Source organism: Rhagoletis zephyria, unplaced genomic scaffold, assembly GCF_001687245.7.
Source record: "Rhagoletis zephyria isolate East Lansing unplaced genomic scaffold, Rhagoletis_zephyria_1.1 Rzeph_scaffold_00012, whole genome shotgun sequence".
NCBI classification, from domain to species: domain Eukaryota; kingdom Metazoa; phylum Arthropoda; class Insecta; order Diptera; family Tephritidae; genus Rhagoletis; species Rhagoletis zephyria.
The window spans coordinates 630-288,987 of NW_016157096.1; the positions used below are offsets into that span (position 1 = coordinate 630).

Here is a 288,358-nt window from a genome sequence, read left to right on the forward strand (position 1 = left end):
CATAGTAGATAATGGAGACGTGGGGTTATATAAGAGCCTCTAAGAAATCGCCTCTAAGAAATTGCCTCATAGGAGAAAAGACAGCAAAATTACTTTTTTTGAAATAGTATAATATGCCCCTTTGAACTTTGACAACTATGCTGTATGGTTAAGCCCTCGTTAAATGTTCTAATAATTTACAAAAATTTTAAGTAATAAAAACTATGACTTAAGTTGCTTATAGCTTTTTTTTAATGTTATTCATAAAATTCGCATTCGTATTCGCGTTCGTGAATGTGGAAAATATGGCATTCGAAACATCCCTAGTATGTACCATCTACATACATTCATGAAATATTTACGCTTGGCGGCAACATTAATTGCTTTTCACTCGACGATTTAAATCGTTGCGTTGTGGTTCGTCAAGCCGTTGTCCATGCCTGCTGCTTTCCTCAAGCTTCTTAATGCAATTGCCCTCCAAGGTGCAACTACCGTGACAACTAAGACTACACTAAGAACTAGAAATGCTCGTAAATGTAGCAAATGTGCGCATGTCAGTCCATTCCAGTGGCGAGGAAAAACATCAAGAAACACGTAAATGAAAGATTTGCGGTTTACGGGAGGGTGACCACAGGTAACCAACTAGTGGCATTCGTGGCGTAAATACAAGTAGCAAGTCGACCTGGCAAGGTTTGGCATTCCAATTTGCCCTCCCCACTTGGTCACAATGTTGTGGGGCGGCCTTTCATGTTGGTGTTTGTGAATAGGTAGTAGTCTGTAAAAGCGGTGAAAAAAGTTGTGCACGGAAATTTGTATATATAGCATACCTACATGCATAGGTGTCAGAAGAATAGTAGTTGGGCCCACATTAGCCAAAGACATAGCAAAGAAAAATCACATTAATTGGAGCGAAGATTTTTCTTTTACTTTCATTTACTTTTTATATCCAGTAAACGGCTTTTAATTACTTATGCTCCGCTTTCAGACACACCGAACACATAACACGTCAATTAAGTTTTCATCTACATATTTATGTGTAGACATTGGTGTGTTTGATAATATGTAATGCATTTTTTCATATACATTCATATAACTTCCCGCATAGCCCTACATACAGTAGCTGGCAAAATGAAGTTGTCAATGTAGAATCAAGAAATACATTAAATTAAAAGGAATTCCTTATTCTTTTTGTATTCTATCCTTCGCCTGAAATGCCAGCTGTGGTTCCGAAACTAAATGGATGACAGGGCTTCTATTACAGTTAATTAAATAAAGGAGGTTATACGATAATATATATATTGAATGAAAGCTTTTGGTACATAACACTAAAACAGCGCTCCGGAAAGCAGCATAAGTAAAGAGAAAAAACAAGCGAAAATTCTGGAAAGGGGTTAGGGCACTTTAAAAATTGTATCTTATATTGATAAGCTTTGACTATTTACTTTTTTCAAATTAATTACCTATAAACAGTGAGCGTCAAAAATTAGTACACCCTGACGTTTACCGATTTTGTTTATTAATATTTTCCATACGAAACTTTTTCTTATCTTCTTACAAAAACATATGGAAATATTTTGGCAGAAGTCTTAAAATTTAATAAATCTTTTGATTCCGGTGGAAAACCGCATTTTTTTTGGTATTGCGCCGTAATGCATATATATATGCTAGTATACGTTACAAAAAGCGGTTAATTTTCAGCAATTTTTTTTCGACGGTGCTGTGTATTTTGTTCTCTATCAAAACATACCTGCCATGGAAGAAAATAATTTATACCGTCAACAAAAAAATTGCCAAAAATCAACTTTATTTTGTAGCCACTTCCAACTTGCACTTATTATACAAAAATTAGGCTACAAAACTGCATACATACTCAAAATCTTTCTAAGAAATCTATTTAAACAGCTTGACATTTTTTTGAAAGTTTCTTGGATTTTTTTTTAATATTGCACAAAGTTTGAAATTACTTACATACCATCGCTATCTTAACATTTTAATTTCATTTAATTGACAAGATAAATTAGATATTGCAATATGTGTATCAATTTAAAGAGGCTTAAGAATGTTTACTGTTGCAAATATGTTTGAAGCGGGTTGCCACTTATTTGAAAAATTTAATTCAGTTAAATATTGAATTAGTTCCCCTTTGAAGAAAGTGCGCGATATTTAGACTCGAGTTATAAGACTATGAATTAAATTTTCATGAGAAAATCGATACTTTACCTACTTTATAAGTACCTTCGAAAATGTATTAACTATAATAACTAACACCCACATTTGTTTGAAAATCTCACATCATAAAGCTCTTTAAATCTATATAGTTTTTGTTTTATTGAATGAGGCCATAAGTGTTTTGGGAGAGAGTAATAACACAAAAATACTTTTAAGGCGCAGCGAAGCACGCCGGGTATTTGCTAGTATTAAATAAAGAAATGAAAAATAGCCCATGTGTGAATGCATGTACTTAAAAAAAGTAGGCGCCAATGACAAAACCATCTGCGAATATTGTCATACCATCATCTTACAAAGATAGAATATGTACTTCGAGAGCAACAACATTAGCATACAAAAGCAACAAAAAAGTATGTTGAGGCTACATTTTCCTCTATCTACAGCTTTGTGTATAGTTTTTAAGTATATCTATGTATGTAGTGTTGTAGGTACACTAAAAGTCCCATTAAGTCTGTTCTAACATCTAAAATACCATAAAATTCAATTATTAATTTATAGTTATTTATATTCTATTTGTGTTTTTGTTTTCCCACTTAGTTAACCACTTCAAAATTCCATAAGCTACCCCGCCAACATACAAACGAATAGCCGTCACCGTGGCTAAGGGAAATCGAAATTCGTACACCTCCACAACAACAGTTGCCATCAGCAGCAAAAACCGTAAAATGGCATCTACCGGCGATATTTGGCTACAATGGTTCTCCTGCTGTTTCCATCAACCGCAATCACCGTCGCGACGACGTCATCAACGCCTGCGCATCGATCGCTCGATGATCGGTAATCCCACAAATTTCGTACACACTGGACATATCGGTTCTGCCGATGTAGAATTATCGACAAATCATCTGAATGCGTTGCAAACGCAAATGCAAAGCAAAGGTGGCTACGAAATGAATTCGATACGATTGCAGGTGAGTGAAGCGGAATGGGTGATGGACTTAATCTATGTATGTACATACACTTGCGGTCAGCTAATTAAGCCAGCAACGTTTTCATAAATTTTGGCTATTTTTCTTTTGTATATTTAATGTTTATTATTTTTCAAAAAAGTCTAGCTGATTATATAACAAACACCACTTAAATCCACATTTCAAACTTCGTGCAAAAAATATAAAAAAATCTGCCAAGTTTCATTAATAGATAGTTTGCCTTGACAACTGCAATTATTATATGATTTTATTATATTTTAAGACGTCCACCAAATATTTCGGAAAAATATTAAGCTCACTTAGAGCTGGACCGATTTGAAAATACCTTCAAACATGGAGTTTTTTATGAATAAAAATAGTTTCGTGAAGAACTCTTTGAAAATTCCCCTCAGATGGCAAAACAGATAAGGATTAAAAAATCTCTATAAAAATATTTCCGAAATATTTTGGTGGACGTCTTAAAATATATTAGATTTCATAATTCCAATGGAAAAACGTTTTCGATTTTTTTTTTGTATGGCGAGTGATGCAGTCTAATGTACATACATACATGCCTAGACATCTACAAGCATATTAATTATTAAAATTTTTTCCTACAGGCCTGCTGATGCTAATGAACGCTGCCGAAGCTTCTCATTCACTTGCGGCACAATACCCTTAGCTTGGGGTTTACGAACATCACTGAAACAGAAGGATATTAGACCAATCAGCGCAGTGCAATCATTTGAATCTCACGTATACTTCATAGCTACTTAAAAGCAGCTAAAATAGTATGCCCGCAATGATTTATGCTACGAGTAATCAATTAAAATTTGTATATTTTCGCAAATTGTTTTTAAGTAATGTAAGACTTGGGAAAACAAAATTGTATTTGAGTATTTAAATCATTTAACTTAACTACTGCCTTGTGAATTTGAGCGAATACTGTATACTTAGCTACAAATGTGTATACACACATGCATATATGTATGTACATATGTACATACATATGTATTACTTAAGTAATTGGTAATTGCACAAAAGGCGGTATTAAGTGGCATGTGTACTATGCAGTAGGCTGAGGTGAGCAAATACATAGAAAAATGCAAAACATTTGAAAATTTTTTCAATAAAATTTTTTGTTCATTTTTCTTTCATCTTAACAAATTGACTATATACGAATACTTTTATAAAAAAAAGATAATAAAAGATATATACAAGTTTTTGCAATGTTTGTAAAGAAATATATATGTATGTACTAATATAAATGCTTTTTAAAGTATGTAAGTGGAGTATATAAGAGATTATGTACATATGTGCCTTTATTTTTAAATCAAATCCTTTTTTTTTTTTAATTTTTTGAGCGGAGATACATACATATGTAATTTTGAGCACTAATTCTTATACATTTGGAGCAATTTTTTCGTTGATGCAAGCAATTCATTAAGAATTTCGAATAACCCAAAGCAAATCGAAATGTATTTATAATTTAAGGTTATGTTAATTGAACATTTTATTTTGCACTAATTTGTGTACTTAACATTTTAGAACTTACTGCATTTTTTTTTTGTTTTTTTTCGAATACAATTGCAGCAAATCTGTACATGAGGTTGCGGATTCAGTTTCTTTAACGCACATTTTGCGTTATTTTCTTAACTACATAAATGCATAGCATTTTGAATTTTTTGACAGAGCCAAAACTTTAAATGAATTGAACTGAAAGCATTTCTTTTAACTTTTATACAAACACACATACACTTAATAGAGAGGATAACGAAAATAACTACAACAAATATGAAAATATCTAATAGAGTTAACTGAAGTTGATGTTGAACTTGAAAAAAATAATGCATTTAAACGCACAATCAATTATACAGAAATCGTAGTGAATACCGTTAAGAGCAGTGCATCTGCATGAATTTCATTACGACAAATAACTATTTATACCTATATATTTATTATGAGCTAATAACACTTTTAAAAACTAGTAAACAAATAAACAAAATACGTATTAACTTTAGTTTAGTTTTGTCTCGCGGAAAATTGTGTAAGCATTTAAAATGATTTAAAAAAAAAACAACTTGATGGTAAAAAATTAATAAATATGTAAACATTGCATTGTATACATTTGCAAATTAAAAAATGAGACCACAAGATAAATGTATGTAAGTAAAAAAATCTCGGAATAATTTACATCTAAAAAAATAACTCCAATAAGCGAGTGCAGTTTAAGAATCGATTATGAATTGTTTGGACTCGAAAGTATGCGATAAAAAATTTATATCTTAATGAATGCTAATAAACCGATTTATTCTTTGGCGGTTTGAAAAATTACAGAAGCAGTAAAAACCTATCTATCTGCAATGAAACGAAGCCATTCATTGGCGGGAGCTGGTGCAGGTGGTGATGGTTTCTCAGCGAATGCCGTTAATTGTCTGTAAAGCGTCGTCGAATACAGTAGTTGTTGTTTTTAGCCCTGAATCGTTTCCTTCAGTTCAAAAAGATGCCTTCTTATGTGCCTAAGAGAATGTTCTGCGTTTATTTGCTGTTTTTGTAAAAATCTCGTAGGTGTCAGGAGTACTGTGCTGTGGCATAATGAACTTTTGCCCACTGTGTACCACTAGCCAACTTGGGCTAGTAGCTGGCCAGTTACCTTGAATGTATGAAGCCTACAACGTTTCTTCGAATTCGCTTCCTGCCGGCGAGCGACTCGAGGACTTGGTTGCAGCTCTGAACTCAATTGCCAATTGCTATTGTGTGACGTGATTTATCCCACCAACGTGGCCTTGTTAAGTTCAGGTAGTAAAGATGGTTCCCGATAATTTCGTGGGGAAAAGGGTTCATGGTAGTCAAAAACGAAGCTAGTGAGGGCAAATAGCCGTTTACTTTGAGCATGTCATCAATGCCATTACCGGATGCCATATTGAGCCATCATCTGCGCGTGAAGTCGGGGGATTTCCAGACCCAAGAAGGTGCTATTACGAAGAGGGCGGTTTAGAAGGAGATGGGTGTTAGTTGAGTTGCACGATCCTCTCATAGAGGACGGTTGCCGTTAAGTCCCTGAGTTATCTGAGGAATGACGAGAAGTCATCGATAAGATGAGAACCCAAGGACCGCAAGTGTGGTATGAGTTCCTCGCCAATAAATAAATTCTATCATTAGTTTGTTTGTTGGAATGAAATTCGCCTATTTGAAACAGCAATAAATACACATATCCGTACACTACATTTCTTTATTTATTAGTTTCATTATGTCCAGTGCATGCTTATACAAGCAAGTATCCAATTAAAATCGTAACAATACCGAAAATTTTTGCAAACTACACATTGCATTTTTGCACATTGTCCAACAGGACTAACTTCTTGTTTTCAATACAGTAGTTGTACATACACACATGCATAAACATACAATATTATTTATTCATTTGTTGTTTACTCATTATTGTCACTGCCACTGCCACTTCCACTGGCACTACCAGCGCCCCCGTCAGGCTTACTGCCACCTTCTTCACCGCCGCTACCGCTGCCACTGGCACTGCCACTACCCTCGCTGTCGCTACCGCTGCCGCCACCACTACCCTTGCGACTCGCCTGCTCCTGCTCCTCCTCATCCGATTCGCTGTCAGAGTCACGCAACGCTTTTACCGATTTGGACTTGTCAGTCTTCTTGCTGCGACGTCCCTCGAAGTCAGAGCCATCATCCTCATCTGACGAGTAAATGGCCGAACCCTTTTGCTCGGATGTAATCGATGGCGCGGCACCACCACCACCACCACTCCCCTTCTTATACTTATTCTTAATAGCGCTGAGCGAAATGGCATTTTCATCGTCGCTACCTTCGTCGTGTTGATACGATGAATTAACGCCACTATGTGCATCGTGTGCACCACCTTTCTTTTTCTTCGGCTGCGGCTTTGATTGTGTGCGCATGGCTTGACGCAGTTTTTCTTCTTCCTTTTTGAGATTGAATTTACGATCGGTGGTTGGATCTTTGCCGACTTGTGTGAGAATTTTAATACCGCTGGTCTTTTGCGAACGATCGGCCAAGGACATTGTCATTTTCTTGTGTGTAAATGATTCGGTTGAGTGCGGTCGGAAGGTGAGTTTAGTACGGAACACCGCCTGGCCTTGCAAACCTGTACCCTGGCGGATGAACATGTGATTGTGATCGCCATGTAATGGCTGTCGATAAACATCAAAAGTTTCATTGCCCAGATGCAAAGTCATGCTGCCGTCTGACCAGCGCACAAAACGCGCATTTGATTCTTTCACCATGTCTCCGTTGTTGGCCATATATTCCCGCCAACGTATGGTGTTACTCACTTTCAATTTGATACGCTGGCGACCTTCTTCGTCCATGGTTTCTTCCTCGTCAATTTCATCTTCGTACGTTTCTGTGTCAAAAGGACGCGTATCAACCGAAAGAAAGTTGGGAAGCTTCACGAAATGTATTTCCTTGCCCAAATCGGTTACAATACGCGGAATTTCTACATCGATTCGGGTTTCGGGTATTGGTTCAGGTTCGTCCTCCTTCTGCTGCGGCTCCACAACACGGGCTGCACTTCTTGAACGAGAACGCGAACGTGATGAGCGAGAACGTGATCGAGAGCGTGAACCCGATGCTGAGCGACGTGAGCCACTGCGTGAGCTTGATTTAGACTTGGAGCGTGAACGTGTGCGCGAACGGCTCTTGCGTGAAGCTGCATCGGATTTTTGACCCTCATCCTCGGATAAACTAATATCATCGGCATCGCCAAAAATATCAGTTGCGTCAATCTCGTCGATCTTTTGCGATTGCTGAAAGTGAAAAACAAAACGAATTTAAAACAACAAAATAATAATATGTATTGAATTTCAACTCAAACCTCTTCGTTTTCGCTGTCTGAATCAATTATGCGTGCCTTTTTTGCTTTTGCGACGGCACCACCATCACTTTCTTCACCACTACCTCGTTTTTGCTGACCTCCTTCAGTCTCGGACTCACTTGAGGCAGCTGCTTTACGCTTCTTACGGGCACCAAAATCGCTACCAGATTCCGAACCACTGGCCGACTTGGCAGATTTGCGGGATACTGGTGTACCCGATTTTGACCGTGAGCCGGAATGAGAACGCGATCGGGAACGTGATCTTGAACCACTCTTAGAACGGGAACGAGAACGTGAACGTGAACCTGATCCAGAACGGGAAGAGCCTCCAGATTTGGAACGAGGTGTGCCAGAACGTGAGCGATGACTTTGACTACGAGAACGTGAGCGTGAATTAGCACGATCATCAATCTGCAAATTAGGTGATTGCGAACGTGTATCCTCATCGTCTGGCGTTTGATTGGCCGGTGTAGTAGCATTGGGTTTTGAAGAAGATTCTTGGACTGTGGGCGATGGGCCACGGCTGGCGACAGGCGTTTGATCAGGACTTGCTGTTGGTGATGCATTGCGGCTGGCGACAGGCGTATGTTCACTTCCTACTGGTGACGGTTCTCGACTTGCTGCTGGTGATTGTTCTCGACTTCCGGCAATTGAATGTGGGCGGCTCGCCGCGCGCGATTGTGAGCGGCTTGCCGCGCGTGATTGTGAGCGGCTAGCTGCGCGCGATTGTGAGCGGCTTGCTGCGCGTGATTGTGAGCGGCTCGGCGCACGCGAATGTGAGCGGCTTGCTGCGCGTGATTGCGAGCGGCTTGCCGCGCGCGAGTGTGAGCGGCTTGCCGCGCGTGATTGTGAGCGACTTGCAGCGCGTGATTGTGAGCGACTTGTCGCTCGGGACTGTGAGCGGCTTGCCCCTCGGGAATTTTCACGATTTCCGGCCGGGCTGTGATCCCGGCTAGGGGCCGCCGATCTGGCTGAATGCCGGCTGTGTGCAGACCCTGATCGTCGGCTTTGAGGTGAACCAGATGGTGTATGTGAGCCAGAGCGAGACCCAGAGTTGCTGGCCGAGCCCGAACTAGAAGATGAGCCCGAGCGGGAACGAGATTTGCGGTCGCTTCCACTAGCGCCTGAATGATGACTATGTGGAGATCTAGAAAAATTTATTGAATTTGATTTTACGGTTTTTTTGCGGATTCTATTACCCTGGCTCCGGATCATGATGCTCTAATGTGAAGCCCGGCGTGGGTGCTGTCTGAGGCGATGGAGATCGACTATGGCTGCCTACGGTCTCAGAGCCTATGTATACCATAGCAAGTTATCGGTTTAGTTTAGCATTATGCAAATTACACTCACCGCTACCATCATCAGAATCATTGCGACCCATTTTTCACAATTTCAATAAATAAAAAAATAAACGCGTTCCAGCCACTAAAAAACGTCAATTCGACAAACTGTCAAAATTTCGCTGAATTCTGGAATGCACTACCGGAATTCATTGGGAAGGACTAACGGAAAAACAGGGTGATAACGCGTCAAATGTAATCGATAGCTGTCGATAAGTCCCTGACAATTTATCGTATTTTCTGTTTTGTGCAGTAGTCCAAATACACCACACAGTTATAGGCCACAACACCATTCCCACGACAGCCGGTCCTACGTACCGGAATGACTCGGGTTTTACCCGACCAAGGCTGTTCTTTCGGCGATCTAACCTCGTTTAGGTCGGCGAAGTATCTCAGAAGTTGGTGGTCCATAGGGCTACATTCGCTACGTATTCCTCTACTCAGGGTTGGCATCGAGTCAAACCCAGGGCCAGANCTGTTCTTTCGGCGATCTAACCTCGTTTAGGTCGGCGAAGTATCTCAGAAGTTGGTGGTCCATAGGGCTACATTCGCTACGTATTCCTCTACTCAGGGTTGGCATCGAGTCAAACCCAGGGCCAGAAATCTACACCAAAGAAGGTAAATTTATAAGGGACAACTCGTTACTTTGAAAATGTGCCGCAAGCGATTTTTCTATCATCGATCACTCTTTCTTCAACGTCCTTTGTCGCCGCGAAATCAAGTTTGCGGCGAATTCATTTACGAAACTTGATGTCAAAACGGACGCGAATTCCTCGTGCAAACCTTCTAGACTTACTCGCAACACTTCAGCGAGTTGTCTCTACTTATAGATTTACGTTCTTTGGTTTTATTTGATTTTAATTACCTCCTGGTGAAGAATCCTATGACTGCTTTTATACAGTTCAAGTATTCAATTCAATTCTGCTCACATGTGGAAGAGAGGGGGTGAGAAGAAAAGGGACGACTACACATGCGTCTGTACCGTCAAGTCGTTTCAACTGAGCAAAAATTGCTTTCAAGTATTTGAATCATATAAATCCGGTGTATGATTATAGGTTTGTTCGTCGAAAATCCAGCAAGAATTATCCAACACTCAAAATATCAGAGAGTAAGAAAAAATTCTCTCAAATTCTCTCTCATGTTGAGAAAATTGCAAATTTCTGCACGAACGCAAATTTGCAGGAATTTGCAAGTTTCCCTGCCAGCTGGCGTCCACGGTTGCATTTAAAACATAAAAAATTTGTATAGAATTTTTAAAATTCTTTCGGATGGCCAAAAACAGGATATACATGTATATTTCTTGTTGTTCTGACTTTCTTTAACATACATTTCAATTTCTTCATCGTACTAGCTGTCGGGTTTCTTAAATCGACTCTGGTTGAAATTGCATTCCGATTGCGAATACCATTTTTTTCAGCCGAATTAAGTTCAAATCATTGGAATTAACTAAATTAATCATATCAACAATTATTTGCTTCTTTTTTTCATAAAAAAATCGCTCGTGTTTATAAATTTTTAAATTTAACGAACTAATTTATTCAAATTATTGTAGACAAAAATGCAACCATGCACCACAACCACACGTTTTTCGTGTTTGCAAATTCTTGCTGGCAAAATTTTTTCCAGCAAGAATTTGCAACTTCTCTCCAAGAGAACTGTCACTTTGCTCTCACAATTTTTGAGTGTTGGATAATTTTTTGGTCTGCACGAACGCGATTTGGGCAAAAATCGTGATAATTCGTACAAATTCGTACAAATTTTTTGCTCGACGAACAAACCTTATATATGAAAAATACCTTAATTTTGAAGATAAATCCAGTCTCATGGCAACACTGTGTGTCATATTTGGCTTTCAAGAGAACGCAAATACTTATCGAATAGGAGATGTACGACTTTTCAAACATCAAACAAATGACTGGAAACGCAATTTTACAAAGTTCGCATCGAAGTAAACAAATTTGTGAGTAAAGGTAAAATATTTATTATAATGCCTAAAGAAGATTGCAAATACTGGGAGAAATGCTATCAGAAGAACGCCGCACATTTAGAAAAGTATATTCATCCAAAAGAGATGGAAAATGAAAATTCTACCGAGGCGACGTCAGAGTGTAGCTTGTTGAAGGAAAAACAGGCGCCTAAACGTAAAACACCAACTATGGAGGCGAAACGCCAATCATCCGATGATGAGTCCACAGATCTTACTCAAAAAGGATGCACATCTGCATCTAGCAATCAGGCTGTGTCTGCTGAAAGTAAGGAAATTGATACGGCCGAGCTACGTGCTGAAGCGCTCGGCAACATTGCGGGCAAAAATTACATGGAAATACTTGCCAAGCGTATTAAATTCTCAGTTCAGGCGGAATACGACGAATTATTGCGTAGCAATGAATTTATACGACATAAATTTCTCGTCGAAATGCCACCGGATTTCTATGCATTTTGGAAATTTGCTTGCAGCTTGAAGAAAGACAGCACCGGCGAGCAAGTATTGGAGTACTTTGAAAAGCAGTTCCAACTTCTGTTGGTGGGACCGTTCGAATTTCTTGCTGGGCGCTTTCACAAGGCTACAATACGTGAACCCGGCGATTATTTGCGGCACTGGCGTTTCTTCTACGATCCTCCGGAATTTCAAACTATTTTCGTACGCCATGATTCCGGAGTTCATTATGGGTATTGGCGTGATTCACCGAAAGAACACGATTGCCTCCTGATGGCACGCAACGATGCTGCAAAAGGTTGCAAATTTGAGTTCATAGCCGGCAATGCATTTGACGCTTTTCAACATTATCTCGAAAAGGACTTTAAGAGCACACCTTTTACCGCAGCGGCAGTGGCGGCAACGCGTAAGGCACTGCAACAATTTATTAGCGTAAATGAGATTAAAATAGAGAAATTGGAAACGTTGCGTAAACGCCGTAATGCTAAAGTCGTTGCCAAGACACTTCATGAGGCTGGCATTGTTGTACCGTTTGATGGTAAAACCCAAGTTGGTTATAGGCCTCTAACCGTATCGGATGGAGAATTAAAGAAAATACTGGATTTTTTTGTCAAGGCAGGTGCATCCGATGATAGTGGCGATAACGAGGAGGTCAAAGCAGCCGTATTACAGAAATTGCAACCTGTCGCTACAGCTGCCAATATTGCAATGGATGAATGCGACTTTGGCACAGCTCTTGAATTAGGAATCGATCTGTTTTGTAGTGGGCGCCAGGAATTGAACTCGCTAGTGCAGTCTTTACTAGTACCGGCGTATTCGCTATTAAGTCGTCCACAATTCATTGCTATATCCAAAGCGCACATGGAACAGCGTAGGAAGTCTCATAAACTTAGCATTTTCGAATTAGATAATACAAGTAAAGGGAGCAACTAAAAGCATAGCTTTAATCATAAAATTACAAGCGCATCATAAAGTAAACAAAAAATTAGATCTTTACACATTACACATATCCTGTTTCCATTTTTTATTTCCTTTGTAACCAGTTTAATACAATATAAAATTGAAAATTTCCGACGCACTAAGTTTTTCTAAGCCAAATCTACAGCATGTATTTTAAAAATCTCACATATACAGGTGTGACCCTTCTTTATAAACTGGTTTGTATGTGTCGCTACAATTAATACCAAGCGCTTGCAGCAGTTTTAGGATGGGTTGCGCTGCCAATGTATCCAGCGAGACATTGTCAGTGTATGCTACATAGGCGGATGCTGGCAAATTCTCATTGTGACGCCAACAAGCAACTATAAGGATATTTATTTATAAAGTTTGAAGTTAGATAAATACATCAAATATTGCTTACTTCCTGCTGCCACCCCAACGACAAAATTGGGTGCATCCAGTTCTTCTACATGCGGCAGTTTAGAATTTATGCCACGCAGGAATGTAATATCATCCCGAATTTTTCGCAAGTTTTCGCTCTGATATTCAATCTTTGACTTTACTGTTAAGGTGATAACGGTTTCCGCTAACTTTGCATACGGCAGAAGCAACTCTGTCACTTCACCACTATTTGTCAGATCTTCTTTTAATAGTGCAATTAACACCTCTTTATCCTTAACATAATGCAAGGACGATTTTGACGATGGTATTTTACAAATTTTCCGTGCGTTCTGTAACAGTGATGCTTCCACGAACTCTGAAACGTCGGTGCCCTCGATCAGAAGAAATACCTTGCTGGGCAAAGGTGCTGATGTCTCGTTGGGTTCATACAGTAGTTCAAGTCTGCAAGGGGAAAGTCAGTTAATTCAATATGCAATGGAATTAAAAAAAATGCAACTCACTTTTTGATCTCCTTGTCCTTCTGCACAGGTTCATCCTCATCACAATCATCCCAGAAAGCGCGAGATGATGGAATATTTAAATCACCGAAACCCATTGGACAGCCCATTTTTAAAAGATTTCACTCTTGGAAAGTATTTTGGCAGTAATCTATTTAAAAACAAGATTGTGATTTTCGCTTGTCATCAGCCACTGGCAGCGAGCGCGTTCACTAAACGCATTTCCAACAGCTGATTGTGATAGGGTTGCATTGGAACATATTTTTTTTTAATTCCTACTCTCTAATAGAGGAAAAATATTTACTAAATTTAAAAAAAAAAATATTCACAATTCGTAGAACGCATTGCAGAAGTGTTCAATATCGCAGAAGAAGGAATTAAATCTGCTTTTGGTTATGCAAAAAAAACCTTTTTTTTCATAAAATATCACATGCAGCTAAAAAAACAAGCACAACACTTCAATTTTAATCCAGAAAAAGCTTACCACTTCTCTGGCGCAATCTCAGAGTCGAATCAAGTACATATACTGACCGTGAGTAAAAGAAATATTTTTTTTTTAAGCTTGCACACATTTTTTTTTTTATTTCGATGCAAATGCCTACACTCAAATAATACGTACATTTATTCAGTGTAAAATGCATTTTTCGGGGCATTTAAATTAGTAGGTATTTAAGTTAAAATTAAATCAGCTTTTGCGAACATTACGTTATGAAAAAAGTACCATTATTTGCAATTGATCTACTCTTCAACAGCTACACCAATTGCTGAATGAATGCACTCTTCTTTGTTGATTAGATGACAAGTCTTGTTTACCAATGACATCAGTTGGTTCACATCGTTCGCCCAATTGTTCAATATATCGGAAGCACTCTTCTTGGTGGTGAAATAAACAATTCCCACGGGCCGATCAATTTTAACGCGTATGGTATCGCTATTCGCTAATTTTGAAAGATATTCTTCGCAGCGATTTGAAGGTAAGTTCAGTAACTCACTCATGCGTTGAAGGTGAATGCGCGAGTAGTACATTGCGATAATGCGAATGTTCTATAAGCAACAAAATTAGGTTGAATACAAAGTGTGAATTTATGAATGTAAAACTCTTACGTGCTCCATAAGACGATCCTTCAGTTCAGCAATACATTTGCGACCATGTTTTGTGCTGTCCACAAACATTTCATTCTCTGCTAATACGCTGCCAAAATCAGCGTTGAATGTATCGAAATTTATAAGCTCTTTTGACATGAACAAGCGTAATATTTCACTGAAATATTTAAAATAAAATAATATGTACTGTTTTAGTTTTAACAATGTTTTTTTGCCAACTTACCGGTAGGCGGGTATGTCTTCAAGTTTCTTATTTTTCGACAAATGCGCCATCATATCACTTTGTTCGTTGTCATACGGCGCTAGTACACAATATAGCACAGCACAAATGAGTTTCTCCTTTTGTTCCTTTTCTTGTTCGGGAGTCAATTCTACCGTCGTCAAGGCAGCGGCTGCTACAGCAGCAGCCTTGAGTTCATCTTCGCGCTTCTTTTTATCTTCCTCACTCAATTTCTTCTTCTCTTCTTCAGTCAGATCTGGCACTGCAGGTGCTGGACGCGGTGGTTCAGCGATTGCCTGATAATGGCGCGAGGTCTTTAAGAATGAAGTGTCGCGGTCTAACCGAATCATTAAGTTGTAGAATTTTAACTTTAAGTCATGCTGTGCTGGGTCATCGAAGAATTTTATGCTTATCTTCTTGGCTATGATTTGTGTTGATACAAAGTCTTCTTTTAGTAGACAAAGCCTCATTTGTTCTAAAATCAATTCAACTTTTTCGCGCTTATCCATTGAACCATATGTTTCGACTTGTAGTTCTTCCATAACAGAGGCAGCGCCAGCAATGTCGCCATCGGCCTCCTTGATATCAGCCAAAATTTTTGTTAAACGGGCGCGTTCGATTTCTACATAAATTTTGCCTTCAGTGACTGTCCGCAATGTGTCAATTAGCTTCAATTTAGTGGCCTTGTCAGGCGTTTTATCTACATAAGTGCAGCATTCTTGTATCATCTTTGATACAGCTTGTTTCAACTGCGAACGCCGGCGCGCTAACAATGAAACATATTCGTTCAAAGCATTCCAGTTTTGAGCCTCGAAGCAGATCTGGCAAATTGCGACTAGTACGCGTGAGCAAGAGACCATATCAGAGCCCTGATGAAATAAATGAATGAACTCTTGGTCTGTCAAATATTATACATATCTGACTACATTATTTGGTAGTGCACTTTAGCGGATCATCAGGAGGGGTCTCAATCAACTCGTTTTAAGGCCAATAACAATAATCCGAAAGAGCAAATAAACGTTTTTAATTTATTCGAAACACTTTGCGTACCTTCTTTTGATGAATTTCACGCAAAGGTGTTCAAAACCGAGTCTATTGATACCCCTCTCGACTTTTTTGATTGAATTTTGGGCAGGCTCCGCAAAGTGCATTTGTACCCATTAATTATTTACCAAACGTGATTGCTTTTCCAGCTGCAACAGCAACTCTATAGCATCATGGAAAGCCTCAGGATTATTTTTGGCCATATCTTTGGCTAAAGGAATTTTCTCATCACAGGCAGGTGAATAATCCACCTCCATTTTGGAGATGCGACCGCCTTCAAACAAGTAATTATCCATTTTACAGTGCTTTTTTAACTAAAATAAAAAAATGGAAACAAACGATTATGCAGGCGAAAGTGGCGAGAGAAAACAATTGGACAAGTTGACGTCCCACTGAAATCGAAAGGTTGAGTACACTTCATTTGAAAAATTTACCGCGTATGAAAGATCTTAATGCAATGTCTTTCCTAGACCTGATGTTTTCCTTCGCTAGTTAAAATAAATTGAACTTATTCAATTTAAAATTTAGAATAATAGTGAAAATGCGGCTACAAGCAGACTTCGGATAATTCTGCTTACTAATCAATTAAGTTGGCTGCGATTGTGCAATCTGCGTGCTGTCAATGAAACTGTGAACAGGGTGGTAGAATGCAAATTGGAAGAAATAAATACGGTATGCTAAATGTTTAATTATTTTGATACAAGTAACAGTTGCAAAACATAATAAAAATATTTTTTCGCCTTATAGTAAAAAATTAAAAATTCAGCGTAATAAATTTTAGTGTATGCATTTATTTTTAGGGGGTTACAATATGAACACTAAACACACCATTTTACCCAAACGTCAAAACCAATTGTCTTTTGTTCGGCAATCGCATTTTGCGCCCGAAATTTTGTATCAACGTTGTGGCTTATTTATTTTCAGTTTAATGCAATTTTCGGGTGAAATATAAGGAGAAATCTATAACAAAGTAAATCAATTTTGTTTACGCGTTAATAGCAAACAGCAGGAATCTAGCCAATACTCGATACAAGCTGGTAATTTAGAACTTTTGGTAAGAAGCAAATCGCAAGAACTCTGCGAGAGCAATACATCTCTGTAATCAAGCTCCACATTTACCGCCATGGCGCATATACATGACTTCGAGGAACTAGTATTGGATGCACTTGAAGTAGTGGAATTTAAATTGAGTGAGTATAGCAGATTTTAGACGCATCCAAATGAAGCTAATGAAACCCACGTGCAAATTTTAGTACGACGCAAACAAGACTTGGAAGATGATAGTCTTGTATTCCACCCCCAGATGGCACATCAAATATTTGGCGAATCGGAGAGCATATTCGGTTATAAGGACTTGCTTGTGCGAATACTATACACAGCAGGACCACTGCACATTTACATTGGCATCGAATATAGCAGCCGGGTTGATGAGCTATCAGGCGGGGCATTAAAAGCGGATAATGTCGTGAAAACAATAGCAGAGAAGTTGCCTGACGGCTGTTTCTTCATCAATATGGATGAGTTTTTAAAGACACTCGACAAAGCAGATAAATTTCAACCTTTCGGCGAGAAGTTGTCTGAACACAAAGTAAGCGATGCGCAAGGAAAGGAGCGTTTGTTCGAAATATATCACAGTGATTATAAAGCACCGGCATTCTTGAAATTCTTCGGACGTTTACAAACCTTCATACTCTGGTTTGTTGATGCAGCGTCCTATATTGATGTGGATGATACGCAGTGGAGTTTCTTTATTTGGTATGTAGTAATATGGATAAACTGAAATCGCTTATATTTATAATAAACCCTAATTATTTTTCGTTCATAGCTATGAGAAGTATAAAAATGATAATGGCGACTACCAGTACGCCACCGCTGGCTACACCACTGTATACGAGTACTATGCATATCCGCAACATATACGGCCACGCATCAGTCAAGTTCTGGTGCTACCACCATTCCAAAAGCTCAGCATTGGCACGCGATTCGTTGAAAGTATTTATAAACATTACCAGTCACAAAAAAATGTTATTGATATGACAGTGGAAGACCCATCCGATGATTTTCAGCGTTTACGCAATTTTGTAGATGCACGTTTATGCATGAGATTGAAAAGCTTTGCACCCGATGAAATTAAAAAGGGTTTCAGCAAAGAAATGGTGCGAGAAGCGCGCGAAACACACAAGGTACTACTGCTACAATTGCTTATCTTACGTTGGAATAAAGTTTATTTCAAATTCTTTTTTACAGTTGAATCCACGTCAGTGTCGGCGCGTCTATGAAATACTCCGCCTTTATTATACGAATGTAAACGATAAAAATGACTATTATGCCTACCGCTTGGATGTAAAGCGACGTTTGAATGCTATACATTATAAGCAGTTGAATGATATCAAGAAAATGGAAAAGGCAAATGTGGATACCGAATGGTTGAGAGCGCGCTTGCCTACACAAAGTCAACGCATCGAACAATTACAAGAGGAGTATGAGCAAGTAGAGAGTGCTTATAGGCAGATTGTTGAAAAGCTGCGTGCGAATTAGAGTTACATAATATTTGTGTTTTATTATTCATTTTATTGTCAATGTTGATATCAATCAGTTAATTGTCCAACATGTCCTTCATTTTGGTAACACACTCACTTTTTTATGTAATAAAATTTAAATTATTGAAAGTAAACATGTTAAACGATGGTTTATTTAATTTTTTAATATTTTAAGTTGGAATTTCGGATATTGTACAAGTTAAAATTTCACTTTTGCGGATTACGCCATTTCCATATACCTTTTTCCTTTAACACGATAGTAATACATACAGGGTTTCCCCGATCAAGTATTATCACTCCCGCAGGCATGTGTAACTAAATTATTATTTGAAAGCTGTATACAAATTTACCTCAGTACACCTCAGTAGAAGTACAAAAACCATTTGTAGTGTTGATTAATTTATTACTTCGAAATTCGAATATACACACATACTACTAAATTTATAAATGTTTTATATAAAATGATTTATCTATCGACTAGCTGCATATAGTTATGTGTGTATGTATGTAAATGGTTATCTAACATTCACGTCTTTTATCAATTTTTGAGACGATCTAGCGCTTGAATTTCAAGTAAGGAGGCAGGATATATTTTCTTGATACTTAGGATATAGGACAAGGGGTGGGTTGTTATATAATTTGAGCGAATTCAGGTAAAGTTACTCACTAGTGACGAAAATAACATAAATGGAACCATAAACATCAGCAGTACTAATCCATATAAGAGCTATGAACTATGGAAGTTGTATAATAAATGTATGTATGTACGTACGCAATTGTATTAGTTACACGCACCTTCCATTGAGCCCTCTTTCGGGTTTAGAAATTATTGAAGCTTGCACTTTATTGCTTTTTTATTTTAAGTTATGTGTACGCGTTTTATTAAATAAATTATGCGTAAATAAATATTGCCTGCGACTAGCCTAACATGAGCCATAGACCTCCATCCATTTTTCGAAACGTGAAACATCATCAGCCGTTACAGATTGTTTAGTTCGCTCCATGGCTTCTTGGAAATCCTGCAATGTTATGGGTTGATCAATGTCCTCGCGTCGTATTTCCTTGATTTCGGATGGCGAACGGCCGGCTATGAGGCGACGCATTGCCATCATGGCGGCATCGCGACATACATTGCTTATGTCCGAACCGGAATAACCTTTTAGCTGATCGCCAATGAGATTCGTGTCAAGATTGGGTGAAAGACGTACATCTTTGAGACAAAGTTTAAGTAGGGCGGAGCGAGTTTCTTCTGCGGAAAAGAAAAAAGTTAAAAAAAATTAATTAGTACTAAAAATATTAAAAAAAAGTTTGAATGTAAAATAAGTAAAAAAAACAGTAAAATTTTTTGCATATTTGGGTGGTCCTTAAAACATCAAATTTTTGTTCTACATATATAAAAAATCTTAAAACATCAACGAAAATTAAAAAAAAATAGGCGTCACTCCGGAATTAAGAAAAATTTTAATTTTTTTCCAATTCGAAATATATTTCAAAACTGATAAAAACAATTAACACTTTTTTCGGATCTCAATTCCACCGAAAAATATTTAACTTGTTCCTACATATTACACTATATTACAATATCGACTTTTGTGACACTTTTCTGACAACAACGGTTATTTTAAAAACAAAAGCTCTTATTTAAGAAAAAAGAGCTTTAAGTAAGAAAAAGGTTTGTCCAATATATTGGACGATTGTACTGAAAGTGTTAAACTGGTTCTCATATAAATTCATAAACTAGGCAAATTTTTGCTGGTTAAAGTCGCAATTTTGTCGAACTTTTCCGATTTTTTTAAATACATATGTAATTAAATTTTTTCAAATCAATCCTGGGAGCGACCTCTAATTTTTTTTACTTTTGAAATTTTTGTGCGGATGACTTTATTTTGTACGTGGAACATTATACCCATGATGTTTATATTTTAGGAAACACCCTAGTATATACATATGTTTAAAAAATTAAATGTTTTAAATGAACTTTAACGCGGAATTGAGTGAATATTGACTTGAATGTTTTTTTATTCCTCTGACTACATTTTTAACTTTTTTTTTAGCTTTTGGGCTACTTTAGGGACCCAATAGATTTAGTTTTAAATTTTTAACTATTGTTTAGATACCCTGAAAATTTAAAAAAGCTATAAATTTTAGCTTTTTTAAGGTTTTGAAAGGCTTTAAAGCTCGCACCCGAAACTGTTTTAATATTTTAAGAACCACCGTATAAAACATGTTATTAAAAAATTTAATATTTTAATAAAAGTTGAATTTAACTGAAGAATTGCGTGAATGTTAACTTGAGATCTTATTTTATTTCTCAATCTTAAACTTGATCTTTATATTAATTTTGATTTCAATCTTAATCTTAATCTCAATCTTAATTTAATTTTAAATTTAAATTTTGATTTTAATCCTAATCTCATTCTTAATTTTATTCTTATTCTTAACCTTAATCTCATCCTTAGTCTTGATCTTAATCTAAATCTTTATCTTAATTTTAATCTTAATCCTAGTCCCAATTTTAACCTTAACCGTAACCTTAATCCTTATTCTTAATCTTATTCTTATTTTTAAACTTAACCTCATTCTTAATCTTATTCTTAATCGCGCCCAACCATTTAGAGCCCAACGAAAATTTATGTAAACAGCCTCTTTTCCCCCTTCGACTCACCATTTGGAAGTGCAATATAGATCCTTTTCTCGAATCGTCGCCTAAAAGCCTCATCAATGTCCCACGGATGATTTGTCGCCGCCAAAACCATAATGATCTTATCTTCCTGCAGAGTCGCATTCAATCCATCCATCTGTATTAGCAGCTCGGCTTTAAAGCGCCGACTTGCCTCATGTTCGGAATCACTGCCACGCGATGTACACAACGCATCGATTTCGTCGAAGAATATTGTGCTCGGCGCATAAAAGCGCGCCATTTCAAACAATAAGCGCACCAGCTTCTCGCTTTCGCCACGATACTTTGAGGTTAGCGTGGCTGAAGAGACGTTGAAGAAAGTGGTGCCACATTCGGTGGCCACCGCCTTGGCTAGCATGGTCTTGCCAGTGCCCGGTGCGCCTACCATCAAAACACCACGCCATGGGCGTCGTATGCCCTTGAAGAAGTCGGGCATAATTATTGGTAAAACGACAGCTTCCTGTAGTATGGCCTTGGCTTCATTTAGCCCTGCCACATCGCACCACTTGACGCCGGGATTACGCTGCAATATGTCCTTTTCGAGCGAATCCACCAAGTGCGTCTCATAGCCGATGGCCGAAAATACTTTCGTTTTTGTTTTCGGCGAACTTTTCGGCGTATTCTGCGATGTGGAGTTCTCCTCCAAAGATGTGATTTCCTGATCATCTGAATTGGAGTTCTCATCAATCGAATTCTTCTTAGGCTTGTCTTTGAATTTGATTTGTGTGGTAAGTTTGCGTGCACGTATGCGCTCTACGCTACGGCTTTTGCGTGTTGCCGCCATGGCTGAGGCCTTAATGCTGCGCGAACTGCGTCCCTTGTCGCTGCCTAGGCTGCCGCCCACGTTGTGCGCGCTGCCATGATGACTCAAATTTATGGAAGGCAGTGTGGGCTGTAGTTCAGGATCGCGTGATCGGCGCAGTGACGAGATCCAACGGTTGTCATTGTGATTCGGGAATTGTATGTGCGTATTATTGCCTGTGTTGCCGCTGCTGCCACCTACACCACCATTCGCATTTTGATAAAGTGGATTTGTGGAGCCCGTAGTGGGCGGCAAGTTTGTATTGGGCCTTGGCTGTGGGGGCACTTCTGGAGGAAAGTTATAACAGGGGTGTGACATATTATTTGCTGCATCATTTAACGTACTTACATATATTTCTATAATAATTACCTTGCGTAGGTATACGCGTCTTTCGTAGTCCTCCCGCTGCCATACCACCACCAGCGCCCAGTGTGGCCGAGCTACCTGGTGAAAGACCGCTTAAAGTGGTTGTGCGTGTGGTCTCGGTTTTTTTGCCATTACCAGTACGTGTCGGCCTGTGCGTGGTTGTGATCTTAGTAAAGGCGAATGGTGGATATTGATCCAGTATCAATGAGTCCATCATCCGTGCCACATGTGAGAGCCCCGTTGGCGGTGTTGTGGAGGTACTGTGTAACGGTAAAAAGAAAAGGACATAGATAGAGTTTTGATATGAAACAAAATGTGAATAAAAGGAATAACAAGGCCATGCGTTGGGGATCATCGAACATCTAAAGCAACCTGTTAAAGTTAAATACAAGTGGCTTGTGACCCGTCACGCAGAAACTTTAAACCAATGATAATGCCTAAATACCTAAACCAATGGGTGGACAACGAGAGCGATGAATAAGTGACACAAATTCGCAAAGGAGAGAGGCAATTGGCGAAGTTTTTTGATCTCGGCCCAAACCGACAAATGGTTGTAGTGCCAAATAAGAAAAAGAAGGTGGGAAACTGTGCTCTTGAAAGTTACGCACATCGTACGGATGTCCTTCGAAACTACATATTAAGTTATTGTAGCTAGTAGTAAAAAATGTTAATATTTAAAAAAAAATTGTTTGTCTTCCAGTTCTAGAACCCCATATAGAGAATATTATTCCGACGTATGTAGTTGAGTATTTAGATACGCGTATTACTAACCGGTAGAATTCAGTTTCGATTTCGAACCTCCGAGTACATTTCTTAAAAAAGCTTCTCACAAAAACTATTTGGCGTTCAGAGTTGACGTTAGACGTTGGAATATGTCAAACACTCAGTTATATCAAAAAACGCCAAATACGAGGGTTGTTTCCAGGGTTCTGGGAATTGTACTACGTATAACATATATGTAATACAATATGATCGCAATGAGTTTTTAATTCGCAATCAAGGAAAGACAGCTTGAGAAAATGTTTGTGATTGTAGAAATATAGGTACATGTATATTTTTATAAACTACTGCATAGAATGAAGTGCCATATCGTAACAGGCGCGGTTCAGGGAATTCCACAAACAATCACAACTTTGTATATATGTACTATAACTACGCAGAGGTTATAGGAATGTTATTGGTGCCAGACATGTCTTGACATGTACAATATTGTTCAGTCTGATTTAGCTGCTCGACTGATATAGACGCGTTTTCATAGCACCGCCAGAAAAACGAAGGATGTTTTGAACGATTTACGATGGGAATAGCTTTCGCAGCCACCTTTTTCCCCAGATCTTCCTTTCCAGAAACCTTTCGATTTGAAAGTTTAAATGACGTTAAGCATGCCATAAATAGATGCATTGGGGAGACACCGAAAAAGTTCTTTGAAGACGGCTTTGAAAAATTAGTTTATCGTTGGGATAAATGTATTCAGTTAAATGGAGTTTATGTTGAAAAACTGCAATGTAATAGTTATGAAAATTAACAAAATAATAAAAAGTACAGCTAAATTCCCAGATGTTTGGAAACATCCCTCGTATTTTTCAATTTGTAAACCGCTGCTGTCCGATTTGATGGGACAAAGCTGTCGCTAAGTACATTATTTTTAAATAAATATGTTTGCTAATCTTACACATATATTTATAAATACATACGTACATACGTCAATAAAAGCCAATGAACTTGCTGGAATGAACTGTTAAAGTGCCTATTAAAAAATAATGAATCAATTTTAGCGTAATAAAAAATTATAACCATTTGCAAGAGTGATAATCATATGTGCGTCCGGACTCATGCTTCACGTGCATTTTTACGTACATACATACGTAAACATATATCTACATACGTATGTAAGTTGAGGACTGAAATATGTATATACATATATGCATAATAGAAATCCATGTATAGTATGTACGTATGTATGTATATACAAAACTGTACTATTAAATAAATATTTATGTGCCTACAAACATACACTACATATGTATGCACATATGTCTGTACCTAGGATCATTTCATACTAAGGTCAAGAGTAGTTTTCAACTTTTATGCAAATAAAAAAAAAATATTGAAACAATTTGCACGCAAACATTTTATGTGTTTACCCGTGTGTGTGTGTGTATAATATATAGAGACACATACATACATACATACAAAGCCTCGCACATTATAAACTCGCAAATGATCGACTGATTTACCGTAGGGACAGAGTTTCGGTGGTTCAGTATGGTTTACAGTCTAGACATGGCGCGGCCGGCTAAGCGATATTATTAGTATGACGATAGGAATACTTACATTCTTACATAGTATGCATATAAGTATGCACATAAAAAAAAATAAACAAAGGAACAGACACAGACTTGCATGCTAAAAGTCAATATGGCGGCGATTGTATTTCCGCTATGGGAATTCTCAAGCTTGTATGTGCATACATACATATGTATGTACATACCAAAGATGGAAAAGTACGCACAATTGGGCTATTTTCCACCCTTTAATGCCACCAGGGCCTTGAGGCCTAATTGGCAGATATTTGATCCTATTTGATTTAGACAAAACTTGTTTACTTATTTTTATTGCAAAATTAAATTTTTATAGACAGTCGCCAAAATAGAGAACGCTTTCGGAAAGGGATTTTTCAATAAGATCTTACTTAAATTCAAAGTGATGGTTTTTACATGTATTTATATGTTTTACAGAATATTGATTCTCGGTCATCGGGTCGAGATAGAAAATGAAGTAGTATCAATAGTTAGTTATGTATTTCCCTTTTAAGTTTAATGAAACGCGTGGATACGTGGCGTATGAGTAACATAATTTAATGCTCATACAAAAAATTAACTTTCGTATTGGTCTGGATGTTTACAAAAAGTATTAAAATAGTCACCTAAGTGTTAGACACGTATATAAAATTGTGGTCTTAGAAATTTGTCGTTAACTCCTTTGAGAATAACTCCACAAAGATGGAATGAGAAAATATAAAATTGAGTCGAAATCGGTTAAAAAATGTGCCAACATACCGATGAAAAGGCCAAATAATGAAAGAGCTTTTTTTTTTATCTAAACATTTCAGATAATTTAATTGCTTAAAAATCGTGCGATGTGATTAGGTGAGTCGGCTTAAACTTTTGGGCCCCCTCCATGGTGTGACAACATCAAAACCCCAAATGTTATGATTTTACTTATTGATGTGTAAACAACATAGCTCTCGGTGCGGGTAAAATTTGCGGTAACCCGGCAGAAAATTTGTAACTACTTCTTGTGTGTAAAAATGAACATTTATGGACTGGTTATGACAATTTCGGGACTAGTTCGGGATCATATCGTGGCCGTTTCGGGACCTGTTCAGGACTATTTCAGGCTTAGGTCTGGTGCTTTTGAGGCTAGTTCAGGAACACTTTCGCGATCATTTTGGGACTAGTTCAGGACCATGCTAGCACTAGTTCAGGATAATTCTGGAATTAATAATTGACCATTTCGGGATGTTTCCAAGACTTATTCGCGATTATTTCACGACCTTTTCAGAACCACTATAGGACTACTTCATTACAAGAAGTTAACATACCAAATTTCATTTCGTCAAGCTCTCGCTTTCACTTTAATCAAAGCTATTAACACACAATCATTTGAAGAATTTTTTATCGCCTTTTTGCGAACAAATTTTCTATAGCAAGAATACAAAATCCTCATTGCTTTTCGAGAAGCGCATTCAGATAGAAACAACTTTTTCTATAGTTCTTTTTAGTTAGATCTTTCTCGATCACGCAATCAAACCAGCGAGTGCATTTTTTCAACGTGCGAATCTCCTCTTATTGCATCTCTTTTCAGCGAATTTCGTAGCAAACGAATAGAGCGTGTCAGACGTGACAATGCTATGTATATATTTCGAAAAGGCTGTCAAATTGAGCAATTTCAGAAAGCAGTTGCATGAGCAGTCACACCTTGCATATAAAGGGTCTTGCGAAAAAGGTTTTTTTTTTTAATTTTCGAAAGCCGAATTGCAGAAAGCAAATCCGAAATCTTTCAATTGCGGTCACATCTTGCAACTTTTCTTTCTGGAACTGATTTCCGAAATGTGATAGAAAGATATTTCTGGCTGTTCACACATTGAAATAAAATTTCTCTTTATCAATTTGACAGCGAATTGCGTGGAAAAGCTGGAAATATTTGCACGTCTGACACGCTCTAATAACTTGCAGGGTCCCATGGTTGCGAAGGTGTAACTTCCGTGTTTCTCATTTCTTTGACAAAGCTGGAAGAGTGCCGGTGTATAGAAGGCTATCTCTTAATTACATTTCTGTTCTTCACTTATTTCCTCCTATCTTCTGGAAAACGGAAGCTTGACCTACATATATCTTCAATTGGAGCTAATTAGAAAAAAACTGTTTTCCGAATCACTAAGTACAAAACGCTTTTCTTCGCAGCTTTTTTAAATACATATACATCGGCAAAGTTTTTGTATTAAACTTTTTTTTTATTCTAATTTTTATTTAATTGCATGCATTTATATGTACGTATGTGGCTGTGCATATGCGGCATATGTATTGGAAATCGTACCATATTTATATTTTTCTAAAACTGCATAGATACATACATAGACACATAGAAACATACGGTCATCCATTTATTCTGCGTCGAGTTCAATAAACTCTTTTCATATATTTTCATACATACACACATACTTATTTACATACATACATACATATACTATAGGAATACCTAGGTTATTGAGCTTTTCTGCTGAGGCTTTTGTTACTTTTAACTTTCTTATTGCTTTGTTGAAACTGACTTAGTTATGTTGGGCAAAGGTTTGACACGAACATGTCAAGTGGCAATGGAGTGGTTGGAAAACAACAAAAAATGCAATGTAGGCCTCTATATTTAAATACCACTTTCTTTTGCGTTAGCGCTACGCCCTCTCTTTAGCTCCCACTCCAACAATCAAAGCGTTCGAATTTTATTTGCAGCCGGCATTTTATTTAAGGGTATTTTTCCATGCAGCAAACCGCGTAAAGATGCACCTAATTTGATAACATTTTATTAGTGCTGTACTAAAATATTAATTTCCTAGCTACTTCAATAGTGTAATACAAATAAGATCATATATATACATATGGAACTCTATCCTTTGCGTTTCACTCCAATCTTGTTAGCTGTATACTTTGAACTTAGTAGAGTATGTTTGTTAATAATGCCGAATACACATGCGGCAACCGTTGAAGCAACCGTGTCGTACTGTTCCGACGATTGCTGATCATTCAAGTTAGTATCGGACTGGTACTGAGATTGTTTCATTTTATGGGATAAGCAAAGTTAGTATAGTGCTAGGTGTTTATACCGAAATCTAAGCAGTTTAAGCGGTGGTGTTCAGATTAATACACTTCATCGTCCTCCATGCAGCTTTGAATACACCCATCAGAATTGAGAGCTGCGTATTTGTGAGCCTATGGGAAATACCTAAAATGCTACCGATCCACCCTCGGTCAGAAAGGCATAGGTGTAGCAAATGACATGGTTTTCGCCCAGCATTAGCTAAGCTGATACGAACCTTATCTTCAGCCCGCTTTATGTTTTTTCGGTAAGACTGGTTCGAGGGTGCCCCTTTTGGCCAACACGTGCGTCATCGCTGTGGCGTGGAACCCATATACTATAGTATGTAAGTTTGACAAAGAAATACACCTTCTAACCACTGTCCCCGTCCATTAACCTGTAAAGGGGATGTGAGTTCAACAGGCGATGGCAATGGCAAACCTCCGAGTCTATTTCTGCCATGAAAAACAGCTTCTCATAAAAATACAATCGCCGTTCGAAGTCGGCGTAAAACTGTAGGTCCTTCGCCTTTGTGTGACAACATCAACGCGCACGCCAAAAATCCGGAGGTGAATCGAATTATTTAAAAATTTCAATTTTGTGGGAAAACGCAAAACCAAAGGAAAGAGCAAGCATTTTTCAAGCGGAAGTTTATGCCATTAGTACTTGCACTGAGATTAATCTACGTAGGAATTATCGGAGCGAAAGGGTCCTTATTTTAAGTGATAGTGAGAAGCTTAATTCTCTGACCGAGAACAATACTATCCAACCGATATGGATACCAGAGCAGAAGGGAGTCGAAGAAAATTAGGAAGCCGATCAGTGAGCCAGAATGGATGTAGCCTCGCAATCGATAGAACCTCCTTGCGATAGGTCCTAACACGATATAGGAAGTGCGCAGAAAGCAAATAGCCAATATGAGGGAACTTAATTGGTGAAACCCCATAGGTCTTCGCCAAGCGAGAAGCTTACAGAGGGAGTACAATCTATAGAGACACAGGCTACTCACAAACCTCCTCAAGGAGAGCCAAAGAATTGTTACAGGCATTTTAATGGGTCATTGTAGGCTAAGAAGCCACGCGATCTACGTAACTTTTTTTACTCTGCCAAAAATACATAATTGCACCTCCTGCTGGAGTGTGAGGCTCTTTCACGGAGAAGGGAGAGGTACACAGGACATCTCCAGCCAATTTTAAGATGTATAGAGTATTTAAGTCAAGATGAAGTGTTGTGAAGAGCTGGGGGGGCACAATAGACCTACTGATCACAGTGCTTACTCTGCCCATCTATCTAAGTTGAGAAAGAGCTAATTGATATCAGAAATGAAGTCGCAGCCTACAACTCAAGAGTCCCACGGGTATCTTACACCTCCTAGCGAACAGGACGAGTTCCGTCTTACTAGGATTTACAAGGGGATTTACAGCAAATCCGCTGTACGCAGACCATTTAGCCACCAAGTGCAGGTATCCTTAGGGCAAATAACTACTTTTACGATTATCACTAAAAACTACACTCTGAGCACATTTATTTGTTATTTTCAAAATCCAAGTCGAGAGTCGTAACTTTTGCCCTATTATGTACCTACCTCCACGCATTTCCCTCATATCCGCTAATAAAATTGATTATGTACTTGTTTTACCGGCAGCTGCAGTGACAACTCATTTGAGGTATTCCGAAGCCCGGAGCTGAACATATGCGAAAGAATTTTGAATTATTTAGTTGTATATTTTTGTTTTAGTTAAGGCTTCTTGGTCTGCTATGTCCTAGCATAAGTTCGCCAGGTGAGTAAACGATCTAAATATATACATATGTAATTGCTTAGTCGTATTGCTGCTTTTTTGGTATGTATTTATTTCCGTTTTGGGCAATTTCCACTGCTTCTTATTTGCTTTTGCTTATGAAATTGGGTTAATGACTTTTTCTCAAACCACTGAAATCTTAACTTTTAGCTATAGCTACTATTTCATAAAACAAGTTCGATGGGCACGTTAGGGTACCTAGCATTTATTCTGTGCTTATTGTTCCCCACGTCTTTGGTATAATAGGCTGCTATTTATTTGCTGCTTATCAATACGTAACGTACATAAGTAGCACAACGGCAAACGCTGACACATACTTTTGATGCAACTAACGATTAGAATGGAACTATTCACAAATACAAATGCCATTTGTTTCTATTTTGTACTTATTCACATACACATACACAGATATTTTAATCCTCAACTTTGTCTCGTTTGCTTTTGTCTGCTCGTATATTTGTTGTTGAAGGACGCATATTCCACTTATGACATGATAGATGCTGCATTTGAGTACCTAACATGGAGTTGACAAGGTTAAAAGTAGAGTCCGACCGAACGTTCGGATTCCGCTTCGGTTTGCCGTTTAATCGCCAATATTTTCATATTAGGCAAGGCCGAATCGTTTTGCTATCTAGATTTCTTTTTTTGAACATGCATTATAATATTATATATAGCGGTCGCCCCCCGAAAGGCAATTGCAAACCTTCGACTGTATTTCTGCTATGAAGAAGCTTCTCATAAAATCCAGTTGTCCAAGTAAATATCCAAGCTGAGATTAACGGGCGTAGGGAAGACAGCCTTCTACTAAATATCAAGTTAGCCAAGCGGCTTTGTGGATAATCTGATCCATTGTGGCGAAATCGGGCACTGTGCGGAAATGTCGTACGTTATCCTTTGCTGGGTTCTGGCACATAGCAATAGATTTAGCAGAAAAGGAGACAACTATAGTCGTTACCAGTGACTTGTGGGCCAAACTATGTAGATGACTGGAGGTCTTAAGGTTATTATGGCTGCAGTTAAAAAGGTAAAAGGCGGTAACAGTTCTTATTGGTGTCATCACAAAACACTGTGATATTGCACCGATGCTTCAGAAGTGGTGAATAGCAACGAGTTCTCTCTGAAAAAGCTGCCGCGGTGAGAATAAGGAGGAGTCGATCAATCACTTTCTGTTGATGACCAAGGTATTCTGTAAATGTGAGCAATTGTAGTGAACACTGAGTACAATACTCATAGCCAAAAACTCATCGAATAAATACTGTCATCATTTAGTCTTCATCATTAGTTGGCAGAGATATGGAAGACGGAAATTGTCGACCTTCTCTCATTCACGTATGGTACTTGCAATGGACAACTATATAAATATGTGTCCGTGTGGAAGTATCCAACCTCCAATACACACCATTCTAATCTAACCTTCTCGATAATTAACAGATTTAGTGTAGGCAGTGTAGGTCTGATAAAGCGGGATTTCTTCTTAAATTAAATGTGAATAGTAGTGCGCAGCTCTAAATACTCAACAACAGTGGCCGTCATAAAAGTAAATATTCGCTTGTATTGTTGCAGGGCCTGTTTGTTTGACTCGAAATGTGACAATTGTGTAACACATTAGTAAGCCTCTCATATAAACATACGCACATATACTATACAACCTTAAGAAAAATGCTTACTACAATTCGTTCAAACTTTATAAAAGCAGTGTATGTACATATATTCATATGTAGTGCCTCTGTGCCAACTGTTTTCGCAGCATAACTATACACACGCAAAAGGTAATAATATATGTATATGGAAATTCTATCTAACTGAACTGACTCCATTTTATTTTTTTGTTGTCTCAAGTGAGGTGCCTGCACTCGTTGTTACAGCTATAATTTAGGCAAATTTTTACTTTAAAATAAATCAGTAACCTCCCTCCAAAGTATAGTTACTGATAAGTCTGGTATATAACGGGGACAGCAGGGCGTATACGCAATTTTGTTACATATAGGTACATATATCTCGGCAAAAAAAGCTAAATCATTCTTTTTGCATTTATTTCAATCAATGGAGTTCCAGGGGCTCTATTCTGTAACTGTGAGTTTTCAAGTGTACACTGAAAATTGTGTGCACTCTTCATTTTGCGATTCAGAAAGAGTGAAAATGACTTTTAGTTGTCACAATTGTGTACACTTCCTCATTTTGCGATTCAGCATGTGTGAGAATGAGTTTTAACTGTCAAAATTGTGTACACTTCTCTTCCGAAAAACTCACTGAATTTTAGTGGGAGAGTTTTTGGTTGTGAGTTCTGCACTCGGTGTACACTACATTTTCTCACAGTTACAGAATAGAGCCCCAGAAACAAGTTCAATAAAAGGTACATCAAGTGTTTGAACAATTTTTCACTTAAAACATTTATTTAGGCGAAAAAGTACCGAAATTACTCATTTTTTCATTGTCACAAGATAAAATCATATTTGTTTTTGAAGTGAAACTTCTTTAGCGGCGGTTGGTTAGTTGGGAGTAAATTGGCAAATTCAACGGAAATTGGACACGGAAACGGTGCAACGGAAATTATTGGTGATGAAACAAGTGCTTCTTGAGTGTATGGTATTAATTTAACAAAAAATTGCTAATAAAAGGTTAAGAATAAAACTTAGAAAAATGCCAATACAAGAATGAAAATAAAGGTGAGTACGCACATAGTTAAAGAAAGGATAAAGGCAAAGGTAAAAATAAAACCAAAGATGCATAAAGATAAAGTCAAAAATTAAGACACTTTACTTATATATGTATATAAGGGCAAAGTTGCAGGGATGAGGAAGATTAAAATAAAAGTAATTGAAGAGGAAAAGATATAGAGAGAGACACAGAGACTCAGTCTGGGAACTATTTTGGGATTTTAGAAATTTTCGAGATTCTCGAGACTTATCGATAAAATAATCCATATTTTTATCGGTTTAGTTATCGATATTTTTATCGATTTTGTTATCGATATTTTTATCGATTTGCTATCGATTTTGTTATCGATATTTATAGATTTTTTTATCGATATTTATCGATTGTAACGATTTTTTTATCGAAATTTGTCGATTTTGCTTTCAATGGTATTATCGATATTGTCATCGATTTTCTTATCGATTTGTTATCTATCAATCGGTTTTATTATCGATATTTTGTTGGACGTTATTATCGATTTTGTTATCGATAGAGTATAAAGATAAAAATGAATATAATGGAAAAACAGAATAACATAAATGTTAATAAAACGAACAGGGGTAGGGTAGGGATCTGATAGAAAAAAGAGAAAAAATATAACCTTAACCAAAAGCAGATGTGTGTATGTATTCATTGGTTATGAGACAAAATAGATAAGTAACGTAAGTTTCACTTCTCTAGTGTGGCTCAGGCGCATTTACTTTTTTTTATAATACCTTTGGTAAGTTTTCAAAAAGAATTTTCACGTTTGAGGCAATGGACGTTGGCATCAAATACAACATACATATCTGTGAAGTTTTAAGAGTGCACCACTAAATTAAAAAAAAAAATGGCAGCATGCAGAATATCTGTCGCAGCTATTTTGTAATTTTTGAAATTTTATGATTTTTTTAAATTTTAATAATTTAAGTTACTTCAAAATGTTAGTAAAAAGCTAGTCGATATTTGACGTGATTTGCCCCCTATATGCGGACCTAAGAAGAGATAAATTTAAGATTATTTTTTCACCTACATACATACATGGGTTTTGGCCATCACTAACACAAGCACACAGTAATATTTGTTCCAGCTTTTTGAAATAATTTTTTATGGAATATCTGTAAAAAAATTTCATTTTAGAATCGACTTTATATCGACTATGCATATGGCCCATTCCTTTTTATAGAAAGTTTTCTACGTGTAAATTGGGAAGGCTTTGCGTTCTTAGCTGCTATTTAATCGACATTTAAAGTCTTTATCAAGTATTTCCGGCAGCCAGAGATGGGTATTTATGCTTCTATGTAGCTTTCAATATGCATATGTAGATGCACGTATGTAGGTATATACATATGTATGCTGAACTAGCGCCGGTTAAAAATAAAATCAATGACTATTTATGAATTTGCTGTGCGATTTAAAAATAACTGCCTGCAAGTTATCGGGAGGTGGAACGAGTGTTGAAATCGTAAATCGATTTGAGTGACAAGGTTGTTAATGCTTACCATCTCCTTGAGCTGTATGACTGGACCGAGTAATAATTGTAAAATCGTAATCAGCGAGCTTTTTATACATCTGACCGTGTCAATCAACATGTTAAGCAAAGTGAATAAATGTCAAATAGAATTTATATTCATATAAACAAAGGAATAAGCACATAAGTGTACATACATATGTATGTACATGCGCGTTGTAGAGGAGTCGAATGAGTTATGAACTTGACTGGGGAAAAATGGTTTAACTTTACTCATTTTCACATTGTATGTAGCTGAATACCCGCAGGGGTGCTGGAAATGACAAACATGTTTGGAATTTCTCACGAACGCGACGAAGAAGGAACACTTGAACAGCTACAGTAAATAGTCAAAGTTTTTCGCAATAGGAATGTAAGAATGTTTGTGTAAGTATGTACGTATAAAGACCGAGGTGCCACCAGCGAAAAAATTAAATAAAACACAAAAATGTGTATGTATGTATATATGTAAGTTCCGACATGCTCTAAGTCCTGGGATACTTATTCAATGTAATTTTATAGATCCTTTTAATGCATTTTTATTAAAAACTTTTATTCCTCGAGCTTCGATTCGAAATGTTATCCAAAAAGTGTTTTCTGCACCCAAAGGAACTTCAATTACAGGGCAATTCTGGCAGCTGTCTTTCACCTCACCACAGTCTTTCGAAAGATAAAAGTAAGTAAGTGAGGTAGTTGTCATTCTGGCAACTATCTTGAAAGCTCTTTACTGTCCTGTTGAAAGACGAATTGGAAGATCTGCTAACGAGGAGATCTTAGCGTTAAACTGTTCGCCTTTTAGCAATCAGTTTTTACCGACTTCACAAAAAGGTGAAGGTTATCAATTCGTCCTAATAATTTTTATTTTTTTATGTATGTTACCGCCCAACTTGGGACCACGTTAACCGATTTCAATAATTTTTTGTTTGTTTTTATTACAAAAAATATATGTATATTTTTCTTTTTAAAATAATCAAAAGTAATAAATGAAAGAAATTAAAATAAAAAAAAAATATAATAAATACATAAATACAAAAATAAAATACCGCTGCTCCAGGACTCGAACTCGGATCTCTCGACTGACCCACCTGTGCTCTTCTCACTCGGTCTTTGCGACTGTTGGAGCGGGGCGAGCTTAATGATATACAAGTGCTTTTTCTCAAAATACCTTTTCACCACGACTGGCGAATGAGAGAGCTTTCCTTCTAAGGGCCGTTTGCACCATGTCTAGTTAATTCTAACTCCCAGTTAAACATCTTTATCGACGTTATCGACACCCATCATATAACATGTGATCGATAAAGCAGTTAACGTGCTTAACTGAAGGATGTACCTCCAGTTAGCGTTAACTAGACATGGTGCAAACGGCCCTAAGACTTTTGTGCTAGAATAACAAAAGTCTTGCGAACTTTCTTGCCATCTTTCTTTCATTTGTCTTACGCAAGACTTTTTACTAACTTAACCAGAATTGCCCTTCTACTCTCAATGCGCCCTTTTTCATGTTATTCATTTGAAGATTTTTGGGGACAAAATTTTGCGTAGCAACTTTGGACACTCCTATAAACCCGTTTTTTATGAAAAAGGATTTTTTCAGTAAATAGCTTTAGGTGGTAGGAATATGTAAGCTTCAAATATTTACACCAAAGATTTATCCAGAATAACTGGACGATTTCAAAACAATACGATTGCAGTAGAATTTCCATAAATACTTGATAATTTTTTCACCGTTTTCATGAACGACCCTGAACTAGACCCAGTTATCTTGGTGGGAGTGATAAAAGACCTAAAATCATCTCTTTATACAGTTAGTCGGGAGATAAGAAAATCACTTATGTTATTAAAAATTCACTTATTGGTACTAACTTGCTTATAAAAGTGGTTAAAAAAAAAACAAAAAAAAAAACTATTTGCATGAAATGAAGCTTACTGGATAAATAATTTTCGCACGATATAGGATTGATCCTATCTCAACGCATATGGAATTAAATTTTCTGATAACTTTTCTTATTTTCTTACTAATTTGAGCAAGAGGGTATGCGATTTCTTACTTTTCCGGCAATTTTAGGGAACGGAACTTTTTTTTGCGACTTTTCTCGAATATTTTCCGGACTGAGAGATCAGCTACTCATAAAAATACCGAAGAAGGCCTAAAACTGTAGATCCCTCCCATTTTTGTGACAACATCGAGGCGCACGCCACAAATCGGATATGCTTTAGATATTTCTTAAGGTTAAAATTACAAACGAGCAATCACAAAAAAATTTACCAGTCATGTAGATCCCAAAGTGAATGATAGGGCGTATGGCGAAAGGTGGACACGAGCGGCACGGCAACTTCATACTCCACGTGAATGTCGTTAGAGGGCGGTAGACGTTCCAAAGCTGGATTTGAATTGCCTACAGAACGTTTACGTAAAAACGCATGCTGTGCCGGAGCTGTTGGCAGGTGAGGTGGTGCCGGTGGTGGTGTTGATATGTCACTAATGCCAATATTGCCATTGAACAGCTGAGCATTGGCATTGCTTAGGCCGGAAGCAGTTGAGTGTTCGCCGAGCGGTTGCTCCAGAGCCATGCTAAGCCAATTTTGAGCGTTTGCGTTGAACATTTTATTTTGGTAAAATTTATTATTTGTGTGTTTAAATGAAATTAAAAACAGCAAAATTGGTAGATTCTTTAGAACAAATATTTTATTAATTTTTTTTTTTCATTATGCACTTTCAAGCAGCAACATTGCGTAGTAAGTACAACACAATTCCAATGCGCGCGTTATACACAAAAAACTATTAACCATTTGCCGCGGACGCCGAGCACTAACTGGCCAACTATGTACGCGAAGTAGCGGTCATTGGCGGCCAACAAACAATGGTCATTTGTATGTAAATGTTGGGAGCGCAGCAGGGCAGCAGGGTTGGGGGTGGACAGGTTGAGTTGCGTCGCGTCGCGGTGTGCCACAACAAAAAATCGGTTTCTATTAAGTGTATCCACAAAACCATTTGTGTATCGTACATATGTATGTTTGTTTGTATGTTGGGTACATAAATAGCGAATTACATATTCCCATACAAGCACAAGTACAACTCGAAAAAGACACCCTTTAAATATTTATGCTTTGCAGCCAGAGTGGCAGCACTGGCACGAGTACTGCGGTACAGTGCAGTGGAAGCAAATGTACCTACTTACTTAGAAGGTGCTGACCACTTGTTTGTTGTGTTTTACTGCGCTTACTTTTCTGCCTGAGACGTTCGTACCGCAGCTAGCGTGTGCGAACCCGAACTCATATCAAGAACCCAACCATGCATTTGAAGGCACAATTACGCTCAATAAGTGGCGTTTCGAATTTGTATTGAGGTTAAAGGAAGTGGCATTGGTGCTGCTTTTGATTTGTTTTTTTTTTTTTTATGTTTTTTCTTTTTGCTTTCTTTGACTTCGTTACCCTTTTCTATGCTGATACCTTTTCAAAATTCATTTTTTTGTTCCGTTCGGTTTTCTACGAAATCGGAAGCACTAATGCTGCTCGAGTTATTACCATTCGTATGTGTTCGTTATGGCTGACCGTAAGTTTGGCTTTTGTTGTTGCGAATGACCGTTATTGTTTGTATATTGAGTGTTGTCGTGCATGTTTTGTTATTGCATGTTGTTATTTGGTTAATGTTGTCGGCATTTCTTTTTTGCAATGTCATATTAGTGTATGTTAGGAATACATATATACATACAAGTACAGTTCGCTTTCGATAAGTCACACTAAAAGCTAAAGCTTTTTCATAACTGAACGTGATTTGTAAACGGGTTCTAGAACTTTTCTTATAAAGCGGTTGGTTGATGGTTCTGGTTACGAAAGATCCGCTAATGGAGTGAGGTTATACCAAAATCCGTTTCTTTTTAGTCTGCAGGTGGCCTTTGACGCATCGCCAAGTATGAAGACATGATGTGACGGTAAGTGCAGCAGTGAGCCAAGAGCAGCGCCAGGTGTTGTAGAGAAAGCTTCCGTACAGCACACGGAAATATAAATCCAGAGGATTCCGTTTGCCAAACACCTGTTTACATTGCCAAAATGCTGCCAATGTTTTGGAGGCCTTGTGCTGCACGTGAGATTTTTGCGATAGTTTTCGGGAGAAATCTGAATTGTAACACCTTTAAGTGTGAGGAGAATGAGACCATCCGACCTTCTTCTTTTAGTGAAGAGCACAACACTAGTTTCAATCCTATTCAGTATTGTCTGCGCTTTCCTGCAAACAGCCGGCAGAGATTGGCTCTTGACTAGACAGGCCACATCATCCGCATATATCAGAGTAATTATAAGTGATCTTTTCAATCAATTACCAGACTCCAGAGCAAAGGGGAAAGCTTACCGCCCTGGGGGCAGCCCTTACTAACTCCGCAGGTGACATATTGACCTCCTACTGCCTGAATCTTGATGACCCGCTGCGCCAGCATTGAACGAATCCAGTTTACCAGTACAGAATACATGAATCCATGAATTGTCAAAAGCACCCTCAATGCCCAGGGCAAATTCATTTCTATTGAGGACGTTATTAATTCTGCCAACCAGATTTTGCAAAGGCGTCTCTTAGGATTTTCCCGCCTGATAGTAATGTTTATGCAAAGACAGAGGATGTGATGAGAGCACCTCTCTACGAATGCGCTGTTGCTTAGACGCACGAACAATCCACGGGTTACAAAAAGTAAATCAATAAGACCACGGACTTTCTTTTATATGTAAATAAAACACGACAAGATTTGTCGAAACTATTTTATTTTTGACTAGCGAATACCCAGCGTGCTTTACTCCGCCCTAAACGTATTGTAATCTTTCATTTATTAACCGACTTCAAAAAAGGAGGAGGTTATCAATTCGTCGGAATATATATATTTTTATGTATGTTATTGCATAATTTGGGTACTAATTTGTTTCAGATCCGATCGTTGGATCAAGAAGAAATTAACGGTAGTTTTTAATTTTTATGAGTATTGAAGTCGGTTTTTTTTTTGCTTAAAAATTACTTGTTTGATCAATTTAACTGTATACAATTGTTCAAACACTCCTCAAAAATATTTTCGGTAGTAAGCTTTCCTAAACCTCTTCAGATTGATACCCATATTGCAATATTAAAGTTATCTTACGAATTAAATGAAATTAAAATTTTCGAACAGGTGGCAACTTCCAACAAAACTATTTCCATTCAAATCTATAATGTATAGACATCGGCCGGTTCCAATTTTATTATATGTATGTATAGATTTCATAAGTTTTTTAGTTGTATGTACGTATCAAAAATTTTTCGGAAAATTTTCACAAATGCTTAGATAAATTTAACATCCATCTGATTTATTCAAAACTTGCAGTTTGGATGATCTATATTAAAAAATCTTATGTTTTGTTTTTGTTATATGCCGTATAAAATATTTACTTACAATTGATGCCAATTCTTAAACAACACACATTCACATTCACATTAATACATTTTTTTATATAACACTTTATCGCTCGTTTGCTGTAAAAACGGCGTAATTAGAAAACAATTTTTTTTCGTAAATTTATTTTTATGTTGTAAAAAAAAAATCATAACAATGTCTGTCACTTGTGTCTAGCAATTTTACTTATTTACACTTTGCTTAGCTATGAGCTACAAATAACTAGAAAATAGGCAGTCGCTAGTTTTACGATTATAAAAGCTTTTTCTTTCAGTTACTATTTATTTTTGTTCAAGGAGAAAGAAGTGACAGTAACAGCCATGTTTCTCGAATTTTTGAATTTTTTAGTTATGACGTTCTTTTTGCAAACGTACGACATTTGATTATGTGTATACAGGCAATTACATTTTAGCAAGTAACAGTTTAATAGGAGTAATACTCATAGGAATAACATAAAAATAAACGACTGGCCGACCAGCCAATTTGACGTCTTTGATAAAGTTAATTTTGTCACAAACACGCCTTGGCGACCCCGCACAGCCTTTTTGACCTTACTCGGATTGGAGAATATTTGCCCCAAACCATGTAGATATGCAAATATGAAAACTTCGTGCGAATTCTATGATAATAGCTCGTTTGAAAGGTACACCATAGTTTTACAAAAACAACAAAAGAATAACAACTATGTAGGCCAATATTAATTGCGTATGCATTAGAGTGGTCCTTAAAAAAAGTATGAAAATAATATTTTTGTTGTTACTAACTTTTGAAAAAATTCTAATCTGATAAACTGGAAATATTACTGAATAGTATTCATTCATGCCTTTTACACACTGACTTCAAGTTTTAAATATTTAACACTGCTTTAAAAATAATTATCTTGAAAGAATACCATCAAACCCATGTACCTATAGAGGAGAGTTAATATGGACTTCCTGAGCTCAAAATGCAGGTTTTTGTAGTGGTATGTGAGTATTTCTTGTTGGAAAGACAATTAAAATTTGCATCAAATGACATAGCAATTGTTTTGATCGGACTTAAAGTGACTTAAAAGTAATTTTAAAATTTGGAAATTTTCATTGGTGTCTTTTTTTGCAAGTAAAACAAAATAAAGTTGTATCTCATACAAAATTTAAGTGCTGATATTTTTTAGGACCACCGTAGTATACATGTTAATGTGCTTGTATTTGTTATGCAGGATTTTTGCTTTTGATCATAAACTTTGCAAAGTTGAGTGTGTCCTTATGTCACCGCAATTATTTGCGGACAACCTGAAGAATTGGGGTGGAAAATTGCTAAACTATACGTGCGTGGAGACGCAAACAAATGTACTTAAGCCAATGATGGAAACTATATTTGCACATATGTATACATATATGTATATTTAAAATAAATATTTTTTGTTTTATGCTAAAGGGCTTGCTACTTACATATGTAAGTAGGTGCAAATGTTAGAATGAGTATCAGAGTGACTTTAAGAAACTGTAGCTCAGAAAATCGATAAATTCAGAAATTAACTAAATTCGAAGGCAAAAAAGACAGTAGGGGCCCGTTTCTCAAGGATGGTTTACAATTTATTTGCCATTTAAACAATTTTTTTTTTTTTTAATTCTCATTCCCATTAACTCAACCCGGAAAGACGCAAGGATAAGTATGTCTATATCTATGCAACGGCAGATATTCGGTCGATATTCAAAGCAGCGTTAGAGACAAAAGTGCAGCAGCCAAAAGTGTTCTGAGACTTAGGGTGGCAAACAGGCTGTGAACAACTTGAAAGGGTGATGTTTCTTTGATTGATTCTGAGCGGAGTTTGGGAGGAGTATGGAAGCTGCCTTTATCAAATCAGCCGCAACTTCGAACCCCATTTACTTACCTGATAAAAGTGACTCATTCTAAACTACAGCGAAATCCCGATCATAGCAGATGGGAACCATTGATGGACCTTCGAAAGAGTTCTATATACTCGCGGGTTACTGCAACATAAGTAATTGTGCAACTGGCATGGATGCAAAACTGGTAAGCATGATAGACCTAACACCATTTAAACTTGCCTTCGCTGTGAACAGTCAAGCTGGATTTAAAGCCCTGGGACCGGTAATGACTAACTCGATATATGTTTAGCAATGCCAAAGATCCCTAGAACCTCTGCGACGGCACATAGTCAATTTTTACTGGATCCCGGAACACATTAGATTTCTGGGAAGTCACGAGTACGCGATTTGCCTTAGTAATATACACCGATTTCAGTAAAGCTTTTGAAAAAGTATGTCACTCGTTACTCATCGATAAACTTGACCTAAGCGACTTTCAGCCCAGCCTTTTTCAATGGATCTCTTCTTACCTCTCTGATAGTGAACACAAAGAGTTATTTTTAATAATTGTTCTTCCAACATCATTACAGGTTCTTCAGGAGTTCCTCAGGGAAGCCACCTTGGTCCTGATATTTATGATATTTTTTCTATAATAAAACAATAAAAAATTTTAATGTATGCCAATGATGTGAAACTTTTTAAAACATTGTACTCTATCGAAGAAAGGTCTTTGTTAGAAGCGGATCCGAGCAAAGTGGTTACTTGGTGTAATGCCAACTAAATGCCACTAAACCTTAAAAAAATGTAAAGTTATGTGTTTCTCTCGGAAGGCTATTCAACCTGGCTGTGTATTCAATACCAAATTATAATCTGGAGCAGGTATCCAATTTTGTCGATTTTGGTATCACAATGGATTCCAAACTCAGTTTCAACCTTCATATTAATGTTACAGTCAATAAAGCCAAAGGCGTCCGTTGTTTATGTCAGGATTTTAACTCTCATTGCAGCACGTTTGACATATCGGACTCGATTTTTACTATAAAGAGAACTATCATTCCCACTCTCAATAATGGAATACTATCGTTAGCATATCCAATCAGCTGATGAATTTGATTCTGTAGCTGAATAGTTTTAGATCTCGACACTTAACAACTCACTACTACTAATCAGCACCAAACACCAAAACAAAAAAAAGTTCCGTACGTCATGCGGACTGCGTCCCTCGTGTCGGTTGGGCGGGAATGGAGGGTAAACACCCGTTTGGATTAATTAATTAATTAATTCGGATGCGGAAGAGATAGAAACTATCTAGTAATTCTTATGCCAGTGCCTAGCACTTTAGAGACAACGACTCAAAATTCTAGGGAAAACTATATTATCTTAGTTGCAATAGGGAATATATTTTCATTGATATAAATCTTGGCATGTACATATGTACATACGTACATATGTAAGTATGCAGTTAATCTTACAAAACTATTTGTACCGGATATTTAATAGATATTGTTGGCCATTAATAATAAATGAAATAGCTACGTATGAGAGACAATTGATTAGCGGTGAGCAAAACAAATTAACTAAAGCAGCAGTAGCTACTTTAAGTATTTATGACTAAATAAATAAAAAACAATCAGTAAAATGAAAGCGTTTCCATTTGTGAAGTAGGTCAAAGGAAATACGAATTTAAGGGATGACTAGCATAATTTATACTACGACAACCTTAAGATTTGTTATATAAAATAAAATACACAGTCTAACCAATTAAGATTAGCAGTATATCCTGCTGATTTTTGCTGAGCAAAATCATAGCCCATTATGCCCAAGTTCTTGTTTCATTTGCAAAAGAATGTTACGCATACGCTATGTACACTCTTTCCTGCACATTTTTCATACAAAAAAATTCCCGCTTATTTTAATTACTGGTCAGACTTTAACGAAAAGAAAAAAAAATATACGGAAGCTGTTATTTTTTCCCCTGTTAACGTTTTTTTTTTTTTTTAATTTACTTATAAAAAAAAATAAAAATCTGCAATGATTAATTAATTTCTCAGAAACCAGCACACCTATCGACAATAAATGTATACACGGTTTATGGACCATTTTGGTTAGCTTTCCTTTGACATACTTCATATTAAGATTATTCAAGTGCTTTATAAGATATACGTGATTAAGCGGAACCCCTTTTTTAAATTGAATAACGGTAAATTGCAAATATGTCGAAAATTTATTCATTGGAAAAAAAATTAGCTCGATTTTCGGAATTATCGATTAATTCTACATAGGAATTAGATAGTTCCACCTATGGCACTGTAAACCAGTGTATTTAGCTATCAATTGGCATGCTCTAGGCCAGGCATGCCCAACGCCGGCAGAGTGCTATAGGCAAGCGCCCTGCGCTGGGCATGCCTGCTCTGGCAATCTTTCATTGGGGTAGTTCTAGAATAGCTTGGCTGGTGGTCGTTTTAATCAGAGACCATAACGATCATGGACAATGTAAATCATTTTCATCATCTCATAATAATTATATGGGAATTTTATTTTTTCGTCTCTCGTGACATTTATTTCAATACGAATATGATTTAAGTCTTATCATAATAATTATATGGGATTTTTATTTTTTTTTCGTCTATCGGGACGTTTATTTCGGCCGATAAGACTCCCCTTTGTTAGCAGCTTACTCCAGTGGGACCACTTTCTGCCGGGTTTTCAGACATCGCAAATGGTAGGAGCGGCCACTGATATCTTGAGGGTCTTGGTTAGGTGGAGTACTCCTTGCATTTCTTTCTTATAATGGTTGGCGTTCAATACGTTTTGCCTAAACCATTTGGCGACTGTGTCCAGTGGAGTGGTAGATTTGAGATGGTGTTTCCAAACTACATAGCCCTAAACATCGACATCCTTGTCACTTTAATACGATGAACCACAATCGCGGAAACACTTAGGACTTGCAGGTCCATAGTGATACCACTGTGAAACCACGGGAACCTCAGTGACTATTCTTCATATAACTATTTTGAAGCTCTTACGAAGCGTATTATTGGTTTCATTCCTACGTAGGATATGGACCTAAAAAGCTCTTGGCCAAAGATAGATAGCTACATAAAAGCGATGAACTGTTTCTTCATTTTCCTCATCTATGCACAATCTCCGTTCGGAGTCGGCGTAACACTGTAGGTCCCTCCGCTTTGTGTGACAACATCAGGGCGCACGCCACAAATCGGAGGCCATGGGTATCCCAATTTCGGCTCTGTGGAAAATCGGTACCTTTCCTGGCTAGCTCATCGGCCCTGCAATTTCCTGGAATATCTCTAAGTCCCTGGACCCATATGAGGCTAACCTTAAAAACGGTGCTAATATCATTTATAGCTGACCGGAATTCCAGTTCCTAATTCCTTAGAGAAAACTCCGAGCTTATTATCTAGCTTGGATCCATCCGTGCAAAAATTTGGTTCCCTCCTTCTCCATGGTCTTGGTGCTTGCAACTCTCTTCTCGACGTGATGTTCGTCTTAAAGAGCTTGTTGAAGATGGGTTTAGAGGCAGAGTGGTAGATTTTTTAGTTATAACTACCCAGTGGGAAGTATAGAAGCGCGGTCAAAACCGCCGGTCCTTCCACAGCGCCATACTTTTCTAAGCAACGAAGCAGCGGTCACGTCTTTTCCTACCAGATTTACAGCTGGCGATTTGGCTAGAACCACCAGCGCTTGGTTTGGGGTGGTCCTTAGAACAATGGAAATACATAAAACACTGGTCTTTGGACCATACTCGGGAGAATGGTCACCATACAATTAATACGAGGTGTTAACCCCTAATTTGATTCCGACCGCCTTTTTGCATGCGTATAATGCAACGTTGACCTTCTTAACTCTTTCCTCTATATTTGGGTTTCCACATAAGCTTCCCATCTTATATGACTCCTAGGTATTTGACATTCTCTTTCAAAGGAATCTCCACACCCTTGAAGATTGGGGTAGACCGCAAGAAGTCTATGTTTCCTTGTAAAGAGAATTACCTCGACTTTGTCGCGGTTTATTCCGAGGCGGCATATGGTTAACGTCCTTCCATTTACGCCGCACTATTGTGTAACATATCTCTAGGCGTTAGAAGCGAGCAAAAGCAAAGAGCTGCAACAATTGAAATTGTATTTTTAGTACGCTGCATTGATATGCAATTTTTATACGCATTTTTTTTTCAGTAACGGCACAGTAGGCTGAGCAAATATATTCAGCTAAATAAACTCACACATACATACAAAATTTATTTATAAGATTTTCTCAAACGTTATACGCTCAGGGATCTCCTACGGCATAACGCGATAATTGCTTTGCCATTAGGCCTCTGTTGCTGCCGTTGCCTCCGTCTCTGCCTTTGCCACACCACCACTGCAGCCGGTTAGAGGACATGGCATTGTATAAGCATGGCCTTCGCAACGATATGATATGGGCATAAAACTGATGATGATGCAGAGATGTTGAATGTGAAAATGTAGAAAAAAATCAATTATTTTCTTCACTTGTTGTGCGCATATACACAGAAACACTGCGCTTTGTATTTAGATAAGCATATGTGTATGTATGTAAAGGGGTATATTTTTTAATTAAGCCATTTTTTCTAAGCTAAAAAATCAATTGCAGAACGTATTAAGCTGTGCGCTCATCCCTATTGCCCTGCTACATTTCTGTATATAAATCGCACTCACCCAGGCAGCAATGGCAAATAGGATGTGGTGGAATCCAAGGTGCGAATGGCCGTATTGCCGCGTAGCACCAGCTTTTCGCGTGTAATGCGTCGATATGTTTCCTCACCGCGTAACTTTGAAGACATTTTCTTGGATTATTTTTGCACACTTTTCACGGTAATGTTTACGAGATCTCCATTTAAGGTACAAATTTGCTGTGTATATTCTGAATTTGCCTAATTTTTTAGTTCACACTTATTTTTTTTTTTTTGTTGCACCTAGTAGGTACATTATATGCGTGGATTATAAATTTTTAAACACATAAATTATTTATGTATGTACATATTTTATTACTATTTATAATTTTAAATCTATGCGCTTATGTCCTATAACCCACGAATCGCCTGCAACACTGTGGCTCTGCATTTTCACCATCAACCGAAAAGCCACTCGCGGGCAACGTATCTACCTACAATACATACGAGTACATATATCCATATCTGACTGAGTATTTGGGCTCTTGGCCAAAACAAACAATTCAACTACACTTCGGATGCGGATGCTGTGTGCGACGAAGGCGGTTTGGTTGGTTGCCTGCCGGCTGTGCGAAGAAAAACTGAAGCAGAGTAAAAGCAAAATAACGGCAAAACGGTGGCGTTAATGCGCAGGCCTTTTCAACCGCATAATTTGCACTCAAATTTTACACTTTGCTCATTGCGATTTTAGATTTTTTAACCACATTTTACAGTCTCTTTTTACTTAATTTTGCTAATATGCCATTAAAGTGAAATCAAATTAAAAAAAATTATCTTTCTTGTTTGTGCAATTTTTGCTTTGTTGCACCGCGGCACGTGTCGTTGGCAACTGCTGCAGTATGTCGCAATTCAAGGATTTTTTTACTGACCAAACCAGTCGAAAAGGCGAAACTCCTTTGGTCAATATTTAGCTATGTATGTGTATATACTAGAGCGCCTCACAAAAAAAAAAAAAAAATCGCGGGTTTTCCATCCGAATTATAAAATGTATCATATTTTAAAGGCTGGTTTTCACTATATCATATTTTGACACAACTTTTTATCTCCCTTATCTCTTCCTTTGCCGATTATATTATAAGCCAAAAACGGACAGTTTGTGGTTTTGCAGCGCATGTACTGAACTGAAGACCTATTCTGATCTAAATTAATCTATAGAACGTTTTTTAGTCTCATTTTACAACCTGTTTTCACTTTTTTGACGACAAATGCCATTAAATTTGACATAGTGAAAACCAGTTTTAAGGCTTCCATCAAAATATTACAGAAAAATATTAAGATTTACGTAGACAGGACCGATTTGAAAATACCTCCAAAAATCGCGTTATTTTGATTTCGTTGATAAAGCTCTTAAACAGTTTTATAAGGTCTACTGAACTCTTAGAGTTGATTTTTTGGAAAAAATAAAATAAAACTAAATTTATTTATAGTAAAAAACTTGTTTTTTGAGATGCTTATATTAAAATCGGTCCAACGTACATAAATCTTGATATTTTTCTGTAACACTTTGGCGGAAGTCTCAAAATATAATAGATTTTATAATTCCAACGGGAAAACAGTACCGATTTTTCTTTTGTATGGAAAGTGATGCACCCTAATGTGTATGATTATATTCATATTTATTTACATACATACAAGTACACGACCGTAGGGTTGCAAATGCCATTTAGTTCGGTTTGTTTTTGTTTTCTCAATCAAATTGACCACTGCTCACTCACTGGTCAGTCAGTCAGTTAATGGCAAAATGTGGCGAAGCGTTGCGGCGGGTTAGCGGCGTTTGTTGGTGTTGGTCGCCTGGCTCAATCGTCAGTCTGGCGCATTATGTCATTTGGTTCTAGAGAGGGGTTTTGTTGCATGTTTAGATAAACCTCCACAGTGCGTAACGAAAGTTTAAGTACGTACATAAGTTTTAGTTGATCATACTTTTTTTAAAGCCATAATGTCAAATAATGTGGCGGACAAATAAATCGGTATGCGATATTTTAACAACTTTTGGCTATTTTTCTTTTTTTTAATGTTTATTATTTTTTTTATAAAAGTAAAGGTCATTTGTCTACTAAACCTCATGTGAGTCCAAATTTCAAACTTTGTACTCAAATTAAGAAACATCAACAAAATTTTAAACTTTTTTAAAACAATTTTTAGAAAAAATTCTATTATGCTGTTTTAAGGAAGAAAATGCACAAGATCAAAAACTTGTTAAAATGTCGCGTCTCTATCAATTTTTCCGTCACTGCATTTCGTTTCTTGAAGAAAAATGGGAAAGGGAATCGTAATGATATCGGTAATGGGAATGATATCGGTAATGGTTGTGCTAATGGTAATGTTACCGGTTATGTTGATGGTAATGGTAAGGTAAGGGTAGGTTGGCTGCCTCCATTATGGAAGCGCACTTAGCTTTAGTATGTTGAAGTGAATCCACCAAATTATCCTTCATACAACTGCTGCAGTATGGACTTAAGGTGTTGTTGAGCCTTACGACATAAATTTCAATAAGACAATGTCCAGTTAGAACTATTACCAATAAAGTGATATGTATCTTGTTCAGTTTTAACAGCTACCTTCTCCGACGCAGGTAAACACGTGGCCGCAATGAGCTAGCCTCCTAAGATTTCAAGGTTTTCGCCCAGAGAAGGCTGAGCTAGCTGAGAACCTATCTGTCCAGCAGTAAACCACATGTTCCTCAATAGTGTCCTGTCTTACTTGGAATTTGGTGGAGAGTTCCTCAAAGAAGATTCATTTGGCTAACTTTCCTTCCGTGAATAAGTTCACAGGGCCATGCTTGCAGATACTTCCTAGACGGTATGTGGATGTTGAATGATCTAATCGGACCCAAAATCTATATATAGTGACCGGGCAAGGATGAACTCAAAGTTTCCTAGAATTTCGGGCTGCCCAGAGCTGGGAGAGAACATAAAGCCCAAGCCTCTTGGCATGGTTGAGGAGAGCGAAATGACAGTTTTGCCTGCACGCGAGTAGGGGTGCTCCGAAGTGCTGTTTAACGATAGTGAACTTCTGGAGTGCGTTTCAATACACAAGACTATAAAACCAAATTGGTATATTACGGTATCGTCGAGCCACTAAACTACCCTTGACGAGAGGAATTTACGCTTGTCAATGAACTATCCCTTATCTACAACAATAAAAGGCTTTCGGTGACTTCCTTATCGCTTTCTCGATATGCCTAAAGGGAAGCCATTCAAAGAGCATTAAGGAAATCTGTCAATTGAGTTAGGTTGAAAAGTTGGGTTAGGGTTTATGACTTAGCCGCAAGTAATGGGGCAGCTTTGTAGCAAGGCCGCGTATCTCTATGTAATCACGTACGGGGTATCTAAGAACCTCCCACGGACTATCAGTTCTATGTCATCAACATTGGAAGTCAACTGGCAGCAATTTTTCTCCAATTCTAATTCGCTAAAGCCGTGGTTGAAGGATACTGACGAGAATTGAACTCAAATTTTGCCAAAGCCCGAAATTCGTACAGAGCATTCCGAACTGCTTCTTGATCGTTCCCACAACTTCTGAAGTAGGTAATTTCTACTGGGTGGAAAGTCATCGGTGCTCAGTAAAGACTGTGATAAATCTTGCCACGTTTCCACAAATGTATTCCTACACTACTGGAATGGTTCAATTTGTTTTTGCTAAGCTTTGTCAACACCGCAGCGTTCTATGAAAGCTTAATGGAAATATTGTATGTTGTTACAGTAATAAGTCTTGCCTTGTCTTCAGGCTTGTGCTTCAGTAATACATTTTAACGTTCCGTCGTAGTTGCTCCAACTTATTGACTTTCTTTGGCCTTGGACTTACCCTCTATTTACAGTCATCAAGGTACCCCCGTATCAGTCGCATTTAGAGTAATGAGTAATGTCAAGTAAAGACGTCTTAAACTTTAATCTAACAAATATTTCCCAATTTCTTCTCTACAAGCACGGGATTGACTGAATGATAGTATAATTGTGTCTGAGCTGATAGTCGGGTCTACGTAACCAGAAGGACCCAGATTTATATCAGGCCAAGAACTGCCACTCCAGCAACACTCCCCAACTGAGATCTGGTGGGTAAGTTAAGATTCGACTGTAAATGCCGAAGATATGACGTAAAATGTAAAGAGGCGATACCTACGTTCGGCCAAAAAAAATATGTTTTTTTTTCCAAATTTTCTTGCAAAAATACTTTAGTCTCAGGAGTGTACGCCGAACTTTTTTTTTATCTTACGGTCTAATGTACACATGTCCGTATTTATTTATTTCTTTTTCTAGCATTCATTCTTGTACTTATACAAAGGTATTAGATAACGGTTTATGTATATAAGTATTTGTTACCAAGTGCGAAACGAAAATTGATGAAATACAAATAATATTGATTCCTTAATTATTCATGTTTTATGGCATTGATCCAATTTCGCACCTCATCCCAAATGTGTTAAATGCGAATGACTTGTAAATAACTTGAAGCGTTTTTGTGTTAAGCAAACAAATGTATGATTGTACATTAGGGTGCATCACTCCTCATATAAGTATTTTTCCAACGGAATTTTAAAATTAATTTTGTTTTAAGATTTCATCCAAAATATTTTGGAAATATACAAAGATTTACATGAGCCGGACCGTTTTAAAAACAGCTCCAAAAAGTTCCTTATTTTGATTCCGTTGATAACATTTTTTAATCAGTTTTATGCGGCTTTTAAGCTTGAACTATTCTATCATCGAAGTGATTTTTTTGAGATTTTTTTAACATTTATTTTTATTTATAAAAACCCCGAATTTTGGAGGCATTTTAAAATCGGTCCAGCTCACGTAAATCTTCACATTTTTCCGAAATATTTTGGCAAAAGGCTTAAAATATAATACATTTTTTGATTCCGGTGGAAAACCCGCAACAGTTTTTGGTGAGGCACCCTAATGTACTTACGTATTTCATTTTATTCACTGACAAAATCATAGACAATGATACATTTGCTGGGGCTTTCATTTTGGTGAACAAACTCATAACCAACCTTAGTTTTCCACCGCTCATTGTGAATTGGAAATACATTCGAGATGGGTTCGAAAAAAATGAAAACCATAGTAACAAGGGAGGAAGTGAAATCCAGCTAATTTTCGAAGGGAAATATAAGGCAATCACTCTCTCTCATTAAAATTTCATTTCGATAATGGGCTGGATTTCGAATTCATAACGAAGGAAAAATACGTTGGATAAGGAAGGTGCCGTTTTGCTGGAGAATGGCCTAATTCTCAAATCGAATACTAATCTATTCCACATTAGTTATCCAAGGTGAATCTCGAAAAAATATTGGTTTTCCAATCATTTTCGAATTATTAACCAAACCAAATGTTTATTGGGTAGTTAACCGACGTTTTATTTTTTTACTTAGTACACTATTTGGGGAGTTTTTTTGCCACCTTAGCGTTTACCTGTAGTATGTGACAGGCTCTTTTTTAAAATTTGTAGCTATGCGACAAACTTATCCAGGAAATTTTAGCTTACAAAATTCTCAATAAGGACAACAAAAAACTTATTGAATGGAATGAGCCCCTTGGACTTTAAGATCCCTAATAACGCCTCCATTGAGACGTTGTTGAAGACTACTCATAGAAAATTTATCTATGACATATTCCTCATAAAGCGGTGGCACTACACTTTGAAGAGAGGTCCGCTGTGTTCAAGCCAAAATATCAGTTTCTTTTATTTCTATAATTGAAGGAAATGTCCAATATGCTCAACCACGGTTAAATGCGAAAATAAGCCAATTCGATCAACAAAGTACGACCAGAAAAAGAGGGCTTCTGCAAGTGTCGTGAGTGTTTTTCGGGTCAGTGGAGGGCTTGTCGGTTTTGTACTACACACTGTTAAGTCCCTCCTAGCTCGGATGGTCTGTCAGTTGTCGTCATGAAATTCAATTATCGGTATGCAAGGAAAACGTTTTTCGACGGGGTGTGGCCAAAGGAAAAGCGGTATAGAGGTAGTTGGTGTCATTTAGTAGCAGCAGAAGTCAACCCCTCAGGGGTGTGGTTAGTTTTTTCGACTTAATCATCCGATTCGGAAAGCCTGAAGACTACCAACTGGGCTGCGTCAATTGGCGCTGACCATAAGCCTTCGCGCAATCAAGTGGTTGTTGTCGCCTGGGTCCTGTCCGCATTCTGGGCAGTGTTTGCCACCTGAATATTTAGACACGAGACGTATGTAGCTGTTGAGGCGGCTGCATAAGTCCTAACGGCAGCATCCAAAGAGGATGTGCTTGGAAAGCAAAGTATTTCGCTCTTTCTCCGCCAGGTGAGTTGAGTTCTGTACAACCTTCTGTATGTCTGGATTTCAGACGTGCAGCAAGTAGACATCTCGAATGCTCCTAACAGTACCAATAAATGCTTGCTAAGCATAAAGTTATTTTCCTTTACGGGAAGCATGGGTGTCTCGTTATGTGGATAATGTCCATGCGTCTCCGGATTGTCGGACACTTGGCTAGAGATTTTCGAATCTTATTAATCCCAGCACAGAAGTGCTGCCAGGAACTTGTATTTGGTTCCCTTTATTTCTGGAGGTCAATACCACGAATGGACAAAATTTGGACGAGCTTGATCTCGAAATTTTTCTATCACGTCGTTTTTGTAAAAAAAAAAACTGTTTAAGTGCCAAAAAATGCAAAATGGACAATTTCAAAAATTAAAAAACCAAAAAACTAATTTGGGCGTAGTTTTCATACCGGTGAGTTGAGTAGAAATTAGTGAAAGATTTCTGGAAGTCTAACTACATTAGACAAATTTTAATTTCATTAATACGCTGTTCTTACCTTCAGAAAAACTAGGTCAAATAATTTTTTTCCAATTTTCGAAATTTTTGAATGTGAATTTTTCGACACTTCAAAGTTCTCAAAAACTGGCGTGCTAGAAAAATTTTGTGAATGGATTTGAAATCAGCATCAACAAATCTATAATATAAAATCGGTCCCGTTTTCGAGTTCAAACTCGTTAAAATTTTATTGTAAAGTGTGCCTTAGAAATGTATATAATTTTCTGTGCTTAGGAAAATATTAATAAAAATATTTTAATGGAAATTTATTCTTTAAAAAAACTCCCTGCTAAATAGATGATAACTTTCCCAGCGAAAATGTTGGCACATAATAAATCTTTTACCTATATCCCTTTTCCACGTAGTACAAATGAATGCCACTAAAAAAGCTCAAAAGAAATATCTTTAACCCACTCAAAACATAGTACATATGTATATTTATTAAAAATTATGTAATTTTAATATTATTTTAAATGTCATTAATTGAACAGTACAACAATTTATTTTGTGTTTTATCCTTTTTACAAATATAGGCAATGCAACTAAGAACTTTCGGTTTTATTACATAAAGTATGTGTAACTATGTTTCTTTATAAACCACTTTTTCGTCTAAGTTTCTTCCTCTTCCCTTGTAAGTACGAGTACACACTTGTATTCCCTAAATGAACAGCTAGTATCTTAGACCACAAATTTCTACATAGGTATGTACATACATATACATATGTATGTATGTACGCATATAGTACAAAAAATACTTGTTGGCCCTTGATCGGAACATAGTATGATGTTTAGGCAGTTCAGTGTTTTATAATATGAAAATAATGCATATGTATGTATGTATGTATATATGTAGGTATGTATGTCTATGTCTTGTAAGACCGCCGAAAAGGAACTTTTTAAACACTAAAAAATTAAATGTTAAAATAATATAAAAAACTAAAAATGTATTTCACGAGTATTTTAAGATTTTGTTTGTCTGTGTTTTGTATAAACAGAAACGAATTCACGAATCAAGATGGACAATGTAATTAAACGCACGCAAATGATTATGCTTAAACTACGAATTTACACATCAATACGACATTTTTATAATCACATTTACTAATAGGTTTTCTTTGTTTCAAAAGTTAACATTTATATATATACATTTTGTATAATAGTTCAAGTATAGTCATCCTTGAGCTGAGACTAGTTCCTTACACAGTCAATTTCTTGTATGCTTAATATTCAGTATCAATTAAAAATTTAAAATCGTAGGTTCTGTTTTACATTGTAGCTGCCACTAAAGTCTCTTTATGTTATAAGTTTTTTTTACAAATATGTGCTCAGAATTGTGTGCGAAGTTGTGAAAATCCACATGCGAGTTGGTATCATGTGAATTTACTAAGGTTTCAAGTACATTTAATTTAAAGTACAAGTTAATTTAGTTTTTCTTGATTCGATTCTTTATTGCTTACCAAAAGTAAATAAGTTTTGCTTGTTTTGTGTTTGATCTGAAAGTTTTTGCAGACCATCAGCCATATCCAGCACATGTATGACATACTTAGAAGCAGTATTTTAACGATATCTGCTTGCAAACAATGTCAAAGGAATCTCATACAAATTGTTTTTTTTCTAAAAATCTATCCTTTTGTTTCCAAAGGCAAAACTTTAGGGATATTTTTTAAGTATAATTCAAAGATATTCGTGTAAATTTGTTGGTTAAGACAGCAAACAAAAAAAATGAAATAAAACCAGTTGAATTTGATTAGGCATCATTTGACCGTCTGTATAAACCAGCATTTTTTTAGTCGAAGCTTCTTTATGTCGCATCGAAAAAATTGATTTCGTGATTCTCGTTGTTTCACTGATACTTCCTGGCAGCGGTGCGTGCACGCCATGCCTGGAGGCACTTATTAGAGAAAATGAGCGTGAAACCATGAACTTGGAATCCAACCAAGCAGAAGGCATACCACAAGAGACCATAAGGGAATCCCTGAAAGTGTACAAGTAATTAGTTCATATTATTATAATGCATTTTAAATTATCATTATTATTTACCTGCCACATCATAATGTCTGTCTCATCAATATCGGCCTTATTTTCCAGTTTAATGTAATCCCATACATCGCTAAAGTAGTAGACCATACAGTAGAGCAATGGTAGTATGCCCAATACAACAATTGCTATCATATATTTTTGCATTTCGCGCACTTTATTGCCACGCGCCGCTGACAGGCCAATGAAGGACGCCAACAACGATGATAACCAAATATATTCCCACCATAGCGGTTTAGGCACTTCAAGCTCTTCGATTTCTAGCACAAAAATATCGAGGCGATCCAATACATCTGAAGTCAGTTTGGCCATCATGCAAAAGGCAAGTAATGTATGAAAGAAAATACAATATCGTAGGCGTGATTTATTCAGCATACTGCAATTAAGAAAATTAAGATGAACATAAAGTTTTTACGGCAAATTTGTTGTAAAATGCTGGAATAATTCAAGATTTATCTACTGATGCAAATAAGGTGGCTGAAAAAATGTGAAAACGATTTTCAAATAAATTGTTAATTTATTTTTGGAAGTTAGTACATTGTGGAAGTTACACTGCTTATCGCTGGTGTCCACGGTTCACAGTAGGCGATGACTTCGTTACAGACCGAATGATAGCCATATAAGTGACAAGATGGGATGGTCTTTTCTGAAGGTGCTGCCGGAAAATAATTTGTGTAACTTTTTCTTGTTGTGCTTTTTGTTTACCCGCCGCTTTACCGCGCCCCAAGAAGGAGAAGTACAGAGCCGCAACAAGGTCCTCAAGTCGCTAGCCGGCAGTACTTGGGGCAAAGACAAAGAAACGTTGCTGGCAACATACGAGGCAATAGGCCGGCCGGTTTTGGACTACGCAGCGCCAGTGTGGTCGCCTGGGACTAGTAGGACGCAGTGGACGAAGCTACAGACCGCACAAAACACCGCACTGAGGACAGCGACGGGATGCCTCCTGATGACGCCTGAACACCACCTGCACGGCGAGGCGCAAATGCTCCCGGTAAAGGAGCACAATATAATGCTCTGCAAGCAGTTCCTGATCGGGACCCACAGAAGTGGCCACCCGTGCAGACAGCTGCTTGCAGAGGAGCCCTCGCCTAGGCACGTCAGGAGGCATCTATATGAACTAACGGACGAAGTCCAGAGGTTCATTAAGCAACCTCTGGACCCGACAGCCTACAGACAGGCCTTGAACGGCATTCACAGGGACTCAGTCTCGAGTTATGTAGACTCTAGACCTGTGAATGCCGTTCTAGGCACACCACCCCCGGACATTGACGAGACGGAGCTTCATCTGCCTCGGGAGACGCGCACCACACTTGCACAACTTCGCTCCGGCTACTGCAGCAGGTTAAACTCCTACCTGAGTAGGCTGAATGAGGATGTGCCTAATGAATGTCCGGCATGCGGAGAGACCCCACATGACTCGAAACATCTCTTCGCATGCCCGGCAAACCCGACATCCCTAACGACCTTGTCCTTATGGGCAAACCCCGCAGAAGCTGCACGCTTCCTAGGGTTGCCGTTAGTGGAACTTGACGACAACGACTGAGATACCAACCGATCTGGGCGGGGTTGTTGTAGCCGCTACAACAACAACAACAACAAGGAGGTATTCAGGTATTTAGGGTGGTTCAAGGTTGAAATTCTCGCTTTATCTGCCTGTACCTCAAGTTCAAGGTGGAAAAGCGGATCACCATTTGTTCGACAGTCGGCCCAAGAAAATTTTCCTCTTAAAAGACATGTGGTGCGAAGAGCATTTCACCATAGAAAAATTTATAAAAACGTTCCCCCGGCCCACGTGCTGAATAATTTGTTTTTGCAGCAATTGTTATCAGCTGCATTCTTTTACAGGTGGCTATGCATTCATTGTTTACCAATACAAAAGCACAAGCACGCTTTAACAAAACACGCATACAACTTCGTTTGTCACGGCATTTGTGCTCATCATGTCGGTATGTCCACGTCACCGCATATGCAGGCCGAGTTGTGGAGACGCTATCGACAGTTTTCGACTATTGCTTGTCCATAAAAACGAAATGTAAACAAATTCTGGCAATTAGCCAATAATGAACACAGTAATCATAGACAACAAGAGCAGCGCCCTGTAAAAGAATTTGCCCGCGACCGTTTTCATCTTGCAAAAACACGACACTACTCCTTCCCCGCATGCCATACACTAGACTAAATTTGCCAACATTTGCTTCGCTTTGCAGGTTGGTGAATTATGCAAAGCACTACTCATTAGGCATAAGAGCAATATATTGAACTCCATTATTACTACGTAAGAAGGCAAACGTTCCGAATTGGGCATTGCTTGTATAAAAATGTAGTGAATAATTATTTTTAAATTTACAAATTGCAAAATATATTAACCTGATATAATGTGGAGCTGCTACACGCTGCCTGAATTCATAGTCATTGCCATCAGTGCCAACCACCATCGGTCCACCACGAGATGCCATTTCTACTGTGCTCTAGCACTATGACTCCCGGGGTCTCCACGATTTCCTTTGGAACTATTTAGCTTTGCTATCGCCTAGTTACGTTTGCTACACCTGTGTTGCAGCAAATTATGCTTTATTCATTTCACTTTGAGCTTTTCTTTGTAGCAATTATTTTCGTTCACTATTGTATAAATAATCGGTCGTATTTTAAGCAAGGTATACAATTAATGTATGCCTTGTTTAACGGGAAAAGAAAAAAATATCACCGTCGTCGGGAAAAGAAAAGAAAAATTTATTAACAAATGTTGCTGCGAAATGTTGAATGTTATGGGCAAAAATACATCACAGGGTGTGTACGAGAGATTTTAGTGTTGGTTAAAAGCAGAGGGTGACGCTTATTAGTAAATAAATATAAATTAATATTTTGATAGTACCTGTTTCCGTTCTAATGCAAGTCATTTTATTTTAACGGTCAGTAACTATTTTACTTGTTTTTCGGAAGTAGTTGACGGTTAAACGCGCGTCGTGTATTAAAAGTGTAGGGGAAAATATAACTTAAAAGTGGTTTTACATTATTAAAGTAATTCGGATTTTAATTGAAATTGTTGGTGCTAATAGTTTAAAAGTATGTAGTATTAGTTTAGAAGTAAGTGTTTTATTTGAATGATGAAAACGTACATACACACATACATACATGCATACATCCCTACAAGACAGCTGAGTATCATATGAGTACTCATATTATCATTATCCCTAATCACAAAAGTGCTTATCAAAGTCCTCATTTTCGTTCAGGCCATGGGAAAAAATTGAGTACTTTCCCCTCAATGTTGTCATCAGAAAGTCCTCAGTACTAATAGTCAAACTACTCATTTATGCCGTACTACAAAAACAAAAGTGTAAATGTGTGAGAATTTTTGCCTAAAGTGCTCAGCAATGTCTTGTAGGGTTACGTTCTGCATATCAAAGTACATGTATAAAGTAATTTTCGCTTCACAGATGTACGGAACAAGTTTCAAGTGTGTATGTAAATATGTTTGCTTTAAAAATATCAACACAAGCAAAAATAAGTTTTTGGTTCTAAATTTGTGTAATAACTAAAAATATTCATACATATGTTAAAATATGCATGCGTGTGTGTGTGCATACTACTGCACTTAAGCAATGTTCTCGTATGTGCATATATAAAAAAGTATGTATAAAAATAAGTGTGTACAACAATTCTACCCTTTGTTGACAATCCGCTGTGGTCTGTCTATTCGACAGTTTCTTATTCTGTGCACCCAATCAGACGTCTTATCGCTCTTCTATGTACGCTGGCTAACTCACGGCTGCTACTGAGTAGCTAGATGTAATGTGCTTTGCTTTCTGTAATTACTATATACAAATGCTCTAACATATGCACATACATATGTATGTATGTGCACACTTTACAGCGATAGCCGCCAAAGCAAAAGCAAACAACGTCGTCGTGGGACTATGCTTCTTAGTTTCGACATTCAGTACTTTTGAACACTTGACGGCGTCGATAGGCTCTAGGAGAGGTGTTTATCGTGCGAAGTTCTGCAGTTTTCCAAAAATTCAGTTTAAAAAATTATTGAAATAAAAAAATATTTTTAAAGTTCCGAAAGAAGATAAAATACAAATACATACATATATTAGTGCGAACGAGAATTTTGTGCGTAGAGCCACTATTGAAGTTTTCACATTTTTTCAGCCTTAAGGCTTTTAGCAAAGAGAATAAAAATAACAAAAATTAAATGAAATAACAAAGTGCTGTTATGAAACCGTAAAAGTGTTTTACTTTCAAAGGATTACCAATTAAATTACCACGACCATTCGAAATACCTGGTGTTAAACTGCATTAAGTGTCAAAAGGCAAAAAAGTTTCAACAAAAAGCGAACAATTTATTATTTGAGGCAACTAATCAGCCAGCCAGCATAAAATAGGTGATTTGCAAACATTTTTTTTTATAAAAATTATAGCTAATTGTGAAAAATAAAACGACACATTGTTGACATTTGTTGACAAATAATTGCAGTCACAGTCAAACATGCATACATACCAAATTAAAAATACCTACGAATTATGCAAATAAAAATTTAATTAACATAAAATGTACATACATACATATCTGTGCCGTTCAATTAAAGTAGCTTAAGTGATTTTAGAAGGTTTGGCTTAATTAATTCTGTTTCCAGACAATTTTTATATTTTTATTAAGCTTCTAAGTATTAAAAGGGCACGTTGAACTAAACCCATGGCTAGTTAAACATTAAAATATTGTTTGGCAACCCAATGAAATGTTGCTTTAAAAGAAAAAGTGCCTATCCCGACTTAGACTACTTTAATTGAACGTTACAAATACATATGTAACGGGTGATTTTTTTGAGGTTAGGATTTTCATGCATTAGTATTTGACAGATCACGTGGGATTTCAGACATGGTGTCAAAGAGAAAGATGCTCAGTATGCTTTGACATTTCATCATGAATAGACTTACTAACGAGCAACGCTTGCAAATCATTGAATTTTATTACCAAAATCAGTGTTCGGTTCGAAATGTGTTTCGCAAACCCAATTGCTGCGAACGGCGACGAATCGACATTTCACGGTCTTCAGCAACACTCTCAGAAACAGACGCAATATTCTCTTCTGTACGCACTGTACGCATTCGTGTGGTTGGTTTAATGTCCAATAAAGTAAACTGAGTGCGAAACTTGGTCACAATCGCATTAATTGTTTGCTCACTTGGTCGATTATGTAGACCATAAATCGGACGTAAAGCGAACCGAACACTGATTTTGGTAATAAAATTCAATGATTTGCAAGCGTTGCTCGTTAGTAAGTCTATTCATGATGAAATGTCAAAGCATACTGAGCATCTTTCTCTTTGACACCATGTCTGAAATCCCACGTGATCTGTCAAATACTAATGCATGAAAATCCTAACCTCAAAAAAATCACCCGTTACTATAAATGTACACAAAACAATAAAAAAAAATAAACATTCAAGCAAATTTCACAATCAAAAACCCTTTACCTTTGCCCACTCTATCTACAATGTTTGTATTTTGTACAAGAATTTGTAAAAAAAAAATAGTAAAATGCCTTTCCTACGCTTCGCGGAAATTAATTTAATTTTATAAGCGTCGCTTTGTGGCCACTAAAATATTTCTAAAAATATTGTTATTTATTTACAAGTTGTGTGTTTTGTGTACATTCTTTGACTTTTGCTTTTTAATTGCTTGATTTTTATTTCTGCTTTTATTTGTTTTTTCTTTGTTTTTCTGTGTTTTTTTTTGTTTGTTATGTGATGCGCTTGGCACTCAACTTTGTGACCAATTGGATTTTCGGATGCATTGCTATTTGGTGTTATGGTTAACATATTGCACACGTTCTTCAAAAGCGTATTAACTCAAAATTCTCCTTTTTTGAGAAAACCAAAATAACACCATGTGTAAGCACTTTTTAATCATATGGCAAAGGTACACTTTCGATTTGTTCAACGAATTGAAACAAAATTTTGTTTTCACTTTTTTTGAACGGTATGTAAATTATAAGTTCGGTGAAAAATTTTAAACGCATACTATCAAAAACTACAAATTTTGAATTAATACACTTTGAAAACGTGTACGTAATTATTTTGCCGCCAAGGAAAGTCGCGATGGTAAACATACATTTTTCAGACCCTGCAGTGCATAGTGTGCATTTGTAAATAAATGCATAAATGTGTGTATGTACCTCGATAGGTAAAATGCATATTCTTCATTGTTGCAGTTTGTGATCACGTCTGACGGCCTGGTTGCCGCGCATTACCCCAGCTGCGACTGGTACATTGATTGGCATATGCTGCGCTGCTTCTTACAGTCTGCATGCATGCAGTCTATTTTTTGTTGTGTCTGCTGTTGAAGAAAACAAAAATATAAATAAAAAAAAAAACAATAAATGTCGGAAGAAATTCACGCGGTAATATGCTTTTCTTTCCTTTGCCAATAATAGAGTCAAGCGTTGTAATATTATTTACAAGCATATATGTACATATGTATGTATGTATATCTATACCTACCTAAGTAAGTATTTGTATATATATATGTATGTACATACATATGTATAGTCGAGATGGCGAAGTGAAACACATTTTTGTACCTAAATACTTGTATTTTCACTAAGAACTTTTCCTTTCAACAAGTATGTACATTAGAGTGGTCCAAAAACAGTATAGACGGAATTTTAATGCCGCCACCCCCCTAGGATTATTCTATACCGACAAAATATATCATATTTTTTTATTTTGAAATTGAAAAATATTTAGGATGTGCTCAAAGCGCTCAAAGTTTTCCATGTATTTTATATGGGGAAAACAACTTTTCGTAGAAATAGTGTAGAATTCTTGAAAATCAATATTTTTCGATCAGAAAACTAAAAACTTAATATCCAATTGTTTAAGTAACCATTTTTTAATACTAAAGATTTATTTATTGGTCCCCAATTGCATTCTCTGGGGGTTTTGGCGGAGCTATAAAATATTGTTACCATGAAAAAATGGTCAAAGAAACAATTGGGTATTATTATTGGGAATCATCAGAAGGGGAAACAATTTTTTCCATCGAAAAATATTGATTTTCCAGAATTCTACAATATTTCTACGAAAAGTTGTTTTTTTCCCCCATATAAAAAACTTTGAGCGCTTTCAGCACTCCTTTAATATTTTTTGATTCCAAAATAAAAAATAGGGGTATATATTTTCGGTACAGAACAATCCATTAAAATTCCGACCTTACTTTTTCACATGCATTTTTGGACCACTCTAATGTACATACATATTTAAATACATATGTATGTATGTATGTATATATAGTACCTATATATGTATATGTATACTATGTCACTAGCTGAAAGTGAAAAGTTGCTTAGTCCAGTTGTTTTTTTTTTAATTTTGTTGGAGAGAAAAAAACCTTTCATACTCATTTTCTTCAAGCCCTTGATTTGCAAAAAAAAATGTAGTACGTGTAGTTTTCTCGTACTCCAAGCTTAAATCACTGTAAATGAGTCCAATTCCACAATGTTGATGAACAATTTTCCTGTTCTTTGGGAGGTATCACATTATAAAAAAAAAAACGGACTTAGCAACTTTTCACTCTAAGCTGAAGTATGTACATATTTGTATGTGAACGCATGGATATAAATATATATATATTTACATTAGGTTCTTGCCTGATTTCAAAAATGTTCCCCGGGTTTGTTGGTGAGTTCCATGTTCGCACCGAGTTTGTTGAGGGTTGGTAAAGGGACTACAGAAATATCGAAAGGAAGAAGAAGGCAGAAGGAAAAATTCAAAAATTTGATTTGGCTTGCATATTTGGACTACCCTAATGTACTTCTGAGTTTTAACTAGAATTTGGTTATTTAAAGGAAGAAAAGCAAACAGCTACATACTTAAAAAAATATGTGTAGCATGTATTGTGTACATATGTTTGTACATAATTTCTTTTAAAATATTTAAATTTTAGACAATTATGTAATTATGTATGTACATACATACATACATACTAACCGATAGCAGCAGATATGTAAATAAGGACCGACAATGAGTCTAAATTACATTCACGTGCGTTTTCACAGAAGTATAAAAGGGACTTTATAAGCTGGCCTAAAATGCTACGCTGTTATCTTAGTGTTTAATAATTAATGGCCTTGGAGTGCGTATTCCCACAAATATTTTGGAAACATTCTTATAAACTTATTATTTGAAGTTTTATTTTTAGTGGATTTTGTAATTAATTTTTTTATGTTTTTACAAAAATATATGTACATACATACATATGTAGATATGTATTTAGTTTTCTATATCCTAATAAAACATGTATCTATGTATTTCTTTTTTAGCGCTACAATGTCCCAACCATCACAACATCTACCTCCGCAACCAATTCCCATTGCGGTGATCAATCGGGCACCACCGCCAAAAACAGCCGCCGAAGAGCGACGTGCGAGCTTTGCGCGACGCGCTGAAAGTTTGGTGGAGCGGGTGAGAGTATTGAATCAAATCTATGAGGTATCAAATGACCAAGCGTGAGATTTATTTGATTATTTCCTTAAAATGTTCCCCATTTTCCAATTGATCCGTTGCTAAGGAGTAGTGACTCTGCAAATTGCAAAACAAAAATTTTTTTATTAAATTTTATATGTATATAATCCTTGCTTTGTTGCTAGAAAATTCGCCGGCTTAGGAGCATTTCATCATATGTACGTACAAATTTGTCAAAAGAACGTTATGGCGTTAAAACATCAAAATCGAGTTTAACTTTTTAAGCAGCTGGCAACCCTTTTCATAAATCAAAACAATTCTCCAAATGTTAGTCAGCGTTATAAGTTCTAACTTCAACAAATAAAACCTTAATGCACATCTAAAGGGATTCTCTTGTGCAATAAGGTTTAGTTCTTTTGAAAAGGGTTGCCACCTATTAAAATATTAAATTCAAATTATTTAATCAGTTCAACCACGTATTACATTACAGGTGTCAATCGAAATAGATTTCAAAGGGGGTTTTTTCTAAACAACATGTAGGAGGGTTGCCACCTGCTGAAAATATCAAATTACACTTGAATTAAGGGAATTATTTATTTGAAATATGGATCACAATCTGAGTGCCAGATAAAAGTTGTTAAGGAAGGTTGTAGTTTGAAAATCCATTAAGAGGGTTGCCACCTGTTTAAAAAGTCAAAATAAATTAAATGATACAAAAGTTTTATGAAATATTAAAAGATGGGCGTCAATCGGAATAGTGTTAACGAATCTTTAGTATGAATATTTGAGGTGTTTTAAGAAGGGCTGCCATCTTTTTAAGATTTTAATTAAACTCAAATTATTTGAAAAGTTAAATAAATTTTTTCAATACGGGTATAAATAGAAAAGGTTTTGTAAAGGCTTCATGTATGTTTAAAAAATTAAATTCAACTTGAATTAAAGGAATTAGGTATCACAACATGGGCGTCAGACAAAAGAGGTTCAAGGTTTTTGTTTGAAAATATTTTGAAGAGGGTTGCCACCTGTTTAAAAAGTGAAGTCAATTAAAATTAATTGAAAAGTTAAATGAATTATTAAAATACCGATATTAATCGAAAGTACTTTGACAATGATTTATTACTTTTCTTCCTGTAAAAGGTTTGCCACCTGTTCAAAAATCATATCCAACTTGAATTAAAGGTATCAGGTATCTAATTGAAGTATGTATCACAATATGAGTATCAGATAAAAGCTGCTTTACTGTGAAAAAAGGGTTTAAATAAATAAAATGTGAAAATCTCTTAAGTATCTAAGTCAAAGAAAAGTGCACTTAAATAATTCATCAAATTTTAATCTAATTATGTACTTATAACGACACACCCAAAACTGACAAAACGTTACCGAGTTTAGAAAATTTAAATTTTTAGGCATACAACGTGCATGATCAAAATTAGCATATGCGAAAACATCTGCTTAGCCTAAGTAGATGAAGAACGTACATACATACATACCCTGCAGGAAATGGGACTAGTTTGTAGCTAACTATTAACTAACTAGATTTAAAATTAGTTTTGTCATAGCTAATTAAAAGTTAGGTATTTATCGAACTCCCGCAAAAAAAGCTAACTAGAAGTTGGATATTTTAATCAAATGATCATTTTTTTTCTGCAGGGTATTTACTTATGGGCCTAACTGCGCAGCAATTCCAAAGCCGTATGTATGGAATCCCCGGATTTGATATTTGAGTTGATTCCATTTATTTGATTTAAGAGTCTTATCAATTATTCAAATCACAGTTGGTTAGGAAAATTGCTACAAAAATGACTTACACAAGGAACAATTATTATGTATGTATATGATTAAGCCAATAGGCATGAGTACTTTAATTTAAATACAAACACATACATACATACATACAATAAGTAGTGGGCTTGTTGATAAATGTTTTTGGCGCTGCACATTGCATTGGACAGTGTAATTAATTGGTTCGGTAAACAAAGTTGGATACTTGTGTACGTACATACCATACATACATACATACACTTATATTGGGACAAGTATGGGTGGCATGCGTACTTGACATTGGCATATTGTGCACTTACACACATACATATGTATATTTGTATGGATTTATGTAGCCGGTTTAATTAATCGTGAATTGAATATATTTCACAGACGTTGATGCAAAGATATTCAGTCTACAAATAAATTAATATACATATATCTCTACATCTATGAAAGTACATATCAGACATCTGCAGCGGGTGCATGATTTTCGTGTATACTCGATCATCTAACAAAACCCGTTTGGCATCGTTCTCTGTATACGAGCAGAAGTATTGTTCGTTATCGACTGAGCTCAAGACGAACATGTTGGCCACAACACCCGATTGCTTTTCATACATACTTGATTGGGTTCGGGTGCTTTGCAGCTCAATATACCCGGGTGTTCGAGTTTCAACCCGAGTGTGCACAAAATTTTCTTGATTGGCTTATGACGTTTTTGTTTCTACAAAAAATGTTGCCTTCTCATCGCGGTGTTCTTAGTTTTTGTGCGTAGAGGGTAAAGAGAAGGTTGAATTTTTCGGTAGTTTGTTTAAGTGTACATTTAACCATTTCTTATATTTTTGCTCATACAAAATGCGGCATCACGACGCCTACATCCATTTAGGTATAAATGTGTGTAGATCGGCAATGCCCAAGCCCTATACACTCGGTGCACATTTATTTTTTGTAAAAGTACTTATGTACCTACATAGTTTTAGGCTGTGTTCTAATATATACACACACAGCTTTCCACGCGAAACTATACGAAATAGATGCAAAAACATTTTTGTCTACTTCGCTTCTAATTTTTTCATTGCGTATGCACAAGCACAAAGCAACAACATTTTCGTATGCTTTGTGGGAACATATTGGCGCCAGTTACCTTCAGCGTAAATTTCTTTGTTGTCCTGCATTTTATCGCAATGTTCGGGTGTCCGTTTCATTGTTACACAAATTTTCGGGTTAGCTGCGGGTGTCCGAGTGTGGTGTTCGCTTGTGCTCAATTTATAGCGAGGGTGATCGAACAGACTCGTTCGTAACCAAAGCAGCTGTCGGGTATGCATCTCGATCGAACACATAGTAGCCGAGTGTGGCGTTCGCTTGTGCTTGATTTTTAGTGAGTGTGATCAAAAAGGCTCGATCATACTCAAAGCTGTTCTCTGGTACATATGTATGTATGTATGTATATATGTTTGTAGGTATGTTTGCATGACATTTTTAATTACAACAATGTAGTTTTGTATTTATGGAAGTTCAATAGCGATAAAAACATCAATCAGCCTATCGAATCGTTATCTTTTCCTCGGTAAACTCTGGGTTATCTTACCTACAGACATTGCACTTCGTGTCGTAAGTCAAGGGCATAGCATTTAAGAAAATTAAACGATGAATTAGAAAATTTCTCAACTTGTGCCTACACTTCAAAGCCTTAACCATAGTTTTCTTACTTATGCATATGTATGTATGTACATTAGGGGGTTACAAAAATAAACAGAAAAATCTACTTTTTGACATTTTCTTGCTGCCATCCCCAGAATTATAGAAAATGGAAAATAAGGAGACTCTTTTGAAATCGGTTTTACCATTTAACCGATGCAATGGGCCTTTCAAGTTTTCCATATATTTCATGCGTTGAAAATAAATTTTTTTCGTGAAATTGCTACAAAATCTTGAAAAATAAATATTGTTTGATCGAATTTTTAATTCCCTTCCAGTAGAATTTTGAAAAAAATTTCACTCTAAAATTTGACTATTTTCTCAAATCGCCTGGTTACCATGAAAAAATAAGTGTGTGCTTTAGCTTACACCATAACCATACTTTTTACATTTATATGGTTAATTTTTTACAACAGTTCAACAAACTCTAATATATATAAATATTTATACATACATGTGAGTTAAACAGCGCAATCGCTTAATAAATGTACTAATGAATTAATACATGTCCTTATATTACAAAATGTGTCCTCACTTCCATTCATATTTGAAAACATTACCTAAGTTTTTTCATAAGTCAAATTTTGATAGCTAATTTTTTAATTGTTGGAAGTCTTGCAGCTAAAATTTTTACAAATAAGAATTTATATCTATCAACAGATCTTTCACATTTGGAAAATGTAAAATAAATAATACTGTGATTTATTCTTGTTTTCTTCTAACTATGGATTATTGAACCAGGATTCTTAAATATATTTGAAAAATTTCAAATATTTTTTTGTGTGATATATCGATATTTCAAAAACGATACTAACGATACGACGATTTTTCCAATTTCGCCATTTCGATATATGAAAAAGTGACATTTTTGAAAATATTTTTTACTACCCTAATGTACATACATACATATGTAAGTCTGCAGTATGTTAGTTTTGCTTCTTGCTGTTTATAGGTGGGTGTGTTACGTCGATTGTTGTGTTGTTGTTGTTGTTTCGAATGTACGCTTGTGGCTGAATAATTGCCCATGTAGTGAAATTTATTTATTAAATGCAAACAATTTTTTTCCGTTCGTTTTCCTTCATTCATTTTTACTCATCTTTGGGTAGGTGCGATTACTTAGAAGAATAATTGCGGTTTGCTCGATTGTCGTCAGCAAGAATGAATAAATATGCAATTGGAATGGTTTATGTAAACACATTACACTCACATTCCATTCAAATGAAACTCTTTCTCTTCCAAGCGATACATTACAATTTTGTCTTTTTTTTTTTGACTGACTCCGAAAAATTGTGGTTTTGTTATGTTTTTGGTTAGAACTTGGGCGGTATATTTATGAAAAATATAACAAAAAATCTCGAATTTAGCTCGAAAACGTTCCGAATATTTAAAAAAATCAACACGTGTTTTTTTTGTATTTCCATCTACATATGTATACTTGAGCTAAGCTCTATATATTAGTGGAACGAACTGAAAACATTAAATTTGTTCAACAATCACTTTGAACACTTGTAAATAACTTACTGAACTATTTTTAAAATTTTCACTTTGTAAAACAATATGCAAAGCCATAAACAATTAAGAAATCAACAGACGATTAACACTAAAATCACGTTTACAAAACTAAAAATAAATGATCCATAAATTCTGGCATTCATTCACCAAATACACAATTTAGTAAATGTGTATGTACATAAATTTGAAAAACATTTTTTTCGTTTTTCTTTGTTTTGTTTGTAAATATTTATGACTTGGTGTGTGAAATCGCACTACAAGTGCAGTAAATAAATACAAATTTGAATGAATAAATACGCTGCAGTAAAGTGAATTTAGTTACTATTAAGGAACAATGCTACAAATTTTAAGGAGGGAAAGGGATTGAATAGCATATACATACATATGTAAAATTTCTCAACCAGTTTATAAATACATTTTTTGTAAATATATACAATACTTGAATGATCGATAGAACACTCTGTAGTACCTGACTTTACCGCATAAAAATTAGTTGTATGCATTTAGCTACTATTTGGTTTGCTTGAAATTATTTGATTACTCCTGATTACTATTTTGCCTATTTCACACTGTAAAATTTACCACATTCTCTTTCTTGTTTGTTAGGATGAAACTGCAATCTTTCGCCAGCCAGAATATCACCGCAACGCCTATTAGGCTTTAGCTGTAAGCTTTTTAACGAAAATTTAATAAACACAAATTTACTTACAAAACTAGAAATTGCACCAAATTTCGTTATTTTATTGCCATTTATTTCTACAACTATCATAATTTTTATTTATTTTTCTATTAAAATTTCTTGCCGCTTGAATTGTTATCCATAATTCACCGCTTAAAATAATAGGCAATTAATTAAAGAAATTAATGTTGTTTGTATGTACGTATGGGCATATTTAGATACTAGATTCCCAACTACATAGTATTAAGAGATGCCTAAATAAATGTTGCCAAATACTGAAATAAAAAATTGGTATTTAGGAGATGCTAAACACTGAATATAAATATACTACCCAATACTAAAACAACTAAGGTATGTATTCAGCTTCTTCTCCTCCTTGTGGTATGCGTCTTAATGTTATAATACAAATGGAGAGGCCTACAGTTACACGCCGCCGCCGAGGGGCGACTGGTGTTAGAAAAAACTTTTTCTAATTTAGATGTTGCTCAGACCAGGTATTGAACCCAGGTCCTACGAAGTGGTAGTACGCACCTCTAACATTTACTAAATGGCTTAGAAAAGGAAAACAATTTTTTAAATATTGAAATTACAAGAAATGTTTTGCCATTTTCGGGATTATTCGAAACTCTTCCAAGATTTGCTTCGGGACTTTTCGAGCTTCTCATTTTTTTTACTATTCGAAATTTTGTAATTACTTTTAGGATTCTCGCCAGATTTTTTCAGGACTTTCCGGAAATTTTCGCGTTTTCTGTTTTGGGTTATTTCGGGACTTTCGGTACCTTTATGGATTATCTTTTCGGGATTTTTTAGGAAATGTGTATAATATTTCGGATTTTTTTTTTGCACTTTTAGGGATTGGATTCTGCGTGTTTACTTTTCCAGCTCTTTTGGTACGTTTCCGAACTTTTTCGGGTACTAAGTATATTTTAAATATTAAGCCGTTCAGAAAAAGAAAACAAAATCGGTAAATTTAGTTCTTTTTGAATGTCTTGCCGAAAAATGGTACATTCTCATTGCCTCTCAAAGAAGAGGGCAACGGCAAGGCAACATTTTTTGTAGAAAAGTAAACCACATTGGTATTTTTGGGGCTTCTTTGTTGTTTAGGACTATTCCGGAATCTTTGTGTTTTTTGTTTTGGATTCTTTGGGTATTTTTCAAAAAGTTCAGGGATGCATTCAGGATTTTTTTTGACTTTTGCAGAGCTTCTATGAACTTTTCATTTTCTCTTTTTTTAATTCTTTTGAAAATTTCGTGACCTTTATAGAACCATTTCGGGATTTTGTGGATTATTTCGGGACTCATTTTTTATTAAAGTGATTTTTAAGAAGTTTGGGAACTTTAAGGGAATTTTCTTGTTTTATTTGTCGGGATTTTCTGGACTTCCAGATTTTTCTGAACTATTTCGGGATTTTTGGGATTATGTATTTCAGCCAAAATACTAAGTGCTTTCGTACGAGGTATTTCGTTAGGTAAAAGAATGTAACTAATTTTGTATTTAGTATTTAGAGCTGTGAAGATAGCAAAATATATTTACTTAAAGTATTTAGCATAATTAAAGTATGTAAATACTATCATACTCGGTATGTACTTAATTGCATACTTGGTAAGTATTTCATTTTTCGTTTTTGTTGTTTCCGACAGGGTGGGTGCCTGATGTATTTTGGATTGAATTTCCCTTATCCCGTGTCGAATTTGGTTTGGAGACTAACAGGTCTATTCTGCACGTTACCGAAAATTTTGTGACCGGAAAATTTTATCACCAAAAAATGTTACCACTCTTGTCACCGCGATTCTAGGTACGTTGGTAATGCAGTGAAATTCCTATTTGCAATATTTTGTTACCAGCTTATGAGATGGTAACCAACTTTACCGGTTACAAGAGAGCACAGAATGCGAAAAAGGTTTAAAAATTGACTGACACTTTAATTACCGGTTACAAAATTTATGTTACCAGCGCAGAATAGACCTGTAAATGCTTTTTTACTTTGTATACAAATAAATACATACTTTCATAAATACTTACTTACATTTGTACATCGAATTTTGTTGACAAATGCGATTCTTTTCTGCGCAAAAACTCTGCCATAAAATATGCATTTTATTTTAATTTGTTTTTGTAGTGAACTTTTTGAACTGTCACTGCGTAACGATCACATCATTTAATTAAAGCGCTTTCAACCCAAATCAAACATTAAAATTATTTGGAGGACAATAAAACATACAAACAAACGTACATAGATATGTACATATGTATATGCATGACATTTTGCTAAAGAAGCTTAAGTGAAGGCGGCTAGCTGCCCTTATAAACTCACACTGAATCTAAAAAACTTAAGAAAAATGCGATTTTCAATGTTTTTGTTTTTAATTATTTCGAAACAAATATTTTTTGGTAAAATTTACAATAATTTCTTTTTATAATACATATACTACAAATGTATGTGTGTATGCATAACTAATCTTAAAGTCGTATGGTTTCGAAACTTTGGCCTATTTTAATTGTGAGTTATTTTACTCTGTTTTTTGTTAGTGCAATATCTGCGCTCCTATTGTTTACTCTGTAATTTACTTTGAATTAATAGATGTGAGAAGACGACTGCTCAATTAAGTCTGCATAAATACATACATAAGTATTTTAAGCATTAGGCTGCCTCATAAGCCATACAAATTTCTGCTTTGTTTTGTTTTTTTTTACAAAAGCGAATATAAAAATTTTATCAATTTATAAATTTTACCAAAAAACTTAATTCATTGTCATTTGTCAGCTGAAAAGTGTTGAAAATAATTGAAAAATTTCAACATTTTTTTCCACAAAATAAACCTAAGAAAATAAAAAATGTAAATTTAAAAGCAGTGTTTAAGGGACTTTCCTAAATCGTTAAAAATTTATAACACAATTTTTGATGTAATTTAATAACTACCTTGTGCAAGTTGTAAGAAATTCTAAATATGTACTAATTCATTCTGATTCTTCATTTTGCGATTCAGAAAGTGCGAGAATGAGTATTAACTGTCAAAATTGTACACACTTCTCTACCGTAAAACTCACAGCATTTTACAACGCTTTTATCAACTTGCAATGTTGTGTGCCCAGACACCATATGTAACTATAAAACCTTTGGTTTGCAAAGTTCCTATCAGTTCCTATAAAAAAGTCTAGCACATAGGGCGACATCTCGGTTGAGAGGTAGATGTCGCCCTATGTACTACATACGCTACAGCGGAACGACATGCCATTTCTTTAAATGAAATTAATTGGTGATCATATGTATATGCATGTGTGTGCACCAATCTATTAATATCGTTGAATTATTTTAATATCTATTGCAAAATTTTATACAGATAAGACTAAAAAGTAGAAAATGAATAATATAACAAAAAACTTTTTAATATACATACAACGCTTTTATAAATGGACTAAAAAGTAGAAAATAATAAATTTCAGTCTCATAGAATTTGTTTTGAAAACTTTTGATTTTGAAATTTTAGCAATAGTCATTATAAACAATTTATGAGATTGAAAATGAAAAGCGTATTGAAAGTTACAAAAAAAAGCTCGCTTTATAAAAAAATACATATGAAAACATGACCTTTTTCAATTGGTACACACTTTTTGCCATTTGAAGGCCTAGTGAAAATTTGGCATATGGCTATTAATTGAAAAAGCTTTATATGACCAAGTGTACAGCTAAAATATTAAAAAAATACAATATTTGTTGTGGAAGATTATACCTTTGCATGACACATCGAACACGAAAATCGAGATTATACATTACATACACCCCTTGTGATGCACCCCGTTTCAACATTATAAACGTACCTCATGCTGAGAAATTTTACCAACTAATTTTTGTATTTTTTTTTTAAATGCGTAGAGTTTATTCTTAACCAAAAACCGTATACATATGTAAATCCAAGTTTCAAACTTTGTGCAATATAAAGAAAAAACAATTTTCGTAAAAACAATTTAACTTGATTTTTTAGAAAGATTATGAATATGCACGTTTGTAGCCCATTTAATTTTTTTATAAAAAATTGCAAGTTTGGCGTATCTAGGAATTTTTTTCTTCCACGTAAAAATATGGTTTGTATGGAAGAAAATGCACAACACCGTTTGCAAAAAAATTGGTAAAAATTCAACGGGAAGCCCTAGCTTCTTCAAATTTGTAAATACAAAGTTTTAAGCGATTTGCGAAAAATATATAAAGGCGACTTATAGCGCCCGAAACCCCGAAAGCGTAATATTTTGCCGCTTTTGCCTTTTTGCCTGTTTCTTTCAAATCTAAAATATTTGGAACCTTTTTTTCATTAAATACCACTAAGGGCCGCTTAAAAATCTTATAAAGGAAACTTACGCCTACATTGGAAAGAATTATATAAACATTTTCTAAAAAATCAAGGAAAATAGGCATAAAACTTTAATAAATTCTTGGAATAATTTAATTTAATTTTATTAAAATTCTTTTTTTGTTTAATCCTTTATTATCTGAGCGCATCTTTTATATAAAAAATTTTTTCTGAAAAAAATCGAAATTCTTAGTTAATTTAATAATTTATTTTTGAGCTATAGGCCGCATGTTAAATGAAACATTAAATGTTTTTCTGCTTTATTTACTTTTTAGTTTTATTTTGGTCGATATTTCGCTTTCAGTCTGAAGGCATCTTCAGGAACTATTAGCTTTGTCCGGTCGGGCTCCACCTCTGTTTCCGACTAAAAATTTTGTGGTCAAAAATTTAATTTAATTGCATGGAATTTTTTGGTGGTTGCTTGGTGGTAGTGTTAAAACCCTTCGCTTGGAAAAGCAGAAATTTTTGTTCGTGCGGCATCCTAATATACATACATGCACGCATACAGCATACACATGTGGTCACATAAGAAAATAATTATTTGGTGTCATTTAATTAATTGACCGTCCGGTCAATGCTTTTATACTCACGCACACCCAAATGCTTTGCTCGTAGAAAACTATTGTAAACAATTGTACATGCATACATAAATACATATGCATGGATATATATGTACATTGTACATATATGTATTTCTACCTTTTTATTCTAATTGCAAAATTCTTTATACAAGTTTATATAAAGAGAATCCAAAAAGTGCAAATGGCGTAAAATTTTTTTTTTAGGTCTTGAAGATTTCTTAAAACTTCGAGATTCACAATAAAAATAAAAGAAAATTTAAGAAAAAAATATGCCACTTATTTTAGAGATTAAATCTTTGTCAACGAACGTACGTAAAGAAGCTCTTTTTCCGGCAAAAATGTATCAACCATATTTTGTTGTTATTGTGAATCACCTATAAATAATTCAACTATGCAGTTATATTCACATATTCACATGTAATAAATAAAACAATATTATTTTTTATACATTAGGTAGGTCCTTAAAATATGACGCTCATGGAGCCCCCCTTTAGTTTGTTTTACGTACAAAATAAAGACATTCTCGAAAATTTAAAAATTAAATCAAAAGATTTGGGCGCCGCCACCAGAACTTGGAAAAACAAATTTTAATTGCAAAAATTCTATAGCTATAAGCTATATAAAGATATATGTAAACTTATATAAAAACTATTTATAAAATTTAAAATAAAAATTTTAGAAAAAAATTTAGATTTCGAACCCTGCAGTGCCTGCTATTTTTTTTTTTTTAATTTTGACATTTGCGTGGATGTAATTATTTTGTACGTAGACCGCCCAGACATACTTATGTACATACATACATATACAATATATAAAAATTTTCATACTTTTGCATAGATATGTATGTTTACGCATCTTTTGCGCCTCCAAATTCACCAGAAAGCACGCGAATATAACGAGCAAAATAAATAAACGATGGTGGTATTGCATTTACAGCTTGAGCTTTTATGAAGCAAAGTATAAACATATCAACACATCTGCTCATTTGCACATACGTACATTTATGGCCTTTCACTCACATTTAAAAGCGTAAGTGCTCGTATACAGTTATGCACCCTGATAAGTGTTTTCTGTGTACGGTATAAACTTTTTAGGGGCATGGCAAAGCTTTTACTTTTTTTTATACAAGCACATACGTACATACATGCGCACATACATATATGAATGCAAATACATATATATTTACATTGTATTTAGTTTAAAAAATGAGCAAAGATTTTGCGCACTTTAAGCCTCTCTTAAAAGCTTTTAGAAAGCTCTATTTAATTTACAACAACGTCTTCAGATGGCTGTGTGCTTTAAGCATATTCAATGTTGCTACATGAGTAGGCGTAGAACAATGAAAATAATTAAGCACCTATATATAAAACTTAATTTTAACTAATTAATAATGCCACGGTATTAAATCCAGTCATTGAAAGATTGCTCATACGCACTGGCCCACTGCAGTCATAATTTACACATATCGACCTCTTACGCGAAATTATCGTATGTGCCATTTTTTCGAAATTGACTTTTTTATCTAAATTTGTTTTACACCCCACAATGTATAACTTGGTAAAATATTGTAACTGAAAACCCAAAGTTACGCCATTTTACTGTATATTTTATCTTACATATGTTATAATGCATTTTTTTCTTGTTAGCGAAAATATGGTATGTGCCATACAAAAGTACATATTTTGTTTTTCGATAAAGAAAAAATAAATAAAAAATAGTTTAAAGCATAAAAAACGCTCTCCTGTAAAATTTTTGTTTAGCATGATGATACAAAAAAAAACAAGGTAAAATCATTCTCTCAATTCTTCGGCCATGATTTTTTCTGACGTCTTCAAGCATTTGAAAATCACATGAAATTGAAAATAAAAAAATTAAATTGTACAAAATTGTTGTTGTTTGAGATTGAAAATGAGAATATGTGTGTGAGTTTGAATTTTGAATTTTAAAATTATATTGCTTGAAGACGTCAGCTGCCTCGCAATGGTTTTACCTTTCAATGTTTTTTATAATGACTATAACTATGCATTTATACTTATGAAAAGGGTCAAAAAAAAGCAAGAAAAAAGAAAATTTAAGCGCTTAGATAAAACTAAAACATTGGTAAATATTCTCAAATAATAAAGATCTCGGATGGTCGTTTAAGAGCGTTGAATGGACGGAGAACGGACCTTTCATTATCCACTGATGTGACTGGACAGAATTTAAAATCAGATATTTCGAATTATGTTAAAGCATGGATGCATTTTTCACTTTATTACTATTATTAAAAATGATGCGGTTTATGTTACACAAATAATCAAATCCTTAATTTTTTTTAGAAACTGAATTTAATTTGTGTAAATATTCCTTATTCGCCATTTGAGATAAATAACTTTTAGTGTCTTTAATCACACCAATGCCTTCCCACAGAGACAAAAAGCAATTTCAGTTGGATATATCGCTATAATAAATTTAAATGGTTCTTGAAAACCAAACTCCTAAAAATTGACTGCGATGGCAAAGTACTAAGTCAAGCAACAGAAATAATGAAAACAATTTCCTGCAATTTTTATTGACAGCTGGAAGCGAAGCTTAATAGATAGAAGAAATTAGTAAAATTTGATATTATTCACCCCTCTTCCGCAGCTTTTATGTGAACCTTCAGCTCTGCATAGCTCGATTTTTATGTGCGAAGCCATGCGAAAATGATTTTTTATGATTAAGTCGGGATTTTGGGCATGCCAGTAAAATGTTCGCTAAACTTTGGAACGGAATTATAAACTAATTATACAATTTATTTCGTTTAAAAAGTTCATAACAAGTCACTGTTACACTGAGTTTATTTATTTTTCAAAAGTGTAAATATTCTGTACACTTTAAACAATTTGCGTATTTCTTCTTTTTCGTACAAATTCCGTGCTTCCATTCTTCGCCATTGTTTACCTTCATAACACCGCCCCCATTATTTTAACATAAGCAATCAATTTTACTGCTACACCTTTTTGTTCGCTCATTTATCTTTTTTATTCTATTTGATCTGCCATAAAGGGCGGCCAACAATCCACAAAACAAACACACGAAACGGACATACATAGTTATAAATTTATATATCGCCATAGGTATATGGGCATGGACGAGTACATATGGTATGTCCCTATAAACTTTTGCGTGCACATATTTATATTGGAAATTATTGTATATACCAGCATCACTTGCTATTTGGCAGTGTGTATAGGTCTTAACCTTGCTTGGCCACCTTTTTTTCTCACTCATGTACAAAAAAAAAAAATTAGACAATGAATGAATGGCAAGATAGCAACAGCTGCCATTTGAAAATTTCGTAAGCTTCATTACATACATACAGACACATATAAACATGTTTTGGGGCGCGACCAAAATGTTGCATCACAATAATAATAAAAATGACCAGCTGTTGATTATCTACACAACATACATATGTAAATGTACGTATGTTATTATTTCCGCTGTTAATGGAAATTAATGTACAGTAACAATACCATAGAAATAACTCTGCGAACTCGTGCGCCATAATGACCCTCTGCAGCCAAAAATTACTGCCACATAATTCTTTTTATTGTCTATTGTATTTGCTTTTCTTCTAATTTTTGGCTACTGTTTTTAGGCATGTTAGGTTAGATTAGAGTGACGCGTTTTGATTTGGGCGCAACACTAGCAGAGATAATGTTCGCCACCTCTTTGCCCAAATTTGCCTGGTTTTATGGAAGGTGGTTTCCATAGCCTAAATACCTGGTATTTACCTCCTCGATGAGTTTAGCTTTTAATCTCTAATTGCAGGAGCATATTGAGCAGAATTCACTTAGGAGTTGTGCCAGAAATCGCTCGGTGTCCAGAAACCCATACAATAGTCAAGGAGCGTTTTGATGCCGGTTGGTTGAGAACCCTACTACAAAAAGATTTAATAGCAGCTTGGCTGTGAGAATCTTTTTTTGTTTTGATATGCCGTTCTGGAGGAGCGGAAGTTATATGTCGCTGAGCGGCCTCCATTATGGAGTTAAGCTCGGCTTGAAAAATGCTGCAATGGTCAGGTAAGCAGAAACTGAAGTAAGTAAAATAGAAATAAATTTCAATCAACCGAAAAACGTCGGCGGTGCCGCAGTTATGAGCCATTCCATATGCCTTTGTGAGTTTTAATATTGGCAGCGGTTAACCGCTGCAATTCTGGGTAGAGCTTTAGGTTGTAACTTAAAAAAAGGTACTTTTCAAACTTTTTGATAACGTTGCTCATACGACACGACAAACTTTTGCGCAAGCATAATAAATTATAATTATTAACCAAGATTAAAGCTAGTAAGTATGTAATTACAAACTTTTAATTTACACAAATTCTTAACATGAATATCGGGTTATACTTGGTAAATAGTCTTAAGCCAGTGTTTTTTGTAATGAAATTTTTTGCACCTATTTCAATGTTAGCCAAAAGTTTTAAACCCAGAAAAAGATGTTCGCTGCCTTTTTTCATAAAAAATACTCCTTACCAATGCCTCATTAAATGCACATTTATCTGTATGCCTTGCTATTATTAGCTCATTATGTATGTATTTATGTAGGTATAAATATAAGTAGCTGCAATATTGTATTTGAAATGATAATGCTATTATTTCTAGCACAACGTGATTGCATACACACTTACTCAGATTTATTGTTGTCATTTTAACCGACACTGTGATTATTTTTTGTTGTTTTAAGCTGACGTTTATGTTTTAGGCTCCACCCGCCTGCAAAGTGTTGACTAGGGTCAAGTTAGTAGGCAAGTAATGTCAATCGCCTGATAGGGCATTGAGCTTTGAAAGCTTTTATTCTGCTATAGAAAAATACTAGAGAAACTCAATAGGGGTATTCTCGAAGTCTTGCACGATGCACGGATTGCACGAAATACTATTCCAAATTTCGAGCAAGCAGCGCAATTATGTATCAAATAAGATAACAAGAGACAGGAAAAATAAATAATATAAAAAAAACTTTTTAATATACAACGCTTTTATAAATGGACTAAAAAGTAGAAAATAATATTTCTCAGTCCCATAGAATTTGTTTTGATAACTTTTGATTTTGAAATTTTAGCAAAAGTCATTATAAACAATCTATGAAATTGAAAATGAAAAGCGTGGGGCGCATGTAATACACTTGAATTGATATGAAAAGTAATATATGAATGTATGTATGTGGGTATATGAATAACGACCGCTTAAAATCGATTTCAAAGTTCTACTTTCGCTGTAGAAATTTTAGGTCTACGTTATGTAGTTTGACTATTGTCAATTAAATCGAATGCTTTGTATCGCATGCGCTCCACGTTTTTCATTTTCAATTTCATAGATTGTTTATAATGACTTTTGCTAAAATTTCAAAATCAAAAGTTATCAAAACAAATTCTATGGGACTGAGAAGTATTATTTTCTACTTTTTAGTCCATTTATAAAAGCGTTGTATATTAAAAAGTTTTTTTTATATTATTTATTTTCTACTTTTTAGTCCTGTCTGAATAAAATTTTGCAATAGATATTAAAATAATTCAACGATATTAATAGAAAGGTGCACACACATGCATTTACATATGTATGTACATACAAACGAGCACCAATTAATTTTATTTAAAGAAATGGCGTGTCGTCTATTTCCGCTGTAGCAAACGTAGTACATAGGGCGACATCCAGATGTCATCTACCTCGCCCTATTCACTATGCTTTTTTATAGGAGCTTTTCAAAGCAAAGGTTTTATGGTGTCGGACACACAACATTGAAAGTTTCTGGATCCACAACATTGAAAGTTTCTGGACACACAACATTGCAAGTTGATAAAAGCGTTGTAATAAAAATGAAGTGAGCGAGATGAGAGGAATTAGAGAAACATGTAGCAATTCCGTCAACAAAACAACTAGCACAGGGTCGCATTTGTCTTTTGCTATGCTATTTTGCAAAATATATACATACATGGATTTCGACGTTGCATATTTTGCAGCGATAGGAAATGTTGTTTCCCATGTATTTTGTTGTTGTGTGTTTGCAAGTTATGCAATCCATGCAATCCGTGCTACGTGCAATGGCTTTGCAAGATTTGGAGAATGCCCCTAATATTTTTATACGTATGTACATATACGAAGGGTTTTCAAGTTCAAGGTAGGGTGTGTTGGGGAGAAAAAAGCTAAGTTTGAAAGGTGAATTTCTAGACTGTTTATACTAATTTATGTAAATACTTACATACATACATATAAGTTTGTAAGTTGTATCATATTGAATATGCCAAAAAATTGTTTTCAAATTGAGTTTTAAGCGTAATATTTAAAAAATAAGATAAAATCTACTTCATGCATGCATATAAGGGTGGGCCTTAAAAATATCAACATCTAAATTTCGTATTACACGCCGTTTTTTGTGTTCTACGCACAAATCGAAGTTATCCACGAAAATTTAATAATTTTAAACAAATTTGTTACCAGGGTTTGATATATTCAAAATTTTTCATCGCGTAAATTTGTGAAATGTTTGACTTTTGGCAGCTATAATTTTGCGTATTGAAACTCGCATGTCAAAACAAAAATTTTGCATAATTTTGGCAATTAAAAAAAATTAAAATTTTTTCAAAACTTGGAAGGGGTCCTTCAAAGTTGTTAAAAATTTTAAAATATTCATGGATGTCTTTATTTTGTACAAAGACCCAAATAAAGGGATGGAGATCAACGAGATTTGGAAGAACACAAGTGGAAAATGTGGGGAATGCAGCTAAAGGCAAGTAGCTTCATAACTACAAGATACTCCGAAATCACTTAGTGCAATGACGGAGTGGAAATTATATTCGGTTATCATGATTCTTCGGACTCGAAACGGTGTGCGAACTAACCAAGTATGCATCCGTCGATGGTTAAGGTCAATCGATCGCCCAGAAGGCGGCACAAACTACTAAAAGCGAGTACGCGTCTTATTTTCAGCAGCCTAGAAGTAGAGGTGGCCTTCGGCAAAACAAAAAGACTCCAAAGTCATTGCATGTTGATGCTGTAAAAATTTATTCCATATTTATCTCAGCTTTGGTCGGAAAAGCACAATCTTTTTGATTGCCGATTCCCTGTAGAATGATTTGTTTTTTTGCTTCGTCATCCCATTTCTGTCAGTGGAAAAGATGCGTCGGCACAAGGGTCAAGCAAGGGTCCGTTTGAAAGAAGCATAATAACTCACCCGCCAACTGATGGTCTTCCAAGTCATGATGCACGGCAACCTGAAATTCCGACAATATGTATGCGTTCGAGTCGAGGAGTCTACGAAATATGCTGAGCCGGAGTTAGTGCTAGTAGGATACGACCAAAACATTATTGGTTTTACACAAAACTTTTTTGAAGTAACACAAAAAAAACTGTGTAATGCAAAACTTTTCTCACTGGGTAAATGTAAACATGTTGTGCGTAGGCGTAAGTTACCCTAAAGAGTAAACTTCACCCCAAACTTGAAAGCTCTAAAGCTTTACATACTGGTCCCATACAATTTGCTAGTGAAGTGAGGCCCCACTGCCCACGCAAAGTAAAACGGAAGTAAAAGGAAATTAATAAAATGGCGTTAAAACACAAAATGTATACAAAAACAAATATGAGGGTAAACACAAACATGGCTGAACGAACGTACATACATACATATGTATGCTCGTATGGTTGTGAATGATTGCGTAGGTGTAATGCATAAAAGTATGCAACAAAATGCGATACCGACACATATATCCGACCTTTGGATTGAGGGAAAACAGATTTCTATTTTTTTTGAAGCTTGAATGTTTTCAAATATGTACTTACACGAAAGTAAATACATACGTATGTCATAATAACCCTCTAGGAAAGAGAAGCATTCCCCCCAGTTTCTAAAGAAGCACAGAAACATTCCCTTTTGTTGGGCAGGTAATTTAGTTTTTAACTTACGGTGTCAAATTTATTGGCAAATTTTCCTCCTCGTTGGATTGTGATAAGATTGTTTCCATAAGAATCGAGAAGTAAACAACATCGATTCAAAACTTCTGCTTTTTTCCATAAGCAACGAAGAGGAATTTTTCTATACTACTTCAAAATAGAAACTTTCCAAATTCGGCCCTATGCTGGATTCGAAGTAGAGATACAAATTTCAATAGGCTCGAAATCATGTTTCCTTTGTAGTCATTTTATGAGTAATGGTAATTTTTGAGATGGTAATGATAATTGTATTGGTAATTGTAATTGTAATTAAAGTGGTATTGGTCATGGTAGTATAATATTAACAGTAATGTATTTGTAACAGTACTTTTAATAGTATTGGAAATGGTAATAGCAATGGTAATGGCGATGATGATGACAGTGGTAATGATAATGGTAATGGCAATAATTATTGTAATGTTTATGGTAATGGTAATGGTGACAGTTAATGAAGCCATGACAATGATAATTGTATTGGTAATGGTAATGGTGAGGGTAATAGTGATGGTAATGGTAATTGTAATGGGTAGGGTAATATTTAGTAATGGTCCTGAGATGAATGTTTTGTTAGGAAACAATTTTTCATAAAAATAAAAAAAAATTCTGCGTTGAAATAAAGCTTCCTTTATGAGGAGAATCCAACAGTATTGCCAGATTTTTTTTTAACTGTAAATTTCCAGTAAAAAAAACTGTATTTGCGACCAAAAAATTGTAACCTTCAAAAAACTTAAGAGTTTTTAAAAAACTAATGTTTTTTTAATTTTGTTAAATATAAATAACAAACAAACCATCACTTAAAATAAAAACCATTTATTCAAATGTTTGTCCTTCACCATCCCTTTTTACGTTAAAAATTTACTTAAAAAATTTAGTTTTTCATTCAAATCGGAAATTTCGAAAAAAAGGAGATTTTAGCAACTGTAAGCTTGTCTAAAATACTGTAATTTACAATTCAAACTATCAATTTGGCAGCATTAGAATGCAGACAAAACAATTTGGAAAATAGTTGAAAGTTTTAATTTGGTTGAGTTTAAGACTGTTTTCTAATGATAAATTTTGTGGAAAAACAACAATAAGGTTTGGAAGTTAGAGCTGTTATTTAATTTTTTTCTTCGCCTTTACTTTGCACTGTAGCCTTCGTTTTTTCCCTACCGGGTATTAATGCATCTTATTATTATTGTAGCATACTTTTAAGCGTCATACCACTGATGTATACAATATACTCGTACAATGCAAAAGTATGTATCGGAATATCTGCAGAAGCTTGAAAGTTTATGTTGCGTACGTGACATCAGAAGAAGGCTGTGCTTGGCGATGACGCTCAGATTGTGGGCAGTGAAGGGTGAATATGTAGTTCGGAGAGCTAGCTGACTGATAAATGAGGTCGTAGAAAGTTACCTACATATATTTATATATGAATTAAGTTATTTTAGAACTCTTCCTACCCCAGAAATATTTGAGTATTCGGTTATTTTACTGAACTTCTGCGTTAAAAGTTTATTGGCTTCTGCTCTTACTGTCACTTGCTGTTGACCATCAACATTCTCATTCCTTCGAGTCGTCAACACTAAATAAATATTTTGTTTTTATTTTTGCTCCTCTCTCCCTACTGTCACCACACTGCATTGCCGTTAGCTGCTTGCATTTGTCTTTTTTTTCATCTTTGAGAGCCAACATTGAAAAGCAGCCCTTGAGTGAGCGTGAGAGTTGGGGAACTATGCTGATGCTTATATATGGACATTAGGGTGGTCCAAAAATGCATATGAAAAAAATAAAGTCGTAATTTTTAAGCCTCACCCCCTAGGATTGTTATATACAGAAAAAATATGCCCATCCTTTTTTTATGTGGGAAAAAAACAACTGTCCTAGAAATCGTATAAAATTCTTAAAAATCAATACTCTGTTTCTTTTCAGGAGATTCCCAATTATAATACAGAATTATTTATTTAACCTTTTTTTTCATAGTAACTATATGTCATAGATCCGCCAAAATCCACAGAAAATGCCAAAATATGCAATGGGCGGATAAATTACTACTTTTTAGTATTAAATAATGGTTAAATAAACAATGGGGTATTGTTATTGGAAGTCTCCTGAAGCGAACCAGAGTTTAGCGATCGAAAAATATTGATTTTCATGAGTTTTATACCATTTCTGCGAAATGTTGTGTTTGCCTATATAAAATACATGGACAACTTTGAACGCTTTGAGCCACCGCTAAACATTTTTTAATAAAAAAATAGGAGTATATTTTTTTCGATATAGAACAATCCTACGGGGTGGGAGCATTAAAATTCCGACTTTACTTCACTACTTTGTTTTTTTTTTTTTTGGAACAAAATCAAGGGGTACCCCATGATGATGATATTTTAAGGACCACCTTAGTGTGCATATTTAGATACATACTGACATAAATGCTCGGCTAACTGCCTGGCTTGGCTTGGCCAGGCGCTGCGGGTGGCGCGCTGATATGTAACGCCTGATAAGCGACTATTTACCGTCAGTTGTTAGTGAGCATTCATTGGATGTACATGTTGGTGCGCTTAGAAATCTTTGAGTAACCTATTAAAAGTCATTGATATGAAATTACTAAATTGATGCTTGGCATTTATTTAATTAAAAATTTAAAATTTGAAAGTGCAATTTTGAAGAACAACTTAACTAACATCAAGTATAAAAAAGTAAAAGGTGCCGTAAAGAAACTTTGATTTTAACTGTTGGAACTAGTTTACTTGTGGTTAAAAAAAAAAAAAAAGTTGTATGACGAAAGTTTAATTTAATTATTTAACAGCCGAAATTTGATTTAATTGTGCTAAAAAATTATGCATTTTTAAAATACTTTTTTCTTCTAAGCTGCCCGTCTTTCAATTCCAACGCTTACCTGTAACCAGCGCAGAATCACAGCGAGGCGCACAACAAAGAGTGGCTAAAAATTTGCTAAAACGCAATTAGAGAAATTTCTCGCGCCTTAAACGCAAATGCGTTTACATTTACAACGAAACTGCATTTTTTTCTCTTTAAATTTTAGACTTCCCAAAAAACGAAACGTGCAAAGAAAATACACACACAAACTCAACTTTTGAACTCAAAAATACATACATATTTATAAAGTGAAAAATTAATCCCCACAAAAGCAATAAATTTCCAATTAATTGCAATTAACTGGCGCAATCAGCAACCTTCTCAACTCATTTGTGTGGTAATTCTCTGATTTCCTTGCATTTAATTATCTTAACTCTGATAACACAGCCGAATTATGGAGAAACACGCAACAACACCCAATCATGCTGTGGCAGCGGCTCCACCACATCATCAACATCACCAGCACGGCCATCAGCCGGATAAGATAAGCGTAAGTTGTAATGGCATTGTACATAGCAAATAAATAAATAGTCTGTCCAAAAAAAAGTGCCTTCCTAGTCACCCACCTGCCTTTTCTATCCACCACTAATTATCTAGTACTCTGTACTTTGGAATCATTTATTTGGCCAAACATACTACAGCCTCCTCCAACTACCGCTGATAATGAAACCATTCCAAGTGTGCACCACAAACATTCAGCCAACATTATTTACTATCACACACCACCACTGCCGTGCAGCTTCCGTTCATCTAATCACCTTTTTTGTATCTCCTATTTTCCACAAAGCTCATCGCCGTCCTTTTTCGGCGCTTAAGGATATCTATGTAAATGTGGGGCAGCGGGGGCGGGGGCGGGGGCGCATAGAAATAACTACATATAGCTGTGGGCATTTTGGAAGGCGTGCTAGGGTCATGCAGGCGTTTTAATGCTTAATGGCACACGCACATACAGAATCGCTCTTCTTTGAGTAAATATGTATGTAAATATATATGTACGTGTACCATGCTGTTTATAAACAACGTGATTCTCTGTTTGTCTGCGTCTTTACTTAATGCGCTCATTTATGCGCTGCGTTTTTTTGTTGGTTCATCGGATTTCTTTTCCTTCAGTCTGATTGCTTTCTTTAATAAACGGTTTCATTTATCAATTTTGTTTTGGGCATTTTTGTGAAAAAATTAATTTAGTTATTTTTCTTCTTACGCTTTTTTCTAGGCTTATATCTATACCATTACTAACGTACCCAGGGCTCTTCCATACACCCGTAAGGTACAAAGAATAGCACAAACTAAAGTATTTTTTCATATTAAAAACAAATTCCAAAAATTTTTAATCTTTGCGATTTGGTGAGAAATTTTCTCGCTTTTTCAAATGCAAAATCAATTTTCAAAAAAAAAACAAAATTTTTTTGTTATACCACCCCGGAAGTGAAAATTAAAAAAAAAAATTTGAGAAACTTCGACCAATTTTTTTTTTTAGTTTTTTTTTGTTTTCAAAGTATAGCCTTATAGCACAATTCTGTATCGGTAACAAAATTTTGTTTTTTACTGACAAATTTAAACTTATATATGTAATATATATTTTTCCGTAATAAAACCTGTGACAAGAATTTGTCACTGATACAGCATAGAACCGTTAGGTATAATTATAATACCCTAAGAGTTTTAGAGTGTGATCTGCATTAGTGTGGGAGGTAGGTAAATTTGTTCACACATACCTCGCACTAAGTATGATGCTACGTGCAGTTTAAAAATTGGTTTGGCACCGACCGTTTTACAAAAAAATATTTTTTTGCATTTTACAAGAATTTCGTAAAAAAAAAAGAAATAATACGAAATTCTTTAGTAAATAGTACAAACGCATTCGTAAAACATAGTAAATATCTGATGTCTCCTAATGGGGGTTTCGGCAGCTTTCTCTCTCGAACAAAAAACTTCATAGTAGACTAAAATCTACGGTTGACTGTCTTAGACTTTATTTTTATACCACACTTTTTCTATTCAGTAGGAATGTTAATTCTTATCTCAGTTTTGATTCTTAAATGTGTTTATGGAACTTAGGTATGAATTTAGGCAAATACATATGTATGTATACTTACAGCGAAATACGCAATTGACGTATTGGAACAGATGGCTAAGCAATTATTTTCGGGGACTTTCGTTCGGAAATACGTGACTGGCTTCAAGCGCAGCACTTACACTTCTCCCTGCTTTCCTCAACGATACGCGTATAATATGTATGTATATTAGGGTGGCCCTTGAAAAATTAAATAAAGGATTTTTTTTAAGTCTCACAACCTCAGTCGGTAATAGCACTGTCACAGATATAGCATATAAATCTTGGGGCCGATCGGAGATGGTTAAGGCGTGTCGCACAGTGGGCAAAGTACAGATTCCTCCATAGAGACTAAAAAAATTAACATTATTTTTTTTTCATCTAATATCCAAAATCATTACTACCATAATCGAAGATATCACATATAAATTTTGGTTGGAGTCAAAGGCCAGATGCCTCTAAGGACTCAAAAAATTAAAAATATTTTTTTTTTCATTTCATGCCCAAAATCGCTATTACTAAACTCGAGGATATCAAATATAAATTTTTGTTCCGATTGGTGTCGGTTAAAACGTCTTCATAGGGTAATCTGAACTCTGACCCCTGTGCGACAAATCTTCAACGACTTCAATCCGGACCAAAATTTATATGTGATATTCGACTATGGTAGTATCGTTTTCTGGGTATTCTACGAAAAAGAAATTAATTTTAATTTTTTTAATCTCCATAGAGGAATCTGAACCTTGCCTCCTGTACGAGACGCCTCAGCCGTCTCCAACCGGGAGCAAAATTTTATATGTGATATCTTCGAAAATACTAGCATCGATGTAGGGTTTGAGGCTTAGGAAATCTGATAAAAAAATTTGATTCCTACATTTAAGGACAACCCTAATGTATATACATATGTACGCCTACCTTACCTTACAAATTACTACGTAATTACTATTGTGAAAGTATCATTTCCGAATTGTTTTACGCTTTACCTCTCGATATCCTTTTATCCAACTTCATTTATCATTTGCTGTCAAAGAAGCTTTAACACATTTATCGCTTTCGTATAAGCTATGAGGTGGAATATTTTGCGTGATAGCCTTACTTATCGGAGCGGGCCTTTTCTTAACACAGAATTATGGGTAAGCAGAAAATAAGGCGAACAAACAGAAGAAACTTGCAAATAAGACATAGGGCTTTAATGAACAGAAGAAGGAATAATTAAGTAAAAAAAAAATAATTAAACATTTGCTAAGTAGTTGATTGCCAAAGGAGTTTAGAAATTTTCTATCGTTTGAAGAAAGTAGGTATCTGCATTTCAAATGCTCTCATTGATATTACTTAAAAAGAAACTTGAAGCGCTATTTAGTAACTTAATTTTCTTCCCTTTTTTGATGTTTACTTGCTGTAGCGACATACGCACATACATATATGTAGGTATATTGGAATGTGTATATAATATTTATACTTATGTAAGTATTTGATTTCTAAGTAAAACTTTCGTTTCATTTGCGCTGGCAGTTTTATTTTCCTTATGAAATTCATTCGCTTCATTAGACTCATCAATTTATATGTACATACATATGTATGTATAAAAGTAAATGAACTGACATTACATTAGTTTCAATTACATTTATATCCACAAAAGTATCAATTACGCTACGCAATTTGGACATCCGTTTTCAATACGGCAGCACAAGAAATACGGGGGAAAGAAAGCGCAAGAAGCCATTTGCTTAAAATCAACGCATCCCTTAAGGGCGTCTGGCATTACTTTGAGAAGTGTTCAAAAACACAAATTTTGTCTGCTTCAATTGCTTCATTTCCCCCAATTACTTCTCCTTTCTGCTTCCCAAAAAAAAACGCTATGAAAATTTATTGGAATTTGGTGAATTATCTGCGAGGGAATGAGCACTTTAATGCCGTCTACATATATCAAAAGTGTCCATTCTCAAAACAATAAACAAAAACACTAGGGCGCTTCTCCTCTGTCCATATTTTGCCTAGCTTAACGGTATTGGGCAATTCGTTTATTCTTCTAACTACGCAGCAGCTTTTATTCTATTACAAATTATTTTATTCCAAATATCTTAAGGCTATGAGCGTTGCGTACTTCCTTCCTCTCTTTTCATACTTCTTACATACCATTTAAAGACTTAGAAAGCTATTGTTTTCGAAGACGAACGTACATATACGTAAACGTTTTTATTTAGTTTTTGTTGCGTTGCTTTTATTGGTTTTTCATATTAATTTCACCCAAATTTACTGCTCAGGAAAGGCGTTGAAGTGGATCGCTGTGATTTTTTTTTTTTTAAATTTTGATGCGAATATAAGTTTGTTATGTTTGAATATTTGTATAATAGTGAGTAACAAGTTTGAACACCTACGGGATATTTATATATGTACATACAGTGACGAACAAAAGTATTGGCACAGTGAATTTTTCGCAATATACGCAAAGTTTTTTATTCTAATTTATTTTCGATAATTTTTTATTAAAAAATGTAGTTAATTTTACACCAAAAAACATAATAATAAAATCTCTAAACTTTATGCAAAGCCCAGGAAAATTCCATAAATTTGCACACTAACTTGCAACTTTCTATTCAGTTCTTTTAGAAAAATTCTAAGTATGTAGTTTCATAGTCAATTCAATTTTAGTTTGACAAAATGTAAGTTTAAAGTTGCTAGAAAATCGCGTTGATTTTTGGCAATTTTTTTAGTGGAAGGTATTGCTCATTTTCTCCATACAAACAGTAACTGTCGAATATACTTTGTATGGAAGAACTTGCGTGAAAAAAATTACCAAAAATCAACGCAATTTTCTTGCGACTTGAAACTTGCACTTTGTTATACTAAATTTGAATGGGCTATAAAAGTGCATACTTATAAATAAAAAGTTGCAAATTAAAGTGCAGATTTAATGAATTTTCCCGAGTTTTGCATAAAGTTTAGAGATTTTATTATTTGAATTTGACTTTTTAAATACGTAGCAACCCTCCTAAATAAAATTAAGAAACAAAGCCTTTTCAAACCCATATCGGTTTTAAAAATTCATTTAACTTAATAATTATTTTAAATATAAATTTTTAATAGGTGGCAAACCTCTTCAAAAACACCTCAAAATTTATTTTAAATGTTGAATATAAAGATTTCTTAATTTCATATAACTTTCTCGTAGTTTAATTAAATTCGACTTTTTAAACATTAACTTTTTAAGATGTGGCAACTCTTATTGCACATTTACAAGCCAAGTACTTCAATTTAACTTCTCATTTTTGAAAATCGAATGAATTGTGTGGACAGAAAAATTTCTTCGCGTATTACACGTGTGTATGTTTGAATGTGGTATTGGTAGGCGATGGGACGCCCATTTTCCAAAAAAAAAAACGTATAATAATCTCATTTACTGCTAAAAGACTATTGCAGACATCGATTTTGAGTGAATTAGCTCCAGTAGTTACTGATTTATCGCAGTTTTGGTATTTCTATACATTACCGTTATATGGTTATTTTCCAAAGATTATAGACCTCCAACGGCGGCTTAATATTTCGACCAGCTTTTACGATTTTTCGATCATTATGCGACATGGTGCGGTTATGGTGAACTTGGAATTATGTCTAGTTCGTTTTATTGAAATTCAGATAAATAGTCATAATGATTAGTAGCTTCCCACGCTCCATCGCCATAACAACTTTGCTTTGGTGATACAATTGGCCCCAGAGAATTACTTAGTTCGTCTCTAGTGGAATACTGAAACTCAAATCAAGGAATAAGCTTCATTACTTGACGGCATCCCTGCGCATATGTGTTTGTAAGTGTACATATTTATTTGTGGTTTGGCTTTTGTCTGAAACTAATAGTCTGTTATTACATTTGTACAGTATGTACACCCATATATATATATATATGTCTGCGATATCATATTTTTCCCTATCCCCCCATCCATGTCTTCTTCTTCTTCTTTTTTGGCGCTGTAACCGTGCAAATGTAAATATAGATTACAAAACGAAAACATTTACGTCGTTAAATAAATTTTTTTCTTTTGTCTCCACTAAGCTAAATAATAGCTAACATTAATAAAACGTTAACAGCTCAAATGGCTTGTAATAATCTGAATAGATTGCATTACAGAATTTATCTGAATATTATGTTTATATGTACATTAGGTTGGATCTATCTCTATAAATAATAAAAATCGGTGATGTTTTTTTTTATGGATACGTTTTCGAGATATTTGCAATTTACCGTTATTCAGCTTAAATCAAAAATTGGTTCCTTTCAATCACGTATATCTTACGAACAAATTTAAAAATCCTAATATAAAATGAAAGCCAATGAAATTCTCCATAAGTCGTATGTATATCTTTTTCCGATAGGGCTTATAGTTTCTGACAAATTAATTAATCATTTCAGCCTTTTTTAAAATGAAAAAAATCAAACTTTAACAGAAGAAAAATTTAAAAAATAACAGGTTCTGTGCCAAATTTTTGCATTTGTACTTTAGCCTGTTCTATTGCAACAAAAAAAAAATAAATAAAAATCGAGTTACTGATGAAGAAAATCGATGATGTATAAATACGAAATAATGAGTGGTCAAATAAAAATGCGCTAGATTATTTGTATGAAAATTGAGCTCGAACGAATGTTACTCATACGCCGCGTACACCTAAGTAACACGCTTTTCTGCTCATATTTCATACAAAAAAAAACTTTGCGCATTTTTATTTGACCACTCATTATTTCGTATTTATCCATCGATTTTCTTCGTCAGTAACTTGATTTTTTTTTGTAACAGAACAGGCTTTAGTACAAATGTAAAAATTTGGCACAGAACTGTTTATTTTTTTTAATTTTTCTTCTGTTAAAATTTGATTTTTTTTTTATTTTTGAATTGGTTCGCAAGATATACGTGATTAAAAGGAACCAATTTGTTCTTTAAGCTGAATAACGGTAAACTGCGAATATCTCGAAAACGTATCCATGGAAAAAAAAATTAACCAGAATTTCGGAATCACTGAGCAGTTCTACATAGAAATTGGATAGTGGCGTCTGGAGAACAAAAACCAAATTAAAATTTGTGATCCAGTGTTATTGGACATTTTTATTTGACCATTCAAAACGTGTTTATTTTTGCAACGATTTTCATCGTTAAGTTTATCAGCGATATAAAGTTTATAGCGAAAACGGTATACAGCGGCGTTTTTTTGCGTAACTTCAAAACTTACCATACAGTGTTATTAAAAGTTTTGTAAGTCGATTTTTTTGTAAAATTTGACACTCCTATCCACAGGAAGAAAAGGTGAAGAATTTAAGCCTACTTGCACAAAATGTCCATCGATACAGAACCACGGATAGTTGGATAAAAACCATTTTGCGTCAAAAAAACTGCCTACTACTCCGATTTCAACCATTCATGTAAAGAAGAGGGTCCCATATTGGGCACTCTTAAAATGACAAACCCTACATTAGTCTGTTAAAAAATTTATTTTCTTTTGGAATTTTCTAATAAATAAATCATCAAAAGTTAATACATACATATGTATGTATTTATGTATGGATGTAGGTGAAATTTGTTTGAAGAAAAAAAAAACTTTTTCACAGACTAATTTGAGTTTTTAAGTTCACTTTAAAATGAACTCAATATGGGGCCAAAAATTGTGTGCCTTCACTTTCATGTCACTAATTAATATAATGCGAGTATATATGTATGTATTTACGATGTTGCTGCTCCTAGAATTAAGCAAAAAAAACTAAAACAGATCAAAGAATAAACCGATCTATAGAGACTGCAAGAGAATTTCAGCATCTTTTGTATAAAAAATGAAAATGTCACTAATGGCCTTTTGATATTGATATGTTATTAAACATCATTAAAAAATTTGAAATGCTGTAAAATTAAATACAAACAAAAGTGCAACTGATTGCTCTTGTAGCGTCAGCGTCTAATCCAGCTCACAATTTGCCTAATATATGTATATGACCGTATGCTTGCTATTCCGTCATTCCCATTCCATCCTAAAAGTGTAGGCATCATAAGTCAAATATGAACTTTATTAAAGCTTTAGCACAGCTTCAGTCATTTATAATTTATGTCTGATTCTCATTATCTGCTCCCGCAAGAATATGCGACTTCTTTGATTGATGCCCAGAATTCAATTCCGTTCGTTGAGCGCGCATATCAAAATGAGCCAAACATTTATGTTTGCCAATCAAATAAGATGCCATATTTTTGATAAAATGACGTATGTACATTAGGGTGGTCCAAAAAAAAGTAAAGTCGGAAATTTAATGCTCTCACCCCCTAGGATTGTTCTATACCGAAAAAAAGTATACCCCTGTTTTTTTATTTTTAAATCAAAATATATTTAGAGGTCGCTCAAAGCGCTCAAAGTTTCCCATGTATTTTGTATGGGGAAAAGAAGACTTTTCGTAGAAATGGCATAGAATCCATGGAAATCAAAATTTTTCAATCTGAAAGCTCTGCTTCTCTTCAGAAGACTTCAGAGAATAATGCCCAATTGTTTATTTAAACATTTTTTAATCTTAACTATTTTTTCTTTTTTTTCTTTTTGCTTTGAGCGACCTCTAAATATATTTTGATTTCAAAATAAAAAAACAGGGGTATCCTTTTTTCGGCATAGAACAATCCTAGGGGATGAGAGCATTGAATTTCCGATTTTACTTTTCTCCCATACATTTTTGGACCACCCTAATGTACATACATACATAGGTATTTGTATGTGAGAGGCATAAAGATTGGCACATGTAGATATGTATGTATGAAGGGCAGCACTTTAGGCATCCTGACGCATACTTTATTTCTTTTTGATTTTTAATATTTTCGAGCTGTGGTGGCGCAATACAATACGTGACTGCTTTATTAACTTTAAGACAAATGTCAATGGAATCAATATGTATGTTTGCATATGTATGTATTTACGTACATACATTCCCATATTTTCAGGCGGTAGATATGCACATACATACATATGTATGTATACAACGACATGGACATAGTGCAGCGAATTAAAGCCTGATTATGGCAACTTAACGGAACGTAGAGAATCAAAATGAAACAGATTTCGACGTGGCATCAAGCTACGTTAAGTTTCGGCTGATCAATTATAAGCAACATCCATTCAAGAGAATTTTTAAGTGAGAGCCGTAAGTTACACTCTAAAAAATCTGTTTAAAAATGCGACTTCAAATTTAGTATATTTTTGTTAATTTTTAAAATTTTTTGTTAAATTTATACGATGGATATGTATTTTACTCGTTTACACATGTTAGTGTGTAAAAATCCTTTTTGTTAGCGGCTTTACACAATTCTACGGGGAAAATCAGACAGCAGATGTGTATTTTGTAACTTGTACACATTTTCGTAGTAAATTTACGCACACCACAGCAGCTATATTTCGCTCTAAAAAGTCCGAAATTTAAACAAACTATTCGTTGAATAATCGAGCATGTAATTTCGCGAATAATAAGGTAGGAAATCAGTAACCTACCTTTTAGGTAGGAAAACTACACAATTTTTTTTTTAGAGTGTACGTTAAGTTGCCATAATCAGACCATTAGAATACAGCGGCTCCGCTGGCGTGGCCATGTCATTCGAATGGACAACGACGCTCAAGCTCTGAAAATATCAATTACCAGTGTCCAGTATCAAGACCAAGTCCACCAAGGACTTGGCTTCACTTGGCATTTCCAATTGGCGTCAGTTGGCACAGAAGAGAAATGTCTGGCGTGCTTTGTTGAACTCGGCCAAAATCGCAACAAAGAAGAAGACTAAGACATGTGTACATATATGTATGTTTCATAATAATGTTATGTAACAAAATAAATTTCATACCTTTCAGTTGATGCCTTTTCGAGCAAAGGGGCACTTTATTGTTACCGTTACATTATGTTTACTTAGGATTACGATTACTGTAATTGTAATCCCGAAAATTTTCAGCATTACGATTACTGTAATTGTAATTAAATATAATATGCTTGATTGCGAATACTTTAATTGTAATCCTTAAAATTTAACGATTACGACTGCTAACCACTACACCACAGCGGCCGCTGTGTAACTGTATTACTTGAACTTTAAATCAATTTTACATACTTACTTTACGGTGAAAGTTCCGCTCATTTACTTAACTAATAAACTCCTACAGAGTATCAGAAAATCGCAATCAACATTTGCTTGATTACGATTACATTAATTGTAATCATAATATTTTTAGGATTATAATTCAAGTATTCGTAATCGTAATTTCCATGATTACAACTACTGTAATTGTAATCTTAAAGTGGTTAGGATTGCAATTACGGTATTCGTAGTCACGTATTTCATGTTTAGTCCTTAAATTTATAAGATTACAATTATTATAATCATAATGGTCAAATTTATGATTACAATTGAAGTAATCGTAAGCGTATATAATTTAATGATTACAATTAAGCAATCGTAATCAAAATGTAACCGTAATCAAAAATTAACCAGATCTGGTTTCGAGTGCTTAAACATTTATATATTAGTACGGTGATTAATTATTGAATATATTTCCTCTCCACAGAGTGTCTGCATGCTAAGAATAAAATTTTTTGTTGCAAAATATTTTTGTTTGTTTATAAAATGGCATTTATCAACTACTGTAGCATCAAAAACGGCGCGGATCCGCTCCGACGGAATCGCACAGCTGTTTGGATGCCTTAAAGTTGGGAAAATATTTTTATAGAACAATAACAAAAAGAAGTGAAATTTAAAAACATTGTAAATATTACAAAAAAAAAAAAAAATCCGCGCATGTATACTTATTTGATTCACTGTATATATTTATGTACATAAGTAAAAATGTGAGGCGCAACTTACCAGCATAAGTTAGTTTTTTTTTTACATTTAAATTGGTCGCGCATACAATGCTCTTCGTACAATTGGGGAGCCTTAGGTTTATGCCGCCTTTAAAACATGTCATGTCAAATATATGCAATCTACATCAAATGTCCTTTCTCACCCAGCAACGCAATCAATTTCAGTGAACTATTTATAAATTATTTTATCGTTAACGCTTTGAAAGAAAATTGAAAAATTTTTGGGTATACATAAGTACATAAGAGTATACCTACTTTTTTCAAAGGTTTTACTAGGAAACGATATCCAAGAATTTATTTTACCATTGCCAGCTGCTATGGAATAAAAGAAGTAAAATAAGAAGAAAACACGCACTATAAATAGAGTAAAAACCGAAAACTTTTTCAAAATGCACAAAGCGAAAAGTGAAACGACCAAACCCTTCAGTTACACAACACCAAAAAAAAAAAAGCGCAACCCAAACAAGACACCAAAATGAAGCAAATGGAAAAAATAGTTTAAAAAAATCGACTGTGAAATGCGCATCATTGAATTGTAAGCCAGCAGTTGAGGGTTGTGTGTTTGGCTGTGGGACTTAGAACATCCTTCATTGAGGTCAATGAGTAAATGCATAGAAAAATCATATACATATGTATTTACATATATGTACGTATGTATGTATGTGCAAGTAATTTCAGAATGTGGTAAGTCAACTACATACTCTCCGCCCCCAGCATAGTACGAGTACTTACTTACATGAGAATTTTACTTAACCGTACATTTGTAACACTAAACAAGGATTATCATAGTAAGAATGTGCACATATGTATGTATGCATGTATGTATGCACATATATGCATGTGAAAGAAAGTATGTGTTTGATTGCTGTAAATGAAGTGTACGCCCGCTGGCTGTGTTCAAGTGTTAGTAGCGACAAGCTGCAGTATTTAGCAGTCGTCATACCAGCATTTGTGGAAGCAAAAACAGAAGCAATACAAAAAATGTAGTCTGTGTAAATAAGCAGCAGCCATTTCATCTAAACAAGCTCATGCAGATGAGCCTTTTATTCGGCTGCCCCCATCCGCTCGCCTCCTCGCTCAGATGAGAGAGGGGTTTCTCAACCGCAAAACATGCCGTAGTTGTTTGTGAGCTGGTCGTTTTGTGTTGCTATTTATTTTGAAAGAAGAAAAGGGAGAGTGAAATGACTGACACATTTCTACTGTAGCCGTCGTATTAGTTTTAGTCGATCTACATATGTATATATGTACATATACGTACTACGTACATACTTATATTGATATCAAGTTTTTTCATGCACATATTCAAGAGCATTCTACATATACTATGTAAATATACCTATGTATGTAGTTACATACAGCAAAAGGCTTTAAATTAAATAAAATTTATGCTCACCGCAATCCCATACCATGTAACGATAGTTTTTGGAAAGATGAAAACTAAACAACCTTTATATTTCTGGGAGTGGAAAGCAGAAAACTAAAATTAACTAAAATTCCATTACATTTCTGCGGGTAACGGGCGTTGTAGTAATCCAATCTTTACCATATTTTATACATATTTGGGTTTTTTAATAAAAGATAGAGTACAAACCAAATTTCAAGGAAATCGGATCAAATTTGGTGTTACCGCCCACAAGGGTGGCGGGCGTGGCAATTAGCCCATCTTTTCCATATTTCATAATTATCCTATTTCTAAGAAAAGTGCACGTTAACTATGCTTTCCACCTGGCTCAATATATACTAGTCGGAACATTGTGCGCCATGGCGTATGAGTAACTTAAAAGTTTTAATTAACTAGGTTGAATTCACTCCGGCAAACAGAGGGTTTATCATTTTTGTCAATTTTGTATGGCCAGCCGCATTTAATATTACAGAAGTACTTTTCAGTGGTGCGAAAAAAATAAAAAAATAAAATTAATTTAACATATGTAGTTAAATAATTGTTTTCGTAAAACTCCAATGAATGGCGTCATATTAATTTAAATAAACTCGTCTTAGTAGTATGCGTATTTTATTGAAAAAAAAAAAAAAATGTAATAACTATGAAGAAGATAAAAACTCATATCGAAGGGGCATTTGGCAAAAAAAGAGCAAAGATTGAAACCCCTGAATACACTTTAATTTTATTAGCGCCTAATATATATGTATGTATATAAATATGTATGTATATGTGATTTTTAGAGGTCGTATCTACTTGCAATTTAGACCTCAATTTGTTCCAAAATATTTTGAAAAGAATTTTAAAACTCACCAACTTTACTATTTGATTGAACGATTTTTGATGGCAGATAATGCACCCTATTATGCTTACATATGGTTGTGCATATCTGTATGTAGGTAGAAAGAGGAGAAAACCACATCTGTCATTCTCTGCGAGGATTTATGTTCGTGTAGTTGTGTCATTTCGAATGCATGTATTCCCATAAGGATTAGCACGTATATTTTTATATTTTCATACATATACATATGCATATATATATATATATATATGTAAATATTAATATTCATACACATATGTAAATTTATTTATACACATATGTACATATGTATATTCATATATGGGTGTTTCCAGTGAAAAGTCTACCACGAAAAAAAAAATTAAATTCTTATATCTAAATTATTTGTGGGTCAATTTGGCTTCTTTTTTATAATATATACTGGTTATTTAAGCAGAAACATTTTAGCGCAAAATTATCTAGCTAAGTGGCGCCAGGGTCGAGATATTTTGAAAGCCCTATTTATACTCTGATTTGTTTCAAATTTGGCATGTTTAGTTAAAACGTAGTAAGACATAGATATGCAAAAGTGGAACCGCTAGGTGGCGCTGATGTCAAAACAAAAAGTATATTAGACATAAAGTGCATGTTTTCTTCGGAAATTTTTTTTAAATGGAAACTTTAGTATCATAACGTCAGGCAAGGTCACGTCAGCTGATTAAACAAAAAGCAGAAAAGATTTCTACATTTAAAAACTTGGAAAATTAACCTTGAGTATTTAAAATATTACTAAAAAAAATTTTATACTATAGCTTTACCCAATTGCAATTTTGTAATCGAAGTTAAAATCCACTTCTGTTTTTTCGCATATCTTTACTAATGTTTTCAAATCGCTATTACCAACAATTGTAATTTTTATTACTGTATAGAAAAATATTTTAAAAATTTGGACTTTTTCAATTTTTTTGTATGCTACAAATGTCACGTAAAGGCCAGATTGGATATGCCCATACATATGTGGTTTTTCATGAATAGCTAATAGCTAATGGAGAAACTAGCGTATATTTACACTTTTCAGTGCAATTTTTAGTAACTCAAGCGCAAATGATTTATGGATATAAACGAGCAGATATACATACATATGTATGCATATGTATGTGTGTACGACATATTTACATAGCTTTGCAGTGAACTGCACATAAATAAACTTGTTTTTTTTTTTTAATGCATATATGTATGCATTTATGTATGTTTGTGATTATTTTTCTCTACACACGTGAATATTTGCAGATTTTATATTTAAAACTGCCAACCAGCCCATCGCGGCGTATTGTTAACCAAATATTAGCTATCCGGGTGAACTTTAGGTCAAAAGTTTATATATTCATGAACAAACAAAATAAATTGTAATTAACTGAATTTACATAAAAAATTTGTAGCACAACAAATAATACGAGTATTTTATCGCATTAAAAATGAAATTAAACACCTAGTGGAAACTTTTACAGGAGGGCAAAAACTTTAAATCACTAACTGAAAAAAAAAGATTTTTTTTTTTATGTAGATATGTATGTATGGGTGTGAGTATGCAATTTATGCTGGTCACATTGTCTATATAAAAACTTTGATATGTACAAGTCATAGTCACTAGTGCTGATGCTGTTTTCGCGACGCAGAGTCTTAATTAAGTTACGTTTTACGTACCGATTGAATGGTTTACATTAATTATCACGGTACCATAATTTTTGGTTTTTTTTAGTAACTTTGGAAAGTATTCAAAAAGAATATTCATATTAAAGGCAATGATGACAACTTCATGAAATACAACATATCTTTGAAGTTCAATGAGTTTGCCACCAATTAAAAAAAATTGCAACATGCAGAATAATTATAATTTTTGAAATTTAAAGACTTTTTCATTCTAATGGCCTTATTCATAAAAAATAAAGTAGTTTTATAAAAGGTTTATAAATAAAAAAATGTATGAAAATGGCAATTTATAAAGCTCTTTAAACCTGCTTTATTTTTTTATGAATAAGGCCATAAAAGTTTAAGGGCCACATTCTTTAAAAAAAAATGTCAACATTAACCAGTGAAAATGTTCTTCTTGCCAAAACGAAAAAATCTAGAGTAATATAAGTAGTGCGCCACCAAACGAAAATAATTACTTTGATTATAAGATGGCGATGATTTGCGAAAAAATCGCGAAATTCATTATAAAATTGAAGAACTTCATATATATACATATTTAGTATATGCCTTAAGAATAGTGTGGAAAAATATTCCACGCCAATATTTAATTACTTTCAAATATGTAGTATGACTTTTTAAATAATAAAAAGTGCCACTTAGGCAGTGTTGCCAGGTAGTTGAACACAGAAATCTTCAAAATGGTTCTCGAAAATCATCCTTTCTATTGAAAAATCGTCAACACACAAAATAGATAGTGTCCGGAAAAATTTTGCCAGTTGATTGTTAGGCGAAAAAAAATTAATAAATATAAAAAACTAAATTACTAAAATTCATATTACGTATAACAAAAATATGTTTAAATGCATTTGAATATGAAATACCATACATATTATCTAATGTACTAAGCTGATAAAAAATTTCCTGATAATTTCTTTAATCCTTGTGTGTTGGAGCTACTTGGATACATACGCGATTTTTGCATCGAACTTTTTAAATTAGAAAAACGTTCCTTAAAACCCTAGCGAAAATATTTTTTTTTCCATTTTTGCTAATATCCTTTTTATTGAAATTCGTTTAGCCATATACATATATGGTGAAGAAACCCTTTCCCAAAAAACCTTAAAGTTCAAAAGAAAGACCTGAAATTAGAAGTTTGATATCTACTTTTAGAATACATATCTAAAAATTTTTTAGTTTGAGTTAAAAGCTTAATAATTTTCTGGAGAAGTAAAAAAATAGAAAAATCACCACACAATGAAAAAATCGTAATTTGCTTGTCAAAATCGTCAAATCATCAAAACGGTTACAAATCTGACTACCAAATCGGAAAACTCTAAATTTTTAGACTTATGGTTTCTTCGTCTAATTTTCTTAGAATTACACGTATAATCCTCCTGTGCGTATAGTCGAAAAAATTGCCCATACAAATTGACCCGTCCTAATGTACATATACGCAGATGTTTCGATTGCAATTTTAAAATGCCCGACACATTTTAGAATTTTCATTTGTTTTATAAATATATTTTTATTTGCCCTGTTTTCAAACACGAGTTTCCATTTACATTATTGAGTGCATTTTGTGAGTGACTGACACTTTGACAAGTACAAGAGTACTCTGCACGTAATTTGTTTGTGGTGTTTTGCCGCTGCAGCTGATACTTTTATTGAAAATCAATTAAGCGGTAGCAATGGAAATAAGCAAGCAAGACTATAAATAACAATAAAACAAATGCGCCTAGTTTTTGCACAACGCTGCAATAATATGCCTCGCCTCTGGGAATGGCTACACTCACACACACTCTTCATTAAAAATAAGACTAAAAGCATATAAATTTCCAATTAATATTTTCATTAGATTTTCAAAATTGAAAGGTTTGTGGAGATAAATCTTTGGTCATAAGCAATAACCATTTTTACCAGTGTTGTTATCGAAAAAAAAATTAGTTAATCCAAATAAAGACTGCTTATACAAATAAGCGAGCCCGTTTGTCAACCATATTATATTCAATACCCTCTATCTGCAATTTTCACAAAAACTACTTTGTGATGTTAGAACCCTTCTGGGACTTAAATGTCATCACTGATGCTAATTCTGACTTTGCAATTGAATAGTAAATTCCTCTGTCAAGCGTTATACAAGATAAGCATTAATACCAACGATGACAGTTAAGTCTTAGGTGGATTTTTATATCAGAGTTTCATTTTTGTGGAAAGTGCAGATAGAGTGTATTGAATATAAGCCCTCGATATATAACTTAATTCTTTCTTGGTTTTACAAGAGAGATTTTTAAGCAAGAAAACACATAATACTGAACATTTTAGTTTGAAAAAAAAACCTTTATTATTAACATTGAATTTTCACCAAATTTTGAATTGTAACTGTTTAAGTGCTTGATCGCAATTTCAATACCAATGTCCGTCACGCTGCGGTTGTGATCTCGTTTGATTTTCTGCTTATCCTTTGCCAAGTTCAGAATACAAACTGATTTAACAATTCTTCTTTTTCTTTTTTTGAAGTCACATTCATGAAATTGAAACAAAATTTTTTCAAATTTCACCCAAATTGGCGCTCGACCACAATTTCAGCTAATAGTTTTACCATGACCAAGTTGCAACTTCAACTGAAATTGAGAATAGTGAACGAATTGCGTCCATGGAAACACACTATTAGGCGTCATTATCAAATCGATTTGAAAAAATGAAGGGAAACTTAAATTGGATTTTGAACATGGCTTCAAAACTGGTCCAAGCTCTTCCAAGCTACATCATTGCTGTATAAGTTGATACCTTGACTTTTAATATTTGTTGTCTTCAATCACTCCGTTTTCCAAGTTATGTATACTCCTCGTATGATGATTAAATTTCCAAAACATTTTCATTTTTAATTCAAGCATATACAATATGAAAATAAATTTCATTTTCACTTTGCATATCGATTTTCACGCCAACCCCTTGAACCCTCTTAATTAGCACACAAGTTCTTGATAGCGCACTTTTTTCACTGTCAAGGTGTATTCCATGGAATCAGTGTGCTTTTAATTGGTGCATTATTTACTTGCTAGCCCGTTTTCAACTGCATCCGCTATTGATTGAATTTGGTACGTACATATGTATGTATATAAATATGTATGTATATTGTAGCTCAGTGTGCAATGCCGAAATCGAAAATACTCGTAATTAAAATTACGTACTTACATATGTATGCATCTGCAAACTTTTGTACTTATACCTAAAATAGCACTCAAATGCAGGTACTTGGAATTTTATGCTACATTTGAAATCACTGCCAATTTGAGAGCAGTTCAAGTTTAATTACATATGTTCGCTTGAATGTGTTACATAATTTCGAATTGAGTGCAAAATACTTTACTTGGGCTTAAAGTTGCTACATTTACACATTCATACATAAAATTCCTTGCATTTACACACACAGTAATACCTACATATGATATTGCTGTATAAATTTCGCATCACTCTGCGAGTTATAAAAATATCAATTGCCTTCACGGAAGCCACTTATTTTCACGTTTATTTATGCGAAAGTGCCAAATTGTGTAGGCACCTTTGATTTATTTTTCATTGGTAAATAAAGCATCACTAAATTATGCTATAAAGCGTTAAGTATATAAATATATATTAAGAGAAAACTGGCATAGCTACTTTGTCTGTGTGCCGTTATTACTTTAACGAAGTTTGATTCCCATCCAGAAGATAATGAAGAAGTTACCTAGTGGCCTATAAAGAGGATATCTTCTTTACACCGACAAATCCAATATGAATTGCGGGGTGGGAGCGGCAGTCTACACTGAAGTAGTCGGTGTTTCTCTGCCTCAACGTTTGGGAAAGGACACAAGCATCGTCCAAGTGGGAAGTTCTAGTTATCCTTGAAGTCTTTAAAATCTTAGATAATAGAGTCGGTTACAAAAATAAAGCAACAATATATTCTGACAACGGCATACAGATAGACGGTGCGATTAGCAGGAGTATCTCCGGTTAACAAAACGAATGCCGAATTTCCACTAGGCATTGAACTGACAAAAAGTGTATGCCATTTAAAAAAATGCCATGTGGAAATGAACTTAATGACAATTTTTTTTAACGTAATGACACGATTATTTTTAAATGAACAACTTTGTCATTTGTCATTTTTGCCATTTAGTACCTAGTGTAAATCCAGTATAAGGAATTCAAAATACATATGCGCCCAGCCTGTCTTGTCTGGGTTCCCGGACACATACATATGCAGGTACATCCAAGGCAATGAGAGCGCTGATGAATTTTGTGAAGACGGAAGCCTGCTTGTCTTAGAATAATCCCAAAAGAAATTAATATGCATTTCGTTCAACTGGCTAGAAACAAGTATTCAGATATACATACATATGTATGTACAGACTTGTTTGGGTTTGCCTAATATATGATAGAGAGTGGTATTCAAAATTGAAGCAGCCATCACTGGCAACTAGACCTTAGGCAAACATGAGAAAAAATAGTAGTATTCTATAATAGAAATTGCCGCAGCTGTTAGCTAAAAGATAGAGAAGAAGGTGGCCAGCATTTTCTATGTGAATGCTCAGTCCTGTCGAATATTAGATATAAAAACTGGGAAGGCACCTAACTAGCAATACAACTTGCATACCTATCGGGAGCTTTCATAAGCTAAGTGGGTAAATTCATCAGAGAATGCAGATGTTCCGACCAACAATAACCCAAACTGGTGGCATCCTCTTCAATAGAAGGAGAATATTGGTAAGCTTTATTCCCATCAGGTTTCAGAAATTTGATGGAAATCTCACGTTGAGTATAAGTAACACCTCCAAAACCTACTACATTTTTGCAATAAATCGGTCTTTGACAAAACTCCTGTCTGTCACCAAATGGTATCCTCTATGATCAAACCCATTATCAATTATGCATCAGATCAATCAAATACATATACTGTCTTACGTAGTGGTAATACACACCTCTAACCACTCAGCCACACACAACAGTATTTGCTTTTAAATTTGTAAGAACACTTACATATTTACCTATGCAAGTGTGTTTGGTTATTGTCACTCCAAAGTTTAGCGAAGCTTATAACGATTTACAGCCACATAAATTCGTAAGCAGATTACCCATGCTTACTTTTAAAAAGCAAAGTGTTCACATAATCGACTTAAAAGTTCAGTGGACTAAAATACCCATAAATGGGCTAAGTGTATAAAGTATTTACTTCAATGTTTTTCAACACAAACGCCAGACACTGCGTTGAGACAGTTGAATATAAAATTTTATGTACATTATTTTACATTTTGGGTATTCACAAGTCGTGTTAAGTGTCTTAATGTCTTAAAATCGTAAAATTTATCAATGTCAAACATCGGTTAACGTGATTTAGAAGATTTGTAGGACGTATTAAGAACCAATAATATATTTCCTATTAGTTCAAAAATATTTGTGTAAAGTTACGAACCACCTAAAAAGATTTAACGACGCTTAACATGTCTTGTGAATCCCCTAATTAATTTATTTCAATTGGATTTATTTTATTTTATTAAGAAATCTATATAAGTAGCAAAAAAAATCTTACACAAACTAGGAAATAACGCAGCGCTAGCAACCGAAGCTTTCAGCTAAAAATATGTAGACAAGTAAGTATTTACGTAAGCGCTTCACATTCCTTGTCAACCCACTTATAGATGTACTCAGTGCCCGTGGAAACAATGAAAATACATAATATCTGTCTGCAAATGACATTTTGTATATCTACTGCATATTGTATTTGTATTTCGTTTACTATAATTGAATAAAGTAAACAGAAGATGGTTGACTAAATCTTTACCTGTATCATACTAAAGCTGTACAATTTACAATGTTTTTGTTAAGATAGAAAATGCTCTTGCGTGATTTTGCCGGCACTGTATCAACTTAATTGTATTAGAGGCTGATGGGCATCAACTTTTTAATCAAAGAAAAAACTTCAGTTCAGAATAAATACAACATTTTGCTCCACGTCGGCCTTTTACCATAGCGCTAAATACATACATATTTATACAATTTTGGAAATGAACGTGTGGTTGCACGTGGCGTATGAGCAACATTCAGGTGTTTAAAACCATGTAGGGATAGGTAAGAGGAAACCCATTGGTCATCACAATGATCTTGCACTAGCATTTCGAACAACACACTCCCCCCTTCTGTCATAATTCTGCTGAAAATTTTCATTCAATTTGTTCCTAGAAAAACAAGACCAAATAAACTATTGGCAAAAACTCGATGATGCTTTCGCAAGAAATATGCCATATAAAATTATCCAGAGATAATTGAAGAGGGTATCGAATTTCACAAACAAATTTTATGATAATGTTCTTGGAGTCGCAAAAATGGGGAAAGCTTCAAAGCTTTTACAACCAAATGCGTTTTTTCTTTTAATTGTTTTCTGAACGTCTAGGAACATGTACTTCTGTACGCATTTTCATCTTCAATATTTGGTTCGTGCACGCTAACTAAGTGTAAGTTATTTCATGTACATACATGCATACATATGTAAGTAAGTATATGTGAATATAAATACGTGTTAACACAACTGCCATACTTAGTAGTTCATTGAAAAGTTGCGCAGCAGCACGTAATAGCCGTGTATACTCATGGGCATCCTGGTTAGCACGAGTTTGTCAAAAACCCATCTTTGTACTAATATATGTATGTATGTATGTATGTATGTGCATATCTACTTACTTACAATACATTAGCATGGGCTCCTCACGCTGGCACGTTTGTGGCTTCTACTATAAAAGTTGTGCTTAGCAAGACTAAAACAGGTGGAAGCGTGCTTTTGAAAGGGGAGAAAAATCGGCAAGGAAATAGAAAAAAATTTTAAATAAAAATTTAACAGAATTTACTTTAATGTAGCCCACTGTAAGCAAATAACATTCGATAGGATTTTTAATACATAAGGAATATGAAATGTGTGTATGTATGTACATTTTCACTTTAAGTTGTTCACTAATGTGATCAAAATTTTTTTTAAAGAACATCAAAGTTTCGGTTTTAAAAGAATTTTAGTAAAAAATTTTAAGCAGAGAATTCGAATCAGTGCCAAAAAAGGCCCATGGTGCATGAATCAAATGCACTCACTAACTACTCGTATGTATGCCAGCATCGTTTAGGTCGGTACCTTCCACACATTTGTACACCTACATACATATATGTACACTATTCCGGCCATTACAATTCCGCACTGAATTTCCATTATTATTTTTTTCTTTTTGACACTAATTACCTACTTCCATTGTGCTCTAGGCATTGTTTTTGCTTATGGTTTTATTCACATTCCCTCTTTATTTACATCCGTTAGCTGATTACGAATATTAAACACATTTGTCGGCAGCCATTTTATGTTAATGTGTGACCTCTAATGTTCTTTGTATATAAGTGAAAATTTTATGATTTTGTATATGTATGTATGTATGTATGTGTATGTACGCCAACTTTTATAAATGCAGTCATAATATTTAAGGCAGGCGGCAAAGTTAATGCACATTGTACATATGTGAACGCACATTGCAGAAAAAAATTGTAAATTGATTAAAAATAACCCATTTGCTGTTAGTTTTTTTGCGGGATTTCTAAAAAATATATAATTTGTAGTTAGCTACAAAAAGCTAACTTGAAACTAGTTGACAAGTAATGCAGGAATAATGCAGAAGATTGTTTTCTTTAAACGCGTTTCTATTTAAATATCCTGCACTTCGCAAATACTTTCTCGAGTTGAGGACAAATAAAGGTGATGTCAAAATTTCATATTATCATTTTGAAGTTATGTCCGACGGAGTTTGAATATGGGACCACCTGCAGCAGAATATGTACATCAATATGATATGTAATAAAATAAGTCAATTAAATGAAAAAAAATAAATATTTTGTTTTTCCTATTGATATTTTCTGTCCAAAAGTAGTCAGTTACATCAAATGCAGAGGTAACCACCCTTGACTACATCTAATGCAGAGGTGACCACCCTTGACTATTTAAAAATTTGACGGCAAAATAAAAATCCTAATTTAACGTGTATTATTTATCGAAAATTAAAATTAAAAAACAATGATCTAAAAATAAAAATCAATCATCATATAAACCTCAATAACTTCGTTGAAATAAATATCATTACGCAACAATTATATAATAATAATAATTAAACAGCTGTTTTCGCTTCCTGCTTTAAATGCAAAACTATTTAAGTATGCCCATCATTGCCACCATGTTGTCTAAAGTTAGCAGCGTTTCACGTGTTTACAGAAGACTTTCAGTTTTCCACTTCCTACAATCAGGTTTGAGTGGCCGTCATTAAAAACAGCGTTGCATTTCACTTACATAAATATCAAATCAAATTCAAATCTCATGCTGGTCATTACATACCTTACAAATTATATCTATTCCTTGCTTATAAGTATTTTCCCCGTTCCAAAAAAAAAACTTCCTCTCAGTTTCAAATTCAAGAAATACTATACTATACTATATGTACATATATTTTAAATCAAATTTTATATTTTTTTCAACCATTGCAGAAATATCTTGTGAATACGGACAAAAGTGGCGAATTGACCGTAACAGTACAGGTAAAGTACATCATCAAACACGTACTTAAAAAATATAATTTGAACTATAAAGCTTCTCCAAAAGGCTTTCAGCTTTTAAAATACTTCATAATTATAACAAAATAAGAAGTAAAAACATTTAATTTCACTTCACTTAATTTTTCCATCAGGGCGACTTGACACAACAAGAGAAACGAGCCGTCTTTATAACAGTCCACGATCTGGGATGCAATCGTAAGTTTATTAAAATTTATTTATGATTTTTATTTTTTTATTTTATTTTTTTTGCGCGCAGCAACCACGTACTCGTAGTCATAAATTAAGTAAATTTCTGTTAACGGTCAAATGCGCAAAGTAATAAATGAAAATACTGCATTCACAATAAACAAAAAGGCATGCAAAGTAATATAAAAGTTAAATATGTAGCAGCGCGCAAAAAAAAACCATCCAACATTTTCACTGTGAGCCATTTTATTAAATGGTTGTATTTACTTGTATACTTGTATTTATATATATACGCACCTATTTACTTTATATCTATGCCAGAATATGTACATGTAGCTGGTCACCTTATTTATGTTGCGATTTTTCCCAGCGAAATGATTTATGTACCGTGAAATGCCATAAAATGTTAAGAAAATAACACAAGTTAAAGGATGAAAGCGATGCTTAACAAATGAAGGAGAAATTAAGAATAAAAAAACAGTCGCATAGAAATTCCTACACCAATTGTTATTTGCCTTTTTATTTTATTGAAGAACGCATAGCTTAACAGACAGTCTCCTGGCATTTATGCATGTACATTAGGGTGTATCACTCTGTATGACAAAAAAATCGGTATTGATTTTCCAACGGAATATAATACAATGTTTGTAATATTTTAATACTTTGGCCAAAATATTTCGGAAAAGTCTTAAGAAAATATCTCCAAAAATCAATTTTTTTAAAAGTAAAATTAATTCTCCTAAAAAATCACTTCACATGATAGAAGATATTTAGCTTAAAAGTTATGCATAAAACTGCTTAAAACTTTTATCAAGGGTATAAGAATAGTCAGATTTTTGGGGATATTTCCAAATCGGTCTAGCCCACGTAAATCTTAATATTTTTCCGAAATGTTTTGGCCGCAGCCTTAAATGTAATCAGTTCTATAATTCAGATGAAAAAACCGCAACTTTTTTTTGGTGATGCTCCCTAATATACATACATACAAGTATATCACAATAAAATTTGTTCTTATTAATTTTCTTATCTCGCCTCGCAGATAATTCATTCCAGGAATTCGTCAGCAGTCCATGCATGACCGAAATCAAGGAACGTTCTTGTTTCATACATATCGATGTACCAGGACACGCTGATAATGCAGATCCTTTACCTGACAAGTAAGTTAAATAGCCATCTAATAGGTTAAGTATCAAAAAAAGAAAATGTCGGTAAAGTTGAAAAAGAGTTCAAACTTAACATCACCGGATCCTAATATAGAATAGGTTTGTAAGTTCAAGAGTTCGTAAACCAACTAGCAGTTTTAGCGCAAAATAGGGGAAAAGAGAAGATGTAGATATTTCTTCTTCGATTTTCGAATGAGAGCAAATAACACTTATCTAAAGGTAGGGGCCCGCTAAATGGGAGATTTAATCTAAAGCAACAATGATGAATTCCTTTAAATTTGAGATCGAGAACCGCTTGAGAAAATACGGTTTTGCGATTATAATTATTAACAGTTTTTCTTTCCGGTTTTGTTAAATGCTTTAAATACAAGAACAAGAGAAAATATAATTAATTTTTGAACTTCAAGTCAATTTTCTATTTATGCGGAACATCATTTCCCAAAATAATAAGTAAATGTGTATATATTAGGATGCATCACTCTCCATAAAAAAACATCGGTACTGTTTTTCCATCGGAAATATAAAATGTATTATATTTTATGACTTCCGCCAAAATACATTAGAAATTTTTAAGATTTACATGAGGTGGACCTATTTAAAAATACCTCAAAATATTAGTTTCTAAAAATATTTTTTCTTAAAAAATCGCCTCAGATGACTCTTCTACCTTCTATAATAAGCTTTAAAAATTTAAAACATTATGGCAGAAGTCTTAAAATATAAAAAAACTTTTTTTTTGGTGATGCACCCTAATGTAAGTATGTACATATATACATAGTCAAGAGTTTTACGTATTTATACTAACGAACATATCCATATTTTCTCCTTTTTTCCAGCTTCCAATTTCCTTCATTGCAAACCCTTGGCGAGGATCTCATCACTGTTTTGGACTTTCTACATGTCAAATATGTGATGGGTCTGGGCGAAGGTGCCGGCGCTAATGTGCTGGCACGTTTCGGATTGGCGCATCCATCGCGTGTGCTTGGCTTGGTGTTGATTAATGCTACCGGCAGCGCAGCAAGCGTTTTGCAATCCTTCAAAACCAAGGTGAGTGTAAGTGCGACTGGCCACTCAGGGCAGGAATAAGGATTCCGGAAGTAATTTTAAAGCGAACAAAAAAACATTTTTTAATTGAAAGTAATCTTTAATAAACACTGATTTTAATTATAGCTTATTCAATGGAAAAACGATGATATAGCACAATCGGCTGAAAGCTTTTTGATGTATCACAAATTTGGACATGTAAGTATGCAATGGCGCAATGGTTTTGTGTGTGTTCTTTGATGTTTGCCTGTGTGTATGTGTGTAACTAATTGTTTTTAGAAAATGCACAAATCAGTGTGTTTTATGTACAAAAACACCCCAAAATTCGAATTATACAACAATTAATTATATGTAAAAATTATCGGTACTATACTAAATTGCGTGTCAGCTATGTGTGTAACTTTTAAATGGCGATTAAATATAGAAATAACATTTTTTAATTTTTTTCTTTTTTGCAATTGAAACATACACAAAAAAAAACTTGCCTTGGGCTGACGTATTTAATAAACGCAACATAATATGATACTCTTTGCTGACATTTTTTCTATATCTGAAACTATTCGTCATCTGCCAGGTTATGGAGGTATAACAAAACCTACACACATACATCTATAACTTACATACATATATTAGTAAACTCACTTCTTCAACATAAATCAGCTTTGAATTGTTGCTTTATTCAATTTACCTCTTAACTGAAAACACTTCTGTTTCTAAAATTCTTTGATGATGAGGTTTCGAGTTTCATGCTTTGTTTAAAAGTCACACATTTTCCTACTGCATAACGCGAAGCTTTGTTTTTACATACACATGTGTTTATCTATTTAGTTATTTAAAAGATATATTCATATTTCTCAATCCATGTCAAAATTCCTTAGTCGCCCGGATTTACATTTTAAAAAAGATATATTAAAAAAAATTAAAATAAAAAAGTTGCAGAATTTTAAAATTTAAAAAATCGTTAAAGCAAAAACTTATATACCTTTTTAGCACAACCTCTTTTATACCTTTAACTGATCTTACAAGATCCTGAAATTTAAATAAAAAATAAATTTAAATTTAATAAAATTTTGTACAGTTTGCAGAAAGTTAAAGTTCAAAAATTTATGTCTGAAAAAAGACCTTCTAGAAAAGTTAAAGGATATTTTAAGATCTTATAAAAAAATTATTTTAAGTTTTTACTTTTACGTTATTTTTCATTTCAAAATTTTGTAAATTTTTTCATCTTTCGAATTTTATATATACATTTCTTGTAGTCCTAAATATAACTTTTACAACGAAACTAAAACGAATTCTGTAAAATAAATTTTAAAGTTCAGAATTTTGCATGAATTTCGAAAAAAAAATAATGTTTTTTTCGTTTGGCGTGATATGTTGAAATAATATATTGATTTGTATGTAGATATTTACTTAATGTAGCATTAAAGTTGTATGCCGCATTTCCACTAGACATTAAAATGATTAATCCGTCGCCGCTATTTCTTAATTTCCAATTTTCACATTATAATTTTAATGTTCATTTATTGCCAGTTTTTCAGTGCATGGCTTACTGGTTTAAACTAAGATTAGCCAATCAAATGTCAGCCAGCTGTTCGATATAAACGCAGTTTACATAATCTAAGTTTAAACTGGCACTGAAAAACTGTCACTAAATGAAAACATTAAAATTTTAATGACAAAAATGTCGAGTGAAAATAAGGCATTAGTTCTAGACTTACCCTTAAAATAGAAACTTGTGTACTCTATTGAAATCCTGATCCCAATTTGGCGGAATCCTCACACGTATAGTTGCTAGAAGTGGCAAAATTTTACCTCCAGTGTGCTTTATAAACAAATGTGTTTTATTAAAAAATAATAATAATGAGTTTCTAAAGTTTGCAGCTCATTTTCCTTTATTTTTGCTTTAGTTCCAGGTAATTATCACACAATTCAGCTTAGCTCACAGCGATTTCCAGCAAATACTCACAGCTCACCTAAATAAAATACAAATTTGCCTAGTTCCTTTTGAATTCCAATTTAATTCATTATTATTGTATGTAGATTCTGCACGTATTCCGTTTTCTCTAGTTTCACATACATACATACATACATGTATAATACATATTTGCGCGGCATTAAATAATTTCGCTCTCCATTAAATCCCCACTTTGTTATTAAAGTTTTTGTGTTCACAATTTATTTATACAGAGGTAGAACAATAGATGCGAGACTTTTTAAAGATTTCGATTTGCTACTTTAAGCTTCAACTAAACAATAACTTTGATTTTCCTTCAACCTTCAATCATTTACATGCCCGCAATTTGCAATATAATCATCTGCATTGGATGTGTTATCACTATTTTGCCAGAGGATTCTCTATAATTTTTAGCTTAGCTTAGCTTTCTATAATCAAAAAGTACCCAAATTCATAAAAAATTAAGATAACTTTAAATGCTTTATGAATTGACAATTTTTATAAAAGTAGTACTTTATAAAGCTCTTTAAAACATTTTTTTTTTTAACCAAAAATACACAAGTTTGTCCCCCCATAAATAGATATGTATACATACATAATTCGAGTCAAAATTTTATAAATATAAAAATTTACATTAACATTTGTATCATTTCCATCCATTAAATGCCCTTTTCTGTACTCCATCGCTGATTCTTGGACTATGTATTTCATCACATTGCCTATTTCCAAACTATCACATCCACCACCACAAAAAAAAAACAAAAAAATTTTGTCGCCAAAAATTTGCTAAAAAATTATACATACATATAAATGTATATGTACATACATGTATAGCAATTGGTTGGTGATAATCCCGACAAGGAAAAAATTGTCACCGAATATCAGAAGCGTTTGCACAGCACTTTGAATAGCAAAAATGTGGGACTCTACGTCAAGGCATTCATGAGGTAAGAACTTTTTTTTTTTTAATAATTATATGCATTAAATATATGTATAGTAGTTAAAGTAAATTTCATAAAATAAAATACTACTGCGCGATCGGTTGATTATTTTAACACCTTTTTTTGGGTCACATCTCGTTTTCAATAGCCGCAAGGATCTTACATTGAAGGGCTGCAAGATTGATGTCATCTTAATCACAGGCATGTTGAGCCCCTATGCTTCCATGGTTGAGAAGGTAAAGTTGAATTAGTAAAAGAGACTTGCGTAGTTTTTTTAATTTTACAATTTTTTCGAATTTTCAGTTGCACAAGGATGTTGAGAAGGAAAAGGTGACCATTTTGAAAATAGAGCGTGCAGGCGATGTATTAGCTGATGCGGTAAGTAAATGACATTTCTAAGGGACAAAACACATGTTAATTAGAGCTTTTAGAAATAGGAAAAACGCAAGTGCCAGGTACTCACGGAATTTTATGTGTGAAAATTCAACAAAAAATTCATTTCATTTTATTCATTTTGTCGGGATTCACAACTACTTCGGCAATAGTGCAGGATCATTTCGATCCCGAACTTATCCCAAAATTGTCCTTAAGTTGCAAAAGTAGAATTCGTGAAGTTGTCCCTATATCATCTCGAACAAGTCTTCAAACGTTCCCGAGGAAATACTTACTAGTCGCGAAGTAAACCTGAACTAGGCCCTAAATGTGCCCGAACTTGTCCCAAAATAGGCCTGATAGGCCTGAAACAGTCTCAAATGATCCATAACCACACCCATAAAAGTTCCGAAATGGTCCTAAAGCAGTCCTGAACAGGTCCCGAAAAGATCCTACTACTTCATAAACCAGATGGTAACTTGTCTCGAAATGGGCCTGAAACAGCACTGAACAGAAATCAGAAATGTTCATTTGGAAACACAAGAAGCGATTACAGATTTTTTTCTGGGTTACACAAGAAGCGGTTACAAATTTTCTGCTGGGTTGGCGTCAGTTTTACCCACTCCGAGAACTACTATGTTTACAAAACAAACAACTTTGTAGATAAATCAATAATTTTATGTCAAAAATCTGACATGATGGTGTGAATAGCCAAGGTCTCATCTATAGATGGGCATACTTTTAGCAGGGGCTGATAAATCTGAATTTCATTTAAAATTGTATAATTTACCTTTCTTTTATTCTCCTTCGCAGCCCGCCAAAGTGGCACAGTCGATTTTACTCTTCTGCAAAGGTCAAGGTATTCTAACCTCTGTCGTTATGCCTGGTGTTGATCGTGGACGCGCTTACTCAACCAGTTCGGGTGGCTCCATGGATGGACAGAATGGCTCACGTAAACTTTCACGAGGCATCTCAATGGAAGATTACGATAAGCCAAATATACGCCGATTGAGTATTATTAACAACGAATCACCAAAGAAATAAATGCAAAAACATATTTAGTAAAATATGTAATAAATTGTTGCGTTTTGCTAAATTGAGTAAATATACATACGTATAACAAAAATGTTAGTTTTAAAATGATTTTACAAAGTATGTAAAAAATATGCATACAAACATATATGTGACAAATACTACATGAGCATGCTAATTATAGTGCAAAATTTGGGTTAGCTTATTTTTTTTTTTATAAAAAAGCACCAAAAACAATTTATTTTAATTTTGCTTTATAATAATAATAAGAAAATTAAAAATTTACTAGATATGATTTAAGAAAGAATTATTAAAAAAATTAATTCTTATGCTAATAATAGGAGTTTGCCTCAAGTCTAAATTGTGCAATTTCGACATTATTCGCAATTTCAGCTGCACGATTCTTAATTTGGCCAAACCAAAACCTGCCATCCGAAATTGTAAGTGAATCCCAATTTCAATGAAATTGTGAATACAACCCTGAAAATTGCTTATTGTGAACAATAAGAACATTAGTAAATGAAAAAAAACTGTCATCGAAATTGAAATTCATATTCAAATTGAAATTGCGAAATCTGGGCGTTGTGGAAACTTCCTATAATAAAATCAAAAAAAAAAATAATAATAAATCTCAAACGACTAATACAATAAATAATTAATGGCTCAACAATTTTATTGAGCTTGAGCTTGTTTTTACTTTGTTGCTGTTTATGCACAAAAATTTTCATTACAAACGGCCTCAAGCTCAAACAAATTTTTGAATATTAATTTCAAATTTAAATTTTGTTTCATACATACTAACATATATGTAAATGTATGTATGTATTCATTGCAATAACAAATTTCCTTTAAAGAAAAGCTTGAAAGTAGTGCAAATACACTTAGGCCCCCTGTACACGCTCACATATTAAGATTAGTGCTGAATATTAGTAGTTGTTGTTATTATTGCTGTATGTCTCAAACCCGATTAATTCATAAAATAAAATGTCAAAAGCCATCAAAATAAAAAATATTATAAATAGTGCAATCATGTACAAAAATTAAAAAATTAAAATCTCGCATTTTTCATACAAAAACCACAAGCCCACCTACAACGAAAGAAAACCAAGCATATCTTCCAAAATGAATTTTTCTTAAATCAACCAAAAAATACCAACAAAGAATGGAGCAAACAAAAAGCTTTCAACTACAAAATACCTCTCTGGTTAATGGAAAGCAGTAAGTACCTTTAATTTGCCAAATAAAGTACACCGGATAAACTTTTTTTCGAAATATACATACATACCTAATTATGTAGATATGTAGCACTTTTAAAAGCATTTACATGCACCTTTAATTCAAACAAAAAAACAATTGCTTTGGAAAGTTTTTTGAAAAATATCAAATTCATATTTTATTCGAAATAGCACGTTCTCACGCGCCCCAAATTGCGCAATTGGGCACTATTCCTAATTTAAGCTGAAACTGCGATACGGTTCTCAATTTGGTGAGAGAAAAACTGGATGTAATAGAAAATTGGGTTTAATCGACTCCAAAATGTTTTCACTGGAAATAATTTTCAAGCAAGAAGAATTAATGAACGATAAACCAAAATAAATTTAACTAAATGTTCCCACCAAAGGATCAAACGAAATTATAAATCACAGCATAAAAAAATTGGCATTGAAACTGCAATCAATCACTCAAACAGTTACAATCTCAAATTGACTTTGTGAATTGCGCAATTTAAGGATAGTGGAAATGCTATGTAAAATTTCAAATGGATTTAAGACAAAAATAATTTGCGTTGAATAATCTTATGAAGCTAAAAGAGAACAAAACGCACGAAGAAGAGGTTAAATGGAAAATTTTATCTGTAATTAGCTCAAAATTCTAGTGAAAAATTGTTTAGAGACGCAAACTGTTATACGTATTGCCTATACACAGCGACAAATTAGCAATGAAAAAAAGCATAGTCGTAAAAGTAAGAAAACACTAACGGTTTATAAAGAAATATAACCTTAAAAAACTTATCTTGAAATCTGAAAGCAATTCTAACCTCAAATTGTTAATACATTTATGTATATCTAGTAAAACACGCAGCAAAGTGTGTTTCGCGTTGTTCAACAACTAAAAACCTAAGCCAAGCCCAAAAAAAAAAAACAAACAAGTTGAAATCTTGATAGTAATTTCAAGCAGCATATGGAAGAATATTTTTGCACTCACAAACGCAATGGAGAACAATTTTTAATTCACGCAAATTTAATTCAATTAAGATATTTATTCGAACAAACAAAACAAACTTATTAGCCAAAGAGACAAATTATATATATATACATGTATGTATGTACAATTATTTTTCATTATAAAAAAGATCTTTATATTGTATTATCTACATTATTTAGAAAATTTATATTAGCGCTTAACTACAATCAAGTAATGGAACACATAACCTATATTATCGCAATGTCACACAGCAAATTGATAATTATGGGTCAATCCACGTTAAATCGTCAATTGGTTCGAAGCAACCATATTTGATTTGGATGAATTTTGGTCAGAAGTTTTTTTCTTCTTATATCATGTAATGAAGTTCTGCCAAAGGAAAAATTTAAAATATGCAAAATTTTAAATTTCACAATTTCCGGAATTTTATAAGCTTACTTTTTTGAATATCTCAAAAACTGTTATAGTTAATTTCGTTTTAATTAAGCGTAGGGTGCTTCTTAGATTTTATAGTCCTGCTTTTGACAATATTCAATATTACTGAACTGAAAATGAAAAGTTCAAAACAATTGATATTAGGCACCCCACGTTTTTTTTTTTGGTAAAATTTATTTTACTGTCAATCACTTTAATCCTATTTTAGGTTGGTTTTAAAAGTTGAATTCAATTAAGTTAAGGGAACTAAACGAAATTTGTATTTCTATATATTGCATTATTTTAGAATTCGTTTATATATAACCTCAAATGTCACTTTTAAAAAGAGAAAAGAACCCATTTTTGTAACTAAAATAATTTCTGAAATATTCAAAAAATAAAATTGCAATGTCAGGGAAATTTTAAAATTTTGAACGCTCAAACGAAATTTCCTTTGGCAAAACATCGTTACATGAAAATTCATGTAAATCAAAAATGCTTTATTTCAACCTTTTGGTCGATTTCATATGGATATTTATTAAACAGAAAGTTATAATATTTTATTAACGCATACATACATAAATTCAAATTACTAAAAATCAGAAAAATTAAAACCAAATTGTCTAATGCCAAAGTAAATAGCAAAGAGGAAAAATTAAATTGTTTAGATGAAGTTTATAAGAAACCTCAAAACAATTGTGTTTTATTTACTTTTCAACCCGGCGAAACGTATGTATGGTCGTACACTTTCGGAGCCTAAACAGTTCACACTAGTGATGGAATATGAAATATTCAAATTGTACCCAATTTGAGAAAATAATTGTATCTAAAAGAATACTAGCGTGCCTTAAAATTAATAATTTTTTTTACGCATTTCTCACATCGCTGAATAACTGAGCAGAAATACTAGGGGAGATCTGTCTGTACTAGGCCATCTCTAATTTTGGGATTTAGCAAACTAAAGGTCCAATCCGGTATTCCTCGGACTAAAACTAGTAAAACTGGCAAAAAATAAAAATTCGCTCAGAGCGAGAGAGTAACACTGAAAAGAACGGGATCGCTTTCTGACAACATCAACATAACCTCCAAATTTTGGTTGCAAAATTTTGCTTATTTTGTATGTAAACACGCTCATCTGAAAAATGTAAATAACAAAAAAATACTTTCAAACTCATCGGAAACCCTTTAAACAAGTAATTAAATACATTTCAACATGCATTAGCAGAGAACACTTTTCTTTTCTTTGCAATTTGGTTGTCAAACACACTACAGCTGATCGCTGGACACATTTACCGGAATTTACCAGCAAAAAATCTTCCGATTAAAATTGGTAACTTCTGACAGAGAGAGAACCATATTTATACTCTTTTTTGTCCTCTCAATTGTCAGAGAACCGAGTACGTGATCGATTTCCTGTAAAATCTGACTAATTCTGACTAGTCCGGACTCGTACGAGCTTGCAACTAAAGTTTTGCAGGGTGACGTTGAGCATAACTTCTGGCTCTGATCGAATTTGGTAAACCACTTTAAGCCCTTTGAGAATAAAAAATTTTTTAAACAAGGCGTATTATTTTCTTCATTAATTTCTGAATTAGTATAGTGGCCTTTTAAAGACCAATCTGTATGGTGGAATCCCCTCAACAATGCCTTCTTAGGTGCCCAGCGTTTGCCAGGCTAAGGTACTTTGGCTCTCACATCCTTAACACGTTCGCTGCCAGGCATCACATATATCTGTCAGCTGAGTTTTCACGTGCGACCACCGACACAAATGTGTGACGCCGGTTTAACTTAATTAAATTATACCTACATGCGCCGCGGTCTGCGATAGCGGGTTGTTAGATACAGTATGGTCTATAGGAAAGTCTGGCATACGTTTGCGACAAGTGGTCTCGGGATTACAGCTACCTGTAAAGTATGAGGTTATGTTTATTTACAGTGCACGTGTGAAAGTCTTTACTGACTTTAAGAGAGAAAATATTAGCTTCATAGTTAAATAAATACACAGAGGACGGTAAGTACATATATTTAGGCTTGTTTGAACATAATTAATTTGAACATAAAGACCAAGTAATTAGCCTATGTATTGAGCAATGTTTCAGAGAATATCATGCCCACACATATGTGTCCTATATATGTGTCCCCAATGACATACCCAATGACAACCAAAACCCCAAGCACTAGACAAAAACAAATAAAATCCTACCTGGTCTGTGATGACGCACTGCTTAAATACGCTTGGTAGTGAAAGTGCTAATAGCCCCGAGCAGCTCAGGGGCATTAGGATTAGCCGAATTCGTAATTACATAATAAGCTCGAGGCGTTTCATAGACCAAGTATTGAGTGTCGTTCAGAATGTGGTATCTCCTAATTGTCTAAGTGAGTCCCTGATACAAGGGGCTCACACCTAACCAATCTAACCTAGTTCGTCTGGCCTGAGTTTTGGCTTAATACATTTCAATATCCTTCTACTTATGATAAAGAGGCACGTTACCTCTGCCAGGTCAGCTGGTTTTGCTAAACGTTATTTAACACAGACTTAAGTGTTAGCTTGGGAGATTAGAAAATTCAGACAACGTGGCGTATACGCAACTCTTTTTCTTGCTGTCAAAAACCACTTTTAAATCGACAAAGAGATGGTCTAGATGGATTTCTAAAGCCACACACGAGTAAAACTCGTTGACAGTAGGCCTTATTTGTCCCCACAAATTGCTCGCTAAGAAGAATTTTAACGATGTTCAGAAGGTTAATTCTTCCGTAGTTGACGCATGGATAGATTGAAATAGTTGTATGCACTGCGAAAAAGTGACGCATACGACAGGGCTAACTTTCTTGAATTGTTTAGTCGTGTTGTGGGTCAATAAAAAAAGCTAATAGATTTGTGGCCTTATTCATGAAAAATAGAGTAGCTTTGAAAAAGGTCTATAAACTAAAGAATGTATGAAAATGTCATTTTATAAAGCTCTTTAAACCTACTTTATTGTTTATGAATAAGGCCATAAGTTTCTCATTTTTCGATGTGGGTATATTCAATATATTCTCAGCAAAGTCGGCCAGTTGCAGTCTACGCATGTGGGCTGAATTTTCTGTACGAATGTGATATCGTAACGGACGCATCTCTTCAAGCGCTCATAGAAGAGGTCTTTTGACGCACCATCCCTCTCTTCCGTCAGAGCTTGGCCACGCCTCGCTTGACTAGTTTAGTGTGCTAGTCCCAAATGCAGCGAACAGCCAGAAGCTGGGCCACATCTTTATTTCAAATATCGTTATATAGCGAGCCGCCTTCTCTAAGATAGATATCCGCTAGTAGCCGGATCGCATGGTAGATAGAACTTGCTGACTTCAGTGGATTCTTAAACCAATTCCTCAAATTTGCCCCCCTTAACCGTCTTTCTTTCTGCCGTAGTCCAAAGCTCCTCAAGAGTTGGTTACCCCAAATCGTGCTTGAGATACTCACGTTGCGCAATGTACGCGAACGTGCGAGAAAGAATTGAACCAAGAGATGTATGGTAAAAGTGAAAGTGATGCCCATACTGAAACTTGTGAAGTATGCGGAAATAGGTGAGTCCCATAGGCCGATTGTATAATTGGTGGCCAACAATAAGCAGGGGAGAGATGAACGGTCCCATGAAAGTCGGGTCTATGTAACAAAAAAAAGCTTGGGAAATTTTTATGCCGAGTGTTTCCCCAAGACCCAGAGCTTTTTAGGGCCCGTATTTTTTCGGAAATGAAGTTGGAAGACAAAAATATTTTGTTATGTTGATAAACACATATTAATGGGTTCGGAGTTTCTCTTAGCGGCCCTGTCAATATGTATATATTAAGTAGCATACCGGGCTCGCCTAAGAGCAGAACTTGACAAAAGGCTTTTCAGGCATCCACCGCTTTTCAGACTTTTAGCACTTAGATAGATAGATAGATAGTTAGTTAGTTCAATCCCTGTGACTGGTAGGTCTATTGTACCCTTAGGTCATCACAACACCTCGACTAGCCCTAGAGACGCTATAAATTTCATACTAGATCCCGGGGATAGAGAGCGTATGTTCTCTTCTCTTGGCCACAGGTGCCTTATGCTCCGCCCGATTAGAAGGTGTAAGAAGTACTTTATTCATAGTATATAAGATTTATTTGTCTGCGTGAAAGTACAACTCCATAACAAGCTTTCCAGGCTTTAAGAGTACAACTTCACAACAAGCTCTTAAAGCATTTCGCGCTTTTCGGGCTTTCGGCAATAGCTGAATTGTGTAGCTGAAGGCCGGCCTGAAAATCGCCAAACGCCTGAAAAGCATTTTTGTCAATGGTGGTTCATACCCTGTCCAAAAAGGTGGGTTTGTAGCGATACTTGCTGCTTATCCACTTGCTATGTAATTTATAATTTTAACAAATGATACTGTTCTTTTAAACATCAAGTTGTGAAAATAAAATGATAGTTTGTTCAGAAGTTTGAAGAGAAACATCTTTTTCTCAAATATATATTATCTCTATAGGTTGAAGGTGTCACGCCTACCCGACCGTTGCTCACCTTCGCTTCAACGACCGCCCTTATAGGAAAGTTCCCCTTCAAGTTTCAGCTAAATACATATGTATATTCATGATTTCGACTAAAAATTTAGGTTTTTTAACTCCTTTAATTTTTCTGATTATTCCCTTTAGTGAGAGCATTTTTCTTCAGATCGAGCATTTTGACACTTTCCAGATTTTTGTCAGAAACGAGGAGGAATGGACTTTTTAAGCAAAAATTTCAATGATCTGCCTTAATTTTTGAATCTAGCAAAAATGTTTCGCAATCATAAAAATTTGGATTTTTAATCATAAATTTATAACCTCTGGCAGCATTAAATCGTGGCATGTCGCTGCCGCTGCGGCAGCAACAATGAAATGACAGCAGTAGTGAGATGAAAAATGAACGAGTCGCCTCCAACAAAACCTCCGCGCGGTGTTAAATATGGAAAAGATGAGGTAATTATTGGAGAAAAGTGCATAGAATTATCTAAAAACGCTTCTTTGAATAGTAAGCGAACGTTAGAAATAGAAATAAGAAAATCTCCAAACCCCGAAATGGACATAAAAGCATAAAAATCCATGTTTGTGGAGCAGAGGTGTTTGCTGTTGTCATCGGCGGAGTTGTCAAAAGTTGATTTTTTTTCGGTGCTCCGTCGCGTCAAATCCAGTAAAAATAATAAAGGGCGTTTTCAATTAATCCTAGCATACATTTCTTATCATATTTTCTTAAATGTTTCTTTTACTCCTTGCTGCAAACATAGGCCGGCTGCGGTTTCCTCGTCAACGTCATCAAATCGCTGGGCTTTAGCGAAACAACTGAGGAACGCCAGCAAGAGAAGCTTAAGATCGAAAAGGAATTCAAACGTTCCGATCAGCGCCTGAACGAGTTGGTATCGCGTCATGATCAGCAGTTGACACAAGTTTTGCCACTGTTCAGTCAAGTGTCAACAGAGATAACATCCAGTCGAGAACGCATACATGGCGTGAAAGAAAATTTAGGTGCTTGCAAGCGTTTACTACAGTGCCGCAGGGAGGAGCTGAAAAAGATGTGGACCGATGCGGTGCAGCATAAGTATGTGCTGGAGATGTTAGAGCAAATGTAAGTCTCACTGCAATACTTGAGCGTAGGCATTTGTTTTTATTTATTGTTTTTTTTTTTTAGCAACGAATTGCGTAAAGTGCCTCAACGTGTTGTCAGCTATACAGCGAAACGGCAATATTTGCATGCAAGTAAAGCGCTCACCGATGCGCTAGCAACTATACAAGGTCCGCTTAGCGATGTTGAAGGATTGGCCGATTTGCGTGTAGACTTACAATCGCGACGCCAACAACTTTATCAACGATTGCACGAAGAGCTCGTGACACAACTCTACAAAAACTCTGCCGCAGAAGCATACACCACTTTTCAACGCAATAATTCCAGTCGCCTGAATTCGAGCTTTACAAGGGGCATTGGGGCGCGACGCTCCACAGATCGCATCGAAGCGAATTCACGTGTGCGCAAAGCACTCATGGAAATGGCGCAAGGTTTTGATCTTGAGAAGTCCGAGGTAATTGATGATGCCGACTTAGTTGATCCCGAATTGAGTATGACCTACTTTATTTCAATTATCGTCGAATGTTTCGGCATGTTGGGTAAAGTGCCCGACTCATTGGAGTTGTTGCGTGTACAAATTCAAACCCAACTATTAGAGGTAGTGCGGCAGACAACGTATCAATTGATTGCTCTGAATTTGAATGCAAATGAACGCGATAATCCTTTACTAACATTGCTCGAAGTTATCTTCAAACAGTTCAAGGCGATCGCTAAAACTCATGCGCTGCTGTTGAAAAACTACTTGGCAGTGGGACAAAAGTACACAGTAGTTGGACCGCAGCCATATGATCTTACAGACTTTTGGGCGCAAGCACAGTCGGTGGTAAGTTCTTAAATACTCATTTTTAGTGTGCATATTTTCTTAGCTATGCTTTTTCTATAACTGTTAAGCTACAATTGCTGTTAACCGATTATTTGGATATACAAAATGCTTCCGGGGATGATGCAACACAATCGGCGTTTGCTGAGCCAACTAACAATATAAATTCGTATTTTCTGCGGCGCAAAGTACCAAGGTAAGGAGCAGAGAAGTAGAAATTTATTAATTTATTAACTAAAAATTTGTCAATGTTTGAAAATATAAGGGAAATGTGTTCACAAAATAAATTCGCAACATATTTGTTGGTTTATTAGATTGATTATATTTTTCTAAATTACTAACGCGTAACTTTTAAATATTCCAAGACACCGCATTCATGTTGCTGTGCGTTGGTTAGTATTGAAGTCTTTTCTATTCACGTAAAGCCAACCCTATCTATTATTGCTATTTCTAGAAAAATGTTCCCAAAAAGCTATTGGTAGTAGACTTTATTCCTTTTTATTTTGAAATTGTGTTTTTTTATTAATTCGAGCTACTATTTTTCAGTTCTAAAAAGTCGCTTTTCAAATTTGACAAGTCGTCGCATATACCACCACAACAGAGTGTCACGCCCACAATTGCCGTTAGTGGCGGAAGCGGTGTTAAGGAACATCGGCGAAATGCCTCCGACGTCTCCACAGACGATAATCTGACCACAACTGCGCTTGGTGGTGGCGGCAGTGGTAGTGGTAGCGGTAATTTTGCGCACCCCAAACAACAACGCGACAAGGTGCTGATCTGTAAAGCCGACCAGAATGTGATAACTAAAGTCTATTTGCCACTAATGGCCTATATACAGGAAATCGAGGGCTTCATGAAATGCAAGCCGGGGTGAGTTTGTCGATTACTTGATTTTATGAAACTTTTTAACCGTTATTTAATTTGCAACAGTCACCCCTGCAGTTTACACGATTTCATCGACAATTACATTAAGGATACGTTCCTATCGAAAGGTCACAATCGCAATTTACAATTAACCATCGAATCATTATCGAAAAATCAGGATGCTTGGCGCACGATTATCACTCCAGAAGAGATGAAAGCCATGGGTTTGTCACGTCCACTGCTGCAATGTACAGCCATGGTGGAGCGGCGCCTGCAAGAGACCAAAACCCTCATACAAGAGTTGCCGTGCTATTCGGATGAGTTGCTGAAAATGGTGTGCGCCCTCCTAAAGACGTACCGCGAAATATCGCAGGCCGCCTATAGAGGTGTTGTACAACCAGATTCGGAGGACAAACGCATCTACAGTGTGGCTTGGTTAAAGGATGAAGACATTAGCCGATTTTTAAAGTAAGTATGCAAAGTAATAGTTTAGTTTTTAAATTACATTAACGGCACGCATACTTTATGGTACGCAGAACACTTCCTAACTGGACCGATCTGAAATCCTCCAACCACAACCAACGTGTGAAGCATGGCAAGAAGCTGCAGCGTAACAATTTCGAACCTTCGGAAGAGGAGAGTCCAATGCAAGTGCAGCAACGCAACATACGCGAAGCTGAAATGCTCACTAGCAACTTGGGTGAGGGTGGCATTACGCAGCAGGAAATTCTAGCGGATATAAGTGTTCTGAAGGAGCTCGCAGTGCTGCAGGAGAGCATGGAGTGGTTCTCTGGACGTGTGTCGGAATTCGCCAACGAGCTGCGGAAACCTTTGGTAAATGGCCTTAATGTCATCACGTCCGAGTGTACGGCCACGCATGCGGCAGCCATCAAAGATGGCACCATTAAAGTGTTGACCAATTTGGCACTCGAATTCGATGAACTTGCCAATACGTGCCTGTTGGTGTTACACCTGGAGGTTTGTTCAAAATCTCCGTTATTATCAAAAAAAAAAACAATTAAATTTTAATGTTTTACCTCTATTATCTATTAGGTGCGCGTGCAATGCTTCCACTATTTGCGTTCGAAGCCAGCTACCAAATCCAACAGTTTCATGGGCGCCAAGGATGATGACATCCTCGAACCGGATCGGCAAGTGCAGATGCTAACCAAACGTTTGGCTGAAATGGATGAGGCATTCAGTGCAACGCTGCATCCACGCAAGACTAGGGTAAGTGATAGAAAAATATTAAACTACATAGTTCTAAAAACGGAAAAAGGTAACATATCTTTTTTCTGTAAAATGTAGTATATTTTCGAAGGTTTGGCACATTTGGCCGCGCGCATACTCATACAAGCTTCCAACTATCTGGAAAACATCGATCAAGCGACCGTGCAACGCATGTGCCGCAATTCGCTAGCATTACAGCAAACGCTGAGTAATATTACAGCGTCACGCGAAGTGGCGCTGGATCAAGCGAAGAACTTTTATGAACTGCTATGCATGGAACCGGATGTAAGCTTTAAGATAAAGAGAATAACACTCCATAAATAATATTTTTTAATTAACATTGTTCCTTTCAATTGCAGGACATTCTTACGAACATCGTTGAAAAAGGCGCTCAGTTCACTGAAATGCAATACCTTAATGCACTGCAGTTGTCTTGTAAGGCGCGTGGCATAACCGAATCAAATGTCCTGGCGTCATATCAACAAAGGCTATCAGATATTTTAGGCGCAAAACCCTCCACTGGCATTGTTGTTTAATGCTGTTTTGCGTAAAGACAAGTACGGCGATTGAAAAACTAGTAACTCTAGCGACACTCTTACTCTAGCAATTAAGACTGCTAGACGAAACGCTTAACGAAATGTACTAAAATATTACAAAAATTGAAAGCTTGTGCAACTTTGCTTCTGTTTTCTTTTTTTACATATAAGGCACATAAGGACATTAACACGAAAAGCATTCATACACAGCGCAACATACAAACAAATACAAAACAATAGTTAAATGCATTAAAGTATGAGTGTAACGCATTGCCTGAAACAGTTGGGTTTATTTTTAGCTATTATTATATAAAATATTGATACTATTACAAAGTGGAAATTATTAATTACAATAAACAAAGTTACATATATACATATACATTAAATACTTCAATGCATTTTTATTGTCATGTAGCAGTAAACAGTAGGAATGTCGGTAAGCCGGTAAAACGATAATTCTAAAAGAAGAAAAAAATACATTGAACAGAATTTCGAGTTAACAAAGTCGGTATGAATACCTTTACTTTTGTACTTTATTTCAAATTTTAATAAAGTACTTAATTTTAGGAACAATAGTCAACCAGTTTGACGGAGCATTCGTGCAACCCTGCTTATTGCTACTGTGAATTTCGGTGCTGATAAGAAGAAGCGTTCGCATAATTTTACCGGCGGGTTTCGATATTTGTATTCTTTTATTTTTAATAATTGACGTTGGATCAAACAATAAACCATGCCAGAAAATACCGAATTAAACGCAGAACCAACAACTGTTGAGGAATCGGCTGCTAAGATAGCAGAAAAAGTAACCGGGGTTGAGAATGGCACTGCTGCAGGAGAGTCGCCGCCGGTGGCAAGCTCGGAAGCCGAGGTTACGCATCCAAGCTATGAATTGTCCAAATTTAAGTTGACGCGTATTTTACAAAATAATACAATGCGAAAAACTATAGCGGTAATATCTTAAGAAAATATATAACAGCAGCTAGTCACAAATAAAATTTTCAACCTCCTATCCATATGTACATATATACATAGTTGTTGGGCTCATTCCCCGATGTTTCTACTGTTGATGTAGCTGTTGTGTTGCTTGAGAAACAAGCATTCAAGGAGCGTGATGTGCAAACTGCGAGCGAGGAGGGTGCTACTGAAACTCCAAGCATATTCAGTGCTGCCCTGCAGGTGCATACGGAGTTCATCAACAACATTTATGGCAGCTTTCGATGCATTCCCAGCACTGAATTGAATGGTAAGAAAAAAAATCGGACTTTTAGATTTGACTCTATGTAGTGGTTTTTTTTTCGGCACATTTAACTCCTAATTGTAGGCATTAAGACGACAGTGGTATATCCAGCTACAGAGAAGCACATTGAAAAGTATTCGTTGACTCAAAAGTACCTGATTACTGAAACTCCAGCGTTATATGAGCAGCTAACTTTGCCGTATATAACGAACAGCCAATTTAGTTTAGATGTAAGCCCAAATCGGTTAAGCTTTAACGGTGTTCACATGCGATTTTCCAGGCAAATTTAATAAGCGATTAGTTGAAGTATAATAATTATAATTTCATCAAGAATGTAAAGTTGGCTACCCCCCAACTTCATTAGTTTAAAAGCCGTTCATACCAGACGATTTTGTTGATTTCAACTGAAAGTTTCTGTAAAATCGCCCCACCGTATTTTATTTACCTTGCCATGATTTTCAATTTTATCTTACTAGTGGGTATACAATATACTGGAACATCGTCAAGAAACTGATCGTATTGTGTATGAAGATTCAGATCCCGAAACTGGCTTCATACTCTTGCCCGACTTGAAGTGGGATGGCAAAACTTTGGAGACACTGTATCTTCTTGCCATTACGCGCAAACGCGATATCAAATCTTTGCGTGATCTCAACTCTACTCATCTGCCGCTTTTGCGCAATCTACGCGCAGGAATTGCAGAAGCTATCGAAAAGCGTTACGGTTTATGCGCCTCACAATTGCGCATATATTTTCACTATCAACCATCATTCTATCATCTGCACGCTCATATCAATCCGGTGCGTGGCGATGCGCCAGGTATTTGGTGTGAAAAATCACATATGCTGGATATAGTCATAAGCAATATTGAATTGATGTCGGACTATTATCAGCGTGTGACACTGCCATTTGTTTTGTTCGAGGACAGCAAGCTGTTAGATGCATATGAAGCCCAAAAAGCGGTGCAGAAGTGCGCAAAAATAGTAGAGAACGGGATTGAAAAAAATGAAGACAAGGAGCAATGTAATGCTGATGCTGTAGATGAACCACAAGCAAAGAAATTAAAATTAGCAGCGGATGAAGCAAATGCTGAAGAACCGCCAGAAAGAAAATTGAAGGAGACACCAACCATAGAGGTTGCAGTGGAATAAATCAAGAAAATTCATGTTTTTGCACTTAAATAATTCCCAATAGCAGCAAATTAATTTGAAATGTAAAAAAATGTGATGCATGCAGGTGCAGAGAAATTCAGGTAACGAAACTGTTCACTTCACAAATCGTTTATTGAAAAAAGTATTTGTTCCAAATAAACAAGCGTGTACCCCACACATTTGCTCAGCGCTGTACTTGACTAAAATGCGGGGGGCTAAGAGTAAATACACTTTTTTGCTTGGCTTGAACGATGATAAATGAAGTGAACGCAGTAACAAAATAAATGCGCAGATATCTGTTAGCCATTCCGTTGTTGTTCAAAAGGATATTGTTTGAGGTAATTTCCAAGGTTTTGCTAAGTCAAGTACATACATAATATTTTACTCTATAAAGCCATTGGCGGCAAATGAGAACACTTCTTAAATGCTTTTCTCTGATGCAAAGATTTTCATTAAATGAAAATTGCATTCGTTTATTTGCTTGATTTTGTGTTTTTTTTTTATAATGTTGATTTATGGATGAAGCATTTCATTATGATTATTATTGATTTATTAAATTTTCCTTGGCATTATAATAGACACTTACAGTTTTTTGCCGTGTTTTATGCACAAGGTTTATCTTTATTGTGTGTGGGTGTGTATGTAAATATGTATGAAATTTAGTATGCGTGTGTTGTATCCATGCAAGGATTCTTTAAATGTACATATGTATGTATGTATGTAGGTAGTACATTATTGTTGTTCTTGCTGTTTGCTGTTTCTTTTTTTGCAGTGTATTTAAAATTTCAAATACCATAAATACATTTATTAAGCTTTTCCTAGATGATTCATATGCGTATGTCTGGCTTTCATTCAGTTAGTGCTCGTACGCATGACATTTCAGAGCTGTCGCGCCCGTGTCCAGCAAGCAGCAACCAAAACAATCACATATCAATTTGCAATGGCATTGTGGATGGCGCTACGCTGCGTATAACAACAATATTGGCTACAAATTAAAGTCTCTCCATAATGATGCCATTTATATTTGCTCCGCACGTACTCCTGCTATGCGTCGCAGATGCTGTTAAGCACAGCTTACAAAATTTGAATTGAATTGTTGCTTTTTTTTAACAACCTGTGTTGGAATATCAACTTAACCCGTTGATGCGCATGCGCCACCTCTGCTGCTATTACAATTTTAATTTGTTTTGCACATACTGCACTTTTAACTCGTTTGTCTTTGCTTTTAGCTTATAAATTAAGCATTTTTAAATTTTAGTTTTTGAGTTTTTATTTTATCTTTTGTTTTGTTTCCAAATTTAATTAAAAACTTTATTTTTCTCTAGTGACTATATAAAAAGTATTCGTAATCATTATACTCGTAATGAATAATAATCAAAAACAAAAAAAAAAAACATTACATTGTCTGACTTGATGATACGACTCGCGAAGCACCACCTGTGCTGTGTGGCTCCCATGCTCTATTTTGCAATTTAAAAATATAAATTTCTCCATCTTTTTCCATAATTCTATTTCTTCTTCTGCTACTTCAGTTTCTTGAATATCAATGTAGTGTATTTAAATATTTAAAAAAAAATATTATTAATTGATAGTGGAGGAGGCGGCTGAGGAGGTCGAGGCGTTTGTGGCGGTTACAGTTGGTAAAGGTGCTGGCATAGCTGCAGTCACAGTTGCAGTTGCTGTTGTTGGATTGGAAGAGTGCATTATTTGCTGCTGAGCGTTTGCATAGTGTTGTTGAGGTGCATTTATGCTATTCACCGTGGCAGTTAAGGGCACTGCCGCCCCCTCGATTTGCTGATCCAAAGACTGTTCATGCATTATTTGTTGAGTTGCTTGCGCTGAAAATGGTGGCAGTACGCCAGCTGGGGGCGGCGTTGTGGTTAGCACCTGTGGCTGCTGTTGCGGAACGGGCATTTGCATTTGCAAGTGCAACTGCGGTGACAGCTGTGACTGTGGCTGATGTTGCTGCGGCTGCGGCTGCTGCTGCTCATGCAGTTGTTGCTGGTGCTGTTGTTGCATTTGGTACATTGCAAGAGCCATTTCTGCACCCACACTTGCTGCTTGCAAATTCGCATTCGCCAATCCAGCATTGGGGTCTGTATCAGCCACAGACCAATTGCGTTCCATCTGGTTGAGTGCTGCCAAAGTCGCTGTCGTTGCCGGCTTTACGGCAATATTGCCATGCACGTTGGCACCTTCTGCATTGTAAATGCCAGCAGCACCACCTCCACTGCCCATGCCGATTGCACCAAAGTTGCCGTTGGCGTTGGCGGCACCAGCACTATTCCCAACAATACTCACACCGACACCGCCCGGCATATGCTCGTTGATTGTGGCACTAAAAGTTAGCGCTTGCGCACCCTGTTCGAAGGGACAGACACCGCCGCTATTCACTGCAAAGCTGCCCCGCAACGTTTCCTCCAACAACGCTTGTATTTTATCCTGGTCATCGATATGCACGAAGCCCAGGCGCACCAATTCGTTGGTTAGATCAGAGGCCGAGTCGGCTTCCGTCACCTGACATGTCAATTGCCTGTTCATCTTGTCATCCATGCGTAACAATATCGTCATTGCAATATCGCTGCTGTCCTCTTTCAACTTCTTAACACTGCACATCATATTGACAATGCGTCGTGACTCGATATCGACTGGCTCCGGTGTGGCCGACTTAACTGAATCGGCGCGTTCTGGTGATGCGGCACGTGAGCGAAAATGTGGTGGCTTCTTGCCGCCAAGCGCAGTCAACGGATATACACCAAATTTGACGTCCTCTACGAATTTCTCCAACTTATCTGCTGTAGGCACGTCTGCAAGACGATAGTTCTTCTCCTCCTCGCCACATGACACACGGGCCATGATCACTTCAGGCCGGTTATAGCGCTGCATCATGCCGTCTATGAGAGTCTCCGAAAACATTGTTCGATTCTTGGGCGCAAACACTAGACAGTGAGCGGCCAGAAGCTTTAGTGAGTGCACCTGCAAGCAACAGTAAAGTAAAAATGAATTAGTCGAATGAATTAATGAAATCAATGTCTTCGAAATGCATCAAGCATTAGTAGGGGACCCGTCTGAAATTGATTTAATAATTCCTCCGCAAAAACAATTTCCCGCAAATATTAGCCCCTCAAAAAATAAGTTTAAGGCGTCACCTTCAAACTAGATATCTATTGAACAACACTTGAATATTTTTTTAATTGAACCAGAATTAGTAACATGTATTCTTGTTATTTTTTTTTTAAGCTTATACAGTAGCCACATATATAAGCTATGCCCCCTACTATAAATTTCCAACCGATAGACGTTAACCGCTAGCAAGCGTTTAGTTTTCGTATTATTCTCTTCATACGCCCGACAGATGTACTATTTTGAATGCCTGTGGGTTTTGTTCCCTTTTTATCGTTAACCAAAACAAATCGGTTACGCCGACTTCGGATTTGCTCCGACGAATATCGGTTCGTAATAGGGGATAACAGAATGCAAGCGTTTATCGTGCATCGTACGGATTCATGAAAGGGGGGTATTTTACTATTTAACTCTTATCTACTCCGCTTAACCCGTTTACTTACCTCGAAAAGTAAAGGGTGAAAGAGCAAATCGTTGGCACTTGGCCGCTCGGCAGGATTTCGCCGCAAGCATTTGAATATCAAATCGCGCTGCAAATCATGCTCCAGGCTATTGATGGTGCGCAATATTGTCTCCTCATTGATGGTTGTCGTTTCACTGCCACTTGGCTGAATTTCCAATGCAGCCATTTCCAGGGCGCACATGCCGAATGCATAAATGTCTACGGCGGCAGTCAACTGCTCAGCAGCACCATATTCTGGTGCCATAAAGTGATGCGTCTCGCTTTGATCACTGCGATGATGCAGCCGCATATTGTAGTGTACCGCATCGGGCACAACGGCACCGATTTTCACCAGACCATTATGCTGGATGAAAATGCTATCACAGGTGAGGTTGCCGTGAATTACGGGCGGTATGCAGGAATGCAAGTAGCTGAGCGCGGACAGAATTTGTGTACACCAGCGGCGCCACGCCTCCAATGGTAACCGTTTGGCATTGCGTTTAGTGCGTTTGAGGAACTGTTTCAATGACCCCGACGACATGTATTCCGTAATGAATATGACTCGTGGCCGTTCTGCATTTTGTGTATCTGTCCAATAGCGATGGAACTTGACTATGTTCTGATGATCTAATTGCATTAGATTGTCAAAAACTTGCCGCATTTTTTCCTCTTGCGACTTAAGCTCCTGCAAATTGGCATATTGCACCTCATTCCAAACAACTTCAACACCCTCTTCGGTGTCCATAGCCAGATGAACACAATCGATACCGGGCACATCACGCTGATCTACTTCTTCGCGTCTTTTCAACCATCTCCCACATGGTGATTCCTCAAGGATTTCACTTTCATCCTCCGAGTCATCGCCTGACTCACGCGGTGACGAATCGGCTGCCATATTGACTGTATCTGTGACAACGGTTGTCGTTGAAGCGCCCATGATTTGTGGTGGCGGTTGCTGTTGATGTTGTTGTGATTGTTGCTGTTGCAGCTGTGGCGCCGCTTGTGCTGCTGTGTTTGCCCCTCCACCACCGCCACCACTGCCCCCGCCTGCTCCATTGCTGTCGCCAGCGACATTTACTTGGCCGCTTGACATTGGAGCGCGTGTGTGCAGGGCGCGTTTGCTGCTTCAGCGATTGTTATTGCGGTGGCCGTTGCTGTTTGTCTTGATAAAATCACTTTTATTTGTATTTGCTCTTGTTCAAGTTCAGTCGTATTTTTTACTCTTATTTTATCAGCTACGTTGTACCCTCGTTCGGTCGTTTGGTTGGCTGGTAGATTGGTCGATTAGTCAGTTGATGAGTTTCCTTGTTGTTTTAAGGCGTATCTTTTATTTGTAATTGCTTTTTAATACGTTTCTCGTTGAATTTTTTTCGTTTGCTTTCCTTTCGTGGTGCCCTCCTTGAAATCGTGTTCCACCTCCTGCCCCACAACAGACGTTTACACTTGATTTCCCTTGCACAATATGTGCTTTTCAAGCTACTTTAACTAGCTTTTCCATATAAATGCAACCGGCTGGCGGTAATTATTGTTATTTGCAAATTTTTTGTGCAAATTCTGCCTGTTTTAAGCAATTTGCACGTCGAATCTTTCTTCTACGGCACCGAGTTTTTTTCTGGATACACTGACAGCAATCGATGAGTGACACTGACAATCAATGTTGCCGATCCTAACCGGAATTTAAAAAGGGAGCCAATTGGCCCTTTCTACAGATATCGCAGAATCAATTTTTAAATTTTCATTGCATTATTGACGCCTTTGAGTCAGTTTAGGTACACAAAGGATCTTAAATTGTTGAATGTACCGGGATAAGAAGAATTTAATGAATGAATGAATTTATGAATATTTCAAACTAGAGGTCCGGTTAAACGTGGCAATGCAAGCACTTTTATTACGCATTTGACAGCCAAAATGCGAAATGGAAAGTTTACTTTCCGGTCTTTGTTTCAGATTTGCTGAAATCACTTTCGGAAATAAAAGTACCAAGGTGTAAAGCGAACCGCACATTAGCGCGATTCCATCGTTGCGAATACGTTGCGAATTCGGCTGTTAACTTCGAATCCGCAAACGTGCGCACACTTGAGCGTTTTTTCGCGTCGATTTCCGATGTACAATTCACTCAATTTTCCCTTTATTTCGTGTATTTTCGCACTCGGTGTGCCCAAATCGTACAAAATACTATTATTACGAACGTTTTTATTAGTTTTTGTACATTACACGTTTTTTTTTCTTTGCCTTTATTGCTGTGACACCTTTCTTCTTCTTCTTTGACGCCTTCAAAACGCTGCAAGCCGCGTTTCGAACGCGTCAATAGAGAGGAACATTGAATGTTCGAAAAATTCGCAGCGACGGAATCGTGCAAGTGTGCGCTAGCGCATTAAAATGTATGGGTAGCATTGTTGTAATTTTTGGGCTTGCGGATTCGCAACGACAGAATCGCGCCAATGTGCGCTTCGCTTAATGGTGCGGTTAAACGAGGATTTTTCTACGCATTTTTCTGTCAAAATTCGAAATCTAAAGTCTGCTTTGCCGTGTAAATAGCCAGAAAGTCATTTTTGCAGATTCGCAGAAATCACTTTCGGAAATAAAAAATTGCAAGGTGTAACTGCAATTGAAATTACGAAAATTGCTTTCGATTTGTAATTGAAGTTTTGCTCGATGCTAGCTCTTCGCTTAGCTCGCCGCTTCACTACGTTTTATTAATTCGGGTTTTTATTCTAAAGACTTGGGAACCACTGCATTGCCACACGCAACCCTGTGTTTTATCATAAAGCATGAAACGTCAAAACCCGGTGTATTTTTAACTTTTTTTTTTGCATTGTGCGACTCCTTGGAATTTTCAGCAGTAATTGTTCCAATTATTTGTATTTTTGGAAAATTTTCTAATTATACAAAATATGGAGGGCCTTCTGGGGCGCAGCCAATTTCTAGGCGAAGCAGTAAATCTGTTTACGGATGAGAAGACTGCAAACGCACGTAGCAAGGTATGGAGTGGTAGCAATTAGGAATGTCGTTGGAAACTTATTTTGATCTTTCCAGGTAGTAGAGTGGTTAAATGAAGTACCCAACGCAGACCCTGCGACCAAATGCGATCTGTTGGTTAAGGCACAAGAAATGATTTTGGGCTCATGTGTTGAGTTGCTGGAAGAGTTCTTGGAACACATACTCTCGCTTGCGCATGATGCCAATGCAGATGTCCGGAAGCAAGTAGTCTGTTTCATTGAACAAATTTGGTGAGTCTTCCGTCGGTGGCTTTAGAAAGCAGAAATTAAATAAAAAAGTTTAACTCTTACCCCAGTAAAGTGAAGGTGGAGTTGCTGCCACAAGTAATAAGCGTCATTTCAATGCTCTTGCGCGATCGCTCGCCCCAGGTAATTAAACGTGTCATACAGGCGTGCGGCAGTGTATATAAAAATGGCCTACAATGGGTATGTAGTGTAACTGAGGTGTCAGACAGCGCTGAACAGGCCTGGAGTGTTCTTAGTCTGCTAAAGGCTCAAATCTTGGATTTGATCGACAACGAGAATGATGGAATTCGTACCAATGCTTTAAAATTTTTGGAAGGCGTTGTTGTGCTGCAAAGTTATCCAGATGAAGATAGCCAAAAGAAAGACAACGACTTTTCGTTGGAAGATGTACCTTTGAATTTTAAGTTGGTAAAACGAACCAAGTTGGAGGAGGAAGCACTAAATATTTTCGATATATTGCTGAAGTTTCATGCAGCTACACATATTTCTTCTGTGAATCTTATCACCTGCACTGGCAGCCTTTGTACCATTGCCAAACTGCGGCCTAGTCTTATGGGCCCTGTTGTGGATGCCTTTAAGCAACTTAATTCAAATCTACCGCCTACTCTCACAGATTCACAGGCTAGCTCTGTACGTAAAAGCTTGAAGATGCAATTAATGGCATTGCTAAAAAATCGCGGCTCGTATGAATATCAGGCGTCCATAAGACACATGTTGGCAGATTTGGGTGCGTCACAGAGCGAAATCCAACGGGCTATACCTAAAATGGATAAACAGGAACAAACGCGTAGGCAAAAAAGAATATTGGAAGGCGCAGCAAGTAATCTTAATAAAAAAATGCGTCTTGATTCGATAAATCGTCAACAGGAGCGTAGGTCTAAGTCGAGTCAGGACGATGAATCTGCAAAAGATGTAGAAATGGAGGTCGATGAGGAGGAAGTAGAAAAGCAGCGTGAGCGTTGTTTGCGTGTAAACGAGAAATTTTTGGCTGAAAAACTGCGTGTTACTGATGTAGCTGTAAACTTAGTAGTTGAATTTTTACCTAAGCTGCCGGACGAACCGCCAGAGCATTTCCTAAATGAATACGCGCCCATTCGCGATATGTCCATACAGCAGCAAGTATCGAAGATATCTAAGGTACTTGGCGAACAGATGACAGCGCAAAAGATTGGGCCAGGTGCTGCAGCATTTAGTAAGGAAACGCCTATGCGACCACGACGCGCCGAACCCATGGACACAAATGAGAGGTAAGCATACGGGGGCAGACGACATTGAATACATTCACATATTTTGTTTTTAGTGACCAACCGGTCGACGAAGACCAAATGAGAAAAGATGAAGCCACAAAAAAATTGCGTGAAAACATGGAACGAGCCAAAGGTGAACAAGAGCTGATCGAGCGCATGAAAATGCGCGCAAAGACGTTGAAATTGCAAGAGGTTACAAAACCTTTTTCGCGTCCGATGAAAGAAAAATTCCTCTTAGAGGCTGTAAAGCGTATTTTGCAATCGGAACGACAGTGCATTGTAGGCGGCGTGTCTGCAAAGCGTCGTAAAACACTTACCGTAATGGCAGCCACATTTCCTGACAAAGTGCGTTACTTCATTTTCGATTTCATCATGCTGGATGTGAAGCAGCGCATTGATTTGGCCTTTTCTTGGCTGTATGAAGAGTATTGTCTACTACAAGGTTTTACCCGGCATTCTTACGTAAAGTCAGAAAATCGACCCGACTATGCTTACAACGAACTACTCAGCCAACTAATAAGAGGGGTGCGTGAAACGTGTGAATTGAAAGATAAAATTTTATTGATACGACGCATATTTCTCGAAGCGCCATTGCTACCAGACGATGCTCTCAATCAGCTGGTGGAAATGTGCTTCTCCGAAGAATTCGTAAATCCTGGCGTTGACCTACTGAAAGACTTGGCTGTTATGCGTCCACCACGCAAGAATAAACTAATAAGAGTGCTTTTAATGTTCTGTGTGCATGAACGTACGGACTTGAGAGAGCGGGCCTTAGAGCATATAATCGCGTTGTATCATATACATAAAGTGCTGCCGAATCGAATTGAAGAATTTGCTTTGGATTGGGCCAAACATCTGGAAAAGGACGTGCCCCCGCCAAGTATTTTCACAGAAGAATATGGACGACCTGCAGCTGAAATAGGCTGGAAAGAGGAAACGGTTAAGACCTGCCTGACATTGCTGCTGACATTACTGCCATATAAACCAAAAGGTAAGTGATTTGATCGTCTTTACGCAACTATTTTGGATTTTCTGCTTCTAGTTTTTCTAAACAAACTTTGCCACATCTACACTACCACTGGCGCTGATCTGAAACGTACTATTCTTCGTTCAATTGACCCAACCATAAAGAAAATGGGCGCTGAAGACTCAACACTGCTTACATTTATCGAAGACTGTCCCAAAGGCACTGAAACACTGATAATACGCGTTATACACTTGCTGACTGAGCGTGTGGCAACACCTAATCCGGAACTAGTGCACAGAGTTCGAGAACTCTATGCGAATAAAGTCAAGGATGTGCGCGTTCTAATACCTGTGCTCAGCGGGCTCACACGCCAAGAAATTTTGAATGCTCTGCCAAAGTTACTAAAGCTTAATCAAATTGTAGTGAAGGAGGTGTTCAATCGTTTGTTGGGCGTAGGCGCTGAATTCGCTAACCAAACCATGGCTGCCACGCCAACCGATATACTCGTCGCCTTACATACTATGGATCCAAGTGCTTGCGATTTGAAAGCAGTAGTTAAAGCCACGTCAATTTGTTTAGCTGAAAAGGAAGTTTTTACGCCAGAAGTGCTAATTGGCGTATTGCAGCAGCTAGTCGAAGTGGTACCTATACCGACCTTGCTAATGCGTACCATTATCCAGAGCATAACACTATATCCACGCTTAACGAATTTCGTTTTAAATCTGCTGCAACGACTCATATTGAAGCAAGTGTGGCGTCAAAAAGTTATTTGGGAAGGTTTTCTCAAATGCTGTCAACGTTTGAAACCACAATCTTTGCCAGTATTGCTTCATTTACCGCATCATCAACTTGTGGATGCGTTGGAGCAGTGCCCCGATTTGAGGCAACCATTGTATGAATACGCGCAGAGCATTCAGGAGGAACCGATGAGCGGCATAACGCCCCAGCTGCTGGATATCATATCCGGGAAGACTGTGGATGTTTTTATAACGGTAAGTGATGAGTAAAAAAAAAGAAGAGAAATCTACTAGATAATTTGTATATATGTACTTAAATTTCTCATTACTTTTTTATTTTAGGACGAAACCGGCGGTTACATAACCGTTGATCAAATCAAAAAAGAGATAGAAGACCCCTCTGAAATCGCAGTTATATCTACAATTCCCATTGCCCCGGTGCCAGCTCCGGTTCCAGCACCTATTCCCATACTTGGCGCCATCAACACTTCAATTATTCCCAAATCCGCCCAACCGCTGCCTCCAGGCGAAGATTAGACAGTCCCATAAAAATATTTTATCTCTGATTATATATAAATTCCAAACTCGCTTATAACTAAATACATTTTTTTTTTACCGGCCGATTATGGATAGCAACGCAAACTTAGTTGGATTGCCCATGGGCAGCGCCAGTCAAATTAAAATGTATATCATAGTGAATTGCTATAAAGTGGAAGATAATAGAGTTTTGAAGAACAGGCAACCAGTTAAAAAAATTCTGCTGAAACGGTTAAAAAATAATATAATTATCTCAATCAAAATTTCCGCGGCTACTACAAAAATGCAGTTGGCAATATTAAGAAATCAGCTGCCTGTTGCCATCCGTAATCGACCCATTAATTTACAATCGCTACCAGCTTGGTGGTTTAGTTGTTATAATTCTTGACGTAGCGCATTAATAAAAGTGTTATTTTTCAAACCGCCACTTCAGCCACCATTTTTTCTCCTTTCAGCCCGGCCAAAATATTTAGAGCCGTTATGCGCGACATTTCCGTGCGCGTGTTCACATCCGCGCTACCAATGTGTGGCAATATAACAACGTTATCTAATTTCAGTATTGGATCATCGAGCGGAAGCGGTTCCGGTGTGGTCACATCTAAACCTGCGGCTAGTATACAGCGTTCTTTTAGTGCGGCGCATAGTGCAGGCTGATCTACTACGCCACCGCGCGCGGTGTTAATGAAAATTGCGCTCGGTTTCATTTTCTCGAACGCAGCGGCGTTGAAAATTTCCTTCGTCTCAGGAGTGAGCGCACAACAGACTACGATAAAATCTGATTCACTTAACATTTCATCGAAGCTTACACGTTGTGCATTCACTTTGGCCGCTTCAGCCGCGCGCTCAGTGCGCGTAGTGTATGTTAGTAAGCAAGGCTTAAATGGCACTAAACGCGCTGCGATTTCCTGTCCGATCCGTCCGAACCCATAAAGACCTACGCGAGCGCCTTTAAGACCTTGACCGCACATCCAATTAGGCGCCCATGATTTCCAACCGCCATTGTACACTTCTTTACCAGCTTCGAATAAGCGCCGGCTGGTAGCAAGCAACAGCGCCACAGTTAACTCAGCTGTAGCGTCGGTGAGCACATCCGGTGTATAGCCAATGCGTATGCCGCGCTTCTTGCATTCAGTCAGATCGATGTGCTCATAGCCGACCGATATGGTGGCGATACACTTCAACTGTGGACCGGCGCTTTCAATGACCTCTGCGTCTATTTTGTCGGTTAGTGCACAGTAGATAGCGTCTTTGCCAACAACTTGGCGTAGCAGTTCTTCACGCGGTACTGGCAACGGTTGCGACCAGCTGCTAACATTGCACCTGTGAAAAGTGGATTGCACTTTTATCGTATTGAGCATTACTTAAAATTTTACTGACTCTGCCTTTAGCAATTCAATGCCCACTGGTGCAACATCGGGACGTGTAATATACACACTCTTGCGTTCGCTAGACATTTTTGAATAATGCAGTGAGTTTCGCACAAATTTTTGTGATTGCGTAGCTGCAGAGAACCGGAATGTTGGTGATAGCTTGTGCAGCAGGCAAATGCTGTAGCTCAGTATATCCAGTAAAAAAACTGTGGTGAAGTCCTTTATGGGGATAAAGTTTCCAGAGGTGAAATTTTAGGTAGCACACAATTTCTTACACGCATGGTTGCTTTTCAGCACTCATGAAAGAAACTTAAGAAATATTTGAAAAAAAAGTTCATATAGTACATTAATTTTGAAAGAAATACCATATAATGTATGTACTCTGGTTAATAATATCAAAAAATGTATTAGAACCACCGTTTAATGTTATATTTGATACAAATTAATANAAAAAATAGCTAAGTTTGTTTACTGGATATACTGAGGCTGTAGCGTGTCAGCAGCGACATTGGAGCGGGGCGGTTTTGGTTTTTGTTGTTGTAGACTTCCAACAACTTTTCATGAATCAGCTGTTGTCGTTCATTCAGGGAAAGAAAGGCTGAAGTCGAAAATTCAAATTGGTAATTCTCTAGGGTGCGGTAACTACCCCTAAAAAAGGTGCGGAAAAGTCGGGAGGGGTATCAAACGACGCGTTTCGGCCCCCCTATTAACAATCCGGAGGGGGGGAGATAGTATTATTAACCATTTAAAAGTTATGAACAAAAAACTTTTGTTAAATTTCGTTGTTTTCGATGGGCAATTACACCGACAAAGATTCACTAAATCACCTGTTCACACTTTTTAAACACTATTAAAATATATAATTTAACTTATTTATTAAAGAAACACATAGTTTTATCAACCTAAGATAGATTATTTTGTTATTAAAAAGAAGTTGACAATCTTTGCGAGCTGAAACGCGAGATTCCAAAATAGCTATAGTGCTGCCACTGTATTAGTATTTCGTAATAATTCACTTTTCCTTATGAGATGTGTGCACTGTTCAATGCTTTTCGGTATCTTCTTTCGTTTAATATATATATAAATAATGAAAATTTTTAATAAAAAATCGCGCGATTTTTTATTAAAAATTTTCGCCTGCGGCGCTTTTTCCATAAAAATCAATACTTCAATAAATAATGAAAATTTTTAATAAAAAATCGCGCGATTTTTTATTAAAAATTTTCGCCTGCGGCGCTTTTTCCATAAAAATCAATACTTCAATAAATAATGATATGGTATAGCGAAATTTGCTATTATATTTTGGTTACAATATCTTATTTAGATGAAAGTAAAAAGAAGAAGAAGAAGAAGAAGAAGAAGAAGAAGTGTATAGTGCATAGTGTAAACTGACTTTAATAGCGCAAATGAAATGTGAAATAAAGTGGCAATACCAGCGATTTGAGGTTATAATAATTTCAGCAGGCGCAAAGTTTGTTTACTCTGTTTTATTAACGAAATATATAAAATAAAAGTGAATAAATGATTTGGTTTGTATAAAATAATACGCGGAAACGTTTTAGTAGTGTGTTAAAAGTGGAAACTGGTGATTTAGTGCATTTTTGACGTGGTAATTGCTCATAGAAAACAACGAAATTTAACAAAAGTTTTTTGTTCATAACTTTTAAATGGTTAATAATATTACCTCCCCCCCTCCGGATTGTTATTAGGGGGGCTGAAACGCGTCGTTTGGTACCCCTCCCGACTTTTCGGCCCCTTTTTTAGGGGTAGTTACCCCCCCTAGAGAATTACCTCCGACAGTACTCCCAATCAGCTGACTTCACAGTTTACAACAAAAACAATTGCAAATCAAAACATTTGTTTTTTTCAAGTCCGTGCCTGGCCAATCAGTTTTTCCTATTTAAATCCAATATTTTGGTTAAAAAAGTTATGCAAAACACTTTTCACATCTTTTGCCGTATTGTTCGAACGCAGCTGAAAGGAAAAAGGATTTTGTCTGCAGCTTTCAGCACAAACTTTGCACGCCACATGTCGCCAGGAAATCACACAACAGAAGCTACACAACTGGCCCAAGCTTTGCAGGCAAATTTGAAACCGCTTGGTGTGCCTTCGAAAATGCGTGCAGATCCTGCATTTAAGAAAATAGATACACCAGAATTCCAAAGTATTTTCACCGAGGAACTACGCGCATTGATTGATATCTTCAAGCGGCATAATTATGAGCTGCGCATTGCCGGTGGTGCAGTGCGTGATATTGTAATGGGCTTAACCCCGAAAGATATCGATTTAGCTACTACAGCAACACCGGATCAAATGAAAGAAATGTTCTCCAAGGAAGACGTACGTATGATAAATGCGAAGGGTGAGAAGCATGGCACGATAACGCCACGAATACATAATAAAGAAAACTTCGAGGTCACCACATTACGCATCGATGTACTCACCGACGGACGACATGCAGAAGTAGGTGTACATGCTCTCTTTAATTCATGTAATTTTTTTAAATACATTTTCCTTCAAGGTGCAATTCACAACGGACTGGCAGTTGGATGCAAATCGCCGTGATCTTACTATAAATTCCATGTTCCTCGGCTTTGATGGTACACTTTATGACTATTTCTATGGCTTTGATGACTTACTACAACGTCGCGTGGTTTTCGTTGGCGATCCTAATGTCCGAATTAAAGAAGATTATTTACGTATTTTGCGCTACTTCCGTTTCTATGGTCGCATAGCGCGCGAACCATCGAAGCATGATGCTGAGACCTTAAGAGCAATTCGGGAAAATGTCGGTGGTTTGGCGCGTATTAGTGGCGAGCGCATATGGACAGAGCTACAAAAGATTGTGGTTGGAAATTTCGGTTTCGAATTGGTACAGCAAATGATTGCTGCTGGCTTAGCACCTTACTGTGGTTTGCCAGCGGAACCTAACATAGACGAGTTTAAACGGCTTTGCGAAGACTTGGCAAATTATTCACCACCTCATTTACCGATATTGTATTTAATTGCATTACTGCATACTTCAGAGGATGCTATGCAGCTGCATCAGCGACTCAAATTGTCAGCTTATGAACGTGATTTGGCGCTGTTTATTACTCAGAATCGACATAAGGTAACTATGATAAAAAGTTCTTATACAGTATGTACATATGTAGATGTATTTGTGTACAAACTTGTATTCCAGGTTGATGCAGATTTTCGAACGCTGCGCGACTTTCAACGACTTTGCCTGCAGCCATATGCTAAACGAGAATATGTCGAAGAGCTGCTAAAATATACAAACAAGTTCAATCTTTACCACGATTTGAAATCATGGAAAGCTCCTCGCTTTCCACTCTCTGGTAGCATGTTGAAAGAACGTGGTTTAGCGGCGGATAAACGAATGGGTGTAATCATGACGCGACTACGTTCAATTTGGATCGATAGCGATTTTTCGCTGAGTGGCGAGGAATTGTTAGAGCAGCACTTGCAGGGAGTGATAGAAGGCCTAGCGACGCCACCCGCCACGCCAAATAAAAAACGCAAATCGCAATGATGTAAACCGTAAAATAATAACAGCAGAGGTGGTTTTTACAATTTTCTTTATAAAATTGCTCATATTTTTATTTGAAACTCATTTTCAAAATACTATTATTATTACATACATACGTATTTTTTAATTCATAATCGAAATATTTGTACTAGACTTTTTTTCCTAAGAATATACACAATGAAGGCCTATTAAATTCAAAACTCTTAGCTTTAGTACCATTATCACAGTCAGCATTGTGTTATTTCTTTTTGTGAAATATCTGTATAGGTCGCTTAAAGCCTTCTACACATCCTTGAGGTATACCCATCAAATCCACGCTTTCAAATCCAACATCTGTGGAAAGTAAAAAGCCTGTAAAATCTTTGGGAAAGAACTGCATAGCCTTATAATGGGCGTTGATGGCCTCCTGAAAAATAAATTCATATACATATAAGTTACACAGTGAGTCGTCTCCTATACTATTTTCACCTACAGTCATTTTCTTTCGACGCCCGTAATTATCATATGGCTGCGCTTCTAATATAAGCTTGCCACCACTTCGCAGTTGCAGAAACATACGCCGAAAAGCTTGTTTCAAGCCTGCATCTCCAAAATTTAAGTGTATCCACTTGGTTATCGATAAGCAGAGTATAACATCGAATTGTTCGTGTTCAATCTCAAGTAATATGTCATCCCGTAGCACGTAATTGCCATGCACAAAGCTTACATTGTAGGGGAAACGTTGTAAACGCCGTGACTCATTTACCAAAGGCAATGTTTTCTTTTGTCGTACCAGCGCCTTATTCGCTTGGTTGATAAGTGTGCGGTCTATGTCCAAGCCAACAATGCTTTTGACCACAAACCGTTTTGCTACTTCCATGGTTATTAGACCACTATTGCAACCAATATCAAGCACTTCCTTGCCTTGAAATAATTCAGGTTGCGTTGCAAATACTTCCAGACGTATGTCACGACATTCGCACCCCTTATTTCGATATCCATAATACTGGCTATAGTTGCCATAAATAAATCGCTCCTTGGCTTGTTTTCGTTGTGAGCCGCTAGGAGATGTTGTATCTATTTGTAACCGCTTCTTAGGACTTTGATGTGCTACAGCTTTGGCTGGTAAAACACTTCTTCCTGCCGCGCAATTTTGTACGTTTGTAATCGTTGCATTGCAACCAGACTCCGCTGTTATCGGTGCAGTCAGGGAGGCAATCTGTAACTTTGTTTTCTTGATTTCGCGTTCACTGTCATTATCGGGAATTGCAATTTTCCGTTTGGTGGCTAATTTTCCTGCCTCCTTTTCAGTTATTTGTGTAAATTCGTGATTTATATCCATTTAATAAGTCTGCTGCAAAAAACATGTTTTTAAATAACCACTTCTTTTCACGGCGATCATTCACAATGAGCGCGAAATAAAGAATGAAATTGGTATCGTTTTGCCGATTAGTGTTTTAACAAATTTATCGTAAAATTAAGCGAACAAAAATTCAAGGGTACCTGGAAAAAAAATTATTAAAAACTCACACTAAAGGCAATAAAGGTGCTCCTTTGGCAACGTACATATAACGAAGTCATGTATATGTATGTATAAATTCTTCCATATACCTTTGATGCAACGACTAATTGGTTGCAATCGATCGCTTTGAAAAGTCGATTTATTTATGCTACTGCATGCCATGCATACGGTTATCCATTTGGGAAAGGCCATTTAATTTTTTGTATTCGGCGCGTTTTATAGTAAAATACATTTTTGCAACTTTATTGAGTGTGGAATTTTTTAAATATAGTGCTTTCATGCACACAAAACCGTTCCATTACATGCAAAAGCATACATTTTTCGGAAATGTTGATAAGGTGATGGCAGTTGACCGGATGTTTATAATCAAATATGGGCTCTTCCGGTAACAAGAGCCTAACTGCTGGCGAAATGTAAAGGCAATAGGCAATATGGCTGCATAACTTACCACATAAATACATACTTTGAAGCTGATTAAACAATCGGAAGCAGTGCGACCAGCATAAAAGGCGTTAAACATCAAAGTAAGCAGCACTCCAAGGAAGCGATAGCAAGAAATTGTATGGTTGAATCGTTTTCGTAACAACGTCGCTTACTTGTGTATGCATACAGAAGTACATACATACATATGTACATGTGTAGGTACATACAAGAAATATCACTTCGCTTGCATCTTATTAACTGCTTTGATCTTATGATATCATATCAAAATTCATATCGTCGCCTGGGTAAAAGATTGTCGTATGTTAATTTCGGCAGGTTGTGGGAAATCGTGATTGTAGTTTGGAATGCAATTTGTCAAAAATGCGAAGATAGATTTTCTCCAAAGTCTCTGAAAATGTTACTATTTCACAAAATTCTTAAATTATTTAATTTTTAATGTTTATTGTTAATTAGTTTTGAGTTTATGAAGGATTTTCTTTAGTAAAATTTTGCCGTAAGCGTCATTTGTCCACTTTGTATGAAATGCGACAAAATGTGATCAAAATTTCTACCAAATTACCGACACATTTTACTCAATATCTCGGAAACTAAAGGAGATATCTAAAAATGGAGAACGCCATTTCTAAGATATTGGTTAGTTTAATATGACTGCATCACCAACTAAATGTTTACTAAATTATCGAAAAAGTTGTAGTCAGTATCTAAAGGAGATATCTAAAAACTGATGACACCAATCGAAAGACCTTATTTCAAAATATATAAGTGCATCTAGAACTAAAAATCGTCAAAATGGCGCTTACGACAATCTTTAACCCAGGCGACGATATGTACATGCGTATGTGATTTGACATCACATTGCCACACAGTCTTCAAACATGTGATATGATGATGTGATGTACAGAATGAAAAATACTGAAACAGCCACTGCGGAAGGTTAGTAACAAAGTCTATATATATGTTATCCAGTGGCAAAAAGGGGAATACATTACCTTTTTCTACCAAGAAAAGATTAACAACTACGTTTGAACGGAAAGATGCATCGCAATGTAAGCGAGCGGATGATGTGTAGTTTCGAAGCCACACACACACAAACAAAGAGTTTGAGAAGCAACTCAAGTATGTTTTTTTCATAGCTGCATAGATTATAGGGGCTATCCATTACTTTTTGCATTCCCTAACACTACCTTTTCCCACTGGGTACATACTCAAATATGTTTTAACCCACATATAAAAAAAAATAAAATAAAATATATGTACATATGTTTGTATGTAGCTACATTTACGTACCACTAAACATTTGTGACCAGAAAAAATGCTATGCAAATTATCTATGTACAACGTTGTCACACCTTCCCCACAAGCTCACACTCATCCTTTCTTCCGGTGTGGCACACGCTAGCTACCAGAGTAACTGCGTTAAAAAAAAAAATAATGAAAAAAATATGCAAATCATTAGCGTTACCGCCGGCGCTAATAGATACACGTAGGTACATATCGCACATCGCCTTCGAAAGAGGCATAACTCTAAAATCAGATACGGCAATATACGTATGTAGCTGCTTGTGGATCGTAGAGATTCAAAGCAATTGATACAAAAACAGGCGTAACAGAAGTTTTGTAATTAGAAACTATAATCACGAAGAAAAAAAAAAATATTTGCATTTATTTGATAATAATTCTTCGAATTGATTTACGCAAAAGAATCGACCAACATTTTCTTTAGAGTTGTGCCTCTTTTGAAGACGGTCTGCCATATGTAAGCAGGGCTATTGCCAAAGCGAAGGCGATCAATCATTTTCGCAAAAAAAAAACAATTAATTTTTAACTATCGACAAGTTGGCGATTTATGAAATTTTAGATTTTATACGGAGTTGAGTAAAAAAAAAATGCTTTTGCACTTATCATACATACATATATCGGTAAGCGTTTATGAACACAAAAAAAAAAAAATGCTAAAAAATCGCATTGTTAAAAAAAGAACACCGCTGCAGCGGAGTCTTCGTTATAGGGGAATTAATTTTAGAGCGATCCCACTGTATGCAGCTAGTAGTGCAATAAATTTTTGTATTCATATGCAAATCAAATAATGCCACGCGCATCCGTTAAATACCGTAGATAAGATATGTAGTCATTGTGCGGAATTTTGTGTACAAAGGGTGGAATAAAGCCACACTTTGCAAGCTGAGCGGCCAGTCGAGTGGTCAGTTTTGGCTTTTGAATTTTTTTCTCTTCTGTTTTTTTTTTTGTGTGCTGGACACGCGAAAGGGTTGTTTTTGCTAATTTGTAATGTCTATTTATAAGATCGTGTTGGCATATATAATTTTTTGGCACGCGCCAATATTAGTATTTAAGATAACGGCTGCAAATTTTTTAATTCTGTTATTTTTTTGCACACTTTTGCAAACTGCAAATAAAAGGAAAACTCGTTTTGACGAATTAGCTTCCCTTAGTGCGGTACTGCGGAGATTTAAGGGTAAAAAATAGTCTTTTGCTAATTTAAGTGGTATTTTTTTTTTAAATAATACTCGTAATTTCATACATTACACATTAGAGTGCATCACCAAAAAAGTTGCAAGTCTCTTAGCGGATTAAAACACTTACTATTTTTTAAGACTTCTGTCAAATTACTTCCAAAAAATATTACGATTTACGTGTTAAATATTTTAAAAACTTATTTTATTTATAAAAAAAAAACGATTTTTTAGGTATTTTGAAATAGTCCAGCTCACGTAAATCACAAATTGTTTCCGAAATTTTTGGCGAAAGTCTTAGAATACAATCGGGCGTATTCTTGTTTTCGTTCGAATTGAAAATCATGAAATTTTCCAATAACTTTCTATACAAAAATTTCCGATTGAAAAACACTACCTCTCTTTTTTGGCATGGAGAGTCATGCACCTTAATGTACAACGTTAAAATTTAGAGCACTACTAGGAATTGAAAATGTATTGCACTGATTCTTCTTCTTTATTGGGTTCTAATCGGCTAAGCGATTTTGGCCGAGTTATACAAAGCGAGCCAGTCGTTTCTTCGGCATTTCAACCGCACCCAATTGGTCTCTCCTCTTCACTTGGTCTTTCTAGCGCCTTCCTCCGGCGAGCGGTGCGTCAAATATTGCCGAAGTATGAGTTATATTTGCAGGCGAGATATACATTTGTTAAGATGTGCACTATGACCAAGTCTTGCTTATTACAACAGCTCGTTCAGTCCTAATTTCCTTAGAAAATCCAGTAGGTTGTTTGATGACATCGAGAGCTTTGTCGCTCCGAACTGAATGACTCGAGGTATTTCTCCCATCTTTACGACACTGCATCGCTTTCGAGGAGTAAGTGTTCCGAAGTTTCAACTGCATTGCCACAAAAACATCGTAAATTGTTAGACCATGTCCCGAGTTTGTGTAGGTGGCTTTCTAATCTACAACGACCAGTTAAGATACCTGTGGGAATTGGAATTTATCATATCTTCAGTTTTTGTACACTCGCCAAAAGCTGCTTCTACTGGCGCTGCTCATAGACTTATAGGCAAATGAAGTGAAATGCTTGGACGCCATTTTTGACTGAAAACTGACCTGGCAGCTCAACGTCAAAGATACAGCAGTATGACATGCCTTACTACATGGCGGAACTGTTTGTTGAATATCATTAGAAAAGTCGTCCACTAATTCTAGGCTCCTCAAAGTTCAGTCCGTACCTACTGAAACCTTAGAAATCCTACTTAACTTTCTATTCGTGGACCATTTTGGATAATTTCACTTATTTCTCACTAATATTCTAACCAATTACCCCTTCATTCTGAGGTCGCAACCATATAGCCTTTAAGCCCTAATAACACGTTCTTTGAGGGTTTTGGAGAAATGGGAGATTACTGATTATTAGGGCTGGAACTCTGCGTATACTCGCATATACGGATATTCGGGTATACGGATAAAATCGGTATACCCGGTTAATAATGGTTCCCATTTGTTATCCAGATAAATATCCGGTTTAAATCCCGATATCCGGTTAATATCAATTTGTTTAGGTATTCGGATATCCGGCTAATACCCGGTAATTTGGTTATCCGGTTACCCGGTCAAAAACACGTTATCTAAATATTCGGATTTTTTAAACGGGATTACTCGGATATTCAAAAAATCCGGATAGAACTTCTAGGCTTGTGGAAAACTGCTTTGGAATAGAAAAAATTTCAAATTAACAAAACAAGAAAAGTTATTTTCTACCAGTGTATTCACTGCACAAATAACAGCTTCCGATTTAATGAATGTAGCCGCGATGCAAGAAAAAAAAAAACTAACAACTAAAAAAAGGTGGAAATTTAAAACCAGTTTTGTGCTGCCGGACTTCAACAAACCTTTCTATATAGCATCTAACACAACGAGTATGCATTAGTGAAGGAACAAAAGCAAGCAAAAAAACCAAAATAGGAACAAAATAATAAAAGTGAAAAAATAATAAAGCTTGGATGTTGACGTGACGCGGTCCAGATTAAAATTTTTGATTTGTTCGCCGAATGGAATGCATAGCAAAGAGGAAGAGTTGCGTCTGCGTACCAGCCGCTGCTTCCGTGTTACTCGATTGTCCGCTGCTATGCCCGCCTATATTCGTATGCTCGTGTTTCTGTCATGGGCAATGGCTACAATTTCCTCGTCAATAATGATACACCAACCAAGGGGATGGATAAATGGACGGCGGGAAACATGAACGCATGGTCGAAAGGATGCTTCCCAATGAAGTCAGGCCGTGCAGGCCAGCGCAAAAGGGTTGAACTTAAAATCACCTTTTCTATTTTTTTTTCTTTGCTTACATGCATAAATACACACATATACATTCATATGCAGTTGTAATTTGCATACGTTAACAACACACAGGCACAGTCAGTCTGGACGCTCTGGCTCTCGTATTGCTACTACATATTGATGCTTCTTCTTTTTGTGTTGTTGTTGCTGCTGTGATTGCTCTCGCTGGATTGAGTTATTTTAAGGTCAACTTTGACGGTTTCAAAACACAGCTAAAAATTATTCTGAACTTTCTGTTTGTAGCATTTGCTCTACATAGGTGTTGCCACTGTTTTTGTTGTTATCAATCCTGCTAGCGTTGTTGTTGTTGTTGCAGCATCCGCATCCGCGAACGCTTGGTTAGTTGCTGGTTTGGTGAATGAGTGGCTGGCTGGTTGGTTTGTTGGTTGAATGATTTGTTCGGTTAGGTGATTGGGTCATTCAAAGATCGCCTCACACACACACACACACACAAACCCACTTACGCACAGCGTGTTCACGTGTCAGTGAATTAGGAGAAATTAACCCTCATATGTTGTTGTGCTTGGGATTTTTAATTTCTCCATATCGTATTAGTGAAGTGAAAGGCGTTTTAATGCATTGTGACAGTAACAACAATAAAAAGAAAAAAAGAAGATTTTTTCTCTTTTTTATAATTAGTGATTTCCATGTGGTTTCATATAGAAAAATATTGATAAAAATGAATGCACATTTACTTACTATATTTACTTGTACACATGTATGTATGTATGTATGTACATATGTGCACATTTTTATGCAATTAACCCTTTAAGCTTGGAAAGCTAAACTATGGGTGCTTACATCTAATTTGTATGTTTTAAACAAATTTTTGACTTGGTATAAACTTTTTGCTGGGGCTTGGTCTGAATAAGAAAAGAGAGGGTGTGTAATACCTACACATACGGGGGAAGATCAAAAAATTATCGAAAATACGTTGAAGGGCTGTGAAAATGTGTAAATACGACATTTTATATTTTTTTCTTTTCGATGAATTCTTTTTCAACCCGCAAAAAAGATAAATTAATATTCGTGTCCGATATTCTTATCTGGTCAAACGATCTTTGCCGCTTCTGTTATTCGACCTTTACACCCTCTAGTCGCATACGATTTCGCCGTAGTGTTTATAGCGAAATATATATAATAATCCCACAGAAAATCGCAAACAAACTAAATAGCAAAAAAATGATGTTTAACTCTCCCAATTTTAAAAAGAAAAAGCAGTAGGTATATTGTAACCCTTTTTGATCGAAAGTTATTTTTCATTGTACAAAAAAAAATCTATTTTCTCGGTTTTGTGAAGAATTTCTTAAATTTGAAGAAAACACAAAATTTTGTAAATGAAAAATTAGTTTCGTTCAGAAAAACTTATAGTAATACACTGATTTTTAGTACAGTATTTTGCAATAGTTGCCCTGAGGACGGTTACCGAAGCGTTACCTAAACATATCGGAAACAAAACACTAAAAAACTTGTGTTTTCCTAAAATTTTTCAAGATTGACCTCGAGCCGGCAAAATACTAAACTACAAGTAGAAAGATCGCAAAAACCATAATTTTGTACTGATTTTTATTTTAAAAATTGGGGCAGGTCAAATGTCATTTTTGGTATAAGGTTTGTTCACCATTTTTGCTTGAAATCGAACTTAGAATTTTTTTGAAATTAAATTACTCTGCCCTAATGTATGTAGTTAATAAACCAATTTATCGAGTGTTTTTTTAACTATTTTAAATATAATGCTGGAACGTAGCTTTCTTAAGTTAAAAATTTTTTCTTTTTAATCTAAGTATTATTATTATTATTTTGTGCAATAAAAGCGACCTGCTGATAGATCTATTTTCATACTACTTACCGAAATGCAAATGTCTTTTGACCTATGATACATTGCCAAAGGCATAATATGTTCCAGTCACATAACCTGAAGTCTGGCCAGGTAGCCTATTACAGTGCTCAGACCCTCTCGACTAAAATTCAGAAGTCGTTCTGAGATAATTGATGAGAGGATGATATAAATTTCCTAGATTGTAATTTTCCCTTAGGAGCTCAGCTGTGTTTTCTTTTAACCGACCACAGAAAGACTATGGACCATATAAGCTCCGTTAGAAGTTACGTTTTGCGAGAGTGTCAGTTCTTACGTTGCACAGTGCCGCGAAGGTGGACAAAAATACAAAAATCGACTGTCTNCCAAAAGCCGTTATCCGACTTAGGGTGACCCTGTTATGCGTGCTTAATTGATTCAATATAATCCAGGAATTTTAATGCTGTCTGACACTGGTGGTTAATCTTTAAATAGGTAAAAGATGTAAGCAACAATTATCTCATTTTACTAGACTTCTGAACGATAGGTACCAGTGTACCAACCTGAAATAATTTACCAAAAATGGTACATATTAGATATGCTGGTCCTTATTAGACATCTTTCTCGACTTCAGCGGGAATCGAATCCACATTAACGGATGTGCATCGCTAACTGCCGAGGGCATAATTAAGCCCAGCCAGTACACAATTAGGGCTCCCTGTGCGGTGCGCTGATGCTCCTAGGGTGGCTCCGAGAATAGTCCCAAAATAGCATATCCACCGGTATGTTAGGACTCCTTAAATGAGCGATTTAGGAGTCCCAGAACGCTCCTTCAGATAATCCGCAAATACTCCATGCGGACTCCTCTATTCGCCTATGATTTTGTGAAAAGGACTCCTTAAGTTATCCGAAACCACACATAGACGGAGTGTTTTGGGAGTGCTCCGATAATAGACCCAAATGAGGATTTACGGTTTATCAAAAATGCTTCTAATTTATAATTTATTATTTACTAGCTGGCCATCGATGCGAGAGGCTTCGCGAAGGCACTTTCATTTGGTATCTTATTTTTTTATCCAACGAACGGTGCAGATCTTATAGTTTTTAAACAGCTGGCAACCCTACTCAGAAAAATAATACATTATTACACATCCAGAGGCTAAGTCTTTTCGTTTGACAGTAACGGTACAGAACTTATGCCTAAGCGTATTATGCTTGAATATGGTAATTTTATTGACATGTGGCAACCCTATTAAACAAAAATATTGGTGCATTTCTAGAGGCCAATCCCTTTCATTTGACACCTCATCTTTTGTAACGAACGGTGCGGATCAAATAAAAGTAAAACCAAGATAACAAAAAACACTTTGACTACCTTTTCACTCCATTTGCGGAGCGCTCCGAAAACGCTCCTTCCAGGTGTTGCTGTGGGAGTCCTTTTTCACTCCATATTTGGCGCGCTCCGCATTTGGCTAGTTGGGTGGTTTGGCTATGTGTATGAGTATGGGTTTGACCTGCTATGAATGGTTATTTAGTCAAAATACTAAACACTTTTAATTCACTGATTCCGAAGTTTATGGGTTAAGCTATTATAAAATAAATGTAGTTTTGGCTCTACACCTATTTCTATACGTACTTGAGCAGGATATTATAGTAGTTCTTACAATAAAATGCTCCTATTGCTTAACAAAATTAGCGCTTTAAAAACTATTCTATTAAGAAAATGTTTAAATTTTATAAAATGAAATGAATAAAAAACGCTATTAAAATTTAACGTTAATTTTTTTTCTAAACCTCTGATCTACTGAATGAAAGCCAAAGTAAAATTCCTATACAAAAGGCTCCAAATAAAATCGAAAAATAATAGAAACCGCCTCAGCAACCGAACGACAAGCGGCATTCGATTAGTGGAAGCTGTTAGCGAGACAGTAGGCAGCAGTTGCGAATCAATCAATAGCGCCAAAGCCGCAGCAGTGTCCTCACGGAAAGGCGGAACCCTTTCACACAAGAAAAAATGTGTAGAAGCTTGTTTCTATTATTAACTACTACATAGTTTTTGTTGCGTGTATGCGTAACCCAATCCTTCGATCGATCATTCTTCCGCAAACATAACACTTACATAACATACATGTACATACATATATGTAGGTATGTGCGAGTACGAGTACATATGCGCAGCAAAGAACGCACCTTGACGCAAAATTCAAGAAAAAGTTCCCACAGCGTTTCGCGCTAATCACGATATTTATCGCAAAATGTTTTGAAAGTCCCTCACTCTCGCTGTCTTTTGCCTCTTCATCCTTTGGCAAAAATGCAATTGCAAAAGTAGAACTGCACACATTCACACAAACAACACAAACAACACATTTTCACATTTTATTTATTTGCTTGAAATTTAAGAGGCGATCAAATATCGAGGAGCGCACGATCAATACCCATAAAAGTAAAGTGTCTGTGTGCGCCCGTGTGTGTGTATGCGTGTGCGCACAGGTATCAAAGGGTGCAAAAATCAGCAGACAATGCAGAATTGCATGCTGAAATAGTACATAGTACAAATACAAAAAACACAATTTTATAATCAGAGGAAAGCGAGAAAAAAAAACGACGACGCTTTCTAAAGTCTAGGCTGCGACGATGTGCATACGACCTATTGTTAGTGCAAAGGGCGCAGCGCCCAAAAAGGATCAATTCAGATCAGTTCAATATGTCACGTCTTATGATGTCATTTGCCAAAGGATTCCATCTAAAATTTCATCTTATCCTTTTGCCTGAATCTTTGCGAAAAATTCGTTCGAAAAAATCCGCAAGATAATTTTGGGGGGAAAAACAAAATCTTTATAGTACTTGCTCTACAGCTCGCCACACACACACACACACACACACACACTGAACCCTCCTCAAGCGCAATCATACACCCAGCATTCTTCTTCGCTTTGATATCGGCTGCACTGCGTCTGCACAAAGATACTCATCGCGATTTTTCTTCTTCACAATAAATTACATACAAAGGTGAAACGATGAAACAAATGCCACGAAGAAAGGTTATTTTCTATTTTTTGCCAACTATTTTATTATTTCAGCCCGTTTGTGTGCGCTGGTTCGCTCGGCCAATCGATCGCAAATAAAAAGGGATCACAAGCCTTACGCAACCCCTTTGAGTGAACTTTTCATTTGGTTTCTAATCATTTCTACCTCAAAATGATGTGTTTTCTTTAGCAAAAAAAAAAATAAAAATCAGTAACGCTGATAAAAGCTGCAAAAACATTCGCAGAACAAAAAAACAATAAGCAAAAAATGGTTATCAAATAGAGGATCAAAGATCGCTCGAAATTTCTTGGTTTTGCTTAAATACCAAGAATATCCTGCAGATTTTTTTTTTATGTTTTTCCTGCTATTTTTTGTTGCTGTTTTTGTGTTTTTTTTTTGTGCCAAGAATTTTTCTAATGTGCGCTCAATTCACCCGTGACGACACTTTCGCCACAAATTGAAATTGCCATGGAAGACCCCAAAGCCAAAGGGAGCAAAGGTTGTGCAAAAAAGCGTACGTAAATTGGAGCAAAATGTGTCTTAAAATAGATTTTCTAATGAGTTCGTGACTTTTAGGTCGAGTTGCATATGGTGCGCTTAAATTAAATACCTTGACGAGTTCTTTATCGGGTGTGACCTCTAGAACCATGCTTGCAGTCAAGTAGCAAAATAATGTAGTAATTAAAAAACGCCTAAAATGTCACAATTTACCGGATTTTGCAAGTTTATATTTTGAAAATATCACAAAAATTACTATAGTTACAAAAATGGTTCAGGTCTCGTTTTAAATGTGATATTTGAAATATATTAAAAAATCGAAAAATAAAATGTTACAGAATTTTGAAATTAAAAAAAATCTTAAAAGCAAAAACTTACTGGTATATAAATTTTCGCAAAACTTTTTTATATCAATACCTCTAACATATCTATGTTGAAAAATCTCGAATTTTGAATATTTAAACTTTAAAAAAAATTTTTTGCAAACTCTAAATTAAAAATAAACTAAAATTAAATTAACATTGTTAAAAAAGTAAATAATTTTTAAAGATCAAAATTTCAATTTCAATATCTTAAAAACCCATTGAAAATTTCAGGACCCTTTAAGATCAGTTGGAAGCATTATATATAAAAATGTATATATGTATGTATGTCCGATTCGTTTGTATTTTGTTAAATTTTATTTTGTGATCTATTTTGTTTAATGTAAATAAAGAAGATTGGCGAAACGTTGCGCCGTACACTAAACAAAATAGATCACACACCAGCCTATCACAAAATAAAATTCAATAAAGAAAATTTTGCCAGAAATTTGTATAGGCTTTATCTTTTCCGATTTCTTACATTTGAATATTCAGTAATTTTTTTATTTAAAAATTTTTGTATGTATTTCGGTGGCAACTTTTTTTAAAAACATATTTGTACATATATTAGAAATAAAGCCTTTTAAACCCATTACGATTGATGCTCGTATTTTATTAACTAATTTAATTCATTTAACATTAAATAATTAAAATTTTATTTTTTGAACACCTTCAAACACTTCAAAAATGACACCCATATTTTAATATCGACCACTAAAAGCCGAAAATATGTAAGTGATATTTTTTTCAAAATTTTCTTTTTGATGCAGAAACGTTCCTAGATGCACTTCTGCATCAAAAATTGAATTTTGAAAAAACGATGTCGCTTAAATCTTTTTGGCGATTAAGGCTTGATATGTCCTATAAATTGTGTATGATTTAATTAAATTCGACTTTTCAAAAAAGTGGCAGCCTTATTAATTTTTTTTTTTCAAATTAAAACTTTCTTGTACCTTTTTAGTTAGACACGTGAAAAATAATACTGACACAACATTTTGATCAGTCAGTCCTGGCAATTTTTCACTTGTTTGTTTAATGTTTATTATTTTTTTTTTTGTAATAAAAATGCAACTCATTACCCCTTGTGGGGAAACCTGCGCTTTTAGAAATTTTAGAGATATGATTAATTAACATTTTTTTTTTTTAATTCAAATACACATATAGGTACCAAATGAAAGTGATGATTCTGTAGAATTTAAAAAATTCAAGTTTATTTCGTTCACAAGGACGAATAGGTATTAAAACTTCCCTTTTGATTAATTTTATTCTTTAGGCAAATAAGCTATAAGGACGAGATTGGAGGATGTGGTCGTGTAAATATTAATCCTTAACATATAATACAAAAAAAAAAACAAAATGTTGGACATTTTCAAGGAAATTAGAGATTAGAATTTTAAAAGGATATTGTTAACACATATTCGCCCCTATGCACCAAAAAATAAATACTGTTTTTAATTCCAGAAAATTTCCATTTCATATCCATGTTTTTAGTTAACATTGCAATTCATTTTATAATAATTTTTGGAACTAATCATACCTTTGAAATTTTAAAGTCCTTTAAAAAAACTTTGACGTAAGAGGGAAAAACTAAAAACGCAGTTTTACTATTTTTGGCCCCAAGTTTCGCGAATATATTGATTATGTTATCTAGCAAAAGCCATACAAATGTAAACTTCAGACTTTGTAGACAAATTGGAAAAAATTTAAAAAAATTTTACAACAATAAATTTTTTTTTAAGAATATTCAATTTCTTAATAAGCAATTTTATAAAATTCTTGCTTAATAAAGTGCAATTATAAAATGGCTAAGAATTCGCTTTGATTTTTGATTTATTTTTTTTCCAAAACTGGTCAAAATGTCGTGTGCCTATTATTTTTCACATGACTGTATATTGAGATTGATTGAGCACATCTGCTTTAAGTAACAACAACAAGTATAGTAGTATAAATGCAATGCGTTTTTTTGAGAATAAATTAATTAAGCCTTTATATGCATTTTTTCTCCTAGTCCACCAATTTTAAACCCAACAATTTTTGGCTAACCTCTGCAGGAATCACTTTAATTTGATATTTGGATAACTCAATGCTGTTGCTGCTTCAGATTACGAATTATTAGCATGTACATTTGAGTGATACAATTTTTGTATTGGAGAAAAAATTTCATCCTAGAAAACGGGGCACCCCCTTTATTTTTCCAATTTCCTACTGCAACCAATACAGGGTGCTCAATTACCCATTAAATGCGCTGTGAAACTGGCAAAAATATTGGTGATGAAAAGCTACTGTTGCCATGACAATTGAAGCTTGTGATATTTTTATAGATAATTTAAATTTGAAATGTTCTTAGGTTGCTTAACCAATTCTTTGATTAATATATATGTACACAATAATTCTAGAGTAAAATATGAGCATCATGAGCATCCTCTAAGTTTATACTTAGAAACGTAAAGTATGGTACCAACACCTCTTTGGGCAAGAGGAAAAATTTTGGAAGGTGTCCCAAGTCCTATCCCAGGAAAATTTTTTTTGGACCACTCTATATACATACATACATATGTATAGATAACCTAAACCCCTCTGTGCTGGACTCCACTCAAATACGAATGCATTCATAGGTGGTCCGCAAACCTTTCGAAATGTAGAGCATCCACTAACTTAGTAGGTACCTTCAAATCCTCCACCACAATATCCAATCTGTAACAGATTAAAAACCGGATGTTTAGACACATTTTTCCACAGAATATAAACAATGCACCTGAATGCTTAATCACCAAAAAAACCAGAAATTGAAGAAATTACCCAAAAATCATAAACAAAACAAAGCCGATAATGTTGTGAGTGGAGCAAACACGTTCGGTCAGTTTGGCACGCGTGCGCACATCCTTTTCAAAAGCATTAGCAGGAATATAAATAGAAATAGCAGTTAGAGCAATGATATGTACTATAAGAAGGGCACGCGCATACAGTTAATGTGTTGCAAAACCTGTGTGCGAACGGACATACATACATATTGACCACAGCAAAGTAAACTGACCAGTTCTTGGGTAATACACCAGCACGCCGCTGCTGCCTTAGCTGACATATTCGCATGTATTGCATTTTGTTGTAGTTGTTTTTGTAGCGTGAACATCCTTTTGTTTAAAATTGCTTTGTCTTTCGCTTCGCTTTTGAATGACCACAAACATAAAGCCAGCGCTGCTTGGCACGTTTGCTGCGCCAGTGGTGGTACGTGCTTGGTGGAGGAGAGGTCACTTTTTGCTTTTTTCTTTATCGGTTTGATAGAGTTATTGTTGTAAGCATGGCTTTAGTATGTGTTGTAGTTATGGTTGTAGCTGTTGTTGTTGTTGTTGTTGTTGCTTTTGCTGTTACTTTACGTTGCAGCATCCTTTGTTGCATTTGTATTTTATTTGGGGGTTGCTTTCTGTTGTTCGATTTTTATGATTCCTTCATGAATTGGCTTTGGTTTTTTTTCGAAATTCCTTTCAAATGAATTCCTCTAATGGATTTCTAAAAGTGATTAGAAAAAAAAACTATCTTTCTTCTGAATGTCGTCAGCATTCGCCTACAGCCATTTCAATCAATATTTCACGTCGCATTTAACAACAAGCTTACTTCCTTAGTAGCCTTAGCTATTTTTTCTTCAACTACGTATGTATGTATGTATGTGTGTACATCTTCTGTTAATCCTTTCGCCACACAGAGTCTTCTTTAAGTCATTCCCATTTGCCCAGCTGCTGACAACCGTTTGAGCTCATATTTGTACTTCTCCTAACTCCACAACTCCGCAACACCTCTCTCTCTCTACCTCTATGCCATGCGCCGCTACTATGCGCCACACAGTGAATTGGCAAAAATTCATTCCATTTACTTCCAGCTGGTAGGCAGCGCGTTCGCAACGTTGTGGTGTCATCATCAGGTCCAGTTCAGCCAGCGCTTAGAACGTAACGTTTTTTGTTTTTTTACATTTTCAATCGCCTACCTATCTAATATGCTGCGCTCTCAACTCTTCCCATTGTGTTTGCCTGCCATTTGCCATTGTTTGGCCAGCATCCCTCATTTGATCCTGCGCGCATTCGTTTATTACATATGTATGTATGTACATTTTTGCCAACGAAAATAGCAATAACAGTTGTTTAAAAACTAAAAATTTTATTTTAAATTCGAACAAAAATTACGACAACAAAAATTTAATTTCTTTTGTACTTCGAGAGAATAGTGAAAATAGCAGTCGAAGGGTTGACCGCGCGCGTCTAAAAGAGATGCACACATCCTCCTGGCTGCTGAGGTGACTTCGGCGTGTCGAAAAGGGTTGAGTGTCATGACACAGACAAAAAGCGCTTTAGAATATACATACGAACATCCAAAAATTACGTTGGAAAAATTCAACTTATCAAATAAATTGTGTAATTTTTGCGCGCGTCCAGCCTGCCTGGACCAATGCACACTTCACTTACGCACATTTTTGTTTCAGCGGTTCATCTGCCCTCAAACGGGTAGAGTTTGCACGCCTTTTTTTTCGCAAGCGTTTACCTAAGAAGAGTAGGTATTTAGTTGTGCAGTGCACTCACCACCCCTTCGCCGCCACCAAAATTGATAATTCACACTGATATAGCCGTTCAATTTACTCGCTTTAAAATCGTCCGCTCACGCGTTCTGTAACTCATGTAAGTATATATTTAGTTATTTGTTGGCTTTGTAATAGGATGAAATTTGAGGTCATAGTGCAGGCGTTGTAAAACTTAAAAAAAAAAATGGGGGAAAAATTTCGCCGAAAGCGATATTTTGAACTCAATAATGTTATTAAATTTTAGTGCTTGATGAAATTTTGTTTAAAAATTAATTAAAATAGGATACAATCAGCGCTGACAATGGGGTCCTTTGTAATTCAGTTGTAGCCAGCTGCTTGCCATGGCATGAGGTCAACAATTTTTTATGGTTATTTTATTGGAACTACGCAAAATAAGGGGAGTAGGCAGGACCGTCGAGAGGCAGGGGGGAAAATGGGTGAATACCCCCGGGCCCGGGCTTTCAAAGGGCCTGAATTATCAAGCAATAACTTTTTATTATTATTATTATTATTTAAATATAATTGCTCATTCGTTATAGGCTTTTATTAGAAATATATTCCTCTGCGATCCTCTTAGAGCCTTGTTGGTATCGGATGTGAGATATAAGTTCTAGTTGAGTCTTTTGTCCAGGATTATCGCTAGATACTTCACCACTTGCGATAACTCAATCTATTGGTGGAGTCTATTGGACGTCCATTTTCAAAGCATGTAGATAATAACTACATAAATAAATTTACTTAGAGGTTTAGTCGAACTTCTCCTCTCATCTGCGGTGTGCGTCTTGCTGTCATGACAGACAAATTTTCCGCATCCTTTGAACGGCACCCTTTTCAGGGAACAAATACTTACTCTCGGAGGTATGCTATAAAATTGTATATGAAAGGTCTCTAGAGGGTTAAAATGTCCTAGAAAACTATTCGCCGGAAAATTTCACTAGGGGTATTCTCAGATAAAATTCTTATACAAGGAACGTAAAAGTCCAAAGGAAATAAAAAAATATGCTTTCTTTTATATGATGCAGGTTTATTCAAAATGGGGCCGAAACGATACTTTCGTGAGACCGCTAATGGGTTAAATGTTCTAAAAATTATTCCCCGTGAAATTTTACGCATAAGTATGTATACCACTCGGATTTGAATTTAAACCCTTTTTCCCACTTACTCTAAAAATACTCAGACAAGAAATCGCAAACTTAATATGCACATAAATAATGAATTTGATCTGCGAATGCAAAATGACTTGGAAGATTTACTATATGGATCAAGGTCTTGGAATCATTCCTCCTGCAAAAATGCTGTTCGGCTATGACATTCACCCAGTTGACGACGGTTACCTTGAATGATCTGTTGCAATAGACCTCTAAAATACGGCGGCTCAACTGGCTTGGCCATGTCGTTCGAATGGGCATCGACGCTTCAGCTTCAGCTTCAGAGAAAGAGGGAGGTCTCCTCTGCGATGGAAAGAACGACTTGGCATTTGAAATTAGCGTCAGTTGGCGCAGAAGAGAAACGACTGGCATGCTTTGTTGACCTTGGCCAAAATCGCATAGGCAGTTACAACGCCAAATGAGAAGAAGAAGTCACAATCTGGGCTAATGGTGCCCCATGACAAACCATGAAGAATCAGCCTCTAAATCTCTGTGCAGTCTCTTTCCCGGCGAAAAAATTGGCCACATCTTTGCCCGTGACTTTACTGTGTCCCGGCACCTAAATGGCTTACGTAAGTCCGATTCGTGGACGCAATGAGTATTAAAAGCTGAAGGAAATCTCTCTCCACCTTTGAGATGACCTCTCGTACTTTCAGTGATGCTAGTGAAAATGGGCCTTCTAGGTTGTATACCACTGATCTCTGTTCCAATGCTATGCTCAGTCTTTGAGCCATCAGTATAATGTGGCTACCCTACCAGAGTTCTGGTTGTTCATTGCCCCAGTTGGTTGCGTAAGGTAAAAATACTTTTAGGTAAAACTTCGGAAGGCTCATGTCCATAAAGCTTATGCTCAGTGCGTCCTCTTATTCTATAACCAGGAGTGTGGATGGGTGTTCATATAGTATAAGCTTCTTATCCTCCACAGATTACTCTTGCTTCCCTCAGATTAGACTTCCTGTAAACCGTTGAGTACGTTCCTTTATTATTTGCTGACTCAGACTAGACGTTGTCGTTTACTGAGCTTGGCCTGCGTGAGCAGACTTTGCTTCCGTAGTCTTCAACCAGATGGACGGAGTATATGTAAGGATTGGTTTGGTGCCCAAGTTTCTCCCCATTAGCTTGCGGTAGGTCCAAATGAATCCTTATCCACTTGAATAGCTTTATATAGGTGCCGATTTCATGAGATATTGCCCATCCAGGATAACTCCCAGGTACATTATTGCTTTAGAGAAGTTTATCTTTTCTCCTGGAAGAAATGGTTTGGTAGGAGTTTGGCGAAAGTTTCCCCGAAGATGGGAGCCACTTTCATCGTCTTCTACGGTTGACCATAATATTGGTCCAATCTGTGCGCATCCTCTCCTTCCTGTCATAGAGTGGACGTAATGGTTCTGAATTTTAGGATGCCGGAAGCAATTATCTACTAAACAGTGTTCCATGATATCGAAGGCAACTGCTGCGCCTATTAAGAAACCTACCGCCACCTCTTCGTTAGCCATATTAGACTATGAAAAGTGTGGAAGTAAGATCTTCCTTGAAGAAGGTCATATTGACTTCTATGTTAAGAGTTTTCTGTGAAAAAACTATCCCTGATAAACCTATCTACGATTATTTCCATGGTTTTTAGTAGAGAGCACGTAAGGCTCATGGTTCGGTATGACTCTGGTTAGTCTGCTGATTTCACGCTAAACCTTGGGAATGTATCGGTCCGTCAATTAAAAGGTATTAAATATGCTATCAGATGGGGAAGTTCTTTTTTGAAGCTGATCCGGGAAGATGCCATCTGCTCCTGGTGCTTTGAAAGACGCGGAGGCAGATAGCCTACCTTATCCTGTCCTCATAGAAATACTTTGGTGGTTCACCAATTCTCTGCGAAGGGTCATTTCATCCCAGAGATTCCTTGCAGCTCTCTTCGTAAAGTGAGGTGGTACTCGTGTTAAGTTTTTCATAGAGGTCACAAAAATCGCGACTATAATTGATTAAGAATTAGCTTTGATAAATTTTCCATAGTTTATTTTAGAATACAGACTTTAAAATATATTTTACTATAACTGGTTCCTCTAACGCTTAAAATATATCAAAGATAAAATGCCAAATTTAATTTCATCTCAGATCCCTTAACCATAATTATAGCAAATTTTTTTAAGCTATGTAAGTATTCCCATCTATTTATTTCCCAAATGAAAAGTTTACTTTATGACCTAAATAAATAGTGACAAACGAATGCATTTGATGAATATTTGTTTGGACACATTTTTGCAAAATGATTGCGATAGTGATCAGTGAAGAACGACAAGGATCAGCTAAAAAAATAGGAAGATAACTGAATTTTTACCTTCCAACCCTCTGTCTGCAAATTTACTAAGCCTGAATTGATGACTACCGCTATAAAAAAACAATAACGATGATGATGTTGTTGTAGGGCCAATCTTCTCACACCAAAGCCAAAAAAGAAGTATTCTCAAGTGAAACTGAAGCAAATCACCCGTAAAGACATTTTTGCCACAGCTTAATGCAGTCAGTCGTACTTGCATTCCTCCCTGTGCTTCCCCACAAAGGACACGTGAGTTAGTATGTGTGTACGAGAAAGCGAATGTGTGCCGAGGTCAAAATCTATTTAGGTTAAATGATGATCGTGCGAATCGTAAAGATCGCCGTCACACACAAACATAAGTAGAGCCAGACACGCAGCGCATCCGATGTGCGAAACGTTCATCGACTTGAAAGTAGAATTTATTATGGTCTTTACCTGAGCGTCGCGCCAGTCGTCGCGAATGGGTCGCTTGAGCGGGTCAAATACAAATTTTTTGGGTATTTTAATGAAAAAAAAAAACGATTTTTCCTTAATTTTTCAGGAGAGTTCAAATTGCAATGGAGCGATCTGGCCAACGGGCATTTGAAGGATCGCCTGTCTTATCGCATGAAAATTATCTTTTTCTCACACATTTAAATTTTACTTTCCTTTATTGAGCTGTTAATTTTTCCGCATTTCGGCTATTCTTCTATTTCTTCTTTGTTATTACCATTTTCGGTTGGCTTTCCGCTGCGATCTATTCTCTAAAATGTCTACAAAATTGCGCTAATAATGCAATTAATAAGATTATTTATTCAGCAAACCAAAGTGCTGAGGTGTATGCACGATCGTTTGTGTTGACAGTTTTAGGGAGCTAGAGGTCACTATTCGGGGTCAACATGGAAATTGAGAAGGAGATTTATGCGCATGCGGTGAATGGTAATTTGGTAAATGGAAGTGTGTAAATGAGAAGATTTAAGTATTTGCGTTCCCAAAGAGGAAAGGAGCTACTCTTATGACCTGGGTTTACGGTGGAAAACTTAGGTAAATTGATTTTGGTTTCCTTTTAAATACGAAATAAGTACTACTTGAAGCACATATGTGCGAAATTTGTTTAATGATTCATTTAAAGAGGATTTCCTCATTTGTTCGCAACTCCAGCAAATCTTATAATGAGTTGGACCTGTTTCAAATTTTTTGTGATGCCAAAAAACAATGCCATGGTAGTACCACAACTAGAAGCCTAGCATCTTCACTCTTAAAATATAAAATAAACTTCTTGAAAGAGCGCCTACATCGTCGTGCCTGTCTACGCCAGTATGCCCTGGAACCCAGAGCAGATGCCCCTCCGTAACTGTTTCGTGTTTAGTTCAGCCATGGCTGTCCTGTGCTATACTACAATTTCTTGTGGAATAATAATTATGCCTGAGTGTCAAGATCCAATTCCATTTTGTATCCATGTGTAAGGTCATATCCTGTAGGAATATGGAGAAGCTAGGATCCTCGCTCCTGCTGGCTCCGTTCCCTAGAGATGACATAGGAAAAACCGTGGTATTGGGGAAGGGAAGGGAAGCAAAGCAGCTTGGAGCGTTCCCGCCTTCGAGGGTTTACTTAAGGATGGCACGTTGCACTGGTACACAGATGGCTCTCGAAGGCCCCAGCAGGAGTAGGAGCTGGAGTCCGTGGGCCCAGAACCAGAATTTCGGTTCCTATGGGGAAATATTCGAGCATCTTCCAAGTAAAAGTCTTTGCCATCTATCTATATGCAGAGACAATCATGAGCAGAGGGTCCAGAAATGAGAGAATTATAATGCTGAAGTGAAATCTTCATTCGTCCTTGAGTGCATTGAGAAGCTAAACTCCATTGGAAGAGACAATAACATCAGGTTAGCGTGGTTATCAGGCCATAGGGGAATAGAGGGCAATGAAGCGGCTGAGAGGCGGGAGCCATCAGTCTAGTGGGCCCATAGCCCTTCTTGGGAGTAAGTCCCAATACGGGCGGAGTTCAGGAGGAATGCGCCAGCCAAAGAGTTTATTGGAAGGGTTTAACAAGAAGAGATTCCTAAGCTTAATTAACCTCCCACAAGAGAGCCTTAGAATTCTAAAAGACATCGGTAATTGCCGACAAACTGTTTTAGTGTAATATAAGGGGTCCATAAGTACTCAATAAGGAACCCGCTAGTGGCAGAAAAGGAAGATGAAGACATCCTTCGGCATAGAAAGAAAGGCAGAAATGCACAAATACTAATGGGTAGAGCTGCTAGCTGAAAAAAAAAGTCATCAAAAAGGCGACTGATAGGCAAATGACACTGGACTTATGGAGCAAAAAGTCTTTCCAACCAGCTAAATAGTTTAAGTGAATGACACATATAATGAAGGTGATGCAGATCATGACGTGGAGATCTCGTGACCTCGCTCTAACGGCGTCACTGCCTACCAATGGAACTCGCACTTCTCATGCCGATATACCACATATCGATGGCTGAGTGGAAGATCGATCTATCTCGGCAGACAAGTTCAAAAACGGTCTCTCTTAGAAATTTTCCAAAAACGCCCTACTGCAGAATTTGGCTGAATAACGCCCTATCTCAGAAATCGGTTCAAAACTGAAATTGAAAATAAGCTGAGAGAGGGCGTTTTTGAATCGGCAGCTCAGATAGAACGTTCTGCTTCAAAATTCTAAAATAAGGCATTTTTCAATCAAATTCTGAAGTAAGGCGTTTTTGAAAAGTTTTCTGAGATAAAGCATTGTTGAAAAATTTTCTGAGATAGGGCGTTTTCCAACTGACTGCCGAGATAGGTCGATCTTCCACTCAGCCATCGATATACGACATAGAAGATTTATGAAGGGTTGTGAACAGCCCATGATGGTAAGTCTTAAAGAAGTAATGACTCCGATCAGTTGAAAAAAAATGAATTTTTATTTTAGTAAAACTTCTGTAATAGCTTTTTCTTCCCGTTTTTTTTTTATAGTATTTCTTAAATTTTCATTTCATATACAACAAAAATCATCAAACGGCCATACTTAGATACATATACACATATCGCACACCGTCTTCAAAAGTGTCACAACTCAAAATAATACGTTTGTCAGAAAATGGGAAAAACTATTTCGTAGCACATGATAATCATATGGGAACCGACTTTACCTGAGGTTTTTTCTTTTTTAAATTATAACAAAAATTTGCTCCAGCTTTTGCTGAAAGTTAAATAAAAGATCTGTGTACATTTTTAGCGAATAATCTCAAAAATGCCAAATCTTGAGTTGTGACTCTTTTGAACACGGTGTGGGATATGTCCGCATATTGATCCCTATACGCTTAATCAGGTCACCATGATCATTTCAGAGTAGTGGCGTTGGCGTTGTACGCCCGATTTGCTAGCAATGAAAACAGCCCTTGAAACAAATCTTTATCCTGTCGTCGATACGTTTATACCTGTACAAACATATATACATACCTTTATACATTAATACCTACATATGTACTTACATACATATATTTTTTCATTCACTGCGTTGCGCAGTTGCGCTCCTGCGTATTGGCGCTTAAGTGATTTTCATTATTGAAAATTTCAAAGGATTCTTATACGCTTAACTGCTACGGCTGCCACTACGAATGCTCTGCTGATTTTTTCTTGCTTTGCTCGGAATTCCATATCCTTTTTCCACCCTCGTTTTTTGGTTGGGGTCACATCATTACAATCAGAGCAGAAAGAATTGCGTTATGTTCGGGAAAATACTACGTTTTTGATTTTTAATCGCAATGTGTGCTTCTTTTTCCATTGTTGGATGCGCACGCACGCACGGGCTTGTTAAAATAACAAGATCCTCATTTTATATATTTTTTTCGCTTTATTTTTTACTTTTCTCCATGTTCATTCAATCAGTTTGAATTGTAAATACCATTACATAATCCTTTTCTTCTCTCCGGCTGGCGTTGTAAAGGACAACAACGTGCTTGCTGCTTAAAGGATTGTCGTTAGTATTTTTCTTACCACTCACCTTGTGTATTTACGTGAATTTCTTTTATTTGGCTGTTTTCTTTTTTTTTTGATTTTTTCTTTTGCGATAAATGTAATTTGGGACAAATGCGTGCGTATCTCCGTCCGGTGCGCAATTTTTCAACGAAAAAGCAGCTGGTTATGTGGATTAGTGAATGAATAATAGAAGAGTTCATAATTTTCTTTTGATGCTGTAGTAACAGTTTGTGTCTTCTAAGATGTTCTCGAGATAAAATTGTTATGACATATGGAGACATTTTTCGCACTAAAAAATTTATTAAATAAGTTGAGATGATTTGAAATGCAAGAATAAATCTTAAAGTTGGTTCACAACAAAAATATGGCTGCCAGAATCATAATCCAGGTGATGTAGTAGACAAAGCATACGACCATCGGTATATAGTACGTATGCTGCAGATAGGGTAGAGGTAAACCCAGCTACTTCTGAGCTATTTATCTTTACTAGACTGTAGAAAGATAGTTCCCCAAAGGTGCTGTGGAATAACAAAACAGCATTACGAAAGCCGCGACGGCAACTTTCATTATCAATAAGCTATATGTAGATATACAAATAAATAAATAAATTATAATCCCTAGAGTCGTAGTATAGTGAGTGTCCTGGATATCCAGAGTGCCTTCGAATGTAGAAACTCCGTACGTTGTGCTTTCCTCGAGGAGTCTTTAAGAATACATCACAAGCAGGCGTTTGCCTGTCACTACAAAAAAAAAAAAAAAAAAAAAAAAGTACAGTGAGGTATAGTTGGCACCCTATTTCGAACCAGGATCATTGAAACTGAAATAGGGAAAATGTCGTTGAGCTGAAATCAAAAAATAGATGTCCACACGGACAAGGGCTCCTTTGCCCCTCCTATAAAGAATGATCGAATAAAAGATTGCGCATTCCTCCGGGTGATGACGTCACTATAGAAACGAGTAAGGGAGATGAAAGAGAGGAAAAATAGCATCGGTCGCCATTTGAAAATAAATCCTAGTTATGTTCATCTATGTCACACGAAAAGTCGATTCTGCAAAATTCGCCAAGAATACAATAGCGGTACTGCTAAATGCGCCACCTCTGTCTCTCTACATAGTGCCACCTATGGGGCATAGTATTTACTAGATAATATTATCCAGCTAATCTCGGAAAATGTAATACAGGCTAGGAAATGGCATACAAAGTTATAATAGGGAAGTTCGTACTCTCTGTGAATATACATACTTAGGAAGTTTACAAGGTGTTGTATACTGTATTACTGTTGTATGTCGTAAACTTTAAAAGCTTAAATAAATTCTTAGAGGACTTCAAACCACAGCCAACTACTTTTTAACACTGTGAAAATTCATCATATGACTTTTGTGATACCTTTCGAATTGCCTTCATATATTCTTGGCCATTTAAAATTTACGACATACAACTTTACGACAGTGAAAACACCTTGTGAACTCCCTAATTGTAAAGAGAGCTACACCTAACGCTGCGCTAAAACGGGGCTTAATATCAACCAAAGCAAAAGGACAATCAATTTTTTCACCAGAAGGAGGGCCCTTCCAGGAATTAGAGTGGAGTTGCAGTTGGTGTTATCCCGGAAGTGAAGTGTCTAAATCCTGGCGATGCAGCTCCAAAATCATAAGAGGAGAAGAATCTAAAGGTATAACGCCTGTACAATTAAACGTAGAACATACCGGGCGGAGTTCGACAGAAGATAGTTCATGTCATTCTGAAATAGGGAGCAATTGGTACCCCTGCTCCTGCTAGCCCTACTACACTAGAACCAATAGACAAGTACCCGAGAGTTTGTCAGCCAGAAGTTTTAGGCCAGAAGTCTGTGTGAGATTATCTTTATCCTTCGTAATAGTCAAGCCGCACTTAAGACTCTTTCATTTTTCGAAGTGACATACATAATCATCTGCCTTCGAGGGCATAGAGAAACTCAATTTCCTTTGTAACAGCGGCCAACTACTTATTAGTAAAGTGAAAAGTAGATAGCGGAGAGAATAGCCAGAAAATTGGGCTTGAGCAATACTTACTAAGTGGTCCTAATACGATCAAAGAAGTGTTTTGAAATGAAAGATGAGCAATTGGAGAAGAATAGTACCGTTATTCACCAAATTGAGCAAGTGGCCTGGCACTTTGGCAATAGAGCAGATTAGCCCAAGCAACGACTGTTATCACGAGTGATATCAAGAATCGTTGCTTGAGATAATCTGCTATTTTACCAGAGTGCCAGGTTACTTGCTCCATATAGTGAATACCGCTACTGGCGACGTTTGACACGACTACGTCGGGAAGAGTGCTTACTTAAGAGATATAGCTTATAAATATTCCAACTTCCCACAAATCTCTCAAAGGAGAAATTGAGAATCGTTACAGCAATTCTAACAGGACCCTGCAGTTATATAACCAATACGACAGGATTAGTATTGCAGCTTAAGCTGGACCCTGCAGGGACCTTTATCCACAAAAGATCCGAATAAGATCCATGACTCTGTAAGCAAAGTCCTTGGTGGTATTTAACGGACTACCAAAAAGGATTTTACATTCATTCGCTCAATGACAACTATGCGTGTCCAGGGATTAACTATCTCTCTCGTTGTTCGCAAGTGTCCAGTTTTAATAAAAGAATGGATAACTCTGTAAGCGTTGGAATACAAAACCCTTGCCGAAATAGCTCAGCTGGATAATTTTATAAAATGTATTTCGTGGACTCGTATGACAATTAAGCGCCTACTTTCATTTCTACAAATCTCCACAAGAAATCAATACTCGAAATTGAAACAAAAAATATGTGCATGGTGCAAGACCGAAATTGGCAAGTGTTCTTTCCTTTAACAACCAATAGTCATTAGCAACTTCTCAAATTTCCAAACACAGAAGAGGGAAAATGTGTGCAATGAAAAATGAAATTTTTAATAGAAACTATTTTTTATTATTTTGCAAAAAAAAAAATCCTTTCTTCCGACAAGTAAGCGGAAGTTGTCGTAAATTTGTAATATTGCAATAATTGATGACAAAATCAGCTATAAAAAATATAAATGGAAACATAAAACTTTACATTTTTTTATTCCAAAGTTCAATACACGAAAATTATTGCATAAATACTGCATTGGCGCGAAATTTGATACATTCGTAGACTTGCAATTGTTACATAAGGAAAACGCATTGAGTTTCAACAAGGAATCGAACAAAAAAACAAAAAAAAAAAAATAAATGAAAAGAAGATCGAAAATGCGGTGAAAGTGCAGGGAAAGAGTTCAGCAAACTCAATAAGAAAATCGTGTAAATCGCGAGCGAACAATTTTTTATTTATTTTTTTTGAAAAGAAAAAGAAATTGCGCGAATGGGGTTAGAGTAAAACATTTTTTTTGGGTTGCACAAAAAAAGTAAAATAATCTGCGAGTGCCTTTCCAAAGGTGTGTGTGTGCAACGCCTTGCAGCGGAAAAGGGTTTTCCACACATGCAAAATATAAAATCAAAAAAAAATAAAAAATTGCATCCTTTCGCATGCTTCTTCGCCTTCGCTCAACCCTTTGCTTGCACCCTTACGCGAAAGCCTGCTTTTGCATTTGTTATTTTTTTTTTTCTAATTTTTTTTGCTACCTTGCCAAAAACTTAATTGAAAATCTTTGTAATGCAAAAAAAAAAAAATTCTGCATTACAATAGCTGGGAAATTTTTTTCTTGCTCTTGCTCTTAACGGTATGCGTACATATTTCGTGCTTTGCTGTTTCATTAGCGCACCGCCAGTTTTGGTTTTGCGTTTGCGGAAAATTCATTAGGCTAGGCATATTATAATCCGCATCGCTGGCCATTCTTGTGCAGATCAAGACCAGAGTTGTATGTTAAATGTATATGTACATTTTCGCATGCATGCAAGTTTATTAATGTTTTGGAATTTGCAATTTGCAATTTGCAGATTTGGACGCGATATGCGATACAGAAAATTAAGTAGCCTGGGAAAAATGCGCGGCAAGATACTTTACTAGGGTAATGTAATGAATATTTTTTTGGATGAAGCCTTAGTATGTATGTACAAATGTAGGTAAATACATAAGTATACATATGTATGTATATAGGCAATGAATATGAAATTAAAAATTTAAAAATTAAAGGTTTCAAATAAGAAATCTGAGCCTGTGAAATACTTATCGCTAGCTTAGAGTGAAAATTTGCCAAGTTCACTTTTTGGAAAACCTCATATTTTTATATGGGAGTATCTGGCCAAGGACTGTGACTCATTCACAGCATTCGCAGTGTATGCTTTTACAATAACAACAATGGCGAAAAAAGCACGCCTAGAAGGCACCCAGCAGGTGCAACCGCATCCATCAAGCCTTTGGTGCCAGGCCATTTTGTCGGAAACAATGCGTCCGGAAAACACCGCTCAGACTACTTGCCGTCCATTGTACTGGTTTCATGTCCCTTTTAATCTATGTATTTATGAATAAATCGAAGCAGATTGTCGTCTGTCAAAGAGCTCAAAGTGGCTTCGATGGCCGAAGGTGGGAGAGCTAGAACTAGTTGCGGGCCGAGGAATGCTTGGCATGAGTCCCAGAGTTAGCTCAAATGGTCACAGGTCTCAAAGGCAAGCTTCTCTCTCCAAAACTGGAATGAACCGGGAAACCCTCTGCGAACCACCTAACCTAAGTATATGGGAGGATCAGGAGGACTTCGAGAAGGTGAAAGAGGACAATGTTCACGTGAAGTGCATAATTTGCTATTAGAGCAAATGATTGCACGATAAGAAATCTTCCCTTGTCTGTTGAAGGGTCGATTTCTCTTAGAAAGAAAATTTGAGCTTCCTTAAATATTTCAAATTCGACCTTGGAATTGATCATTGATTTGCTATGCAAAGCGATCAGAGCTCTCCTTGCTAGTGTGACATTTTGATCATTTATTTTACATATAGTCTCTTCGATTTGTAGAATAATCTAGTGACTAGGGAATCCAATTACGCAATCGCGGGATTCCGCGCCATTTTTGCGGGATTACACATGAGCGATCCGCGAGATTTGCGGGTCTACAGAAAAAATTAAAAAGACGAATGCGAGTTGTGAACGTGCTCGCCAAAATGTTCGCCGTGCATGGCTGTAATAAATATACAGAATTTTATAACCCAGCAGATAATTTCAGGAGTTAGTTAAAAGCCCTTACAAAGGCCTTCCTTATAGTTCTTTTTTGTATGGACTGGCATCAACTGAAGGGCTTCTAGATTCGCTACCCATAGAAGGCCTTCCAGAAGTGCTTTTATAAGCCGTACTTCAGAAGGCCTTTTGGACCAGTTCATTCAAAGTTGCTTCTTTAATTTATAAAATTCATACATCTTTAAAGTATTTCCTTAAGGTTTATATCAAATATGTGTTATAGCAACTTAAAATGTTTATTGAAATTCGTTTGTAATGCTAAATAATATAAATGTATGCAATCGCGCAAATTATAAATGGATCCGCCTTTCTGCAGGGAGGCATTTTTCAGCCCTTCATGGGGAGACCTCTTAGAATAACTTCACTTAAGAAGGCCTACCTAAATTATCTTCTGGGACATCATATGTTCAAACAAAAAAAAAAAACGACAGCACTGGCTACGACGGGTAAAACTTTCGCAATGTGTTTTGAGGTTAGAATCATATCCTAACGTGATGGAGCAAAACGACTTCGGGATGCCGATTTTTATGCGGGTTTAGATCCCCTGCTAGAGACCTACGTAGTACATGCGTGTGCGTGTGAATATAATTTCGTCCTTGTGTGGCAAATATGCAAATTCCCAACAACCATTTATAAAATGTTGCATTTGAAATTTTATTTTTTTTTTCAGCTTGTAACTGAGCAACGAAATCGTCAAATCAAACAACGCAACTGTCAGAGCAGCACAATGGCCATTGTATTTCGCTATTTTAATGCTAATTTCGGGCTTTATTGCAATTTTGTTCAATGCACAATGGCAAAAAGAAAAACGAAGTTGAAATTGAAAATTGAAATGCAAATGTAAATGTAAAATACTTTGAAAGTTTTTCCATGTGAAATCAATACTTACTGCAAAGGCGGTTGATGTGTACGTACATCGAATGACATTCCTCAAATACTAACAATAGTGACTATCGAGCTTGATGCCTGCTCGGTTTGTAACTCAATTAGTAGGACAATTGGAGAAACCCACTTCAAATTTGTTACATCGAAAGCACAAGTATGTATGTATGTTTGTATGCATGTAGAGCGCAGTGCAGTACAACATACTGCGAAGGAAGAATCCGACTTTGAAAGAACACAGAGAGAGTACCTACAAGAGGAGTAAAATGCGAGAGCAAGCAGCATTTCAGCAAGGCATCCGAAAAAAATGCTTTCAAGTGAAAAAAAAAAACGAAATCAATGGATCAATGTACAAGTCAAATCGAACCGTGCGCCACCAATTCGATTTTGTGTCTTTAATTTGCATAAATTAGCATAAACTAGTCCACACGCGGCGCGTATACGCGTAGTATTGCAGTATTTTGAAGCTGTGCGCATGCGCTGTAGTAGATTTTGCAGCCGCTTTCCAAGGCAGGTCTCATTTGCATATTTACAAATGTATGTATGTATGTAAGTAACACTGTGCGCGTTGGCACAAAGTGGTGCAACTGTAGTTTTTTGTACTGCGTCTGCGTGCTGGTTGCGTTGTCTGTAAGGTGAGTTGTGGGGAGGGTAAGGTTGTTCGCCAATACTTATGCTAATATGTATATGAGTCGGAGTACTCTTAAAATCCTTGCGTTTAGTAACTGTACCTATTTTATATCCGATGAAACTTCTATGCCTTGCAAGCAGCGTCCATTACTTCTGAATGTCCAAACCCAACATTTCTTCAGGTGTAGGCAATATTGACAAAACCTATATGGGTCAGTCTATGTGAAATCAAGGCATTTAGGGTTTTTATGGGGGGGAAAAAGACAACCCTTAACAACCACTATGCCGAATCGATCAATAGAATATTATTGTATCGAAGATTTTTTCGGGTCGGCGATTACGAATCTGAAGTCAGTTCTTAAAATTTCAAAATTTAGGATGGATTTTTTTTTTTTAATTATATTTGTATGAAATTTGTCACTGATTACAAAACTGAAATCAGTTTTCAAAAATTCAAAATGGCTGATCCAATTTTTGAAAATTGATTTCGGTTTTGTAATCAGCCATTTAAATAAACTTTGGATTCGAATTTTCATAGTAATGTGAAACTTTTTTTTTAAATCCATCCGCAATTTAGAATTTTTAGGGATTGACTTCACATTCGTAATGACCGACCCCAAAAACTCTTCTAATGTATTCGCCATTTTGACTTCAAATTCGTAATCAGCAACAATAAAAACCGTTGGATACGACGTTTAATAACATTTAAAAATCACAAGGCAATATTCTTGAAATCTTAATCTTGAAATTTTAAAGCTATCAAAATTTGAACGTTCAAATTTTTTATTTTTTTTGCAAACTCTAAATTAAGTTATACTAAACAATTTTTATGTATTCAAAATAATTTTTAAGTTAGAGTTTGCAAAAAAACTTTTTTTTTCAAAGTTCAAAAATTCATATCTTAAAAAAAAACACATTGAAAATTTCAGCATCTTATAAGATCAAAAATTTATGTAGATAACCTTATGGGACCAGATACCAGAACCATTTTTGTTACTAAGAGTTTTTGAGATAGTCATAAAATAAATTAGCAAAATCGGGAAAATTGTGAAATTGTAAAATAGTTTTTATGAGAAGCTTTTTTCCTGGCAGAAATACACTAGGAGGTTTGCTGTTGCCTGCCGAAGGTCGACCGCTATTAGAAAAACCCCTTTTTTTTGGATTCTACCAGCGATCAAGTCCTTGAGCTACCGAGTTGTAAATCGCACCTGCAACCATTCGACTTTGGCGGCCGCCTCAACAATCAATACATAAAAAGCATTTTTTTGATTACAGTTTTTCCGAAAAAAATTTTACATTCCTCAGAAATGAATCGGCTGTCCATTAACTTTTCGTAAAAAATCATCAGTAACTTTTATTTAAAAAACTATCAATAGTTTATTTAATATTATTTTAGCGAAAATCAATTAGGCTCCATATCTTGCATCCCTACACTAACAATTTAGTACCTCCTTGCGATCAACCCTCCGCATGATTGATGATAACCTTCTTCTCCAGCATTTGATATGCCAATGCGAATATTATTTCTAAACTCCTTTGCCGCTTGCACATTCCCGAAATGTGCGTAATGTACAGACAGCATTTAGAAATCTCGAATTTCATATTTTATTTTTTTTTTATCATTAAGCAGCACATTTTCTCACGCGCATTTTGGGTGCTTTTCAAGCCTTTTTCTTGCTTGCACATCCGAATATTTTCTTAACTAATGACAATATTAAAATTAATGATGCCCTGCAGTGATATTAGATACTCGTCGCTACACCCCTTTTCCTCTTCTTCACTTTTCCACCGCCAGAGTGCCTGCCATTCATGTCTTGCGCAATTTCTTTTGTGTACTCTTTTGATATGTCCTTTTTTTTTTGCTAATGTTGAAAATTTTGTGCTGCCAAATGTCATTGCCTTTTGCGCAAAAGGTTAGCTGTTGCAGCCGCTGCCGCTGGCTGGAATTCGCGTCGCGCATCCTTGCACACAACTAATCCTTTGGCTGTTTGCCAACACAGGTAATAGGTCTTTCGTTTTTTTTTCCTACTACTTTCCGCTGGAAGCTAGCGATGTTTAACGATCTTTTCTCGGCGATCATTAATTTTATTTTATCTTTTTGTCGATTTTTCTTTTCGGTGTATTTTGAAACAATTTCGTATTGCATGCGCACAAAAGGGGTAGACAGCGCCCGGATCGATGATCAGTAGACGGTTGGACAGACGGTGTCTTGATTACAGGAAGACGAATAGAAGCTTTGGACATTTGGGAGGATGAAATTTGGCAAGCAACCCTTCTGCATCTGAGATGTTCGAAATCGTGAAGAAGAAAAGAAACTTATATACGTTGATCTTGAGTTAAAAAAAAAAGATTTTTACCAGAGAACATACATGTGTTTGTATGTAATTAAGCAGTACTTACTTAGTTGAGAGAAATTTTAACTAAAGTGTTTTATTTAGCTGAAATTGCCCTTGAAATAAAAATTTTGCTCTAAAAACTTTTTTTATAGAGCAGATCAATTCCAAAAGTTCCTTGAGAAAATGGCCCTAAAACTACTTACAACAGAAGTAGTATAGTAAGTAGTTTCTCTGCCTGAAGTCGATTCCAAAACCTAAAAAGTGCAAACGTGAATATGGCTTCTTAGAATTTAGACATAAAGTTGACCGATAGATAGATAAATATGTTGATGTATATAAAAATGCAAGTGTGCACTGCGACCTTAAAATCTATAATCTAACAGAGTCACAAAACTTAGCTCATCACTGTTGTGGTTTCTAGTGCGCGGCAAATTCGATTTTAAGTGCAAAAAAAAACTAAAAAACTTGTGTTGTTTGTTGCATCATTGATGAATCTACTCAAAAAAAAGCCCTCATAACTAATCGCATAACGTCGTCTAGCCTTAAAACTGTCATAGAACTCAACAGTTTCTGGCGTCGCTAATACGAATCCGTTGCCAGAATTGCAAAATTCAAAATTGCGGATCCAGCATAGTTTCATAAAATGCCAGTTTGAAGTAGATAGGATTTGCCGTTGATTTTCGAAATTTTTTTTTTGTTGACATGGCCAGTAATTTTCTTCCATACTTTCAACAAAAAAAATCCAAAATTCAACCTCAAGTCCCAGCTACTTTAAAATTGCACTTTGTTATACTTAAATGAAATGTGAAGTCTAATTAAAAAGCTTGAAATCTTTAATATACAGGTGAAGCTAATACAAACGTATTAAAAAAATCATTAAAATTTCAGTGAAAGGTTAGAGCATTTTGTTTTAATTCAGTAGCTAATAGTTTTCTAAGTAACCTCCAATAGGTTTAAGGGCAGCATCCGACAGCGTGTTATTACTGTTTCATTTAATAACTCAAATTTCGTTAAAAAAAAAAACCAAAAACCCTTATATTCATGGTGAAATTATACCAGGTGCAGCAGAGCGAGAAGAAAGATTTGACACTATCTTATTTGAAAATTTGCTTGAACAAATTTCTATGAGATAGCCGAATGTCAAGAAAACTAAGAAGATAAAGCGAGAAAGCTGTTTAATTACTATACCTGGTATAATTTTCACCATGCCTTATATTTCTATTTCAAAAAAATGTCTGTTACAGTGTTGTTGTTTACAATATTTTTTTATAAGATCTTTGGCGTGCCATAGCCCATGTTAGTTCTGGCTTTCCTAAGTAGCTAGCCTACGTTTACGAGAAGGTTCAAGATCGAATTGGCCGGCCCACAGGGAAGGTTGCTGATGCGAATAGTCTAAGGAGAGGAGGAATTGTGTCACTCTAGCCTGTGTTGGCTTTGAAATTATCCTTTACTCAATGCAATTTTTCATTTAACTTCAGCTGTGAATGATATAAGCTTTATTTTATCTCTTAATTATAGTTTATCCGGATATTGGATTTGGATTTAAGAAGTGTTGCAAATATGTCAATTAAAAAATTTTTTATTATTTCGTTGTTAACATCAAGTTATTACTCGCATTCAGAATAAATATACATACATGTAATGCGACTCTGGCTTCGCATTTCATAATTCTATTTTCTAAGTCAAATATTTTCTCACGTCTCAACCACTTCAACACCTCGGCAGTGCAATCGATTAATCATTTTCGCCAACCTCTGTCAACACAACATCGATTGGGGGGCGCCGCTGCAAATCATCACTGCCAACCCAATCGATCGTCAGCGAATACTTCCTTCAACACCAACAAATATCATTTTGAAGAAATTTTGTAAGAAATTAATGATTTTCGATACAAATAATGCTGAACTTTCACGGCATTTACTTAGCAAAAAAAAAAATGACGATTACAAAAAGAAAAAAATATATGCAGTAAACTTAAAAATCGTAAACGATCATAAATCATTGGGACAGTAAAATGAAATTCACAAACTGTCACAAAACGACGTCGAATGCACAAAATAATTATAAACAATGCAAAAAATACGTTACAAAAACCGGCGAACGGTGAACGCGAAAAAACGTAAATCCCTAGCAAATGGGCGCCATTTTTTTTTTTTTTTTTTGTGAGCACAAGCTATAAGACGCCCCAGGTGGGTAGGTGTGTGCAATGTATGTGTGGATGTATGAGCATTAGCTTACAAGCAGCCAAAAAAAAAATAAATAAATAAACGAACTCTCACCTAATTTGCATAATTTTCGCATGCGATCGCATTTCCGTCGTTGTACATACACACTTTACATATTTCGTGACGCCTGTCGAATTGGAGTATGCACTCCTCAGTGGTGCTATGTGGTGTGAGCATTTTGAAAATGGCACATTTTTGACTTGTGCCAGTGTTATGCTAATTTTGTTCATCGAAGATTTGCATAGGGTATTCGGTGTGTACCAATGAATAAATCCGCCTCAGAGTATTTGCGCATGCGCCGCGATAAATGCACTACTTTTGGATTTATTCCTTAGCACATATGTATGTATATGTATGTATAAGCATTAGAGTATTCAAAACGTTATGCAAATGCCATTCACTTATTTAAGTGTATGCAAATAACAAAGTAAAGCCCATGTAATGCAACACCCTTTTTCTTTAATTGATTTAATTATACATTCCCATTTTCTTACTCTTCGGGGCATCTTGGAAGTGCGAAACGTTTTAATGTCCATGTAATGCCTAATAATTCGATTTATTTCTGTTTTGATCAGCGCAAATGACTTGACGACAATTGAAATATGTATGCATGAAAACATGCAATAATGAGTTGTGAAATTTAATTCTCATTCTAAAAATATTTTTAGCATAAACTCGTCGTCAATAAAACCGTGCGAAAATTATTCTCACTTAGTCGTACATAACGGGTGATTTTTTAAGAGCTTGATACCTTTTTTTTTAAAAAAAACGCATAAAATTTGCAAAATCTCATCGGTTCTTTATTTGAAACGTTAGATTGGTCCATGACATTTACTTTTTGAAGATAATTTCATTTAAATGTTGACCGCGGCTGCGTCTTAGGTGGTCCATTCGGAAAGTCCAATTTTGGGCAACTTTTTCGAGCATTTCGGCCGGAATAGCCCGAATTTCTTCGGAAATGTTGTCTTCCAAAGCTGGAATAGTTGCTGGCTTATTTCTGTAGACTTTAGACTTGACGTAGCCCCACAAAAAATANATATATGGGTAGAAAGATATGAGTGCGATGACTTCATTGCAACAAATTTGAATTATGAGTTTTTCATCTGTTATCTTTTAAAGGAAATATCGTGACGGATACTACGTCGGCGTAGGCTCATAAATAAGAAGAAACTATTCTCGAGATAACATTTTAATTTTTCAGTAGTACATATATCTTTACCGCGATACACATGCCTTAACGGTGTCCTGGGTTAAGGTGAAAGTGGCTTCCACAGAAGCACATAAAGTGATCCACGGTCTCATCTTATTCAAGGCAGGATTGGCAAATTGAGTTGTCATGTACGCCTATCACAGTCAGGTGTTTGTGCCACGTGAAGTGACCAGTCAGCAGTCCAACAAGTTGCCTGAAGTCTCGTCTGCTTAGTTAGAGCAGGCTTACTCAGGAAGTGCCGGCCAAAATATTTCCATCTTTGCCCTACTAAGGCTCGACAGTCTAGTAGAAAGTGCTGAGGTGATTTCCTCGCCAAGGCGTCAGCTATTAAGTTTCCCGTAATGTCACAGTGGCCCGGCAGCCAGATGAGCCTGACCAGGAATTACTCCAAAGCATTCGCATACCGATCTCGAGCGCACCACCATAGCTTTCAGGGCCGATAGCCGCCTGGATAATATCAGAGTATATGCTAGCCTCACTAACTAATGTCACTTTATTCAGCATTGCGTCTACATTTTCCTTGATGGCAGCTGCTTCTGCCTAAAAGACACCACAGAAGTTTGGAAGCCTAAACATAATTTTGTTGCAGAGCTCCTGGGAAAATAACCAGAAGAAGTTTACTGTTTGCTTTTTCCAGTAATCTCGCCCCGCCAAGTCCTCGCTTTAAGGTATGCAGGTAGAGAAGGAGCTGCTGGAGCCATTTAGAAGGTAATCTGTCAGTTCAGCGACGAAATCAAAATTCTCCAGAACAGCGGAGTGTCCAGTTTCCGAGAAAGTTAACAGTCCCGTTTCTATGACGTGGTTTTTAATGGCCCACTAAGGCCGTATTGATCAATCCGCTGTACGCACTCTAGTTGCTTAGCAAGTGTGATGTTCTCTAGTGAGTGCCCCTACACTAGGGTCCCGTAAAACAAGATAAGCTAAAATTTTGACGAGAGACCCCCTGATTTTACCACTAGCTCCCCTGCAACAGTATACAACAACCGACTGCTTTCTTGCTCGTTCGTCAATATCGGTCATGCAGGACAGCTTCCTATCCAGGATCAGGCCTAGATATTAGATCCTGTCGGAAAGTTGCAGGCGGACACCCCTCATCGAGTAAAGAGACACTTCGTAGGCTATATACTTTGTAGTAAACAAAATCAAATCCGTCTTGCTTGGACTGATTGTGAGGCAGCAGTCTACCTCGTTCAGGTAACCTGGAGTTAGATCAAAAAGGGTATCTAAAAGTCGCCCGCTGACATCGAAAGCTCAATTTCTTCAATTGTCTAGAAGATCATTTACAACAGCGATCCAGAGCAGGGGAGAGAACACCACTTTGCGGGGTGCCTCTATTGGGATTTCTAACTTTTTTGCCTTTTGAAAAATATTTCTTGAACTCTCAAAAATATGCCATAATTTCAAAGCTATTTTTTGTTGATATGTGCAAGTATACAAAAAAATCAGTTGTAATCAAATAAAGTGAAAGTCCTTTCCCCTTCACACTATTTCTTGCCTTTGTTTTTTCAAGATGACCCTTTCTAACAGCGCTTAACTGATGACCACCAAAGAAAACTTGCAATTAAATGGTTGGTCATCGGCGCGTGCTGGTCAAGCGATAAACCAGTTTTAAAATTAAAACCTTAGAGATGACTTAAATTATCATCGAGGTCATTTGCATGGTCAGTTGATGGTCAGTTAAAGGAGGTTGAAAGGGTGATTAGTGGCACGCGTAATTAATTAAGATGTCCGAAAAAAGCGCTAAGGTGAAAGGGTAGACAATACTGGTTTTTGTTGTAAGGGAAATGTAAGAATGATCGTATATACATACATACTGCGTACACATCGTTATCTTAATATGGAATTTTGTTTCCATGCAAAGTGATAAAACAAACTGAAGAGAAAAATAACTTCTTTAGCTCGAAATCCCTTGTCTCCTTGCCAGCTAACTTAGAGTATGTCGTCACTGATGCGGAGTAAGAGCTCTTATGAGATACCCTGCTTCCCACCTTGGGGCCAAATTTAGAGACACAGATCTGGAATACAGGCTCAATATTTGGTCTTCTTATCATGCGCTCCTAGAGGGATCCATTGTTTGGAAATAATTCCTCAGAGAGATTAAGCTCTTAAAGTTTGCAATGAAATCTTTTATAATTCTGGTGTGTCAAAACCTCGTGTTACTTTACTTTACCATCACATTTAGACTTATTGCATAATAGTTTGTCCCTAGGGGTTTTTAAAGTACATACTTCGAAGGATTAATTAAAAATTTTTAACAAATACCTAAATTTTGGTGGGATACTCGTTTATTTTGTTCTATGCACAAAATAAAAACACCCACGCAATTTTAAATACACTTTTAGGGGTTTGAAAAAATTGAAATAAAATGAAAATCGCAAAAATTCGACAAAATTTTTACTATGACCGGCTATAACTCAGCTGGCCAAAGTCAAAATTTGAAAAATTTTTATGGTTAAAAAAAAATTTATTTTTTTTCAAACTCTGGTAAAAACTTGAAAATTTTGAAATCTTCTTGGATGTCTTTATTTAGTACGTGCAACAAATTAAAGGGGTACGCTATTAAAAATTTAAATATTTTTAAAGACCACCCTAATGTAAATAAATTTCTTCATTACTTTTATCAATTCTTCGACAAATGTATGCATGTATGTATGTATGTATGTATTGCCATTCCCATCCCAATTCTAACGAATGTATGTTAATGTGGCAAACAAATGACCGCCATCTTGGGTCAATGTGTTGCCGGCTCAACAACAGACTGTCCCGTTTTAAGCGATATGCAAATGCTTTAAAGCAATGGCTGACCCCTGCTGAACCCATGGACAAGTAGCCAGTTAAACGAAAGATATCGAACGACCAGTTAATCGGCCTTTCAGTCAGCCAACCAATCAACCGATTGCCGCCTGCCCTTTTCATGCGACCGTAACAAATTCGTCTACAATAACCGGAATTTTAAAATCCAAACTGGACGGGTCCTTATCTACAAAATGCATACATACATGCATACATACATATGTTATGTTAATAAAAATTAAATAAAAAATATTCCGAAACGGGATGCTCCTATGACCACAAAATCCTTTCACAAAGTCCTATACTCCAGGATATTTTGTGCGTGTGTGTGTGTGTGTTTTCAACGGCTTTGTGCGACCAAGCTAGCCATGAATAGACAACAGCGCATGACATAATGGCAACAAATCACAGTGAATCGTGTCAGTTTTCGTGTAAAACCTAACGGGAGGTCACAATTTATGCGCCAAGCGTAAGCACACAAACAAATAAACATAACCATATGTAAAAACTTTTCTCAAACACTTCGCCGCTGCAGTAGTATTATCCTTTCTCTTCCTTACTGCCTTCCTGTCAGTTGACCAGAGATCGCACGCAATGGACCGGCGCATACTTAGGCGACTCCATGCGAAAGGGTTCGCTTTGTGCAGCGTTGTTTGTCCGCTTTTTTTTTTTGGGCTTGGCTTTTGTTGCTTTTGCCGTTAGGGCGCGAAATTAATGCTGATGTCCGAACCGGTTTTCCAAATTTGATGCGTTTCTATGATGCTGGGGTCCGTCCGGTTGGTATGCGCAATCTTATTTGGTTGATTGCTTGCTCGGTTGGTTCGTTGGTTGGTTGGTTTGTAGGATGTTTGGCTGCTTGGTTTCATCCCTTTGTCTTTCTAGCTATGGCGCGCAGCTTGTTTTCTCAGCGCCGCCTTAAATTTTCTCTATCTTTTTTGTTGTTTTGTAATTGTAAGAAACTGCAAATCTTTTGAAGAATCATCATCTTTTATTTTCTTAGTGTTTTTTTTTTTGCTTTTATATTTGAGTTTGGCATTTTTCCACGTAGCGGACAGTTAGACGAAGCATGGGAACCAAGTTTGGTGAGTTTGAAGTTTTTTTATTCGCGAGATAAAATCTAAGTAGCCGTTAAAAAGCAGCACGCAGACAAAATATGTACATCGGCTTTAATGACTAGGATATTTTAAATATTTTATGAGAAATGACGCAGTGGTATTTTCTTCTTCTCAATGCTTTCTGAGTAGCCTTGTGTGACTGAAAGCTCTTTAGAGCTTTGACTCCTGAGCTTTCTCATACATTTTTAAATAGAGCTCTAGAGTAAAATGTTACACGATAAGTTTCACCTTCGCCCCTTTGTAGGACTCATTTTTTGAGAGCAGCCTTCATTGTTAAAGAACTGGTTAGCTCGCGACTTAACCACATTCTTTTTTTATTTGCTGCTGTCTTCACGAATCCTTTCTTGCCCTATCTTCATATCAGTATGCATTTGGAAAAGCAGGTACGGTCAGCTAAAACCCTGTTTTTAATTGACCATTGCCCACAAAATGATGCCTCGTCAGCTTATCACTGCCATTCTTCACCAATTTGTCACTTCCTTATCCTCTTTCTTCAAATAAATCTCCGGGGCTGATGTGTCATAAACCCGTTTTCTGAACTGACCAATGCATCTAAGCTCAACTGTAGCGCGTGCTTTAAAACACTTCTTTTATGACAACAGTGAATCATTCTTCACCCCTTTCTTCAACACCTTTAATTGACCAATGTCCACTCTGAAATGGCGCGTGTCCTTAAAGGCATCATTTAATTTTTGTATGTCTGCAGGTATCCTACTCGCATCCATTTCTTTGTCATAATCTTTTACCAACAGCTTTGATTGGTCAGAAACCTGTTCCCCGCAAATGACCAATATCAACTCGGACATGACAATGGCTCGTGTCCTTACGCACATCCTTTCACGTCTACAGGCCTGCGTTTATCCCTTTTGTCCATACACGCGTACAGTACAAATCCGCTGAATGGTCAATTTGTTTACCATTGGTCATTTGCATGTATGCCATCAATCAAACGGTCATTGTCTCTTACTTAGAGCGAAAGAAAGAAAGATAAAGCAACAACAACTTTAACACCCGATTATCATTGGCTCATTAACGGATTATCCGCATGCAAACTCAATTAGGAAGGTCAGTAGTGCGGCCAAAATGCAATGAATGAACAAAAAATGCATTAGCAAGTTAAAGACTTTTCACTCGCTCGTTTTCTTAAGCAGGCTTTGTACGCAGGATACTCATAGTTACCTATTCGCAGGTAAGCAGTAACTATTATGGTCTTTGAGGTGTTGATGGGCCACGCCACACACTCAGAAAGCAGTCAACAGCAAACACTGGAGAGGAGGAGCAACAATGCGAATACAAAACAAATTTGCAAAGTAGCCTAAATCTGGCGCCCTGCGCTCTCGATAGCCCGCGTTCTGGCGATCACTTACCAAAGGTCAGTTTGCGTAGACTGCAAACTCGCACACACACACACACACACGCACTCTTCATTATTCACCTTTGGCAGAAATCAATACGGTATTAGCTAGGCGTTCTTTCTTAAGCAACTGTGCTTCGGGTGGTGTGCGCGAGTGCTTAGGGGTGGCAATATAACTGCATTATTGCATTCTTATAAATTACGGTAATTTACCCCAAAAAATAAATATTAAAATGAAAAAGGCAAATAAACAAAATGCCTCAGAGCGTATAGTACTTAGAATTGAAGAAGGGGAGGGTGCCTAGCTAGCAACCAAGGCAATAAATCTGTGGTTATATACCGTTTGTTGGCATTTATCGAAACTCAACAATAGCGGTGGGAAATCCCCAAACGAGATGGTAAAATTATTTGCAGTTATTTATTTATAAAAGCAAAAAAGGAATTGAAAAAAAAAAGAAAAAGCGAATGCATTGACGCTGTAACACAATTTGACTGCTTCTTTTTCCACCGCCGAAGTTGCATCGTTGCGCCTAAGTAGGTATCTATCCGATTTGCGCCTGCGGCTATGTGAGTTTTGTTTGAAAATAAATACCTAATTTCTGCATAAATTCATTGAAATGTGTCCTCATAAAATATTACCGTCAATTAAGATGCGCTGGTAAATGCCATGGATGCGCAATTAAGATATCAAAATTTTCTCACAATTGACTGTCAATGCCTGTGGAGGATTCTTTTATGGATATCAAGTAAATATTAACATTTCATTTGAGTAGATTCGTGGGTAAATACTTATAACACAACTTATCTGTATGTTTGTGTGTAAGCACATATACAAATGTAGTAGTATATACCTCTTAGAAAACTATAGTGATCCGCGATTTTGAAGGGAATGCTATCTTAAAAAGTTGTATACTTTATTTTATGTAGCAAAAATATTTTTGTATTTACTTTAATATATTTTTTTTATTGTTTGGAGTGCAATGATGTACAGTGGGGCGTCTGGGTATGCAATTACAGTAGACCGACTACACTCGATTTATCCATCCCCTTACGTCCATGGGCAGTGCAGGTAATCCGCTGTGAACCCAAAATATCTGGACACTTAATGGGCAAGGTGCTGGTTGATGTTCTTGTGAAGATAAAGGCCATCAAAGAAATTCGAATGACGGAGTAAGGAAAGGAAAGCGCTGGCCCTCAAATCGGTGTTGGATTTGGGTTCAATGCCATGCTCCGGCGGAAGAGAAGGATGAGCTGTTCAAAGATCTCTTCTATGAGCGCGCGTTATAAGCGATGTCAGGGTGGTCAAGGAAGGGATCTTTGGCGACACCATCGAAAAATTCAGACAACAGACTGAGGCTAATCGAAGGAAGCCGAAATATGATAGTCTTCAGCAATAGATTCCAGCAAAAGAAGGTCCATCAAGCGACAAGGATGTATCTGTACAGAAAAACGGAAAGCCTAATCGATCATGGACGTACATACATACATACGCTCTGAGGGCTAAACATAAACTCATACCATTATCTTGGCTTGACGGCCTATTGCCCGACAGCAGTCACCTCTCACCTGCTCTCTGAGTGCACCCTGCAACAAACCGACATATGCGATCTGTAACCTCATTTCCCGCTCATCACGTACCGCTACCGAATAACTAGTCAGATCTCAACGAGCCCGAAAGAATAGCTATGCCCGCTGCTGAGGAAAATGATATTGACTACAGGGTCACATGGCAATCTGGGTTTTAGGGAGGTGAAGAGGAAAGCGATACTTATTTTCTGTAATAAAACGGGAGGGACAGAAATTTTATCCGAAAATTAGCCGACTTACGGAAGGTTTGAAGACCAGTGCGAACTACTGTAAGAACAAGCGTGATGACCTTGTGATCGGTGTCCAGGACATACTTAAATTATAGACGGTACACTATTTCAATAAGGTGAACAGTAACATCACTGAAACAAGTGGAGAGGAAAAAAGAAGTCGATGACGATTGGCTCCGCCTCCCGACTATGACTAGGTATGAATAGTTTAACAACTCTATTCCCACATCATTGAATAATTTTATCGTATGACTTTTGTCATAATTACTGTGCTTAAAAAAGAAATGTGGTTGTTCACACTTGCCTGCTTATCAGACTATTTGGTTAAAAATTATTATTGTGTAGTGTATTTTTTTGTTTTAAACTGAATAAAAAATATAACCACATAAGCAGATAACCTGATAACTAGGCAAGTGCGCAATCAGTAAGTCATAACAATAACAATGGCAGTTGTCATCATTAGAGCGTTTAAAATCAATTTGCGGCATAGCTTTAGGCTCCGTAGTTCAGTTCTTTATTTGGAGTTCTTTAATCTGGAGAAGATAACTTGCGTATGAAAATTACATCGGCCTCAACAAATTCAACATTGGGTTTGCCTTTTCGAAGTTGGATATGGAAGCAACGAGGGTCTTAAAGTGAACGAGGACAAGACGAAGTATCAGCTGTCATGAAGCAAACAGTCAGCCTATATCCTTTATAAAAAAATTCAAAAAGTGGAGAAATACGTTCATTGGGGAATCTGGCAATAGGCAACTGGGAAGTGAAGTCCCCTCTCTTTGTACAAAATTCACTCATTATGCAAGTGCTAATGTATGGCGCAGAAGCATGTACAATGACAACATCTGATGAGACCGCTCTTGCAGCCTTAGAGAGGAAGATTCTGTCATCCGTAATACAAGGTGGTCGTAAGTGGTTAACTTTATACTTTGGTTCTACATACATATATTATAAATGTTAAGGCTGAAATGGATTTAAATATTGCCGATTTCGTTTCTACCGAAAAAGGCAACCTTCTCTTACCCCTCTATGCACAAACACTAAAGGCCGGTCCACATAGAACCTTCGCGTTGGCTTTGGCGTTGATTTGACGGAACGCACGTTAAAAAGTATGCTTGCTACAATGAACGCTTGGCAGCGAATGCTTGGGCCACTAAATTAACATACTAACGACACATAAATTAATATTTCATATCAATAATTGCATATCAATAAATACGGTGACCATCCGTTCTGTTTTTTGCAGGACCGTACTGTTTTTCAAAGGTCGGTCCTGCGTAGTTTTTCAAACCTGAAAAACCTGAAAATGTACTGATTTTTTTCAAGTGTCCTGCATTTGTCCCGCATTTTATTCGTTATTTTAAAATTATCGGACAATGGATGGATTTTTTCAAAAAAGTGTTTTTTGTTACTTTTCTTAGCTTTTCTTCAATATCTCATGAAAAAATCTCCAAATTAACGTAAGCGACTTACAGCTCGAAGGGTATTGATGTGCCTCTTACCAAAATATATAACTTGTGGCGACTTCAATGAAAATTATTAGTGCTACAGGCGAAAAAAGTGAGATTTTCAATCAATTACGCAGATTCATTTGATTATTTTTTTTTTCATTATTTAAAAAATTCGTAAACTTTGAGCCAAAGATAATGAAAATCGGATCAGAAATGTAAATGCTATGGAGCGCAATCTGCACAAATTATTTTTTTTGTAACTCGTCGTTTACGTCGATTCATGACGTCGATTTTTGACAAATAACTGCGAAAAGTACTAAAAAAACAAAAAAAAGGGGGGTATTGTTTTCGTTTTGAACGACTCAAAATTTGCCTATAAAATAATCTTTTAAAGATTTTAACTTCTCGTGTAAGCTATTGTAATTATAATATGTTTTACTATACTTTTATAAATATTCATGTAAAAAAAGATTAATATCAATGAAGAAAACGTGATTCATTTTTAAAGTTTAAAATGTATTAAGAATTTAGAATCATAAATACTCTTTTGATATTTTTATACTACGTAAATATATGTAGGCATATTTTTGAAAAATTGTCCTTCATTTTGAATCCATATTTATGGTCACCGTAATTATAAAGGATATTTCTTGCCCGCACTTGATTAAAAAGCAACAACTGACGAGCGACGCACGCGAAAAGTTGTGAGTTGGCCATCTTTTTGCTTTATGTTGGCGTGAGCGTTGACGAATTTTGGCTATGTGGACGGCTGCATTTGAATTCATTTATCCATAGTCAGCTGTTGAAGCGACTCGAACGCCAACGCAACGCCAAAGTTCCATGTGGACGGGCCTTAAGAAGCGGGCGGTGAGAAGGCAACATTTTTTGTAGAAACGAAATCGCCATATGTTATTTGTGTCAAAAGTTCAGATAGACGGCACTGAATATAAGGCTGCTCTATGCTTCGCAGGACTTCACTTCGAGAACAAAATATTTGCGTATTCATATTTCTGTTATTAAATAATTAAGAAATGTGGTTCTCATATACATATGGTTGGATTTATGTATGTATGTATGTATGTAAAGATATGCATTTCTAATGTGTATTACCTCTTTCAGAAAGGCTCAACCATGGAATAGTTATTCGCAATAATAATTGTCGCTTCATTTGATTAACAATTGCATTGGTTAGTTGTGTTTGTAATCCAGCTTGTAACGGCGGGATAATGTAAAATGGAACAAATCCATATTTGATTGTATATACATATGCATATGTGTCTACACATAAACATATGCGCTACGGTTGAGCTAAACTCTGTAACCTAATCAGTGAAATCAATTCAATGAAAGCAAATCAAAAAAGCATCAAAATCGAACAAAGGCCATAGCAATGGCTGCTTGTATCCTTATAGATTTTTATGCGTATGTATGTATGTGTGTATACTTGTATGTAGATGCGTAAAGTCTTTTGCAGCAAATATGTAAATTTTCGTCAGACCAATTACAAATGTTGCATTTCTGAGTAATCAAATATACATATATGGACGTGCATACATATTTTCCGCTTGTAACTGAACTCGAAAATCGTCAACTGAAAATACTCAACTGTCACAATCAATACAATGGCCATTGTATTTCGCTATTTTTATGCTGATCTTAGGCTTTATTGCAATTTTGTGTTTAGGCGCAATAGCAAAAATGCGTTGAGAAATGGGGAAGTGGGCTTAAAAAATTAAAATGCTATGCTAGTCCTTTGGTCGGGTGAAATCAATACTTATTCGTTGATGAGAAATAAACAACGATTTGGACTTAGGAGGAATCTCAAAATTAAATTTAAAATTCCTTCACTAGGGCGGGATGAATTGGTTCATGATCTAATTTGTGACGGTTGAATAATAATGTCCTTTATTCTATATGTATATAAACTGCAACTTTTTTTTTGTGATGCACCCTAATGCACACCTGTTAGAAAATAAGATTAAAATAAATTAATAAGTTAAATGTCGCAAAGGTCTTTTGAAAGGATTTATTTTTAAACTACATGTAAGAGGGTTGCCACCTGTTTAAAATAAGAAATCAATCTGCAATTGAAATATGTATCATAATATGGGTGGCAAATGAAAGAGATTTGAAAAGTCAGATTTAATTAAATTATATACACATTACAGGCCATATTAAAATATGGGTGTCAAACGAGAGATTGGTGTTAAGAAATCTTTAGTTTGAACCGTCAGAATATTTTTGAGGTGTATATCAACGTCGATGCTACTAAAGTTGCACATATTATATATACATTTTGGTCCCGAAGTCGGTTGAGGCGTATCGCACATGGTTCAGATTACCCCATGAAGACGTCCCAACCGATTCCAATCAGGACCAAAATTTATACGTGACATCTTTGACCATGGTATTACCGTTTGAGGGGGTGAGACTAAAAAACAATCTTTTATTTGATTTTTAAGTGCCAACCTAATGTACATAGGTACATATGTACATACATATACATACATATGTGCATATGAATGAGGAGTACATACTTATGTACAAATACATATGTATATGAAAGAAGTTTCGTTAACATTTGTGTGGTTGAGCTTTTTCCGCTTCTTTGATGACCTTTGTCTGCACTGTTTTGCTTAATTAAGCCAACAATTGTAGAATACATTGAACAATGCCAACTTGAACTGGGTAAAACCAAATCATATTTATTATTACTTTGCTAGACTTTAGTATGCTACATACATACATATTTAAAAACATTAAATGAAAATATCAGTTATTATCCAGCCATACCTCTGTATGTACATTCCATGCTCTTCCACAAAACCTTGCTGACATCGTTCATGTAGTCTAGCCTTAGTGAAAAAAATCCATTGGGAGGGTGGCTTGTAGCTGCGAGATATGTATGTATGTCTGTACATATTTCTAACAAATCGAACTGTCTCATCGAACCGAATTGAATATATTGACTGCAGGCGCATTAAAATCTTTTACGCACGATATACAGATATACCCACACGCACGCACACACTACTCATTTCGCATCGCACGTACTACTATTTCATTCATTTATTAATTTGCATAAATTTCTTTTAGTCAGAAAAATGAAAAAAAAACCAAAACGATGCAGACGTTTGCTGAAAATTGTGCGCATGCGCCATTCAATTGCTTCCGCAGTCAAATAAAACACTCACACACACATACTCATATGCTTTTGCAATCGTTTGTGCGCTATTTTCAATTGAACCATGTTCGACAGGTCATTTGCATAACACTATGCGCATGCGCGCCCCAACTGATTTTCGTACTGGTGGCTGACTGTTAATGGCTGTGGCTGTGGCTGTAGGCCTTCTTAGCAGCGTGTAGTTGTTTGTGGGAAATGCAAGGTGAGCAGCCCTGGTTGCCCGGTTGCTTGCTTCACAGTTGCTAAAATTATGCTACCCTTTTTGCTTGTGACTGACTGATGCGTGCATATGTATGTACGTTTGTAGTTGTGTGTGTGTGTGCTTGCAAAGCCATAGCGATCAGGTCCTTTGCAATAATTTATGCAAATGATATCGACAAACGATCAGCAAGCAAGCAGGCAAGCAAGCAGCCAGCATGCTTTTCCGCACTGCGCCGTCACGCTGCCTACAACATCCTGCGAGTCTGCGCGTCTGCGCTGTTTGCCTTTGCCTTACTATACGCGTTAGCTGCTGCTTAATCCTGCGCGCACACTTTTCCTATGCGCTTGTGATTGTTGTTGTACCACTCGATAAACCTTTTTTTTTTTTGGCTGCGCCTCCCTCCTTTGGCACTCTTCAATATTTGCTTCAATGAAATATGCAAATTTCTTCGTTGGCTTTTTGTTTTTTTTCGAAAACCTCATTCACATCATTTGCGTTAATATAATTTCGGTGAGTATTTTTCGCAATTTTTCGTTTACGCAATTTTTTCTCTACATTCACCGACTCTTTGTAATGCAGATTTATTCTGATTTCGCGTTTTTTTGTAATTCTAATGGAAATCATAATTCTAGTGTGCTATATTTTATATGTTTGACGTTTTTCCAATTTTGGATATTTTTTGCAGCTGCAAAATTCGCGCTCATTCATTTTGATTGGTTTTTTTTTTTGCTGGCGCATTTTGGTTTCGCCATTTTCCGCTTGTGGTTTGGTAAAAGTGCGGGAAATTTTCGATGTACATATGTAAGTAATATGTAAATATTAAAATCGAAATTATGCAGCTTTGCTATTGTAAATACAGATTGTACAGAGGTGATTTGTTCGAAAAACGTAAAATTTTTTTTCATTGCATTTATTTTGTTTCAGTGATTCCATGATCTGAGCCAGCTTTGAAAAGCAACTACAAGGATAATATTTATTGTGTAGGTTATAAATGGGCGTCCGGAAGGTTTCCGAAAGGGCTAAAGGACTCCATATGGACAGAAAATATATATAAATCGTTTGTTGTTTCTCTGCATGTGTCCGTTGAGGCAGCTTCACTATGTACTCCACAAAAGCTCTATGTCTTAAGGAAGTCAGACCCAGTCATTTGCACAGGAAGTAAAATATAGTTTCCTCGCTATAATCCAAACATCAGCTGCGACAAATTGCGTTATGGGTTAGTCCTATCCTAACCTGTCTAATGGCCAATGACCGGTGATAGTTGCTGCAGTCCTTAAAAATTCTATCCTCGAGGTATCCAACAGATTCACTGTCCATTTTCCGGTATAGTCAGGCAACTTTGGTTTGCGTGCTGCTTAACAAGTCGGTTCTCTGGCCTCCATCTCGTCCTCTGCTTTCTTAGATACTGTAGCTCAAAGTGCTGCCTGTTATCAGAACTAATCGGTTGCTAAATTCTTTTTTTGGTAGCTTCAGTTTGCAATGCAACGGCGTAGTTTCCACCATGTTCCTTGGCATAGTTCATCTTGGATCTGTATTTATCAGCAACTTAGCCTATACTTTATTCCCTTTTTGATGGTAATAGCATCTATATATTCAAGCGAAAATATGGATTTGAAAACATCGTAGGACAGTAAAATTTACATACATAAAGGAAAATCAATATGCTCGTGAAACTAGGAGTCAAATGTACGGCGAACTTTTTTGTTTTTGCCTGTAAAGCGAGACGCTCTAATGTAAATACGTAAAGAATTGCGAAATTTGCATATTTTGCGATTGGAGAACTTTGTAAGACTACAAAGGTTTTAAATTTTGGAAACTTTTTTAACCAAACGAAATTAAAATACATACTACATAAGAAGAACAATATTTACATAAAACAAGTGATTTTTATATTTTATTTTCAATAAATATCAATATACATGCCAATAGTTTTAAATCTTACTTTCAATTTGGCAGAATTTTTATAAGGATAAATAGCAAACATATGGAAAAAATTAAGGCTACATTTTGACAGACAAGCAATACTATCGGATTTTAATTGAAACGCTCTTTATATATGTATGTACATACATACATATCGTCGTTTAAAGTACAAAACCGCGTAAGCGAGGTTACATAAATTATTTTCAAGAGAGTAAAAACACTCGTATTTCAACATGGTTCCCTTTTTTATAAAGCAATCGCATTACTGGCTAGTATATTTCAGGACGAATTGATAAGGATTGAGTCAAGAGCTTGTGTGAGTAAATCCAGTTTTTGGCAGCAAATGTCAGTTATGCGGTTTTGTACTTGAAACGACGATATGTATGTATGTACATTAGAGTGCATACCTCCCCATACAAAAAAAAAAAAAAAATCGGTGCTGTTTTTCCATTGGAATTATAAAATCTATTATATTTTAAGACGTCCACCAAAATATTTTAGAAAAATATTAAGATTTAAGCAAGCTGGACCGATTTGAAAATACCTCCAAAAATGGAGTTTTTTATGAATAAAAATGGTTTCTTAAAGATTTTTTGAAAAAATCTCCTCAAATGACAAAACGGTTTAAGCTTAAAAAATTTACATAAAAATATTAAAAAAAAAAATTTGAACGGAATCGTATTAATGAGATTTTTGATGCTGTTTTTTTTTAATTTTTTCAAAGATTGGTATAAGAAAAACTTGAATAACTGAACCGAAACTCTTCCGATTTAGACTTGTAAGGTATCATTGGAAAGGTATTTTCTTACCCTTTTTAGTTCTTAGGAAAAGGTAGGATTAACGAACATCAGTCAAAGTTGGATTAAAATGTGTTGGGATTTAAAAAAAAAAAAAAAAATTGGGACACGAATGACTTTTTTTGCACATAAATAAAAATAGTGGGAAAATACCTCTCTACCGAGATCCCATAAGTCTAAATCAGAATAGTTTTGGGCCAGTTAGTTAAGTTTTTCGTAAATCAATCTTTGAAAAAAGTAAAAAAAAAAACAGCATCAAAAATCTCATTAATACGATTCCGTTGAAAAGATTTTTAAATATTTTTATGCAGATTTTTTAAGCTTAATCTGTTTTGTCATCTGAGGGGACTTTCTTCAAAAAATTCTTTAAGAAACTATTTTTATTCATAAAAAACTGCATTTTTGGAGATATTTTCAAATCGGTCCAGCTCGCTTAAATCTTAATATTTTTCCGAAATATTTTGATGGATGTCTTAAAATGTAATAAATTTTGTTATCCCGGCGGAAAAACCGCAACTTTTTTTTTGGTGATGCAGTCTAATGTACATATGTAACATGTACACATGTATGTATGAATGCCCATGCGGCATTTTCGCACCAAAGGAATTTTTTGCACAGCTGTCCAAAACCCCGTAAAAAGCAACAATTACCTAAAAAAAAAATAAACCAAACAAGAGCACAGCAGGGAGAAAACATGAAAGATTCCTCGACTTGCTGTTGGTCGTTGGATTTTCATTTTTTACCTAAAAAACACCACTTTTCGTATAGGATTAGCATTTTGCTGACATTTTATTGGTGGAAGAATTTTGCAAAAATAAAAAACCTACAATGAAGCAACAACAACAGATAAAGAAGTATGAGAGATTTTCAAAAAATTATGTTTCGTAGAAATGAAAAATTTCTCGATGCAAAAGAGCGAGCGTTTGAAATAAGTATAAGAGCGGGAGGCTTGAAAACTGAACCAATGCTTGGCTAAAAAATAGCTGAGCTAAGCAACCCCTTGGACAAGTAAAAAAATTGAAAATTGATTGTGTAATGTTGTGAATGTACTGAACATAGCAGAGCAGCAGATCGGAGAGACAGATTTGTTACATACCTACAAACGTGCACATAGTACATACATACATACATACAATGTATGTGTGGAAGGTATTTTTTAGCAGAGAGTGTTCACTGAGAACTTCGTTTGTCAGCTATGTATTTGGCTGATCACTTTTTTATGTGCGAGGAGAGGGTTGAAAGTGTTGCGATGCTGCAATTTTGGGCTATTCGAAATTTTATATTAGAATCATTTTTTAAGGACATTGCTACGTATATTAGACGCTTGCTATGGAAGAGTTGAATCAGTTTGAGCCTTGATGCCAAGCTTGCGAGACAATCTGCTGGATATATCGCTTTTATTTCTTTAAGATTTCATTCGAAAGAAAGAGTTGCAATCGAAGATACGTCGATACTTCGCTGCAAGGAAAACGATTTCGAAACAAGAAATTTAAAAATAAAAAAAAGACGATAAGACTTGTGTGGTTTTGTGAAATTTTTGCGAAAAGAAAAAATATGGAATAGTGCTGTTCTTGGATTTTATGGAATGGAAATAAAAAAAAATTTAGGAAAATAATATTCATTTGAAAAATATTAAAGCGTATAAAATAAATGCAAGCATAAAACAAAATTAGAAAATTTATATAAATATTTTTAATTAAATAATTTAAATAAATATATATTAACTAAAAAAATTTCATAAATAAATAAAAAATTAACAAATAATACTGATGAACTTTCTAAAAGCGTTAAAAACTGAATTGAAAAATTTTAAATTTTATAAAAATATTATTATTTTTTTTGCAAAAAATAACATAATTTAGAACTATTAAACAACCATGAATTTTTAGCAAAAAGAATCAGTAATTAAAATTTCAAAAATTTACTTTTTAAATAAAAAATAATAATTAAAATTCTTGTAACGCTGGAAAATTAGTGATGTGCAAGAGTAAATTTTTTAAATAAAAACTAACACTCAAATTAAATTTTGAAAAGGAACAAAACACGTTGCTGTGAAAAGTGGGTGAAAATATTGCCAGTTCGGTTGAGTGCAATCGTTGATTTGAACAAAAAAACAACACTTGTACAACAACAAATACAGTTTCCGCCAAAATGTCTACCCAACTGGAATTTATTATGCAATTGTATATGATGAATTTGCTGCAGCAACAACAGCAACAACAGCAACATCAGCAGTTGCAACACCAACAACAACAACAACAACAGCAGCTGCAACACCAACAACAGCAACAACAAATGCACATTCTACCCTCACTCAACAAGCGTGAGATGGAGATGGACATAAGCAGCAGCACAATGACAGCAACAACAATCACCAACCCACAACAGCAGCTGCAGCAGCAACAGCAACAACAAATGCAGCAGCAGCAGCCGCCGACGCACAATCCAAGAACGCAATTACGCAAAAATTCGCAAACCACTACAACAACCACCACCACCACCACCACCAACTGTAGTAGTAGCAGTAGTTGTACCACCCGTAGTCCCAATAGTAATTCCAACTCCACAATAGCCATACAACAACAACCACAACAACAACAAAAACAACAACAACATAACACACAACACAATCTATCCCCCCTACAACAGTTGCTGCTCGGCCAATTGGTGTCACAGCCACCATCGATGCCGCCGCCGCCGCCGTCAATGTTAGCGACCACGCCATCCGCCTACAACACAGCTTCGAATTTGTTGTTAACACCAACAACACCAAATTCGGGATTGTCTGCAGCGACGGCGCTATCATTGGCAGCAGCGGCTTATAACACCTCGGCCAGCGGTCAACTTCCCATACAAACACATTTATTTCCCACAAACAATTTGGTTTCTAGTAATACTACCACTATTACAGCTGGTAATTTTCTTCAATCTTCCACAGTGACATCTACGCCCACCGAGGAAGAGGAAGAGTATGAGTATGAAGAGGAGGAGTTGAGAGAAGTGAATGAAGTAGTAGAGGTGGCGGCGGCGTCAACGCAGCTCGAGGAGGAGGAGGAGGAATGTAGTCCCTTGGACGAAATTTCGCCCGCATCCAATGGCGTTGAAGATGTCAGTGGCACCGTTTCGGTGGAGGAGGATGAGAAGGTATGTGCACAAGCGCAAGATTTGAGCGAAAGACGCGAAGATCGGCGAGTGTGTGTGAAGAAAGTTGGGTCCGATGCAAAAGAAGGTACCGACGAGGAGCAGCTAAATTCAGGTGATGTCGGCCAAGTTGCGTCTGATGAAGCTGATGAGGACGAGGACGAGGAAGAGGAGGAGGAAGATGAAAAACCTCTGGCTAGCCTGTTGAATAGCAGCTATTCTGAGAGAAGCGCCAGTGACACCAGAAATGCTTCGAAAGTTGTGGATACGAGTGTGGTAAGTGCGCTTTCATTATTGACAATATGTACACTGTAAGAAAACGAATGTTTATTTACTGCCAAAAAATGTGTTTGTTTGCATTTTAAATTTACATATTTTTCGTAAATTTAAGCAGAATGTTTTTTTCAGTAAATTTGACACATTTTCGTTTCGCACACTTTTATTTAAAAAAATGCCACATTTATGAGTGTGCGAATTCGAGGATAAAAAGGTACGTAAAAGTAACCTGCCTTTTTATATGAATAATTCAACTAATATTTTACAAACTGTACATATGCACGTAGATACAATTTGTAGGTATATATATATATGTGATCTAGGGTGATCCTTAAAAAATATCAACATCATGGTGCGTCGCTTAATTTTATTCTACGTACAAAATACAGAGATACACAAAAACTTAAAAAAAAAAATTTTGGGGTTTGAAAAAATTATTTTTTTAATCGCACAATTTTGACTCTGGCCAGTTAAAATAAGGCGCATGTCGGGGTTATCAGATTTTGCAATTTAAAATAATTAAATTTTTTCAAACTCTGGTTCTCTAAAAAGTTATTTAAAAAAATTTGAAATTTTCGCGGATGTATTGTACGTAGAATTAAACTTAGATGTTGATATTATAAAACTACCCTAACAAGCCAAGAATTTTGGTAACAATTGTATACTTAAATCAAGCCAAAAACAAGAATTTCGGTTACAAAAGTAGGGTAATCCAGAAAATTGTTATACAGAGTACGAAATTTTTACTAAACAACAAATTGCACTTTACCCCACGTTTCCACCTTCTACAGATTGTGTTAAAAGAGCTGTGTTAAGACAGAAATGTCAGGTGGAGACCGTAATTTTCTACTGTTAAACCATATCTGTCTTGCCGAATCTCTTACCGTCGCTGTCTTAATTTGAAGTGTCATTTCGTAGTTTGACAACTTAGTCTTCATGTTACATTTAGGCAGCAAGGTTGCCCACATAAGAAGACGGGAATAAGTTAATACAGAAATTTGACAGATGTTAAGACACACTTAGTATAAAATGGAGACGTGGGGTTAGGGATTATTGATATTCACAGAACTTTTTAACTTCTTTTAGAACGAAAATTTTNGTATGGGACCACCTCTGAGACACAACTCTTCCGATGAAAAAAGTATTATCGAAATCGGTTGACGTAGTCCAAAGTTATGCGGTAACATACATAACACAAAAAAAAAATATTCGGACGAACTGATAACCTCCTCCTTTTTTGGAAGTCGGTTAAAAATAGTCCAAACTGTTCAAAATATCGTCTATCTTTGATATAAAGACGTATCAAGAAATTTCACATCTTTTTCTTGACCGTAAAATAGGGATATTCACACTGATCTCCTTAATTCGTTACTTGGCAGTTTTACTTATATTTATGTTTTGTTTTTGTAAATAAATATGTTTTCTTCTCCCAACAGAACATAAGGAAGCTACAACCTTCATTGAGTAAGATTTTATAGTTCTCTTTCCGAGCGTAATCTTTTGAGAACTCTATTTTTCTTTTGCCTGCTAATATCTCCTAGAAAAATTAATATGCATTTGTCACACCAAACGAAATTAGTTAAAAATTGGTTAGAAAAAACAAAGGTTCCTACTAGTGTTGGCATCGGAAAACCGATTATAATAGGTTATTTTCGATAATCGATTTAATTGTATCGAAAATTTCCGTTCGATTTATCGTACGGTTAACCAATTAATTTCCAAAATAGTCGTAAAGAAACCATTAAAAAGTGACTAAATTGAAAAACCGCCCAATAACAGCTAGGAATTACTTTTAATTTTTTGCTACGTTTTTAGTTGAAAATCGTTGAAAATATTTTGTATGCAAAAAAAATGTGCAACACCGCCGGCCAACAAAAATTGCTAAACATCATTGGCAAGTCCAGGCTACTTCAAACCAGTGCTGGAAAAATAGGTATAATTGTACTTTTTTAGCACTTTTACAGGAACATTCACTACGTAGAGAAATCAGACAGATCCATCTAACCTTGGGAGCTTTTTTCTTAAGCAGGCTATGAGATCTCTAACAGATGAATCAGCGTTAGCGACAAATGAAGACTTAAATGAATGCGCGATCCTAACCTGTATAGACAATTTTGCCGTAAAAAATTAGTTAGAAGAATGGTCAAAAAGACTTTCAGTGGATGTAAAGCTTAAATTACTTAAATGTGGATGCAGTCGATTGGACATGGCGTGGTATAGGCAGGTTATCCTCACATTCTGGTACAATCAAAAGTATTTACTTGACGACGAGTAAAAATGTGTAATATGTAATTTCCTAAGTACATTTGTATCCTCTTAGGTAAAATTTTTCTCTCCCATTGACTACAATTTACAAGTTTCGTTTTCCATCTCTGTTTTAATGTGATACAGAACTGCATACTCAAAATCTTTCTAAGAAAGCTAATTAAAAAGCTCGAAATTTTTACGAAAGTTTGTTGGATTTTTGTTTAATACTGCACAAAGGTGGATTCATAAGGGTTTTGTTAAAGAATACACTATATTTTTATACAAAATTACTAAAATTAAATAACTAATAAAAAAATATAATATAAAATATAAAATGTGCTTATAATTCTGACAAGGATTGTGTAACGGATGGTATGGATTTTTAGCGTTTGTTTCCAAAATTTAACAAGAAATGTATCTTTTCATAATACGGTCAGTTTTTATAGCTTATTAAGTAAATGTTTATTTATTTATTTTTGATTTTAACCGAAACGATCGTGTAATCGGTAAATTTCCTACAATTAATTGCAATTGATACTCGAATGCTTTCGATTAATCAATTAACCGATTTTATTTTATTTGCCATCACTAGTCTCTACAAATCTGCATTTCAAAGGTAATCAGGGAACAGCTCATGGGAGCTACATAGGCGAAGACTTTTGAAGAGNTTTTGACTCTGGCCAGTTAAAATAAGGCGCATGTCGGGGTTATCAGATTTTGCAATTTAAAATAATTAAATTTTTTCAAACTCTGGTTCTCTAAAAAGTTATTTAAAAAAATTTGAAATTTTCGCGGATGTATTGTACGTAGAATTAAACTTAGATGTTGATATTATAAAACTACCCTAACAAGCCAAGAATTTTGGTAACAATTGTATACTTAAATCAAGCCAAAAACAAGAATTTCGGTTACAAAAGTAGGGTAATCCAGAAAATTGTTATACAGAGTACGAAATTTTTACTAAACAACAAATTGCACTTTACCCCACGTTTCCACCTTCTACAGATTGTGTTAAAAGAGCTGTGTTAAGACAGAAATGTCAGGTGGAGACCGTAATTTTCTACTGTTAAACCATATCTGTCTTGCCGAATCTCTTACCGTCGCTGTCTTAATTTGAAGTGTCATTTCGTAGTTTGACAACTTAGTCTTCATGTTACATTTAGGCAGCAAGGTTGCCCACATAAGAAGACGGGAATAAGTTAATACAGAAATTTGACAGATGTTAAGACACACTTAGTATAAAATGGAGACGTGGGGTTAGGGATTATTGATATTCACAGAACTTTTTAACTTCTTTTAGAACGAAAATTTTCTCTGAGTGTATGTACAGGCCTACGTACAGGCATATGCACATATAGTTGTGTACCTGCGCCTACCATACAAAGTATACTTGACCAGTGCAGAAAATTCCTAGCACCGTCAACAAACAAAGGATTTATGCGCTTTTTGATAGAATTTTCTATTTATTTAATAAACATTGAGCAAACAATAGAACAAGTAATTTTTAGCAAAAAAAAAAGNCAAACTGTTCAAAATATCGTCTATCTTTGATATAAAGACGTATCAAGAAATTTCACATCTTTTTCTTGACCGTAAAATAGGGATATTCACACTGATCTCCTTAATTCGTTACTTGGCAGTTTTACTTATATTTATGTTTTGTTTTTGTAAATAAATATGTTTTCTTCTCCCAACAGAACATAAGGAAGCTACAACCTTCATTGAGTAAGATTTTATAGTTCTCTTTCCGAGCGTAATCTTTTGAGAACTCTATTTTTCTTTTGCCTGCTAATATCTCCTAGAAAAATTAATATGCATTTGTCACACCAAACGAAATTAGTTAAAAATTGGTTAGAAAAAACAAAGGTTCCTACTAGTGTTGGCATCGGAAAACCGATTATAATAGGTTATTTTCGATAATCGATTTAATTGTATCGAAAATTTCCGTTCGATTTATCGTACGGTTAACCAATTAATTTCCAAAATAGTCGTAAAGAAACCATTAAAAAGTGACTAAATTGAAAAACCGCCCAATAACAGCTAGGAATTACTTTTAATTTTTTGCTACGTTTTTAGTTGAAAATCGTTGAAAATATTTTGTATGCAAAAAAAATGTGCAACACCGCCGGCCAACAAAAATTGCTAAACATCATTGGCAAGTCCAGGCTACTTCAAACCAGTGCTGGAAAAATAGGTATAATTGTACTTTTTTAGCACTTTTACAGGAACATTCACTACGTAGAGAAATCAGACAGATCCATCTAACCTTGGGAGCTTTTTTCTTAAGCAGGCTATGAGATCTCTAACAGATGAATCAGCGTTAGCGACAAATGAAGACTTAAATGAATGCGCGATCCTAACCTGTATAGACAATTTTGCCGTAAAAAATTAGTTAGAAGAATGGTCAAAAAGACTTTCAGTGGATGTAAAGCTTAAATTACTTAAATGTGGATGCAGTCGATTGGACATGGCGTGGTATAGGCAGGTTATCCTCACATTCTGGTACAATCAAAAGTATTTACTTGACGACGAGTAAAAATGTGTAATATGTAATTTCCTAAGTACATTTGTATCCTCTTAGGTAAAATTTTTCTCTCCCATTGACTACAATTTACAAGTTTCGTTTTCCATCTCTGTTTTAATGTGATACAGAACTGCATACTCAAAATCTTTCTAAGAAAGCTAATTAAAAAGCTCGAAATTTTTACGAAAGTTTGTTGGATTTTTGTTTAATACTGCACAAAGGTGGATTCATAAGGGTTTTGTTAAAGAATACACTATATTTTTATACAAAATTACTAAAATTAAATAACTAATAAAAAAATATAATATAAAATATAAAATGTGCTTATAATTCTGACAAGGATTGTGTAACGGATGGTATGGATTTTTAGCGTTTGTTTCCAAAATTTAACAAGAAATGTATCTTTTCATAATACGGTCAGTTTTTATAGCTTATTAAGTAAATGTTTATTTATTTATTTTTGATTTTAACCGAAACGATCGTGTAATCGGTAAATTTCCTACAATTAATTGCAATTGATACTCGAATGCTTTCGATTAATCAATTAACCGATTTTATTTTATTTGCCATCACTAGTCTCTACAAATCTGCATTTCAAAGGTAATCAGGGAACAGCTCATGGGAGCTACATAGGCGAAGACTTTTGAAGAGCCCTTTTCCACGATCAAATCATTAATTCTGGAGACTATTTACTCATTAAGGAACATATCGAGCCCTAACCGCCAAAAAGATGTACGCGACTTTAAACAAATTTTTTGTTTTTGATTGTTTATTCAGATATATATAGCGCTCAGTATTTAAATACTTAATATAAAGACTACGCCCCTGATACGAGTTTTATACAAAGTTGTTTTGCCACAATGACAGGACTCTTAAGGCAGACGTTTCTAATGCCATAAACTGAACCTAACTAGAACTGAGAGTTAAAGGAGAAGTTTTTTTTTTACAGCAACTTGGGCTAAATATCGATATAGAAATATAGAAAATGCAAATTTCCTCATTGACTGTAGAACATTACATCATCATTGACAGTAGAATATTGAGTGTAATTGCATAGCTGACGAATTGGCCAGGAATGGTACGACCACGTATGTACATACATCCTTCGTTCCCATGACAGTGGGACCGTAACTTGAATGGCCACGATTACTTAGCCGAATACTGTTATGCTAGCAAACTAACGAAAACCCTGAGGAATGCACAATCTTGCAGTAAAGGTCACCTACGTTAGGTTAGGTTGCAGTGGCTGCCTTCATCCAGATCCCGATCCCGTTTTGACTCCATAATGACCGTGCTCCTAGAAATAGAATAGTTGTATTTACAAAGCTTTGAAGCGCGCAGATTTTTTATGATCTTTAATCAGATAATTAGGGGATTCACAAGACGTGTTAACCGTCGTAAAATCTTAAGCTTAACACTTGTTTATGTAAAATAGCGGTTAAAATGGTTGGGGGGTTGGCTAATTATATATTCTTTATCAATTTAAAAGAATTTCGGTTTAGTTAGAAATCCCCTAAAACCATTTTAATTAAAAAAGATGTTAACCTTAAGATTTTACGACGGTTAACACGTCTTGTGAATCCCCTAAATATCTCAAAATCATGTGCCCAATTGATGCCGGAGTAATTGTTGAGCATTTTCTACCATACAAAAAAATCGTCTACAAAAAAAAAAAAAAAAATCAAAAATCAACGTGATTTTTTTTATCAACTTATGGCTTTATTCATAAAAAATAAAGTAGGTTTAAAAAGCCCTATAAATTGACGTTTTCATATATTTTTCAATTTATAAACCTTTTATAAAGCTACTACATTTTTTATGAATAAGGCTATTAAAATTTAATGGGCTATAAAACTGCATATTCGAATTTTTTTGAAATTTTGATGAAAATTTCCTGAACTTTTCTTAATTATCTCCAAAGTTTGAAATTTTCATTTACATGTTTTTTTTTTTTGTTGCAGAATGCGCTACATTTTTATAAAAATTAGCAAAAAAAATTATTATGAAAACATTACGAATATCGTAATAAAATCAATGAAATGAATTCGGCGTGTGTGTATGTACTTAACGGTGGTCCAAAACAAGTAAAGTCGGTATTCTATACCGAAAAAATATACCCCAATTTTTTTATTTGAAATTAAAAAATATTTAAGGGTCGCTCAAAGCGCTCAAAGTTTTCCATGTATTTTATATGGGGGAAAACAATTTTTCGTAGAAATGGTATATTTTGAAATTAAAAAGCGCTCAAGGTTTTCCATGTATTTTATATGGGAAAAAATCAAAAATGGTATAGAATTATTAAAAATCATTATTTTGCGATCGGAAAACTCTGGTTCTCTTCAGGAGACTTCCTGTAACTATTAATATCCAAATGTTTGTTTAACCATTTTTAATACTAAAGATTTTTTAATTGTTCCCCCCTCCCCCTTTGCATTTTCTGGGGTTTTTGGTGGGCCTATAAAATATAGTTACTATAAAAAAATGGTTGAATAAAAAATTGTGTATTATTATTGGGAATCTCCTGAAGAGAAACACAGTTTTCCGGACGAAAAATATTGATTTTCAAGAAGTCTATACCATTTTTGATTTTTTCCCATATAAAATACATGGAAAACCTTGAAAAATTTTATGGGGTGGGAGCAAAAAAATCCCGACTTTACTTTCTTTTTTACATGCATTTTTGGACCACCCTAATGTACATACATATATACATATGTAGCATGTATGTATGTATCTCAATTCTTGATAATAACAAAACTTTGTGTAGTGTTACAAAGTATGCAAAATTGATTTTTATGTTTAAAAATCTATTAGTAAGAGTTGAGCCACTTAAAGATTACGTGTTTGTATATACATACATACGTATGTATGTACAAAAGTACGCACATACATAATGTCTGCAGTATGTAGGATACACCGCAAGTGTTGTTCCATGCAAATGTTTACAGTATCCATTACCATCCATTGCCGCCTTACAGCTGTGCAAGATCAAAAACACAAATTCGACAACAATGTTGCAATTACTGCTAAAAACAGGGCAGAAAATAAACAAAAATTAAACGACAACTTTATTTCTAATGAAAATACGAGCGATTTAAGTAAATAAACTTTAGGTTGAGATGCCCAGATTTAGAAGCGGAGAATTCGTGTGGGCCGATTGAACGTGACGTACTTACTTATACGAATATTGCAGGGCTATATATACATATATATATGGATGCGAAATCAACTGTACAACATACATTGTATTCTCAACAACGCGGCTAGAGAAAAGCGATTTTGATTGCTGCTACAAGCAAGAAATGTAATGAAGAGGCCTAATCAAAACTGGTCGTTAAAAATATGCTAAATAATTCAAATGGCAAATCCTCGTCTCAAGATAGAAGTTCTTAGCTTTTTTTTGTATTAGAATAGGGTATGGCACCCAGGTACTGGATGAGAAAAAAAAATACGCCCATCGGCATGAACTATAACAAACAGTTAGGTTAGGTCGTTGTTGTAATAACCCAAGACTTCACTGGTAGGCACCGCAAAGCCACTGTGATGCCCAGAAGAGGATTTTTGTCAAAACATGCCATTGAAAGTCTTTAAATTATTCCGACTTACAAAAATACCCTTTAAGGTCGTTGCCATTTAGGCCTTTTCCGAACGACCAGTTTGGCTATTTTTCTTTTGTCTATTTAATATTTATTTATTTTTTTTTAATAAAATAACCAGCACCACATAAATTCACATTTCAAACTATAACAGTTACACCCAAATATTTTAAACTTTTAAACTTTTTAGAAAAATTTTAGGTATGCAGTTTTATAGCCCATTAAATTTTAGTGGGTTAAAGTGAAAATTTCAAGACGCTAGGAAATCGCGTTGATTTAATTTTGTTTTTTGTTTTTGGCTAACGGTGTTGTGCATTTTCTTCCATATAAAGTATGCTCGAGACTGAGAAGCTCATCAAACTCCATATGCCTCGTTTCGATCTATTATAGTTTACTCATTTCGAGCTCATTGAGGACCACAAATATTATTTACCCTCAACTATTTTTACAGATTTCTTTTAACCACGTGAATGTTATTTTTTTGCTTACAATATATAACTTCCTTTTTCCAATTACCACTCTTTCCAGCCCTTCCAGACGCCCACGAAGCAGCAGGCTGATTCCACTCATTATCTGTCACAACCGAGCTCAACCATTTCCCAGGATACCAGCAACTCGTTTACCCAACTTATGGACAGCGATGTCTCCAATATGACGCCAATGTCATTGGCCAAAACCCTACTTACACCGCCTGCTAGCGATCAAGTGCCAACAGCTAATAATAAAAAGCTTTGCATCAATCCTGCCACGCAGTCTATCGTCCATGAGACCTCACAGTCCGCACCCAATGCAACTGCGCTCAGCAGCTCTGCAGGTCTTATGAGTCTCACCACTGTCAGCAGTTTAGATGCTTTTCTACAAAATGAGGAGAATCTAAAGAATTTGCGCAAAGTTTCCTCTTACCTGGAGTGTGAGAATGCGCTATGTCGTCAGGAGAATTTACGCGAACATTTCCATTGCTTCGATGAACCCTGTCAGGGTAAAATACTAAGCAAAAAGGATGATATCATACGCCATTTGAAATGGCATAAGAAACGCAAAGAGAGTTTGCTGCTCGGCTTTGCGCGCTTCTCCGCCTCCGATGACTGTGAGCCAACCTATGGTGCGGGATGCGCGTATTGTTGGAAGCAAACGCATTATCATTGCGTTTACGAGGATTGTCCGAAGGTGTACGTGAGCACAAGTGATGTGCAGATGCATGCGAACTTTCATCGCAAGAATTCGGAAATTGTACAGGAGGGTTTTCGACGCTTTCGTGCACACGAAAATTGCAAGATCGAGGATTGTCCATTCTTTGGCAAGAAGACGTCGCATTATCACTGCTGTCGAGAGGGCTGCAATCACACGTTCAAGAACAAGGCGGATATGGGTAAGTTTTGGAGGATGGAAAAGAAGACATGAGCGGGATAATGATTTGTATCTCTTCATTTAGATAAACACAAAACCTACCATTTGCGCGACTATCAGCTCACCCAGGACGGCTTCAAGAAGATACTCAAGACAGAGCCATGCCCCTTTGAGGGTTGCAAATTCTCAACCGTCTGCAATCACATCCATTGCGTGCGTGAAGGCTGTAACTATATTCTGCATTCGAGCAGTCAAATGATAAGCCACAAGCGCAAGCACGATCGTCTCGACGGCGAACAGGCCTACCAGAATTTCAAAAAGCAAAAGGATTCAAGCGGCGAAGACTCACCAGCGCCAATCGCTCGAACATTAGCGCCGTCAACCGCAGCAGCTACCACACACTCGACGACACCATTGTCTTCACTGAGCGCAGATCGTTTTCTGGCGCGTAAACGTGGACGACCGCCAAAAAAAATTGTAATACTTGAACCAATTCAGGACGCATACATTTCTCATTTGATTTTCCTCTTCACTTTCAGGAACTGCCCGTTAAGACGGAGTCAACTAAACGCATCAAACTGGAGTCGAACAATGAGCCAATGGGCGCCGCTGCTGCCGCTCAACTCGCCGCCAATAATGGTGCTAACAATTCACAGTTGTCTGCCGCCGCAGCAGCCGGTCTCTTTCCATCGCCCTTCCTTACCAACTTCAATGCCGCCACAGCGGCCGCCGCGGCAGCTGCTGTTGCTCAGAACATGCAAATGCAAGATCCCAACGCACCCAATATGCAGTTGACGCACCTGATGGCACTCTTCCAGCTACAAAATCCGCTCTTCTACCAAAATCTCTATCCGGGCGGCTTGCCAACAAATATGGCTAATATGTTGGGTGCAGCGGCGATGGCTGGTACCATGCCATCTGTCAGTGGCCTCTACGGTAATATGGCGGCTTTCGGCAGCGCGCCGGGCGCAAACATAAAATCAGAATTCGGCGACAAGCAGCAGCCACAACAGCAGTATAAGGAGTGAAGGCGAGCCGTTGTTTTGCGCAGGCGTTTGTTGAATAGGTTTTGGCGATAGGGGTCGGTCGGTCGGCCAATTACTGTACATCGCTTTGGGAAGCATGCGGTTTCGAAGGTTGCAATGTTGCAATTGATTTTGGGCGATATGTTGCAGACGTTATACGCCCTCAAAGGGTTATTGTTGGTTGTTTTAAAAATCCGAGGGCGATAATTGAGCTGTGTCGTACGTTGAGTCTCTCGTTTTGGAAAGCTTAAGTGTAACAAAATTGCAAGATAATAAAGCTCACTAGCTCTCTATGCTAAGGGTGCGTACCACAGAGGGACGAGCATCACGGAGCGAAACCAGGCGGAGCGAAGCAAAGCTGCAGGTGTTCACCCTGCTTGTATGAATTCGCCTTGGTCATAAAGCTGAAAAATGAAATAGAAAAGTCAAAATAAAAAAAAGCTTTGCTTTCAGCTCCGAAACGCTTCTGAAAAAGCTTGCTGTATAAACATTTTCATATAGCTACAGCGGGTTGAAAGCTTCGCACGGCTCGACACTGCTCCTTCTGTGTACGTACCCCAATTATGCAAGATATCAAGTTTAGATCATACATTTCTTTAGCCGTTTGATCCTCTGAATAGTTGTTTCTCTATATAGATTTAATGCAATTTACTCGCATTTAAGAAAGCATAAAATCACATAATCAGACATTTTTGGAGCTTTTTAAACTTTTACTTCTTAAACTCATTACAGTTTCTAAACTTCTCATAAAAAATTCTCTAGGAAGCTTTTACTCTGTGCACGGCCATATAAAATGTACAGAAACTTTGAAAAAGCTTTTCCTACGGGAATATGTTTGGGTCGTGACTGATGCTCACATAATTCAATCATTCAATTCAATGTACTCCGGGCTTATTGAAAGTACCTGTTTTTCTAGAAATATCACTTTAATTATCATTTTAGTCATCTCAGCTTCACTTAGATCAGTGATGCTCAGATAGAGCTTTTACTCTGTGTGCGTTCATATAAAATCCACAGAGAGCTTTGAAGAGTTCCGCCCGTGAGCGCTGTTTTGAGCATCACTGACTTAGATAAAAGTTTCTTTGTCAACTTTTCGCAAACTGTGAAAGCTCATGACAGAAGCTCAAAGCTTAAACCATGAACAAAATAACAGTGTTTAGAAAAGCTGACAGAAAAACTTTTGTGAAACTCTCACGTGTCTTCATAAAGTATTGAAGCTATGTAATACTCGATAGTCTCTAAATTAAAACAAAAAAAAAAAAGAAATTTTTCTTTAAACTTTGCAGAATTGATATTAAAACATTTCGTGATAAATGATTAAAAGTAGTATAGACTATTTTGAAATTCTTGAATTAGGAATACGATGAATTTTATAGGATGAGAAAAGCTACATATGTATGTATATACATATACATATGTATGTATATTTTAATAAAAACAGAACACAAAGCAAATTATAACTGTGATTTTTCTTAATAATAAAAATTGTATGCAAATAATTGTACAAAATAGCTAGGTAGAATAAAATTAAATAAATTACATTTGTTAAGTATACACTATGTATGTGTATGTATTTAGAAACCGTTTATTTTATTTTATTTGAGTTTAATTTTTCAGTCTTTTTGGCGCTTGAAATTTTGCTGTAAATTTTCTTCAAGAAATAAATATATGTGCCAAGGCGAATTCATACAAGGGGTAAAAAAACAAAAATTTAGATGTATTTTAAATTTTCTTTTGTTACACAAACATAAAATTTCAGCTTTTCTTCTCTCGAAGAAAAACAGTTATTGCCCCGAAAATTTTAATTAAGAAAATTTGTTTGGTTTTTTACAAGCTTTTATAAAATTTTACGTGTGTGTAATCAATTAACCAACTTCCCGATGAGCTAGAGACTTAATGCAATATGAAAGGGGAATTAATCCGCTAGGTGGGGGCAGGTGTATTTACGGTCCGATATAATTCATATTTGGAATGTATATTAGCTACATGAAAAGGAATAACTCCACAAAAAAATATTGCCCAATAGGTGGCGCAGGAGTTGAGATATTTAGCAAACTCGTATTTTTGGCCCGATTGGCCAATAACTCCAAAAAAATATAGCCGTTAGGTGGCGTGGGGGTAGTCCTAAGTAGGACTCACTTTTACTCAGGGTCCTTTGTGATACCACATGAGGTTTTTCCCCATTCCCCTTTAAATCAGTTGGTGCTTAGCAAAAAAGTGCATAGGCTTCAACGTTCGTTGCTTAGAGGCCATCTAGATCCCAAGAGCTTTTGCTCTCCGTTTTGATAGAGCCGATCAATGGCAGAGAGGATGTGGGATGGTTTACTCTTCGCCTTTATCCATGCAGTTTCTACAATAGTCGTCCCAAGCTGCGCCCTAGTGCGGTGGGCATCTCTGGCTGGCCAGAGTGTTTTGGCGGTTCCATCCGCCATCTTTCATTAGCAACTTTTAGGAATTTTTCACTCAGTAGAAATTCGCATGCTTGAAGAGAGTATCCCTTATATCTGTATCAGGCGATGTCGTTCCATGACGCGCGCAATGGTCAGGTACCCAGACAACGTGTATGCTGAATGTCTCAGCCATTTCTTCAGCCAATAGTAGGAATCGTACAGTGACCAATATATGGATGCGTCCATTTCATGTCATCTTTCTTGCATATATATCAGTCGGGAGAAATGTTAGTAGCTTGTTGAGCGCTTTGGTGACAGTTGTCTTCATGGCTACCGCCAGTCTTTGAACTGAGAGAGAATCCAACCAAACTGCTACCTCCAAGAAAAGAATTGGTCTTACCAGCGCGCTGTAGATGCATATTACAATTTTGTGCTCAAGACCCCAATTTTTGCCAATAGTCCTGGTGCAGAAGTATACGCAGTTGTGACTTTGTGAACTCTTTCATCGATGTTAGGTCCCCCATCTGGAATAAGACCTAGATATTAAATCTGATCAATTCTTGGTGTAGCACCATTTAAGGTAGTATTTCCGGTAGATGAACAGATATGTTGCCTTGTAAATATGTAGTAAAAGATCTGGTTTTGTGGAATTTACTCCCAAACCACGGTTGCTGCACCATCGCGAGGGACTGTTTAGTAGGCCTTGTATGAGATTCGTCAGCGTTACTAAATGAGTACCATCGAGCCCAGGTGATTTGTAGGGTGAGAAGCTGCCAATAGTTACCTTAATGCTTCCATCAGAAATAGTGATGAGGGATTTCACCGTCTCGAGCAATGGTCTGTGAATTGTTCGCTGCTCTGGGTCGGAGTAAATTTTAAAGTTTTTAACAACCACCAATAAAAGCTTACCTTAACTTTTTCTTTTTAATTACCGTCTCTGAAGGTAAATTTTTTTTTTTTGGAATCGCTTGATACACAAAAATTTGTTGTCTTTAATAAAATACATTTAAATTTGTTACTATACATTTTTATTCAATAGTCGCAATTCGCCTTTTTGAGTGACTACATAATAAATTGGATTTATATATTTGGTCAGTTAAATAGTTAAGCTGTTTTACTCAATTTTTTGTGAATACATAAATGTTTTATAGCTAGCTCAATACAATACCATACGTTTTAAGCATTTAAATTTAACAATTTGAAGCATTTTATAAAACTTTTAAAATATTGATTCTCAAGTACATACATATGTATGTCTGTATGTACGCGATAGTGGGTTTTCACTTTTGAGACCTGCAACGTACAATTACTAAGCTAAAAAATACAATACAATACGATTCCTTAATTGATTTTATAACATTTTGCTTTTATTACCTTTTTTAATAAATTATAACACGCACAATTAAATCGAACAATTTGATTATATACGCACGAGCTTATGCTACAGAGATTATGAATTTAACTTTCTGTACTTTTATACAGACGTTTTTGTAGGTAGGTAGTTAAGCGATTATATTTTCATCTAGCACATTTTTTTTTTACTTAATTTTTTTTTTATATTATGGTTTTACAATTATAAACCTAACAGCTATAAGCATACGCATTTATTTTTTCATTATACAATATATGATTTTTATCTGCTTAAATAACTAAATATTTACTTGCTAAGTGTGTGTGGTACTCTCAGCCAATTTGTGTGAAATTAAAAACATATATGTATATGTATATGTACTGTAATAAAATAAGAGGCAAACGCAAAGTCCCATGAAATAGCTAAATAAAAGATACTATATTAAAAACATACATAAGTACATATGTATGCAAAAGTTTTTGTAAACTAAAATAATTAAAGATTTCACCAAGTATTACCACAAGCCAAATTGTCATAAACTTTGTCGCAGCAGTTAGCATTTTTTTCTATCATGACAATAAGATTTATCGACACATTGTGAGTCCTTTCAAAAATATATCAAGACCCTACAGCCAAAAAAACGTATGTGAACTTTTTTCACAATTTTCTTTTTGATGCAGACAAGCATCTACATATATAGATGTTCTAGTAGCATTTCTGCATCGAAAAGTTAAAAAAAAAAAATTCGCTTACATTTTTTAGGCGGTTAGGGCTCGATATTTTCTAAAATGTTATTACCCTTACACATTAATGACAAACTAATCCATACATAAAACATCAATACAAACCTACACTTAAAGAAAATCTAAGTCAATCCCTTTTCTTAAGTACACATTTCCTTTCTCTAATTAGAAAAAAAAAACAACAATCAATTACATTCCATTCAATAACTTATCTTTTGCTTAACTAACATTGATAGAAGCATAGTCCCAATTCAGAGGTCAAGAGATAAAAGTAATGCTTTCGATGAGAGTATTATGCCTGTAAAAGGAAACTAGAGGTGTTACTTAGATCAGTCATGTACAAAACAAGAGATGATTTTTTAAGCTTCACATAGGTTTTGTACGAGCGCGCAGAGAATCAACGCTTTATGATCGTGACTGGTTGGCATACAGATTAGCAAGTTAAATAAACTAGTATCGGCCAGATTAGAATACAGCATATCAAACGCATGCTGCACGCTTTTTGGGGCTGCCGTTAGTGGAACTCGAAGACAACGACTGAGATATCAATCGATCTGGGCGGCGTTGTTGTAGCCGCTACAACAACAACAACAACAAACTAGGTTATACCGAGTCGTTAAAGGTTCGAACTAAAATTCGATAGACCCCAAGCCTGATATCTCTAGTCATCGCGACATCTCAATCGTGTGCGCCCCTCTACAGGCAATGGTGAGCCTTTCAGTGAACTTTTAGCATGAAAAATCGTCTAGTAAAAAAATATAAGAGGTTTACGCGGTTACGAGACGTATAACCGTTTAGATGAATACTATGGGTATTATTTAGTCGGCACTTTCATTTGGGAACTAGTCTGGAAGAAGTTAGTGAGCTTACGAATGGATTCAACTCATCTCTTGACACGTATAAAATGGGGCTTAAAAGACTAAATTTGCAAAAATATGGTTTCTACTTACTAATATTCAATTACATGCATATATACATATATATATGTGTGTATATGTAATTAGCTGCTATTATTTCCAAATTTTCGCCTACATTAACCAATTATTATGTACTATAAATACATACAAAGATTTCAACAATGACTACCTTTCAGATGACAACAGCGATTTTCATTTTAGTTTGCCTAAAAAATTCTCATAATTGTAGACAATTAAATAAAAAAAAAAAAACTGCGAAGGGCTAAGAATTCTGTTGTACTTAGATCTATTGATTTTTCTGCTTCCATTCTACAGTGTAGCAACAATGACTAGCCTCAATACACTGTCCGAAGAGTTGAAGGATTTGTTGTGTAACTTTAAAAGTGGAACATAATTTTCATAAATACACACAAAAAACTAAAATGTTTGGGGTGATAAATCAGCGCAACATGAACTATAGTAGCTTTTGCACTTAGCTTCGCAACGCTTTTAAAAAATTCTGATTTCAAAGCAAACGTTTAAGTAGAAATAACTTATTGCCTTGCATGGATGTCTGATATCTGACTGCTGGAGTAGATCGGCAGTACATCATACTCTACGGAATCGGGAAAAGATCCGAAAATCGATTGTTGCAAGAATCATTTACGCTATTATAAAAAAATTGAAAAGCAATTGTTGCTCTTCTCTTTACTTGTAGAATATGTCTACACATTACATATGTACATACAAAAAAAATGTACCTACAAAGTATTTGTGTTAGAGAGTATTCCAGCATCCATTCGATTCTGTATGTTTTTAGAAAAGTTTTAACTCGTCCATGTTGAAGTTGCACAACAAAATCCCACCGTACAAATCTTAATTCTTACATACACACATAGCCATTAAATGTTTCTGCATATTTTGTAAATTTAGTTCTTAATTTTTGTTGTGGTTGTAATGTTGCATAGCGATTGTGTGGCGTAGGTGCTTTTATTAAAGTTATCAATTCTAATAGCGGCATTTAAAAGCATTTTTGTAGCGTTTTCTTTTACTCATTTTCATTTCCATAAAATTTTTTTTTCTGATGAGTTGCAAGCAATCACAGCAAATTTCTATTACTTAAGCACATGCACATGAATAACTTTTTTTGTTGCTCTTAACTGCGGTGGTCTTCGTTTCGAAAACGGGAAAAAATTATTAATGAATTTTTCCTTAAGTAAATAAGCCTTCAATTATTCACGATTTCGAAAGATCGCTTTTCCAAAAGTATTTTCTTCAAGTAGCCGCAATGGAAGTAATCGAATTGAAGATACTTAGAAAAAAAAATTTGCGGCAACTAGCTTCAATACTAAGTAAAAATCCCAATTTTCATTTGTGCATCATTTTTTATCTCGTGGCTAAAATATTGCCCGTTTTTGGAATATTTCAAGTCTTTCCGCCATCAATCGAATCGAAAACTCGCCGCAGCGTTCGCTATATTTTTCTATGTTTTTCGCTATTTTTGTTTCTTCCATTTGCTATGTATTTTGTTCTTTTATTCTGTATCTTTAATAGAAGCTACGCAAAAATTTCGCTATGAATCAAAACCGTTAGCTGCGACCATTTGTGGCAGCTGCATTCGACGTATCAAGGTTATTACCACTCGCACTGCTGTCGTCTGCACTAGCAGCTGTCTCCGCCACACCCGCTGCCACTGGGACCATCGGGCGCATATGATGCACGGGTCGTATCGATTTCAATTGGGTTGTGCCATTAAAACGCACATTCACCTCACCCACCATGCTTAGGGGATGCATTTCTGTATTACCCGCACCCGACTCTGGTTGCTCAGTGGGCACTATAATCGAAACTGGGGGCACCACTTTGCTGGCGCCTCGCGTTATACTTCCTGCACCGTATAAAGTTTGCCGGCAGTTGAGTGGTGACAGCGCTGTCGGTGTATTCTTATAACCCATTCGACTAAAGAGGCTGTCGCCGCCGCCTCCGACACCATTTCTAGCGCTACTACCACTACCCGTAGAGGCTGTGCTTAGTCCGCTAGTACTACTATTGCTGCTAGTGCTGGGCGGGCTGAGTGGTGTACCCACACCACTGTCAACTTCCAGAGGGCTGCGTATATTTGCACTGCCAAACTGTTGCTCCAACTGGTCGGACAGTTTGAGTTCGGTCAATTTGGATTGCATTTCCGGGGAGTCGAGTAGGCGATTTGGCCGTTGTTGCTGCTGCTGTGGCTGCTGCGTTTGTGGTTGCTGGAGGTGTGGGCTGTCATCCAGTGAACTGCTAGCACTGCTCAGCAATTTTCGTTGTTGCATAGCCGCCGCCTGTGATGTTGGTGATGTTTGTGCGTTGCGTTGCTGTTGTCGCAATTGTTCATAGGTATGTTCAAAAAAAGGTGTCTTCTCCTTCTTCTTTTGTGGCGAACCATGTTCTTCTTTTTCGCTCAACTCTTCTAACACCTTTAGTGGAAACCCCAAATGACTGTTGACCGATACGGATTTGCCGATTTTGCGCTCAGTGAAATGTGGTTTGCGACGCTGACGTTCCAAGTCCTCCAATTGTTGCAGGATGCGTCGCACATCGCCGGGCAATTCCAGTTCGACATTGTGTTCGGCCAGTTGGGAGACGAAGTGGCCGAGTGTTTGTATTGTTAGTTCGAGCGATTGCACCTGTGTTTGCAGTGAGGTGATTTGGCTTTGTTGAGAAGAGCGAGTCTTCTCGAGCTGTGCGATCGACGATTGAGCAAACTGTGAAAAGAAAAATTAGGTGATTTAGGAATGCGAATGGGGATATATCGAATTTTTTGCGGAAATGAAGAGTTGCATACCTGCAGCTGCTGTTCTAGATGCATATTCCGTGTTTTTTCTCTATTCAACATCTCCAAGTGGTGATTTGCAGTTGAGATCTCTTCTTGTAATACATTATATTCGACATTATATTCGATTAGTTGCTTGCTGACGTCCAAAGTGAATACCTGTGGGAGATGAAATTTAAAACTTCTATTAGATTTACTACCGAAGCTTGTGCGAAAGTTGGCTTTACAACTATATATTCTTATAAAAGTTGTTTTATAAAAGGTTAAACGATGCGAGTTACATAGTTGAAAACCAAGCTCAAGATTCCCACCACGTAACAATAAGTAAAAATAGAGTCACTAAGAAGCATTAAATCCTCCACCAAACTCACCAATTTCATAATTTTCTCCATTGTATTTGCTTCCATTTTCGGTACAACTGTTTTCAAATAATCCATAATTTCCTCAAAGTTGTCACGCGCCAGCAATTCATCTTTGTGTACTGTCAGCAAAGCGATAGCAAATTTAAAAATCACTTCCGATGATTCTAGGAAGAGCAAATCGAAAACGCGTGCCACATAACCCAATGGGAATTGTGAGCTGAAAACTGTGAGTATCCATGGTGCCGCATATAATGTTGGCGATACATCGTTCTGATCGAGCCAGATATACAATTCTGGTAAGTGATCCTTGACTAGACGTGACAGCTGATACAATTGCAGTTGGAACTTCTTCATATCTGGTAAATATTTGGTACGCATCTGACGTCTGAACATGAGATGTTTGAGCAATTGGAAAGCATCGGCCTCATCGCACTAAAAGGTTAAAATATAAAGTTATTTAAATGTTTAAGGGAGCACATTTCCTTCTACTCACATGCAACAGCAGTATGCCGCATATAAAACCCAAGCCCTGACAATAGCCAAGCTCTGGATCGAGTATAGAATACGCTTTGAGCAAATTGAACAGTGACAATTGTCCCAAACCGAGTGGATCTTTATAGAATTTGTGATTGGGGAAGGTACGACCCAGATCGATGAAGATGGCATGCTGATGTTCAGTGAGATTCTTCAGTAATGTGTGATAGGGTGTATTGAAATTGGGAAATTTCTTAGTGTCCACTGGTGCTGTATTCATGGAATGCTGATCGGCGAGAAAGGTCCAAACATCGCCACGTTTCGAACGTGGTACGCCACATTTGATTGCTTGTGCCAACACTTTGGGATCTTTCTTGTTGCCGATCTTCATGGAGTCGCGCTCAATAATCTGCTCCCAACGCTCGATTAACTGCTTGTCACATGGCACAATCTCTTCATAGTCGAGTTTGATACGTTTGAGCTCGTTTTCGTTTTGACGCGCCTGCAACATAGCATTTTCGGTTTCCATGCGATTCAAGAGAATGGTCTGGCGAATTGCGGTCTTCCAGAGATCGCGAAGTTCCTCGCGGGTGCGTTTACCACGAATGCGTTCTGCAATGGAAGGGGTGTTATTAGATGTTATAGAGAAATAGCAATAAATACCCACTTTTGATTCTCATCGGTGACATAAATTCATTCTGTGCATCACCGTCCATGCCTTTCGATGGTGTAACCACACTATTTAAAATCGCGTGACGCCAAGAAGCTTGATGCGCTTCCGATTCTTTCGGACTATTGCCGACTTTTATAAAGCTGCAATGAAAAACAAATAAAACTCAGTTCAAATGCCCGCGATCGTTATTTTAAGAATTTTATTTCCCCTTACATGTCCATCATGGGACTCTTTAAGTGCTCTGCGCTGGGTTTGCTCGGACTAGCGCCACCAATCGTATTCGAACGTGAGCGGAATCCCTCTGGTGGCGTTTCATTGCCACTACGACTAACCGGTTGTGGTTCGGTGGAAGCTTCGCGCACCTGAAGGTCCCGCAAACCATGCGGCCCGCCGATGTCATCTTTCGAAGCCTTCCGCTTCAGCAAGTGATCGAATGAGTTGGTAAGCGAGCGCTTGGCCTTCATGAAAATGGTGCTACCACCTAAATATTGATTCAGAAATTCCGAACGATTCTCTGCGGTATCGTGCACATGACGCTGTTGGCGCGATTCACAATGAGCGCGCAGTAGCATCATTAAAAATTGATTTTGTTCCGCCAAAGGTGAGCTTGTCTTCTCCGAACCATAGTACTTGGCCCAAATCATGTCCTGCTCATCATCGGTCAGCGATTCTATGCGTCGAAAGATCATCGCTTGTGTCTTCTTCTCACTTAAGCCCTCAACATCGGTGCAGAGTTTGTGATACCACAGCATGGGGCAGTGCTCGCACGAGAAGATCTGTGTGGCCTCCTTTTTCTTTTGCTCGGCGCATGTTACGAATGCCTGCGAAATGGCAGCAACAATATCGTCGCACACATGATCCGATTGGCATCTGAAGACGTAGCCAATGTAGCCGTCGTTGTGCACCTCACGGCAAATGATGCCAAAGTGATCGGGATTCTTTTGACCCTGCGCACAGCTGGCGACGTCTTTGAAATCCTTGTAGAGCAACACTTGTTTTCGATCCGGCGAAATGAGACGTAGATCGGAGCGGCCAACGAGGAAGACCATAGTACGATTCTGCTCCACGTAAGGTGGAATGCAGCCATACGAAGCAGAGCGATCGCGTTGCTTGGGGATGCTGTCGGGTGGGCGAATGAGAGAGAGAGAGAGAGAGTGGGTGAAAATTATTCGACTCAAGTATTCATTTACGTAAGTTTGAAGTAACGAATTTTTAGCAGCAAGGAAAGAACAAAATCAGGGGTGACTAAAAAAACTATTAAAACATGCGCGTGCAATGCATCATTAAAATGCGAAACAAAGCGCTTCAAAAAAAAAAAGAGAGGAACTACACAAATCACATTTTTTTATCTCCAAGCTTTGTAGTTTCAAAAATGCTGAAAAACGGATGCGCAAAAAAACGAATAATAAACAAAATAAAAAACAACAAAACACACTGGAACTATTGCATGCCGACGAAACAGAAGCCAGTAAATGGTTGAAAACGCTTCAACATCCTACTCACGTATCGAGCGTGGCATAGGCAGGTTGCTGTGGTATCGTAGGCTGTTGTTGTTGTGGGCCTGCTTCTGCTGCCGTCGTCTTCTCTTGTTGCTCTGACTGTTCGCTTTTATCCTCTTGCGCTTGACGCGGTGGCGATGGATGTTTGTTGACTATAACATTTGGGGCAACTAGCATCTCTGTTGAATCGGCTGCGTTCTCCTCCTCCGCAGTGCCACTATTCATTGTGTTTTTTTTTTAGGAAAATAGTAATACATACATAAACACTTTTTCTAATTGCAAAGCTAAACTTTCGGCTCAACTTGTTTATACCACATTTAAAACTAATCTTAAAAGATTCTGAAATTTTCAAGATTTTTTTAAGATATTAATTTTGAATTTTGAATATTTTTTTGCAAACTCTGCTTTAAGTTCTGTTGAAAAATTTTAATTTAATTTTAATTTAGAGTTTACAGGAATTTCTTTCTTTTCAAAGTTCAAAAATTCATTTAAAAAACACATCTCGAAAATTTCAGGATTTTTTTTAATCAGTAAAGAGCGAAATACACCACACAAGCGGTTTGACAAACCAAGCGAAATTTCCCTTTGCTTCAAGCCATTTGTGCTGTGTATGGGGGTGTTTGAAGGTTTGACGGCGGTTTGTCAAACCTTCAAACACCCCCATACACAGCACAAATGGCTTGAAGCAAAGGGAAATTTCGCTTGGTTTGTCAAACCGCTTGTGTGGTGTATTTCGCTCTTTAAAGGCAAGGCATATTGAGCAGGTATATATTTGCTTAATTATTTGGCTTCTAAATCGTCAAATATTATTAATTTCATTCAAAAAACTTTAAATCGTAAAATGCTTTTGGAACGTTCGCTTAACTTAGCACTCTAAACGCTGTTTTTTTGGGCCTCGCAAAGGATAGATCGAAGCTTCGCAAACAAAATTACCAAGACTTTTCTTCTCGAATTTAAAATTTTTGTTTGTATTTTTTTTCTTATATTGCACACGATATAAAAAACAGAATATTTTTCTGGCGCTTTGGAGACTAGAAGCAACAGCAAAGTCCACGTAAATGTTGTTTTTGCGCTAATGTTACTACCTGAGGTAAAATATGTATAAAAAATTGTAGCCAAAATTACATACATATTTTTGCTTTCTTAGTTCTATAATTTTAAAAATTAGACCATTTTTGTAACTAAAATTGTTTTTGAAACACTCAAACAATAAACTTGTAAACTTCGGAAGATTTCGAAAAATTTATTTTTTATTTTTTCCTTTGGCAGTACTTTGTTAAATGATAAAAGAAAAGCTCTATCCAAAATGCATCCAAGTCAAAATTTGTCGATTCCAAAAGTAGGTCGATTTGACATGGATTGACCCACCTGCAAAAACTACCATTGCAAGTGCACGGAATCTTTTCCCTTGAAAACCCAACCAATAGCAGATATACTAAGTTTTTTCGAAGCTCACACATGTACATACATATACATATTTTAAAAGTTTGCGCTTAAGTGCTACAATAAACCAGCATACAAATGTACACTTCCATTACAACTTACTCTTTCTTAACAGGAAGTTCCGTGTGACTCATGCCGCGCATTAAACGTTTCGGTGATTTATTTTCTTTGTTCGACATTTTTTGCTCATCCTCAGCCGGTTGTGCACTATTTTTTTGCATTGCCAATTCTGAAATGGCCGCTTCTACGCTCTGACTGCACGGTGCATCGTGCGGTTGAATCCGTTCCGTTGCAGTCTCAGCTTCAGCTTCAGCTTCTGCCTCCGTATCCACTTCCGCTTCGGTCGACTCCTCAGCATCGCTCTCCTTGAGCGAAGTGTTTTTAAGGTCGAAAGTTATTGCGCTATTATTGCCGCTAGTGCACTCGACATTCAATGAAAGTTTACGATTTGTTGCCATTTGTGACGTTGCGCCAACAGTTGAGGATGAAGCGGCAGTGGTTAACTGCATTAGACGTGTGCGTTGTGCATCGTACGCCCTGAACTTGGGCAAGGCATCATCGATGAAAGAGAAGGGCACACGCTTGTGCGATACACGAATTTTACCTACATACATAACCTCGAAGAAGTGCGTGTGATTGGGTGAGATATCGGCAAGTAGCGAGAGATTGCTCTGCGCAGAGGTAGACGTTGGAATGTGCACCTGTGTTGTGTGCGTGTGCGTGTGAGGAGATTGAAATTTAATTTGTAGATGAATTTTGCGATTTAATAAAAATTTATAGATGTATAGTATTAGATAATATGTAAGTACGTATACTAACTGTGCCCGCTGAATTGCTCAAGCCATGCGTGTATGACTTAGATGATTTCATCTTCGATGAGACGATATTGGGACTAGCATCGTGTTGAGCATTGCGTACGGCTTCGCTAAGTTTGAGATTCGTGGCCGGTGTGGTGTGTATGCCGCCGTTGCCATTGCCGGTGAGCGCGCGCTGCATGGACATGTCGCTGTTGGAGCCATTGGCGACAAACGTCTGTGGTATGCTGCCCACAGAGCCGCCTAGCGTATGCGCTGGATCACGCATTTGATGCATGAGTTCGGCCATCTAAAAAAAAGGATGAAAATTTCGATTTGATTTAGTGATTTATGACTATAGATGTTTCTTCTTTGTTGTAGCTGTAAGCACGAGAAAACTATTAGTGCCGGTTAATTAACGGTCATTCAGTTGATGCAGTTAAGTAATTAGTTAAAGTACTGTTAAAAGCACCTTCTACGAAATTCCTACCGTTCAGCAGCTCTTCAGCTTAATAAGTAAAATGAAAGGAAAGCGAATTAAGGAATACGCTTATCATTAGCATCACACGTGATACAAGCGTGATGCATACATGCACACTTCGCATAAGGGTGCTACAGTAAAACTTCGATAAAATAAACCGCAACTTTACAAAAAGCTTAATGCATGAAAATTTTTACAGAATGACTGAAACACTCTCTCGTTTTCTGAAGAATATCATAAAAAATGCAATACAAAAGCGAAATTTATTGCATTAAAACTTGAGTGACCTTATTGAAGTACTCCACATAGCGGATGTTAAGTACGTAGACAGTAAGATTGCCGTTATTCTTACGAGAAAACAGTAAAAGCTTGCATTCTTATAAAATGTTTTTCTCGTAATGCCCTTTGGAAACGAGGTCAAAATAAATACTAAATTAATTGCCTTATTATTTTTTTGTCGTTAGATAGATACGAGCTCCATGAGCAGTGTAATACGCTCCCGCTAGGTGGCGCTAGTGCTTATTTTTATTAAATTACTTAACTACAGCGCCACCAATTGGAATAAAGTATATTCTTAACCTCTACTTCTCAAACATCTATCTTTCAAAAAAGAAAATGTTTCATTCTGGGTGGGAATATAGTCATAATCCTACAAATTAAATGAGATTTGTCTAGTATTAAGAAAAAATTGCCTCATACGATTTTTAGCTTCCACATGAATTCAAAAAAGTTCATTTGATGGCGTAGATTAAGACAAAGACGAATATGATCACGAAGGCGAATACAAAGGCGAAGGCGTATACGAATACGACGACGGAGACGAATAGAAATCAGCGATATTCTACTAAAACTTAAAGAAAAGGATCCTTTTTTTTTAAAATAAATAAAAAATTTGGTTACTCGAAAGGTCTTAAGTGAGAAGACTTTTGCAACGATTGATGCCTGCCATTCGCTATATCGAGGTTTCACTTTATTTACTTGATGTTACAATACATTTAAACACTTAACAAAATTAGTATAGGCAAATTGCAAATAAAAGATATTCTCGATAAAATGCTGCAATGATCTTCGAGTTGGTACATTGTACATCATATTGTTATATACAGTGCTGGCCCTGTGAATAGCGACCCCTTTTGATCCTGTTGCTTATTTAATATTCCTTTTGCTTATTTAATATTCATTAATTTTTTATAAAAATATAGAATATTCTATAATATTATTTTGATAAAATTTTATAGGTTACAAAACTGCATACTAATCAAAATTTGAAATTATATGAATTATAAATTTTTTATATAAAGTTCGAAAATCAAATTTGTGTGGTTTTTGTTATAGAATATGCTATATTTTTATAAAAATTAATGAACGCTAAAATGGCACTACGGATTTCAATGATAGATCCAACATGGATTAACATATAGAACAATTTTCTAAGAGAGTTACCATCTTTTTAAAAAGTTAAAATCAATCAACTAATAAGTTATACGAAAAGTAACAACAATGTGGGTGTCAAACGAAAGTGACTCTAAAGTGATTTATTTAGAAAATATTTTTTGTGGAGGTTGCCACCTGTTCACATTTTAATACCGATAAATTAATATATCAGTTAAAGGAAAAACCACAGCAATATGGGTGTTAAACGATATCGGTTCAAGGGCGAATTTCTACGAACGTGTTCTATCAGAAGGTTGCTAGCGATTCAAAAAGTTAAGAACAGTTCAATTAACAAGTTAAACGAAATATTTTAATATGGGTATCAAATCAGAGGTTTAAGAAAGTTTTATTTCAAATATATTTTTAAGGGGGGTTGCCTGCCACTTGTTACAAATTCAAAATCAAATTAATTAACATAAGGGTAGTATCAAACGAGAGGCTTTACAAAACTGTATTTTAAGATTACTAAAGGATTTTTGGTCAAGATTTTTCGAATTGAACTTTTTGAGATTTTCCTGGAGACTTTTCGTGATACTTCTTTTTTATATTTTGGTATTTTTTTTGAATTTCTCGGGTCTTTTGGTATTTTACTGCAAGTTTCTCGAAATTTTGCGAAGTATTTTTGGCGAGGGATGCCACCAGCTTTGGAATTTAAAATCAATTTAATTGACAAATGCTAGGGTTTGTGAGTGTGTGTGAGCGTATTTCTTGCTATTTCTTAGGATAAAATTTGGCAGATCTTACGAACTGGATTAACATATGTATATCATATTTTTGATGAGGGTTGCCACTTGCTTAAAAAAGTTAAATTCCACTTCAAAATATATAATAAAGGTCAACTTAATTTCAAACTAGATTTTATTGTTATAATATTATCGTACTCTATATTTAAAAATTGTAATTCAATTTTATTAATAAGTTAAAAAAGTATATCAATATGGGTGGTAAACAAATGAGGTCTTTAGGAGCTTTATTTTAAAAATATTTTATAGAAGGTTGCCATCTGTCTCAAAGCCAAATCTTATACCTGTTTAAAAGCCTAATCTTATTTCTCCATAAGTTAAATAAAGTATGACATTATGGATTTTAGTCGAAAGAGGAATGAGGGAGCATTGTTTCGAAAATATTTTAAAAGAGAGATACCACTTGTTTAAAAATTATAATTATATTAAATTAACAATTTAAATAAAGCATAACAAAATGCTGTCAAGTCAAAGAAACTCTATTTAACAAGTCTTTATTTCGAAAATATTTTTTCAAATGGTTGCCACATAATTCGTTTAATTTAATTTAATCACTTTAATGAAATGCTACAATATGGATGTCAAACGAAACAGGATGAAAAACTGTTTCTTTCAAAAATATTTTGAAGAGGATTGCCACCACCTTAGATGTTGTCAAACGAAAGATGTTTAAAAAAGTTTCATGGTTTTTAAGAGGATGTCAGAAGTTTAAAAAATCAAATATATTTAATGTGAACATTTGCAAATACTAATGAAATACTAAGAATTTTTTCCAAATTGTTATTTTTTCGGTTTGTTTCAATCAAGAATAATCGTTAAATTTGGATTTTTTAGTTTTTTTTGGTAAAATTTAAATAATCGTTATTTTAACTTATTTATTTTTGTCTATCAACAACGCTCGTTATTGTGGAATTATATTTTTGTCGAACATTTTTTAACCGTTATAATGGAAACTACCTTTTTGTGGCTACTTTAAATCTTTTATGATATGAAAAATTAAATCCTAAAATATCAATTATAATGTGATTGAAAAAAAAAAATAAAACTTAAAAATAACGATTAAAAATTGATTGGAAAAATAAAAATCCAAATATGACAAAATAGCGGTTAAATTAGATGCGAAAAATTCAACGGCTAAATTGTGAATTTTTCTATAGAGATCTTAGCAAAGATTTTCCACCTTTCACAAATTGCAATCTATTCGTACTGCTTCAGCTAAATGAACAATGAGATATTCATATGAAAGAAAGTGTTGGTGTAGTATAAACACACCTACGGCATTTCCATATGTATTTTTTTTTATACTAAGTGCAGTTTTCTAAAGTAACCTTTAACTTTAAAGCTCACTTTATATTTAAAGGTTGGATTAGAAATAAAGCTATGTCTTAAGTTAAGCATTTCTATTATCGTTTTTTGGCGTATGTATGTCTCTTGGTTGTAAACCAATTTAAAACCGATAATAACATGGTTTACCTTAGACGCAAACATAAATTTTAATGCAACTTTTAAATATAAAGTGAGCTTTAAAGTTACAGGTTACTTGAGAAAACGGCCCTAAAGCTGGCAATTTAGTTCAAATTAGATACATTGACCATGTCCTGCCACCTCGAGACATTCGGTGATATAATTTATATAATTTTTTGTTGGATTTGAAATCATAATAACTGAGTATCAAAAGGGGCGCTATTCAAGTGGCCGACACTGTACATATGTATCTGAATACACATCTATTATTTACTAGATATGTATGTAACAAAGCGCCAAATTCAATGCACTAATACTGAGCTTCGCAAGTTTTGAAACTTTGCCAAGGCGAAAGTCCGCCAAAAAAGCAAACAAAAACACATACGAAAAAAAGGACAAAAAACAAACAGTTAAAAAATCTTCAAGATTTAATCATACAGAACTGTTTACACTACGTACATAAGTATGCACAAATTCTATGCAACTAATTATAATAAATGCAGACATTATTTGGGCGCTTGGAAGTCTACATTGGCCAAGTATAAAGAAAAAATATATTAGAAAAAAGTTGTTTAGATCGCAGAGTTGCAAAGCAAGAGATAGATAAGTAGTGAAGACATAAGATTTTTTGGCAAAAAAAAAAATTCTCATACACACACACACACACATAAGTGGGTAAGCGAACAGTGAACTTGACCGCTATAAATGCGCATTACACACCCATTTTCGCTGAAAATTTTAATTTTTTAGGGAAAATATATTTTTCACAAAATGTCATATTAAAAAATATATTTTTTTTACATGGAATTATAAACACATATGTACATAGACTTTATACATGTTTCGTGGTTTGAGGCATTCTTTTCGAACATCAAAAAATATGTATTTTTACATATACATTTCTTTGATGTGGCATATGAATGGATTTCTTTAAGCATTTAATGGTATTATCTTCAATGCACACAATAACAAAAAAAAAAAATACAAATAAATAAAATACTAAGGCACTTTTACCAATTTCTTGAGGAGTTGAGAGAAGATATGCGGAAGCAGTTAAGCCGTCGGGCTACAGTGCGAGTGCTTATTTATATCGTGTGAGTGTCATCTAGGTTTCTTCTTAATTCCCTCTCATTTTGGAGACCTTCAAAATCTATATTTTTTAGCCGGCAAACTTTGTTTAACTTCAGGGCCCTTCTAGGAATAATAAACAATTGTTAATTTAACAATTCTTTAATACTAACTATTTTTTATGTACCCAAAACCCCAAAAAATGCAATGGGGGACCCACAAAAAATTGTTAACATTAAACAAATGGTTAAATAAAGCAATAAAACAACAAGTAATTTTTAGTAAAAAAAATATATATATATATACGAGCATATATGTAATAACAAAAAAAAATAACCTCCTCCCCTTTTTTTGGAAGTCGGTTAAAAAAAATCCGAATTGGTCCCAACGAGTTCATACACAGAGTTTGTTGACAATTTCAAAACAATATCCCACATCAATTAGTGGATGCGAATAGATTTGCTAAATATTTAGATTTCCTTGTACCTACAGAAAATTTACTAATCGTTTCATTAAGCATTTTTTAATTTAGGTACAATTCGCGGAACATTCAGAAATCGTGTAAAAATTCAATTTGTTATTCAAATGTAGGTATGCATGCAGGTATTTGCTCATACTCGACTAACTTGGAACAATGGCGAGTGTCTGTTGTCTGTATCAGGGTTGTTGCGAATATTCGCATTCGCATTCGCATTCGCAACCGCGGAGCTTCCGCATTAATTTTAACATTCGCATTCGCAATAATCAATGCGGAGCTTTTGCGAATGCGAATGTTGTGCAAGTGCACAAATGACAATTGGGAGTATTTGTGTAACAAAACTGGTCAAATGTCATATTTATCAACTTCGATAAAAATGTCTTTAAACATATTATTTCTTAAGCTATATAACCGAGCTATCAATGGGCAGTCATACAAGTTCCCACTTTTGCTAGACCTTTGACGTACGTCAAATAGAACATAGTCTTTTAATAATATTTTTTTGTTTTTTTTTGTGCTTTAAATACCTTGCCCTGGTTTCTTTCTTTATTATTATTATTTTTTTGGACCAATCTTTAAAAAACTCCTAGACATAAAAGAAAAAAAGTGTGCACTGTAATTTTAAACCAAATTTTCGTGATTTACTTTTTATGTTACACTAGCAAATGCCTGGCTTGCTTGGCGACGCCTGATAAGAACTTTTGCGTTGACCGATACAAAAATAGATTTGAAATGCAAAAGGGGTTTGTAATGTAAACACTATTCGGCTTCGGTTGAAAGGTTAAATCTTGCTGTTCCACAGGAAGAAAGAGTTTTCCCGCTCAAACGGGGTCTCATTTATGTTCATATTGTGTTATTTTTAATTCGTTCCACTTTTTCTTGATATACTCATGGCCCGTTGATGTGTCTAGGACAATTCTGCGTTTGTTTGTATTCATACTTAAAGGATGGGGCTTTATTAAGTCATCTAAAAAGTAAACTTTGTAGAGCGGTATCTAAATATCTTGATTCCAGCGCCATTTACTTTTTGGGTACGTTTTTTGCTGAAGCACTTCTTATCCAAAAAATACCCGTTAACCCAGGTAGTACGATAAAGACGGATTCTTTAATATCTCGACTCCAGCGCTATCTTTCGGCAGAACTTTTTGCAAAAGTATATTTTATGATGCATTCGGATGTCTAAAATTCCACATTCGCAACATCCCTAGTCTGTATGTATACATGTATGTACATATGTACATTTATATTTAAACAAAATATGTGTATGTACATATGTATATAGTTGTATTTTCTTAACCGCAAGGGTCAGGTGTTTTAACTGATTGTATGCAATTATTTCCTTAAAAACAAACTGCATAGTAAACTTTTTTTTTTTTTAATTTAATAACATATGTATTTTTTCATGAACCAAGTATGCGCTCATGTTTTTAATTAAATTTTACATGACGTACTCAGTGCATTATACTGTCTAGAATCTAGGCTCTTGCACAGTGAAAATAAATCTGTGGCATTTTGAAAAAACGTCTAAAGTATCTTTAGACAGTGGCGGATCGTGAGCTCGATTTTTTGGGATGCGGAAAATAAGAATAAAAAATTCTGTACGCCCAAGTACGATAGATTTATATTTTATTAGATTATATATCTATATATATATATATATATATACGTATATAACAAAGTCGTGTTAGTTATACCATTTATAACTCAAGAACAGCTGGACCGATTTTTATGATATTTATTTTTTGAATTTACCTACCTTCCGAATAGCAGAATAACTATTAAAACAACCGCTAGGTGGCGCTGGAGTCGAGTTATTAGTAAAACCCTTATTTTTGGTCCGATTCGCCTCATTTTTGAGACATGTATTGACAACAGCAAAAAAAATACCATTGCAAAAAAAAGAGCCGCCAGGTGGCGTTGGAGTCGAGTTATTACTAAAAATCGTGTTTATGGTCCGATTCGTCTCATATTCGAGATATGTATTGATAACAGGAAAAAGAATTCTTTCGAAAAAAATTTGCGGCCAGGTGGCGCTGAAATTAAGTTACATATGTATATGTAACTAAAAATCGTATTTACGCTCCCAATTTATTTCATTATCGAAATATATGAATTCACATATCGATGGTCCTCTGCTGAGCTACAGGAAAAGGGGGCGTATTACCTCCCATACAACCCGAATATTTCATATTTGTGGAAGCGTTCATGGTTTTGAACTTAGTACGAAAATATATGAAATCAATCACATATTCATAGAGAAAAATTGGAATTATTGGAAAAGGGCGTGGCACCTCATATACAACCGAATTTTTCACACTGTATATCTCTGGAAATGTTCATGGTAGAGTACTGGAACTTGGTATGGAGGTACTATGTACATATATGAAATCAATCGCATACTCTTGAGAAAAATTTGAGCTATTGTAAAAGCGCGTGGGCCCTCCGATCCAATACGAATTTTTCATACTGCATTTCTCTGGAAGTGTCCATGGTACAGCACTGGAACTGGGTATGGAGATATATGAAATCAATCACATACTCATGAAGAAAAATTCGGACTATTTGAAAAGGTAGCGTGGCTCCTCCCATATAAACCGAATTTTTCATAATAAGTATCTCTGGAAGTGTTTATGGTAGAGTACTGGAACTTCGTATGGGGATATATGAAATCAATTCCATATTCATGGAGAAAAATGGGCTCTTTGAAAAGAGAGCATGGCAAAGCACAAACGTACTGACTTTTACTTATCCTTGAATGTGTATATAATTCTTCTGTAGGTATGTTTGTGAGTGAAATCCTAAATGGCTGGAGGGATTTCAACAAAGTTTTGTGTGTGTTTGAGTGGGTCTCTGGATAGTTTAGTTTCACAATTTAACCCGCCAGTTGGCGCTGGAGTTGATTTATTACTAAAAATCTTTTTTTATGATCCGATTTAGCGAATATTCAAAACATGTATTGCAAACGGTAAAGGCAGTCCAATTGCAAAAAAGAGCTGTGAGGTGATGCTGAGGTCGGTTATTAATTACTAAAAATCGACAAAAGAGAAAAGGTGCCGTGAATGTCAGACTAAATCGACCTGTTGCACCATTGAGTTTATCGAACTCTCGTGTGTTTCGATTGGCCCAATGGATGTGATTTGCCAATATTATTATGCGTTAAAGCTTCATTCGGACACACCAGGGTGGAGTTGTGCAGTGGTAAATCTCAAATCACCACCTGTCGAAATACCTTAAAAGCCAGTTTCATAAAAGCAATTTAATGAAATTTTTATTTTTTTAATTGAAATTAATATAGAACCCGACAGAAAAAAATACCCTTCACTTAAATTGCTTTCGTGAAACTGGCTTTTAAGGTTATTCATCTCAGTCTATGTATGTATATTGTATTTCTGTTGAAGAAGGATACGCATCCATTTTGAAATTGCTACCAACTATAAGATAAAGTTTCTAGAGCAGTTTCACTATAGATCCGGATCATTGTTGCCCCCAGGGAACTTCTTCATAGACATAACACTTTCGTTAGGTTATTTAAGGCGGCAAACGACCACCAAACCATAATCTTAGCCGATGAATGTGCTAATGGAAATCGTAAACGTGGACTGTTGGAGAAAATGTTGGAACAAAATGGTTAAATTAAAAATCTAATTTTGGGCGGGACGAAATTCGCCGGATCTGCTAGTTGTTTATAAATGAACAGTGTGCTTTTTTAACACGCCATGCGAATTAATCGTAGCACTTTCGAAAGAAGCAACATTTTGATATGAAATAAAATGGTTTTGAAACCGCATGTAATTGCCTTTCACAGAAAAATATTGCCCTTGAGCCACAATTACTCCTTGACCTTAAAAAACAAATTGGAAAAAATAGTGTTCTTCGAAAAAAATATTCAAAATCCCCCCGCTTTATTCCAAAAAAAAAAAAAAATTATTTTTCATTATACTAATATTATAGATTTTGAGACGAGCTACACGATTCCACTGTTCAAAATTCGAATTTTTTTTTATTTATTGCATTTTATTATTAACATGCAGCTGTGCATCCTTCATAAAACTTTATATCCCTCGAAGAACAAGTGCGTTTTAATGTAATTTACGACCTTTAATTTGAGCCAAGATAACAGTCTTTAGACCCTTTCAGAGCCAAATTATAACGATTCTGAAGTCAGGATTTTCTTCCAAAGGACCATAAGCTATATTTCCAAAAGTTTACACAAAATATGGATATATGGGTATCAATTTAAAGAAAAAGTCAAAACAAGATTAATCATAACTTTTGTTGTCAATTATTCTTTGGAAAATGTCAAAAATATCCTTTAAAAAAATTATCCTTCAGGATTTTTACTTTTGAATGGATTTTCAAGAATCTTTGTTTAATTCAAATCCTATAAATGTATCTAAGAATATTGATAGATAAAAATTGCAAACGATATTTGCCTTTAAGAAAATAATAACTGTATTCTAAGAATATTTTTTCTGAAATACATTTGTGCTTTTTTGAAATACATTTGCCCTTTTCTGAAATACATTTGTGTTTTTCTGAAAATCATTTGAACTTTTCTGAAATACAATTGTGTTTTTCTGAATTTCATTTGGCTTTTTCTGAAATACATTTGGCCTTTTCTGAAATACATTTGAGCTTTTCTGAAATACATTTGCAATTTTCTGAAATACATTTGAGTTTTTCTGAAATTCATTTGGCCCTTTCTGAAATACATTTGTGTTTTTGCTGAAATACTGTTGGAAAAGGTGTACTAATATTATTGATAATTTTCAAAAATTCATTTCTGCCAACCAAAAGTATCAAAATGGGGCATTTGTGAACAAAAAAGTATCAAAGTATCAAATCTTAAAATTTAGAAAATAAAGTATCAAAAAAAAAGATACAATTGTATCAAAACGGTAACGCTGATGCAGAGTCGGTGTTCGGCATGACAAAGAAGAAAGAGAAATAAACTTATGCGAGCATAAATATATCTGTACATACATACATACATATATGCATACATTTGAGAGTTGAGCTTTTCGCATAGGCGAATGAAATTGGAAATGAGATACTACGTTATAATTTTCGTACTCGTTGTGTTTCAATATATGTACATATACGCAGATTATATCGCTGCATTGTGCAAACCGAAATTTATTTTTATTCCGCTTGTACATCTGAGGGAAGACATCGAATTGATTTCGGAATTTAGGTTGATCGTTCGTAGTTAGTTCGCTTGTTTTAACACGCAATAATTGCTATAAAAACTAACTAATATTATTTAGTTATAGTAGTAGATAAGAATGCCGCGGTTGAGAAAAGAAGGCAGTAAGAAGCCAGCGTCCAAGGCGAGCAAAAGGTCTGCAGCGTCGCATCCTGAGGGAGGAAGAAAGAAGCGCACCGTGGAAAATTTAGCTAAAGCAAGGAATGTTGTCAAAGGTACGAGTTGCGATTGCGTTAAATATCTGAAATGAAGGGCGCCATTATTAAGCAGATTATCAAAGGTGTTTTTAAATATATGTATCTGCGTATTTACGTTCATATAAGCATTGGTTTAGGCCAAACAACACCTTGGTGCCTGATATGGTTAAATTTCTGCGTTTTATTCGCCTTCATTACGGACGTTGCAGTATTTATAATGGGATTCAAAAGAAACAGCGACTTTATGTGTTATTTGGGGAAATATATGCGGTTTTAGACACTTTCATTAAAGGTGAAGCAAATCCATTTGAACAAATATATCGGCGACTTCGTGGATAATGTGGGGATATTTTTGCGGCCTAGTGTGGTTTTATGAAGCATGTAAGAAAGTTTCCCCGGCGAAACTCCTGCGACTTAAGGCGTCTTTATGAATAAATTAATATACAGTGAAACCTCTCCTAACGGGCACCTCTATTAGACGGACATCTCCCTTGGGCGGACATTTTTTCCTATACCAAGTTTTAAGTATAAATTTCGGAACAAATTACTCTCTCTTAAGCGGACACTCTCTTGGCCGGACGCGGACAGTTATTTTGCATAAAATTGACACAAAAACCTCTATTGAGCGGACGCGAACCTCTTATCAACGGACATTAAGATTTATTTTCATAACAAATCAAACAAAAACCTCCGTTGAGCGGACGCGAACTCCTCATAGGCGGACTACTAAAAGGAAAAGGGGGATAAAAACATGAAAACTATTGATGAAAAAGGTACTGACACTGAAAAAAATTTAAAATAAAACTTACGTCAATCGACAATTTCCCAGTTTTTTATGTAATGAATCTATGGTTTTTTGTAGTTTATGGACTGAAATGTAATATTTATTTTTATTTTGTTATTACTTAATATGTACTTACGCACATACATAAATGAAATATGCACTTTTGTAAAAATACATGCACATTTTTGTTTGAACGATGTAATATCAATATCTTTTATTCAAATAAGAAATAGTGACTATTCAATTAATTAAAACATTAAAAAGTTCTAAAATAAGCTTACCTTCCATTGAGCGGACACCTGTCTTGGGCGGACAAAAAATGACTGACGGTGACGGTGACTGTCCGTCCAAGGGAGGTTTCATTGTAATATATTACAGCGACTTTAAGAACATCTAGCGGATGCTGTTTACTATCAGGGAAACTGCATTAGGGTTGGATCAGCGACTTATCAAGCGAGGTTTAAAGGCACTTTTCTGTTGCCTGGCGACTTGTGGAGAATAATAAAAGTATTCCTGCTGTCTGGGAAGCGTACCAGAGTTGTAATATCTATTTTAAGAGCTGTGATTTTTCTTCTGTATTTGCAGGGGATGAGCAAAGGACCGCAACGCAAGTAGAGAGGCAAGCAACAAGCGCGGAGGTACCTATTGAGAGCATTGCTAGCATGGAAAGGGCTGCACCTCAAAGAGTCGAAGGCGATATCAGTATTCGGGCGGATATAGATTTTACGGTATCTCAAATTCAGCGCCAGTCGGACTGGTTGGCGTCGGCGACATTTGAAGATGCGACTATTGAGATCATGAAGGCTCGCCTCGATATTTTGACTACGGCCTGGGGGAAATTTGAATTAAAATCTCAAGAGTTGCAACAAACATCGCGAAATGAATTGCAACAGGCGGATGATATCACACGTCAACTCAGGGTTGAGGATGTCTACGTGAGAGTTCGGGCGGGGTTAAGTCAGCAGATAAAGGCATTAGAACCAATCTCATCTACTGCCACATGCACTCATGCCAATAATCGGGCACTGCAGTTACGTTTTGCAGAATTGCCTTTGGCAGATCGGCTCCCGATATTTCGCGGAAATCATCGGGAGTGGATTCAGTTTAGGGACATATTTACAGCCGAAGTGATTCGAAATCCACACATCACGAACTTGCAACGACTTCGGCGGTTGCAAAGCTGTGTTAAGGAGGATGCGGCCAGGGCAATGGGATACTGGCCGCAGCTAGAAAAAAGCTTTGCCGAGGCATGGAAGACATTGTGTGTAGCATTCGATAACGAATATCTATGTCAAGCGGCACACTTCTCCGCTATTTACGGTCTGCCTAGTTGGTCGAGGGCTACCCATTCGTTAATTAGAAATATGCTTGACGTTACGCGCAACAGTATGCGTATGATTTCAAGACAATTAGGAGCCGAGGAGCAACGAGATTTACTCATTTTAAATTTTCTGGAATCTCGTTTAGACAGCATATCCCGTAGACAGTGGGAGATGGTACGACCCACAGACCGTATCCCCAATTTGCAAAAGGATTTCTTTGCATGGCTTGAACGTCGGAGCAGCGGGCTGTTGAGTCAGGGAATACAACCTTTGGCTAATCATAGCGAAAAGCGTGTCATCAATCCGCTGATTAATCAGCGCATGAGGTTGAACGCTTCGTCAGTGTCCAACTATAATCCCTGCCTTAATTGTTCAGGAGATCACGCCTTCCACCGGTGCCCTGGGACTGGACGTATGAGCCGGGAGGACAAAATCAAACGGATTTTCGAGCTGGGGCTATGTCAGAATTGTTTGAGGAGAGGCCATACTGCCCGAAACTGTTTGTCAAGCCGTTGCCCCCGGTGCGCAAGGTCACCTCACAACAGCATAATATGCCCAAAACTATCAGCTATGAGTTCCAGAGATGAGGCTTCTCGCGTCACGACGCTAGCAACAGTAGCTAAGGTCGTACCGAGGAAGGAGCAATAGCAATTAGCCAATAAAAAGGAAACCGGCCTCGGGGGTTTCAGCAGCGTTGCTTCGCCACAAACATCCGAGCATATAAAATCTACCATAACACAGGGCGGAGCTATTGATTTTTATGCCAATTTATTGGCTACAGCGCAGGTGCGCTTTCTAACCCGTTGTGGAACGACAGTGAGAGTACGCGCAATATGCGATACGGGCGCACAGGTGAACTTGGTCAGCAAACATTTTGTGAAGGATAACCAAATTTCTACACGCCGAATCAGGATTGGTGTATCATCTGCTATTAAGGCGGGATCTCATATCTGTGACAAATCAATCACCGGCCATTTGATGTCACTTTACAATGACGATCTCCGGACGCTCATTACATGTCTAGTAGTACCATCGGTATTGGGAGAAATGTTACTGCCCCAAAGACGTTTACAAAGGCAAGATTTGCCAAGTGATATATCGACACATTTAGCGGATCCAACATTTGATCAACCAGCGAAAGTTCAAATGCTATTAGGCGTTGGTGTATGGGCTACACTGATGCAAGATAATATGCGGAGATTATCTTCGAGCTTCGTTGCACAAGAGACGCGCTTAGGCTGGTTGCTTTTTGGCGAGGTCCCAACTAATGCTAACCTGGTCACGGCCAACATCGCAAAGGACATGAACCAAGCTGAAGGCGATTCTCATCTTGACCAACTGTTACGAGGGTTCTTTGAATCTGAGAGCTTAACGGGCGACGAGTCAAGTTGGACAGCAGAGCAACAAGCGTGCGAAGATCATTTTTTAAAAACGCACAAGTTTGACTCACATGCAGGGCGTTATATTTTACAAATTCCTCTGCGGTCCCATTGGGGTAGTATCGGTTCCAATCGGGCGATAGCGCTGCAACGATTCTTACGATTGGAAAAACGTTTCAGACGAGATGCGGAGTTAAAGGAGAAATATTTCACGTTCATTAATGAATACGTAGCGAAAGACTGGCTACGTCCAGCAACTAGGCCGGATGCAGGAAAATCTTATTATATTCCCCACCATGCGATAACGACAAAATTTCGTGTAGTCTTTGATGCGTCTTGTTTGACTGATACCGGAGTATCGCTGAATGATGTCCAAATGATCGGACCGAAGTTACAACCAGATTTGATTGATCTTCTTTGGGGATTTCGATTGAATGCGTATGGTGTCTCAGCAGACATCAAGCAGATGTTTCCTCAGGTGAAGATAGCAAATCAGCATTGGGACCTGCAACGCATATTTTGGAGGGACCATTCAGGAAAAATAACAGAATATTGGCTCACTGGAGTGACGTTTGGGATGGCATCAGCTCCCTTTTGTGCAGTGCGAGCAATGCAACAGTGTGCCAGAGACAATGCATCTAGGTGGCCTCTGGGAGCTAGAGCCGTCTTGGATAATTTTTATATGGATGATTGTCTGGTCGGCGCAGACACGGAGGAGGAACTCTTACTATTATGCCAACAAATGCAGAAGCTTTTGAAAGCAGGGGGCTTTGAACTAACCAAGTTTCGATCAAATTCGAACTATATTCACCGCTCTATCGCTACACAATTAGCCGGAGACGATGTTTGGTTGAATACCCATATGGAAGCATCGGTACTTGGTCTCAAATGGATTCCCTCAACGGATGAGTTTGCCTTCGCAGTGCAATCGTTACCGGATGCGGACTCTGCTTGTTGGACTAAGCGATCAGTTTTAAATATAACGGCACGAATTTATGATCCTGATGGGCTAGCAGCACCTTTTATAATAAATGCAAAAATATTAATTCAAAAAATTTGGAAGGAAAAGCAAGGGTGGGATGCTATGTTACCAGAGCCTTTGAAGGTGGCATGGCAGAGTATTTTCTCCCAAATTCCACACTTTGATAACCTTCGTATACCGCGATGGATAGGCTACTCTCGACGATTAAATATGACTTTGCATGGATTTTCCGATGCATCAACGCAGGCCTTCGGAGCGGCCGTGTACGTGGTAATGCATGCCGAAGAGGGCGTCAAATCCAATGTGCTGTTAACCAAATCTAGAGTCGCGCCTCTACGAGCGGAAACCATACCACGTCTCGAACTGCGAGCCGCAACGTTACTCAGCGAACTAATGCAACGGGTGGTGATGGTTTGCGAAACTCAACATCGCATAAAGATCGGTTCGATGACGTGTTGGTCCGACTCTATGGTAGTACTCTGCTGGTTGCGACGGGATAAGAGTAGTCTCAAACAATTTGTAGCGAATCGCGTGCGACAAATCAATATCAATACAACCAACTGCGAGTGGAGGTATGTGCCCACTGAAAAGAATCCAGCTGACTTTATTTCTAGAGGAATGTCGATGGTTGAGTTAATGTCTTCCCGACTATGGTGGCAAGGGCCTGTTTTCCTCCGACTGCCAAGCGCCATGTGGCCGAAACCGCCAGAAGGGGTGTCGGAAAAGGTTGAAACAGAGGCGAAGAAGGAATGCCGCCGTGAAAGAATCCATACTGAAAAGGCAGATAATCAATTCGTCGCCAGGGTCAGCATTATATCTATTAAACAAATGTCATTATTGGAGCGTTATTCATCAATCAATCGATTAATAAGAGTAACGGCTTGGGTACTTAGATTCGCACAGAATTGTCGATCACCAATGACAGAGAGGCAGAAACTCTATTTAAGCGTTAAGGAGCTCGAATATTCATTGGCATTCTGGATGCGGCAAGAGCAAGGCGACTATTATGCGGACGACATCCGAACGTTACAGCACTGTGCCCAGAACAAGAAAACTCTAGAGGGTTCTAAATTATCGAATGCGATTGGAATACTAGCACCGTTTATTCAAGATGGAATACTGCGTATGAATGGACGACTCAAAGAAGCGGACTTGCCTGACACCCAATGTAACCCAGCGATATTACCAGGCAAGGGGAGATTGGCCTGGTTGATTGCACGAATGACACATTTGAAACTTTTGCATTGCGGGGCACAGCAGCTAATCGCGACATTGAGGCAAACCTATTGGATTATCGGCGTGCGGACTTTAGCGAGATCCCTGATCAAGGGATGCGTAAGGTGCGAAAGGCTGAGATCCAAAATGAGCGAGCAGATAATGGCAAATCTTCCGGCTTGCCGAGTATGTCCAGCACGTCCGTTTGTGCATGCGGGAATCGATTACGCAGGACCCATACAAGTGCGTCCCGATCGTCGAAGGGGTAATGTCGTCATAAAGGGGTATATCGCGATATTCGTGTGTATGGTATCGAAAGCGGTACACTTGGAATTTGTACCGGATTTGTCTACCAAGGCCTTTATTATGGCTTTTATTCGCTTTACTTCGCGCTATGGACATTGTCTACACCTATGGAGCGATAACGGCACCAATTTTGTAGGGGCAGAGCGAGATCTAAGTCGGATGTTGCAGACTTGGCAGAAATCTGACCTCTTTGAACAACTGGCAGCGCGTCAAACCGAGTGGCATTTCATCACTCCTTCTGAACCGCACCAAGGTGGTCTTTGGGAGGCGGCCGTAAAGGCTGCTAAGCACCATCTACGCCGGGTGATGGGAGCTCGCTTATTAACCATCGAAGCTGTGCAGACATTGTTGGCAGAATTTGGGGCTATCCTCAACTCTCGTCCATTATGTGCCCAAAGTGCGGATCCTCGAGACTTGAATCCTCTAACACCCGGTCATTTATTAATTGGAGAATCCTTGGTACCAGCTCTAGGCGAGCAAGTACCAGTAGCAGAATGGTCGGAGAATCGCCTCGACTATTGGGAGTCTCGGCAGCTAATCACGCAAAGATTTTGGAAATTGTGGAGCAATAGCTATCTACATGAACTCCAACAGCGTCCCAAATGGCGGGAAGTAAGACGAAACCTAAAAGTGGGCGACTTAGTAGTCGTAAAAAACGAAGCTACACCACCGACTTTGTGGAAAATGGCGCGAGTGACGGCATTACATCCTGGCAGCGACGGGCAAGTCAGTAATGTTACTCTTTGGACTGGTAGCAGTTCTATTAATCGCCCAGTACAAAAACTATGTGTTTTACCAGTGGAACCTATTGAGCCTCGAGCAGCATCGAGTCTAAAGGCCGGAGGGTGTTGTGAAGCGAGTGAAGTGGTAGGGAGTTAACCGTAGTTAACGAGACGGTTGTGGTAAGCCGAGAGCGGCGAAGTTTAAGACAATAAAACCTTAATATATTCTATGCGAACTGTGTTTTATTTGAAAGGGACCACTACGTCAAAATCGTTATATGGAAGAAAATGCTCAACATTGAATATAAATAATGTCTTCTAATTTATTGGCAAGCTTTTTCATCACCACTTTCCTCCTGCCCCACTTGGCGTATGAGCAATCTGCTATGACGTCGTTGCGGTGATGATGATGATGAGCGTTGGTCACTGATCACACATCCGTAGGATGATGTTCAGCCGTGTACTTTGTGCTCAACGCGAAAGACATTAAAGAAGAATCTGTAAGTGCATACAGCAAAAAGTTATTTATATATACAGCTGCGGGCAACATAATAGAATCAACACCGGCGTTTTAATTACACTCAAGTATTTATTGAAAGACTAGAGAAAATGAAATTCATAATAACGAAGAGGGGCTGGGCTGTGACGGTCATGGAAGATTTTTCTCTCATTTTGTAGAAAATAAATTTTCATTTGATCCTATGGGTTGTACAAAAACATTGAAACGATTAATTTTTCTTTGGCTTAGGCAGCCGCTGGGGTGTAGGGGGGTTTTTTCTTAACAGCAGTCGCCCTCAGCAGGCAATGGCAAACCTCCGAGTGTATTTCTGCCACGAAAAACAGCTTCGCATAAAAATAGAAGCGCCGTTCGGAGTCGGCGTAAAACTGTAGATCCGGGAGGGACAACATCAAGGTGCACGCCACAAATCGGAGGAGAAGCTCGGCCAAACACTAACATATGTGCAGGCGCCAGTCGATTATTATTATTATTATTATTATTAGCGAAGTATTTTTACTTAAAAATATTAGCAGTTGTTGAAAATTTTTCTAAAATCTAATGGTGATTTCGTTTCTTCCAAAAAAATGTTGCCCTTTCCCGGTGCGAAATGTGTTCGATGTTACACTCAACCCTGTGAAAGGGCATGTTTTTGCCTTCTTCTCGTTGTCTAGCTTACGTATTTTATATTATTGCCGTTTTAAACATCCACCTGGCTTTCAGGGCAACTATCTCCCCTGACAAAGCTTTAAAGGGCAGAGAATGTGCCGTTTTTTGCCTTACAAGAGTGTGACATTTTAAGAAACGTACCCAAGATTTTCTCAGCCTTTGCCTTTAACTTGGAATCCAACACGAAAAGTGAAAGGGGCAATTAAAAGGCGACGTTTTTTAATAGAACCGAAATCACCATAATGAAATTTTTTGCTTGTTGATCTTATTTAGCCGTACGCCTCTGTTTGTACAAAGGCCATTGAAATTGTTCACAGTTGCTCAAAAGCACTTTGGCCAATTTGTTTTCCTAAGTTTTATTTTTATTTTTAAATATCAATTAGCTATGATGTAGTTCTTAAAATAAATCGTTGAAACACAAAAAAAAAACGTATAAAGTATATTAAATTTTTGACAGTGAAACAATAAATGCCATATAATTTGGTCAGTTTTGTCTCGCGTGTTATTTTAATTGAAAATTTATAGTTTAATAAGAAATTATCAAGCTGAACGTTTAGTAACATTTAGTTGTACAAATGCAGCCTATATACCTGTATAAATATGTAATTGAACTGATTCAAAAGAAAAAAAAAGAAGAAAAATTTCTGAAATTTATGTGCGATGCATAAAAATTTTCGAAAGCAGTGCAGCCGCTGTCATTTCAATTAAAATTTTTCACTGCACTTTGGAAGCCTTCACTTCGTCAATTCATTTTACTTCGTTTTACTTCACTTTCCACATATTAGATTTATCTTCAAAATAAATTAAAATGGCTTTGAAATAAATGATCTATTTTTTTAACTAAAATCAACAAACTTTTGCTAAAATCCTTCTTAAGTGATAAGTATGGCAAAGTAACTTTTCCAAAAAGCTACTAAAAATCTGGCATAGGTGGGGGTAAAGTTTCATAATCATTTAGTAAATATTTGACGAAAATAACAATTTTTTTTTAGTTTCCATACATCTTTAATTATTTATTTATAAAGAAAGGTCCTTTTTTTTTGTAACAGGTAATCTCACGAACGGTTGGTCCGATTTTCATGAAATTTTGTATGTAAATAGCTTTCAGCAACCCCCACGTTTTAGGCAAAAAAAATTACTTTTTCCGGTAAGTGGACCAAGGACCGATCTATTAAAAAAAAATCTTATTATGGTCCGATTTGCTTAAAATTTGGTATGTAGGTAGCTTTTTACCAAGGTTAGCGTATAGGATCCTTGTTTCCAACACGTGGACCAGAGACCTATCTATTCGAAAAAAATTGTATTTATGGTCCTATTTGCTTAAAATTTTCTATGTAGGTAGCTTTTTGCCTCGATTAGCATATAGGGTCCTTTTTTCCGCGAAGTGGACCAGGGACCGATCTATACCAAAAATCGTATACATGATAAGATTTGATTAAAATTTTGTACGTACGCTTTTTCTCTGGATAAGCTTTATAGGATCCTGTTTTCCAATTCTCATGCAATTTCGAATATAAATAGCTTTCAGAAACCACCATATCAAGGGACGAATTCATCACTAGGCAAGTAATACATTTTTACCCAGCTCGATGAGTTGAATATGTTATATAATCGAAATAAATGCTAAGGGCTACGCCAAACTCCATAATGCCAAACGATGGCTACATATATCGAGCCCTAGCCGCCAAAATAACGTAAGCGCCATTTTTTTCAAAATTTTCTTTTCGATGCAGAAATACATCTAGATGCCCGAGGAATATTTCTGCATCAAAAATAAAATTTTGAAAAAAATCTCGCTTACGTTATTTTGGCGGTTAGGTCTCGATATATTTTGTCATTTATGTACTAAAATTTTATACTAATCGGTCCATTACGTATCAAGATATTAACCATTTGCTAACTACCGAAAATGGGTCTTGAAAAGGAAAAACCAGTTGAAGAAATGCGAATTTTTGTTCGTTTACCGATTATTTATATTTTAGGATACTTCGACGATGCACTTTCCAACTTAAGTGTATGTACCCTGCAGGGAAACTGTGAACTAGTGGCTTATTTACTTTACATAGATATGAGTTTGCGCCTTTTTCGTTCAAATACGCTTTCATTCTGCACTTCGCAGATGCTTTTTCACAGTTTGGTAATACAAAACGGTCAGGAATCTAACTAACTAACAGCGAGCACCTCTGCACGGTCAGCAACAGCCAAAGGTATGTAAACGTACATTTCTTACAAACGTTCAAACAAATTTAATTTCAAATTGAAAACATATTTCTTTGAAAATTTTTTAAAATCAAACAAACGGAATCCCCAAAATATTGGAAAAAAAACATGATAGTTTTTTTCGTCTGTCGAACTGGTTTGGAACTATAGAATTTAGGACTAGTTCGTAACTATCGAAGAAGGGACGCAGCGGGGGGCAATCGACACTTCCTAGGATATCACAATGTTAAATTCGCCAGTTTTTTGCATGCAAAAAAGATTTATCGCGAACCAGTACTGGGTCTAAATGTACTCGAAGTGCACCAGTCCAGAACTACAGATTTTCGCCACAGGGTAAATACAGACAAGTGAAGAAATTTGTAGTGAAACGGATATTTTTTCGGCGGTTTTCTGAAATTTGTTTGATTGAATTTTTCGTTCAATACGCTTTCCTTCTGCACTTCACAGATGCTTTTTCATGGTTCGAAAACAGAATTATGGAAGCGCCTGACGAAATTCGAAGCCTGCACCTTATGAAAGCTAACAAATAATGGGATTCTCCTCTGTATGCTCAGTAGGTAGGGTTGCCAACCGTACTATAATATATAGTATTATACTATTTTTTGGGTCTGCGTACTAAATACTGTTAGAAAAATATATAGAATGCAAAACTACTATATTTCTTCAATTAAAAATATTAATATATTTCAGTCATTTGTAAGTAAGAAACGTTTTAAAATGGATGACATTTTACTGAAATATCAATATTAAAATAAATATATAGGGTCCACAGATGGCAACATTTTTAAAATCACCTTACGCGTATGCTCTCTATTCCTGCAACTTCGGCATTCTCAGAAAGAGTTTTTTCTATTAAGATTTTGAATCCTTTCTTTATTTCAGCTAAAGTTTGCGATATTTTGTAAATTTAGGCACAATTTCGGTAACTCTAATAGAAAAGCCATTATTTTCCATTATCGCGGAAAAAATTTGTTTTTGCAAATGAGTATTGAAACACAACTTCTAGAAACACTAATAAGTTTACTTATGTTTACGACTACAATATAAAAATTGCAAATATAGGAAAATGACAAAAAAAATCTATTCCACATTTTTTTATTTTAAAATAATTTGTTAATAATCTGAACGATTGTCATCATATTATTATCATAAATCAGTGTCGCCTTCAATTTGGTAGTTATTACGAACCGATCGAGTAACATTTACCAAAGTTATATCGAAAAAAATAAGTGGATCTCTAGTTTTTTCTAAAAAAAAAAATTCTCTTCAATTGTATAAATAACCTTTAAATGAAAGAACCGGATTACGGAGTGTGCCAGGGAGTGACTTTTTTCCTTCAAGCTGAATTCAAAGCAACATCGTCCAAGTGGAGGGTCCTCAAAAGGATTTCCCAGGATAAGTTAAAGACTATTGCATTTACCTACAGTCACTTTTTCACATAATGGAATTAATTAAAATATTTATGTATATCTATTCCTAATCTTGACAATACATGTTTGACTACATTCACCACGATCTGGAAAACTGACCAAATCGGCGTGACCAAGTCCATGGTCCTTTTAATCTTATCCGAACATCCGAAATTATTAAAACGTTTGAAATAAATCTCGTCTCAATTTTTTACATTTTTCACTTGGTTGCTGCAGTAATGAAGAATTGAAAATTCATAAGGGAAAATTGTCGTTTTTGTAAGTTTTAACGTAATACCAATTTTACAAAATTTTCGCTTCTTAAAACTCGGAAATTTGTGTTTGTGTGCCGACTTGCAGTGAAATATATCAGAATAAGCTTTGTGCAGTTCGCATGTTTTGTTAATTTACTCATTTAATTTCTTTACTACAGTATAAGAGCATAATATTAAGTAAATCTGCGTTTTTAGTTTTTTTATCGGGTAGTCAGGATTTTTTCTAAACGACCATAAATTATAATATACATATTTCCAAAAGTTTACACAAACTATGTATATGTATATGGGTATCAATTGAAAGAAGAATTTAAAACAAGATTAATTAACTTTAACTTTTGTTTTCAATTTTTGGCACATGTCAAAAATGTCCTTTAAAAATATTATCCTTCAAGGTTTTTAATTTTGAATGCATTTTGAAGAATCTTAGTTTAATTTAAACCGTTACAATATATATAAGGATATTAAAGGATAAAAATTTTAAATTAAATTTTATTAAAAACTTAAAAATGCATATTTACTAGATGTGCGTTCAAATATGGGACACATATCGAATTTTTCGCCAAACACATATGTATATTATACAGCACTTAGAACTCACTTAATTTTGTTAAATGAGCAACTACCGTATTTGATTCACTGGGAAAAATCTGTCGCGTTTGTAACTCCATTATAATTCATAAAATAGGCCGAGGGGTATTTCTCACAATTCAAAGTTCACAAACATTCAAAGAAAATCACTTTTTCTGCAAACAGCGCTGAAGATTTAATATTTTTACATGCATTAATCAAAAAAAAAAAAAAAAAAAACCTATACTTTTTGTCGCGTCCGAACCGTTTTTTATTCGTCTGTATCTTTGTACTTTGCACTGTTTATCCTTTTAAAATATTTTGTTGAATACACGGCACTAGTGCTTTCAATCATTATAATACACATAAATCTTGCAGTTTCTTTCCCATTTTGAGCTTGGTTAAACGCGAGCGAATTTCGCGTACGTTACATACTTACATATACATACAAATGTACACATATGTATGTATGTACATACATACGTATAAATACGAGAGCACAAAATCCAAAGTCAAATTTCAACTAACCGGTTATGGAGTCCACTCGATCAGAGTACATACATACATACATATGTAACTGCGTACAAGTTATGTACGTACATATATTTTTTGTGTTTCCACTAATTAGTATGCATGCAATAGTGTTTACACTTTGCCGCTTCATGTTAAATTAAAATACACAGTACAGTGTTGGTAATTTTCCACACCTATTAATACGCACAGTAGTAACATTAGTGCAAGAAAAACAGACAGGAACACAATAACAAATGGTTCAAATACGAACATACATACCTACACATATGTGTGTCGATGATAGCCTATGTTGTAAATACTGGCACGATTTATTATTTTTGACAGCAGCAAAATAAAAAAAATCGGTTGCAATTCTGGTTTCCGTACTTAAGAATGCATGTAAAATTGCATGCATGTAAGCATGTAAGTATGTATGTACAAATTTGTTTGTTATAATTATTCCATTATTCTAATAAATAACGGACAACGAAAGAAGTAAGTCGTCTTTTGATTTGCACATCCAAAACTGACACATCCTGATCTCGCACAAGTGGTGACCCTGTTTAGAGAAAATTCTTTGCAACGACAGCTACCAACAACTTCAGATACTATCGCCAATCATATTTTCGACAGCGAATATGGCATCCAAGGACTCTTCGGACGAAGCAGCGTTAGTGACAGCTAATGTTGAAGCCACCGGTTTCACTCCAGCAACTAAAGCAACTGAAACGGCCGCAGATGTCAGTGCTGTAGGTGTCAAAATCGACATACCCACGATCGATCGCAGGAACATCGAAGGATGGTTCCTAAGTCTCGATTATTGGTTTCCCGCAATGTGCATCAACAGCGATACCCAGAAATTCAATACGGTGATGGCAGCACTTGGTCCACGCATGCTGCCGGATTTCTTAGCTACGTTATCCGAAGTACCCGACCAGGGTCGATATGATTTCGTCAAACAGCGATTGATCACCTTCTACGCCGACTACCAGCAGCGACGCTTAAATCAAATGCTGAACGAAACCCAGCCGAGCGATCAAAGGCCTAGTCAATTATTTATGGAAATGATGCGTCTAGTCGGCGGCACAATGGGCGAGTCAGCATTGAAAGACCTATGGGCAAAACGTCTGCCAGTTTACGCTCAAGCTGCTGTAGCCGCTTGTTCAGGTCCACCGGAGGAATATTTAAAAATTGCGGACACCATCGTCGACACTATTAGCCTTCAGGTGAACATCAGCGGAGTTGAAAAAGGTTGCCGTGTTAGGCCCGCATCAATCGCGCATGTAGAAAAATCGCAAACCAACACCGAGTACAGCGAACTACAAAGCGCCATCAATGCGCTAGCACAACGTTTCGATCGTGTGCATATTGGTCGCAACACAGACAGGAAGAGTTCTAGACCCAGATTCCGACGACAGGCTCGCGAACGACGCAGAAGTAGTACATCTGCTAGCCAGGAAGAGTGCTGGTACCATCGTAAATTCGGATCCAATAGCAAGAATTGTAGACCACCCTGCAAAAACTATAAACCCAGCAGAGGTGTTCATAGCACGAACTGAATGGAACCGAACGTTGGCGCAAAGTCTCCTGCGGATGCCTTATAATCAATGACCGAAAATCCGCCATTTCATTATAAGCTTACTCGAGCGCCGACATCTCCGTTCTGCCACATTAATAGGACACACCATCATCTGTGAAGCTCTACGCACGCCGCCAATTGTACGACAATCTCCACTTTCGGCCAACCACAACTCAGCCTCAACCTCGGCCTACGAAGATGTTTCGACTGAATAAATATTCACTGTTGCAGATGTACGAACACCGATTATATTTATGTAGGAGCAGATCTTACACGTCATAACAGACAGCCTGACGAGGACATAAGCGCCGTGCAGCATGCAAAAAAGGTGGGCGCAATCGTGCTAACTGTGCCGACATCTTGGCAGAGTTTCACGACATTACACGTTTGTCATCTGATCGGAAAGACGCTTTTGCAGCGCAGCATAAAATATAAGCATTCGGATGGCGCCTTTACGCTCATCCACGACGACTCGATCCAGTGAAACTACGAATAACGAGAGAAGAACTCGAGTTTTTATTACAACACGGTATGAACCGTCCGTCCACTAGCAACTGGAGGGAAAAAAACGAATTGTCAGCAAAATGCTTTGATCTGCAAAAGGCGTATCATCCGCGCTACCCATTCGCCCAGATGACGACCATTTCGAGAAAATTAAGAAATTTACTACGTTACTCCGCTTTAACGACGAAGTACTTCAATTTTCTTTACATTTTAAGTCTTAAGGCTTTTCTATTCTACCGTAAAATTGTGCATTCTCAGTGCTCTCTACGCACAAATACTATCGAGACGGAAATGAAAAAGACAGCATTTTTTTTTTTTTTTGTAGAAAAAGAAATGCCATTAGAGATGCATTTGATTTTAATGAAAGCATGAAATGAGGAATTCAGATAATTTTTAAAGTGTTAAATGTTAAGTCAATAAGAAATTACTAATTTTTTTTGCTTTTTTGCTAACGCGCTTACTCCACTTGCTTAAATTAGAAGAGGATAATAGGGATGGAAAATTTGACTCTAACATTAATCAAAAACCGACTTGTTGCTGAAAAAAACTCGACTTTTTGGAATCGAGTTCAGTGCCCTCAAGTCGGCTAGAAACTAAGTATTTGATGATAACATTATTACCTCCTTTTTATTAAGTTTTAACATCGTATTATAGTTATATAAACCTTATGTTAATATTTCCTTTATTGGTATTAAGGTGTATTATGGCAACAGTGTCACTTCAATTATGTAATATTAAGGTGTATTATGGATGGCAACACTGTCACTACAATTATGTAATAATCAAACTATGGCAATACAGTATTCAAATAAATGGTATTAAATAACAAGCGTTCAATATTTCATTCAATTTAATAATGGCACCCAGTTTAATATGGGTTCAGTGCTGGGTCAACTGATGTGGTTTTCTTAATTATTTAATTTTAGTATTTAACTTAAAATTTCAATGGCAAACAGCGTGCAATTAATTGATTGGATATCATTTTTTGAATAATTAAAAATAATATTTTTTTTTTTTTATTTATTTTTCTTTTAACTTTTAGATTTCGTTTCAAAAATATATATATTTTTTTAATTAATTTAAGTAATTGGTTTTTTATTTTCTTGTTTTTTTCTTTTCAATTTAAGTTTTATTGATTTAAAAAGAAAAATAAGTGTTTTAATTCCATAATTATATATATAAAATATATTTTTTTTTAATTACTTATCCGAAAGTGGCCGAATTTTTTTTAAATTTAATTCTTTTGTTTTTTTAATTAAGATTTTTTCATTTTTCAAATTAATTTTCTTTTAACTTTTTGATTTTGTTTCAAAAATATATTTTTTTTAATCAGTGAATGTAATTTATTTTTTATTTTCTTGTTTTTTCCTTTTCAATTTAAGTTTTATTGATTTAAAAAGAAAAATAAGTGTTTTCGTTATTAAAATAATAGCTAGAGAAAATATCAAGTCAATGCCTTCAAAGAAAAACAGTTTTCTCGCTCGAAAGGCGGTTTTGCAATTGGCGGTTTTGAAAAAGCATCGACGATATAGTTTTTCTAAATTTACTTTTTAAATAATAACGCTTATAGCCAGTTTTATCAAAAAAATTTAAGTAAAATGTTTTTTTTTTTTAATCCGAGTTTAATATGAAAACTGACATAAAATAGAAAAAAAATAATTGTTTACTTAAATTGCTGGCGAAACCGGAAGTTGGACCTGCAAATTTAGCAAATCTTTCAATAAGTCTTTCGAAAGAATGCTCGTTTTTCACGATAGTTGCCAAAAACTGACAACGTTACTGTTAATTGACCGATTCAGACCCTGGCCGCCGGAGGCTGTTCTTATTGCCAACATGACGACTGAAACTGTGCCAGTGGCCTTGGTCACTCGTTGTCCACAGTTCATCATCAACAATTAAGGGTGTCAGTTTGAGTCCCTCCTCTTGTAAGAATTGTTCAAGGTATTGGGAACAAAAAAATGTAGAAAAACAGTATTACCATCAAGTTAAAGAGAAAATTCCGTAGAATTAAGGCCGATTAAACTTTTTGGTTGCACAAGGACAATTAGGTATTGAAAATGCCCTTTTCACATTTTCCAAGTGTACAAATCGAAATTTCATTGAAGTCGGATAACATAATATCACATAAATGTCCTTAACTCTGTAAGGACCAGAAAAAATACTATTGAACTTGATATTGAAGATGAAGAAAAAAAAACCAGTTTCAATCGATTATTCAACTACCGTTTCTGAGTGGGTAAATTGAGTATTCAAATTCCTACGCGAATATTCTATTTTACTTCCTGTATCCTTTGATAATAGCTAGAGTAATTTTTCTCAGGAAAAAAATTCTTAAAAGAACAAAAAAGCCTTAGTGGACATGTTTAGAATCGAGTCAACCACTTAGTTGGATTTTTCCACCAATTCCGAAATTAGGACTTTGTGCCACTTTTAGACAGACCACTGCGCGACGCTCAGAGCAGTTGTCGCATTTTTTTTATTTCATTCAGTGGGAATAATCACAAAACTTAAACAAAAGCAATGCGGCAAATTCAAAGTCCTCATCGTGCAACTAAAAAAGTAACTTTCCTTTTGACTTATGCTAGTAATTATGTTCTTTACTTACATGACTTATGCAATAAAACACTTTTATTAATTAATAATGGCTTTAACTTCTTTGCTCTGAAATGAGTTACATACATATTTTACAAAAGCACTACATTCCATTAATCAATAATTATGAGCTTTTTATATGTAGTAGCTCGAAACTAGTCATTTATATGTACATACCTCTAATTAGTGCGAAAATAAGTAAACTGTGAGTAAGTTAAGAAATTATTACGCATAAAAATATATGTATGTACATTAAGGTGTATCACGAAAAAAAAAATTTATGTCGAGAAAAAATTTTGGAAGTAAATTTTTTTTATGCACCCGCTAAAAACCGCTAAATCGCGTTTTTTACTATAACTTTCTTATTTGCTATCCGATTTTTTAAATTTCTATGTCACCGAAAAGCCTTAGCCTTTTTAGCAAGGTCACCATCGTTTTTTGAGTGCTTTAGATTTATAAAATAAAACCAAAAATCTAGGGATAGTAATTTCAAAATTAGTGAAGTTATAAATTAAAACGTTTTTGAAGGCCAAAACTATTATAACGGCCAATTATAGTCCCGAGCGAGACCTTTTCAGCGACATAGAGATTAAAAAATCGGTCATAACATAAGAAAGTTATGGCAAAAAAATTTCCTCTTGACATAAGTGTTTAAATAAAATTGACACACTCTTAACTTTTTTTCTTTCATATGTCGTGATACGGCTTAATGTACATGTGCACATAAATATTTTGCATTTAATTTGCAATACTAAATGAGCAACTTTGTATGTAAATACGAAGGGTTTTTATTAAGTCGGTGATAAATCCAAGATATAAATACATACATAGCTTCTGCTGTCGCTGAGTTGTTAGAGATGCGTACTACGACTCTGTACGACCTCGGCTCGATCCCTGGTACGGGCAACATTTAAGCTAAAACGATTTTTTTTTTACAGCAGCCAATGGCAAACATCCGAGCATTTTTCTGCTTGGAAAAAGGTTATCACAAAAAATTATTTGCCGTTCGGAGGTGGCGTAAAACTGTAGATCCCCCTATTTTGTGTAACAAAATGAAAGTGTATACGTTCTTTTTGGTTGTTTGTGTTTCCGACAGGGTAGGAGTATGATGTATTGTGGAAAGTGTATACCTTATTCTAGTATAATATTCATAACTATTTTCATGAAAAATATAAATATAATTCAATTAAATTTTAATGCAATAATATCTATGCAAGTTTCAGGTCGATAAAAATTACCGTTGATTTTTTAGATTTTTTTTTGTGACGAATTTTCGCACTTTTTTCCATATAAGCATGAATTTCTTATGACAAAAAATAGATCGGGAGACCGGTCGCCACAAAATTTGAAAAAATCAACGCCAGGTTTTGTAAATTGCAATCTCCAAAAATAAAATTCTATTTTAGCCGATTGAAAGTGGCACTTCATTAGAATTGTATTGTATGTATATGGGCTATAAAACTGCATACCCAAAAATGTCCTAAAGCCTCACCATAAAGAGCTGAAAATTTTCTGAAAATTTGTTGAATTTTCCTAAGTTCTGCATAAAGTTCGGACAGTATTTTTTATAGAAAAATAACAAAAAAAAATTTAACTCGAAAAACAATACGAATATATACGAAAAAGAATCAACAAGTGTTCATTTGCTTGAGTCACTGTATATGTATGCAGGGCCGGATTAAGAATGTGGGAGCCCGGGGCCGGTATACACGTGAGGGCCTCTTTCTGAGTTAGTAATTTCCAGGGAACGGATTTTTAGGACCTAAAAACCTACCAAAAAGGCAAAATAAAATAACGAAATAGCCAGGAAAAGGTACTAACAAAAAGACAAAAACCAAAAAATACATTTGGTTTAAAAATGTTCATGTTACAAGTAAAAAGAGAAAAAATATGAACTATTTTCATTATTTGAAAAATTTATACTTTGAATCTTTGACTATTTTCTACCAATTAACTCACAAAACCTTTCTATGGTTGTATTAAAATTGATTCACAAGATGCATTTTGAACTTCTCTGGCAGCATTTGCATTTAATTTTCGCAAAGAAAAGCCTTGAATATACTAAACGGGCGCTCGACGTGAGTTGATACAAGTGGCGCCCATTTTAAATGTGGGACGTTTAAAACTTTTATATTATTAGGAAGAAGGGCTTTTCCTGGCTCTTTACAATTAAAGGTAGAAAAGGCAAATATTTTAAAAAAGGCAATAAAAGGCAACATCAAATGTTTATATATGGAATCAGGGAAAGCTAAATCGTGGACATTCTCAATCGATTATACTCTACCTCTTTAGCAGAAAAATAAGGCGATTTCCATAAAATCCGCTCCCTGATAATTACGTACAATTAATTGGAAAACATATTTATTATTTTCATTTTAACAATATCGTTTATTATTGACTTCTAAACACGTGTTTTCTTTTAAAATTCTCACCAGAATCCCTTTGTACTTGCCGCTCATTTTGAATGCAGTATTAAACGACTGACCATGGCAGTCTCGTATATGAACAGAGATAGAATATAGTACGAATGTTTTGTCTTTTTGATCCGGTTCATTATTTCTGCCTGTACTTTCTCAACCCTCAAAGTTATTATTCCCTCCCAGGTCGTTGAGGATAAATATTCACACGAGCTCTCGTCCCTTACTTCCTTATTCTTTGATATGTCCGGGCGTCATTCTGAGCTATTAGTTCCAGCATCCTACGGAAATTTCCAGAATCTCAACAGTGGCAGGAGAAGCTAAGCTAGGTTCCGCAAGATGTATGGATGGTGCTGACAAATCTTTTTAATACCTAGCGATCTTTTCTGTAATCTCTGAAAAATTATTGTTTTATTCTTTCGTCATCACATGTGGGCGCCCTGGGCCACGGCCCCCACGATATGAATAGCATTGACAAAGAATAGCCGAGAATTGCAGAGGTTAGGTAATTCGAAGATGGTACACTATCAAATCGTTTATTCGAGCTGATTTTGGGAAGATTAGTTTATTGTAAAAAGATAGCTTGGATCATTATCTAGAAAAAGCCGACATAGAAATATACAGTTCCTGGCCTTCCAATATTCAGAGATTTCACAGCCCAACAAACACGACCTCCTCCACCCATAGATACAGTCATATTTCGCTAATCCAAATATATTTATGTGGTCAAAAACGACATCAATTTTATGGGCATATTGAGAATTAAATTTACTGTAGACAAGTACGGGATGTAGGCTATAGTCATTCTAAAATTTCTTAAAATACTGTACACTCTGCTGAATTAATTAACGTCTCCTAGTTTACATCACAAATTGGAGAACAAAATTGGAGCGCCAAAATATTATTATTATGAATTTTCTTCTACCAAATGATGAGATAATAAATAGAAAACTATACAGTAAAGTAAAATAAAAATTGAATTGCATATCAAGGTTGACTCCTATTTCCTTATATCCATACCTAAGCTTCATAGTTAGTTGCTTCGAAGCTCATTGGCAGACAAACAAAAAAAAAAACGTTAAGCAAATTAGCTGATGTGGCTAGCGTCTGTCTAACCGTATCTAATTATTTGCATACATAAAACGCCCTGAAGCGCTTGTGCGATAGGCTTTTAAGTTTCCATAAACTCAAATATTAACAAATATTCACTTTCGTACTCATTGACATACTGCTTTTATGCAAATACGTGACTATTAGCGAGACGAAAAAAGCAGAAACTAAAAAAATAAAACAAACACAGTTTATGGAAATTTAAAAAAAAAAAAAAACAACCGAATTCCCCGACTGATTGAGTGACCAATCGGTAAAGTTAACAATCCTCACGTTTTAGCAGATATTTTTGTATTTATTAAACGCATAGAAATTCATATATATATATGTACACACATACATATGTACGTAAACAAATATACACTACTCATATATTTAAGAGTATAAATCAGGTAAACGCAATTCGACGCTATGAGAACTTTTGAGGTATTTTATTTCATGCATACGAGGTCAGGCAAATATTTACGAAAAAATTAACATTTATTAAAAAAAATTTAAAAATATTTAGATTTCTTTAGACGCAGCATGATCGTCTTCGGTTTTTGAAGAATGGCCTATAGGTACGGTGACCATCCGGCCTGTATTATACAGGACAGTGCTCCGTTTTCCGCGCAAGTTGTCCTGGTAGTTTATTTATATTATACGGGTCGCTAAATGTTCCGTATTTCTCTTAATGCCCCTTATTTGTCGCGTATTCGGTACTTGCTTAACAGCTCATAAAAACGACATGCCTACATTGAAAATAAAATCTGCGTAAATATAGCGAAAACTTGCGAACATCTTACGAAAATATTCGACATTTTGAGCTACGAATGTTTTCATTAATTGTACAAAATCTTTTTCGTACATACTACGAAAATATCAGACGTCAGATCTTAAGTACATTTTATGAACGCATTCGTACTATTTACTAACGAATTTCGTACTATTTCTTTATATTTTTTGGAAATTTTTGTAAATTCACAAAAATATTTCGTAAATTTAACGAAATTATTTTCTTAAAATCTACGGTTGTTTCGTAGAATTTGCGATTGCTTTCATTCGCCACACTGTAAAAAAACATAGTACGAATTATAACACAACACTTTTAATTTGGTTTTTTTTTTATCCTTAATTTTAGGCGTTTTTCTTTAACGAAATGTTTTGTGAAAACGCTTAACATTAATGATTAAAATAAATATAATGAAACTGTTGTGTTATAATTTGAGATATGTTTTTTATAGTGTAAATAAAAAAAAGCAATCATACATTCTACGAAAAAAGTGCAGATATTACAAGAATAAATGTCATGAATAATAAGTTTTACCTAAATTTTCCAACTACTATGCAGTTAAAAATTAATACAAAAAAGGTTAGTTTACCTATAATAAAATTTAAGTCTTTTATTTATATGCTTTCATTCAACTAAGTATATTGATGCAAAGTGTTAAATTATGAAACTCAACAAAACCCTTATTAAATATAATAAGATATAAAAAATGAAAGAATATAAAAAATACTGGTTTCACTTTCTTAAACATTATAGTATTTTTATGTGGAGGTACTTGGCAGATTCGCAGCTTCTTCGATGTTTGTTTCCTTGACGACTATAAATTAAAGGAAAATTATAAGGCGTCTGAAAGGCAAGTTTCAGTGAAAAATCATATATGTACTTACTTAAAATTTCATTAAGTAGTGCGTCTGTTCCAGGCCTGGACTAGCCGTTATACGTCTCACTGCAGCCAACCAGTAATTTTGCAATGACACGCGGTATATAAAAATATGATAAAATATTAAACGGACGGTAATTTAGTATATTGTACGAAAATATTCGTCTGTTGTACGAATTAAAAAAAAAAAAAACATGTTTCTGCATTTTAATTCTATGTACGAAAGTATTACGTAAATTGTACGAATACAGAATTGTAGATTTCGTAAATTTTAAAACCGTACGTAAATATTACGAATGCCTTCATACAATATACAAAATTATTCGTACAGAGATGTGATCCGTTGAATACCACTTGTGCTTCAAAAGTAGTCGGATATTTTCTCTGCCTAGGAAAGTTTGGGATCATTGAAAAAGATTTTGAAATACTCTAGCTTTTGTGTAAAAATTGGCAAAACTATTTTTTTGTGCCGTATTCGGCTGCCATAAATATGGTCACCGTAGTTATAGGGTTCGATTTGGTCGGTATAAAAAGAAAAATAGTTTCAGGCAAAAAGGCTTTCTCTTTTCTGAATATATTGGCCTTGGATTTGGGAATACATACATAATTTTCTGTGATGCTACCTAACTTCAAATGGTAAGGATATCTTAACACAGCGAACACTGAAATTCTGAGGTCAGATTCGAATTTAGCATACCGAAAACCTTCGGGAAAATATACACAGGTTTCTGGCTCTAAGATTCGGAAAAATTCTGTCGGCCTGTGTTACATTCGGCGGGTTTGCCATTGCCCGCCGAATGGCCACCGCTATTAGAAGAAACTTTTTTTATGTTAGTCAGAAACTGTGCTCGATCGAACCCAGGACCTGCGGTATGGTAGTGCGCACTTCTAACCACTACATCACAGCGGAAGTAAAAGTTCGGGCGAAACCTAACTTATGTACGAATACTATTGAGTATCGTTTTTATCAATTTAAAAATTTGAAATTTTGATGAAAATTTTTTTCAGTTTAATTAAGTTTTGTGAACTTGTGCAAGCTTTAAAACTATTTATTTTTTGCGATTTCTGATACAGATCGATTCATATTTTAAACGAAAATTATTAGCAATAATTAAATAAACATAGGTTACCAGCAGCATCATTTTGAATTTTACTGCTATTATTTTACTTGCAACTGTACAAACTACTAAATTACTGAATTTCGTATACATTCATACATATGTAGGTGAGGCAAAGAAAAAGTGTAAAAGATGAAATAAGTCTTCGGATTTGAAAACGCGACTTTTTGTTTTTGAACATATTTTACATATATATTTATTTCGGGAAATACACAAAAATCATGCGAATAAATATGTATGTAATGCATATACACTAGGGTGGTCCAAAAATTCATGTGAAAAAGCAAAGTCGGAATTTTTAAGCTCTCATCCCCTAAGATTGTGCTATACCGAAAAAATATACCCCTTTTATATTTTGAAATCAAAAAATATTTAGAGGTCGCTCAAAGCGCTCAAAGTTGTCCATGTATTTTATATGGTGAAAAAAAAAAACACTTTTCGTAGAAATGGTTTGGAATTCTTGAAAATTTTTATTTTTCGATCGGAAAACTCTGTATCTCTTCACGACGTTCTCAGTAATAATACCCTCTAAATATTTTTTGATTTCGAAAAAAATAAAAAAATAGGGATACATTTTTTCGGTATAGAAAAACCCTAGAGAGCGAAAGCATTAAAATTCCGGCTTTACTTTTATTGGACCACCATAATGTTGTAGACGTAATTAGGTACGCAAATAAAAAGCTTCAATTATTTTTCAACGATTTTCCAAAACTTTTTTTTTTCGTACAGCGCTTGTTTCCCCCTTAAACACGCATTCGTTCACTAGCACACTGGTGGCGATTTGTTTTTTTTTTTTTATGAATTTTAATTTACTTCGTTATTCGTTTATTGCTTAGGTTTGCGGCAGTTTATGAACCACTTTACTGCTTCCGCGCCAATCAATTGGGCTGGTTGTTTATTTCCATTAAATCGTTTGTTTTTTTTCTACATATTCATATGTATGTATGTATGCACGTATGTGTACATATATTAATGAATTCATATATTGGTGTATGGAATTATTTAAATTCTCTGATTTTACTACATACATACATAGTTTACTTTATTTGTTTTTTTATTTTCAATTTATTTAGTATTTTTCAATTATTGTTATGATAAAAAATTTACATGGTCAGCCAGTTTAGTTTCTAAGTAGGCTTTTAACGGAGTTTATGCCTTTTTTTTTGCATAAATATTTATTACTTATTATTACCTGCAGTTAGTTTGTTTATAAACAGTTGATTAGAAAATGTGTTTAGCTAGAATCTGAGTTGACTGAGAGTCGATGCTTTGCTGTTAATTAAAGTTCATTGTACGGAAGTTAGCAAACAACACTTGATTTCAACTAGAAGCAAAGACACAGCCAATAAATTTTTGAGATTTATTTATTATTTATGAAGATAGTGTGAACAAAAAAAAAAATAAATAAAAGGAAAATCTGGGACTAAACGAAAAAACATATGAATGAGGTCGTACAATTTATATACATTAGACTGTCCCAAGAATATCTGGAAACATTTTTTTTGCAAATTTTGATATGCATACCTTCTATATTTGTGCTTTTTAGCCTAAATAGATGTATGAGGATTTATGGCCGTAGGATAACGATAACCCGTACCGACTTTTGGTTGAAATTTTAGTTAATAACTTAAATTAATCGTCCATGAAAACTTTGGCGAAAAATTCGATATGTGTCCCATATTTGAACGCACATATAGTAAATATGCATTTTAAAATTTTTAATAGGACGGCAGGATAATAAAAAAATTTGAAAAATATCCTTTGAAATTTGTATCCTTTAGTATCTTTATATATATTCATACGATTTAAATTAAACTAAGACTCTTGCAAATGCATTCAAAATTAAAAATCTTGAAGGATAATATTTTTAAAAGACATTTTTCACATGTTCCAAAAGGATAATTGAAAACAAATGTTATAATTAATCTTGTCTTGAGTTTTTCTTTTAATTGATACCCATATTACCGCATTTTATGTAAACTCTTGGAAATGTATTATAATTTATGGAGTTATAAAAAATTTGCGAAAATTCTAACTACCTGGTAAAAAATTAAAAACGCAGATTTACTAAATATTACACCCTAATACAGTAGGTAGTATAGTATTACTGTCTTATATAGAAGTAAAATGAGTAAATTAACGAAACACGCGAAGTGCACAAATATTATTCTGATAACTGATAAAAAGGATGCGTTCCAGCATTTTCAAAAAACCGCATAAATTCAGATAATCCATGTAACAAATTCTGAAAAACCGCATAAAAAAATCCAGTGAGGCAATATTAAGCAAAACAAAAAAAAAACAATTTATTTCTTCACTTCAACACTTATTATTCAATAACAAAACCGAACATTAATCAAAGAAATAAAATTTTATCTGTATTTCAACCAGAAACAAAAAAAACATGCAAGAATAAATTCATGAATTAAGTAAGAATACAAAGATAAAGTATTTATCAGAAGCATTGTCTCTTACAAACTGAAAACAAGTAATAAAAACTCTCAAAAAGCAAAATCGGTACAGCGAAAAAATGGGTTGAAAAACCGCATAAAAAGAGACCTAAGTGTACCTCCAAAACTCTCATTATTTTTATTCCGCTGATACAATTTTTAAACATATTTATGCAGAACTTTTAAGTTTAAACTTTTATATCTGAGGTATTTTAGAAAAAAAAATAATAATTTTATTAAAAAAAAAACTCGTAAATCATTATCAGCTTTATCATAAGTTTCATTTTCACCCGAAATCGTTCACTTTTCTCTAATGTGTATTCACTATAGGCGGATGAAAAAACGAAAAAAATTAGGCGAAACTCACGATAAGACAGAATATTTTTGGCGGAATAAGTATAAGTAAATTTTATATTTCCGATGGAAAAACAGTACCGATTTTTTTTTTTTTTTTGTAGGGATAGTGATTTTGGATTTTTTTTTTCTAAAATAGATTAGTAGATATAGAGAGTATTGTAGAATAGACTGATTCATATTCGATACGAAGCTCTTATTGTGCAAGGGAATCAGAAAATTTAACTATTCTGCGATTCGCGCTAATATTATTTAACTCAGTTGAAGTTTGTTCGTAGCATAGACCGATTTTGGACATGATTTTTGAAAATCGTCCATGTTTAATGTATATGCGCTGAAGTACCCCAAAATGCGCGTTGCATGTTCTGGATGAAGAGGCAGCATCGCCATTCACCAAATTCCATCCCCATCCTCATGGTACAAATGCTGCTCTCGCATTTAGTTCGAGGACACCGGCTTGATCTTCTTTGTTTTACAAATAACTGATATTTATGTTGTTATTTTAAAGAGTTACGAGTGTAAGATTCGTCAGACGCCGACCCGTCGATGAAGAAAATTCTCATTCGAAAAATTAAACGTGATCCCAGAATTTTTCGGCCCCCTCAATTTGGCGCCAAGGGCCACCACCCTCTCGCCCCGCCGTAAATCCGGCCCTAGCTGCCACTTATAAAAAATTAATAATTTTTTATATTGAAGCGGTAAGTTTAGTTGAATTTTGGCCCATGAACCATTTGCTGGAATATGAGTTTTATGCTAAAATGCTTACTTTATTTATTTCTTTGTACATCTCGAGATGTTTTCTTGATACATTTTTTTGTTTTTCAGTGAAATAATTTATTTACATTTAAAGGCGTAACATTTAACCGAACTTCAGGCTAGCGGACAACAGCTAGTTTCACATATCATAAACTATAATAAATTTCTAAGAGAATTTCAGTTTTGTAGAGACCATCTTCTAAATTTTATTAGTCACATTTTTATATGTATGTATATTTGCTTTTTTAGTAGTAAACTCAAAGCAGCATTTCGAAGAAGTTAGTACGCAATAGTTTGAGTATACTTTGTTCAAAATATATTTTAGCAAACCTTTACAACTGTAATTTGCATGAACATTAAAATTTTTATTAGTAGATACTTTGGATCAGTCGGAGAGCACATGCACGTGCAAAGCTGATTTTTTCTTGTTCTTCTTCTAGAAGAGGATATTTATTAGATTTTGTTATTTTTTGCATTTACTCTTAAATTTTCAACATATGTATATAGAAAACTTTCAATGTCACTTGCAAATGCGGTCAGCAACAAAATAAAATTTATTTTTACATATAAACTCAATTTATTTTTGTAGGTTTTTGTATGTATGTACGTACGGTGCGGCTTTTGTTCAATGCTGAGGCATCGCTGAACGATGTGGTGAGTATCGTGTCACGATGAAATGGCACCGTAAACATTTCGATTTACAAAAATTTATTGCATTTACTGAGAGGGGAAATGAAAAGAAAATCTGCGGCGCTGTAGAGCGGTGCACCAGCTATTAAGGGGCTATTGACTTTGTAATAAAATTGTATTTTTTAATGAAAATATTTTGTTATGCGTGAATTTACCATTGAGTTTTCAGAAACTTCAGATTGCTGATTATTTTTCTACGCATCCAAATTGGCACAGATTTTTTACGAAATTCGCCGATTGATAAGGTATATAATTTTCTTGTTTAATCTTTAATCTGGAAATTTGTTTTCTTAATTGTTTTTTTTTATTGTTTTATTTTCTACGTTTTTAATTAATATCACAATGATTTAATCACAATTTATTGTTCATATTTCTGTGCTCAACAGCAGACAAATACACATACACATCATTCCATGCTAAATTTATTTTTAATTAATTGAAGATCGTTCGTTCGATCATTCGATCAATTGCGATCGGTTGCATCACAAACTCAGACAGCTGCGTTGCATGCCACAAGCCAGCACCCGCTTTTCAATGAACATCTGTACACGCAGATATAGATACATATGTACTCGGTTATGTGGAGTGTGTTTTTTTTTTGGCGATCAACCGCGATCACAGCACACGCATACACCAAAATGAACTGACAAGGCGCGCGATCCTTAAAATAAATCACTTGTTTTTTTTTTTACTTTTGTGTTATTTGTAGGTCACTAGCATTTCAATGAACAAATTTTATTGGCTTGTGGGGCCTATTTTTTGCTTTATACTTTTAATGAATATTTTCAAAGAGCAATGAACGTTATTTAAATTTTTTTCAAACACATTCGCTTTATTAAAATTTTAATATTTCTCCCGTCACTCTATTGGAAATCGCATTATTTTTTATTATCCTTTACTCTTTTCTTCAAAATCAATGACAAAATACCGCTTAATGTAATTCAAACTACCGTTACGAGTCACGATCACCTTGCTGCATTTTTTTGCTGTTTACCCATAGAGCGTTCGTTTGCGCTGTACTTTAGTTATAATTCCACAAAAATTTCACACGTTTGCTTTTTATTTAATTTTATTTATATACAACACATATTTTTGTTTATCGTCTCGCCTACCGTTCGCTTGCTAGTGGTGCGTTTCCTGGACTAGCATGTTAACTGTAAATTGTTAATTTTTCAACTGAACGTTGCCGCACAGCTGTGAATTGTTCAAAGTGATCTCAGCGATGTATGTAGTCGTCTCTTCACAACAACTGCTGTCCACCCGGCTAGTTAGACCGTTTGCTTTAACGTTTGCTCAGTTGGTGGTACATAAAGTGTGCGCAAGGTTTGCTCGCTAGAAATGCAAATTTCTTTAACGAAGCTGCCAGTTTCGGGATTGCATTTCGGCATATTTTTCAAGGATCATCTTTGTAATAAAAATCACAATTTAATTTCTGTGATCAAATTTAACTGTTATTTAATGATTTTAATTTTTTCGATAAAGAATAAACGTCAATTATAGATATATATCTATACGATAAATTTTTTTATCGTTGTTTTTGATTTTCATTTTTTCGATCATAAACAACGGTTTCATTTTCATATTTAATTTTTCAAATCATAAAAATTTTAAAATGACCATAAAAACGCAGTCTCCATTATACCGTTTATAAATAACCGAATAAAAAACAATAAATAATAAAACTTACAAAATAACGATTATTTTTGACCGAAAATATAGAAATAACGGTAAAATGTGGCCGTACATATAAATCTAAATTTAACGTTATTCTTCATCGAGAAAATAGAAATCACAAAATAACTACTAAATGTGGCCAAAAAAAAAATAAAAATCAAAATTTAATGATTATTCTTGAACGAAATGATATAAATGGAAATTGATTATTCTTGATCGAAAAAATAAAAATTACAAAATAACGATTAAACTCGACCGAAAAAGTGCAAATTTAGCAATTATTTGTTATCGAAAAAAAATAAAAATTAAAAAATAAAGAATAAATTTGACCGATAAAATAAATATTTAAATTTAACGATTATTTTTGATCGTAAAAATAAAAATAGCGATTAAATTTAAAAGCAAAATCTTAAATTAAAATTTAACGATTATTCTTAACCGAAAAAATAAAGCTCGATATTGATCGAAAAAAAACAAAAATCAAAAACTAAGGGTTAAATTCGACCAACAAAATACAATCTAAAAATAATAAACATAGAAAATCTAGACATAAAAAATCTAAATTTAACGTTATTCTCCATCGCAAAAATAAAAATCACAAAATAACTACTAAATGTGGCCGAAAAAAAATAAAAATCAAAATTTAATGATTATTCTTGAACGAAATAATATAAATCGAAATTTATCATTCTTGATCGAAAAAATAAAAATTACAAAATAACAATTAAACTCGACCGAAAAAAATTAAAATCCAAATTTAACAAATATTTTTTATCGAAAAAAAATAAAATTAACAAATAAAGAATAAATTTGACCGATAAAATAAATATTTAAATTTAACGATTATTTTTGATCGTAAAAATAAAAATAGCGGTTAAATTTAAAAGCAACATTTTAAATCAAAATTTAACCATTATTCTTAACCGAAAAATTAAGCTCGAAATTGAGCGAAAAAATAAAAATCAAAAACTAAGGGGGAAAAAAATAAAACTCACAAAATAATGATTTGGTACGGACGGTACTAGCTCTAACTGCCAATATAAGAAGTATTACATATGTATTCAACGGAGTTTTTCCTTCACTGATATTTAGTAACTCTTACATTTCTAACATTATTTTTGAAGTGAAACTTCTTTAGCGGCGATTGGTTGGTTGGGAGTAAATTGGCATATTGAAAGGAAATTGCACACGGAAATGATGCAACGGAAATGGTGCAACGGAAATGGTTGGGGCTGAAACAAGTATGCATATGGCATTAGTTTAACAAACACTTGCTAATAAAAGGTTAAAGAATATCACTTAGAAAAAGACCAATACAAGAATGAAAGTAAGGATGAGTACCTACATAGATAAAGAAAAGGATAAAGGCAAAGGTAAAAATACAAAGAAAAACAAAGATGCGTAAAGATAAAGGAAAAAATGAAGATCATGAAAGATTTAAACAGTTTACAGGCACTTTAAGGGCAAAGGGGAATGTAGAAAAAGAAAATGATAAACATAAAAGTAAAAACAAAGATAAATATAAAGAAAAAGATGAGGATGAGGATACCGATAACAGTAAACATATAGATAGAGGAAGAAAGATTAAAATAAAGGTAATTATAGAGAGAAGGATATAGATGGGGACACAGAGACTCAATCTGTGAACTATTATGGTATTTTAGAGATTTCCGAAATTCTCGGGGCTTATCGATATAATAATGGATATTTTTATCGCTTTTGTTATCGACATTTTTATCGTTTTTGTTATCGAAATTTTTATCGGTTTTGTTATCGATTTTGCTATCGATATCTCCGGAACTTATCGATATAATAATCGAAATTTTTAATGATTTTGTTATCAATATTTTTATCGATACTGTTATTGGTTTTGTTATCGGTATTGTTATAGATCTTGTTATCGATATTTTTATAGAATTTGTTATGGATATTTTTATCGAATTTGTTATCGATACTGCTATCGATTATTTATCGATTTTGTGTTGTTGATTATTTATCGAACTTATTAACGATTATTTATCGATTTTATTACCGACATTTTATCGATTTTGTAATCGATATTTTCATAGATTTTTGTTATCGATTTTGTTATCGATATTTTTATCGAATTTTTCATCGATTTTATGGAGATACAGGAAAGGAAAACAGAATAACATAAATGTAATTAGAACGAACGGGGGTAGAGGTAGGGATATAGATAGAAAAAAGACAAAAAATATAACCGTAAGCAAAAGCAGATGTACATATGTACATATGTATGTATGTAGATTGGTTATGATACAAAGATATGATACGTAACGTAATTTTCACTCCTCCAGTGTGGCCCAGGCGCACTTACTTTTTTGTATAACACATTGTTTAACAAGCCTATAAATCCAAATTTAAAGCTTTCTACAAAAAATTTTAAAATTCAACATAGCATCATCAAAACTCTTAAGATTTTTAATTCGATTTTCTAAAAAAATATTTTTTTATGCACTTTTATAGCCCATCAAATTGTATAATTAAGTGCAATTTGGAATTCCTAAAAAATATACATTGTTGATTTTTGGTATTTTTTTTCGCTGGCGGTGTTGTACACTTTCTTCCATATAAAAAATTTTCGAACTGTGTATGGAACAAAATGAGGGTGTCAGCAAAAAAAAAAGTTATTAAAATTCAACGAGATTTTTTAGCAACTTCAAACTTACGCTTAAAATTTAAGAAGCTATAAAACTGCATATCAACGATTTTTCTAGAAACTCACAGTAAAATTGAATGGGCTACAAAACTGCATACTCGAAAATTTTCGAGAAATTCTGAAAAAAATTTTGAAATTTTGATGACATTTTTTTTAATGTTTGTGAACAAAGTGTGAAACGTTGATTTATATGGTTTATATTATGGAATGAACTAAATTTTCATAAATAATTAGTCCAAAAAATTGTTCATGAAAATAATTGTGAACTTTATTTTGACTCTGACAATTCATATGTATGTAAGTGTAGTACCAAGTATAAGTTATTCTCAACCGCGAATTTGCGGGATTGATAAACCTATGGTCAACTCTCTCAGCATCGGCTTCGTCTCAGTGCTTACGCATTTGATTTGCACAATTGAACTTACCGTGCCGCTCAGTGGCTAGCAGTGACAAGACGAGCCGCCAACGATTTGCATTCCCCCCCACTCACAATAAGTGATTTGTAGTCGTTCGTCAATGCTAAATAAAAACAAAATTCTGTTATGTAAACAAAGGTGGTGGGGTATGGGAAAGAATTTAAAGTAAAAATAATTTCAAACAAACAGCATAATAGCTGAAAAGGATAAAAGAGTGTAAAGTATGCAAAACAAAATAAGTATGAAATAAAATAAAATAAAATAAAATAGTAAAGTAATCGCATAAAATTAGAGTTAATTAATTTTAATATTACACGGCCACGTATTTGGACGTACATATTTATTGATTTTCGTTTTCTTACCAATGGAAAATCAAAAATTTTTACTTTCTATACTAAAAAAAAACATATTTTCAATTCGTACAAGCATTTATATGGCCGACACGTTCTTTTGGCGTCTCAAACATGGAATTTGAACCCCTTTTTTGTTGTATGTATTATGCATATAAATATGTAGTAGGCAAATTTTTGTACAAAGTTTATTTTTTTTATATTTTTGGTTGGTCGCTTGAGCAGTTCGTATTTTAAACTAATTTATCCTTTTTCAGTATTTTTTAAATTATTGAGCAAAATTCAATTGGCACGATCATCACTTTTGGGCCAAGAAATTTATACAAATAGTAATGTAAACAGTCACTTAAATTATTTTGATGCCATTACAAACAGGCAGTGATAAATAAACCTTAACTAAGGTCACTGAAAGCCAAATTTGAAGTTTAGGCAAATATTTTTAAGTCTTTTTTTTCAAAGCCACGACAAAACTTACAACAAAGTATGTATTTGCATATACATTTGTACTAGGGATGTTGCGAATGTGGAATTTTAGACATCCGCGGATGCGAATGCGGATACGAATATCCAACAGCTAACATCCGCGAAAGCGGATGCGAATATCCAACAGCTAACATCTGCGAAAGCGGATGCGAATGCGGATGTCAAGTATTGTTAAGAAACAATTGGAATCTAGCATAATGGCGAGATCGTTGTTTAAACAGCGCTTACAAGCCAAACCAGATGCGTCCGGGTTTTCGAAAGCTTTTCAAAAAGAATCTTCATTCGCATTCTTTTCGCTTTTTCAGAATTTGGAGAAACTGTAACTTCATCAGCGTTTTTCCGATGATTATTTCCCGTCCCTGCTTTAAATAGCAAAGAAGGGACAGAAGTTTTTATCCAATGTATATCCCTATGAAAAAAATATTGCCCGCCAAGTAAACTGTAAATTACTGTTTTTAAAATTTTTGCTAGAAATAAATTCACCAAAGAACCCAATTTGAAATTATTGAAACGACTATATCGACTGCTGAGTGGACGACCGACCTATCTCGGCAGCCAGTTCGAAAATGCCCTATTTCAAAAAACTTTTCAAGAACGCCCTATTTCAGAATTTTATTAAAAAACACACTATCTCAAAATTTTGTTGAAGAACAACGCCCTATGTCACTTCAAAATGTATTGAAAATGTACTGAGATAGGGCGTGTTGGAAACGAATTCTGAAATAGGGCGTTCTTGAAAAGTTTTTTGAAATAGGGCGTTTTCGAACTGGCTACCGAGATAGGTCGATCTTCCACTCAGTAGTCGATATGTAACATCAAAAGCAAATCACGAAAATTTGGTTAAGAATTACAGTGCACACTTTCTTCTTTTATGTCTAGTAGTTTTTTTAAGATTGATCCGAAAAAATCATAATAAAGAAAGAAACCAATGCAGGCATTTAAAGCATAGAAAAAAATATTGTTAAAAAAACTATGTTCTCTTTGAAGATAAGGAAACTGAGGTTGAGTGCTATCTGAGTGCCATAAGTGTCCGTGTATCTTCTATGTCACCATAAGTGGGCGTGGCTACGCCCATTTTCCAAAAAATTTATAATATTCTTATTTTTCGTTTAAAACTTATTGTAAATATCAATTTTGATTGAATGATCTTCAGTAGTTACTAAAATATCGCAGTTACCGTTATATGCGAGGTAGGCGTGGTTACTGTCCGATTTTTCCCATTTTCAATACCATCCGTCCTACGCCCGAAAGAAGTGGACGTACCAAGTTTCTCTTAATTTTTACTCGAGTTATCGTGTACACAGATGGACAGACGGACAGACGGACAGACAGTCACCGGTTAATCAAATTCTCTTTTCATTCTGATCATTTGTCTATATCTATCTCGATTCGTTTTGCCTGTTACAAACAGCCAAGGTACAAACAGCCATTATATGAAAAAATTTATAATACCCTGGTGCACAAGTGCGCTCGGGTATAAAAATGTAAAAAGGCGACCCCTACATTAAGGCAGACAATTTTTTTCCACATTGCCTTGCCAAATTAGTTTAGACTCAGGGATGTACGGCGAATTTTTTTTTCTGGTACACTCTAATGTACATACATATGCAAATGCATATATTTCTGCCTTCATATTGCACTGGTACATCTGCACCTATTTTTACGAGTACCATAAATAATTGAAATGCATTGACGATCACTGCTGAGCGCGCAGCTTTTCGTGATCGCAAGCAATTTAAATTGAACAAATTGATTTATTATGGACATTTTTAAATTCTTATTTTTTTCTAGATTTTTATATAATACGGCACATGCATACTATATATATTATGTACTGAAAATCCTAAAAAGAACAGTAAAAGGTTTAGCTAATAAAAATGCGGCGTTTTAAAATTAGAATGCCTAGAAAAACCAAACAAGTAATTTTTAAGCAAAAAACAAAACTTGCTTCAATTCTCATATAAAAATTTAAGATTATCGTTAATTTCTTCGTGATCCAATAATCGGATTTAAACCAAATTAGTTTAAAATGAAAATGTATCGATAACTACAACAATGTATATTCATTTATCGTTAACGGTAACAGTAAAGATATCGAAAACGAAGTTGTTAAATTGATAATGATAACGTGAGTCTATATAGAAATCAGTTGTAGTCTCGATAACGATATCATAGGTACATACACACGTTGCTAAATTTATTCCCTTACCCATTTGCAAAATTTTTTTTCCTCTTAATCAATCTCAGAATGACAACTGGGACCTTTAATCTTAGAAGCCATCAGGAGAGCTTTTGTCTTACCGCAAACTCGATTAATGATCCCGTAGAGAAGTTCATTACAGTATGTCACAGCACCGTCGAAAGCTCGCGACCGCTGAGCAGGCCCTCTTCTTGGTTGGATTTTGGCCGAGTGAAAGCCTACTGGTGGACAATTAAGGAAGATACTTTTCGAGGACTGTGAGGGTAACGTTTATTCCCAAGGCAGGATAAATTTCCTACTCGTGTCCGAAGGCCTTTAGACCAATTAGCCTCTCCTCTTCTATTTGAACACCATTAAGAGACTGATAGACCGGTACATAAGACAAAGAATTCCTCGAGAGCAATTGAGTCCCTCTAAGTATTGTGGAATTTGCCTTGAAAACAGTTTTTAAAGTTATAGACGTGTCTTTTAAGAACAAAGACTTCGTGGTTGGTGTCTGTCTCGATATCGAAGGGCATTTTTATAATGCGACTAAGCTCGGAGTCGACAATAACTTAGTTAGGCTTATGGTAAGGTTGCCATAGTTCGATCCGTCATCACGCTAAGAAGCGGTGGTTTCACCTTCAACTAGTTGTTGAGCACTTGGTAATCTTTGGAAGCCTTAAATTCAACTCTGAAGAAATGGATCGGAGCTAATTTCGTTCGGATGCTTCTCCACATACTACATCACTATAAAAAGGCGAACCGGAGTGTGGCAGTCTCTGGAGCAAAGGTCCAATCAACAGCTTCACGGATGGGTCGAAGTTCGACGGCAGATTTTGATGAGGAGCATCCTATCAGAAACTCTCCGCAAATCACTGCTTCAGGCAGTTGAAATTTGCAGCATATTTTAGGTAGAGGCGGCAGCTATAATGGAGGCAATAGACTGCCTACTCACCGGTATACTCGTATGTAGTGGGGGGATTATTTCCGAATTAGGCTGATTTGTGTTCCAGTTCTAAGCGACATTGCATAAAACTGTATGACTGATGAATTGGCACGCCGGCCACTTTAAAGATCTGTTTTCTTAACAGAGATCACATAGAAGTTTCTATGACAACCTATGGATTGTCCTCGCACAGATTGGCTCAGTGAGCGCTGGGCGAAAACCATGTCATGCAAGTTCCAAAGTCCAACTGGGCAGTAGTCGATTCTCAGTTCTGACAGGTATACAGTGGAAACCCACGCAAGAAAAAGTTTCTCATAAGATTAAAGTTTTCCATTCGGAGTGAGTATATTTTAAAGGAGAAGCTCGACTAAACATGTAGAAAAATGTGTAAGCGACATATACAGTTACGGTCAAAATAATAGCAGCAAAATTCAAAATGACAATTATCTATAACTTTATTTATTAATTCTCAATAATTTTCATTTAAAATATAAATATTTAAATAAATAAAATATTTTGTTTCGGGGCGTTGTGCATTTTGACCGCAACTATGTTTATTTTATTTTTAAAAGTTTACATATTAATTAAACTCAACATATTTTTATAAAATTTGTTTGTATAGTTTTTACTTATCGTTTTTTTCCTATCATACACACATATAAAAACCTGTAATAATTACAGAGAAACTCATGTATCCACACATTCCCCTCCTACTCCTCATTCTTTCGAGACATTAACACATAAGTAAGTATGTAAGCACACAACTGCCGTTTTTTTTTTTTTTATAAAATATTCATCAACTACAACTTTGATTATTTACTTTGCGTCAGCATTTTACGTAGACGCCGGTTCACCATCAAATGTGCATTGCCATCAACTTGAAGCGCGTTGCGATAGTGTATCGAAAACCGGCCGAATTGTTTCTTTTGTTCTTTTTTTTTTTTTTTTGAAATACAACAGATCAAGAATATGCCAACGAAATTGCCAAATCAGCTGCGAATGCAGTGACTTATGTCGTCATAAATGCTTAATCATATTTTATTAAATCTTATAGATATTAAAAATGATCGTGTGCATTAAAAACACACACACACACACACGCTCGTAAGCTTAAGAGAAATACCGAGTAAAAGCGAAGAGAGATTTATTAGATAAAACAGATTTTTTTTGAAATGAGATTATGTGGTGAGTAAAACACAAATATGTAGCAATGAGTAGCATGTTCAGACAATTTGATAATGATGTTTTAAGCAAAATTTCGTTGGGTTCATTGTACAACCACGAATGTGATCATTTAAATAATTTTGGATATACATATTTTTTATTTTTGAGCAGTGGATGTATGTATGTACTGATGCCTATAAATACTGGGAAAATTATGATGTTTTCGATTCGCCAATCTGCTAGTGACGTGCAATGGCCGTGCTATTCTCGCTTAAATTCTAAGCATTAGTTAAAATTTTTAAACAGATCGCTAGCAAGTTAAACAACTATTGTACGTACATACCTGCTAGAGATGCCAGAATATGAGAAAAATTGTGATCACGGCATTTCGGGATTGTTTTTAAGTAATCCCGGGATTCACATTGAATCATAACTTTTATGAATATGAGTAAAAATTCAATATCTGAAAGCATTTAAACCTACCATGAAATACAACTATTTAAAATTTACGATAAATTGATTATAAAACTTACATATCGCTAGCTTAGCGTGAAAAGTTGCTAACTTCACTTTTTATGAAAAATCAATGAAATCCATTATTTTGTACCTTCTGGCCTATCTATAGATGCGTTTTAGCTTCAGAGAAAAATCCTTTTTTATTTCATTATTTGTTTAAGAAAATTCTTTAGTTGCTGAGCTCTGTTCCTACTATCCACTTTTTACACTTCACTGAATAGCAAATTTCAAAGAATTTTAGAAAAGGGGTCGTGCATAAGCCAAAGAAAACAAACGAAAAAACAAACGCAAAACCTTCACTAATAGGCTTCTTTCTGTAAGCTAAACAAAAGACTGCGGACCCATATTTATAAAGCGATTTAGCTCATTAAAAGGACATGCAACTATTTGCATAAAACATATCAAATAAATAAAAGTTGGTGGAATTAATCGTATATACACATACATACATATGTATGTATGTATACGTACACGATTTAATAGCTCACTAATAGCGGGTGTCATTTGAAATGGCCTTTTCAAGCATTCGCATTTTGGTGTGGTGTAGGAACCTGCAAAAGGTATGTATGTACTCGTATGCATAGGCAAATATGTTTGTATGCGGAATGGACATGTGAATAGGCAGTTGGTTTGAAAATTTGCATTTTGAGGTCATTTCATGGATGAAAAAATAAGGTTGACTTTTTAGCTAAGCTTATTTTCAACAGGTGTATATACATACATATGTATTCTTGCGTCTTTGTACTTATATTTGTATGTGCATCAATTGGTAGGTAATTTTTTCCCATACAATTCCCATCTAATACAAAAAAAAAATCGGTACTGCTTTTCCATCGAAACTGTAAAATGTATTATGCTTTAAGACCTTCACCAAAATATTTAAGAAAAATATTAAGATGGGTGAACTGGACCCAATTGAAAATACCTCCAAAAAAAATCGAGTTTTTATAAATAAAATTAGTTTTAAATTTTTTTTTATTGTAAAAAAATCTCCTAAGACGACAGAAGGGTTTAAGCTTAAAAAGCCTTCAATTATAAGTTTTAAATAAACAGAATAGTCATATTCTACCAAAAAAAGACTATCGCTTAAAAAGTATTTAAGAGAAGGGCTTCTAGAATGTTTTTTTATTCCTTTTTTTGCCGGCTGGGTTGTTTTCATAACAAACATATATACATACATATGTATGTATGTACATAGATATGTACATATTTAGATATGTACGTTTGTATGAGCGCAAAGTAAATTGCATGCAAGTCCTTTATTTATAGTTCCTGGTTGTTGTTGAATTAGGACACAAATTGCTGACTGAATACAAGCAAGCAATGGCGCCAAGTTGGTTAACGCCCCGAAAATAAAATTATACACACACACACACGATTTGATTGAAGGGAATTGAGTTTGCACATTTGTTTGCAAGTACAAACATATATAGCAATAACATAACTACAACGGATTCCACGATTTTTATTTTTTTTTATTTTAGACAACATATTACAACATATATTTTGCTTCCTCGTTTCTTGGATAGAAAGGCGGCTTTCTACAGGTATCCTAAGGCGACATATTATTAAAAAATATCTGTCGGTACTCCTGTACGGTCCTGCGTTGTTTTCTTTTCTTACTTAAATTTTTAATAAAATCTTTAGCGGTTTTTCTATTCTCATTCATGCACTGAATTTTGTATGTCACTCACTGCCAACACAAAACTCACCCAGCAATGTGAATGGAAACTTTTACGAGGACTTCGTAATGTCATTCATTATAATCCGAATTGCAAATGTGCTATTTGGCGGTGATGACATTTTACTCAGTCATGCAGTTGGGCGCCGCATAAAAGATATTGCAGTTGTATTCGTAGAAAATGCACTATTTAAATTAACTTCAAAAAGAAATCTTCAAAATACATTGCATGAATTTCTGGTCAATGTGAGGATTTCAGGCAAGCTACGGTTTGTTGTAAGATCTTACACTCTGCAAAAAAAAAAGAAACAAATAAGTCTCTGGCTTTATCAATTAGGAACTGACACCTTCGGAAACTTGCACGACATGATACATGGCGGAAATAACGGGTTTTCTCTAACGGGTGATTTTTTTGAGGTTAGGATTTTTATGCATTAGTATTTGACAGATCACGTGGGATTTCAGACATGGTGTCAAAGAGAAAGATGCTCAGTATGCTTTGACATTTCATCATGAATAGACTTACTAACGAGCAACGCTTGCAAATCATTGAATTTTATTACCAAAATCAGTGTTCGGTTCGCTTTACGTCCGATTTATGGTCTACATAATCGACCAAGTGAGCAAACAATTAATGCGATTGTGACCAAGTTTCGCACTCAGTTTACTTTATTGGACATTAAACCAACCACACGAATGCGTACAGTGCGTACAGAAGAGAATATTGCGTCTGTTTCTGAGAGTGTTGCTGAAGACCGTGAAATGTCGATTCGTCGCCGTTCGCAGCAATTGGGTTTGCGAAACACATTTCGAACCGAACACTGATTTTGGTAATAAAATTCAATGATTTGCAAGCGTTGCTCGTTAGTAAGTCTATTCATGATGAAATGTCAAAGCATACTGAGCATCTTTCTCTTTGACACCATGTCTGAAATCCCACGTGATCTGTCAAATACTAATGCATGAAAATCCTAACCTCAAAAAAATCACCCGTTACATACGCTTCGCAGTACCTTCTTTCTCTTAGCACGCTTCGCAGACCCTTTTTTGATGGTTTTGTTCGTTAAATTGCCGCATCATTCAGCCACCGGCATCAGACCCTTATACCATAACAACCTTGGCACGACCAAGCAGATTCTTCCGAATAAAGAACGCATTGGTATGCCCTTCGTCACTTGCAAGCTGCTTTTAAGTGAATTTATTTATGCTCGCGCGAGCGAGAGATGGATGCAAACTACGACCTGTCGAATTTCTAGCCAAACTTGGCCTAGGTGGGATCGAAAAAGGTCTCGAAGTCTATACTCTCTAAAGAGGGAGGATATATCTCATACAATCGGTGCTCTAACGGGTCACTGTCTTATATGCAGACATGCAGAACGTCTCGGAGTGCCTTACCATAGATGCTGCAGAAGTTGCAAGAATTATGAGGAAGAGGAGACAGTTCTTCACCTTCTTTGTAAATGCCCGGCATTATCGAGAAGTAGGCTGCGCTTTCAGGGGTTTCCTTTCAATAATGACCTTGACAAATTGGGAACTTTAAACCCTAGATGCCTGGCGGGTTTCGTCAAAGATTCAAAATGGGTTACAAAGGGCGAGCGAAAACTCTTAGTCCTGGTATCACAACGGGCCTTCATTTCATGGCCTATGTGTGTCCCTCCGCAGCAGTGGCAGCCACATATACCTACCTACCTATAACCTTCAACAAATTCATGTGGTTAGATTAATACTTGGAAAAAATCGCGAGGCCTTCTTAAGTGGAACAAAGGATATGTTTCCTTGGCCATGGATCGGTTGACAGGTCACATTGAAGAAGCAAGTGTAGAGACTCGTAGTGTCTTGTAATGAATTCTGCAGGAAATGCAAAGGCGAGGAAGTGCCTGAATCCGTAAGACACTTACTTTGAGAATGTTACGCACTTTAGAGAAGTAGACTGGGCTACACGGGTGCTGGAACTTTTGGGTCTTGAGTGATATAGTGGGGATAAAAACAAGACGATTGCTCAATTTTTCTATTCTACGTATTGCTTTATATAGTTGAGGTGTATAGATCCTGTATGATACTATAAGGGGTCCGATCGAGGACCAAAGGGTTTGCCTTATTTCTGAACTCAAACAGTTAGTGAGTTTTGTTTTTGAAAAAAGTCGAACCGGCAAATATTGGAGACTTCGAAAGGGAATAAAAGTGGAGAGAAGTCAAGAGGTTCAGTATTTCTAAGAAAGATATAGCAAACAATGCTAGCTAAGATAAAGAGCTTTCAGCAACCTGCGACTCACACACAAAGCATTGATATGATCCTAATTGTTGGTCGGGTAGAACGATTTGGATTATATTTTTGAAGTCCACTGCTTTGGCGGTAGTTGCTAAAAATCATAAACCGTTCCATGCAATGTCGAGATTCAAATCAAGGATGGATATATGTACATTAGGGCGGGTCAATTTGTATGGGAGACTTTTTCGACTACGCGCGTAAAGCATAAGAGGATTCTATGTGTAATGCTAAGAAAATTTGTCGAAGAAACCAGGTCAACTTTTTTTTACTATGCGCGTATAAAATAAGAAGGTTCTAAATGTAATTCTAAGCAAATTTGCCGAAGACATTTGGGGTCTCTAATCAATTTAAGAGTTTGCCAAATTGCGAAAATAGGTTTCTTAGCATTATGCTCTAGTGTCGTACAGAAGGCTTATATGCTTTTATAAAAACATGCTATAAGGGGTATATTCTCAAATCTTTCTTCAGAGGACGCAATAGTAAACATTTACACATTTGGCAAACTCCAAATTGATTAGAGACCCCAAGTTTCTTCGGAAAATTTGCTTAGAATTACACTTAGAATCTTCTTATGTTATACGCGCATAGTAAAAAAAAGTTGACCCGCCCTAATATACATATAATGGAAAGTATCGGCAATCCTGGGATCTTCAGACCTTTATATGTATTGTATGTATATAGAGTCAGGTTGTGATCAACGCCCATCAATCGGTAACTTTGAACTCGTAAAGGTTTCATTCAAAAAAGTATCAAATGCAAATATTTAATCACACCGGTTTTGCTGCAGTAAATAGGTAAGAAGCTCCAAAGCAAACGTTAATACTCAAGTTTTCTTGAAGAGGAAGCAGATGAGGAAAAGGTCTCCATATAATACGCCTTAAAATTCAGATGACCACTTGAAGAGTTTGAGTACTGAAGCGGTGTCTTGAGGTAAAAGTTGACAGGAAATTCGGTAATTTATAGATGAGAAGAGGTAGCATAGTTATGTAGGAATTCACGCTGTATTGGAAATTAGACTCTATGGCTTTACCGTAACTAAGTGGACTGTTTTTTTTAAGATTTCCACAAATGCAAAATGAAGAGCAGAGAAACTTGTTTGCAAAATGACTTAAGTACTATTTAAGCTTAATTAATACTTTTCAATTTCAAATTTTCAAACTTACCTCCTCAACAGCTTCACATTCGAAGAGATATATATGTAAGAGCGGATCGCGTGGATCCTTCATCAAGTACACCAGTCCGGTGATGGGACCAAGGAATTCCATGAAATTATTTGCATTTCCACCATTCGCTGCATCATTTGCACCACCCTCTGCGCCATTAGCACTCTCCCGCTCGCGCTCGCGCTCGCGTTCCCTTTCACGCAGTGCGGCACTCGAAGATAGTGAACCATACGAAGTGGAGGTGGTCAGAGGTCCACCAGTGGTATTGCTTGACTTAAAACCATTCGTATTGTTGCTGCTATTGCCACCGTTAGTGAAAGCCTTCAATTGAAGAAACCCATTGCCGGCGCTTTTTGCGTTGCTCTGCTTGTGAACGATGCGGCACATGCCGACAATATGCTTGAGTGGATGACTGAATTGTAATTCGAAATCGGAGTTGTACGACTCGAGTATGCCATTTTCGATGCCAACGGACAGCTGTAAGGGAAGGAGAGAAAAAATGTGAAAAAAAAATGTAAATAAAGAGCAAGGAATTAGAATTAAAAAGGAATTTAAATGTGAATTTAATGCGAACTGCTGTGGAAAAAACAGTTAAGTGTTGGGGGCAGGCTTGCCACCGACGAAAAAAAAATACTTCCCACCCACTTGAGAAAAATCTGCCAAATTTGAAAAATATCTAACAATAAAATTTTCTGGTTATTTAAATAGTTTTTATATTTTTTTTTAGTTAGTTCTATAAAAATGAAAAATTTTTAATAAGGAACCTTTTATTTAACTGACTATATGGTATTTGAGATCATGTTAATGGCATAATCTCGGTTTTCTTCAACCAAAAGGAAAAGTGATGAAACTAAAGGCATCAACAAAACTCGACATTTGAAAAAATTTCAACTGGAGTTATCATAGACAAATACAGTGACTCAACAAAGCGCTTGGTGATTTTTATTTTATATTCACAATGATTTTCAGGTAAAAATTTTTTTTGCATTTTGTTGTATAAAAATATTGTTTGCGCTTTAACCAAATCCATAAAAAAGAAGGACTCAAGCTATATACAATATTTAGAAAAATTCCAAAAATTGTCGTCTAATTAAGCCTAAGGAATTTAGGTATTACCAACAATATACAGCTAAAAATTCCCGCTACTTTTTTATTTTTTTTTGCCGCCGGTCTTTTATAAATTTTTTTTATTTAACAATTGCCGTTTATAAAAACTGGCGTTGATTTTTTTCTAATTTTTTGCCAACAATAATAATATGTAATTAGATACCTGTCCATTTTTTCTTTTTATTTTATTAATCTAAAATTTAACGCAATAAAGTAGACCACACTTTTGGAAAGAAATTTATAAAACAAAGATATTTAACTACGAAAAATAAAGTGCGAGAACGAAAAGTTTTATTTGTTGTTCAAAGAAAATACTTTAACAAAAATTTACCAAAATGGAAAGAAATTTACTTTTTTACCCACCCAAATTTGTTCTACCAATTTTGGCAATCATTTACCAAAGTGGCAACCCTGGTTTGGGGGAAATCTACAAAATCTCTTGTACACACGCAACAAAGCTGCAGTAGCGTAGTTTCCACTTCGCTTGTCGCATAGCTGCATGGCATGCAAAGTGCATATTATAATGGCTTAGCGAAGTATGAAATATTAAAATGGAATATAAAAAAAATGTATATGAAAAAGAGAAACCAAACACAGCAGCCATAAGGCCAACTTATCGTAGTCAACAATCTCAAGCATAATCACCAGGCACCGCTGCCTGCACGTTGCTCTAAATGGCCTGCTTATGCCGCAGTTGAGACACGCGTTATCCCTCCAGCTGACACCGCAGCTGTTGGCTGCTGTGCAAATTGGCTGGCAACTGCGCACTCTAAAAAAAAAGTGTAACAACTTTGCTACCTTGGTGTCTGGCTGCTTGAAAGGCAAAACTTTTCCATTGTCAAATTAGTTATTCAATAATCTCATTTTCTTTCACATTTTAAATTCCAACCTTTTGCCACCCTTCCTCATATTTACTGATATAATTTAATTTTCCTTCCTTTTTCATGTTGTTTTTTTTTATTGTTTTTCTTTCACTTGAAGACAAAGTGAAATATAAATTAATTAAAACAAATATCGTGTTTTTTCGCAGCAAAAAATCTGCGCAGCAAAAAATCTGCTAAGTGCAAAACAAAGTTTGATAATCGCAAAAGTGTAAGGATGCTGCAAAAAAAGGCGTTCAATTAAGCAACGGAAAAGAGCAGTCAGCGCGGATTTCCTCTTAAAATATCGTTTCACTTTTGAGTTGAGCGGTTGCTTGCCAACTTTCGAGTTGAGTTTTTTGCAGGATATGCGCTGAAAGTTCAATTTCCTTATTAGTTTTTTTCGTAATTGACATTTTTCCTTGCTTCGCCTTGTTAAATGTCAATTTAAAGTCAATTAGTGTTCCATTGCTTCCAAATAAATATTTTTCAATCTTGCTCGAAGAGATATGAAAAGTTTTTAAATACTTGTACTTTCGTTATACTTCTAATATTTAGTTGTTTGCTTTTATGAAAGTTGGCTGTGAACTTTTTGAACAGAGGAGCTAGGTTGGTTATATAAATATTAATACGGCTCGTTTGCAGGAAAAGGCGGGAGAAAAATGGCTCCAAAGTTAACGGCTAATTTTTTTGTGGCGTTATTTCTTTCCATTTAAGTAATCAAATCAACGTTCTAAGTATGAAAAAAAAATTGGACCACAAATACAGATTTTCCAAATATTTTGACTCCTGTGCCACCTACCTACCGGACTAATTCATTTTTTAACGGTTTCAGGAAAATAAACCCTATTTTCGCAATTGGCAATCTCCAAATTTATTTTATACCAATTTTGTTTTAGCATAATAGATGGAGACTCAAAAAAATTTTGTTATTAAATTCCCTCCTCCTTCCTTTAATAACAGCTTATGTCGAGGAGCTTTGGCTTTATAAATGTTCTGAAAAACTAATTTGTTTATAGCACGACTTTCAACTTGTTGGAGATTGAGAAGGCATTTCTGAGTACCATACCTTAAAAAATCAACATCTAAATTTTATATAGGGCACCCTTTTATTTTGGTCTACATACAACATAAAGTTATCCACGAAAATTTGAAAATTTGAAAATCTTAAAAATTTAAATTTCAAAATTTTTATTTGAATTTAAATTTTTAGGGGTCGCGCCATCTGGGTGTGCAAAAATTTAAATCTGGTAAGCTTGATATTATTATTGAAAACTTTTCATATAAATTCATAGACATCGCCAAATTGATTCATCTTGTAATATTAAGCTCCAAAGACTGTCATTTGTTTAAGTTTTTCGGAATAAGTGCAGCATTTTCTTAATTTTTCCTAAGTTCTACAATATTGGTTTGCAGATAACTTTCTATCTTGAAAAAATCCCAAAAAACCCATGTATGGGGGAGTGTTACTTGTGATTTTTTATACTCAAAACGCTTTTTTTATTTTTTCCTTTGGGCAATTTTTGAGATTCATTTATAACAAAACTGACAAGTCCATCAATACGAATCACTTAGTAGCGACTCCTAAAAACCCTTGGGTTGCGCGGAACCCACTTTATGAAGCTCTACCCTAGATTATTGACTACGTGGTAGAAAATATGTGGAGGTTGTTTAACGTTGGGTGCCAAGTCATTCCAGGATAGCTGGTAATAAAACAGCTGACCATTTGGCTCAAACCAAGTATTTTTTTTTGGTTCTGCCCGCAGTTTTAGCCCCTTCATTTTCAGCCATCGAAGCTACCTTCAGAAACTGGCTGAATATTTGGTTTAGCTATGACTGGGAGGTTTTGAGGAGCTGTAGGCTGTTGGTGTTACCCTCATTCTTAGAAGTGCGAATTAAAATACAGCGGCTCCGCTGGCTTGATCATAGCCAACAAACGGAGAGAAATGCTCCAGCTCTGAGTGTATTTAGTGCGGGTCGCGAGGCTGTTAAGAGAGAAAAAAGGAAAACCTCCTCTGCGATGGGAAGACCAAGTGGAGAAGGACTTGACTTCACTTGGCATAGAAAAGAAACGACTGTAGTACTTTACTGCATACCGGTCAATATGCAGCAATTTTCATAATAAAAACAGAAACCAGAAATTCAATTCAAATTCAGTCGCTTTCCTTGGTTTTCTACTTTGATTCTGTTTTCTCCCAATTTAATTACGGCGGCAATACAAATGTTTTTTTTTTTATATTATTTTCAGAAAGCGATATTTTTCAAGATGTGTCTAGCTAATTTATTATATCAATCATTTTAAGCTTTCAATTAAAAAAAAAAAAAAAACCTGCTCATCCCGACCGTGTGTACATAGATAAAGGGCAGTGAGTGCATACATACATACATACATACCTCCTACACATTTACATAGCAATTTGCCGTCTGTATATAAGTATAATTTAGATAAATAATTGAGAGGTGCCTATGTATGTATGTTTGTATACAGTTAAGTCGTATATCAGAAAATACTGATTGTTACGACAATTTGTGACGCAAATAACTAATGGATGGGAAATGGTAGATATATTGCCACAACGGTTTTGAATGCGATTATAATGAGCAAAACAAATATGTACAATAAAAAAAACTATAACTTGAACAATAAATAAAAGAGAGAAAACCTGCGCATAAAGTACAGTAATTGTGCAACAAATAATTATTAGCCTGCTTGGGGGTGCGTAAGTTGAACATGCTCATACATGCAATACATTGCAAATATTTGCTTTGTCGTTGTGAATGTACATATGTATTATTTAAGCAAAGGTTTTGGGTCAACAAATAGCAAATACATACATATACATATGTATGTAGCAACATGTAGTGGATATTGTTGGAGGACTATTGAACTCAGCAGCCGTTGTAGATACACTCGGCAACAAATGAAAGTGTACACCTTGTTCTAATAAAATTTTCACAATTATTTTCATGAAAAACATTAATTATTTATGAAAATATAATTCATTCTATAACATAAACCAAAGTTTTACACTTTGTATAAAGTTAACAAAAATTAAAAAAAAAATTTCAAAATTTTTATTCAGAATTTCTAGAAAAATTTTTAGTATGCAGTTTTGGAGCCCATTCGAAGTGCATTTTGTTTTTTAGAATTTTTTTGTGAAGTGTGTTGCGCGTTTTCTTCCATGTAAAGCATTATCAAAATCTATTTACTGTGAATTTTATTTAAAGTGTGCAACTTTCATTTATATTATATTTTCATAAATAGTTAATACCAAAAATTGCTTTTGCAACACCGATTTGTTTAATAGTTTTGTATGTTTAGTAAAACTAGATGAGAGAGGCCTCCCTGCTTCTTTTAAATTTGGTTTGTCCAGCGGTTTCGAGATATCAATTTTTGAAAATGGCCAGATTAGGACCATTTTCGTTTTGAAAATTTTCATTTTCAAACACTTTTGGAATAACATAAAAAAAAAATTTCAAAACCGTATTTTCATAACATATATTTTTTTTTTTTTTGTAAATGTTGATTTTCGAAAAACACGTAGGTACCAATCGATTTTCTTGAAAGTTTTTACTAAAAAACTTTCACAAATTTCGCAACTTTTGTTAAGCCTAGCCCACTGTCAAATAACAATGGCATATGGATTTTTCTCGAATTTTAAATTAATGAAAAACCAACAAATTTGGTCCAATTCAATGCCAAAACTCTGACTGCGTCAAATCAACTGCATTTATCAAACGGATAAAAATACTTTATCAAATTGCAAAATAAATATGGGTATTTCCATAAAAATGTAAACCGAAAATGCGTCAGATATTTCGGCTAATAAAAGCACTTGGAAAGATTTTTACATTTCAAACGTTGAACATTAATTAATCTTAAATATTTTAAATATTACTAGTAAAAATTGTATACAAATAGTAATGCCCAATTCGAAGAGAAATGCCCATATACACTACTCGCATACCCGGATATTCGAATTTTTTTTATTCAGATATTTGAATATCCGTATTATAAGAATAGTTTAAAAATCTTGATAGAACTCTCAGCCCCACTAAATACCAAAGGCAACCTAATATACAAGCATTTCTAAACAAAATATTTCGAATTAGAACAAAATCTGAAAAAGCATATTTGTGCAGCATGGCGTATGAGTAACATACGAAGTGTTATATTACGTTCACATTGAGCCATTAACTCGAGTTTAACGTTTTGAGTTTATGAACAACTGTCAAGCGTTCACATTGGGGTGTTTAAGAAACTCGGAGTTTAATTTGACATTTTTTTGTTTACTTTTTCTTATTCTCATTTAGTCTGTTCCCGTACTACAGGAGTCTAGAATACCACATAAGTCTAGAATACCAACCGTTTAGCTATAAAAAAAAACAAGAAATAAGGATCGATAGAACTTTTTACGCTAATTTCAACAATACCAAAATTATTTGGTACAAATAAAAACCAAAGCCAATAAAAGAGGTTAAAGTTCAACTTAACTATTTCTTATGTGTTTAATATCTCGGAAACTAGTTGACTGATTAAAAAATTATTGATGCTAATTTCAACATTATTTAAATGACTTTTATGCAAGGTATATACTACCAGTTTTAGAACTAATTTTATATAAACGACACTTAAAAATATATATTTTTATTTTATTTTGTTTTTTAGTATTTCTGGACTAAAAATATAAAAAGGCATATAAATTAAATACATACGTAAAAGAAAAATGAATTATCTTTATTTTGATGTCATTAGTTTTCTAATAGGTTATGTTGAAGAAGATATTAATCTTTAAAAAAATCTGAAAATTTAACTTTAACCATTGATATCTTTTTTATATTTTGATTTCGCCAGGTAATTTTGGTAGGGTTGAAATCAGCACAAAAAGTTCTGTCGAGCCACATTTTTGGTTTTTGCATCGCTAGATTGTTGATATTCTAGACTTACGCGCACAGAACGACTTCGGACTAATTCTGATTAAATCCTGCAGTACGGGAACAGACTAACTGTCGGCAAGTTGGTTGCAAGTTTTGATTATCAAAGACACAAACCGAATCGGGTAAAAAAAGGGTTGCATTCGCATCAACTCCAAATAAAAGTGGTGTTTAAGGAGAGTTTAACGAAATTTTTTGTATGGTAAACTCCGAGTTTAAGAGTAGAGTTAAGGCTTAAACTCCAAAATGGCCCATAAACACGAGTTAGTGGCTCAATGTGAATGCCTTATTAATTCACGAACATGGGTATTGAAAATGGTAAAATAATATGTATAAAGTATACTCCAATGTACAAATCGTGTGATTCCTGCTTAAGATTGCTTCAAATCTGTGCTATTTCCGGGCCACTTCAGAGTTGTTATGCCTTTTCGATTCAAATATTACACACATTTATTATTTTCATCACGAGTGTAATTTTTAATATTCCATAATTGAAGTAGTAAATATAAATAAAATAAGTAAAACTAGTAGTTAAAATACGCTAACAATAAATGAGACACCGTTAAACAGGCGCCAAACTGTGTAGACAAATTAGCGAATAGTAAATGACATCAAAGACCGTTTGAGCATTTTTTTTTTCTTCTTTATTTATCGACATATTTATTCGCACAGCTATTACAAATTATATAATTTTATTTTATTATACCATCATTTGCAGTAATAAGACTTGAACTTGTGATCGTTAATACATCATTAAATTTACTATTAACGACGTTACAATATGCCACACTTGTTCGAATTGAGGAAGGCTTATAATTTTATTATATCCAATTACATATATTCAATAGCTATACTTAAAGAATTTATGAAATGTTACATGAATCAAAATTAGATAAACGTGGTGTAGGCTCACTAAACAACTCCAGCTGTATCTCAATGTGTTTAAGTGAACCTTAGGAATGGCACAGCATGCATGCATAGTTTAAGAAACCGTTAGATATGCTATTGGATCCTTTGACAGCTTAAAATAGCCCGTCCGGGTAGTTAGGTCAGCATTGGCATTGGAGAGATCATTTGAGGTCCATTATCGCTAACAGATAAACATGACCACATCAGACAACTAATCATTGAGCAGCAGGAGCTCAGTCCTATCGGCAACACCTTGGCAGAGGATCACATATTGGGTAGAAAGCCTGCCACTTGCAGAGGTAGCTCTTGCCAGCTACGCCGCTGTGCGACGGGACCCAGTACAGATATACATACATCAAGATCAGTATGTAGCAAATCCAGAGCTGCCCTTCACTCCGCAACATTTCTTGAGGAAGTGCTGTTCGTAAGAAGCGCCTGCATCATAGACACAGATTCGCTTGTTTATTTAATAGGCAACTTGGAGGCTTAAAAGAACTGGATGCTGGTAAGGTACCAGCAGGAGAGAGGCGGCGTAAGTTGCTGAAGACAGAGATTTATACTTCAATGTCTTTTCAATGCCATAGGATGGTATGCCACTCTTGCTTTGCTGAAGGGATTCTACAATTTTGAGTTCCCGCAGACTCGGTGCTGGCCTATATATTGTAGAATCTTTACTGTTATCTGCAAAACTAACGCAGGGTCAGGATCTCGTCTATATGGTAGAAAATAGGTCAAGTAAAGTTGCACTTAAGGCATTGGCCAGCCGTCTAAATAGATACTTCCAGGCTGGTTCGGCAATGCAAGTCTTGAGTAAATTATGTTAAAAAACAAAACATTCTTGTCTTACTCTGGCTGGCAATTGAATAGAACTAACTGGTAATGAGATATCTGATCATTTAGATCGAGAGAGCTCAGGCTAGGTATTCCTAAATTCACAACCACTTATAGTACTCCCACCTTTGGTCGCCAAAGCCACGGTGAAAAACTGGGTAAATATTTAACTCAAGTCGAGTAGCTACCGAACGCAACTCGTTTTTAGTTAATGGGGTGGTTTTTACGAAAATGAATCGCTTAATAACACTGGATCACAAATTTTAATTTTGATTTTGTTCTAAGGGCAATCGAAAAGTGATAGAACTTCATTGAAATATTTTTTTTTTTTCATTTTGTTTATAAAAACCATTTTTTTATTTTATTAGTTTTCGATTTTATTGTAATAAAAAGAAACATATTTTTTTATTGTTTCATTTAATTTTTAGGAACCTATTTTATTTTTTATTTAATTTGCTTTTAACTTTCAGATTACAATATTTGTAAAAAAAAACTTATACATATAGTTTTTAATTTCATTTAATTTGTTGGAATTGGAATTTGTTTAATTTATTCTTTATTCAAATTAATTATTTTCTCTTATTCAATCAGTTTGCCTAAATTTTGATATTTTTCAATTTAATTGCCCTTTCATTTTTAGCCTTTATTTTTTTAAAAAGAAAAAATATATATTTTTTTTTATTTCATTTATGTTTGATAATTTATTGCCAAAAAAAAAAAACAAACAGAAAAAGCAGATCTTTCAATTATGGTGACTTCGTTTCTTCCACAAAATGTTGCTCTTCCCCGGTGCAAAATGTTTTAGATGTTCCAATCAACCCTGCAAAAGGGCATGTTTTTGCCTTCTTGTCCATGTTAAGCTCACGCAACTCATAACATTGTCGTTTTAAGCAACCATCGGATTTTCAGGGCAACCATCACCTCTGACAAAGCATCAAAGGGCAGAGAATGTGCATTTTTTTTGCCTTACAAGAGACATTTTAAAAAATGAACCGAACACCAAAAGAGAAAGGGACAATCTAAAGGCGACATTTTTCGGTAGAAACGAAATCACCAGTAGTCTTTCGAATGACAGAAAACAGTTTTCTAGATAAATAGTTGCCGAACTCTCCTGTAAGAGAACATAACGCTCCGTAAATTTTTTAATTTGTTTCAATTCATTGTACAGAAATATTAAAAATTGCAACGTGAAAAAGTCAAGCAATAAAATGTGCCCCAATCGATTTTATTAAAAAAGAGGACAGTTAAAATATTTCCCCATAAAAATCATACAATAAAAATACGCGAAAATATATCTACATACAATGTCAATGTGGGGCGTAATGTTTCTCATATCTACTATCTTTATCTGAAACAATTCATTAACTGAAAATCGAATGGAAATATGAAATATATGTATTTAATGTGCCAAAGCCAAGAGGCGAATAACGAGTAGAGAGGAGCACAAGAAATGAAAGGATGCCCCAGCCATATGCAAGAATGTATGTACAAAAATATAAAGCAGCATTACACAAATAGTTGTGTGGTATGGACCACCACCACCACCAACAACAACAACAACAATAATAAAGTTCATTTCAAAAAGAGTTTTTTTTTTTTAATTTTCCAACAATGGCAATGCAGTGAAAATGACTGCTGCATGAACTACATAAATGACAATGTGTCGATGGTAGATTTCGAATGAAGCGCATGTACATACATACTATGTATGTGTGAATGTGTGTATGCTTAATATGAAAGTTTTGAAACAAAAGCAAGATAATGAAAATAGAAAACGAAAAGAATTGTATGCCAACAATGATGTCATTCATGAAAGTCACAGCAAAATCAAAGCAGCAGCAATCGATGAAAGGACATTTCCTATGCAACAATTTGATGTTTTTCTCGGCGACTCACAATTCGCATATACATACATACACATTTAATGTTACACTGGTTTGTGTCTAAGGACATTTCCTGAAGAGAAATGTCAACGCGTTTGAAAGACGGCAGCAAATGCGAAGCGGAATGATTGTTGATGAGTCTGAAAGTTTGAGATTTCGATGTTGCAGAAGTGGATGAAAATGTGAGTGGAAATGATAATGAAAATGCGACAAGTTTTTTTGTGAGGTGGTCATATTTAGTGAATGATGTTTTACTTGTGGGAAATTAAGAACGATTTAAAAAAAATATATAAATATTTGTATGGGGCGTGGCTAAACCCGAGACCTCCACGTTGGATACTTCTACACGGTAGAGCCTAGGTGCGACTTTTGGTCCGAGTAACATCCAAAAAAGTTTATTTTCTAATCGGGT

General features: G+C 35.7%; 19 protein-coding genes and 1 long non-coding RNA gene across 36 annotated transcripts in view; 10 read left to right on the forward strand and 10 right to left on the reverse strand.

Annotated features, from left to right (window-relative positions):
- Window positions 1-2,721: 2,721 nt before the first annotated feature.
- Window positions 2,722-4,974, forward strand: Spec2 (CDC42 small effector protein Spec2). 2 transcript variants are annotated; one of them, XR_001846832.1, is made up of 3 exons: window positions 2,722-3,119; window positions 3,737-4,107; window positions 4,140-4,974. XR_001846832.1 is itself a non-coding variant. In XM_017610258.1 (2 exons), the coding sequence occupies exons 1-2, from the start codon at window positions 2,874-2,876 to the stop codon at window positions 3,743-3,745; spliced, it is 255 nt and encodes an 84-aa protein (XP_017465747.1). In that variant the 5' UTR covers window positions 2,722-2,873; the 3' UTR covers window positions 3,746-4,974. The 2 variants fall into 2 exon arrangements, 1 of the variants encoding a protein (XP_017465747.1); XM_017610258.1 differs by having other exon boundaries at window positions 3,737-4,974.
- A 1,348-nt stretch (window positions 4,975-6,322) lies between these two features.
- Atu (Another transcription unit) lies at window positions 6,323-9,444 on the reverse strand. Of its 2 annotated transcripts, none has more exons than XM_017610246.1 (4): window positions 9,331-9,444; window positions 9,180-9,273; window positions 7,981-9,115; window positions 6,323-7,912 (listed from the first exon to the last, which is right to left on the reverse strand). In XM_017610246.1, the coding sequence occupies exons 1-4, from the start codon at window positions 9,359-9,361 to the stop codon at window positions 6,548-6,550; spliced, it is 2,625 nt and encodes an 874-aa protein (XP_017465735.1). In that variant the 5' UTR covers window positions 9,362-9,444; the 3' UTR covers window positions 6,323-6,547. The 2 variants fall into 2 exon arrangements, with proteins under 2 accessions (XP_017465735.1, XP_017465724.1); XM_017610235.1 differs by having other exon boundaries at window positions 7,981-9,127; window positions 9,331-9,443.
- A 1,745-nt stretch (window positions 9,445-11,189) lies between these two features.
- Window positions 11,190-12,762, forward strand: Hpf1 (Histone PARylation factor 1). The gene has a single exon (XM_017610274.1). The coding sequence runs from the start codon at window positions 11,308-11,310 to the stop codon at window positions 12,688-12,690; it is 1,383 nt and encodes a 460-aa protein (XP_017465763.1). The 5' UTR covers window positions 11,190-11,307; the 3' UTR covers window positions 12,691-12,762.
- Window positions 12,763-12,764: 2 nt separating this feature from the next.
- On the reverse strand, window positions 12,765-13,823 carry PSMG1 (Proteasome assembly chaperone 1). Of its 2 annotated transcripts, none has more exons than XM_017610286.1 (3): window positions 13,599-13,823; window positions 13,118-13,539; window positions 12,765-13,058 (listed from the first exon to the last, which is right to left on the reverse strand). In XM_017610286.1, exons 1-3 carry the CDS (start codon window positions 13,703-13,705, stop codon window positions 12,880-12,882), a joined length of 708 nt encoding a protein of 235 aa, XP_017465775.1. In that variant the 5' UTR covers window positions 13,706-13,823; the 3' UTR covers window positions 12,765-12,879. The 2 variants fall into 2 exon arrangements, with proteins under 2 accessions (XP_017465775.1, XP_017465783.1); XM_017610294.1 differs by having other exon boundaries at window positions 13,595-13,734.
- Window positions 13,824-14,134: 311 nt separating this feature from the next.
- Window positions 14,135-16,567, reverse strand: Rpn5 (regulatory particle non-ATPase 5). 2 transcript variants are annotated; one of them, XM_017610308.1, is made up of 5 exons: window positions 16,357-16,567; window positions 16,092-16,277; window positions 14,923-15,788; window positions 14,700-14,856; window positions 14,135-14,639 (listed from the first exon to the last, which is right to left on the reverse strand). In XM_017610308.1, exons 2-5 carry the CDS (start codon window positions 16,257-16,259, stop codon window positions 14,334-14,336), a joined length of 1,497 nt encoding a protein of 498 aa, XP_017465797.1. In that variant the 5' UTR covers window positions 16,260-16,277; window positions 16,357-16,567; the 3' UTR covers window positions 14,135-14,333. The 2 variants fall into 2 exon arrangements, with proteins under 2 accessions (XP_017465797.1, XP_017465792.1); XM_017610303.1 differs by having other exon boundaries at window positions 16,398-16,566.
- Window positions 16,568-16,796: 229 nt separating this feature from the next.
- Hat1 (histone acetyltransferase 1) lies at window positions 16,797-18,636 on the forward strand. The gene is made up of 4 exons (XM_017610318.1): window positions 16,797-17,153; window positions 17,217-17,718; window positions 17,789-18,146; window positions 18,211-18,636. Exons 1-4 carry the CDS (start codon window positions 17,087-17,089, stop codon window positions 18,499-18,501), a joined length of 1,218 nt encoding a protein of 405 aa, XP_017465807.1. The 5' UTR covers window positions 16,797-17,086; the 3' UTR covers window positions 18,502-18,636.
- Window positions 18,637-18,902: 266 nt separating this feature from the next.
- Window positions 18,903-46,038, reverse strand: kat-60L1 (katanin p60 ATPase-containing subunit A-like 1). Of its 3 annotated transcripts, none has more exons than XM_017610341.1 (4): window positions 45,599-46,038; window positions 22,355-22,611; window positions 21,169-22,269; window positions 18,903-19,752 (listed from the first exon to the last, which is right to left on the reverse strand). In XM_017610341.1, the coding sequence occupies exons 1-4, from the start codon at window positions 45,721-45,723 to the stop codon at window positions 19,427-19,429; spliced, it is 1,809 nt and encodes a 602-aa protein (XP_017465830.1). In that variant the 5' UTR covers window positions 45,724-46,038; the 3' UTR covers window positions 18,903-19,426. The 3 variants fall into 3 exon arrangements, with proteins under 3 accessions (XP_017465830.1, XP_017465823.1, XP_017465816.1); XM_017610334.1 differs by having other exon boundaries at window positions 21,169-22,272; XM_017610327.1 differs by having other exon boundaries at window positions 22,334-22,611.
- Window positions 46,039-53,306: 7,268 nt separating this feature from the next.
- On the reverse strand, window positions 53,307-57,194 carry jagn (jagunal). Its single transcript, XM_017610349.1, has 3 exons — window positions 56,800-57,194; window positions 54,436-54,808; window positions 53,307-54,370 (listed from the first exon to the last, which is right to left on the reverse strand). The coding sequence occupies exons 1-3, from the start codon at window positions 56,886-56,888 to the stop codon at window positions 54,239-54,241; spliced, it is 594 nt and encodes a 197-aa protein (XP_017465838.1). The 5' UTR covers window positions 56,889-57,194; the 3' UTR covers window positions 53,307-54,238.
- A 975-nt stretch (window positions 57,195-58,169) lies between these two features.
- Window positions 58,170-114,934, forward strand: LOC108358858 (uncharacterized protein ZK1073.1). Of its 4 annotated transcripts, none has more exons than XM_017610361.1 (12): window positions 58,170-58,820; window positions 62,760-62,901; window positions 107,653-107,703; window positions 107,853-107,916; window positions 108,947-109,064; window positions 109,907-110,117; window positions 110,241-110,312; window positions 112,022-112,027; window positions 112,903-113,015; window positions 113,158-113,245; window positions 113,313-113,387; window positions 114,195-114,934. In XM_017610361.1, exons 2-12 carry the CDS (start codon window positions 62,767-62,769, stop codon window positions 114,423-114,425), a joined length of 1,164 nt encoding a protein of 387 aa, XP_017465850.1. In that variant the 5' UTR covers window positions 58,170-58,820; window positions 62,760-62,766; the 3' UTR covers window positions 114,426-114,934. The 4 variants fall into 4 exon arrangements, with proteins under 4 accessions (XP_017465850.1, XP_017465858.1, XP_017465868.1 ...); XM_017610379.1 differs by lacking the exons at window positions 58,170-58,820; window positions 62,760-62,901 and adding exons at window positions 83,946-83,985; window positions 84,282-84,780; XM_017610387.1 differs by lacking the exons at window positions 58,170-58,820; window positions 62,760-62,901 and adding exons at window positions 83,967-83,985; window positions 84,457-84,780.
- Window positions 114,935-121,931: 6,997 nt separating this feature from the next.
- Window positions 121,932-126,464, forward strand: Sec8 (exocyst complex component secretory 8). Its single transcript, XM_017610394.1, has 10 exons — window positions 121,932-121,988; window positions 122,294-122,631; window positions 122,695-123,451; window positions 123,520-123,644; window positions 123,995-124,318; window positions 124,379-124,780; window positions 124,849-125,290; window positions 125,366-125,542; window positions 125,621-125,827; window positions 125,902-126,464. Exons 1-10 carry the CDS (start codon window positions 121,932-121,934, stop codon window positions 126,076-126,078), a joined length of 3,006 nt encoding a protein of 1,001 aa, XP_017465883.1. The 3' UTR covers window positions 126,079-126,464.
- Window positions 126,465-126,693: 229 nt separating this feature from the next.
- On the forward strand, window positions 126,694-129,565 carry Dcps (Decapping enzyme, scavenger). Its single transcript, XM_017610415.1, has 4 exons — window positions 126,694-127,027; window positions 127,111-127,321; window positions 127,400-127,545; window positions 127,792-129,565. Exons 1-4 carry the CDS (start codon window positions 126,809-126,811, stop codon window positions 128,464-128,466), a joined length of 1,251 nt encoding a protein of 416 aa, XP_017465904.1. The 5' UTR covers window positions 126,694-126,808; the 3' UTR covers window positions 128,467-129,565.
- A 437-nt stretch (window positions 129,566-130,002) lies between these two features.
- Window positions 130,003-133,756, reverse strand: Madm (MLF1-adaptor molecule). Of its 2 annotated transcripts, XM_017610406.1 has the most exons (3): window positions 133,253-133,755; window positions 132,033-133,193; window positions 130,003-131,442 (listed from the first exon to the last, which is right to left on the reverse strand). In XM_017610406.1, the coding sequence occupies exons 2-3, from the start codon at window positions 133,122-133,124 to the stop codon at window positions 130,048-130,050; spliced, it is 2,487 nt and encodes an 828-aa protein (XP_017465895.1). In that variant the 5' UTR covers window positions 133,125-133,193; window positions 133,253-133,755; the 3' UTR covers window positions 130,003-130,047. The 2 variants fall into 2 exon arrangements, with proteins under 2 accessions (XP_017465895.1, XP_017465891.1); XM_017610402.1 differs by having other exon boundaries at window positions 132,033-133,756.
- A 989-nt stretch (window positions 133,757-134,745) lies between these two features.
- Window positions 134,746-139,196, forward strand: Sym (symplekin scaffold protein). Its single transcript, XM_017610426.1, has 6 exons — window positions 134,746-135,012; window positions 135,068-135,261; window positions 135,327-136,523; window positions 136,577-137,514; window positions 137,566-138,482; window positions 138,570-139,196. The coding sequence occupies exons 1-6, from the start codon at window positions 134,926-134,928 to the stop codon at window positions 138,762-138,764; spliced, it is 3,528 nt and encodes a 1,175-aa protein (XP_017465915.1). The 5' UTR covers window positions 134,746-134,925; the 3' UTR covers window positions 138,765-139,196.
- LOC108358911 (glyoxylate reductase/hydroxypyruvate reductase) lies at window positions 138,841-140,317 on the reverse strand. Its single transcript, XM_017610439.1, has 2 exons — window positions 140,142-140,317; window positions 138,841-140,084 (listed from the first exon to the last, which is right to left on the reverse strand). Exons 1-2 carry the CDS (start codon window positions 140,216-140,218, stop codon window positions 139,181-139,183), a joined length of 981 nt encoding a protein of 326 aa, XP_017465928.1. The 5' UTR covers window positions 140,219-140,317; the 3' UTR covers window positions 138,841-139,180.
- Window positions 140,318-141,941: 1,624 nt separating this feature from the next.
- Window positions 141,942-143,896, forward strand: LOC108358920 (CCA tRNA nucleotidyltransferase 1, mitochondrial). Its single transcript, XM_017610450.1, has 3 exons — window positions 141,942-142,597; window positions 142,656-143,246; window positions 143,319-143,896. The coding sequence occupies exons 1-3, from the start codon at window positions 142,064-142,066 to the stop codon at window positions 143,667-143,669; spliced, it is 1,476 nt and encodes a 491-aa protein (XP_017465939.1). The 5' UTR covers window positions 141,942-142,063; the 3' UTR covers window positions 143,670-143,896.
- Window positions 143,815-145,043, reverse strand: LOC108358926 (probable RNA methyltransferase CG1239). The gene is made up of 2 exons (XM_017610460.1): window positions 144,139-145,043; window positions 143,815-144,072 (listed from the first exon to the last, which is right to left on the reverse strand). Exons 1-2 carry the CDS (start codon window positions 144,985-144,987, stop codon window positions 143,905-143,907), a joined length of 1,017 nt encoding a protein of 338 aa, XP_017465949.1. The 5' UTR covers window positions 144,988-145,043; the 3' UTR covers window positions 143,815-143,904.
- A 51,972-nt stretch (window positions 145,044-197,015) lies between these two features.
- cas (castor zinc finger transcription factor) lies at window positions 197,016-209,916 on the forward strand. Its single transcript, XM_017610468.1, has 4 exons — window positions 197,016-198,569; window positions 207,465-208,305; window positions 208,369-208,760; window positions 208,823-209,916. The coding sequence occupies exons 1-4, from the start codon at window positions 197,304-197,306 to the stop codon at window positions 209,309-209,311; spliced, it is 2,988 nt and encodes a 995-aa protein (XP_017465957.1). The 5' UTR covers window positions 197,016-197,303; the 3' UTR covers window positions 209,312-209,916.
- Window positions 209,917-213,073: 3,157 nt separating this feature from the next.
- plx (PTB_TBC1D1_like and TBC domain-containing protein plx) overlaps window positions 213,074-288,358 on the reverse strand; it is a 94,864-nt gene continuing 19,579 nt past the window's right edge. For 4 of the 7 annotated variants that reach the window (XM_017610499.1, XM_017610480.1, XM_017610506.1 and 1 more), the window contains 10 exons: window positions 277,422-277,898; window positions 222,771-223,055; window positions 222,054-222,652; window positions 220,513-220,725; window positions 219,223-220,128; window positions 219,004-219,149; window positions 218,356-218,948; window positions 217,872-218,294; window positions 217,513-217,659; window positions 213,074-217,432 (listed from right to left, as the gene is read on the reverse strand). In XM_017610499.1, coding sequence (XP_017465988.1) covers window positions 216,278-217,432; window positions 217,513-217,659; window positions 217,872-218,294; window positions 218,356-218,948; window positions 219,004-219,149; window positions 219,223-220,128; window positions 220,513-220,725; window positions 222,054-222,652; window positions 222,771-223,055; window positions 277,422-277,898 — 4,944 coding nt within the window. In that variant the 3' untranslated portion in view covers window positions 213,074-216,277. Of the gene's footprint in view, window positions 217,433-217,512; window positions 217,660-217,871; window positions 218,295-218,355; window positions 218,949-219,003; window positions 219,150-219,222; window positions 220,129-220,512; window positions 220,726-222,053; window positions 222,653-222,770; window positions 223,056-246,957; window positions 247,106-262,052; window positions 262,156-277,421; window positions 277,899-288,358 lie in introns of those variants that run through there. The other 3 variants (XM_017610523.1, XM_017610533.1, XM_017610515.1) reach the window with 3 other exon arrangements.
- LOC108358976 (uncharacterized) lies at window positions 230,567-249,697 on the reverse strand. The gene is made up of 3 exons (XR_001846863.1): window positions 248,969-249,697; window positions 239,899-239,909; window positions 230,567-230,577 (listed from the first exon to the last, which is right to left on the reverse strand). It is a non-coding gene; the product is annotated as an uncharacterized LOC108358976 (long non-coding RNA).
- Window positions 233,549-241,404, forward strand: LOC108358971 (uncharacterized). The gene is made up of 2 exons (XM_017610547.1): window positions 233,549-233,834; window positions 235,186-241,404. The coding sequence occupies exon 2, from the start codon at window positions 236,901-236,903 to the stop codon at window positions 240,681-240,683; it is 3,783 nt and encodes a 1,260-aa protein (XP_017466036.1). The 5' UTR covers window positions 233,549-233,834; window positions 235,186-236,900; the 3' UTR covers window positions 240,684-241,404.

Bases quoted from the DNA above. Each gene is read 5' to 3' on its own strand.
- Spec2 (XM_017610258.1), top strand. From the start codon at position 2,874: ATGGCATCTACCGGCGATATTTGGCTACAATGGTTCTCCTGCTGTTTC.
- Atu (XM_017610235.1), bottom strand. From the start codon at position 9,361: ATGGGTCGCAATGATTCTGATGATGGTAGCG. The intron at 9,128-9,179 runs GTAATAGAATCC...AAATTTTTCTAG, and splicing joins CATCATGATCCGGAGCCAGG to ATCTCCACATAGTCATCATT. The intron at 7,913-7,980 runs GTTTGAGTTGAA...TTTCACTTTCAG, and splicing joins CAGACAGCGAAAACGAAGAG to CAATCGCAAAAGATCGACGA.
- Hpf1 (XM_017610274.1), top strand. From the start codon at position 11,308: ATGCCTAAAGAAGATTGCAAATACTGGGAGAAATGCTATCAGAAGAAC.
- PSMG1 (XM_017610286.1), bottom strand. From the start codon at position 13,705: ATGGGCTGTCCAATGGGTTTCGGTGATTTAAATATTCCATCATCTCGC. The intron at 13,540-13,598 runs GTGAGTTGCATT...TTCCCCTTGCAG, and splicing joins AAGGACAAGGAGATCAAAAA to ACTTGAACTACTGTATGAAC. The intron at 13,059-13,117 runs GTAAGCAATATT...ATATCCTTATAG, and splicing joins CGTTGGGGTGGCAGCAGGAA to TTGCTTGTTGGCGTCACAAT.
- Rpn5 (XM_017610308.1), bottom strand. From the start codon at position 16,259: ATGGATAATTACTTGTTTGAAGGCGGTCGCATCTCCAAAATGGAGGTG. The intron at 14,857-14,922 runs GTAAGTTGGCAA...TAAATATTTCAG, and splicing joins GAAGACATACCCGCCTACCG to TGAAATATTACGCTTGTTCA. The intron at 14,640-14,699 runs GTAAGAGTTTTA...TGTTGCTTATAG, and splicing joins AGGATCGTCTTATGGAGCAC to AACATTCGCATTATCGCAAT.
- Hat1 (XM_017610318.1), top strand. From the start codon at position 17,087: ATGGCGCATATACATGACTTCGAGGAACTAGTATTGGATGCACTTGAA. The intron at 17,154-17,216 runs GTGAGTATAGCA...TGCAAATTTTAG, and splicing joins AGTAGTGGAATTTAAATTGA to TACGACGCAAACAAGACTTG. The intron at 17,719-17,788 runs GTATGTAGTAAT...TTTCGTTCATAG, and splicing joins CAGTGGAGTTTCTTTATTTG to CTATGAGAAGTATAAAAATG.
- kat-60L1 (XM_017610327.1), bottom strand. From the start codon at position 45,723: ATGTCTTCAAAGTTACGCGGTGAGGAAACATATCGACGCATTACACGC. The intron at 22,270-22,333 runs GTAAGTACGTTA...TTCCTCCAGAAG, and splicing joins TAATTATTATAGAAATATAT to TGCCCCCACAGCCAAGGCCC. The intron at 19,753-21,168 runs GTGAGTCGAAGG...TCTTTTCCGCAG, and splicing joins CTATATTGCACTTCCAAATG to AAGAAACTCGCTCCGCCCTA.
- jagn (XM_017610349.1), bottom strand. From the start codon at position 56,888: ATGGCATCTCGTGGTGGACCGATGGTGGTTGGCACTGATGGCAATGAC. The intron at 54,809-56,799 runs GTTAATATATTT...TCTTAATTGCAG, and splicing joins GCAGCTCCACATTATATCAG to TATGCTGAATAAATCACGCC. The intron at 54,371-54,435 runs GTAAATAATAAT...GTACACTTTCAG, and splicing joins CAGACATTATGATGTGGCAG to GGATTCCCTTATGGTCTCTT.
- LOC108358858 (XM_017610361.1), top strand. From the start codon at position 62,767: ATGTCCCAACCATCACAACATCTACCTCCGCAACCAATTCCCATTGCG. The intron at 107,704-107,852 runs GTAAAGTACATC...TTTTTCCATCAG, and splicing joins AATTGACCGTAACAGTACAG to GGCGACTTGACACAACAAGA. The intron at 113,246-113,312 runs GTAAAGTTGAAT...TCGAATTTTCAG, and splicing joins ATGCTTCCATGGTTGAGAAG to TTGCACAAGGATGTTGAGAA.
- Sec8 (XM_017610394.1), top strand. From the start codon at position 121,932: ATGAACGAGTCGCCTCCAACAAAACCTCCGCGCGGTGTTAAATATGGA. The intron at 123,452-123,519 runs GTAAGTTCTTAA...ATAACTGTTAAG, and splicing joins GGGCGCAAGCACAGTCGGTG to CTACAATTGCTGTTAACCGA. The intron at 123,645-123,994 runs GTAAGGAGCAGA...ACTATTTTTCAG, and splicing joins CTGCGGCGCAAAGTACCAAG to TTCTAAAAAGTCGCTTTTCA.
- Dcps (XM_017610415.1), top strand. From the start codon at position 126,809: ATGCCAGAAAATACCGAATTAAACGCAGAACCAACAACTGTTGAGGAA. The intron at 127,028-127,110 runs GTAATATCTTAA...ATATATACATAG, and splicing joins CAATGCGAAAAACTATAGCG to TTGTTGGGCTCATTCCCCGA. The intron at 127,322-127,399 runs GTAAGAAAAAAA...TCCTAATTGTAG, and splicing joins TCCCAGCACTGAATTGAATG to GCATTAAGACGACAGTGGTA.
- Madm (XM_017610402.1), bottom strand. From the start codon at position 133,124: ATGTCAAGCGGCCAAGTAAATGTCGCTGGCGACAGCAATGGAGCAGGC. The intron at 131,443-132,032 runs GTAAGTAAACGG...TGTTGCTTGCAG, and splicing joins TTCACCCTTTACTTTTCGAG to GTGCACTCACTAAAGCTTCT.
- Sym (XM_017610426.1), top strand. From the start codon at position 134,926: ATGGAGGGCCTTCTGGGGCGCAGCCAATTTCTAGGCGAAGCAGTAAAT. The intron at 136,524-136,576 runs GTAAGCATACGG...TTTTGTTTTTAG, and splicing joins CCCATGGACACAAATGAGAG to TGACCAACCGGTCGACGAAG. The intron at 137,515-137,565 runs GTAAGTGATTTG...TTCTGCTTCTAG, and splicing joins ACTGCCATATAAACCAAAAG to TTTTTCTAAACAAACTTTGC.
- LOC108358911 (XM_017610439.1), bottom strand. From the start codon at position 140,218: ATGTCTAGCGAACGCAAGAGTGTGTATATTACACGTCCCGATGTTGCA. The intron at 140,085-140,141 runs GTCAGTAAAATT...CACTTTTCACAG, and splicing joins ATTGAATTGCTAAAGGCAGA to GTGCAATGTTAGCAGCTGGT.
- LOC108358920 (XM_017610450.1), top strand. From the start codon at position 142,064: ATGCAAAACACTTTTCACATCTTTTGCCGTATTGTTCGAACGCAGCTG. The intron at 142,598-142,655 runs GTAGGTGTACAT...TTTTCCTTCAAG, and splicing joins CCGACGGACGACATGCAGAA to GTGCAATTCACAACGGACTG. The intron at 143,247-143,318 runs GTAACTATGATA...CTTGTATTCCAG, and splicing joins TTACTCAGAATCGACATAAG to GTTGATGCAGATTTTCGAAC.
- LOC108358926 (XM_017610460.1), bottom strand. From the start codon at position 144,987: ATGGATATAAATCACGAATTTACACAAATAACTGAAAAGGAGGCAGGA. The intron at 144,073-144,138 runs GTAGGTGAAAAT...TTTATTTTTCAG, and splicing joins GGCGTCGAAAGAAAATGACT to GAGGCCATCAACGCCCATTA.
- cas (XM_017610468.1), top strand. From the start codon at position 197,304: ATGTCTACCCAACTGGAATTTATTATGCAATTGTATATGATGAATTTG. The intron at 198,570-207,464 runs GTAAGTGCGCTT...CACTCTTTCCAG, and splicing joins AAGTTGTGGATACGAGTGTG to CCCTTCCAGACGCCCACGAA. The intron at 208,761-208,822 runs GTAATACTTGAA...CTTCACTTTCAG, and splicing joins GACGACCGCCAAAAAAAATT to GAACTGCCCGTTAAGACGGA.
- LOC108358971 (XM_017610547.1), top strand. From the start codon at position 236,901: ATGTCACTTTACAATGACGATCTCCGGACGCTCATTACATGTCTAGTA.